This window comes from Gastrolobium bilobum, unplaced genomic scaffold (genome assembly GCF_033153095.1).
Source record: "Gastrolobium bilobum isolate Gb01-03AN ecotype WA unplaced genomic scaffold, APGP_CSIRO_Gbil_v1 utg16185, whole genome shotgun sequence".
NCBI classification, from domain to species: domain Eukaryota; kingdom Viridiplantae; phylum Streptophyta; class Magnoliopsida; order Fabales; family Fabaceae; genus Gastrolobium; species Gastrolobium bilobum.
Genome location: NW_026899733.1, coordinates 159,687 through 397,602, shown reverse-complemented (window position 1 = coordinate 397,602; position 237,916 = coordinate 159,687). Strand labels below are relative to the sequence as shown.

Here is a 237,916-nt window from a genome sequence, read left to right as displayed (position 1 = left end):
GAGGTTCTATTTCAGATTCAATATTTTTTTCGAAAATTATTTATCGAAAACGATTTTGAACCGTTTAAAATTCGATTTCAAATCAGTTCAAATAGGTTATAAAATATTCTAGATCAATTATGAGTTGGTTATAAAAATAAGAGTAAATAATTTTTTAAGTTCTCAACAAATATTACGGGGCCTAATTTAATTCCTTGAAAAAATAATTTCTATATGTGTTGACTGAGAGTGTGAGAGAGAGTAGACAGTGATAAAGTTATTTTTGTAAATCATCTCACATTTTCATTAATATTTCACTATTAACCAAATATTGGATTAGTAATCTTAAGTCAATATTTTTAGTAATATTCTAACCTATCAAATAGTTTTTTTGTCACATTTCTAGAAAACTCAATTTTTCAGCATATTCCTAAGGATTATGATTCCCGGACGCAATTTTTTTCCTCTATCAAACACCCCCCCCTAATAGGGAAAAAAATCCTTCGAGAAAAGTGAGGTTCTTCCTTATCATGCATTAGCAGCACAACCATAAACCAAAACATCAAAGACTCGACATATTTGGAGGTATGAGTGTTAACAGATTGAGTCGGGCAGGGCTTTGATATTAAAATGTTAAGTTTGTGTTTAAATGTGTCCGGCTAACCTAGCCTATTACCTGTTATGAATATAATTATTGGCTTGTGCCCTGACTTATTTACAAAAAATAAAAATCTGATTTAGTCAGTTAAAAAAATTAAGACAACAAAAATTTAACCAAATATAATATACGATCAACAACACTAATAATTCCACAAAGATTCATAAATTTAATGTATATCCAAACAGCATAATATAGAACGAAATCATTCAAAAGGTCTATTTAACCAATAAAATGAGGTGAAATGAGTCGAGGAGAAAGAGAGAGCTATTGTAAGTAATATAAAAAATAAAAATAAAAGTTAGAATACTAAGTCAACCTAAGAGGCTATAAGACCGGGCTTTTGAATTTGAGCCTAAAGCCTTTTTAGTAAATGAGCTTTTATACAAGTCTTTAGTTCCAATAATCAACTTTAAAGATGTAAGTTCAGACTTTTAGGAATCAGATCAAAGGCCACTAGTTTGTTTACCACCCTATTTTGAAGGGGTTGTAGCTGCGGATAATAAATCGATCACACATCTAGTTATGTTGTCAAAATTTGGTCGTCTTCCCATCACCAAACTCCCAAAATTTCGCATAGGTTAAAAACAATTAATCTTGTGATTTATAAATAAATAAATAAAAACCAAAATTTATCAAATCATTTTTAAAAACAATATAATGATGTTTACTTTTAATTTAATTTAATTTATTAAAAAAATAAAATAACTTAAAATATTTTTGCACTTATGAAAAAAAACAGATGTATTAATTAACCTGACGCGAATTACAGGATGGATTATTTTAATTTGTTTCTTAAATTGAATTTCTAAGATTTATACGTTGAAATATCTATCATTTGAATCAAAGTTTCGGGTGACAATTTAACAAAAAAGGGACATCCGTGCATTTCAAAAAAAAAAATTAAATTATTAATATATCGGAAAAATGTTTATTTTTTTAAAGGATATATTTTGTGTCATTTTAGATCTAAATTAACGTTTAAGATTTATTGGATCATATTAATTAATTAATTAATAATTTGAAATAAAACTTAATAAATCTTAACCATTAATTGATGAAAATCAACAGTTAATATATAAATAACACAAAATTACATTATTTAAAAGAATAAATATTTTTTCCTAATATGTATTGACGAAATCATAATAGAATAATTAAATTAAATAATTATGTAATTCATTAAAAAATTTTAAAATACAATTAATATATAGGATGTATTCTGTTGTTAATTTCATTCCCTAACTTTGAAGATTTTTATTGAACTTTAAAGTTAGAATCTGAACAAACCAGTAACCACTGCATATATGTCTACCGATATTTCACGGAATGTTTTTAAAACCGTCCGGTTATTGAATCATTGAATTACTGGTTTAACGAGTGAGTTATTGGTTCAATCGTATAACTTGATAATTATATGTAAATTTATAATTTTATATTAAAAAATTAAAACATATTCAAATAGCTAAAAATAATAATACCAATTCTAAATATTTTAATATAAAAATAAATTACACATTATGATCCAATAAATGATCAAACAAACACATAATGCTTGTGATACTAGTGTTTAAGGTTCAATAAACGATATCTCTAATTATAAATCAAATTAAAATTCTCTGCATATTGCATAACTGAGATAATATTAGTATTATAGGTACATAACTTATGTAGGTCAATAAGCAACAGATCACTCAAATATGTCAATTATGATTTTTTTTTCAATTTTTTTTAAATAAATTGGGTCGGGTCACTGATTTTTACCAAAATCGGTCGGGTCACATCAGGTCATAATGGATCCGATGCATGATCGATCCGTTGCTTTAGTCGAATCGGTTATAATAAATATGACCATTTCACCGATTCTTGAATTAACCCAGCCAAATCGGTCCGGATTTATTAACAATAATTCGACATGCTAGTCAATTGCTACTGTAATATCCCAGAAAAATAATAGTAATTTATAATACAATAAATTAATAATAGTAATAAATTATAAATTAGTAATAATAATAATGGGTGATAAATTGTTATTATTTGATTGATCATTATGCTTTAATGTTTGATTATTTGATTGGTAATGTTTGATTGGATTAGGATGAGTCAACAAACATAAATTGTTTAGATATGATGACTCAACAAACATAAATTGTTTAGATATGATGAGTCAGCATTGAGTCAGTAATGTATAAGCCCTAAACTTCAATTATAAATAGAGACCTAGCCTAACCAAACCAATTCACTCTCCTCTACTACTCTCTTTCTCTTCTCACTCCAAAAAGTTTATTTTAATTATTTTCAATCTTTATATTTTTTTATCAACCGGTTCTCTGCCCCAAATTACTCTTTTCTTCTAAAAGTTAGCGAAAACGGAGACCAGGTAATCCTAATCCCTAGGTATTTTTAGATTATATTTATTTTATGTGAAATTTGGTATGTGTAATCCTAATCCTTAGAAGTCTTAGGTTAATTTTATATGAATTTTGATAGGATAATTATGATCCTAAATATATATCATAGTTACACTTCGTTGCAAATTTCTTTTGATTTCTGTGTAATTCTTTAATTGAATTCGAATTATACTTATCGTTGCTTTTATACATAATATAGTTCACAAAACAAAAACAAACAAAAAAATCTCCTTTCTCGATTTTTGTGCGTCACTTTCAATTGAATTAGATGTATGTTCACCATCTACCATCTGAATCGTTTCTTTCAAGTTACATATATTGCAATTCTACTTTTCGATTTACGTGATGAACATATTTCAAATACATTAGTTATATAAATTTAGTTTCAATTGTTTTTTTTATATTCTGTGCTTTACTTTATAAATTGAGGCACTAATATATATATATATGTTTTGGTAAATTGGAAATTAATTGTTTGCTGCAGAAAATAGATATTACATATATTTGAAATAAATTGGGAAATTTTGTTATGTCTGTATTAAAATAATAATAATAATAATAATAGTGGGAGGATAGCTTTGGGATGGTACCTCCCAAAGTGATGAACACAATTTTTGGGCTTTATGCCTCCGATGTGAAACTGATGTGAAAAAGATTATATCCGTTCTTCCCAAAGTGGTGTCTGGCAGGGTTTCCCGGGATACTAGTAGCAACTTTGGGAAGAGGTGTGCACACTAGGAAGATGTGAATTGATTATGGCCAAAGTGATTTGTTTGTGACTGGCAGGGTTTCCCGGGTCACAGGGTAGACTGGCAGGGTTCCCCGGGTCTACCACGGTTCTCTTCCCACTAAATAGACTAAATGGATTAAATAAATATTAATATAATTAATAACAAGTTGACATTTGATTCGAATTTTTGAGTTATATTATTTTATTGGATTATCATGAGTTACATTCTTTTTGTTTATTTATTTATTTTTGTATATCGGATTTGGATTACCAGCTTTGCTGACTTTTGTGTTTGTTTAACTGCAATGATCCTTCACGGGGGAGCAGATTTTCAGTGAAGCATGTTGCAAAGGATGGGGCTAGCTGTGGGCAGCGAGGATCACGACTCAGATATTATATTTCTAGCTAGTTTCTAAGTTTAGAAATTTTATGAGATTTAAATAAATGCATAAGACATATTTCAAATTTGATTATTTTGAACTTCCGCTGTTATTTACAAAAATTATTGAAATTATTTATGCTATTATCAATTGTTAGAATTTGGAGTGTTACAGCTACAACAAATTTAGAGATTATTACAGTCATTTTAAGCAATTAATCCACTCAATACAAGACGAAATATAAAAAAGTTTGTTTCATCTAAGTCTCATGTAATTCTAAATCTCTTTAAGAATAGTTTAATTATAAAATTTATTTATATAATGTACAATTTTCTAAACTTGCAATCGTCCCTCTCAAATTCATCAAATATTTGTATTAGATTAGATTCAGACTTAAATGAAATACGTGTAACATGAGTTCTCTCCCTTGATTCTCATTATTTTTGGTGTACAAAAAAATGTTAGTTTTCCAAATCTAATTACTTATAGACCCATTTTTAAATTTTGAATTACTCTTACAATATTTTTTATTTACTCTTTCACTAGCCGTGGCCCAGAATTTATTTTTCGGGAGGAGAGGGAGTTGAAAATCAAATATACTGAAGGAGCTCATTTCTCATTAGAATTCTTATTTATCAAAGCTAGAAGCAATTAATAGAGATAAAATTATCTAATTAGCATAAAATAGCCTCCTTTACCCTCCCATTCTTTTGCTATACGAGTCCTTACAGGATCAAACCAACTGTGTGAGTCTATAATAAGCAGTCTTACCTTACGAGAGGCTGATTATGTAAATTGAACCAGTGACCTCTAAGTCGCATAGCGACAACACCAACAGTTGTATCAAGGTTTCCCTTCAACAAACTTCTGTAAATAAAATAAGAAAAAAAAAGGAAACATTCATACATGGACAACAACGACTATACCTTCTCAACTGTGCCAAAGCCAGATACAAACACTTTGACACCATCCATGGCAAGGCAACGAGTGAAGCCCTATTTAGGCAGAGATTTGTGCCCTTTAGCACGGGAAAGAACACATCCAGGACATGCCCAATAAGAATGAAACAAAACACAGGATGTCAAACCAATTTCAATTGCGATTACGGAAACCAACGCTGCCGCTCATGTATAAAGAACCAATTCAACCCAAAAGCTTAAGCGGTTGGGTGAGCTACATTAATAGTTCTAGGGTTATGTTTATATCATTTTACATGCGATAAACAACTTTTCTGCACATAAAAAAGGAGTTGAGTCCCACCACTATTTTTTTCTCTCCTCTTAGATGTGGGTCCCACTCATACTTTTATTTCTACAACATGAGATAATTTCTTTCCTACAACATAAGAAAAATATATCCCATAATTTTATATATATATCAACAAAGATGAACATGCCTTATCAAAACCTAGATGCTCAAATTGTCTGTCGTAAACATTAAAGACTGTTCCAACTATCAAATTGCCAACTCATATTAAAGATTTTTTTTATTTCAAATTTTAGGAGAGGCGACCGCCCACCTTAGGACCTCCCTCCCTCTACCCCTGATCACTAGTCTAATAAATCTTTATAACAAAAAGGATACACACTATATTATAAGATATTTGGAAAATATAATAGTCAACTCCAGGAAAAATAATTCAAAAAATATTAAAACAAAAGGAACTCTTAGCATAGTCAAAACACGAACATTATAATTGAAGGTTTAATATTGATGATCTTGTTGTAATTTGCTATTACCAATCGGGTGTGTATAATAGTAATACGTGATTCTCGTGGTAATTGGCTAAATGGATTCGCCTACAAGCTGAAAATTTGTAGTTCTTTCAAAGCAGAGATATCGAGCGTGCTTAGAGGCTTGGAGTTGGCTTGGAGAGCTCGATTCAAACAACTTATCTTAGAAAGTGATTCCACAAGTGTGGTCACTGTGCTCATCGCATATGATGTAGCAACTCGTGAGAGTCATTTGATCTCTTGTATACGAATATGGATTTGTAAAAATTGGACTGTTAAAAATAATCACTTATAGGGAAAGAAATGCTTGTGCAAATTGGATGACGAATTTTATTTTCAATAGTGATTATAACGTGAAATAGGTTTCTAGTGGAGAGCCTCCTTCAAGTATTCAGCTGATTTATCTGACGGATTTTGCTGTTGTGGGTAGTTTGCGTGCTGTTGGCATATATAGTAGAATTTTTATTTTTATGTTTTTCTTTTCTTGTCGGGCTCCAGTCTTTTTGTTAGATTAAAATGTATCAAGGGCATAAATCTTATTTTATACAATGTATCAAGTTAGATGTTAGATTATAGGATGATTTCGTTGAAGAAAAGGAAAAATAAATCAATATGAACCATGGGCTGAAACTGAAATCGAGCCCAATAAATTTTGATATTCTTGCTAGGTAGGGGTTGGTTATTTGGTAAAAGGAAAAAGATATTTCTTGTGTAAAACCCAAAACCCTACTTCTCAGTGACTTCATATTATCCTCTGCTTCTCTTGTCCAAACTAGCTCTTCACTGTGTCATTTCATTCCTTCACAAACAGTGGCGTCGCTGTAATTGAGGTAGATTTCTTGCATCTGTGCAAATCACTCTTCTCTTTTCCCTTTCGTATTTCCATTTTTCTTATCTCACGCTCTTCTTGTTTTCGTTTTTTCTACTTCATAAACCGTGACAACGCTCAACTATCATCCATCGAATTTGACGGAGTTTTAGTGTTTGATCGCCATAATATTGCATTTTAATCTGCTCAATTCTTTTCGTCATGCATTTCGGTGTTTGCTCTGAACGCTAATTTTTAGTGTGCCTTCCAATCCCTACCTACTATGTATTTTGTGGTGCAGATGAGAAGGAGCATAGAACAGTGAAGGTAGAGTAATGGAAGGCTATGGAAAGTACAAAACAATGACGGAGAAGGGAGAAAACGGAGTGATTGTCCCATCGTTTTCTTCTTCGCGCGAGGGATTCCGCGCTCATGGTGGAAAAAGCGTTTTGACAGTTGCTGCTGCTAGAAAGATGTACCAGAGAGAGAAGGTCAATGCTTCTTCATCTTCAAGTGACGACATGGATGCAACCGTTTATGGTAGGAAAAAGAAAAAACGTAAATGTCTTCAGGAGTTGTTTACAGCAGATTACGTTGTAAACAATGTTTTACGGAAGGATGGCCCTTCTCTTGGTCAGGAATTTGATTCATTTCCTTCTGGTGTGTTCTCTCTCCCTTGTAATGGTTTATATTACTGAATTTTTTATCCTCTTTTTCATTTTTATTATATTACACCTTGAACCATGGTAACAGATAGGGATAAGAAATAGTCCTGTTTGGTGTTGAAATTGAATGTTAATTGGCAGAGGAAGGGGGATTATCTTAATTTACTCATTCACGGTTCAAATAGAAGAGAATACTCATAACGAAGGAAACAATTTGGGTAAGAGCGATACTGTATAGATGGAATATGACTCTTGTGATACAGAGGCCTGTAGTATATGAATTAACTTCATCCCTTTTTTTGATTGGAGTGAAGATGGAAAGTAGTGAAATTATTTTAATTCTCATTATTCTCACGTCATGGGGGCGAACCGGAGCAGTGATAAAGGTCATCGGTTCGAATCCAGGAAACAGCCTATTTGCAATTATGCAAGGGTAAGGGAGCTCTCAAGGATTGCCTCCATCCCACCACACTTGCCAGTCGGGTTAAACGGGGAGTGACTTTTTGGTTTTGGTTTTTTTATTCTTACGTCATACTTATGCATGATATTTATAGAAAAATGGGGTTAAACTTGGTATCTATTATGTTTTGATTATTAATTTATAAAAATATTCTCTAACTTTTTCTTTCTTATGGAAGAAAATAAATCACATGAACTTAATTGGAAATCAAGTGGTAAATGGTCACTTCATTATAATTCCTTCCTATAGTAGTTAATTGCGTCGCAATAGCGCCGCTAGCCGCATCGCATTGGCATTGCGGTGCCTCGCCGCAAGAAACCGCGCCGCGCAGCACCAGAATACAATAGCAACCATTGCAATCGCATTTGCGGCCATACTGCCGACATAAGGCAAAATGTCAATTTTGTCCTAAATTTAGTCTATCCGCGTCTCTCTCTGTCACTTCTGCTGTCTCTTTCTTTAAAAAATGTTTTTTTTGTCATTATTTCTGTCATATATCTACTCCGCTATTTCCGCAACTGCAACCCGCTATAACACTAGCGTTTTTTGGGTTGGCCGCGATATGCCGCAATCCGTATTTGATAACTTTGTTCCTTCCATTTTGCTCTGGTACCTAGCAAATATACATTGATTTTTACTTCTCCCATTTTGCCACTTCTATTCATCTAAGTATACCTTTGATTATCTTTTGCAGCTGACCGCTTTAATTTATATAACTAGACTTATTTTATCAATTTTGTCTTTGATTGCTTAGGACCCAAAAAGCACACTCCTGCTTGTCAAGAGGAACTAGGGCCCACCAAAAGGAGGAAGGTAACTTAAGGCTTCTGGAGAAAGTTTTTTTATGCTTCTTTTTACTCTCTGTTACATTTGTCTCAGGTCCTCTTTCCTCAGGTTTCCAAGAGTGCAACTCGAAGTCACCCTGATTGTAATATGAAAGCACCTGTGAAGAAACATGGTATTGGCAAAGGTCTGATGACAGTTTGGAGGGCAACAAATCCTGAAGCTGGACGCCTTCCAGTGAGTTTTGGTTTTGCTGACCGAGAAGTTCGTCTAATCTCGAATTCCATAGCACAGAAACCGGTCTATGAGAACAACAGGTCTCGGGAAACTGTAATTATGAATGTAAGTTATCTAGACCCATAATATCATGCTCATTTTGTTGGTTTGTTTTCCTACTATAATACATGCATGAGCATGTGAATATTGGTTAATAAATAATAGATCTCAAAGGTTATATTTTTATGAACAGGGAATTGAAAAAAATAAAATGCAGAATAAGAGAAATAAAATCCAGGATAAGAGGAAACTTTTCATGCAAAGACGAGTGGTAATTAAATGGTTGAATATACATTTTTGTGGATAATGTTGGATGATTTGGCAAGTTTATGACTTGCTTTTATCTGGCAGGGAGAATTGAACCAATATGTGACTCAGAACCAGTCACTGGTGGAAAAATGTGAACTTGCTTTGGATAGTGCAACATATGACGAGGGAGTTGATCGTTTTTCAATGTTAATCGATGATGAAGAGCTAGAATTGAGAGAGCTACAAGAAGGAACTGATCTGCTTATGTGTTCTGATCATTTTGCTGCCTGTGGAATGCTTGGTTGCTCACTTTGTAAAGGTAATTTTGGAAGGAAAAGTATTATGTGTTATGCTCTAATGATTGTGTAAACCTGGAATGTTCTGATTATTTCCAGTCATCATTTGCTTGTGGATTTGACAGATGTGCTAGTTAAGTTCCCCCCAGATAGTGTCAAGATGAAGAAACCTATACGTTTGCAACCTTGGGACTCCTCTCCAGAAATTGTGAAGAAATTATTTAAGGTGCATATAATCAATCATTTATGACTTGTAAGATTTGATTGTGTGAATGCGTATACATAGTATATTTGTTTATGTCTTATGTGCAGGTGTGTTTCTATACTCATCTACTTGAGTTTCTCTTCGATAATATAAATTTTTACTTTACAAGTAGCTTGATTTTTTATGTGTTGTCCTTTGTTAACGGCATATGACGTCAGACCCACAATTCACCATTGTTTATGTGGATTGTGCACCAGCAAATGGCAGAAGAAAGGCCACCGTGTTAGAGAAAAATGTAAAACTTAATCAACACAATTTATAAGTAAATGAAAAGACCAAATGTTTATATCAAGACTTATAAGCATAATCAGTTTTTCTAACAAATTTACTCATCATAGGTGTGCTTTTCTTTCATATTTTTCTTGTTACACCTTCTTAGTATATTTTTTGGTTTACCATATTAATTAATTTCGTAGAAGGTCTGATTGTTATTTTTATATTGTATGGTCCGTTGTCTCATATCCAAGAAAAATTAGAAAAAGAAGTTTAAGAGCTTGAAACTGTGTTTTAGCAAGCAAGGGTTTCTGTCATCACTTCTACCATCCCATCATTATCCCACTTTCGAAAGTTCCAGTCCAGCCATGGATAAAAAAGTTAAATAACTAATAATCACATGAAACCAATGAGCTAGATTCTTTTAATAATCTGGATGTTATGAAGAATTAAGGGAATTTTGGAGAGGTCTGTGGCTGTTTTGAGTGAAGTCAAAACTCAATCGAGTTGGGAACCTTATGTCTCTGTAGCAGGCTCGCAGCCTGTCTGTGAAAGATGCAAAATGTTTTTGGTCGAATTAACATGGTCAAAACACACATAAACCCTGAAAAATATGAAGGCCATTAATTAAAAAAGGAGGGAAGATGAGGAATTCCACTTTTATGACCACCATGGCGCATTTTCCACCTGGTATGAAAAGTTAGCCATGTCTCGAAATTTTTATGGTGGGAACTGGGAAGCATCAAGCACACCATGCCACTTGAGGAGCTTTTGCTCTCTTCCTGTTTCTGTTCTTGCTTCTGCACTGTATGAGATCATGACTATTTCTCCTCCTCATATAAATCCCTCCTACCACAATTTTGATAAAATAACCTATGGTTAGAAGGTCAACTTTTTTTCCTCCTTTTTGTATTTTACTTATGCTTCTGGAATTTGAACATGGGATAAATACAGTAAGTTCTAATAATGTTTAAGTAAGGGAAATATTCCTGATTCTAGTTCATCATGCGACAAATCATCATGGGTTTTTGTTTTAACTTGGATGAACTATTACTCAAGGTTGGATCTTATTAGTTATCCTGCAGTATTTTTTGGTATGAGACTGAAAGAAGTCCTTTTAGCCGGCATTGTCACTGTTAAGCTTTACTTTACTACAGTTACTATCTTGCTTTATTTCTTATTCTTTTGAAAGTTTTTTTTTTTTTTTTAATAGCAAAAGACCTTAAATTGGCATGGTTCGAACACTATTTTGGCAGGTTTTCCATTTCCTTTATACATATGCTGTAGTTGTTGATATATGTCCCTTCACTCTTGATGAGTTTGTTCAATCATTTCATGATAAGGTAAGTCTTTGACCCAGGTTTATCTTTTGAAAGCATTTCCAGTTTTCTTCTTTAACTTTAATCTTACTAGAGTTGTATCAAATTGTAAATAACATTCAAAATGCCTCTCTTTACTGCATGTGCCTTCCAGGACTCGATGCTACTTGGAAAGATTCATGTGGCTCTTCTCACACTTCTTCTATCTGACATTGAAATGGAGCTTACTGATGGGTTTTTACCTCATTTAAATAAGTCATGCAATTTTCTTGCATTGCTTCACTCGGTGAGTCTCCTTACCTCATTTTGGGAGGTTGTGACATGCTTGTTGTCTATTATATTTATCCAGAATGGCTAGCATATGCCTACTTTTGCTGAACTATAAATTATTTACATGTTTATGTTAATAATGATCTGGCAGGTTGAAAGTCAGGAATATTCCCTGAACTTATGGAAAAGATCTCTAAATCCTCTTACTTGGATTGAAATACTCCGGCAAGTGCTGGTTGCTTCTGGATTTGGTTCAAAGCAAGGTGCCTTACGAAGAGAGGCCCTTAGCAAGGTATTTCAAGCAAGCCTGTTCAAGATCTGACTTGACTTGAATATGTTAACAATGTAGCACTTTTTTGTCAATTGATAGTATACCAGTTTGCATAGGAAATTAAAATGCTGGAATTTATCTTTATCCAAAAAAAAAAAAAATGCAGCAACACATTCTTTATTTTCTAATGTATAAAATTTAATCTTTAATGGCTAGAGATTCTTTGAAGAGGTTTTGTTTATTATTTTTGTTGTTTTGCTTCCACTTTCGGTAGGCTTTTTTTAAGTGTAACTTGAAGCCTTCATTAAGTGCATGTTTTGATAGTCTTATGCTGTGGTTTATAGGAATTGAATCTTTTTGTAAACTATGGAGTATGCCCTGGCACCTTGAAGGGTGAATTGTTTACAATCTTGTCAGAGCAAGGAAACAATGGATGCAAAGTATCTGAGCTGGCAAAGTCAAAGCAGGTAGCTAGCTGTTATTATTGTATGATGTTTGTCCTATTTTAATTTAGAACTTCATCATTTTAAAGAGAAAAGCATAAGTTGGATGGAGATTAACTATTGTTTGCAATTATACTCAGGATTGTTGTTATCAGATTCATTTTTTTTTGGATTATAATATTTCTCTATATTACTGATGAATTTCTATTGTATTTTCATATTATGAAGATTATTGAATTAAACCTTGTCAGCACAACAGAGGAACTGGAGTCTTTAATATTTTCCACACTTTCAAGTGATATTACTTTATTTGAAAAGATTTCATCATCTGCATATCGACTGCGTATGAGCACTGTTATGAAGGACAATGATGAATGCCAGTCAGATATGGAGGACTCTGGGAGTGTTGATGATGAACTTAACGACAGTGATACGTGTAGCAGTGGCGATGATTTTGAAACTGATTCAAGAAACTCCAATATAAGAAAATTGAAGCGTGCAAACAGTCAAAAAACAAAAAATAATATGTTGAAAGTATACACTGAAATCGACGAGAGCCATCCGGGAGAAGTGTGGTTGTTAGGACTGATGGAGAGTGAATATTCTGATTTGAACATTGAAGAAAAATTGAATGCATTGGCGGCTCTAACTGATCTTCTTTCATCTGGATCCAGCATCAGGTTGAAGGTAAAATACTGAACATCTTGGTAAAGGTTCTATTTAGGCCTTGGATTGTCTCCCCCTCAAATGGAAGTATAATTTGAACTGATAAATCTAAAGTTACAACCTTGGATTGTCTCCCTCTACATTCCTCTCCCTTCCCCTCCCAAAATATACCCTAAAATGAAATTATTTGAAACTGACCTTATTCTATAAAGTTCTAAATGATCTTTTTTACAGGATCCAATAAAAGATACCGCCAATTGCAATTCTGGCGTCCAGTTATGTGGTTCTGGAGCAAAAATAAAGAGATCAGTAGTAAAAAAGCCGGTTCCATTTTGGAACCAGATTGGACAAATGCAATCTGCTAAAGAAGTGCCCTCAACTTCTCATCCCTGTCCAGTAGATTCCTCATCATTATTCTCAAAATTTCATAGTCATGAGGCATCCTTTGAGAATGGAAAAGGTTCAACTGATTCACACCCCATTCAGTCAGTGTTATTGGGATCTGATCGTAGGTACAATAGATATTGGCTTTTCTTGGGCCCTTGTGATGCAGATGATCCTGGCCACCGGAGGGTTTACTTTGAATCTTCCGAAGATGGTCACTGGGAGGTGATTGATACCGAAGAGGTGATTTTCTAATGTTTATTATGTGTAGCTCTATTCAGAAATTGAAATTTATTTTCTGGTATGTTAGATACTTTAGTTACTTACGGAAACATGGAAAACTGAATGACTAAATGAACATGTTTATTAGTCTAGCTTGTCTGTTGTTTGCTTTACTATTCAAATTATTTCTAATAATCATTTGCATATGGTTAACCTACGTGCAGGCCTTGTGTACCTTGTTGTCAGTTTTGGATGATAGAGGGAAACGGGAGGCTCTTCTTCTTGAATCTTTGGAGAGGCGGCAAACATCTCTATGCAGATCTATGTCCAGGATTAAGGTTAATAGTAATGGTATGGGGAATATGTCACATTCTGATCAATCTGAGCTGGATATGGTCACAGAAGATAGTTATTCTCCAGTATCTGATGTAGACAACCTGAACCTGACTGAGACTGCCAAGGGCTCCTTGCCATCAGCTGGGGCTGTGGTAATTGAAGCCGGAAAGAAGGGGGAGGAACAAGTGCAAAAATGGTTCCGTGTTCAAGAATATGATTCTTGGATTTGGAATTCCTTTTATTTAGATCTCAATGTTGTAAAATATGGTAGAAGGTCTTATCTTGACTCTCTAGCAAGATGTAGGAGTTGTCACGATCTATACTGGAGAGATGAGAGACACTGTAAAATCTGCCATATGACATTTGAGCTTGACTTTGATCTAGAAGAAAGATATGCAATTCACCTAGCCACATGCAGGGAGAAAGAAGACAGCAATACATTTCCAAATCATAAAGTCTTATCATCACGGATTCAATCACTGAAAGCTGCAATTTATGCTATTGAGGTGAGTTGTCATTCATCTGCTTCCATTTTCATCGTTCAACGCATGCTGGCATGGATGTATTATTTTGTAATATTAGATCACTTTATTGAACAAATGCAAGGTTTGTATGTGTTTTGTCCAGAAATACAGAAAAGGATGTTTCATATTTGGTGGGGGTATGTGTTGGAAAATTGATACTGCGATCTTATTGCCACTTGGTTTTGTTTGGACTGGGTATCTCTGTTTTGAAAAATGTGTCAAACAGTTTTTTACTTCAGTTACTTCTAATCCAGGATAAGCATGATGCTACATTGATAATTAAATATGGTACCCCCGACTTTTTATTTGCTTCTCCAACTTTCTGAGATTTAATACTGAACACTTATAATGGTTTACATGTATGTTTTTATGCATATTGGTATTTTGAAGATTAATTTTCTGTTCCATTGCCCTCATCGTTGTTTGTGCAGTCTGTTATGCCTGAAGATGCCCTGGTTGGTGCTTGGAGGAAGTCTGCTCATAAGCTATGGATCAAACGACTCAGACGCACCTCAACTTTAGTGGAGCTTTTTCAGGTTTTTTGTTTTGACTTTCTGTTTGATAGAATTTCCTGGAGTGCCTGAAATTTTATTGCTCTTAAATTTTTATTTTTTCTGAATTTGGAAATTTTATAGGTTCTTGCTGATTTTGTTGGTGCCATCAACGAGGACTGGTTGTTTCAATGCAAATTTCTTGATGGTGTGGTTGAAGAAATCATTGCATCTTTTGCATCTATGCCCCATACATCATCTGCCCTTGCTTTGTGGTTAGTGAAGTTAGATGCCATAATTGCTCCCTACCTGGAAAGGGCCCATCCTCAGAAGAAGCAGGGAATCAGTAAGAGTTAAATACTTTCTATATTCTGAGAATTAATAGATACGTGGAATGAGATACTTATTCAAGCTGTTATGGTTGGGTTTTGGTTGCAGTTTTCACTTCTTTTAGATTTTTGGTTCATCTGCTTGAAAATTAAGGATATGTACCCAATGATCTTCTGATTGTTGTTTTATTATTCTCTGCCCCCCTCCCCACTTTTATGCAAAAATTTGCCCCTACCAGTAGCTCTTCAACTCTTGTTAAAATGATTTTGTGTGACTACTTGATGATTCAAACCATGTATATATCGCTCCTTTCATCATCATTCATTGCATCCCTCTTCGTCCCTTCTTGACATATTTGCCCCATTGTTCCTGTTGAAGGGAAAGAAACTTGCCTCTGTGTTTGTGATCTTTCTTCGAGGAGTTTCATGTCAATTTTCCTGATACAATGCCTGTTCATTTACCCTAATAATTGGTATCTGGTCTGTTGACGACAGATCAAACTAATAAGAGGATGAAACCTTCTCTAATAAGGTCAACCACCTAATGTGTTGTTCTCTTTTAGTACGATGTTTTTCTGGAAAAAATTGTGACATTAAAATATTCTTAGTTGCCAAATTTGTTCTTGGTTGTTGTTTGGAGCTCAAAAAACAAGGGGAGGTTTGGTGATTATGCCCAAAGTTTTACGTAGCCATTTGAATGAGGAGATAGAGTTTATAGAATTTTGATTTTTTTTATTATTATAGGATAAATTACACTCCATCTCTTTAAGGTATTCTCACACGACACTAGAAATATTTATTTAAAATCTATCTTGTTCATCTCTTTAAGGTATTCTCACACGACACTAGAAATATTTATTTAAAATCTATCTTGTTTCTTATTTGATCAAATTGACTAACTACATTCTAACACTGTTAACAATTTTTTTTTAAAATATTTAATACAAATACGGTTTGTTTTTTAATATAAACTTAATAGTGCACCTTAGTTGGCTATATCATTGCTTTGTTTTCGCACTTCTGAAACATAAACTTCATGCAATCACTTTATTCAACTCAGTAATGACATGATTTTGTTTTTTGAGACTTGTGGTTAAATTGTTTTGTCAATTCCCTGCTCTAGTTTAAAATATCACATTGAGCATTTTAGATCATTTATATGATATATTTCAAGCTATTCTTTGTGTCTCTGAATCTTACAATTCGATATGATTTACAATTCACGATTTGAGTTGCTATATAACCTTGCCATAATTACATTTCAAAAGTGATTCAATTATTCTAACTAACTTTTGAACATCAGTTATTTTAAGATTAATTTAACTAAAATCCAAACCAAAAGGATATGCATAGCATCAGTCCTCTCTCTAACAATTTTTTTTTTCACATTATCATATTTACTGGGTCTTCTATTTTTATTTTTATTTTAATTTCTCTTCTCCTGAGCAATAGGTTGTTTTAAAGGCTGGTTTCTTTGATATTGTGATGTTAGTTCTCAGTTGTCTGTAATTTCTTTATGTTATCTAATAGAATGGAGCTATGTTTGATCCCACAATTTAGAAGGAAAAGAAAAATCAATGCTTTAATAAATGGATGTTTGTAAAACTACAAAATTTTGAGTGTTGTATAGGTGTGTGATAGTACTCCTTCCCTTCTTCCCCTAGGTGTTTATAGGCATCTTGAGTGGCCTATTTTTGTTCAGCTGTGACTCTATTTTCAGTAGAGCTGCTCCCCTCATATTTTGACTAGGTTCTGTATGCCTCATAGCCTAAATAAAGTGGCAGTTCAAGAGCTGGGGTGCTGCTCTCCCCTCATATTTCATCACATTCCACCCATTATTACATATTCAAACTTAACTTGGGCGAGATTAGTTTGACACCAAAGAAGCATGCAGGAATATTCATGGGAGACAAAAAAAGAAGTGTGCCTTGTAATTGCAGTTTATTATTGTGGACAAAAGAAATGAGCATTCTGTTCATACAGAAGGGTGTGCTAATATCTTGGTGATGGATGGTGGAATTGAAATTCGAATGTTTTTTGTGCAAATTGGTCATGTATTGATAAATACTTGTTCTTCGTTTTTTTTTTTGAGTTACTGATTTATTAAAAAATTCTACAAATTACCAACTCAACATGTATATTGTATCAGGAATGGGATAATTGATGGGGTGAAAATTTAAAACTACAATGTTGAATAAATTATATTATTAACCATAGTTTATTATCAGGTTAGAAGGATAATTTGTCTAGGATAGAATTTAGTCAATTTAATTCAAATCGGAGGGAGTTTAAATTTTAAAAACAAAAAATTAGGTCTAGTGTCATGTGAGGTAACCTCAGTGGAGTGTAATTTATGTTTTGTTTTATATAGTTTTTTTTTTTTTTTGGTTGATGCGGAGATTTTTAATGTTTTGTAGCCATTAAGATACTTGTGATTTCTCTCTTTCAGGTAAGCATGGTCCTTGCTGATAGGCATACTTCGGTTTATAACAGAAACTACGTGGATATTATTGGACTTGAAATGAACTACCCGTTCCGCTCCTTAACGCTCCGATGGGTTTATATTACTTGAACAGAGATAAATGTGCTGGCTCCATTTGCTTCTGATTTTACAGTATGACTACAATTTGACAAAGGCAATATTGTGCATGTCAAAATCACAGTTCTTTTTTCACCTCTTTTCCTTTTAAATTTAATGTGTACAGGAAATCTTATTGGTCAGATGTATAGCTTTAGATTAGAAAAATACTGGGTAACTTGAGTTTTTTGGTGCCAAACCCCACTCTTGTTCTACTGTTTCTTGCTTCATGGTGTTTGTGGTCTTCTCATGCGAGAAATCAATTTTGTCTTTGTATCTTGCAGAATATTGTCGGCACTGATTAAATAATAATTTGTATTATGAATGAGGATTATGAGTTTCAGGTCATTCATAAAAGAAAAATGACAGCGGTGTGTATAATTTGCATTACTTAGACGCAACATAATTTACCCCTGCTACACTCTAGCCACCCCCTTTTCCTGTTCCTTTCTAGTATTAAAAAGGGCATGTTGTTCGTACTAAAAAAAAAAAAACGGCCGTCATTCATCAATGCTCTTAAACACCGCAGATAGATGAAGTGTCCCCAAATGCAATAATTTTAAGATCTTAAAGCCAATGTCAACTGCAAATAGCGGAACTAAAATGTTGTAGCTAATGTATATTGATGGATATTACAAATTCAACTGCACTAGCAGCAAACATAGCACGGGTGATCCAAAAGTTGGTAGTTAACACTGAAAAAGCCCTTCCAATTGAAAAATAAACATAAGCAAGACTTCCAAATCCGCATGCTAGAAACCTCGATTGATAAGTTGATAAATTTCAAAAGTTTTGTATTTCTCTATTAAAGCCTACGGTAATAATGCCCAGAAGAATATACGTCCAATGTCAATAAGCATCAACATTTGCCAACATGAGCTTCAGACAGTTTGCTTCCTCATTTTTCAAAATGCAACCATGAGAGAATGGGGAAAAAAATGAAAGGAGCCATCAGAATATTAGTGCATCTGCTTCACTATAACACTGCTTACATATCTGCAAGACAAACAGACTGGTATTCAGTAAAGTTTATCTAGTATGCGAAATTATTTGAAAAATATTACACGGAAACGGAAGCACTTTCCTTCCCATATTAGAAAAAGATAATCAGAAAAGGCAAACACTTTATTAATATATAGCTCTTACAGAGGAATATATGATTAAAAATACAATCCATAGATTATATGCCATTTGAACACGCCCAAAAAAAAGGGGAGGGGAAATGTCCCAAAGAAAATTGAGACTAATACTATGACCAACTTTTCCCCAAACAAATGACTCAGCCAAACTTGATACTAAGCTGCCTGATTAGGTCAATCAATGTTTGAAGGACCAAGCTACTACTAACTTTCTTCATTTAGCTTAGTAAAAATGTAAAATATATTTTACCCATGCCATAGTAAGTCATCAACTATTAAACAATTCTATGGTAAGAAACAATATAAAAAACTTTTAAGAAGTTTGGAAATTTTATGATGAACTAAATAAATGCAATGCTCAGAATTTGGAACAGACCTTTTAAAATTGAACGTGAAGGAATTTTACCCCGTAGTGCACCTGAACTCAAACATCTATGTTGAAAATGTTTTTCTGCTCATTATCTGCAGAGATGATATTGAAATTAATGTTGATTCACTGAGATTCAACGTTTAAAAGTTTTCATATCTTCCAGCATATTACTACAGAGAAAGGCATCTGTAAGCAACTCCAGCTTGAATATATAAAATATTAGGTGAATAAAAATAAAATAATATTTGGTGGCGAAATGCCTCCGTATTCTTAACATTGCAAGCTTTATGCTAAAACATTAGATGGAGACCAAGAAGGACTTCACTAATAGTAATCAACACCTCATTTACATGCCTACGGTCAGAAACTACTATTCTTGGCATAGAAAAGTACAAAATCTTGTATTCAAAGAAACATGCGTTGTTTTAATGTAGGTTGAATAATCAAAATACAATTGTAACTACATCATCTAGTAGTGAAACAATCAATTTCCCAATCCCATCAAGAAAGTAAGACACAACTATTAAATACCGGGCCAGTACAATACTATGTCATCTTTGTTTGGAGCAAGAATACCAGTATCGAACCAGAATGAATAAAGATTTTAAACTAAAAAGAAAATCAAAGATAGCTATATAGCTATGAGCACCCAAATGAGTACACCTTATCAGGCCTATCATTAGTACCTTTAAGAAAGTTTTGGTCATCATTCCACTTAATTATATATTGTCTATTCCTAATCATGATCTTGAAAGGAATACTCATACAAAACAACTCATGCAAATATTGACAACATGAGATAATAAGAAATTAATTTAAATTGAAAGCAGAACAGTAATTTCGCACCGAAGTCATGAAGCTGAGACTGTTTCATATCCCCCTGCCTCAATAGCTTCTACCATAGATAAGTCGCCCGTCCTTGTAATCTTTCCTTTGTCCTGAAATTTTTTAAGAATAAAAGGAAAGGTTCATTCATGTTATTTCACAGTATAGACAATATATATATATGCATTCAATTTCTCATACGCTGTCTATAACTGCTTTCTAAGCAGGATAAACAATTTTCTATCAGAAGGCTAATAAATGACCATATATATACATGAGTGGATTTCAGGGAATTAACAGCAATGATAAGAACATTAAAATAGATCAGCAAAATCACAAAGATATATACGTTTAAATCTAAACCTATCTTTTTATACTAACAAATATGAGAAATCAGCTACTTTCTTTAGAGAATCTACTTCAGATTAATCCTTCACTTGAATTTTCAGATTCAGTCTGCTCATATGTGTACATGTTCTTTGGACCTTTTTTCCCCAACTTGAAAACTCAAACAACGCAAATATTTAATGACATGCTCTTAACCAAATAATTTCTAATTTCAGTTTAATTAGAAATAATGTGACAGGACTAGCTTTCTAATTTCAGTAATTAAAACCCATATGTCGTACAAATTTGACATGCAATGTTCCTTTTAGGATTTGGTTACAACTATGATATAAATAGAATCTTAGACGAGTGCTTCCATATTAAAATTAGTAACAAAAGTAGAAAATATAAATAAGAACCTTCCCATAAGATGCAAGTATATACCTCTAGAAGTTATTCAACAAACTACAGAAGCTTCACTGTCCAATTTAATAGCAAATATCTGCTCAATTTTTTTCTAAAATTGAGTACATTCATACAAAGGTAAAGCACGGACAAGTCCTAAACTAAACACCTAAAACACATTTTCTTTAAAACCTAACGAGAGGGTTGGGGGAGGGAAACTACTTGCTGTCTCTTCACTAAAAGTCTGAGTCTGAGCCATTCACTTCAAGTCCAAAACTTATAATAGTATTGAATATCACTTCCAACTTACCATAACATGGACATGTGTAGGATTTAAAAGATCCAGAATTCGTCGATAATGAGTGATCATCAATAAAGAATTCTCTGGTGTCAAAATTCGATTGACTGCACTTGCCACATCTCTGAGTGCATCAACATCCAAACCAGAATCAATTTCGTCCAGTATTGCCAAGTCTGCCCCCAAAACCTGGGCCATACATGGAGGTTAAAGTCAAAAAGTTAGGACAGGACAAACATTTACCATTGAAATATAAGTTAATAGGATACCGCAAGCTGCAAAATTTCATTCCGTTTGCGTTCACCGCCACTAAATCCTTCATTGACATTCCTATTGAGAAAGTCGGGCTTCATGTTAACAAGTTGGAGTTTCTCCATGAGGTAAGAAAAGCACTGCAAGACAGAATAATGGCGTGAAAATTGAGAAAAAGAAGGGCAGCCCAGTGCTATTAAGCTCTCGTTACGATCAGCGTCCAGGGAAGGGTTTAGACTCATTGCGTGTGTCTATAATAGGCAGCCTTCCTTTGCATTTGCAGGAGGTCATGAATCAAACCTATGATTTCCAGGTTACATTGCGACAACACCAAACAGTTGTGCCAAGGTTCACACCAACCCATGCGAAAATTAAGAAATGAGCTGTTGAATACTATAATTTAGGAGATAAGATAAGATACCTCGAGTGGTCCAAGCTCAGGGAGGCCAAGTTTTTTTCTTCGAGCATTGTAAGCCATGACCAGAAACTCGTCATTAGAAACACCAGGGATCTCAACAGGGGACTGGAAACTCATAAAAAGACCCGCAAGAGACCTTTCCTCAGGTTCCATATCAAGCAAATTCTCCCCTTTGAACACAACGCTACCTCCGGTAACTTGATAATCCGGATGGCCAACAAGAACCTGCAAGCTTAAGCTACGCTTCAGAATCAACCATTTTCTTCTTCTATTCATGATTTTCATAACAAGACATTATTATGAAGTTCTGCTTCTAATAGCGTAACGCAATGTTAAAGATGAAATCGGAAACACGAATTAAGCTTTCAATTGAAGAAGACCTCGACAAGCTTTCAATTTCAGAATCGAACCATTTTATTTTCTATTTTCATAACAAGACATTAGCAAGTTCTGCTTAAAATAACGTAATGCGATGTTAAGATGAAATCGGAAACACGAATTAAGCTTTCAATTGAAGAGAAAGTGATGGACCTTGGCGAAAGTGCTCTTTCCAGAACCGTTCTTTCCCATGATGGCGTGAACCTCACCTTGATTCACAGTGAGGTTAACGCCGCGAAGAATTTCCACATCGGATTCAACGATCTTAGCCTTCAGATCATTAACTTGGAGGAGAGGACTGCCACCGCTGGCGACACAAGTGCGGTGGTTGACGCGGCGGAGGGTAAATGAAGTGGATTTTGATGATAATCGAAGACTGTTAGTGGCGGGAGAACAATGGAGTGGTAGTGACACAGATACAGCCATCACCGCGAAGCAGATAATAACTATTGTCTATTGCTAGGTTATTGCTGTTTTTTTCTTCTTCCTAATCACTACTATCATTTTTTTTCCTCATATAAATTTCTAAATTTTAATGTCTGAAAATTGTTATTATATGTTTATCTTTTTAAAATATATAAAATTATATTATTTTAGTCAAAATTATCTTATTTTATAATGAGATAAACAAAAATTATAATAAAAGAAGGTGAAAGATTTTTTCTTAATTTAAATATTAAATAAAAAATAATAATTTTAACTTTTAATTAATATTAAAACTAAACTTCGTATAAAAAGTGTAGGCCATAGGATACTCGATTTAAATCCGTTATTCTGATGCCTTGTGGATTTTTGTAATATCCTGACCTGGAATAAAACTTTAGTGCCCTGGGACTCTTGGGAGTATCTAAATAGGTACCTTTTTTTTCGAAATGTGAATTTTTTTTGAGACAAAAATAAGAATAAAATAAAATAAAGGAATAAAATGCAAAAAAAAGTTAAAAAAAATTCCACATTTTAAAAAAGGAACCGATGCACTAAGGAGACGTTTGGTTAAGGAAAATTTTGTATGAATCATAGAAAAATATTATTAGTAAGAAAATGATTGGGAAGTGAGTTTGGTAGAAAGATGTAAAAAATAGTTGTTTGGTTGGAAAAAAATTTACTAGAGGAATTAAGTAACTTTTGTAAAGTTTATGTTTGACTTTTGGTAAAATATAAATGGAAAAAAAATGTGCTATTACAAAAATAATCTTGTTTTTCAAAAATGAATCAGTTATAAAAACAGCCGTGAATTAAAATGAATAGCTAAGGTATTCAAACCGTGTTTGTTTTTTTCTTTATAAAAAAAGGAAAAAAGAAAAAAAAAGATGAATTACAGGTAGTAATGCATGGACAGAAACAAAAGATGGTGTTTGCTAAAATAATAATAAATTATTTGTCTTTTATAAGAATCAAAGTAGATGGCATCATTACAATATTAAAATATTGAAGCAGCTCGTAACGGAGGATAAGTTGGTCTTTTGGTTATTACACCCACTAAACCAAATACATAGCTAATGACAAATACCACATATAAAAAAGGTTTTTTTGGCGGCAATCTCTTCCCAAAATGATAGACAAAGTGATTTGCTAGCATACTTATTTAGGTAGATAAATTTAGAACCTCTCTTAACCAAACATGAGCATCCAATTTTCACACTTCACATTTACCTATCAATCTCCTCAAAAACCTCAAACCAAACACACCCTTAAGAAAACACTAGTTCCGAGCAGCTATATTATTTGCAATATTTATTTATGACGTTGTTGAACAAATGAATGAGTACACAACACAAGTTACACATAAATTCGTTTCATTCGTCTTCCTCGCGGATATTGCATTTTGAGTTACTTATAATTTTTATATTATTTTTTCATTTTATTTTGCAAAAAAAAAAAACTGTGTTTTAAAATGGATATTTTTTATTTATTGAAATTTTAATATCATTATTCTATGATGGAAAAATATTTCTCCTATAACAAAAAATAAAATTTCCTAATTTAAATATGGTTTTGAGATTCAAGGAAAAAAATAAAAGATATTTTAAATTTTTTACTTATTCTTAAAACATGAACTATTTTAAAACACTCTATATTATTTTTTTCTCCCAACTCAAAATAACATAATTTTATCTTATATGACAAAAGAAACACTAACATTTTATTATATTTTTTTGAAAAATGTAAATAATTAATTTAACGCACAAATTTAAACTTTTAAATGAAGATATTTTTTATTTTATATATTATATTATTACTTAACATATCTCAAGAGTTTTCTAGAATAGAAGATGAACAATTTAAAGGTCAATCACATTAAAAGCTCATTCTTTTTTACGATTGGGCCTACCATGCCTTAGAATTTAAAATAAGGGAGATGAAACGAGTTATATTATTCCTTAAAAAATAAAAATGAAAAGTATGTTAAAATATTTTCTTTTGCGGTCTAAATATAAAGTAACATAAAAGTAATTAAATTCGTTTTTCATGTGCAATTTTTTTAGTATATATTCTTATGCGCAAATTTGATTCCTGTCTGGTTAACATCATGTTATGAACTAATATTTTTTTATTCGTTTTCTTATTTTTACGATCTGATTAATTATTATTTTAAATTTAAATGAAATTAAATTCAATGTAATTTAAAGTAGTTTGGATTGGATGCATTTTTTAATTTTTATCAAGCAATAAATGGAATCTAAAATATGGACATTCACAAGATTCTTTCGCATAATTTAGCACTCTGGAGCTTGTGAACAGAGATAAGAAGCAAGATACTACCGAACAGAACAGTGAATACAAGAATCGAAATTGGAGTATGCTCAAATCAGAATTTCTCAATTTCAACGTCCACTTAGACCGTTGCAAGCAGAGCCGGCAAAACGATTCAGCTCGGTAGGTCAATTCGTCCAATCCGTCAAATGGGGCGGACTGAGTTTTTCAATTCATCTTAAAAGCGGAGTGGGGCGGGCTCATTTTTTGGCGAGTTGATGGTGGGCATAGGTGGGCCGAGGCGGGTCAATGTAAAATAGGCTTGGGCTGGCGGGTCAACTCGCCAAACGGGACAAGGCGGGCTGAGTTTTTCAGCTCACTTTCAAAAGCAGGGCGGAGCGGGTTGAATTTTTCAGCCCACTCTCAAAAGCGGGACGGACTGACTTATTTTTTGGCGGATTGATGGCGGAGTGGGGCGGGACGGACCGTCCACTTTGCCATCTCTAGTTGTAAGTACGGTAATAGTACTGCATGAAGAAATATACACCAAAATTATATGTATATGTATAGGTGGTATGGTAATTTCATAAATAAAATGATATATGTGTGTATAATTTTGATTTGTTTAGACAGAATCACTTTCAAAATCAGGGTTGAAAACAGATCCATTTCAATAATAATAATAATAATAATAAATTGTTTTATTGTTGGGTTTCAATATAGTTTTTGCGGTGAACACCTCTAATAAAGCTTATATGCCATGAGTATCTGAAGTAAAGATCACAGCTTGTAATTAAATAATCACTCCTTTGGCATTGAGTTCAATCGGCAATTTTTTTTATTGAAAAGTGTAAGTTCATGTTAGCATTTATTCACTTTTATATATTAAGTTAGAATGTGCTTTTTTGAGAGTGTTAGATTTCTTTATGAACTCTCCCTAACATATAATATCATTTTAGTATTTTTTTTTTCTTTTTAGAAATTGAAAATAAATTATATATTTTTATCATTATAAATATTTTATCTTTTAATTTATATTTTTTGACAATTACTTGAATTAATCATGTATATTTTCTTATGATTTTAATTTTTTTTCTTGAGCTGATTGTCTTTTAATTTATATTTTATTTTATAATTAAACTTATTGTAGTAATTGTATAATTTTGTCTATCCCATTGTATTATTTCAACTTACCACGATATATATCTTCAAGTGTCTTTTAAATTACAATGGCACAGTTTTGGATTGTTTGTAAATTATTCGTGCTAAACAAGGGTAAAATAGGCAGTTAAAATATTGACTATTAAATTTCTTGCAGAAGCTTCGTTCTCTAAAGTTTCTCGAAGACATTTCATTTTGTCATAGGCTTAGATAGTTTATTCCGTTGCTCTTTCAATCTTGACTTGAACGTTTCTTTCTTCGTCGTGGCCATTCTGATAGAATCCAAATGTCCCTAACTTATGGTTCCCGTCAAATGAGAAATACCATCTCCACGTGGTCTTATATGTTGACGCGGCCCTTTTTCAATTTTTAAATTATTTATAGTCTCCTCAATCATTCGACTGATTCAGTTTGAGCACTGTCCCATCCTATAAATAAAGTGGCTCTCTCAAAATTATTTTTTTCATTTCCAAGATTCGGAGACAGAATCTCTGATTAAGAGACACAAATTTCTTATCATTTGTGCCAATAGTATTTGGTTCAAATTTTAATTATAGAGTTATAAATTTATAAAATATGAAGTATATTTTTATGGATTAATATTATATATATATATATATATATTCATTTCTCATATTACATAACAAATGAATAATTTTTCAATGGGTTTTATAAGAGTGATGTTGTAGGAAAAATGATTCTGTAATGTTATAGAGATTCGTTTTGCATGCCGTAATTTTTTTTCTTTTTTCTTCAAAAAATGTGGGCCCCACAAAATGTTGTATGTGTAGAAAAGTTTGTTGTATCATGTTAAATAACAAATGTAAACCCCTTATGCTATTGGCACAATTTTTTATGGGTTCTATTATAATTTTTTTTCTCACCTTCTTTTCTTTTCTCTCACCTATCAAAAGTTGTGTATGTAGGACAACTATTCATTTGTCATGTTATGACAAATGAATTTCTCATATATATATATATATATATATATATATATATATATATATATAGGATTTTGGTTTTATCCTTTAACATAATATAACAAACTTTCCTACACTCACAACATTTTGTGGGGCTCACACTTTTTAAAACAAAAAAATAAATAAAAAATTAAGGCACGCAAAACGAATCTCTATAACATTACACAATCACTTTTCCTACAACATAACTCTTATAAAACCCATATATATATATATATATATATATATATATATATATATATATATATAGGGATAAATATGAATCATGTTGCATGTAAAAAATTAGTGTCATGCAACTACTAAAGACAAAGTAAAGTTATTGAATAGTGTGCCTTTTCAACTTTTTTTTATTATTATTTAACTTGTCTTTTCTTTGTAGGAAAAAAAATATAGTCAAGTTGCATGATGAATCTAAAGCCCATATATATATTATATACAGAAAATATTTCTGCAGTTAATACAGATAAGTTGTCTGCATTTACTTCTAAAACGACGTCGTTTTGAGATTAAAAGATTAGAAAATTATAATTATAAAGATTATAATAACCCTGAAATAAATTAAAATTACAAAAACATCATAATTTATGTCCCAAAACGATGTCGTACTGAGCTTACCGCAGATAATTTATCTGCAGTAAGTGCAGAAAAAACAAATCCATATATATATATATATATATATATATATATAAACACATTTTTCAAGGAAATTAATTTTTTAGTTTTACAACAGCGGATATAGCAAAGTTTTGAAAAAAAAATAAAGATTATTTAGAATTTAAAGTTAATTTATATCAGCGCAGCTTTAACCCCACATTATCTAATAATAATAATTAAATAATTGGATAATCAATAAATCGACAGAAAATTTTATTATTTATCAATAACTAGTGAAGTAAAGAGTATATTTTACAAAGTTAAGTGTATAATTGATAAATATCAAGGAAGTAATATATGTATAACATAAATTGTGCATCATTCTTAGGGATTTTTTTTAATATGCTCCTGGTGCATGATTTTTTTGAGTGCTTCTTTTTAAAAAAGGAATTTTTTTTTTCATTTATATTCCTATTTTCTTTTTAAATTTTATCTCGATAATTTTTCCTTTTATTTTTGGATAAAGCCTACTAAGTCCGAGACCACAAAAAATGAGCTTCATTTTTAGATGTTTCTAGTCTGGGAAAGAAAATATAAAGAAAGCTTATGTTAGCTTTTATTGTTTTATTATTTAAAAAATGTAGTGTGAAAATACCATGAGAAAAATGATATTTAAATATTATTATTATTATAAATAAATTAAAAAGATATAATTTGAAGATATGGAATAGTGTGAACACGAGACTGATTCCATATGCCGTTGTAGGGTTTGTGATTTTTTTTGAATTAATTATCGAGAGAATGACTTGCATGCTAAAATCGCAGTCAAATAAAGACTGAATTGAAAGGTGGCTTGACAAATGGAACGGTGAAGAGTTTGATTGATGCGAGAATTGGATGAATGCTGTCCAACCGATTCCTGATGTCACGGCCACGGATGTAACATTCTTATACAATCAAATTTATATACAAAAAGCAAGATTTGTTCTACAAATCCACTAAAATTAACTTACTGTATTAATTAAATATTGTATTAACACATTATTAATATAATTTTAGATTTTTTTTTTGGATTATATATGGGTATCTCCGCAGCCGATAGGTATGAGACTAATCTCTTGCCACGGGTCAGCGCACAAAGCGATAAAGAGCTAACCACATAATGTTTCCATTCACAAGAGTTGGGGTTCGAATCCCAACCACTTGCTTAAGAGATGAGATGCTGAACCATCACATTCACTCACGTGGTTGATTTTTTTTTTTTTTTTTTTAATTTACCAGTAAAATGTAATTTATACTATGTTAAAATAACATTGAACAAAATATTGAAACACATGATGATAATAAGAGGTTAAGGTTTCAGAAATAATATAGCTATAGTGAGTGACCCTTATGTATAGGTAATATTTACATAAGATTAATAATATTTAGGTAGGATATAACTTCTTTTATGAATAAGATCCTTTATGTAATGATTTGTTTTTGAACGAATGATGGTTTTGACCTGGAGTTCGTGGATCCATTATATTAATTTACAGTGATAGAATGAGAGAGGAGCTAATTGGAGCATATTCCCCCTTTAAATTTATAAAAACTTTGAGTGGATTTTTTTTTTGAATTTTTAGTTAAAAGTAGGATAAATTATTTCTTTAGTCACTAGAGATAAGTTATCTCTAATAACTTAAAACTACGTCGTTTTAACTTAACGAAAGATATTTTTGTAATTTTAGAAAAATTAAAGAAGAGTATTTTGATAAAATTTATATGATAAAAAAATAAATAAAATTTCAGAAATATCTTTCATTAATTCAAAATGTCCTAATTTTTAGGGTTACCAGAGATAGATATGAAAAAATGTAATGGAAAAAGTATTTATTCAGTAATTGGAGATAAATTTATCTCCAGTGAATTCAGAACGACGTCGTTTCGAGGTTACAAGATTAAAAAATTATACTGATAAAAACTAATATAACCCTGTAATATATTAGAATTACAAAAATATCTTGATTTTCTCTTCAAAATGATATCATTTTATATTCATCGAAAATAACTTATCTCCTGGAGAAATTCTTTACCCATGAATAATTATAACTTAAAAAAAAAATACAATTCCACCACCTTCAATCGCCATTACTAGTCGAGAACAAATACACTAATATACCACGTTAAGTATGTACAATTTTTTTTTAAAGAAAGCAAATCAAGATGCGATTCGGGTTTCTCATAAAGGTAGAACTTATTCATGGTCTCGAGCTCAAGTACTACGTAGGTAGTTGGTAGAGATTTAATAATACATGTACTAAAAATAATAAGAGCTTTATGAATATGTCCGCCCTGACTGGATTGATATCAATAAACTGGTTAAAAAATTAAAAAAATCAAATAAGATAGTGATGAGATTCATTTGAATTGTATAACAACAACATTAAGATAACAATAATAAATAAGAGAAGAGTGTTTGTAATTTTAAATGATACAGAGTTATATCATATGAAATCATGTCGTTTGAGTGTATTTTATTATTTTTTCTTATAAAATCAAGAAAAAAAATAAATAAAAAATATAAAATACACCAAAACGATTAATTTCATTAAAAATTGTATAATTTTGTGTCATCACTTCTTTCAATAAATAATAATAATTAATTTTGCCTTGATAATTGACTATTAAGATTAATATATATTTGTTTAATTTAGTTAATTAATTTTGGTTTGAAAAAAGTGAAGTATTTTGTGCAGGCAATGCTTTGTTGTTACGAAAACTAGGAGGAGCTTTCTTACATAAGAATCCAAGGGAGGGAGAGAGAGAGAGAGAGAAGGGAAAGAGGAGACACAGACAAAAAAGAAACGGAAAAGGAAGAAGCAAAAAAAGGTTGGATTCGATCTCTTGTTTCTCCATAAGAAAGAATTCATGTTGTTTCCTTCTGCACTTGCATTTCATCTTTAATAATTACTCTCCATTCTTACCATCTTCATTCTGCACTTGCTTACTCGTCAATTCTCCTTTTTTTTCTTAAGGATCTCAGGTGGGTTTTCGTTTTCTCTCTGGTTAGGTGCTTATTTTTTTTCCCTTTCGAATCTGCATACTTCGTTCATCTCATCAAAGATTCGTGTTGTGATTTTATTCAAATAAAGCTGCGTTTGTTGTTGTTATTATTATTATTATTATTATCTAGATCACGAATATGAGAATACCCCAATTCTCAATTTTTTGCTTTCCATCTGGATTTTACATGCGAGTTTATTTAATTTCATCTTGATGGCTAGTCATCCTTTTCCTCCAATATGTTAAGTATTATTTTCTTCATTGAGGTTCTCTAGTAATGTTTGTTTGAATTGTACTTGAAAATAATGGGGTATGATTTTGGTGAGAATAAAATGCATTTGATTCCCTTTTTCCATGGTGATTGGTTGCAGGTCTGTGCCTCCTCTTATATAATAGCTAGTTTCTGAGACCATAACAAAAAAGAAGAAGAAGAAGAAGAAGAAGAAGAAGAAGAAAGATCACATGGATTATGAAAGTAACAATTGGATTTGGGAGGGGGTATACAACAATCCACATGTGTTTGGTGGTCTAATGGTCACAGCAGCCTTGCTGGGCTTGTCAACCAGCTACTTTGGTGGGATTGGGGTTCCTTTTTTGCCACTGCCATGCTCCTGGTCTAATTTGGGGATTTTCCACAAGAAGAAATCTGGGAAGAGGCGCGTTCGAGTTTACATGGATGGCTGTTTTGATCTGATGCATTATGGCCATGCCAATGCACTCAGACAAGCAAAAGCTCTAGGAGATGAATTGATTGTGGGTCTTGTCAGTGATGAGGAGATTGTAGCCAATAAAGGGCCACCTGTTTTGTCCATGGAGGAGAGGTATAAATATTTGTTTTTTATTTTTTATTTTTCTCTAAAATATAAATCATAGCATACTTTAGATTCTTGTACCCTATCAGATGCTCCTTTTTGTTCTTTTGTCCTTTTGATTTTTCTCTTAGATGAAACCAACCACCATTCAGTTTACGGTAAGACTAGAAGTTACATGTCAGTGAAAGAAACTTGGATTTGCTTGAGCAACTTAAGTGATAGCAGAGCTTGTAAAAAATTTAATTTTTTACAAGAGGAATATGGTAGAAACTTATAGAAACATTTGATCAATTCCAGAAGGGTTTGGTGTTTGTCCTTTAAAAGAACATAGAATTGTGTCATTTTAAGTGAGAGAAAGAGATACACAATAGAAATCATGGGGCAGAAAGTGGGTGATTTTTTTTTATTTAAATTTCAAATAAAAAAACATTAGTTCTAACTAGAATGACCATCCTTTAAAAGGATAAACATTTTTCCCATTCCAGAAATGTGATATTGTATAGCCTTATTAATTCTAATGCCATGTATGCTTGCATCTTCACTTGCACTCGTGATTTGAAAAATGAATTATGGAAGCTAACTTTTTATTTGAAAATGTATTTATCTTCCAGGCTGGTTCTTGTCAGTGGATTGAAGTGGGTGGATGAGGTCATAACTGATGCTCCGTATGCAATTACTGAACAATTCTTGCATCGTCTCTTTCATGACTACAAAATTGACTATGTCATACATGGTGATGATCCTTGCCTGCTTCCAGATGGAACAGATGCTTATGCTGCAGCAAAGAAAGCTGGACGTTACAAGCAAATAAAACGTACTGAAGGAGTTTCCAGTACAGATATCGTAGGTACTAAGTTTCTATATTTATATCAGAAGAAAGCCAGGAGTTTTTGTCGATTGTAACTGCATCTCTCGGGTTGTTGATGGATTATTTTTTTATTTTTTATTTTTTTATTTATTTTGTGGGGGGTGGGGGTTTGCTGAGGGAGAAATTGCTTACAGAAAAAATCTTGTTTGTGTGTGATGTGTATGCAGTTAGGCTTCCTAAGATGAAGAATTTACCTGAAGTTCTCTAATGTGTGGGGCATGATAATTGATACCTACCTGATGCTCCCCAACTATTTTCAATAAATCATTGTTAAACTAATCATACATATTTCATCTAACTGTGCTTCAATACAGGAAGAATACTGTCTTCTTTAAGAGATCCAAAAAATTGTGAAGATAATAATGGTACTGATGTAAAATCTCAAGAAGAAAGCCAATCAAAGGGTTCCAGTGTATCCCAATTCCTACCAACTTCCCGACGTATTGTCCAGTTTTCAAATGGCAAGGTATTTTGGTTGTCTACTCTTTCAAAGAAATATTGTATTTTTGCTTCATAATTGTAGAAACCAATTTATGAGTTTTTCTAGGTGAATGCTTATTTTGATATATTTATGCTGTTTCTTTAAGAGCTATGCAAAACAATATCAATGTTTATATGGATTTACTTAATGCAATGGACGCTGATTTGAAATTTATGTGACGACCAGTGGTTTCAAGTTCAAAATGGGTAGAGGCAATTTGTTTTTTCGACTATAGTTTGTGGAACTTTTTCATTTGATTATGCGTTGTCACTTCCATTTTATTTTAGGGTCCTGCACCAAATGCTCGTATTGTATACATTGATGGGGCATTTGATCTCTTCCATGCAGGGCATGTTGAGGTACGCATAAGTTTCATATAGGGTGTAATTTATTATCCTTAGTTAAACGCTAAAGTTCATTATCCAACAGGAAGGGATCATTTGACCTAATTGTTATGGTATGATTGTGTTTTATTCATTATTCCCATGTTCTTTCAGATACTTAAGAGGGCTAGGGAGCTTGGAGATTTTCTTCTAGTTGGTATCCACTCAGACGAGACAGTGAGGTATACAGTTTTTTATCATGCTAATTTGCCTTTTCGGGGTATTATTCAGGTATTTATGTCAAAACCACAGATGAGAAAATAACAACTTTCCTGCAGTGAACATCGAGGAAATCACTATCCACTTATGCATCTACATGAGCGTAGCCTTAGCGTGCTAGCTTGCCGTTATGTTGATGAAGTCATTATTGGTGCACCTTGGGAAATTACAATGGACATGGTACGTCTCTGAGTTCTGGATTTTATTTAAGTAGCTATAGGTTTACCAATTTATTTGAAATTGTTCTTGTGTATTGACTCATATTGACTCATTCTTTCTCGAATACTCAAGTAAAGGATTCAACTCTTACTAATCATGGTAGTTTCATGAAACATCATCTCCATCTTTTTGCATGTTTTCTTCTTGAAATGATTAGAAATGTAACTTTTTGTATACATACATTGCATCTAGTTGAGAGGGAGAAAGAGAGAGAGAGAGAGAGATCATAAATTTGAATTCATTAGAAATTTTTATTATGACGAGGTTTATTTTTTGGAATCAAACAGATCACAACTTTCAATATTTCACTAGCTGTGCACGGGACTGTTGCTGAGAAGTCATTGCTGGTAAGTTCACCCATTGTTTTATATTTCGCCTGGGATACAATAACATTTTCCTTTTTTGGCGTATCAGTGAACAAGTTGTCTTGTGCAGAGTGAAACAGATCCTTACAAGGTCCCAAAGAGCATGGGAATATTTCGCTTGCTCGAAAGTCCAAAAGATATTACTACTACCTCAGTAGCACAAAGGATAATGGCGAATCATGGAGCTTACATGGTAATTACTATATTACATTTTTTCTTTTTCTTTTTTGCTTTCTGAATATTTTAACAACCTTCAAAGTTTGTATTTGTATATATATGGTTAATTGGTTATTCTAGTATGTATGGCTAACATCGAATTTGTCATAAGGTGCTGCTAATTTTATAATCCATCACAAGTTGCATAATTTACCTCTCAAAGAAAAGATTAATTAAACGTCTAATTCACATTCCTGAGATTGTACATCAATTAATTTTAGTCCGGGCCTACTGGCGGGCCTTGCGAATTTTTTAGCTCCTTAAACTTTGAAATGTGGTATGAACAAGCCCAAAGTCATGCTGAAACATTTCAAAGGGGGATTTTTTGTTGGCATCAAATTGTAGTGGGCTTTTCATTTGCAGGACGTTCTTCAAGAGTTTTTTTAATGCTTGTTGGTAAATTTTTTAACTAAATTTAGAAATGAAAGCTTAAATTAAATCATCACAGACTCCCTGAAGCTCAAAGTCTAATCAGTTCCCACTATTTAATAAACTAAAAAAGTTTACACTATTACGAAATGATGATAGCTCAGTTAGAGCATGAGAGTTGAACTCCGGATTAGTCAACAGGTAACCTATGGGATTACCTGAGGATATTCTGCAAAAAAAAGAAAAAGAAAAAGAAAAAGTTTACACTATCGGAGCTCTATTCTTTTTTGCTTTTCCTGTCTAAATTCTGATAGATGTTTCAGTTTTAGAGATGACGTAGTTATCTGCTTCATTTTCTTGTCTGATGCAGAAACGCAATGCTAAGAAGGCTCAGAGTGAGAAGAGATACTATGAAGAGAAAAAATACGTCTCTGGAGACTAGCATATATAGAATCATCATGCTGCTTAGTTTGGTATTGCTCTTCAAGCTTACCCCTGTCACCGAGATGCTGGATATAGCTGGAATCTATAGACACTTTGTGGAGGACGAGAAGTAGAGAGTATTGCATAGAAGAGTATTGTGGCCATATCTCAGGAATACCAATATACTATAATGTCCTGACATTTTACTATTCATCTGAAAGGCTCCCATGTGGTTAGCCCACCAGTTTTGTGGCATTTGGTTTTTGCTTTATTTAGTGTACTCCAATTAGAGATGCCTTACGCTGACAGTGTATTTTAAATATAGAAGTTATATGCATCATGAATGGCCCTGCCTTGATTTATTTCAAACTGGAAGAATCATTTGATTTGGAGTTTGGAAAAGCTATTCGATTGTTTCTTACCAAAGATGAGTAAATATGAAAAAATAAAATAGAAAATGAAAGGAGCTTATTTCTGTTTCAGGGTGCAAGTCTATTTTTAGACGAGTCTTTAAAGCCAGTTGATTTTACACATTAAGTGATTTTTATAATTTATACTCCATGTTTAGTTTCTTCAATGAGGAAAATCAAATAGAGCTTAATCTAAACACCAAAAATAAAAAATAAAAAATCAGAGCTTAATCTAAGTGCAATGCCTTATCTTTTCAAGCACTGCCTCCTTATCAAATATCATATCTTTGCACCAATGCGAAATTCGAATTGAATCAAAGTTGAAACTTGAAATCATTTCAAAAAGGGCTGGAAAAAAAAAACATACACATTAATCTCTTTGTCAAACTTGGATGGTCTTTTGAACAAGTACAACGATTCCCATCCCATCTTAAACGGTCCCCATTATAGACATGGACCAACTTTCCCATCCATAACTTGGTAACGCAGAACCAAAAATTTGGAGAAAGCCACTTCTCTCAGAAACCGCAATCTATGGTCTATTCTAGTATTCTAAATAGGAGAAAAGCTTGTCCAACAAAAACAACAACACAAGAAGAGAGTGTAAAACTACAAGATTTTCAACGGGTCCAAGTGATTGCAGTTGAGGTGTTTTGAGGAAGCTGAGATAACAAGCAGTGATGCTGGAAACCCTCTGGAACTGTAGCTGTTACTCCACCATAAGCAATGCCTTGATGATGTTGATGTTGTTGTTGTTGTAGACTTTGTGTTATTGGATGGTAGATGGATGAAGTTGAAGAACCACTAGCAGTATTTTCTTGTTCTATATCCATCATCATAGATGCCTCTGCTTCTCCTTCTCCTCCTCCTCTCATTTCATCAGCTTCCATCAACTCTGCATTGAAGTTTTCAGAATCATCATCATCAATAGAGGGGAATTGTGAAGAAGACGAGGGTACCCAAGGCACAAGAGCCAAACGATGATCGTTCTCGTTCTGGTCACAATCAGAATCACAATGTTTTGACCAAGGAAACTTATCTGCAATAAAATTAAAACAAAATAAAATTAAAAAAATTAAACAAAACAATCTATAATTAGGATTAATTAATAAAGTGATAGATACAATACAATAAAGAAAACAAGACACTTACTCTTAATTCCAGATATGAGATCAGAACTGAGAGTGAGAGAGAAAGAGGAAGGAGAGGTAAGAGGAGGCTTGAAAAGCACAAGAGCTCTCTCATTGTTAGGAGGTAACGGTAAAGGTTCCTCTTCTTCCACAATTGGCGGCAACGCAGCATCCTGATGGTAACAAACAAACACAAATTGCAAATTAATAATTAAGTAAATAAAAAAAAATAAACAAGATCGGTGAGGAATTGAAGAACGAAGGAATGGAGGTAGTGAAGTGAGTTAAGTACCAGACGGCGAATCTTAGTAGCAGGAGAAGAGAGAGAGAAATCGAAGAAATCGTCGCTGACGTTTCCTTTCCTCTTCAACAACTTGTGTCCCTCCATGAGAATGAAATTGCAGAGATCGATTAATAATTAGAATTAGAAATAGAAATAGAATTAGAGATGATGAAAAGTGCAAAGTTGCTTTTGCGTTGCGTTATGGTTTATAGAAGAAAGCTTAGGAGAATGGAATTGAATGGAAGCATGGTTCGGTATTTATGGAGTGGAGTCTAGAATTCTCTGGAACGCTTCCGAAATCTTCCATCTCTCACTCCACGTGTCACCGGTCACCACCGTCCCTAATGCCATCTTATCTTTAATCTTTCATTCCTCGCTTTTATTAATCTTTTTAAAGGTTTTATTAGCGCATGCCTTTAGCGCGCGCGCGCGTATATATATATATATATATATATATATATATATCAAAAAAAATATTTATTATTTTTATTAATTGTTTAAAAAATATTTATATTTCTGAATTTTCGAGATATTTGAAACTTGTGACTCCTTCTTTAGATTTTTATATTTTTTATTCCTTCACTTTGTATCTTAAAAGAGGTAGGATCCTTTGTTACCAGTGTCAAATTTGAAATTCGACATTCATTTAAAAGTCGTTAGATCAAAAAAGATCAACGGTGTCACATGCTTACAAACCAGAGTCGTTGATCTTTTTTGATCTAATAGCTCTCAAATGAAGTGTCAAACTTCAAATTTGACACTGGTGTCAAATGATCCTACATCATCCTAAAAATATGGTTAACAAATTTCTATTTTTGGGAAAAATTACCTTATTGCTATATGTGATAAATTTCTCTCCTACACACCATTCGATAACTGTGTCACTTTTTTCTTTTCTTTTCTTTTGATTTTTCAGGTGGTTGAACCCACAAGTTTATCTCTATGACATGAGATAACTTATCTCTTTTAACATGAGATTAATAAAACCTTCTATTTTTATACAATCATTTTTTAACGAAGTCGATTTTATATTTCAAGGCATGTACTTTCAATCTATGTGAATTTATTGAAATAGAAAAAAAATTATACTTTCAAGTATACATTATTATAATAAGAAGTTCATATTTGATTTTTTTTTTTTATCAAATTACTTTTTGAATACAATAAATTATAAAAAAAATCAAAAGAAGGATTATTTTTAGAAATTGATGGCATATACGTCAGAACATGTACCAAGAAGCAACTCGTAGTTTTTAGAGGTAAATATATGTTGAAATCTCTTAAGCATGACCTAACCCAGAAGATTAGACTCGTTAGGCTGCCTTTTGAATGGCCTATCTGCAAAAAAGGCTTTAGGATTTTATAAAAGTTTATTTGGCTTACTGAAATAACTCATTTATTATTTATTTTTTTTTTTTTTGGTAAACAAAAGGCAAAAGCCCGAACAAACAAAGAAAACTAAACAACAATTACAGCACGATCTCTCCCTACAGAAGAAAGATCAACTAAATACAAAAAATAAATACCAGTAGGAGGATTCTCACAAAAAACATTTGTGACCCCATCTTCAGCATCCAGTATATAATTTGCCATCCAATCAGTGCATGCATTACCCTCTCTATAAATATGGCTAATCTTAACACGCTAATCTTTTTGTAACCAAGTCCGTATTCGAGTAATTAGATGACCCTCACGGACTGCTCCTCCCTCCTTGGTGAGCACAGAGATAACACTCTTTGAATCACTTTCAATCTCTATTTGACGAAAACCTTCACTCCACGCTAGTTCCAAACCACGAAGGATCCCCCACATTTCAGCTTTGAAGGCTGTACAGGCACCAAGCTTGAAAGCAAACCCTTTTAACCACTTTCCAGCAGAATCCCTAATAATACCACCACAAGCAGCTGGGCCCGGATTACCTCTAGCAACCCCAGCAGTATTAATTTTTACAAATCCAGGTTCCGGGAACTGCCAGGTAATATTAACAACTGCAGACCTCCTACCCAACTGATGATTATTAGGTGACAAAAAAACTTGATCAACCTCTCGAACCAGATTGGTAATAATAGTTTCCCTTATATTAAAGTCTAAGATATTAGCCCCACGACGAACCTCATTCCTCCGGTTCCAAATTTTCCACACTGACAGAAAAAAATTGAATTCCAATTACCAGCTAAATAAGTCACATTACCTGCTATATTGATCTCAATCCAATGCTGCTATATTAAAACTCATTTATTATTTAGTTATAGATTTAAAAGAATCATATTAGTAAAGGTTATATTTATTATCAGATTAAAAAATGCTTAGGCCTTTTAATTTATTTAGAAGATTTCATGTAATGTAATTTTCTGAATATATTCTAAGCTTAAATTATTATAATTATTATTTTTGCTTATGATAAGTAAAAGGTGAAATATTTTGCAAAACAAACTTTTACCTATTTGAGAAAAATCTATTTAACTTTATCCTATCTCCACTTCTAACAAGAATCCTACTCTCAATTGTTTTTTTATTTTGTTTCATTGTTCGTGACATTTCCTCCAAGTGAATTTTGAAAATATATCAGTGAGAGTTAAAAATTTTAATAAATGGATCCACCGTCAATAAATTATGTCTCGATTCTTTTTTTCTTTTTTGAAGAGAATTTTGTCTCGATTCTTGACCAAAGGTAATTGCACACTCATTCTCACTAAATTAAGTCCACAGTCCACACCTACCACCTTCTGTCCAAAGACAGGCATGTAATTATCAAAGCGTTTAAAACTTCAATTTTAAAATAATTTTCTGATTAGGGAGCATTTAAACTTATTATTAAAAGGGTTTAATGAAATAACTTATCTGGCCAAAATAATATCATTTTGAGGTTGAGAATTTTTTTTTTTAAATTATAATTTATTCTAGGATTAGATTAATTTTTATTTATTATTTTCTTTCAACTTTAAAACGACATCGTTTCAGTCTCATTAGAAATAATTTTATATCCGGAGAAACATCAAACCCGCATTAAAAACTTCTAATTTCTTGTTTCCAAAAAAAAAACTTCTAATTATTTATAAGAAAATTAATGAATATTTTAAAGTTTTTGATGCATGAAATTATGTTCGAACTTAATTTACTTTACTTTTTTTAATAAATGCTCAGCAAATTCCCGATCACTTTCCATCTTTCCTTCTTTGCATTCATCAGGTTTTTTTTTTTTTAATATTATCCATAGATTTATGAATTATTTCACTAGTATGATATTTCGAGTCCACTAGTCCGATTTGAGCTAGATAAAATAATTAAGCTAGAACAATTTCTTACCAATTTGATCCACATACTTAATGGTGCATTGATCACCTTCAACCAACCCTAATTCTTTCACCTACCTTAACATTGAAGCCACCACGCCATTTTCAGCGAAAGGCGGAGAAAATATTTGAAATCTTTCAACATGTTGTTTACATGTCCGGCAGTTGGTAGCTTTACCAGAAGATGCACAGATTCAAACCTGGGCAGGGCCAAATCTTCCCTCAAGTGCTCCTTTCCTTGCCTCGCTCGCTCACACACACACACACTCACAAGAAAGGTATTACAAAACAGAGAGCAGAATCACATCTAAATTGATACAAATACTACAACTTGTCCACTTTTCCATCATCACATCATTCATCCATCACTATTACTGCTTCTTTTTCTTCTCCTTAATGTTTCCTTTCCTATGTAAAGGGAAGGGAAATTTTTCCAATGAGTTCTCTATGGTTTGTTTACTGATCCAACGATTCACCCATGTTGCCACCATACTAGGGGACAGGATTATACATATTGCTGACAACAAGGTATTGTGTCTACAAGTCAGCAGGATTCTCCAAGCTACGCACTTTCATCTGGAGCACGCAAGAGGATGATGGAAGAGTAACTAAGCATGGGATACATATTGGCGTCAAGAAACTGAGCATACTGCTGTATTGCAATATCTCTTCCAGGAAGATCAAGAGTGAGAAAATCATATGGCGCAGATTTGCTGGTGTCCACGAGGGGTTCCCATCTGTATCCAGGACGCTCTGGCAAGGTGATTGTGAAAGGTAAATGACTCGTATTGAAAGCAATGTAAATTTCTCCCTTCACTGAGTCAACCTGGGTTCATGTTCAAGCCAAATAAAGGGAAAAAAATTAGTCATTTATGGAGTATCCAAACACAGGATGTAAGAGGACAGGTGTAAGTTTGAAGCTTAGCAACTTCAGTACAGCATAAGGACTTAAGTATAGGATTGACATTCTTTTTAAGATAAAAGTCCTCAAAAGTTCTACTGATGCTAATCTGAACATGACAGTTTTGCATGGAAAGGGTAATAGTTTATGTCCAGGAGCAGCTCAACACAGTTAAACATTTGACCCTTCAAAAACCGGCTGAAAATGAAATGCATTTTTTTTTTTTTAACTGGAGATGTAGCAAACATAGGAGATCTAACTTTTCTCGAATTCTGCCAATCTTATAATAATGTCAAGGGGACTTCTAACTATATATTCCTTGTCCTAACTACTGCAGCACCAAAATGGCAATTCCTCAACCTAGCTAGGCATGCATTATCTCAAGAAAGGCATTCTGCTGTTGCCAGATGCAGAGCTGCTTTGTCCAACATATAAGCTCAATGTTTGGTTCCTGGAAACATGTCCTGATTCCACATTTTAGGTGCGATAATAAGAGATAGATCCTAAGACGTGTGATTGTCATATGGCATCGAATATGGGCAACAGAAGTATAGTACCATGGTAAAAGCTACAAAACGGCTAGTTTCAGACCAATCTGGCATTCCAGGAAAATGACCATGCCACTGCAGCCTCTCTGATGTAGGGAAGTCATCTAAGCCCAGTGATTCACATTCCCTGCAGGATTAAAATGTTAGAATACGAGAAAATGCAAGAGTCTGACAAGAAAGCAAAAGGTACTTACCGACGGAACTTAGTCATAAGGCAGCAAAATCTGAAGAATTCTGATGAGGATTCTTCCTTTTTGTCCCATTGAAAGTAATTAAGCTGCGACAAAAAGGTTGAAGATAAGTAAATAGAATGAACAATATCGTGGGATGTGCATTGAAAGATTCCAGTAGATAAGAGGGTCACATAGTTATCGTGACAATAGGTATTGTTGTTTCCCCCTTTTGTGTGTCCGTATTCATCACCCATATATATCATCGGAACTCCCTGATAATATAAACTAAAAGTCAGTAAACAGAACTCGTGCTGTCAACAACATTTACAAATAATTCATAATAATTTTATGCATTCAACAACAACACCAACACAGCAATGACAGCATAACATTAAACTAAAAGTAATTTCAGATTTTTGTTGCTCCTCTGTCTCCCTCATCAAAGTCACAAGAAACTGTTTCAAACTCCTGGGCATTACAGTTAAAAATCCAACTAACCACCACAGTACATAATTAATAAAAGTAGCCAACAATACTCCGCTGTACCCTTAATGAGCCTTTGCATAAAATTTCACACCACTTTTTTCTCCAAGCATTTTCAGCTTATTGGTGACATTCCTTGTTCAATTCTGTTTCCCCTCCCCAAGGTTTGGTTTGCCTTCATGTCAATTTATACTTCTACTTCATTACCTTCATATTGAATTAAAATAATATGTGAAGATCAGAAGAAAATACATACTCAGCCCTCGAAGTTTATCACTCATGCTGAGAGGTTTTGAGAACATTCATCTTTTCTGATTTCAGAAGTCAGAAAACGCATAACCACCATGATAAATATTATACTACTTCATTTTAACACTGTTCATTCCCGAAAAATTAATACATGGGGGAAAATAATTTCTGTTAGAGATTAGAACCCATTCATGTGCCTTCATTTAATAGCTTAAACTTTTAGGAAAGTTCATCCTTGACATGATATCCAAGTCTCCTTGACTAAGTAGTTAGGAGTTTGGTCCTTGTTGCCTACATTCTTCTAATGAAAAGGTTCAATTTCAACACAAATATAGTGAGCTTGTGTATCGTCCAAGCACAAAAGGCTCTTGCACAGTGTCAGAGGTACAAAACCATGTATGTGTTCACTTAAAAGCTTAAGTTTTAAGAAGAATTGACCTTTCACAATATCTATGAATTAACAATTTAACATATAAATGAAATTTTGAATATAAAGAAAATCAACTAAAGAAACTTGATGTGATAAATGAATTTGGTAAGGGAAGATTGCTATGGCATAATGTCATACTTTGTACATTAGATCATATGAATAGTCAATGAAAAAAACTCAGAAATTTTCAACAGGCCTATATTCTGGTTGTGTTATGCCAGAGATTTCAAGGACTTTAATCACTCATCATAACAACAATTAAAAGCATGCACTGAAAGTCTTACTTGTAAATCCATGGCATGTCCATGTTGAAAACTGTGGCAGTTTTCGACGAAAGTAATTCCCATAAAATAAAACTACAACTAGAAATGTACAAAACATTTTTGGTGCAAAACTTGTTATTAGCTAATATGTAACATAAAGAAGTCCTTATGATCCAAACACATTCGGAAAAGAACTATAACTGTGCAGTTAATCGGGCCTTACCTGGGAAACCGTGAGAGAGAGAATGAAATTTCGCATTTGTCGTAGCCTCAATTTCTTCACTGAGGCACTGGCAAACTCCCCCTCCTATATTAATTTGAGAAATGGAATTAACATTTAATACAAAGGTCATATTAACTCATTTAAATTTAATGTACATAGATTCAGATTCTAATGCTTCGAGAACACTATTTAAAGGATTCAGAAAGTGCTATGTGGCACCATGAAGAGTAATTAATTAAGCCCAGATGCTTTAGCACACACATACACACAAACTGACACACAAATAGGAGAAAATAGAACGAAAACTCAACCCCAGTGAGGGTTCACCAGAATATTATAAATTAGGACCATAGTAGTTAATTGCGCCGCAATAGCGCCACGAGTCACGCCAGATGGGCGTTGCGGTGCCTTGCCGCAAGAAACCGCGACGCGCCGCACCGGAAAACGATAGCGGCCATTGCAATCGCATTTGCGGCCATATTGCTATCATAAGGCAAAATGTCAATTTTCTTCTAATTTAAATGTGCAACAGAAAATTTTTAAGGATTTTTTAGTCTATTTGCATCTCTCTCTCTCACTTCTGCTATCTTTGCCTTCGAAAAATGTTTCTTTTTGTCATTATTTCTGTCATATATCTATTCCGTTATTTCCGCAACTGCAACCCGCTATAGCGTTTTTCGGGATTGGACGCAACATGCTGCAATCCGCATTTGATAACTTTGATTAGGACAAGACTAGCAGAATACGAGGTGCATATATATTAGCTAATGCCTGGAGTACAATCGAAAATTACACTTTTCTTGGAAGCAGACATCTCTTCATAATAGCAAATTCACTCACCCTGAATCATACAAAAAATATGATGATGGATCAAAAGTCAGAATTCTTTGTCTTAACACAGCTTAAAGGCCTAATTCACATGATAAATCCAAGTGAGGGAGAAAGAGGAAAGAAGAAATATGAAAAAATTTGGAGGAGGATTCTTACTAAGACATAATGAAGCGAACAAACTAAACAAGTTTGTATTACTGAGTATGAACTTGCTGGCTAACTTACAACAAAAATATTCTCTTGGCATCATAAAGTCTTTTTATTCATTTCTTGTGAACAATTTGGACTTACATATTATCATCTACACGAATCTATTATATCTGATTAATAACCACAGACATATTGGGGTTTAGATAATGCCATGAACATGGTAATATTTATGATATTGAAGTTGGAGAAATAATCTTGCGATGACCTACCACCTTGCAGCAGAAAGAAAAGTAGAAGGAATAATTACTTTAAATACAACTCTGAAGCAGGTTTCTAAACATTTACCTGTCCACAGTTCCAGCTATTATTATGATTTTCTCCATCATTATTGTCTTCTCCATTTGCCAAGTTATGCTTGTTGTTATAGGTCACCAAATCAGCTAGAGTGAAGCCATCATGAGCACATATAAAGTTAATACTATTCCATGGTTTTCTTCCTCCTCCCTGTACCAAAGATATAGAGTAATGTCCACCACATAAAAGCACAAAGTAGAAGAAAAGAAAATAGCAACAGAAGACCTTAAGCTTTAAAATTTGGGCAATGCTTTTCTCATGTAACATGAGATAGCATTGTCTTATGTAGAGACATAATTAGTTGGGTCTTACAACTAAAAAAAAAAAAGAAAAAAAAAATGTTGGCTCGGATTTCGAAGAGTGTGTAACATGAGATAAGTTTTCTCATGTAACATGAGAAAAATATTTCCCTTAAAATTTAGTTGAATAAATACTAATTCCCTGAGAATAAAATAAATTGAGGAAGTTTGAAGACAGCCAAATAGGATGTTTAATGTATAATTTTGAAATGAACAACAGGAAAAATGATTACGATTACGACAATGATAATGATAGCAATTAGCAACTATAAGAATATATGTGGGATTTTATATCCAAAAGGAACTACAATTGTATTTTCACAAGAGACTACAGATAAACCTGATATAAATTAGGACTCCCACAAAGGCATTCAGCAAATGCTCCAGCAAAGCCATCTGTACCCTTGATAAACTGGCGCACTTTGTCTCTGTACTGCAAAATGTAATAATTGCACATTAAATTGTTCATAAACATCGTCACAAATGCATGTTATAATATAGAATTTGTAGATCATGTATTAATAGAAAATTGGTGAGTAATGCAACAGCTAATCATTTGGTTAAATTTTTAACATTTTAGCTTGCAAAAAGAGAATCAAGAAGATCTGGTTAAGTTTGTATATATGATAGGACCACTCCTACAATTTTCCTAGTAATTAAGCATACTGTAAACTGGTCTAGGAAAGGAGAAAATTCAGTCTAGTTTAGTCATACAAATTAACTACTTTTATGCCGAGTCCATAGTCCAACAATTTTCTTCAAGATTGAACATTCGAAGAAAAATATGACATTGCCATGTAGTTTACAGTAATCCATTCATTAAATAGCAGATCCCATCATAAATTACAATTCTAGAAAGCAACAGTGAAGAAAAAATTAAGACAAATATAAATTATGTGCAAAGTATATCTGCATTCTGGTGTACACAAGTTCATCTAATTAAAAACAATGTTACTTTTGATAAAAATGAAACCTGCAGCAATTATTCTTACAATTTGACTTAATCAGGTACAAGATTAGTCAGGACATATATGATATGACCATTTAAAACTTATGCAATTATCATATTTCAATGTTGTGTTATTAAGTTCTCTTTTCTAAAACACACTTGTGAGTTCCATGTCAAGCTGTGATGCCACATCCTCTTATTTCCCAGTCACAGCATAATTAATGGGTATGAATGCAACAGTTATATATCTGCACTGACCTTCCCATTCCATTCTGACCAAATACCCCAGTGAGGGAAAGTGCCAACTTGGTAGAGGCCTCCAGCATCCCAGGCTTCAGCTATAAGCTATAAAGAAGAAATTAAGAAACTTTGCAAATGAGCTCATTGCATTAGGCACTCGATCTAGGTGAGATAAGAGAGTAAACCACAAAACCTAGAAAGAAATACTACCTTAAAAAGCCACCTTTACTTGTGACTATTCAAGTTCTAAAGGTGAGATAAGGTTATAGCTACTAACAGTAAGTGGCTATTGTAAAATAACAGCTCTATCACCTAAATAACTTATATGAACTAGTATAGCCCATTTTTTTAAATTATTTAATCAGCCACACACATCATTTTAGATCAACGGAATCTTTTACTCGTGGCTATCCAAGTTCCAAATGAGAGGTAAGGTAATAGCCAAGAACAGTAAGTGCCTATTGCAAATAACAGCTCTATCACCTAAATAATTTCCATGACCCAGTTTAGCCCATATTTTTAAATTATTTAAATAGCTATATAGATCTGTTTAGATCAATGGAATCTTTAAGCAACTATTGAAATTAAATTGTTTTTAAAAAAATTCTTACCAAGTGTTTGGGGGTACTTTATGAAATTCTTTCAGAAATGTAATGATTCTGCTTTTTCCCATATTTCTTTTCTCTCAAGTCATCCTTATTCCTTGTATTGTCCACTGCCCCTTAATAATGGCAACTCTTTTCATTGTTTCACTGAAAACATTTTATATTATTCGCACAAAATGACCAGTTAGCTCATACACACCAATCTTTCATTCCATTAATTTCTTTCAACAGAAATGTCAGTATTCATCACTCTTTCTTGATAAGGGAATACTCAAAACAATCTAGCCACTCTAACCTTGCAAGTTGCAAGCGAAGATCAAACCACAAAATCTAGCCTCAATTATATATCAGCAGAAAACTTAAGCCATATGCTTTACACTAAACTCCTTTATCTGCCAGACAAACCATTGTAGACAGATTTATATGTACAATCTAGCTAACCACAGAAGATTACACCGAAGTTTGCACTATCATATTGTTGATATCTGCTTATTTCATGAAAATTATAATAAACGAGATTCCTTCATTCCAAAAGTTATTTCAATATACTTTTAAAACGATTAGAAAGTGTGGAACTATCTGTTTAAGGATACTACCATCTATGTTCTCAAACTGGAAACAAATCAAGCTTCTAAGATTTAAAACAATAATGTAAGTTTAAAAACCTTCACTCCCCGAAGTACTGGATCGTTACTGATCAAGTCAATCAATGGGGGGCTGCCTAGAGAGGTCCCAGTAGTCAGCAATTCACCTTCTATTGGAGCACCAAAGACATTAACTCTATCCCAGAGACTGATGACAAATAAGGAAAGGATAATAAGAACAGTATGCATATGTCTCCAGCAAATTTTCAGTAACAGTACACTACATGGTATATAACCTGCTAGCCCTGGTCATAATTGAAGCAAGATCGAAGCGAAAACCATCCACATGCATTTCTATTACCCAATATCTGTTCCATGAGAAAAGAGAGTAAGACATTCTATTCAATATGGTAGCAACTTTTAATTGCCTAGTAAGTACTAACTGAAACAAATCAGGCCAGAGTGCAATAAACTGCAAGAATATACATTATAATTATAAAGGAATTGTAAGGCATAGCATTGTTAAGGTAAATTATGTTAGAAGTGATATGCTAGTTGCGTGACAGGAGGCTCGGAACTTATCTAAAAATCTGGGAGCTAGATGTTATATATTCTCTGATGGCTTAAAGTAACTGTCTCACATGCACCACTACATCTGAAATTTATGATATAAACATGCATGTATGTCTGCGGTTTGGCTATGTATACAAGCATGTCAATGCCCATATAGACACAAACATCAACAATCTTCTAATAAATGGGTAGAAAAAATTTTAATTAAGAATTGAGAGGGATAATATCGAAAAATAAGTTTGAAATAATGTTTTAAGAAATACATGAGAAATAAATTCATAAAACCATATCACTGATAAATGTTAAGCATACCTTAAGCAGTCCACTATAAATTGTCGTACAACTGGATGGTTGCAATTGAATGTGTTTCCACATCCTGAGTAGTTATAGAACTCCCCCTAAAGAACATGAAAGTTGGTCTCGTTGACATTATCCATGATTCAACTCAAGAGTAACAAAACGTACAAGTTTAAATAAATTTGAATAGTCATAGAGCCATAAAAACCCAATCTGCACAACTACTACAAACCTTAAGAATTTAAGATGCAGATTAAATAGATGTTTTATTTATGTCAGTGGGCAAACACTTCTGGTTCACTGGATGATGATACCTAATACTGATCCTGAGTTGTTGTCATGCTGGAAAGCTGAAATTACTAACTTGACAGAGAAAGAAAATATTGGATTTAGGCAGCATTCTCTGATAACTTTCTTTTTTAATTGAAGTTTGGAATTTGGTATCTTGTAGGGTCCTATTACTCCTGTATGCTTAATGTGTTGACCCCACTTTTCCGATCTGGAAGCAGAATGTCTAATCAATAAATGAGAAAAAAACTCCCACGTCAGGATATCACACTCCTAAAGCATAACTTCTGCTCTCACTCAAATAAATGAGAGTAAACAAACAAGAAACTATAATGAAGAAATACAAAACTTCATTCTTTAAATGATTTCTTATCTATTAAATATAAGTAATTTTTGATAAATGATACATATCGTAAAAAAATTTGGAAAATTACAAAACAGAAAGTTTTGGTGAATATTTCCAGTTTAGGAACAGTTAATCAAGTGAATAGGTGGTTACAGACTAATCACTATTAATTAGTTTAGTAGTTAATTATTCTTAAACTGGAAATACTTTTATCAAGAATTCCTTTATTATAATTTTACAAACCTTTTTCTTTAAGATTTGAGTTCCTTCAAGGCTTCAAAATTTCCAACCAACTACCTTAAACCGAGAGCAAAAATATTGAGGTATACCTTGGGTGCTACCATGTAATAGATACTGTTGTCAACACCTCTGAAAGAAATAATGGGACCATTCTCATTTCCTTCAGCTGTATGATTGAAAACAACATCCATGATAACCTGCTCCAGTAATATAGAATTAAAAAGATAAATTAATTTTCTTAAAAAAAATTAAGAGAAGAAACAAAAGACAATTGACAAAATGAAATCATATGTTATCCTGGTCACCTCTATTCCTCTTTTGTGCGCTTCCTTGATCAGGAACTTAATTTCATTAATCCCATCACGGCCACAATTTTGCAAACCGGCAGATGAGTATCTGATCATTGGCGAAAAGTAATTGACAGTTGAATACCCCCAAAAATTGACCCTAAAAGAAAAAGATACAGCAATATCATATGCTGGAAAATAAAATTAAAGAGAAGTCAAAATAAGAACTGTATAGAGCCACAGATGTAGAATACCATCGAATGAGATCATGAGTTGATTAAATTAAGCTATAAGATTGGAAGTAAGATTATGACATAGTACTTTGCAGGATGCAAGGCATGAAGGGTGAAAAAACTATCTCAAAGATTCTAATAAAGGGCATACTATGACTAGCAGCAGACTTGAAGATTCCAATGTAACCAGAAGTCCATAATAAAAATGATAATGATTTTATCAGCAAATGATCCTCTTACTTATAGTCCCCTTGTACAGCATTGTAACTGAAGTATTCCAGCTCGTTGAACTCATGACATGGCATTAATTCTAAACAATTTACTCCAAGTTCCTGCAAAATGGATAATGCCAAATGAAGTTTAATTATGGATTAACTAAATGTTTATGCATTCATATCTGCTTTATGCAGTAATATAATACAGTGGTAAAACAAATAATGCAATCCCATGTTATGAAAAATAAATATTCTAGATCCAACAGAATTGAAGAATTGTGTGGATGATAAAAAATTCTACGACCTTAAATTTATGGTATGGGATAATTTTTAATCTAACAATAACATAAGGCACAAAGGCTAGGAGACCAAATCATTCAAACATCTTGATGACAGTATGACTCAGCCCAAAGTCTCCTCCTGACTCCATAACCAAATTCATTTACTATCACACACTGTGATGTCTCTCTGGAAAAAATGATATGCCTTTTCCTCTGGCTTAAATGAAAACAGACGGATCTTTCCTTTTACTATTGAGGATCTCAATACAGTTAGATTCAGAAGTGTACAATCCATTTGATGTTTTAATGTTAATGCTGTGAAAGAGATGCTAGAATTTTTTAGATTCATATTTTACCCTATACCTTCTACAGCATCAAATTATCAATACGGTCGTTACGGCTTCACTTTGACATTTGGTTCAAGGTTTTTTGTCATGGGTATCCTTCATACAGATAAAATGACGGATTGGTGGGCACCATTATTTGATTTAATATTACTTCTTTTTAGAGGGCACATTATATTATATTCTTCTATGTAAAATAATTATCCCCTTTCAATGAATTTCTTTTTCAATCCACACAGTAAAATATATAGAAATCAACAATTTTTTTCACCAAAGAAGTTAACAAAGTATTGGACTGTTTTCACATAATAGCAATTGGTAGAAATGTCCCAATGAACTCTTTAAATTATTTTAGAAAATGATCATAAACTTCACCTTTAAGTGGTCAAGCTTCTCCACTACACCAAGATATGTACCAGGGAACTTGGTCTTGCTTGACTCATGCTTTGTGAACCCTCGCACATGTATTTCATATATAACAAGATCCTTCTGCGGATACTTCAGAGGCAAGTCTCCTTCCCAGTCAAACTAAACAAGTTTCATAGCAAGAATAAAAGTGAAATATAATTTTTTTCAAAAGTTTGAGTAAACAACCATAAAATAAATAAAGTACCTCATCATCATCGGAAGGTACCATTCCAGCCATCTGAGGCCAGCAGTTACCATCAGGTCCTAAAGCCCCAAACTCTCCTCTGCTAATAACTGCCTAGACAAATGAGTAGTATATTATTAGGGTCCACTGCAATTTAATAATTCACTAGTGTTCAGATTTATATATAAATAATAAAGGGAGAAGAAAGGTGCAGAGCCACTAACTTTTGCATAAGGGTCCAGCAGTATACGAGAAGAATCATAATAGTGTCCCTCTTCAGGAGAAAACTTGCCATCAAATTTGTATCCATACAGCATATCTCTAAAATCTCCTTTTAGGAATACATGCCATACACCTCCAGTCTTATTAATTAATGGATCAAGAGGAATATACTCTGTCACTTGATTCTGCAACAAATAAACTGAAATTATTAAGACCCACAAAATAAGTGGATAATCTGTAAAATTGAGTTAGCAGTGCAAAAAAATAAAAAAAAAATAAAAAAAATGAGAAGAGAATAATGAAGAAGTCACTCACATCGTGAAAATCAGAGAGAGTAATCAAACAGAGAGTGGCGGAGTGTGCATTGAGAGAATAAATGGCGAAATTAACCCCACCGTCTCGAGCGGTGGCACCAAAGGGAGTGGGATAGCCCCTGAAAACTTGGAAGCGACCACCCAATTGGGGCTTCTCAACCACCGCAGTCTCAGTCTCATTCCCAATAGCGAAAGTCTTGGTTTTTGAATGAACAATGGAGCTGCTCTTGTGCTGCTTTGAGACCCTTTTGCTCAGAGAAACTCCACATTGAGAATCAGAGTGAGAGTGAGAGTGAGTGAGGAGAATGAGACTCCGAGGAGAGAGAAAGTGAGAGCATGAAGCAGAAGCATATGGAGTGAGGGAGAAGCATCCCATTGGCATTGTCGGTGTTGATCATTCATCAAACAGTAGGAGGGCAAGGATTTGAAAGCTGTGTGGACTATACTCACTTGTAAGAGATATTCATCATCGTCATTGTCATTTCATGAATCAAACACATTCTCCCAATACTTCCCACTTTTTCAGCTCAGACAAACAACTTGTTCGTTCGTTTGCATCCGTTAATTTTTTTATTGTTATTATTGGACATGCAGTCTTACAGGCTTTGTTTGTTTGGATGTTATAGAAAATGGCATTTCGATGAAATCAAATTGACTAAGATGGATTTACTATGAATATTTTATGGGTCACTTTTTTCTCATAAAAATCTTTTGTAGTATAATCTATTATAACTATTTAATTTGACAAGTATATAATTATAATATTAAAATTAATTTTTTTTCTTTTTACATCAGTTAACAATTTATAAAGAGAGAAAAAAAGAATTTTAATATTATAATTATATATTTTTAAAATATATAATTATAATAGTTGACATAATTTTTATTTTATTTTTAGTACCATAAAAGTATGATGTCTCATTTTTTGTTAACAGTATATATAAGGTCATTTTGTTTGTGGTCTATTTTATTATCATTATGGTGGTTGCACTTGGATTGGACGTTCAAATTAGGATTTGACGGGTTATCCTCATCTATGATCTAATCCTTTTGGTCATTGCAAACTCTGGGCTAGCGAAGCCCACAAATAGCCATATATCCAAGTCGACCTAGTTTCTAAGGCAAGTAGGAAACCCAAGCCTTAAATAGCCCCTTTTTGTAATCCTCCTTGAGAGGAGAAAAGAAAAGGCCCAGTCAGAGATATCAAACGATGCTTGGTTCAGTAGATGGTTTTGCCTTCGTGGCCTTAGAAATATGGTTCTGTTGATCCGGGAGCAAAACTAAAAAATGAGAATATATCGTAAAACATGAGAAAGGTTATGCACAACAAGAGGAGGACCCGAAACCCCTATCACATAATCCTTCTCTTTTGTCCATTTTGTCTACAACGTCTAACCTACACTTATGTGCAGCTTCGTTATGCCTCTTAGCTAGAAACGAATTGAATAGCAACAACCTAGCGTAACGCATAATCTACCAGACGTGACCAAATTTGACAAAATTAAATATTGATAAAAAAAAAAAAAAAAACATACGAGGGACTAACACGGTGTGCATGGGTTGAACCGAACCGAATTTTTTGAAAACTCAAACCGAATATTTTGAAAAATCGAACCGAATTGGTTTAAAAGATTCAGTTCAAAAATAATTCGGTTCGGTTTGGTTTGGTTTAAAACTGATTCGATTCGGTTGAAAACGGTTTGGTTCGGTTCGATTCGATTCGAAATCGGTTCGAGTCGATCATATTTTGAAAAAAAAAAATTAACAAAAATTAAAAAATAAAGTAATGAAAATCAGTTTGGTTCGGTTGTTAAACGGGTTCTAAAAATCGGATTGGTTCATGAACGAATTCTAAAAACTGGTTCGGTTCATAAACTGATTATTTAAAAACTGATTCAATTCATGAACTAATTTTTAAAAATCAATTATTTTAAGTACAATTCAGTTCGATTCAGTTTTTTATTATTATTTTGCATATCATTATTTTGTGGGGACAAATTACAACCCTTATAAGACAGTGCTTCACGAGAACATGGAGAAATGTAGACGTGGACCCTTTTGGATTTTTTTATTTTTTTATCCAAATGAAACATTTTGAGATCTGTTGTAGCATACAAATAGACTAATTTGGTATTTATTGTGTTAAACAAAAATTAATCCAACCAATGAATATTTAATTTCGTAAAATATTTTCATTTCCATGTATAGATTTTTCTCCTTCATTCCTTTATGAGATTTTTGAATAATACTTGAAAAATGTTGCGGTTGGGAGTCAAACCTAGAACATAATGTTTGAAACTACCAATTATGTTTGTCGTTGTAATGCTTGCAAATTTTATATACATTTAATTTAACTGGTTCAACCACTGTTTTACTAATCAAACAGATGACTCACTAATTCATTATCCGACCAAGTTAATCACCGGTTCAAATTTAATAACATTGGATGAAACTTACCAAAATATAAATTATTAAAAAACACGACAAGTTGAGATTATTCTTCTCTGCAAGTGATTTTTCATAGGCTTAAAATTTTAAGCAATGCAAAGACATCTCGAAAGCATGCTTGCAATTATGCCAATCCTCATCACCGCAAGATTTTTTATTTATTTTTTTGTCGTAGTTTCTGTAACTTAAACGATTTGGCAGATCTGCATTGTCAGATAAAATCATATAACTCTTCAAACTCATTTACTAACGAATAGGCAACATGCATTAATTATTTAATGAAATGGTTAAATATGCCTAAGTTCTTTGTTCCGTATTGTCATATGATTTTTATTTTATTTTTTTGTTGAAGAGTTATATGATTTTAAAATGTCAAGTCCACGCTTTTTTTTTTTTTTTTGGAGGTTAAGTCCACGCTTTCTGTTGGGCGAGAAATGTGAAGTAATTAATTAGTCGTTATAAATTATTCAGATAAGATGCCAAGAAGAAAGAACACAAATAATTATGAATCCAAAACAGAGAGAAAAAAAACACAAATAATTAATACGATATACGCATGACTTGAATTGAGTGTTGAACGAGCTTCGATCTTATAAATTTTTATTTTATCTGACAATATCCTAAGAACATTGAAAATGAAATTAAAAAAAAAGTACGTCAAACGTTTGATACAAACACACTCGTCAAATAATTAACATTCAATGAACTCGTGTGTGTCTATATATATATATATATATATATATATTTAAGAGAGAGATAGACACGAAATATTTTTTTTATTTAAAATTTAAATTAAAAAAATAACACATTTTCTCACTCCCATGATTTTTATTTTCTATGTCTATCTCTCTTTTAAGATGATATAACTTATGTCATTTAAAATGATAAACACCAAACTCATATATGGGGCAAGATATTCTTACACCGGTGTAAGAGTTAGAAGTCTTACATTCAATCTTGACCATTGATCCACTTGTATCCAATGGCTCACGTTACTAAAAAATTTGAGCCCTTAGATATAAGTGGGATCAGTGGACAAGATTGAGAGTGTAACTTACACTGGTGTAAAATGATCCTGACCCCTCATATATATATATATATATATATATGGGAAAAACTACTCTTATGCAACATAAGAGTAGTTTATCTCCTATAGACCCATCGAAAATCGTGACATTCTTTTATCTTTTTTTAGATAATGGGCCCCACCACATATGTCTCTATAACATAAGATATCATCTCTCATGTAACATGAGATTAGATGAACCCTATATATATATATATATATATATATATATATATATATATATATAAAAGAACACACTCGTCAAATAAAATATAATTGAAAAAAAAAGCATGCTTAAGATAATACATTCAAAAATATATATTTAATTATCTGACTAATTGATGTGATGATATAAACATCACTTAAGAATAATTAATAAATACAAAAATTTTAAAAAATAAACGGAATGACAGAAGACATAAACAATTTAATAATAAGCAAAGATATTTATGTGTGGTAGGTTTCGATTTTGCAGGCTTTGATACGTCTTCTACTAATTGACATCATAACATCAATTAACTATGGGTTTGATGACACATTCGTGATCATGACCACGACTAAGTACAGAAGTACCATCGTGATCATGCATGCACATTCTGACATATTTATTGTAGCAACCTGTGTCACTTTTTTGCATTTTTCAGACTTGAAATTTGCACGTACCAAAGCGACATATATTTGTATAGCTATATCATTTGATAATTATAATGTGTTCGATGAAATATAATAGCGAGAATTCCTCGTAAAATAATAAAATGCAATAAAGAAGTATCGCATAGATTTCCACGTATATTTTATTTAATGTTGATATAGTTATAGCAGGCCTGAAGATACAATAGAGCCCCTGTTTCATGGAGTTAGATTTAAAGTATAGCAAAAATGCAAAGTGTTCTCTCTCTCCCCATTTGATCAAGATGGATGATTGATCGAATGAACTTGAGATTGAGATTGAGATTGAACTTTGAATTTTATCAGCATGACCGAGGGATACAAATTATCTCTTTTTTATTTTTGAAAACAACGAAGATTATGTTAGATTTTTCTACCTTGTTACAAATTATCTTTTTCAAAAGCTATAACTTGTTACAAACGTTATTAGGAGTTTACATCTACCGTGTGAAGAATCAAAAGTGATAATTTGTAACAAGCTCAAATAAAATTATACATCTAGAGATGGACCTATGTTTTTGCAATAAAAGATCATTAATAACAATAAGATTCAAATTTAATTTTCTTTTTAATTGATGTTGTTTGATTTTACCAATTCAGCTAACTGACGTTGATGATGAATGAAACGGAAATAATCTAGGAAAGTACAACAACCTCGAGCTTCTGCTAGCGTCCATAATGGTTCATGTGATCTTCTGGTACACCAAACGGTAAAAACCGCCAAGGTTACCTCTCGCCACTCTAGGCTACTGATCCTGGTTCAGCTGTCTGAGAATCACGCGCAGAGAAGCGTGTTATGGAAACGATCCACTCTTCATATGCGCGTACAACACACTTTCCCACAGCACAGTGGGTCGACGGTTTTATATTCTGACAGATTTGATCCACTGACCAGAACGAATCTGTACTTGGTACGCGTGGAACCATAAATTACCCGACACAAACCTCTGCTTTCTGCGTGGTCCGTGCTCATTCTGCTGAAAACGACATTGTCCCTTCTGCATGGTACGACACTACTTTCTTTAAAAAATTCTGACATTTATTAATTTATTTGTGTACAAAAAAAAATTAAATTCACTTGCGAATCGACAATCTATTATTATTATTATTATTATTTAATGTCTCTCGTATCATATTGTCGAAAATAAAATTATCTTGTATATATATATAAAAGTATGCATGATTTATGTTTTATTTTTTCTCTTCTCTTTATATGAGTCTCATACATTTTTATATATATAAGATAATTCTCATGTAACATAAGAAATATTAAACCCTTGTTATTATTAAAAATAAAATCATGTAGGATTATATGTTTTTTTTCTTTGACCGGAGCTCTAGGGTGACTAATATTTTAACTAAAGCTCTTCTTTATTCAAAAAAATTAAATTTTAATCCTCTAAGAATACGACCGGTTATCGTTATAGAAAATGATATGTAAATAAAATTTGGGATCTATTAATCTCATGTTATCTCATACAATAGAGATAAGATTATGGAGTCCATTATTTTTTCAAAAAAATAAAATAATAAACTCTACTATTTTGTCTCTATTACATGAGATAATTATCTCATACAACCTGAGATAATTATTTCCCATAAAATTTCCGCATCCTAATTTTTTTAAGGTTTTTCTTAAGGTGTTAAGAGAGAGTGCAGGGGGTAATCGAGTGATTTGCGGTCGTGGATCCGTAACTTGCCAAAAAATAGTAAGGTTAAAGCAGACGGAAAGTCACTTTTCATGTACCCAAAAAAAAAAAGTCACTTTTTTATGAAGAAATCAGGGGTTTACTGTCCCAATATCCCTCCTGTGAGTGTTTGGTGACTAGTATGCATCAAAGTCATGTGGAATGAATCAGAAGACTTTATTAGTAAATAGGGAAGGGATTTTCTTTTTCTTGATTTTAACTTGAATTGCTTTTAACTATGACTAGGATAACTGATTGCTGATGTTTTCCAACAAAAGAAAAAATAACTCATGCTTGCATAAAAATAAAATTTTTAAATATTTATGTCAAAACAATAATATTAAAATATTATAACTTTTGTCATTGTGATAAAAAAATAAATAGAAAGAAGAAGAAAAGATTATGTTATTCTGATTCTTATTTTAGATAATTAAAATCGAAATTTTACGTAAAATTAAAAAGAAGATAAAAAAAAATTAAAATCATAAAAAATAAAAAAAAATTGAAATATTGGTAAAATTATTTTGATAAAAAAATTATAAAAAACATAAAATCATAATCATAAATCAAAATTTTAACTATCATTCCATCAGTCCGTGCGAGGGAGGACGAGGTAATTGCCATTGCCACATTTTCAGTACCCGCAAAGCATACGGAAAAGTGCTACGGAGTTTGGGGACGTGCATTGACTTTTTTTCTTTTTGTTTAAAAAATATGAACTCTTCTTAGAGATTATAAACGGTGTTACTCTTGCGTGATGTTATACGGGATAAGGGAGAGAAAAGAAAAATGGAGGAGAAAATGATATTAAGAATGTTAATTTTTTTGCTAATTTTTTAAAATAAATCAAGCAGAATGGCAAGAGTTCCATAAATAATCTTTAAATAGGGTACAAGGTGCATCGTTTAGATTAACAAGTCTAACTGTCTAAGGGAGCGTTTGGGACGCAGGATTCTTCGGGATTTTCGGTAAACCGAATTTTTCTAAATTTTTAATTTTTGAATATTATCATAAATTGAATGCAAAAAACATATTTTTAAAAATCGATATTTTCAAACAAATAAAAATTTCTCCTCTACCAAACGTCCCCTAAAGGAGTTTTAATCAAACTAAAAAAAAGTCATAATTTTTTTTTCTACCATTTAAACCACTGAGTAATTTTATTTACAAATTATTCACTCCTTCAGTAAAAAAATTCATCGATCACTTCTCCAGCTATACAACCACACACACATATATATATATATGAAAAAATATTTTTTATTTTTTTTGGTGTTGAATATTTGTTATTCTAAATGACATGATCTGTGTTATTTTACTCTCACAAAGTGTGAGATCACACTTTTATTTATTTTTTGTCAATTCTCTTTTCTCTTTATCTATTTATTTCTCTCACTTAAAATTACATAACTTTATATCCTTTGAAATGATATTCACTTATTTATATATATATATATATATATATAGTAAAACTCATAATGTTTTTATCTATTTATTTTTATGATATTAAAACAAAATAATTTTTGAAAGTGACTTGATTTTTAATTTTTTTTAAATATAACACAGGTAGTTTTTAATTTATATTTGAATTAAAATTTAAAACATATTTACGAAACATATAAAATATTTACTACAGTGAACTAACAATTTGAATATTTGTAAATAACTCATTTAGAATAAATTTATTTTTTAAATACACAAATAAAAATATATTTATTTTAATAAAAGAAAATTACAATATACTTGAAATTAAATTAACAATAATCTATAAAATATCTTTATCTTTGACAGAAAAGATTTATTTATTTTATTGGTAAATAACAAAAAAGATTTTTGATTGATGCGTAAGATCAGGTTTCAACAGGCAAGCCAAAGTTTTACGAGTTGACGAAGACACTCGTCAACTACCACTAAAAAAGTTACCTCAACTAAAAAGTTTCCATTCTTTACAAGATGATAATGAAACTTGTAAAAAATAGGAAGACAGTTGTAATCTGATTTCAAACATTTTCAACTTTATCTAAATGAAAAGACAATGCGAAAATGAGCTAATAACAACATAATAGAACACTAACTAACAACTAGCTTGTTCCTTGCAATTTATGATGGGCGGAGCTAGGATTTAATTTTAGTCAAGAATAAAAAAATTGACATATTAAATTATCAAAAAATTTATCGTAATTATACAAATTTATTAGAAAAAAAAATTAATATAAATTGTAGCATACTTATCTAAATTATTTACTAAATAATATCTGGCTTACCTTAAGTCTGACCTGGCCTACTCTATTTTTTAAATAGAGCAGATTTAGACTTTTAAAAAAGTTCATTTAAAAATTATGAAATAAGACCTATTTTAAAAAGCTCCAGGCTAACCTTTTAAGTTTTTTTATTAATATAATATATTTATAATATATATTATTTATCTAAAGACATATTATGAGATTATGATTTGTAATATTAATTTTTAAAGTAATATGATTGATGATATTTTAACAAAAAATAAATATTTATTTAAAAATTAATTAAAATTAAATTAGTCAAAAAATGCAAATTATATTTATGTATATATGAAAATTTCATGTTATTTTTATGAACATTTTCACGTTATCTTTGTGAACATTATTTCATGTGATCTTTGTGAATAAATTTTTTTATTTTTTATATTTTAATTTGATTTGGGTTTATAAACTTTAGGTTGCATCTTGATAGGCCTTATGGGCCGTATTAGATTTTTTAGTTTTTTATAATAGGTCAAGCCAGACTTAAAAATCAATCCCTTAATATGCTAATAGGCTATAAGCTCTAAATATTTTACATAGGCTTCAGCTATCAGATTCAAAGTCTGACCTAACTTGATTCATTTATATCCCTAGTCGTGACCTGTGGAGAACATTAACATAGAGGGACAAAACAAACTTCACAATTAAAAAGAAACACGGAACAATCAATGACAAATGTCTAAAATCATTTAAATGACATTGGATCTACATAAATCATTTAATCAGTGTTTAGATATTTTAAAATTTTTGAAAATACAAAAAAAATAAAGAAGTTGTTAATGGATATGTACAAAAAATTTTGATACTCCATGTATATACATATATCTTCATTGATTTTTCTCTTTAAAATTTTTCATCGATTAATCGCCAAAATTCTCATTCTTGTTAGTGAAATCAAATACAAATAACACAAAGAAACAATTCAATTTCATTACTAATAGCAACTATATATAGCTCTACATTAAAATGATTCTTTTTTTTTAAAAAAGTAAATGTAAAACAATACTCCATTTTTTAAAAGAAATAAAATCAATAAATACAGCCAAAAAAAGTTGTAAATAAAAAAGAAAAGGGCATAAATTTCACTCATTTTTGAAACACCCAATAAACAATCATGGTCAGCAAAGAAATATATGCGTTTGGTTTTAATAATTTTTTGAGTTTTACACCTAAAAATTAATTTTATTCAACAAAAAAATCTTAAAAAAAATATTTCTCTTAAAATTATTTCTGTTAACACTCACAGTAACTCTAAAATCCCATTTTAATTAACGCAAACATTATGTTTGCCGTATCTGACTGAACACATTGTTGGTGGTTGGATTCTTTGAGCAAAAATGCTATCCGCAAAATTTCTAATACTAGGAAAAAACCTAAGTAATAAAAAAGATTAACATTATTTTCAAATAAGTGAGTAAATGTTAAATTATTTAAAATTTGATTTAAAATATATTATGATCTTAATTTATTAGAGTTAAGTATAATTATATATTTACTTATTTATTTTAAAATAACGAATTTTAGGGGAATTTTTTTAAAAAATAAAACCATCCGTTATAAACTACTTGTTCAACAATTTCATCCTGGCCATTCATTTTAATATTCAATTAATGGACGGTTAGATAACTTGGTGCATCGAGCACGGCATCTTAACCTAGTGCATAGCGATTGGTTGCACCTGAACACATTGTTTTCCTTCCAATTTTTCTCCCAACCTATATATGAAAAATATTTTTGCTCTCGCATAAAGGTCAATAACGTATATATTAACAGACACAATAACGTAAGTTATTTTCTTATAAATGTTTATTGAGTAATATGTTATGCTCTGATTAAAAAGAAAGAAAGAATGAACGCCGATCTTTCTAAATTTCTAACATAAATAAATGGAAGCATATACTTACAACATATTTTTGTTGATAACTTCTTACAATTGTATCTTAACCGTTTATTTTCGTTAATCAACTGTTATTATTTTAGGGATTTGGTGTTTGTCATTTTAAATGACATAAGTTATGTCATTTTAGAAGAGAGATAGACACAGAAAAACGAAAATCATGGGAGAGAGAAAGTAGGTGTTTTTTTTTAATTTAAAATTCAAATTTTCTGTGTCTGTATCTCTCTTAAAATGACATAACTTTCTGTCATTTAAAATGACAAACACTTTTCTCTTATTTTAGCAAATCAAATTTATTAATTAATTATTAATTGACAATAAATGATAATCATTGATTGGCTAAAATCAACGGTTAAGATATGATTGTAAATGAAAGTAGATTAATTGGGTTAAAAACTTTTTATGTCACATGAGAATAATTTCTTCTATAGATTTTCAATGGCACTCACATATTTATTGTATGCATAGTTATCTTTCAAGGAGATAAAATTATCTCATATACACACATAAAAATATGTGAGATCCATTTTTTTTTCTCTCTTTTCTCTTCACATAATCTTACATTGGCCCACATACTTTTATGTGTTTACGAGATTAAATTATCTCTTATAAGATGAGAGATATCAAACCCTATTTTAAAATTTTAAAAATACCAAGAATAAAATTTCCACCTATTCAGTTAATGCATTAATAACATGTCTAAATCTCAAAACAACATATTATTTGACGTTTTTCTCCCCCCATTATGACATGGAAATTTTTGTAACAAAACCAAAATAAGAAGTAAATTACTGAGTAGAGTAAACAATAGAAAAAAATTACTCTCATTTTACATAAGATATCTTCTCTTCTCTCATGTTCTCTCACTTTGATTTTGGTATCCCACCTTTTTCTTTTTTTCTTATAATGGTGGGACTCATCTATTTTCTCTCTACAACATAAGATAACTATCTTATGTTAAATGAGACTAATAAAATCCAAAACAATAATGTCAAAATATACTCCTCATATATATATATATATATATATATATATATATATATATATATATATATATATAGCTTTTGAGAGTTAATTTGATTTGTTAAAATAAGGTATAAGAAAAAAATGTATTTTGTTTATTTATTCAAATAATATAAATATTGAAAAACGAAAATGAATCGATCGGGTGACAATGTAAATATCTAAATTCTTGTTAAAATTACAATTTTTTATTCAAAGTGCCTAAAGATGAAAAGATCAATAATATTTTTATTATCCTAATTTTATTACGCATAAAATAATGCATAACACTTTCCACCCCTCCCAAAAGAAAAAAATAATGCACGATACAAGTTATATTATTTTAAGTGTCACCTTATCTTATTTATATAAAGTTGACAAAATGGATTGAACTCAAGAGGTCATCTGCCAATCCGTGAAAATGGGTCAAGCAAGTAAACAAAAGTATTAGTATTATTAATATTGTTGTTATTGGTTACACTCATCACATAAGGCCCTCATTAAGACCACTCTTTCCTATATACACAACATTCTTAGTAAGTACAAACTTATCAGAAACAAATACAAATTTAAAACCATTATTGCACAACAAAGATCAATAAACTAAGTTTTTGCGAATATCAGACACATGGAGCACATCATTGAGTGTCACTATCTTGCCAGATGTCGTCTTCAAAGTCATTTTCCCCTACACCTTCAACTTTTGAAGTAGATGAATTACCCATATAAAGTTTCTCATCATTATTTGTAGGAGTATAAGAGGAGAACATCTACTTGTTTGAACATACATGTCTAGTGGCACCAGTGTCCACCCACCATTCCTTAGTATCTCCCACCAAATTGTACTCCATCACCACCGCTGTCAAATTCAAATCTTCAACCTTATCAGCAATATCAACCATGTTGGCTTGGGTGATCTTCTTCTTCTTGAATTCTTGTGGCTTCCTCTGATGTTTCTTTTGTTCCTTCTTGGGTCCCTTACACGGTGGCCAGAATTTCCACAATTGTAACAATTGCCCTTGAACTTTTTGCCTTTTCCTTGCTTAGCATTTCCTTCTTCATAATATTTTCGCTTCTTTGACCTTGATCCCTCTTCAACAATATTGGCCTTAGAGACCATAGCATTCACTACAAGAAAAAATCTTATTAGTGTCGCAAATTTCGTTACTACATATAAAATTTCGTCACAAATTCCTGAGTCGCAAATTTATTTGTGACGAAATTTGATTATTTTTGTCGAAAATTGTCATTTGTTACAAAATTTGTGACGAAATTTTTGGTCACAAATATTCTTCTTTTCAGAAATCTTATTATCTTCCTATATCTTCAATCTCATGATCAGATCTTCAAGTGACAATTCCTTGCGCTTATGCTTGAGATAATTCTTGAAATCTTTCCAAGAATTTGATATTTTTTCTATGAAAGCAGCAACTTGGAAAGACTTACTAAGAGACATTCCTTCAGCATGAATTTCATTCAAAATCACTTGAAGTTCTTCAACTTGACTCAGAACAGATTTAGAGTATTGCATCTTGAAGTCTAAGAATCTGCACCCTATAATTTTCTTTAAGACAGCATCCTCGATTTTACACTAATTATCCAAACTATCCCATAGTTCTTTACTGGTCTTCAATGTACTATACACGTTGTACAGTGTGTTGTCTAGACTATTGAGAATATAATTTCGGCAAAGGAAATCAAAATGCTTCCAAGCATCAATGACAACAACATTTTTCCTTGTTAGGTTGTTCCCCCTCATCCAACTTAGGAGCATCTTCTTGGAGGAAACGTGTCAGACTCAAAGTAGTCAAATAGAACAATATCTTCTATTGCCAACCCTTGAAATTTGTCCCATTAAATTTTTTGGGTTTGTCAGCATGCATTGGAACATAAGCAGTAGGATTAACCAAGTTTATACTTACACTTGCCATTTATGATACACAAACAGAAACTAGAATTAATCAAACACATAGATTAATACAGTAATCGCACAGTAAATAATAAACAATATCTAAAACAGAAAAGCAAAATATACTAATCACAAGTTCAAAACACCAAATTGTCTTAAAATTGTTGTATAGAAGACAGTGGTGGTAATTAAAATCACTAATAGATTTGAACCCATGTATGAAGTAGATGAGATTACTAATCATGAACACGGTGCAATTGAAAAAATTTAGAACAGGTTCACGGTATATCGGTAACGAGGAAGTATGCAATATGCAGTTTGCATAACGATGGTAAAATCTGAGCCCACAGAAAGTGTCTCCTTAAGACAATTTGTTCCTTCACTGATGCCAAGGTTGATGAACATTTGTCTCCTAAGATATAATGGATTACGTCTGAAGAATGATGGCACTATCAGTTAATAGCTCGAACGAACACAACTGAATTCCAGAGGAATTACACACAAAAATTAAAGGAGAATGCATGCACGGATGAAGGAAAAATCAGGCAGAGTAACAGTGCAAAAAATTGGATGAATTTTCTGAAGGAGGAGCATCTATTTATAGACACTGAAAAGCCATGATGAAACGCCGCCGACGAACCGCGACGACGGACAGTGACCAAGCAGTGCGATTGGTGACTGGTTCGGTTCGAATATAACCGAATGCACCAGTTCGGTTCAGAATGAAACCGAAATGTAAGAACTAGCAGGAAACAACGGATAGAGACATGGGTATTTCACACACACACTGAACCGATCCGACAAAAATCATTATAAGTTATTACGAGCAAATCTTGTTCCATCTCTAATTTTGTGTTTAGTTTCGAAGAAAAAAATTCGTCTCTATTTTCGACGAAATATGATTTTAGTTGAAAATTTTGTCACTGCTTTCGATATAATATTTTTTGTAGATAAATTTTGTCGGTATTTGAGACTTTTCTAGTAGTGCCATATTTGAAAAATGATTCACACTTATGTAGTTTTCACATTTTAATGCTAAGGATGGATAAACAATTTATAATATTTTCTCCCTTAAACCCTCAAAAATTGAGAGAACTTTAATTTTAAGAAGAAGAAAGGTTTTGGAGGATTTTGTAAAAATCCTCAATTCCTTTCCCTCACTTTTTAAAACTCTCAAATGAGGAAGAGATTAATAAAATCCTCCATTTCCTCTCATTTCCCTCCTAAAACTAACTCCCAAACAAAGCTTAAGTGGTGGTACATAGTTTAATTTCACAGACAACGATACCAAAATCAGAATAGAAGTGAAGGTAGAACAACAGTTGCGCAGCTTGAAACTTATCGTTTGAGTTGCACAAAGCAGAATGAGATAGTATCAACAGAGAACATTTTGGTATAAGGATGGACAAGCATTTACCTTTTAATTTAATTTTTATACATATCATATTGTTAAGTTTCAAATATTTTATCTATTTAATTCTTTTTAATATTCTAATTGAATTTTTAAAAATTAAATATGTAGACTATTTCAGGAAGAAAGAAAAAAAATCGTATAATACATGACAATTGACATATTCCTTAGTAAATATTGGGATAACCCGAGGGAATTGACCTGGCTAATAAAAGTGTGCGTTTGGTTTAGGATAATTTTTTTTTACTAGAAAAAAAAAATTACTAGGAATATGATGGGAAAATGAGTTAGGCAGAAAAGTTAAAAAAAGGTCGTTTGGTTGGGCGAAATTTTACCGAAAAATTTGGGTTAAATTTTGTGAGTCTTTGTTTGGTTGAAGGTAAAATAATGATGGAAAAATGGATAGAAATGACGGAACCAATCATTATACTTAAATGTTTGAATGTCAAGAACTTTTTTAAAACACTTCCACTTGAGTGTGCGTCGACCTTCGAACGTCTTGACATCTGCACATACGAGTCTCTTTCTCTCTGCGTCTCTTTTCTCTCTGCACATACATATCTTGTGTTCTCAAGTTTTTTTATAGTGAGCTCAAAAGAACCATCAAATCAGATTTTCACAATTGGAGTGAAACTATGAATGAAAACCAAGTTTCAGTTTTGTGACCTCAGCACCAAACACAACCATCGAAGCAGATATTCAGTCATGCTTTTCGCTGATTTCATTTGCTATTTCAGAGATGTACTTTGGGTGCTTGTAGTTGAGGGTTAGATTGCATGGATGTAGTCAGAAAAGGGTAAATAAGTTATATTTTTTATTCAACTTTTTTCATTTCCCTAGTTTTCTTGGATTATCACTTCGCAAATGACTTTCTTCAATAGTGCAAAATTTTCTTTTTTACATGCAAATCAGAAAGGCTGGGGAAAACATTTTGGTGGGTAAGTTTTTGTGACTCTGCTACCAAACGTTGGCAACATAGAATGTCAACATCAGATGGATGGGGATCCAAAATTAAACCTGAACCAAACACTGCCCAAAGAAATTAATTAGTAATTATAGATGTGTCATGTCAATGCATGCAGTTCCTCGTTATGATAAGACAAAGTCCTCCATCCAAGATGGATTTTGCAAATTTTTTATAGTAGATGGGGTTTTTGTTTGAGGAGTCAGCATATCCTTTCTTGTCGTTGGATCCCAATAGAAAAATATTATTGAGAATTCATATAGTGAATGAGAGATTTTTTTATTTTACTTTGTGAACAAACTAGAAAAATATTATAAACTGCATGTTAAATTGTAGTAAACTTTAAACTTCTTCTTTATCGATTTTAGATAATTTTTACCTCGTGGAAAAGTGAACAGTCACTCACTAAACACATCTTATTCACGTGGCACCAATGTCCACTGATAAAAAATATTTATTTAAATTTTATGCCACATGTTATAGTATCACATGAAGTGGTATTTACCCACGTGGCATCTTTTAAAAGAAACAATATTTGGTTACATCAAAATCAAAAATAGAATGAAGATGATACGGTGTATATGGTATCAGCTAATTAAAGATGTTTGACTATGTGATGTTTTTAATTTATTAAGTGTCACATAATAGCACATACGGGTCTTTTAACATGATTAAATTTATTTTTTATATTTTTCCTAACCCGCAACAATTCACACGGAGCATATTTTACATTTTAATTTTCCATTATGCCCTCTCACACAAGATCGAGAAGAGTTTATTGGGTTTAAATAATGTAATTTCACCTAAACGTATTATAAGATTCCTAAATATTCAATCACTTATTGATAAAATATAGCTGGTAAAGATCAAACTCATGATCACTGAGTCACAAATCTTACTAAAATCATGTAAAGATCTAATTCAACCAAAAAATTTAAATATTAAGTGAAGATCAATATATAAAATTGGAATTACATGATATTAGCAAATGATGTACTCAATCTTAGTGTTGAAGATATTTTATACCCACACCATTGCCCCAATAATCCATCTTCATATTCACCACATCTTCCTCCTCACACAAGTTTTATGCATCCTCCAAGTGCCACCTTAAGTTAAGGTCCGTTTGGATGAATTTTTGAAACAATGACATCTTATGTCCTGCTTATTTTGGAATGATTTTTTTAAAAGTTAGATATATTTTATATTTTTTATGTAGTACATCAAAAACAGTTTTAACTAAATATATTGTTTGGACATTAAAATTAAAAAGTACTTTTTATGTATAAAATTATTAAAAAGGATATGTGAAAATAAATCTTGCGAGCAAGATTTGAAGGTAGCAAAGGTGGTAATGGTGGTAGTGGAGATGGGATGATGATGATGGCGGAGGTGGGGTGATGGCGGTGGCGGCAACAACGATGCTATAGGTGGCGACAAGGTGGTAATGATGGTGGTTATGGTTGCTTTGACAGCGACAATGATGAAGGTGAGATTGTGTTACGATTGTAGCATCAGTGCTACTATTGTAACATTAACAATTTAAATGCCTAAATAGTTACAAATCATAAAATTGTTAAGCGCTTATCCTATTGTGACACAATTCAAATACAAAAACTATTATTAATACTACAATGGTAACCATTATCAAGCTGCAATCGTAACATATTGATTGAGGTTGTGGTGGTGACAACGTTAGCAAGATGGTGGGGTGTGTTGGTGATGATGGCGAAGGTTAGATTGATGGGGTTGGTATTGAGGCCAATTTGGATTTAAAAAAAGTTGGCTTTTGACTTCTACTTTTTTAAAGTAAAAAATTTTAGCTTCTAAAAAAGTAGAAATTTTGCCTTTTATTTATTTTTTTAAAAACAAACATCCAAACTGTCATATATAGTGAGATAGTTTTTTTTTTCTTCAAAAAAATAGCTTTTAGAAGAAAAAATCTCATCCAAATGAGCTTTAGTGTTGGAGCGGATCATTAACAACCTAAAGTTATAAGAAAAAAAAAAAAAAAAGGATTATGTAGAAGTAGTTTGGTCTAGGAGGTGTTCCTAGTTTATTTTTTTTTTGTTTTTATGTTTCCTGTTTGCTTTTCAAAAAAAGTTATAAGAAATCCTCGTCATATCATAGATAATGAAATTCTAGAATAATGTATTTAAACTACCATTTAAGCACATGAATAAACTTAACCGGTGATTTCAAGTTTGAGTTCTGAGTATGCAATTGTGTCCAAAACTTGACAGAAAAAATATTTGTCTCACTTGTGGGGTTGTGATCCTACCCAATTTGATCAAACTAATCGAATAATTAATATATATATATATATATATATATATATATATATATATATATACGTAAAATAATTTCTACAGCCGCTTTACGTACAACAACGACATTTGTATGGTTATGATTTTTCACATTTAATGCTTTCATTCTTTGTATGATTATGATTCCCTGCATTTAATGCTTTCAAGTATATATATGGTAAGTATTTAATTGTTGCACGTACAGCAGCTGTAGAAATATAAACCCCATATATATATATATATATATATGAGCCAGGATCCTTTGACACCAGTGTCAAATTTGAAATTTGACACCTCATCTGAGAGCCGTTAGATCAAAAAAGATCAATGGTGTCACATGCTCACAAATCAGAGTCATTGATCTTTTTTGATCTAACGGCTCTCGGATGAGATGTCAAATTTCAAATTTAACACTGGTGTCAAAGGATCCTACCTTTTTTTTTTCTCTCTCTCTCTCTATATATATATATATATATATAGAGAGAGAGAGACAGGATCCTTTGACACCGGTGTCAAAAAAAAAGTTTGACATCTCATCTGAGAGCCGTTAGATTAAAAAAAATCAACGATTCTGATTTGTAAGCATGTGACACCATTATTTTTTTTAATCTAATGGCTCTCATATGAGGTGTCAAACTTTTTCTTTGACACCGGTGTCAAAGGATCCTGCCTCATATATATATATAATCATTTCTGCGGCCGTTTTACGTATAGCAACGACATGTGTATGGTTATGATTTTCCACATTTAATGCTTTTATCTTTTGCATGGTTATGATTCCCCGCATTTAATGTTTTTACATATATATGACAAGTATTTGATTGCTGCACGTATAGCAGGTGCAGAAATGTAAACTCTATATATATATATATATATATATATATATATATATATATATATATATATATATATATATTGCCTGGTTTATATAAGGGTGGGGGTTAGGAAAAATATAAAGTTAATAAGGTAACAAAACGCCTAAACAAGGGATAGACTTGGCATTAAATTTTTTCTTAATTACTAAATGAAGTAAATATTATTCGGACGATATTTAATGAGAATATACCATTATTTTAAATTAAAGTATGCAATTCGCATGATTTTAAGCTATATTCGGATTGTATATGGTCGGCCTAGCATGTTAATCACGATGCCCAATAGTATCTGTCCTGCCACTTGTACTTAATAGTCATAAATCATAGATGATAAAGAGGAATTCATTTCTATTTCAAAAAAAAAAAAGAGGAATTCATTTAAGTAATAATTACAGTTCCCTCTGATCAAAATAGAAAATTTCAGGGATGCAAAGACGAATTTCAAGAACCAAACAAAAGAACGAGAATCTTATCAAATCCAACACCTGTACTCATGTGCGAAAACTTCAATTCAAGTTAAGTTAGTGAGCAAAAGCACATAACTTTTATTAAAACTAGAAAGATCAACAGAATCCCTCAAGCCATGGATTGACACATGCCGAACATTTGATCCTATAACAAACAAAACGAAAAAAAAAAAAAAAGAGCGGTGATTTTGTTAACATCTGCGGAATCTATGGTTTGAGGGTAAAGTGCCTGAGATGGGGATAAAAGATATACAATTCAAAAATAAGAAAACATGAAAGAAAGATGAGATTCCTTTTGCTAAAATTCAACTCGAAAACATTTATAGAATCTTTCTGCGCCAGTATAGAGAATAAGAATGACAATGAGTGCGGTAGGGTAGTCCTAAAATACACGAAAGTGCCTCTAGTTCCCGAATGATGATATAGATTAAGCTTCCGCTACAGTTCATTTCGAATACCTACTAAAGTATGGCTCTTCATTTTCTAATTTCAAAATGCATGTTCGATTAAAGAAAGAAGCGTGTTTACTATTTGCTGACTACAGTGTCTATTTGGTAAATGAAAAGCAATTCTAAGAATTCTAATTGCAGGAAGATATGTACTTTTTTGAAATTGACACACAAATGGAGAAAATAGGTAGAGGAAAGGGAGAGTCCAAATTATTAAGAAAAAAATAAATGTAATGACTCAGCCATGAGTAGTTAATGAGTCAGGGGTCTACAACAATATCAGACATTTATTGGTCTTGACTTTCTGCTAACTTTGTTTACAAAATTCTCATCTAAACGTGAAATATGAATCATACATACCCAATAGTACTTTCTCTACAGTAAAGAAATTTTTTTAAAAAAAAAAAACCAGGGAAAGTGAAACACAGATCCAGAGCTATCATGAACCATGAAATCTCTCATTGATCATTAAAATTTGATCATTGTCATTAACAGAAAAATATTGGGCATCAATTATAAGAAATAGTGAAAATAACCCAATCTACCAAAGGCCAAGTTCAACCACATCTCATTGAAACCCACCCACTGAAATTTATAGGGAAATGGTTTCAAGGATGTTTAGAACCAAAAACCCAATATAAAAAGAAAAAGAAAAAAACAAATTCCTGTCTTCATTTACAAATCCAGATTCTTCTAAGTTTCCCCAAATATTTACAAATCCAGATTCTAAGTTTCCCCAAATGAAAACTGGCAAATCTTAAACCTTTGCTTTCTGCAACAGAGGAGCAAAAGCAATGACGTTTTCCTTGCAAGAATCAGAACCCAAATCAGAAATCATATTCACGAACTCTTGGAGAGAAAAATTTCCGTACTTATGCTCATCTTTCTGGAGATGCTTGACGATGTCTGTGAAGAAAGGAACTTGGCAAGGCAGAACCAAACCACAGTTACCTCGGAGGCCAAACTCCTCCTCGGTTTCCTCGAGGAGACCCGCGAATATAGGGAGGTTAAGGAACCGCGCAGGAATTGAAAAACGCTTGCGTTCTGGTCCAACATAGACAAAGACGAATCCAGAGGGTGGTCGTCGAGTTGTGGTGGCACATGGCTTGGGTTCGGAGGAGCGACGGCGGAGGCTCATATGCTTCCACCGTATCAGTATCTGCTTGAGACGCACGATTTGGCGAATCTTATCGACATTCTTCATCGCACCTGCCATTGGACACAACACAACAAAAGGCAGGAACCACAGAGAGGAACAGAAAAGATTGTGGTGTTTCCAGTGCAGAGAGCGCTTTGGTTTTAAAGTTTTGATTTGAATACAGAAAAAGGAATGATTTTTTTCTTATACTTAATTCATCGACTTAACTACCCTTCCCTTCTCTCTCCAAAGATGCCACCACAGCACCACTATTATTTGTTTAAAATAATTAAGTGAAGAATATTTCCTTTTAAAAATATAAATTTATGTCATTTTAGATCCTAAAATTTGATTTTCGTCAATTAATGGTTATAATTTATTATGAATTACCAATTTATTATATAATTAGATTTGGTAAATTATAACTGTTGATTGACGAAAATCAACGGTTAAGATCTAAAATCATACAAATTTACCTCCTTTAAAACGATAAATGCTTTTCCCAATAAATAAATACATAAATAAATAAAAACTACAAAATTATCAACTTGAAAATTGGGATCGATTTTTGCCACGTTATTGGCAAAATTTATCGGATTGCCTCGCTCTAGAAATAATTTTTCAAAATACTATGTCACCTAACTCGCTACAACACTGGTGACTTAGGTTTGGACACATGGCAGCCAGTTTGAGGCCACGTAAATTGCCCAACAGTCCAACATTCCCCCCGCCCCCCAGTCAACGTGTCTGTCCAGTCTGAGACTGCAGTCCACTTGGCATAAAATGATGAATAGCATGACGTGTTACGTGGCACATTCTAACACGTGGCTAAAGTCGCCACACACACTGCATAGCGTCTTACGTGGAAATGCCACGTGTACAACGCCCAACATTGCAGCGAGTATGTTTAATATATACACCTTCCCCCTCTAACCAAATGCAAAATTTAATCTGAATTATCTAAAGAGTTTACATTTATTTCCTTATGTATTTTTTATCTAAATTTTTCAAAATGAGTGACGACAATGATTCAATAATTGCTTTAATATATTACAATGTGAGGAAATATTTTGGTCATAATGGACAAGTTTTTGAAGGAGATACAAAAATAATTCAAATAAGCATGCGGTGTAGTTTTATTGAATTGAAGAAGACAATATATAAAAAATTAAAATTACAATGGAGTCAATCTTTGTCTCAATTGACTGCTCGATGCGCCTTGGGTAAAGAAAATTGGTTTCCGATGGAGAATGTTAAGGATGAATATATCGCGTTAGTAGTAGATGCAACTAGAGGTGGTAATATGAGTTGAACTCAATAGATCTTGCGGAACCACCTGGGGAACCAGGAGTTGCAGGCTCATGCTCCTCGTAAGGTGGGAAATCATAGGGGTACCCATGAATCTATTTCAAAAAATTATAGAAAAAATTAATCATACTATTCATAAATATTAATATAGTGAAAAACATAATTATGTAAACTGTCCTATGAGTTTCAAGTCTTCAAATAAATACAATCCAACAGCCGTAATAATTTTAAAAAAAATATGTCATCTGTCATTGGGTTTACAGTCCTAAAATAAATTCAATTGACATAAATTATTGAAAACAAAAATATTTAAATCAATGTTAACATCCTTTTTATAATTTAAATTCAAAATATAAAATTAATAATATAAAATATATCATCCTATAATTTTAATTTATCCCATAAAATTAATTCAAAATCCTAACAATATGAATTATCCTATAATTTACCTATCCTAACTCACTCATTCAACAAATATAAAATATATCATGTATCCTAGGTCTTAATCTCTGCACTAGTAAAAACTAACAAATTATTAAAATATCATCAAATCTATGATTTTAAGTCCTAAAACAAATTATATAAAACAAAAATATTTAAACAAATATCTAATATAAAATAATAATATTTAAAAAATGTAACGCGCCATGCTGCCTAGCGTTTTATGCCAAGTGGACTGCAGTTTCAAAAAGGGTTGTCTGACACGTTGACTAGGAAAAAATGTTGGACTGTCTAGTGATTTACGCAGCCTCAAATTGGCTGCCAAGTATCCAAACCTAACTTGCTAGGTGTGGTAGCGAGTTACGCGACGTGGCATTTTGAAAAATTATTTCTAGAGCGTGGCAGTTCGATAATTTTTTTGCCAATAACATGGCAAAAAGGTCGTTGTCCCTGGAAACTGGGGGTTATTTAGATAATTATCAATAAGTGACGTTAATGAATTCCTATAACGTCTGATTTTAGAGATCGTCATATCATGCAATAAATCTTAGTCATTTATTAATAGAGTAATAATTATATATCAATTTGAACTTTTTTTTATGAGTTGATCAAAACCATTTTTATCTGGTTGGACTGATCATGTGATCTTACTCTACACAAATAGTTTGATGCAACTTTAACCCATGAGTCTTCACTGGAACAAGGAGTGAGTTTTACCTACAAGACACTCTTACGCTCAAGTCAGATTTTGTATAAGTAGATTAATTCATGTAGAAGAATATGTGTATATTTTGTTAACACATTCATATTTATAGTAAAGAGATGTCCAACTTAGTGGAGAGATGAGGAGAGATAACCAGCTTGCAAGTGGTGAGGCGATAATCTTTCTAATTGGTTTTTGTGGGTGAGTGAGATAAGCTTTTGAAGTTTTGTAGAAGCAATCATGGCAAGCAACCTTTGTCGACTGAGCCTTCTCTTAATGACGAAGGCTTTCAGTATGGGCCTCATATTTCAATATATTTATTCCAGGTCAGAACCCCCCTCAGCTCGTTACTTATACTGAGAGCATGAGTAGCGAGATGGTAAGTTTCGAGGTGATTTGTCTTTTTATCAACTTGGAAGAGATTCATTTCACTTTGCTTTTATGATTTGTATTCTATTGGTGTGATGATAACCATTTTTATCTGGTTGAGCTGACCATATGATCTTCCTCTACACAAATAGTTTGATGCAACTTTAATATATGGGTTTTCATTGAAATAAGGTGAAGGTGTACCCACAAGATACTTTGATGCTCAAATCAAATTTTGTGTAAACAGATTTATTCATCTACAAGACATATACTTTTGATTAACACATTTATATTTATAGTCGCGAGATGTCTAGCTTGGTGGGGAGATAAGAAAAGATGATATAGCTAACTTAATTTCGGTTGATGATATAGCTAACTTGAAAAATACTGTTACCATATCAAAATTATTTATGTATCTGATTGCTTATTTTTTGGGTGAAATGCTGGACATTTGTACATATGTAAGGTAGAGAACTACAGATTTATACTTTGCAAAGGAATATTCTACCGCACGGGCTTAACTTTGTCTATTTTTTTCCTTCAAAATAAACACATATTTATTAATTTATTTCATGTTACTTAGAGTGTGAATGACAAGGTTCTAGAAATGTTTTTTATTTTTATTTTCCCCCAGAAAACAGAAATGATTATAAATAGTATTTGATTAAATTGATTTTTTTTTTCTAGAGAGTGAATTAATTGCCCGAGGGCACGAAATTGGTCAAAATAAGAAATACTTTTTTTACCTGAAATATTATTTATTAAATATAAATACCGTAAAATATGTTATCAACATTAACACATATTATTTATTGAAATTATTATTTTTTAAATACATCACCTCTCTATTTGGGTATAGAAATAAATTGAGTTATGAAATGTTTTTTTTTTCCCGAAAATTCTTCTATTAGGAACAAAAAATATTATTAAAGTGAGTTGGTTTATGGTTAATGGCAAATCATAAAATTCTGAAAATAGAAGATGCATACATACAATTTGGAAAATAAGTAAATGATGAATTTGGAACACAGAAATAATTAATATGATGAAAAAAAGCCTACCGAGGGATCTAAAGTAATATTCGTTTGACTTTATTTTCTTAACTTTTCTTGCCCTTAAAAAGAGAAGGTAAACCAAATAGATTTTCATAATTTACAAAAATAAAATAAAATAGATTTTCATATCTTTTTTAATTTTCTTAACGAAGAAAAAAAATAAAAATATATTTTTATTAAAAACTCCACAAAAGAGCTTCTAGCTTTTTTTAAAAAAATTCACATACTACTTCTTCAGCTTCTTACCCTCTATTTTTTTTTTTTTTTTTTTTTTAAATAGCTTCTTACCCTCTATGATCTTTTAATATGTTACATATTAATCGTGTACTTAGCCAAGAGATATGTTATTAAAATAATTTTGTTAATATATTAATATTTTGAAAAAAAATACAAAAAAATTATTTATATAATAAGTATTTGATAAATAAAATTAATTTTAAAATATTTATACCTTTTATTTAGGGGTATAAATATAATGATTGATATTTTTTATGTTGCAGGAGATACTTTTATTTTTTATATATATAAAAGTGTATAGGGTCTAAATTTTATTATTTTTGCTATTCTCTTTATATGGTCTCACATATTTTTATATGTGTGTAAGAAATAAAATTATCTCTTATAATACAAAAAATATTTATCGCATAAATATGGGAAAGGTTATACTTACAACCTATTTTTTTTACAACCTTTTACAACTACATATCTTAACCGTTGATTTCCGTCAATCAACGGTTAAGATTTTCGCAAATCAAATTTATTAATTAATTATTAAATCAAAATAAATGATAACCGTGATTGACAGAAATAAAAGATTAAGATATATGGTTGTAAAAGATTGTAAAGAAAATAGGTTCTAAGTATAAACTTTCCCCGTAAATATACCACACAGAATACGAGGGACAAACTTCACGCGAAACTTCACGCGAAACTTAGCCAGCGTAAGATAGGGTAGGTTGTTCAAAGGAAAAACCTCCTTAAGAACTAGGCCATTGGCCTATTTTTTAAAAAATTGGCCTTAAAGCCTATAGGTTTACCTACTATATTTTTTTAATGAATTTTTAATATTATATGATATTGTTTCTGCTATTTAAAGTATTATATAAAGTTTAATGTTGAAAATTTAAATTTGCACAGGGACATTGATTGGTAGTCACAAGAATTATTCTTGTTTATATTTGTGTTCTAATTTTTTAAACGATTCATATTTAATTTATTATATATAAATTATAATAGGCCCATAGATTTGATAAAGACTTTTATTTAACAAAAAATAGGTTATATCACACCTATACTATAACCTCCATTAGGCTAACAAACAAGATCAAAATTAAATTTTTTTATGGATTCCCAACTTCTCCTGTTTTCAAGAGGAGAAAAAAATATTTGTAGACACAAAAAATAACCATATCTTACTCATAAGACATAAATATAATATTAAATTTGTTTGTCTGACATGTCAAGTGACAGTTTTTTGAAGAGAGAGAAAAAACAATTTTTAAAATTATAACTATATTTTATCAGTAAGACATAATTATTTTTTGTTGCTGCAAAAAATCTCTTCTTCTTTAAAAGGAGGAATACATTTCCCATATTTTATATAGGTATAACTTATTATTAATTTTTTTTGGTAGACATAGACATGACTTATTTAGACTAAAGTTTACTCACACCATTTTTTTCAACTTTTTATAACACCAATTAATAATGTAAAAACATTTAATCAATAATTATGTTATTTAATTAATAAATTAATATTTAATTTCAATAATATACTAACTAATTGTTAATTCATTAATCAAATAACATAATTAATTACTCACAAACTTGTGTATTAGACTGGTGTAGAAATAGTGCAAAGAAGGTAGTGTCTGATCATCAGGCTTAGTAATAAAGAGTGCTAGTAATAATAATTGAAATTAATAGTCACTGTTATTACGGCTGCATCAGAACAATTCTTGAAATTTTGCATCAATTTTCGAAGATAATTTATAAACTCTTACAAACTATACTATGTACTCCCGGAAGAACACTAAGTTACACTATGTTCTCATACATAATGTAATTTGCAAAATTTTGTAAAAAAAATTTATAAACGGATCCATCCCTAAATTTTATATATATTTTTAACCGATATATTGGACTCCGCATATAAATTAGTTTCTTTGGCCCTATCTCAATTATTTTATGAATAATCATTTACTATTATCCCACCAAATCAGCATAATATTTTTTAGAGTAAATATCTAGCAAATTTTACGATATTCGTTTTAGTCTCTAGCAAATAAAAAGGCTATTCATGGTACTTAAGAAATTCAAAGTGGAGGCTATTCGTGGTCTCTAAGAAATTCAAAGTGGACCCATTTGAGTCATTTTGAGGTACTAATATGGATTTTTTTGAATTTGTGAGGGACCACGATTTTAACTAAATGAGTTCATTTTAAACTTTTTAGGGACCACAAATAGCCCTTTTATTTATTAGAAACTAAAGTGGATATCGTAAAATTTGTTCAGGACTAAAAAAGATATTTACTCTATTTTTTAATAAGAATTCGCAATCCCATGATTAGAACAACGGATAATTCTATCGTGATTTGATCTTTATACCAATTTAACTTAATTATATTTTCCATTTTAATTTTACACTATTGAGTGTCGGAGTTTTCACATATACGAATAAATCTTTGGTATTACTGTTGCACTAAAGATTCAGTATATTCCATCATTGGAAGCATTACATGTCAGCCAAAATTCTTTTTTTTTTTTACCAAATTATTTCTCTCTTCTGATATGTAATGCCCCAATTGATAAAATATACTGAATTTAAGTATAACAATAATAACAAAAATTTATTTCACGTATACAATCCAAACCTCTCTTGCTTAACGGAGCATTCCCACCAACCACCAATTAAGAAGATATTGAGCAACGAATTGTTATTGTTCAGGTAACCACTCGGAATTATAATTATCAGAATCGCACGATATACGTAATAATTTATAAACTCAGCAATACGTATCTAAAAAGCATGTCGAATAAAGGTTATATTAAATGATATGATACGCATCGTGTATTCTATGATACAAAAAATAAATTAAAATTTATAATTTTTAATATAAAAAAAAGAAATAAAAATTTAATTTGAGATTTAAATTTTTAAAAAATATAAAAAATTATTATTAAGAAGGAAAAGAAAATAAATATTTGATTTGTGATTTAAACTCAAAAATCAATCTTAAAAATATATATTAAAAAATTTAAATAAATATTCTAAACCTCTTTACCGACTTTGCTTTAGCCTTACGAAGTCACTAATAGATACTGATAATGATAATATTAGAGTTGATGATTGATCAATATGAGAATAATTGGTTTAAACTTTAGTTATTTATATATTTTGTATATTTGAATCTTTTTTGGAATTTGAATTTATATGATATTAAATATATTATATATTTTTAAATTATTTTTTATTATCTTTATATATCTTACTATTCAATAGGATACATGAAACGATACAAAAAACAAACGAAAAATGACACGTATTGCGATTCAACTACCTTGTCGAGAACACTATATTTATTATAATATTTATATTTTTTATAAAGCTTTAATGTTTCTACAATAAACTTAGATAAGTTATTTACATTAATTTCCAAAACAAGGTTAAAAGAATAAAAAAATATAATAAGAAAGACTATTATAACTTTGAAATAAATTATAATTATAAAAAGGAAAAAATATTTCTGCAGTTAATGCAGATAAATTATCTGCATTTATTTCCAAAACGACGTCGTTTTGGTATTGAAATCTTAAAAAATTATAAATATAAAGACTATTATAACTTTGAAATAAATTAAAATCACAACAACACCATTATTTCCGTCCCAAAATGACATCGTATTGGGCTTACTGCAGATAACTTATCTGCAGTAACTGCAGAAAAAGCGAACCCTAATAAAAATACCTTAATTTCTATTCTAAAATAATATAGTTTGGAGTTCAATATAAATAACTTATTTTCGTTGATAGCAAGAAAAAATCAAACCCTATTTTTATAATTATTTAATAATTGAGCCATTAACTCAATATCGACCTAGTCCATTTTGCCTTACTCGCGCATCACAGCAGGGGTAAAATAAAAACTAAGGAAATTGATGCAATCATATTGTATTTAACATGATTATGTATTCTTGTAATTCTTTATCCCAATATTTTTTTTCTTTTCACCATTGATTCATCATCCATCTTATAACATGTGAGAGAGGATGACAAAGAGTAAAAATGAAGTGAATGTAGCTTTCAACCGATTTTGCCGCTTCTCCAACCCCTGATCTGGTACATTTTATGTGAGCAAGTGCGTCTCTTTATCCTCATCTGGACACTGTGCCTGCGCTGTGGTGAATTTTCCGATCTGGTTTGTGTTTCTGAATCCACCCTCGCATTTTCGTCGCGGAACAAGTTTGCAGCTGCGGACATGGCTGGGCAATGTTGGCCTTCTGACACTGAGGTACATATATATCCCGATCTGCTCGCTAAATTCCCCTTCACTTTTATTTCGATTTCTTGCTTTGCCAATCATAATTTGCGCATCGCGTGCTGACATTGCTGTTTCGATTTGGTTCACGGTGGTGCATTCTGCTCTTTGAAGCTGTTTGTTGATAGGATTCTGTATCTTGTATATTAGATTTGATCTTGCATTGGTTAGTTCGCAATTGGCTTATTTATCTCGAAACTGATATTTGTACATCTTTTTTTTTCACATTTCTTTAGTTGCATTTGGATTGGTTACTGCACTATCATTGTCGTATTTAGCTTGCTCTTGAATGCAAGAATTTTTGCATTGGTGTAGTCTTGTGATGACGGGAAAGCTAAATATACAGGGTTTTGGATTGTATTATTATAAGATTGATTGATCTGTGTGCAAGGAATATATGGCAAATCCTCTCCAATACTATAATGTGGCTCAATCTTCGGATAATGTCCGGCATGACTGTAATTCGCTAGCAACTTTTTTAACTCATAAGGCTACTTCGCCAAAATTTATGGTTCTTGACATTTTTACACTATTGTATGGAAGTGGAAGTAATTGAAAAATATAACGAGAACCGGAATGAAAAGTTGAGGGCAAGCCTTGGAGCAGTGATAAATTTTGGTGAAACAGCCTTGTTGCAAAAATGCATGGGTAAGATTGCATACAATTGATTTTCAACCTTACCCTCGCAAGTCGGGGAATCTTGTGCACTGCGGGGCGGGTTTGCCCTTTAACCTGAATGAAAAGTTAGAGGGGAGGAAGCATTGCCTTTTGATAAAACTTTGCTGATTCAATAGTCTTTGACACTCAGTGATTAATCTATATGTAAACTGCAGCTGAATGAAATGAGAGAGATAGTTACCAAAATGGCAAATGTGAATAAAGAGGAAGTTCGAGTTGTAGTATCTCCATATCGAATTTGTCCTTTGGGGGCACACATTGATCATCAGGTACTTGAATATATCTTTTTCTTTATGTTAGTACAGAAGAAACTTAATGAAGGATCTAGAGAAAGTTTTATAGGAAACTTTTGATTAACCAATACGTACTAGAGCACTGGGGCTGGGCAGATAAATTTCACTTGTTCAATTATCAGGCTATATTCTCACAAACTTTACTTGAAATTTTAATGAGTTCTTTTGCTCTTTCATTTGGTATTTGTAGGGTGGGACTGTTTCAGCTATGACAATCAATAAGGGAATACTTCTGGGGTTTTCTCCTTCTAGCCGTGGTGAGGTAAAATTTGACCATGTTCTCAATTTAGATTGACAATTTTCTTTTGTTCAAATAGCAGCTAAGCATATCAATGCATTTAAATTGGCCTTTTATCCTTTGAAATTACTTGTTTATTTGGTCTCTTGCACTTACTAGTCATGATGCTTTCATTTGTTTAATGAGTGATTCCTGGGACCTTTCTTCTAGGTTGTGATTCGTTCAGGACAGTTTCAAGGAGAAGTTAATTTCAGGTAACAGGGTCAGTGATCATAAGGATTTGTGTTTCCCTAATATTGTTTGGAAGTTCTCTTCCATCGCTCATAATATTATCCTAGGCTACTGTATGCCAGATGCATTAATTTAGAGGTGTGCCACCTCTCTGACCAAATTATTAGAATTACAAGATGCTGAATAATGGTTAGTGAAGATGAAATAGAATTGATAACTTTACTAATTGACAAATGAAGCGAAGCTTCACCTACTTCTATCTTTATGTATATGGCGCGATGCATTTACATGTATAATTTCAAACCTCGAACATCATTTCACACCCAAACCTTTAAGACTTAGGGGCCATGCCAATTGATCTACTAGCTCATTGGCATTTCAACCGCCATTCTGATCTTGGGCTATTCTCATTCTCATTGCATAATTTTTTTATTTTGAACTTCCAAAATAACTCTATAATTTGCACAATATTAGTTATAAAGTGAGTGGTATTTGATAGAGTTGATGAGATTCAGCAGCCAAGACAAACCACTAAGACAAAAAATGAGAACTCAGCAAAGGATTCTTCTGAGCTACAGGAACAATGTGACTGGGGACGTTATGCTAGAGGAGCAGTACATGCACTACAAAGCAGGGGAAACAATATTTCTAAGGTCAGGTATCATGCCGTGAAGGTTCATATTTCTGTTTATCACTTGACCTAGCTAAAATTATGCTATACATACATCAGATGGATAGCAGTTTTCTATGATAATCTAGTTTAAGTTGTTCTATTCACTTCGATAATGAGAATGATGAAATAAGACAATACTAACAAAGTTGTGCAAACCCCGCACTGCTTGTGATGCATTTCTGGTTTTCTTGCATTGAAGATCACTGCATGCAATTTATTTCTTTTATGTTAAAATGTGCAAACCCCGCACTGCTTGTGATGCATTTCTGGTTTTCTTGCATTGAAGATCACTGCATGCAATTTATTTCTTTTATGTTAAAATGTGTACCCACCCATCCTTGTCACAATGCATACAGGGTATCATAGGATACATATGTGGTTCTGAAGGTCTGGACAGTTCGGGCTTAAGTTCTTCTGCTGCGGTAAGATAGCAATTTCTCCGTCTACTTTCTTTTTCTCTGGTCCTCAAAATAATGAAAAATCTGAATCAAGGGGCCTTGTAATGAAATTTGAAATGAAGTTCATCCGAAGAGGATTGAGAGAGTTTAGCTTCTTGATCAAGATTCATTTTTGAGTGTGGGTTGGGGATATTGGGACCGAAGATGAATATGGAGGGAGCAATTTTAGTCGTCGACGTTATCTGATTTCCTTTCTCTATCCATATGCACTACATTTCCTAGCAGTATCAGGATTGTGACTATTGATGAAATGATGATTATTTATTCATTTATTTGACTGTAACTTTATTAAAAATAAAAAATACCCTAATAACCCTGAATTGCTAATAATACCTTAGTCACAATCAGTTCCCAATATATTATTCCACTCTTGAATTAATGTTAATATCCATTATTCCAATCCTATTCTCAATTTTATTTATTTATTTATTTTTTGTTAATAAGCTGCTCATTTCGGTTTTCTTTTCGAAAACAAATCGATCCTTCATTGCTGACGTTTTGGCAACTACGCTTTTCTTTTTTTGGGGTGATTTCAACTTGACAGGTTGGAGTAGCTTACCTCTTGGCTTTGGAACATGCAAATAATTTAGCAATATCTCCTACAGAAAATATTGAATATGATAGGTAAGTCTATCCAAATCCTTGGAGACAGTCACAATGCACTCTTCTTCAACCATGGGCACATGTATGAATCAGTGTAGGTTAAGGCATCGAAAGGTCAGCCTAAGTAGATGAGGTGAGGCGCTGGAAAGGGTCAGCACCTCTTGGCACTTCAGTTGTTGGACTGTGGGACTCTTAGCAGCAGACAGCTTAGGGCTTTGTAAATTGATTATCATAATCTTTTATTTTTACTATGAATGTCATGCTTGGGAAGTTCATTTATATGGAAAATCAAGGCACAATGATCAAATATATTACTGTATTATTTTTCTATTGTTAAATGTCTTTCTTTTAGCAAGGCATGAGCTTTTTTCACATTTAACTACCTTGGTATGGATGGGTATTTCTTTGTTAGAAAAAGGCCAATACTATTTTCAAACCTTCACTTCTTACACTTCTCTTGCACCTTTTTAAGCTACCTAGTTACTCATACTATGCTGGATAGTAAAAAATGCTTCTGGAATGTTACTATCAAAGTTTGAAAGTTAAGTTGCCACCAAAATTTAAGTGGAATTACAGCCTCATCCTTTCAGTCACTATGGTCACAGATAAGCTACTGAATTATTTCTTGATTGTCTGGTGATATTAGATCAGCTATCATAAATGTTACTTTTCTCATTATAGGTTGATTGAGAATGAGTATTTGGGTCTGAAAAATGGCATAATGGACCAATCAGCTATATTACTTTCAAGCCATGGTCGTTTGATGTGCATGAATTGCAAGGTAATATCTGGATATGTGGTGTTGTTACAAGTTCTAAACGTATTTTTATTTTTTAGAGCATATCCATCAGTTGCAGAATCAGATTTTGATACTTGGGATGTTGATCATGTGTCCTTCTGTCACTCAAACTACCTATTGTGTCTGTATGTATGCATGTTTATGTGTCTTTTTTTCATCTACATGGAAGGCTGTAGTGAAGGAGCATATGTGTTTGAAAATCATTCAAACGGGGAAGGTCATTGTAAATTGCAGCCAATATCATTTATCTGAATCCTCAGCTGCAAAGTTTAAATATTCTCCTCTCTAAGTTCCTCAACTTTAAAACCGTATAATTTTCTAGGAGAGCAGAGAACTTGCTTAGTGCTGGGGAAAATGCATTTGTCAACCAAAACACTTTCAACTTCTGCCACTAAATTGTAGCATAAGTTGTTATCTCACAATTATAAAGAAATCTTTGTTCCACAAACTTGTGCTAACTGCTAGATCTTTTTAATTTTTTGCATTGGTTTTTAATACGTGCTTAATTCATATATGATGAAAATTGAAAAGTATTTTTCGTTTGCACTTAGATAAGAATTGGTTGGTTGGATATCCAATATGATATAAACAACTAGTTTCTTGTTGAATTTTCTTACATTAGTATAGCTTAAAGCTTCTTCTATGGTACTTCTTTGATCGTTGCTCTGCTATTTTTAGCAAAATAAATAAAATAAATGAAAATTTCACTTTTTGATTTCCTATTCATAGTTACCGGTCTACTTCCTTCAAATCTCTTATATTCATAACATACCTAGCATAAAAGCCTGCTGTATGGGCTTGATTCTTCTCATTCTTTCGTAGTTCTTATATATCTGGCTTCTTTGGTCGGATTACTTTCTTTGAATTTCGAATAATAAGCTGTATAAAATCATGTAAAAGAAAATAAATGCATTTTAGATCTACACAACTCTGTTCTCGCTATTATCGTCTTCATTCCTCTGTTTCATGTGTTAGTTTGGCTTATGCAGACCAAAGCTTATAAGCTTATTCACCTACCAAAGGAGCAAGAGTACCTAGAGAGTGAGCAACCAAAAGCAACCAAAATATTGTTGGCACTTTCAGGGTTGAAGCAAGCTTTGACTAACAACCCTGGATATAATAAGCGAGTAGCAGAGTGTCGAGAGGCTGCACGAATTCTTCTTGAGTAAGTATTTCTTTTTTTTTCTTCTCTGATAATATATTACTGTTGTCATTCATATTTTTTAATAGTAACTTGAGTTTACATGCATTGCAAAATATTTCTGAATTTCAGTGTCTTAGATATGTCAACTTTACACTTGTCCGAATGGTCGTCAATATAATTAACTAGAAGATGGAAGCTATTAATAATTAAAATGGATACAATACCGATTTTAGTCATCACCAATTTCAATTTGGCCTCTCACAGGTCATTTTTTGCGTTGTAGTCCCTTAGTAGCATCAACTTAGCTTCTTATAAAGATAAATGAGGTAAATTTTAATCTCAAAAAGAACAAAATTTATGCATATTTTGATTAGAAATGATATAGGTTATGCTGCAGCATGATCATTTATTTAAAGGCAAAATACAACGACTTCTCTTAAAGTTCGGTGAAACTACATACTATACACTCTTTGTTTGCACTAATACACAACTCACTTAAGGGTGTTTAGCTTCTGTTTGTTAAGTACTTTTAATTCTCCAATTACCCCCATTATTAAGGCAGGAAAACCGGTGATAGTGACTGAGTCTAGTAATGATTCTCTGATGATAGTGTTTGAGGATTTTGGAGAGGACAAAGGGGATTTCGATTAAGGTTTTGTTGTTTGGCAGTAGAGAAGGGTGGTGCTCAGATTCTTCAATGGAGGTTGTGATTTGTTGATGGCTGGATGGGGCAGAGTTTGTGTTTTGGTTATGTTGGTATGAAAGATGGATGGAAGCTTCATGGTTGGGTAGCAACTGTGGTAGTTCAGTGGTTTGGCTTGGGGCAGCAATGGAAACAGATTCAGGCTGAGTAAGACGGAAGAGGAAATGTCCCCATAAAAAAAGGAAGAGGAAAAAGAAAAGGGTACTGTAGTCATCTCATGTTTGTTGCTGTCATTAAAAGTCACGTGTCCTACACGTGGTACCCCATTCATTTGACTTTTTATCGGCGCTTGAGATGACTTTTTTCTAAAATTTGTTAAGGGACAAGTTATATTTACAAACTTTTTTATTTACAAACTACATTATGTAGGATCGATCCTACATTAATCATACAATGTACGACCGGTCCTACATTAGTGTAATTGCAAAAAATAGTTTGTAAACGGATCCTGTCCCATTTGTTAATTAATATATCTTAGTAAAACATAGGTTTTATGTTGATTATGTTTGTTATAATTTTTATTCATTGGAATTTTGATTCTTATAATTTTTTTCAAGTATAAATCTATATAATTCACAGTATTAATATCTTAAAAAGTGAGTATTAAAGTCTCATAAAAATATTTTAGGAACCAAATATCATATAAGTCAAAACTCTGTTCAAACTAAAATTTACTTTTGAATTTACACGTTTATCAAACAAAAAATTACCAAAAGCACATGCACCCTAGCGTTTCCATTTTCTTTTCCAGATAATTTGGCAAAATAATCAATGACACGGGAGGTTTATGTTATTTTTAATTCATTCTGCAGAGCATCAGGAGATTATAAAGCAGAGCCCATTCTATCTAATGGCCAGTATCTTAACTTATCACGTTTGAACCTAGTTATATCTTTTTTTATCAAATCGTTAACTGTAGTTTTTCTTTTTCTTTTCCACTGAGCAGTTGAACCAGAAGTTTACGAGGCTTACAAGGTATGAGCACTGACATGCTAGATCCAGAAGTATACAGAATTTTTTCTATACTAGTTAATTTGTATGAAATAATGGCAGTTGATGTCTTTATTAATGTTAAATTTTGTGCAGGCATAAGTGTTTAATAAAAATGAAACCTATAGCTAAATAAATAGATTCATTTGTTCTACGAATGCAGTTCTGAGTACTGTATGACCATAGAAAACTAAGAGACCTACTTAAACACTATGCACTAAGGTATCAAAATTCATCAGTCATGCAATTATATGCGAAGAAACAGAGTTCTGGAAAACCTTGGGTGATGTTGGAAACTGAGATGCATAAACTATATAGACAAATTGAATTGGCACATTTCACTTTCATAAAAAATGATGTCTTCTGGAATTCCAAACTCTTGACATGTAAATCATCTGCCATATGAAGAATAATCCCTTAACTTGTGAAGCCCCTCACAATTGAGGCTGGGTGAGACTAAGAATAACATATTTTAAGGGCTAATGAAGAGCAAATGTGGTTTTCTGAGGTGATATCAAGAGGAAAAGGGCCTAGGTTGATAAAATTTATTTCTTTTTTGCATAATTCTCATTGGATCTATAAAAAAAATGTGATGATTGGATATATGAAATACATATTGGAGTTCCTTCAGATTAGAAACAGCATAATAAAAAACTTACATGGGAAGTACTCTATATTTGAATAGTTTGCATCTAACTGGAGCAATCTCTCATGTATTCATTCCCAAAACAGGCTTTGAAATGTTCTACAAGGTAGAAATGTAGGATTTGATATGCCGAAATTTTGAATGTTCAAAATGCTGATAAGTGATAACATTATGCATGTCATATTGGCATTCACAAAAAAAGATTTTGTTTTCCATTGAATTAGTTTCCTTCTATGATAATTAATTTAATCTGTTCTATATCTTTCTAGGTTATTATTACTGTTTATGCTTCCTTCATATGAGTCATATGTATAATTTGAATTCCAGTTATGATTTTAGCATAATCATTTAGTCCTACATTTTGTTTGTGCAGTGCAAATTAGAACCCGATCTAGCCAAAAGAGCAGAGCATTATTTCTCAGAGAATACGCGGGTTATGAAAGGTACAATCTGTTGAATTGCTAGGATAAATCTCAACTTCAGAGGTAAATTTGTGTGCTGCTCATTTTTGCTTCTGTGTTTTGATGTAATATATTTTACTGTTTAACACAGGAATTGAGGCTTGGGCAATGGGCAAGTTAAAAGATTTTGGAATGCTCATTGCTGCTTCTGGTTGGAGTTCAATTCAAAATTATGAATGTGGTATAAACCTAAACCGCAAAATTCATTATTTGAATATTCTGAAATTCAAATTTTTTTGCTCCTCTAAGATGAAAGTGACTTGAAATACAGGAAACCAATTGGGAGGGGGACTTGTTTCTTCTACAGTTTTCAACTTTCCAATTATCTAGTTGCCTATCTTGCTATAAAAAATCTGAGACTAGTACAAATATTGACTGTTCTTGTCTGGATTTTTCTTTTTAAAAAGCTTGGGGTTCACGATGGTATTCTCTTTAAAAAAAGAAGTACCAATTACTTTATTAAAAAATTATAAGCTTTATGTCAAATATTACAAATCTAGTAATAAAAGTTACAGACTTATGAAAATTACAGATTAAGTAATAAGTTTGTAATTTTATAAAAGTAATGTGATACTCTCTTTTTTAGAGGGAGTAGTGAAGTGCACCTTAAAAGTTTGAAAAGCAGATTTAAACCATTCTTCCAGACATAAATACCTTATAACAGGCTTCATACACGCTAAAATTTAGAGACTATAAATTGGAGTAGTTAAATTCTTATCATCCCCTGAACAAGTCTCCATTTGACTGCCCTAGCAATTTCCTTCAGCACCCAAATCTTAAAGACTTGGGCTCGTGTCAATTGAGCTTCAATCTTATTGCATTAGTTTTTATTTGTAGTTTTCTTGTTTTTCAATTTGGATTTATTTCTTTTGATTAGTATGAATTTATATTCTCTTGTTAGATCTTGTCAGTACTTTCTTTTACTTATTGATATTGAAGCCTAAAGGAAATGGTTGTCTACATGCCATTTTTTGGTTCCATCATAACGGAAGCTTAGAAAAAATTCCTTTCCCAGCCAGAATTTCCTAGAAGCATATAAGTATTGAGTCCTGAAAAGTTATCTAAAAAATAAAATGGAGTCCGGAAACCACTATAACATTTTACGCAAAAAAGTGTTGGAACGTGTATTGTTCCCTTTACTACTTTGAAACACATTATTTCTGTCCTTTAATTCTCTACTATTCTATATTTTTCTCTACACTTTATGTTTCTTTATTGCTTTCCTAAAGCTTTCTTCCAAGCCCTTAGCACATGATGGAAAGTTCTCTACTTAAAGTCCAGATTCTCAGTTTCTCACCAATGCAATTTATTTTCTGTTATATCACAATTCCATTTTACCTGATCTCAACGTTAGGTTTTTTTTTTTTTGGGGGAAGGTGGGGGGGGGGGGGGGGGTTCCGTTGTCCTATCAGTTGCAGTTTTTTGACAGACAAAATACCGAATGCAGCTTCTTAGATGAATTCTGAAGAACATTCTAATTATTTAATCAAACGTATCATGAATAATTTTTCACAAGCTTTGATTTAAATAACATTACATTTTTAATGTGTAATGTTTGTGGGGGGTAACAGTGATTCATAAAGTGGCCAAAGTTTTAGGTTGGGAATTGCTTCATAAGTGGAGTCATCTGGTTAAAAAGTCTTCAACCACTGCAAGTCATTCAGGTTGGAAGATTTACTGATGGCTTTGTGACTAAAAGATCGTAGGTTTGAATCCAGGAAATAGCCTATTTGCAAATATGCAAGGGTAAGGCTGCATACAAGAATTGTCCTCACCCCACCCTTGCTAGTTGAGGTTTAATGGAGAGTGATTTTTGTGTGTGTAATAACATTGCTATATTGCAGCTTTGCATACTCGAGGTTTAGTTCTTAACCAGCTCATTTTGAGTCAGCATACATAACTTTTTTCTTGACTTTTTTCCCTCCATGAAAATGCAAAAATCTCCATCCAGTTTCAGTTCCTTCTAGTTTAAGCTCAACTAGTTCAAATATTTAAATTTGATAATTAATCTAGAACCTGCACATGGCGGGAGCTTTGTATAGCAAAAGACTGGCTTTTGATTAATTAAACCATAAACTTAAGATGTTTCTGATGACAGGTATTTAATATGGTTTCATTTTTGTTTTAGTTTATGTGTGGTTTAAAAGTAATATCTCCTTATGTTTACAAGAAATGAAATTTACATGCATCTTGTCTTTAGATAATTTGATGTCTACGAATAACTATTAATGATGTGTCTGCCAAGGTTCTGAACCTCTGATTCAACTGTATGAGATCCTTTTGAGGGCTCCTGGTGTATTGGGAGCACGCTTCAGTGGTGCTGGGTTTAGAGGGTGCTGTATTGCATTTGTGGAGGCTCACCTTGCAACTGAAGCTGCTTCATTTGTTAGGACAGAATATCTCAGGCTCCAGCCTGAGTTAGCTAGCCAATTAAGCGAAGACACAGCAGTTTTGATATGCGAATCTGGTGATTGCGCACGTGTAATTTGAACAGCATTTTGACTCTTACTCGCCGTCCACCATTCCTAAGATAGCAATCGTAGCTGTGAATCTCATTCCAGTTCATCAAATCTTCTGCATTCTTTTCATTTATTATGCACTTACCTTTTCATGTATTCGATTTACATTTCTCTCTCTCTATCTATTTACCTTTTTTCATTTATGAAGGCTTAAATAACCAACAATAAAAAATGGAAACTACTGAATTGAAAAAAGGAAAATTAAACAAAGATATAATGCCCTGTAAACGGAGGTATTTAAGATATCTTGAACGGATGTTAATTTGTTAAATTTGCACGTGTTTCTAATTTACACGACGGCTACCGTACTTTGTCTCGGGGCGGACCTACATGTGACTAGGGTGGAGCGCATTTACTGTGGACCGGGGCATGATGGTCCGTTTAAAAAATAAAAATAAAAGAGAATAGGGGAGGAAATATAAAAAAAGAGAGGGGTATAAGAGTAATTTTTTTACCCAAAAAGGAAAAGGACCACAAATTTTTTTTATACTCTCGGAGTATATTAAAAAAATCTGCTAGGGTGGGCCTCCGTCCCCTCTCTAAAATATGAAAATATGTTCTACTATATAATATGTAACATGGTCTTTAAAAACAAAATTTTGAAAGTGCTTTTAAAAAGTGAAAAACAAGCGATGCTATTCATAAAAAAAGTGTTTCACCCATTTATTGCACTCAAATAGAGATAACTATTATTTACCAAATTCAACCTGCCAGCATATATGGCAGGTTTTGTTCTTGGTTTGCTACTCTCCTCAATCAATGTGGAATGCTGGCTTTTCCGTTGTATATAAAGAAGAGTTCAGTTAGTAATGCATATTCACTCTACCTATTAAATTTGTCTATAATTTGATTTTATATTGATTGATTATGTAATTTTCTTTTATATAATCATTAAAAGAAATAAAAGTCATATTATTCCTAATAAAAGTCTACCCTATCTTTTATATTGATTGATTGTTGATATTATTTGTAGTGTTCTGCCTCCTATGGTTGAAGATGGCCCGGATAAAAGAATTTGGGCGATTCAAAATTCCCAGTCTATTTCTGTTGGGGCGTTATATGATTTCCTTGCTCATAATGATGTTATTGATGATGGTTCTAAGCAGATTTGGAGTTGTCTCTGGTCTTGGAAAGGACCTCAAAGAGTTAAAAAATTTGCTTGGAAGGTGTTGCATCAAAAATTGGTAACGAATAGTATGATTTCTTCTTGGTATGGTGGAGATGGTCTATGTAATTATGGTAGTGGTGAGCTGGATACCATTACTCATGCGTTAAGAGATTGTCATAGGGCTAGGAAGGTTTGGGATGGTCTTCTTCCCCATTCTTTGTCTGTTGAGTTTTACAATGTTTCCATTGAGCATTGGATTAAATTTAATTTTTAGTGTTGATTCCTCTAAGCTTGTTAGTGACAGATGGCTCTCTATTTTTTTTGGTTGCTTGTTGGAAGATTTGGAGATGGAGAAATTTGCTGAATCACGGTGGAGTTATGCCTTTACTTGGCATTAGAGTTCAAATGATTAGAAGCCTTGTTAAAGATATTGAGCTAGTTGCTGCTAAGCAAAATTCAATTCGGGTTCACCCTCATTCCAGCATTGTTTTAGTTTATTGGATTTTTCCCGAGGAAGGATTTGTTAAATTGAATTCTGATGGTGCTTCCCGTGGCAATCCTGGATTGGCAGCTTGCGGAGGTGTAATTAGAGATTCTCACGATGTTTGGCTGGATGGTTTTGCTTATAGATTGGGCTCTTATTCTTCTTTCAAAGCTGAATTGTGGGGTATTTTGAGAGGATTAGAGAGGGCTTGGATCAGTGGTTACAGGAACGTTATTTTAGAAAGTGATTCGCTTTTGGCAATCACTGTGCTCACCACTCGTGGTGTAGCTGTCCGTGAGGGGCATTTGGTCTCTCGTATACGGATGTGGCTTGGAAAGGATTAGCAGGTTCGTCTTCAGCATACATTTCGGGAAGGCAACACTTGCGCAGACTGGCTAGCTAATTTTTTGTTGGATGATTCTGAGCATGCTGATCATTGTTTCTTTAGTCATCCTCCTTGTGGTATTCACCCTTTATATCTGGGTGATCTTGCTTCTGTGGGTAGGGACCATTCTGTGGCTCTCCCCGGTTAGTTTCCTTTTTGGTTTCTGTTTTTGTTTTGGGCTTTTTAGGCCTTTTGTTTATCAAAAAAAAAAAAAAAAAGTCAGGCCACAGGCTGACAACTATATTTATAACAGGTAACACGCTTGGTCGGGCGGACACATTTAAATACAGACTTAGCCTTTTAAGACCAAAGTTCGGCTCATCTCGGTTCGTTAACACCCCTAGTCTTAAGGCTAGTTCCTCATTGAAATAGATGGTGTATTAGACCATTGTCACCGGAAGCAAAAAATTGATATTTCAACCAAAAAATTGGCACAAAATTATGTAATTTTATTAGGTTCTTCTTAACAGGTATTTTTGTATTCTTAGTGTGATCATCCAACCAAAACTGACATTGTCATTTTATAATAGTAATATAAATTTTTGACCCCCGTCATATAATTTTCTAGGCCTGCCACTGCTTTGTCTTCTGCAAAGCTCAGTTGAATCCGTACATATAAAATAAACATGTTAGATGCTAGCTCGCAGCTCGTTTTCATCCTTGGGAACATCGACCAAAATGCCACTTTTCACCAAGTTTTTTACCTAAATGCCACGCGAATAATGTTATTTCCCAATATGCCACGTGAGCAAGTTTGTTGGGCACTGTAGCGAACTCAGTTTGCTGACGTGTCATGTTTCTAGTGGATAACAAGTATCAAGTTAAAAAAAAATAGTACCAAGTTCGCTACATTGGGTAGCGAACTTGGTTGAAATATGTATTTCAACCAAGTTCGCTACCCCGTGTAGCGAACTTGGGGTCCACTTAAAACGCGACACGTCAGCACTTAGTTTGCTACAGTGCCCAGCGAATTTCCCTACGTGGCATATTGGGAAATAATATTGTTCGTGTGGCATTTAGGTAAAAAAACTTGGTGAACAGTGACATTTTGGTCACTGTTCCTTCATCCTTGTCTTGTGGCCTAAGTTTTCTTCCGTGAATGTATCTTGCCATATGGGAACACATATATAGATGTATGGATGGTTGACGTGTTGAATTGACCACTGCGGTATTTGTTAATTGTCTGCAACTGCATGTTCTCAATTAAATCCATGATTATTCAGTTGACATAATAAAGTGTCAACTATCTTTTGACATGGCAACCGTTGTCATTTCAAAATATGATACAACCCACAGTCTGTGACCGAGATTGCTTTTGATTCAAACCCCACGGACACTAATCTCTACTTTCAAATGGTAGATAATTGACCATGAATTCTTATTTACATCGTATTGATTATTAACGACCAATCGTTTTCTCTTCATCTTCGTCTTTCATTTGGAATGGGAGACTGGGATTCTGGGAATTGGAAGCAAAAGTCCACAGGGTTTCCAATTCGACTCTGTATCTGAGTAAGCTCAATGAAAACATTCACAAGCTCAATATTAATTAAAAAAACATCTTTGTCAATAAACGTTTGATGTTCGCTGGATTTAATGGCTTTGGAGTTTTACTTTCTGTCTCCAGTATCCATCATATATTTTTTGGGCAATTTTTTTCATGCATCTCTGAAAATTATCTAGGTCGACAGCCAGTGATGAGTGATAAGTCTCCAAAATGAGACTTAAACGGTGTAAATTGATGATCTTAAATTGAAAAGAAATGAGTGATTAAATCTTTAGTCGCAATAAAATTCATGATAAATTGGTTTTGATGTTTGCTTGTATATAAAACTCTTGTGCTGAGTTGGGTTGTTTAATGCAGGACTTTTAAAGGCCCAAATATGTCTATGTGAGATAAGGCCCAAGCAAGGAGTGATGAGAAAAAATCAAAGCCCGATGTTGCAAGACCCAATTCAGATGACAAAAGAAAGACAAAAATAAGGGAAGAGGGGAGTCTTATGAAGACCACTGAAAAGGCATTTGTCCTTAACAATCTCTCAGCAACTGAACCCTAGCCCTTTCTCTCATTGGAAGCACCTTTGAACCACACCTCACACCAGCCATCAGTCAACACTGGTCATCTCTCCATCTTGATTTTTCTTTACAAATCAAACCAAAAGTCTTCCCAAAAAGTATGCTCGAACCCATTAATCCAAAAAAACGTAACCCAAGTTAAATCCATTTTTCTACAAAATATCATCTTAACTAAGTGGTGAGTTTGAGGCAGTTACGATTCAGTGGTGAGGTGCAAGAGTGGAGCTGTGGAGCGTGGATAATCATTGCAGTAGTGAGGATCGCACGATTTGTGATTGACGCGCTTGAAGAAATGCGTGTGAAGGCAGAAAGTAGAGCCCAATGCCCATATATGTGTAGAAGACGCACTATAAATGGAGCAATTAGCACCATGTAGGGGACTTCTTGGTCTTCTTCTTTTCTTTTCTTTTCTTTTCTTTTCTTTTCTTTTCTTTCTGCAATTTTATTTTGCTGAGTAGTTTGTAATTTTGTTTCTGAGCATTGTAGTAGAGCTATTTTGTGGTTATAGCTTCTGCATCATAATTTCCATTTGAGTTGTAATTTCTTTTTAATTTTCGTTTGCTGTTTTTGTAGCTCCATTCTTATGGATCGGAGCTAAACCCTTAAAGGTTGGGTCTAGGTTACCTGAACCTCAGTGTTGAATGCTTGCTAATTACTGTTGTTAAATTTTAATTCTCAGTTGTTTAATGCCATACTTGTTGTCTAATACTTGTTGTCTAAACATTTTGCATTTAGGCATGATGTTAGATGTTTAATTAGGAAGAAGTTATCGAGAGGTAGCTGCTTATCGAAAATGCATTAAGCACATGAGCTTGAATGAGAGATCATTCAAGGGTTGTCATTTAGAGATGAGGGCATCCACCATGTAACTTTGGACTTAAAATACAAGAGTCCTCACTGCATTTAGCACAGAGATGTGTGAATGGAGGTTGTGGATAAAATGATTTTAAGAGATTAAAATCAACAAGAGTGATCCGTTAACTGAAAATTTGAATTGAGCAATTTGTAATTAGCATTTCTTTCAATGATGTGGGGAGGGTAAACCGAAAGCTCAACCTGATTTTTTTTATAAATATTTTTACCCAATCTTATCTCTTGTTTGTTCTGATTTTAATTCCCTGGGACTTTTCCTTGCTGCATTTTAAAATGAACAACATATAGAATAGTCCAGAAAGCCAAAATGAAATTTTAGATTGAAGTTATTTTTGTATCTTTATTTTCCTTACACATAAACCAACAGTTCACAAGTAACTTTGATTTAAATCCAAAAAGAAGTCTATACATTACATTTCTGTTATTTTTCTTTTTTTGTTCCTCTTATGGATAATTTTTATTTTTCTTCAGTTTAGTATTTGCAATTAATTCACATTGCCAAGATCTTTATGAGAATGATAATTGGGACTCAAAAGCCCTATATTATTTATGGTTGTGTATTCTTGTATGAACGTTTGCAACGTCAACAATGAGCATTCATGAAATACAGGTGACCCCTCCAAATCAAATTTGGTAAAAAGTATTGTTTATTCGTTTCTTGGGAAATTAGGTTAGGAAAAATTCTAGATAGAAATATTATGTTTGATCCTTACGTTACGTAGAAGGGAGTTGAAGGTACAACTTGGATATTTTATTACGCAATGCATTCATTTGGATAATAAACAATATCCAATTCAAATGATTGGAATTTAAAATGAAAATAATCGAGTTATAATACAGAATTTAATTTCAGGTTAAAAAAAGGTTTAGGTAGCATTTAATTATTAGATTGAGACAGAACATATCATGATGCCAAACGCATCTTAGTAACAAATTTTCGTTGCTTCAACTTCTGTTATTTAATATGATTTGGTAATCACTAATAGTAATTATAGCCACTTGGCCTTCCATTTCATGTACGGTAAGTTCCACCGCTTCAAGTTATTTAAGAGTTGAGCTAGAGAACGCGCGTAACCTCAACGAGAAAAGGGACCATTTCTTGTTATTAAAATGTAATGCAATGCAGCTAATTAAAGGAAGAAAGAGGGCACTAAGAAATACTACAAAACAATGTATAAAATAATGATGATGATATTAAAAGTAACCACTCACGAGCTACTACAAAACAAAACCTTCACTCTGTCTTTCTGAGTTCTGTCAAAGTCTACAGAATTTTGTTGTGGACCCTAACACTTTTCACTCACTCACTCATTCACTGTTGGAACACTGACCAAAGTGCCACGTTTGGATAAAAAAATTACTACACTGCTATGCCAACAGTAAATTTTGCCAAAATGTCACGCGGCATAATTCGTTACACAGTGTAGCGAAATATGCCACGTCAGAACGCACAGAACAAAAAATGCCACATGTCAAATTTTGCAAGTAGCGAATTTTGCAAAATTTGACATGTGGCATTTTTGGCTCTGACGTGGCATATTTCGCTACACTGTGTAGCGAATTACTTGCATACATAATTCGCTACACTGTGTAGCGAATTATGCCGCGTGGCATTTTGGCAAAATTTACTGTTGGCGTGGCAGTTTGGTAATTTTTTTGTCGAAACGTGGCAAAATGGTCACTCTCCCCTTAGTTTTCTGCCCTTCTCTCCTGGGAACAGTTACCAAAGTGTCACGTTTGGACAAAAAATTTATCAGACTGCCACGCCAACAGTAAATTTTGCCAAAATGCCACGCGGCATAATTCGCTACACAGTGTAGCGAATTATGTATGCAAGTAATTCGCTACACAGTGTAGCGAAATATGCCACGTCAGAACACACAGAACCAAAAATGCCACATGTCAAATTTTGCAAAATTTGCTACATAGGGTAGCGAATTTTACAAAATTTGACATGTGACATTTTTGGCTTTGACGTGGCATATTTCGCTACACTGTATAACGAATTACTTACATACATAATTCGCTACACTATATAACGAATTATGCCGTGTGTCATTTTGACAAAATTTACTGTTGACGTGACAGTACGCTAATTTTTTTGTCACTCTCCCTCTCTCCTATAAATCAGAGCCTTCAAGCAAAACCAGTCATAAAAAATCTCACTTTTTTTTCTTCCTTTTGGCTTGCCTTTCCACAAAAATGGTTCCAACTCAGTCACTCAATTATGCTCTCATATTCTTTTCTTGCATCTTTGTCATCAACTTCTTATCCATTCCCGTCTGTGCCCTCAACATAGGAGTTGAAACCACCGGAATCACTGTCTCTGTGGTTCGTTTCTTTTTTCATCTATCCCAATATTTGCAAACACATTTTTTTTTTTTAAGTTAAAACAGAAAGACATTAAGTTTATAATTCTTCTCTCTCTCCCCTTTGGTCTTTTTTTTTTTCAACTGCAGAGCAAAGAGTGCAGCAGAAAATGTGAGTCAAGCTTCTGTTCAGGTACTAGTCTAATTTCCTTTTTTTCTCTTTTTGCAGTTGAAAACTTTGCTGAAAGAATTAAGGTTTTGATTAATTTATGAAGCCCCTGGGACAAACAAAAAATTTACTAATTGTATGATTTTTGGAATGGCAGTGCCTCCATTATTGAGATATGGCAAGTACTGTGGGCTTCTGTATAGTGGATGCCCTGGGGAGAGACCTTGTGATGGTCTTGATGCTTGTTGCATGAATCATGATCGATGTGTGCAAGCCAAAAACAGTGAGTTGAGTTTTATACATTATTAATTCCTTGATTCAAACATCTCATATTATGGCTTGGATGATCCATATTTAATTGAATAGTTTCAATACCTCAGATTCTGTTGGGTGTGTGTGACAGGATGGATGGAACTAGTATTCTCATGTTCTTTTAAGGCTAGATCTTCAATTTGGTTCTTTTTTATACTGTCTCTTGTTGTACTTTTGAACCTAAGATAAACCATTTAGTTTGATATAGTAAGAGATTGAATCATTTAGTCTGTTCAGAAATGATATATAAACAGCTATGAGAAATGGAAGCCCTGTTGATCCCTTGGTCCTGTTGGAGAAGGTGAGATCCGAAAAGGGTAAGGTGAGATTCTTAGGCATCTCTGTTATTGAATGTATTCATCTATGCCTCGCAGCATCTCCATATAAACTTTTTGAACCTCCTCTATAACAGGACAAAACTAAAATTTAAAAAATAAAATTAACAAAAAGTAATAATTAAAATCTGATGTGAAGTATATGTTTTAAGTGCATATTCTTAGCATATTCTCAGTATATGTCTTTTCTCTTTAGGTGTTGACAAAGTGACAATATGAAGCATTTCGTGATATATTTTTAACCATAAAATATGCTAATTGATCTATTCTTATTTTTATATGGTTTTATTGCCTTTCGTAAATACAATATCATTTTATTCACTTTAATTATTTTTTTAAAGTTACAGGGGAAGTGGTACAGCCACTATAATTATCCAATAAGAAAATGGAGGATTTAGAAGCAAAAGCAAATTTGCCTTAGCAATGTCCGTGTTGTTATGTTACATTTATCTTCCAATGTTCCAAGTTTCTCATACGACCTGTTATGTGAGTTCCCATGATTATCAACACAAAAACCTTGGCATCTTCAACTATAGTTTCCCTAAACGGTGTTTGTAGTACAAAGAATTTGTGGATACTGTATACCACCAAGCATGTGGACCAATTGATAAGAGGGTGTGGTTAAATAGGAGAGAAATAAAAGAAGAAGTTAAACTCTCTGATTAAAGAAGAAGGTCATAGGAGAGCTAAATAGGGATATATATGTATGTGACAGTTTGTATGTGTGTACCTTTGAAAGCTATGATTATGAAGGTAATTATTAATTTAATGATGATGTTATGCAGATGACTACCTGAGCCAAGAGTGCAGCCAAACATTCATAGACTGTATGAACATATTTAAGAACTCAGGAGCTCCTACATTCAAGGGAAACAGATGTCAAGTGGATGATGTTATTCAAGTTATCAATGTTGTCATGGAAGCCGCTCTGCTGGCTGGAAGAGTCTTACACAAACCCTAGAATTAATAATGTTACCTTACCTGCCTCTCAAGTTAAAGGGCCAGAGGTAGACTTTCAGTTTTTTTTTTTTTTTTTTTACTACATTAGTCTCAGATTTTTATTTTATCGTGTTTTTTTTTTTAATTATTTTTTTTATTCACTGATAAAATTAATCAAACTCCAATGTTTTGATTCAAAGTTTGTTCCAAATTCCCATGATCCTCACCTACAAATATACTATTCAAAAACAGATCTGCTGTTTCTTTCGTTTGCAACAAGTAATAATGACATTTCGCATCCAGAAAACTGAGGAGAGATAAGGGCTTTAAACCTTATGGGGCTTGGATATTATTTTCCTCTTTATAAACCATACTAATATATGATGAGTACGAAAGGACTAGCTAGGACTCCTCGTCAAAAAAAGAAGAGAGAGGACAAGTTATTTTCGATCTTTGCATGAATATAAATTGAATACGATGTATGGCTACATGAGATTTTGATGGGAGATTTTAAAATTTATGACAACTGTCAATCTATCTTTACGCAACAAATTGTAATATCATTTCTCATTTTAAAATAATTCCAGGAAAGGTGATGATACCTTCATTTTCACGCACTTTACACCGGCAAAATGAGATTAAGTGTTGCTTTACTATTTTTCTCCAAATAAGTTTTGACTGACCTCTTTTTCTCTTTGTATGGAGTTCTTTATAACACACTTTTGATACTGTATATTATTTTTTTAATAAATCGAATAAACCCAATAATTCAATGTAAACAAAACAAAGCATAATCACTGTGATGTAGTTAAAAGATCTAAATTCAACAAATGGTAATATCATTTCTCATTTTAAAATAATTTCAGGGGGATACCTTCATTTTCGCGCACTTCACACCGGCAAAATGAGAAATAATTAAGTTGGCTCGGTGCCACCCAGCTCAATGAAATTCAATTAATAGTTCCAGAAAACAAAAAATAAAATAAAATAAAGTTTCCTTTTACAGAGACCAGTTACCAATCTTAAGTCCAAAGACCACAAAGGAAGGTAAACCTGTGTGTTTGACAACTGAACTAAGTATATATATCATTCCGTAAATAATGATCATTGATGAATAATTAAGTTGCATATGGAAGAAGCTATGCTTCGGTTGGCGTAATATTTGAAGTTTCAAGATTGTAGAATATAAAACAGTTGGTATGCTAGGAAAGGAATCCAAGATGCACCAAATACTCCCAACGCTCTTCCAATGTAACTTTTAGCAACTTAATTTATTAATTATTAAATTCAATGTTATAAGAAATAATTTTCTTTTTAATATTATGGCATATTATAACTTGATAAAATAAAAAAGTAGATAAATTTATTTAATTTTTATTGTACCATGTTAATTATCGACAAAGCCTGCTTCTTTCTTTCTTACTCCATTATCTTCTAAATGAGTCCAACCAACAAACCACTAATGACCTTAAACATTGTCTTTTGACTTTGACAGCGATCCTCCTCCAACAAAAAACAGTTCCTGCAACTCCAACTCTAACCCATTATCCCAAATCCTTGGATCTCACTCAAGCTTCTCTCTTTTCTACCTAAACCCATGATCCGTAACCTGGGAAGAACAACGACAAGAAGAAGCAGCAGCAGCAAGATTACATAGACACCAAAAGAAAACTAGTTAGTTTTCCCTTCCCTCCCAACATGGGTTCAGATCCTTTATCTGCATTGACTTCAACAAAACCAACACCAATTCCAACCCAAGATGAACAAGACTCACCATCATCAACAGCTCTTCTATCTTTCAACACTGATTCTTCTTCTTCTTCTTATCCCGCATCATCCTCTTCCCACAAACCCCTCTTCATCTCTCTTATCATCATCACCTGCATTGCTGTCTCAGCATCCTTTGCCTTTGCCTTCCTCTTATTCTCTTCCTCATCCACTCACACCCAAGCTTCCATCAACGCCGTGGCTCGTCCTCTCACAAAGCTCAAGCGCCCTGTGGTCCTTTTGGTTTCCTCAGATGGGTTTCGATTTGGGTACCAATTCAAGACCTCCACACCCAATATTGGCCGTTTGATTGCAAACGGAACCGAGGCTGAAACAGGGTTGATTCCGGTTTTTCCATCTCTAACTTTCCCAAATCATTACTCTATTGTTACTGGACTCTACCCTGCTTATCATGGCATAATCAATAACCATTTTTTTGATCCACTCTCTGGGGAAGCGTTTTATATGGGAAGCCATGACCCCAAGTGGTGGTTGGGGGAACCCTTGTGGGAGACTGTAGTCAACAATGGGTTGAAGGCTGCTACGTATTTTTGGCCAGGTTCTGAGGTAAATAAAGGTTCTTGGACTTGCCCTGTGAATTATTGTAGGCAGTATAATGGTTCTGTTCCATTTGAGGAAAGAGTTGATACGGTTTTGAAGTATTTTGATTTGCCTAGTGATGAAATTCCTGATTTTATGACACTTTATTTTGAGGACCCTGATCATCAGGGTCATCGGGTTGGAGCTGATGATCCTGAGATCACTCAAGCTGTTGCTAGAATTGATAGCTTGATCGGGAGGTTGATTAGAGGGTTGGAACAAAGAGGGTTTTTTGAGGATGTTAGTATTATTATGGTAGGTGATCATGGAATGGTTGGCACATGTGATAAGAAGTTGATTTTCCTTGATGATTTGGCTCCTTGGATTGATATACCGAAAAATTGGGTCCTGACCTATACTCCAGTACTTGCAATTCGCCCACCTCCTGGTAATGCTCCATCAGATGTTGTTACTAAGATGAATGAAGGATTGAGCTCGGGGAAAGTTGATAATGGGAATAATTTGAGGGTGTATCTGAAGGAAGATCTACCCAGTCGGCTTCATTATGCAGCAAGTGATCGGATTCCGCCGATAATTGGTTTGCTTGAAGAAGGTTTCAAGGTTGAGCAGAAGAAAACAAAGCGCCAAGAGTGTGGCGGTTCACATGGTTATGACAATGCCATTTTCTCCATGAGGACCATTTTCATTGGACACGGTCCTCAATTTGCAAGAGGGAGGAAGATACCATCATTTGAGAATGTTCAGATTTATAATTTGGTTACCTCTATTCTCAAGATAAAGGGTGCGCCTAATAATGGCTCTGCCTCGTTTTCAGAGTCTGTTCTTCTATCTGGTGCATAAACCTATGCGAGTGCTTTTTTATGGTTCACAGCATTGCAGCTAAGGAAAACTAGTAAGTTGCATATTTGATTGCTAAGCTGCTTGATAATTTGCTCTCCAGGAGAGATGCTCAGATCAGAAATATGAACTTGCAGAAAGGGATCCCTAGATTAGTTATGTGTAGTTGCACGTAAATAATAAAGGTACTTCCATATATTTGGTTCTGAATTTGTTTGTTATGAGCTCCACAAGTATAGGGGAAGTAATATAGGATCGCAGGATTTTGATGTTCTTGAGATAGAGTGAGATCCCCATTTGGATCTCTAACTTCTTCTCATGTTATACTTCATATCTGTGATGTTTCTTCTACATAGACTCTGGTTAATTTCGATTAGTATTCTGCTGGAACTAAACTGTTTCCTTCGATTTTTTTTTTTCCATTAATGTTTAGGGTGAGGGGAACCTCCCCACATTCCAAGTGAAGGGTTTTATAGGGTGGGGTTACATATCACCTACAAATGAGTATACATGGATTTGAAGTTCAAACCCAAAACTGCTTCCATCTTTAAATTGCTTTACTTTCTTATATCTGTTGGTTGATCTTCCCTTCTCATAAATTCACCAATTATGAAGTTTAAAATTTAATAACTCCTTGTCTGCATTAGTTTCATGTTTTATGCAATAGTCAGAGCTCTTATAGCTGATATAGAATGTGTAACTCCTTCACTAATATAAAACTTAAATTCAGCTATAGCTACACTGGCCTGCGAATCAATATTTCTTTATTCATATGAAGTAGTATCACAGTGTCCTGTGTTTGTTTCCACCCAGCCTCATCCCTGCTGTTTTTTCAACACCACCTGTGTTTCTGTGCTAGTTTCTGCATCACCAGTCCACCTAGTAGAAAATGAGAGAACAATTTAGGACTTAATTTCCTTATATTATTAGGCGGGAATGAAGGATTGTATATGGTTTTTGAATTTACTAACATATTCTCGTAATCGTTCTTATTGTGCATATAGAGGGTATAGAGCATCATTGCTTATCAAAATTGAATATATGGATCTTGGAGATTGACTTATTTCCTTCTTAAAAATAAACAAATCCTTAACTTCTGTCATTATCAGCATAGTTGAACTTTCATGCGTGGGACATATTAGAAAACAGAACCTTCCTTACGGCTAGTCCCAGTTGTCATTTCTTTTTTGTGCTTAAATACCTCTTTTTTTGTTTCTTTGAAAAATGTTTACATGATAAATAGAGAATTGTTTCCCTAAACTTAAAGCAGAGTCATGACTATACAATCAGTTTCTAAAGTCACACACAGTATGACCGTAACCAAAATTTAGTTTATAAAGAATAAGAACTGAATGTCCCTATTTGGGCCATAGGAGCCGTAAGATGAAAATTGTAAGACATGCAGTTATTTTCCTAACCCTAGACTATCAGACAAACAACGGACTTTTTTCATGCAAATTATGTTTATGTCATGTTGTCCATTCTCTTTCTCAGTTTGCTCGGTATAATAATCAGTCTATTGTTAGGGAAAGGCCATCAGGCTTGGAGCATGCATGCACAATGCATATGATTGAATTCTAACCCATTTCTCATACCATATTATGAACCAACTATCCCAAAAGTTTATGCTTTCTAAAATCAGAATTTGTTGGCTATTTTTTGTTGTTAAGCACAATAGTTTTGCTTTTATTAACATATAATGTGACAGTGAGTCTCTCTATGTTGGGCTAATGATTGTGTTGGTCTATGATATAATGAGACAGACGGAGGATCTGTTCTTTATGAATGAAGTCATATAGCAGTAGGGATTGTAACAAGAAATCTAAATCTCTTTTGAAATGCTACTGAGACAAAAGCTTATATTCCCTACAATGAGCATTTGTTGGATGTTGTTGTTGGGCATGTTCGATTTGCTTTTATTCTTACCAATGTAACACTGTAACATATAATGTGACAGTGAGTATGTATCTGTGTTGGGCTAATGATTGTGTTGCATATGCTATAATGAGATTGTACCAAGAAATCTAAATCTCGTCTTCTTTTACTTTATGTTTGTAGAGAAATTAGAATTGTCCCATCTGGAGATACTATTGTCATAATCTAGAATCACATGAAATTTTAGATTTCTTTTCACTTCCCTTGGCTTCTTGATTGATTGGTTCATAATTAACCAACCACTCTTCCCCTTTTTTTCTCTCTAAAGCTATCTTAATCCCAGAATCTAGTCTCTTATTGATACTCTTTTTTTCTTGGTTCAAACTTGTTTTGTACAACTGAGTGTAGATAATTGAGAGCAAGTTTGACATCATAATCTGCTAATAATAACTATCACTCGTGGTTTCTAACTAATAATTCAGTCCATTCCAGCTGTCCCACCATTCAATATGCATACAGAGCATCCAGTCCCGTTTGATAAGCTGACAATGTTCTTTACAACGTCAACTGCTTGGATGTGTAGGATAAAGGGAAATGCTGCTGTGATGATAGCAACCTCACAGTTTTCATTATAATGGGGTTTCTTTACTCTTTAATTCCTAACCTCCTTTTGTGGTTATGGGTGGGAACGATTCAGTGAAACTGCCCCTATTAAGAACTATATATTCACGCAGCATATAAACTCAACTTTTCCACTTTGCTTTTTACCTAAATTGTGTTATTTATCATAGTTGGCGCATATAAGAAACATTTTATATTAGCATGTACGCTATCTTGGAATGGTTATTAGGAAAAAAGATGTGTTTGATGTGAATGAACTATGGGAAGAACTTGTACGAAATTATTATAACCTATGCTGGTAGTTTTTTTGACACTCTTTCGAATAAACTTGAGGTGTGCTGAAAAGGTTCAAACGCTGGAGGGTGCTCTACCAAATCATACTCCACAAACCACCAAATTTTGAGGGCAAAAAGAAGTGGACCAAAAAGTACTAGTGCCACTTACTTGGATGCCGATATAGAGGCTAAAACACCAAGCTTTTATGACAGCAGGATGACACTGATATCAAATACTTCCCTAAAGTACCACCTAAAAGGGTTTTAAACAAATTGCTACCCTAGCCTTTTTCTTTCACCTAATACATTTATATTATTAGTATTATATATACCCAAAAAATAAGGGGGGATTATCACAATGCATTGGATTAATACTGTAATTAAAGGGCTCGCGTCGCTGGGTGGACTGTTTCCGTTCAAATTTTACTGAACAGTATCATATCAACACTTTTAGTACATCTATGGACAAAGCTCAAGGGATTGGTCCACAACCTGTCTTGATATTATAATATGGACAAAAGGCGGCACCCTAATAAAAGAACCTTGACTGAAGAATTGCCAGGTGGGCTTGAACACTTCCGTACACGTTTGATTGTGCTTCTTCGTTTTACCCAGTTGCCCACGGAAGATAAACTCGTTACATTACAAGTGTCATAGAGGAAATTCTAAACAACAAATAGTAATCTACTCGGTTATAAATATGACATAGTTACGAATATATTAGCACACGAAGACAGTAGATAAAGCATGATAATTTTGAGAGTAGATACTCTCCTCTCATGTATTAATGTGATAAAATTATAATTATATAAAAGTAAATCAATGCAATTAGAATTAAAAACGTTTTCATTATAATATTTCAACCACAAAAGACATATAATGAGGGATTATTATTATTATATACCGCCATCCATTGGTCATCCATGAGCGTCAGATTCAGTTTACCACTGAATATTCCACTGAGACAAAACAACAATCCTTTTTTTTTTCTGTGGTACGATTAGGGTGAAGGCTGAGAGCAGCAACAAAGGAATGTCTTGAACTGGCAATTTGGCGAAATCAAATGCAGCAACAACCTCGCAGTTTGTTCTTGTTTGACCGTAGCTTCATCCTTCTCCACCAACACTGCACCCACAATCCGGTCATAATCGCCGCCGCCGCCGGCGACATAGGCAACCAACGCCGCCTGCAAGGGCCCCAAGCTGGGGTTAAACGCTGCAGATTCGATGTAAGAGCCTTTATACACGTTTCCACCACAATCCACGAGAGCCACACCTGAGGGAGAATCGCTATAGGGTGCGTGAGATTTGTTGGCAGCTTCCAAAGCCACAAACTTCAACTTTTCATCAAGCGCGTGACCATTGCAAACGCCATTGGGTAGTGACGATGAATCAGCGTGTTCGTGTTCGTGTTCGTGTTCATGTTCATATTCATATTGTTGATGGGTTGTTGTGAGAAGCGTTAACCTGTTGTGATGTTGCTCCAACAGAAAAGGAGAATCTTGGGAGAGAAGGTTGTGGGGTCCGAATCTGTGTGGGAGAAAGTGGGATAAGGCTGTGAATTCTCGGTTCGGATCCGAGGTTATGAGGAGTTGGATGTCGGGTGCTCCGCGAAGTTCTTGGAGGAATTGGCGGCAGTGGCCGCAGGGGGCGGCGGAGACGGCGAATGAGTGGAGGTGGGTTTCGTCATTGAGGAAGAGGTTGGTGAGAAGGAACTGTTCGGCGTGGATGGAGTGGTGGAGAGGGAGACCCGGGAATTCAAGATTGACTCCGACAAAGATCCGACCCGAAGGTGCGAGGCCGACGGCGGCGACGTGGAAGTTGGAAATAGGTGGACGGGCAAGGGTTTGGGCGGAGTTGACCAGAGATGGGAGCAATTGGGTCAGACTGAGGCCCGAAGCTTCTGCCATGGATTGGGCTTCGGATGCTTCAATTACGAATCCCAGTCGATCCATTTGGAATTGGATTTTGGTGGACAACGAAGGAGAATGAGATTCAATATTAGAGAGCCTTGGTTTTTATAGATAGATATTGGATCTCAACATGCCATTATTGCCCCCCCCCCACACACACACACTCTCCCTCCTCTCTCTCTTTTAACTGGGTCAGTCGTCTAAAACTTATTGATAGCGATTGTTATTCATTTTTTGTTATGCTTGAGTTATTATCAAATTGCAGGTGTTAGAATCCTTCCCAGTCATAAATACAGGATGAGACAGAAATTGAAAACGGAAAAGGTATATTGGATTTTATTTTTATTAATTTTCCATTTGTATAATTATTGTTTTTTTTTAATATTGTCTTATTGTTGTTATAATCGGGTAATATTAGTTTGCGTGAAGTATCTTGTTTATTAATTTGGTAATTTTGCTTTTTATTCTATAATTTTATAAGATTTGCATAATCTCCTTTGGTTATATATGCATTGGATTTGGGCACATTATATAGACTTTTATATTGCATTGCCACTAGATCTCTTCTTTTATGTGCCACAAATGTCCCAAGGGCATTTACGTTTTAATTTTTGGTTTACTGAATGAAGCATTTTCTTATCTTATCTCTTTCCCTCATTCACTCCGTATGCCAGCTAAAGTAGGCCTTTCTTTGGGGCTTAGCCCCTCTTTATTTACAAAAAAAAAAAAAAATAGGCCTTTCTTGGTTTCGCCCAAATTAGTAAAGCTAAAAATGCTACTCTAATAACTAGTGTCTAGTGTCTAGTAGTATGGTTACAAATTAGCTATCCATTTACAACAGTACTCTAATAACTAGTAGTATGGTTACAAATTAGCTATCCATTTACAAATTAGCTATGTTAGGATATCACAATATAATTCATTGCGTCAAATATCTAAATGTAATTAATTACACATTAACATAAAAATATATTTTCATAGTAAAATATATTTTACTATGTAAAATATCTTTTAATTATACATGCCTATGTTAGGATATATCAAAAGAATTAATTTCAAATTAATACAACTATTACTAATTAAAACAAACCCTAAATATTAATAACAAATTAATTATTCTAAATTATATTATTAAAATACTAAACACAACTCATCAATGACTAATTATTATGTCAAATATCTAAATATAAAAACATTATACACATCAACATAAAAATATATTTTGTTATGTAAAATCTCTATATATTAAATATACATGCCTATGTTAGGATATCACAAAAGAATTAATTTAAAATTATAACAACTATTACTAATTAAAACAAACCCTAAATATTAATAACAATTAATCATTATAAATTACATTATTAAAATACTAAACTCTACTCATCAATGACTAATTATTATGTCAAATATGTAAATATAATTAATTACATATGAACATAAAAAATTAATTATTATTTAAAATATATATATATTTTTAATTATACATGTTTATGTTTATTAGGGTAACACAAAATAATTAATTGCAAAAATTATAACAACTATTTCTAGTTAAAAGAAACCCTAAATATTTACAAATTAATTATTTTAAATCAAATTATTAAAATATTAAACACTATTTTCCAATGACTAATTATTTTGACAACTATATAAATATAATTAATTGCACACATGCTTGTATTAGTAAAAAAAACTAGTGTATTAGATACAAAAAAAAAAAACTAGCGTATTCTAAATATTATTATGTCAAATACCTGCAACCACTAAAAAAATTAAATGATTTTAGTTAATTAATAAAATGACAATGATGTTAACTTACTTGCCTTAGAGTTTTTTTGCTTTGGAAGAGTGCTTCGTTTTGATGCAACCAAAAATTAGTATGTCTCTTCAAATAGAAAAAAAAAAAAAAAAAACAAAGGAGAAGAGAATGCTGGAAATAGAAAAAGAGAGAGATAGAAGAATGTTTACAGATCTGAAATTGTGAAAGCGATAGAAAGTAAAAATAGGATAATGTGGGGCTCGGATGGCTGAGGTCGTGCCACTTGACATGCCGTCCGAGTTCCCGTGAGAGGAGGGACGACACTCAAATAATTAAAAAAAGGTTAATTTTAAATGAGTGTTGTTGAGGGGATGAGCGGCACTTAAGTAATAATAAAAAAAAATTAGTGCCGATGGGGGTGGGGTGACATTGTGTCTGAAAAAAAAAAATCACATAAGTGACGCAGGGGACTGTGGGCGTGATTTAGAGTCATTGGGTTCCCCTGCAGCACTCAAAGACCCCAAACGATAATAACTTCCAACCAAATATCACATTGGTAAATTTAAACGGGAAAAGTCCCAGACTGATCAAACCATCACAGAGCAGTATAAGGTACTATGTTTGGCATGTTATCAAGTTTCAAGTTTATAAGAATAAAAAAAATGGGGAAGATTATATTTACAAATTTTTTTGTTTACAAACTCTTACAAACTATATTATGTCTGACTGATCATATGCTAATCAAGAGTGTATGACCAGTCATACTTAATGGAGTTTGTAAAAAAAAATTGTAAACGGATCCTTCCTATAAAAAAAATAAGCAAAGAAAAATAGAAACAAAAAGGAAGGGAAATTTTTATTTATTTATTCTTTAAAATTAAAATTAAAATAGAGACAAAAAGAGAGAGTACATTATATAAAATTAATAACATGCCAAAAGGAGGAGTGAAAGGAAGAATTGGAGAATGACAGAGCAGAGAATAACCCCCGACAATGATCTCAACTCTAGTACTTGCTCCATAGATATTCCATTGGTTTTCCTTCCAGAAGGATTACCTCCCTGCCACGAAGTTGATCACAGGATCCCTATGAAAACTGGAGTTGATCCGGTTAATGTTAGGCCTTGAAGATACCCTACTAGCTAGCATAAGAATGAAATTGGAAAGCTAGTGGCAGAGATGCTGTCTGCAGGTATTATTCTGGCCTTAGTATAAGTCTAATCATTTTGGAGGAGCCCATTTCTCTAAAATATAGACTCATATGGTTGGTCTGTTGGGAATGGAACGAGGGAGCCCAAAACTCTTTGCAAAGGGTACATCCTCCAATGAGCCAAATGACAAACCATAATAAGTGGGCCGACACCACATCTTAACCCAAAACCTTAAGGCTGCAGGTTTATGGGTCTTTCACACTTATATGGTCATCACTTGGTCTATGTCTAGTCTATGTGGTACTTCTTTACAACTCATACTTGATTATTTTCAACATGGTCATAACCAAATTCAAATGCATCATGAGTATATTTTTTTTAACAAATTTTTGCAAAGACAAGGGCTATTTTGAGTTCCTCGTCGTGCCCTTCTAATTTGTTAACGCCACCCTCAGCCACAATATTTCAGTGTGCTAGAGCTCCACACTGCATGCCTTTTATTTTAGCAGCATTAAATACTTTTATTTACAAGAAAAATACAATAACATTTAATATGGAACTAATCTCATCATACGCAGAGGAAAGGTAATTATTAGGAATATTCTATTCTCTGTTTTCACTGAGCAACGAGAGTCATTTATAACTTGTTTTACCTTTTGGCTCTCCATGCGCCAAAAAGAAAGAACTAAAAGGAAAAAAAATATATATATATATACATACATACTAAAGACAGAGACTCTTATTAGGGAGTTACAGGGACGATAAAGAAAGAGTAATGTTAAAAACATGCATGGTAGGTGTTGGGAGGAAAGAGGATCATCAAACCCAACCCTGTTTGTAACGGCGGAAGAGATCTTCTGTTTGGGCATTCTTGAAGGCACTACAAGCAATGAGATAGACCCATATAAGGACAACAACAGCCACAATGAGAATGATATTTGCTCTCCTCCATTCTTTTCTGAGGCTCCCCAATAGACCACCCTTGCAGGCATTGCAATTGTAGCATAGCTGGTTCTGGTCATTGTTCCACAAGTTGCAATCTGGATCAGCCATTGGATTCACTGGGTTTGTCCACACTATGGGGCTCACGTAATTGTACCCGCAAGCAGTCGGTGGTTTGCAACATCCTGACTGTAATTAAAACCAATCAAACCAATTGATTATTCGTACGAGGAATATAAAAGTTTTATTTTTAATTATTGTTATTTTCAGTACAAAAAAAGAGAGAGGATAGAAATAAGACAGAAAAGAAGGGCGAACAACTAACAAACCATGTCGCTATATGCAGGCCACGAGCTGGCAACCATTACATAACAAAGTATTTTTACGATATAACTACATTTTACAATTTTTATACTAAAATTACTTTTTTATGTTCTTAAAAAGTTATCTAATTATCGTAACATATTTTAAACATGTTCTTCTATTAAAAAATAGAAAAATAGAAAATTAGTTATAGTTAAAAAAATATTACAAGATCCGTTTTTGACTTGAAATAGATAAATCCATATATCCTGCACTTACTGTTATGAAATAAAAAAAAATATGGCAAAATTGAGACCAAAATTTGGTTCGTGTAAATAAAACCGAGTAATGACTAAATGAACGCACTTGGGGATCTTTAAGTACATTATTCTCTTTAATGAGTTTTTTTTGTGTTTTTTATTTTATTTTGCTCCTGAAAAAGCAGAAACAAACAAACTTTAAAGGGATATATTTTTCTTATGTTGTAAAAATAAAAGTATAAGTGAGATCCACAGATAAAAGTAGAGAGAAAAAAGAGTAGTGAGACCTAATCTTTTTTTTTGAGTGTAAAAAAATTGTTTATCTCATGTAAAATGAGATAAATCTAACCCAACTTTAAATTGATATAATTTCTCTACATGTGAATTGATAAGTAGCTATTTTAGCAGCATAGACCTTTCCAAGGACTCCATCATCACCCGTGAAGACTATGGGAATGGTCCCACACAGCACTAGAATATGGTTATACAAGCTGGTAACAAGGGATATGTCCATTGTCTACTACCAATAATGCATTCTCAAGTCATGCTGATTTAAGACATGGAAATTTTACAAAATGGACATGGCGGTTAGATTTGTATGGACACCGCGTTAATACCGGGGAAGATTTGACTCGAAGAGAGAAATGTATTTTTATTAATTAATATTCTCTAAATTACACCATTCAGAACTAAATTCTCTGCTATGGTAGGTCAGACTACGGCTTGGGGGTGCCTGTTAAGTAAGTATTAACCTCAATTTGCAAACTAAAAATTATTCCATGCTATATGTGGTGTGTCAAGTTAAGAATAAGATGGAAAACTAGGTTGAAAATTTTTCATGATATGATAAGTAGTTTGTTACAACAATAAATTGTAATAATTGTTTTCACATTTTAAATTTGGAACAAACAAGCACAATATATTTAACTAATGCATGTCATGAATAGCTCAGTGCAAAATTTCAATATAATCCATATTTATTTAGAATCTCTATTGGTCCCACTTAAAAAGTCACGGAGCCATTCTTTCCCAACTACCGTCGTAATTGAGTAATTTCTCAACCACTCCTTGGGACATAGTCCACCGGGAAGGACATCAAGCTCAATTGACTTTTATTACCAACCTGACCTAAGGAATCTTATACTTATGAGAGCTGTGTATATGGAAGATTCAAGCAATTTAAATAAAACCCATGAAATAAAACCTTGTAGATCCACTCTCCTATTCCTATGTATTATATCAGGTTTATTTAAGCTGATGATGAGGAGGTCCCTCGAGCTTGGGCTGCTATATCCATCAAGAACTTAGAAGTTGTTTTCTATATATATGTATATTAATTCTCAAATTGAGCCATTGGAAATGTTGTAAAACATGTAACATGGTGTCATGTGATGTGGGCCTGAGCCTACGACAAATGCGGAGTAAATGCCTTTTAAAAATCATAGAAACAATAATTTAAGTGACTTGTTTGTTTCCGGCCTATATTTAATATTATTATTTTTAATATTAAAAAAATTAAAATTTAAAAAGAGGAAACACTAATAACAAAGAAGCTAAATTTCGTTCTATATAATATGAGTTATGACCTATATATTTACCTGTAAGGGAGAGATATTAGAGTTGAAGAACTGATCGGAAGTGATGTAATTCTGGGCGAGCTCAGTGCAGATATCAGAATCAGCCAAACAGGCCCTAATCTTGTTCCAACTTCCAGAACTGGTGACGTGGTTCCTCAACCATGCGGAGAACCCGTCCAACCTGTACTCCTTGTACCCTCTTTCGGGAACACCGTAGGTTCCATCGGGTCTGGTGACGACGAATGCGAAGACGAGGAGAATAAGGAGGAGAACGATGAGAATTGCCATGAAGCAAAGGTAAAGGGCCAAGAGAACCTGTTTGTTCCGGTAAGCACCGAAGAAGCCAGCTAGAGAAACGAGGAGGATAAGGATGCCAAGGATCACAACGATCCAGCGGAAGTTGTTGATGCATTCGTTGGCTGGCTTCGATGCTAGCCAAATTCCAGAGGCGATGATGGGTATTGAGGCCAATATGGCTATGAAGTTCAGCACTGCTGTGATGTTGTTGCTTACCCCCATCCAAATGCTTTCACTCTACTTTTGGAATTGCAGAAATTAGAGTTCCGAGGAAGGAACAACTGACTCTGAATTTGAGAGAGAGAGAGAGATTTTTTGGGGTGTGGTTGAATTGAGGTGGACTAGTGAAGGAGGATATATTATATGAGGGAGGTGGGGACTGTGGACTGATGTGGACTTTTTTATAATTAGTTATTTTTATTTTTTTTCTACTCTGCTGGTTTTATAACATATTTTTAGATTCTATTTTTCATTTATCTGGCACATACATATACTTACCAGGATTTAACGTAAAAGCTAGAATTCGATATCAGATTTTATTTTTTTCGAATCCTGATTTTTTTTAAAAAATTCAAGAGTCAACGTGAAATTGTGATAAATATGTGTTTGTAATAGATAAAGTATTTCTGGACGAAAATACTTTTGCAAATAAATATTGTATTTTGCGTGTCAGAGTAGTACTATCCACATCGATAACGGTATACTATGCATTACTTACTGTGTTTGTTTTGGGTTGGAATTGGAAATAAAATAGTAAAATATTTTTCTGTAGTAAAAAAGTTATCTTATATTATAGAGATAAAATTATAAGTGGAACTCACAAATAAGAGGAGAGATAAAGAAAAGAGTGATGTGACCCAATATCTTTTTGTGAGTGTAAGAAAATTGTTTATCTCATGTAAAATGAAATAAACATAAAGCATTAAATTATGCAACGGGGTAAAATTTTTATGGGAAATACTACTCTCATTTTACATGAGGTAATTATCTTCTTTTCTCTCACTTCAAAAATCGTGCCCTTTCTTTTTTCTTTTTCTTTTTTGCTTTTAAATAGCGGGCCCTACTTGAATTCTCTCTATAACATGAGAGAACTACTCTCATGTTACATAAGAGTAATATTACCCAATTTTTTATTGGGTTACTTAATTTGGATAGTGAATAGTGATCAAATCATTATTAGTCAAACTAAATATCTTATAGCCATTTTTTCACTATCTGAATTTCTTTTGATGTCCCTTCTCGATTTAGCTTCATTTATGTCTGAAATCATGTATTTTGCATAGACATTTTAGGTCTTATATGAAGAATTTCAAGCTTGGAAACACTCGATTTTCTTGGCGATTAAGTGGAAGGTGTTTTGTTGTATGGGAAAATGTTCCTTATGTATATCAGCCTTACACCTAGTTTGTGGTATGCGTCATCAGAGTAGGAGACAAATTTTGCTTGTTTAGCGTACGTAATACATGTGCCTATTCATTCAAACAAAGCTAAAAAAATAAGAAAAAATAACTGAGCAAAGGTTGGATAAAGAAAAAAAAACTTTATATAAAAGCTTTTTCAACTTGTAAAATTAAAGAACACACATCGTTATTTATACCAAAACCACACAAAAAAAAGGAAACGTCATTCATAATGTAACATTAGTAAATTAACTATCCTAAAGACTGGTGTGACGTATGAGGCCTGATAGTATAAGCTTATACTATACGTTATAACATTTTCAGTTGTTTGGTGTGACCATCGTATAGTATAAGCTTATACAGCAGGATCCCTTTATACATCAAAATAATGTATAACTTAATCAAGCCTAAGAGCATGTTTGATGCATAGTATAGGATAAAGCCTGATAGTATAAGACCTGATAGTATAAGGCTTGATTGTATAAGATCTGATTGAATTTTAATACTATTTAGCGTTTGGCACGGTATTGTATAAAATAATATATTGTATAAGATAATATCATCCAGTATTTGGTAATGCACAATATAATACTATATAGGATACAAATAAATATTTTTAATAAAAATTTCTTTTAATAAAGAATTTATATAATTCTTCAAAAAATATCATATGATATTAATTTTTTTAAAAATTTATTGATTAGTGTGTTCAAAATATAAATTAATTTTTATAAAAATAATATATTAATTTTTAAAAATTACATTGGTCAACGATGTTAATACACCAATCTCTTATCAGGCCTTATCCCTCCCCCTTAGGCCGGATTAAGTTATACGTCGTTTTGATGTATTAAGGGATTCTGCTGTATAAGCTTATACTATACGATGGTCACATCAAACAACTGAAAATGTCATAACGTATAGTATAAGTTTATACTATCATGCCTTATATGTCACACCAAACAGACCTTAAGGGGGTAGGATTAGGCCTGATAAAGGATTGATGTATTAATGTTGCTTAAAAATACAATTTTCAAGAACTTATATATCATTTCAATATTAATATATTAAAATAATTTTTTTAATATATTAATTTTTAAAATATTGGAGGATATTATCTGATACAATAACATACCAAACGCAGGATAATATTAAAATTTAATCAGGTCTTATACTATAAGGCCTTATCCTATATTATGTAACAAACATGCCCTAAGGGAGAATATCTTTGGTAATACGGATGCATCGAAAACTCGGTGCATCTTTCACTCATATTTTGACACGTGTCTTATTTTATATCAAATCACTTTCTCTCCTAATTCTAAAATAAATTATTTATTATTGATTTGACAAAAGTAAGACACGTGTCATAATAAGTGGAAGATGCACCAAATTTACGATACATTCGTATCACCAAAGAAATTTCCGCCCTAAGGGTAATAGATGGTCTTTTTAGGTTTTAAGCTAGAAGATTTTTGTGTCCATTGGTCATTTTCTTCATGGATTCAAATCGAGGATCCTTTTCACCTAACTTGGTGCTGCCATAAAGCTTCAAATAGTCCCCAAAATGGAAATTGCTTGGGTATAAGAGTTTAGGAGCCGGGGAAATAATGGCATCTCCAATTGGGTTATAAAAGGTGGCAATGGAGATTCTGCTTCCATTCTTGTCAGGCATGACCCTGTCATGTGCACAACACTTTTATATAAGCCATTGCTCAACGGTCAACACTTCCACTTGATCACTTGTGTTAACAAAAATGGCATTGTTCTTGGAGGGTGGAATCTCCGCCCAATTGCCGTCTTTGAAGAATTTAAGACCGGGATTCAAAGCCATTGTTTTTTGAGTCCTTTCAGGACGTGGACATTGAGTGATACACAATATCGAGAGAAACAGAGAAGAACTAAGGAAAAATTAAGAATAAGCTTGTTTTATTTCCATGATGTCCTGCAATACAATCAAGAGTTCCATTTATAGTTCTCTATCAGTTACAATCATACCACGTGGCCTTATTCTATTGGAACCACTGGTTAACTAACTAACCCACTATAGCTACTGTAACTAACTATCCACATAGTCATCCTTCCATACTGGTCCACGTATGTTCCTTGTGGACTTGCGCACGTTCGTAACAACAACCCCCCTCTCTAGCGAAACCTTGTCCGCAAGGTTTGAATTTGGATAAGCTAGCTTAAATGCTTCAGCAGCCTCCCATGTTGCATCTTCCGGAACAATGTCAGACCACTGAATGAAGAATTGTTCTTGAGGTTGACCATTAACATCAATCAAACGACTGGCCAAAATTGACATTGGGGACTGAACTGGTTTATTATCAACACTCAAAGTGGGTAAAGGAGCAACTGGTGCAACAATGTTTCCCTTAAAAGGTTTCAAACAAGATATGTGGAATGTAGGATGAATTATAGATGAAGCTGGAAGATCCAATTGATAAGCGACAACACTGATCACTTTCTTTATTGCAAAAGGGCCATAAAAACGCTTTGCAAGCTTCTGACTAGTACGATTGATGACGGACAACTGACGATAAAGTTGTAACCTTACCAATACAAGATCACCTTCTGTCAACACCAAGTCACGACGATGACGATCAGTTTGATTTTTCATCCGATTCTGTGCTCTCAGCAAATTGGTTTTCAATTCTTATAAGATCTCATTTCTGTGACACAAAATCGTATCCAAAGCCTCTATGGTTACTGATCCCCTAGGATAATGAGGGATTGTGGCAGGAAGTCTACCATAAAGTGCTTTAAATGGAGACATCCCAATAGCTGAATGAACTGAAGAATTATAATGTAATTCTGCCCAACATAGAAAAGTGGACCACTTTTGATGTTGGTCTGAGCAAAATGCACGGAGATACTGTTCTACATATCGGTTGGTGACCTCGGATTGGCCATCCGTTTGTGGATGGTAACTGGAACTTGCTTTAAGTTTAGTACCACTCAATGAGAAAAGTTTTTGCCAAAACTTACTCATAAAGATAGGATCTCTATCCGATACCAAAGAACAAGGGAATCCATGCAATTTAACTACATGATCACAGAAATGTCTGGCCACTACAGCTGCTGTATATGATGAAGGCAGTCCAATGAAATGAGCATACTTGGATAATCTATCCACTACCACCAGAATTGTGGCTAACCCATTTGAAACTGGCAAGCAGGTTATAAAATCCAAGGTAAGATCTTCAAACATAGCTTCTGGGATTGGAAGGGGTTGCAAAAGACCCAAGGGAGCTGCAGTACTCGTTTTTACTTGTTGACATGTGATACATTCCTGAACAAATCGAGTGATGTCCCTCCTCATATGTGGCCAATGAAAGGAAGCAGATAATCGAAGAAAAGTGCGAAGGGAACCTGCATGTCCACCTAGAGGGGTTGAGTGTGCCTCTGCCATAAGTTCAGAAGTCAAGAAGAGATCGAACTTAAATGAAATATGCCTTTATGATAAACTATTCCATCTCTGCAAGTAAAGGAATTATCAGCCAAAGTGCCAGCAACAATCTTCTGATGTAATGAAAGCAAGTCAGGATCATGTAAATTTTCTGCCTTTATTCGATCAATGAGCTCAAATCGAGGTTCTGAAAGAAGAGCATAAAGAGAGTTCTTAGGTGCTTCCTCAAACTGTCTTGATAGGGCATCTGCTACTACATTAGAAGAGCCAGGTTTGTACTCAATGGAAAGTGAATAACCAAGGAGTTTGTGGACATATCTGTGATGTTTTGGGGTTTGGATAGTTTTAGAAAGTAATTCTCTTATACTTTGATGATCTGTCCTGATGATGAAATGTCCACCAAGTAGGTAGTGCCTCCACTTTTTAACTGTCTCAGTAATTGCAAACAGTTCTCTTACATAAGTAGCAGAAACTGCCATCCGAGGGCCTAATTTCTTACTGAAAAATGAAAGTGGTTGTCCATTCTGAATGAGCACTGCTCCTATGCCACAATTGGAAGCATCCGTTTCTACTATAAACACAACAGAAAAATCAGGTAGGCCCAGGATTGGAGTGGAACTCATTGCTGTCTTCAAAGCACAAAAAGCCTCAGTTGCTGCAGTGGACCAAATCAACTTGTCTGATTTCAGCAACTCTGTTAGGGGCCAAGCTATATTGGCATACTGATGAACAAATTTTTTATAGTAACTAGCCAATCCCAAGAAAGCTCGAAGCTGCTTGATATTTGTAGGTTGTGGCCAATCAATCATGGCAGCAACTTCGGAAGGGTCAGCCTTAACTCCTGCAGCACATACAATGTGTCCCAAGTATGCAATTTCAGCTTGCCCAAAATCACACTTGCTGAACTTCACAAAAAAATGATGCTGCTTCAAGCAAGATAAAACTGATTCTAAATGAACAGCATGCTCTTCAACAGTAGCACTATATATAAGTATGTCATCAAAGAAAACTATGACAGACTTCTTTAGAAAAGAACGAAAAATCTGATTCATAGCAGATTGGAATGTGGATGGAACATTTGTTAACCAAATGGCATGACAAGGAAATCATAATGGCCTTCATGAGTTCTAAATGCAGTTTTATGAATGTCTTGAGGAAGCATACGTATCTGATGATAGCCTGCTCTCAAGTCCAACTTACTAAAGATGGTGACTCCAAGCAATTCATCCAAAAGTTCATCTATAGTTGGTATAGGAAATCGATCAGGGATAGTAATTGCATTCAAAGCCCTGTAATCTATGCACATTCTCCAACTTCCATCTTGTTTTTGAACTAATAATACTGGTGATGAGAAAGAGCTTCGACTTGGTTGAATCATGCCTGTAGATAAAAGCTCAGTAATTTGTTTCTCCAACTCAGATTTTTGGTGATGTGGAAACCTATAGGGTCTCACATTAACAGGTTTTGCACCTTCCACTAGATGAATAGAGGGGTCCATACCTCGAAATGGTGGCAAGGTGTGAGGAGTTTGAAAGACACTGAGATAATGCACAAGTACCTGCCATACAGTCAAATCAAGTGTTGATTGAAGAGCTTGTAATTCTGGAAGTACCTGTATTCCAGTATCAGAACCTGTAAGTGACATCAATGTACAACAAGAAGCCAAGGGAGTACTCTTCAAAACACTGGAATGGGAATAGTCAACCACTCCTTGTAGCTTCACCATTTGATTCTGCCAGACAAATTCCATTGATTGCTCCAAATAATCATGGGTCACTCGACCAAGACTGCTTAACCAAGTCATTCCCAACACTATATTCAAACCATGTAAATCCAAAATCCACAAATCAACTAGAAATGAAGTATTGTGTAGAACCACTGGAACACCAGGACACTTCCATTCACACAATAGAAAATCACCATTCCCCATAAACACCTTCATACCACGGGTTTGAATAGATGGAATGCTTAAAGTAGTAGCCAACTCTCTACTAATAAAATTGTGTGACCTGCCTGAATCAACCAATACTGTGACTAGGTGAGCAGCTAATTTTGCTTCCAAAATTAAAGCTCTAGGATTCAGGGAACCTGACAAGGCATGTAAGGAAGCCTCTATGGACTCTCCTGGGATATTCGGCGTCCACACTATTTCTTCTTCAAGTTCTGGTGTCTCCTCCTCAATTTCTCCAAACAGCAAAAGTATCTGAGATTTACATCTATGCCTAGCAGTCCATTTTTCATCACAAGTGTAACACAAACCAAGCTCTCTTTTCTTGGCAATTTCTTCAGGGGGAAACCTCTTAATGGGAAGGTTGGATGAAGATGATGGTATGGCTCGTGGAATAGTAGAAGTGACTGGTTGAGTGAATGTGCTGGTGGTTGATGTTTTATGATATGGAAGGTTATGGGTCGTACTGTTTGGATTATTAGGAAATGTTGATTTCTTGGGAGTAATAGAAATAGAAGAACGTAATTGCTCGTGATGTGTGTTTAAGGCATAGGCTAACTGCATAGCATGATGTAAGGATTTGGGCCATTGTAGTTGGATAGCACCCCTTAGATCAGTTTGTAATCCAGAGATAAAAAAACTCATTAATACATCATCAGTGAAACCAGGTACTTGATTCAACAGTATCTCAAATTCCTTAACATAATCACATAATGATCCAGATTGAGAAAGTTTAGAAAGAGAACCTCGAAGATCCACAAAAGCTGAGACATCAAATCTCTGACGCACTGTTTTTGAAAATTCATCCAATTGATGAATGGTTCCTGTGTTAAACATCCATTGAAACCATGGAGCAGCTTGTCCGTCCATTTTCAAACCAGCCAATTGAACCTTCAAATGAGGAGGAATTTGTTGCATACTGAAATACAATTCCGCCCTAAAAATCCAATTATTAGGATCAGAGCCATTGAAAGATGGAATTTCCATCTTAACAGATTTCAACAAACGTTGATCAGGAGCCTTGTTATATAAAGTTTTGTTCGCCATGGTTGAGTGGTGACTGGAATGCGCAAGTGAGGAGTGTTGTTAAGATTGAGTAATGAAATCTCGCAAACGTACATCCAAAGCCACCATCGATTCCGTCAACAATTCCAACTTCTGATTCAAATCCAAACGCGTAGCCTGAACTTCACGTTGAAATTCAGAACGAAGATCATCAGCTACCTCATGAATCTTCATGATGGAAAATGGGTTCAAGGATGAAAGCACCAAATGATACACAGTATCGAGAGAAACAGAGAAGAACTAAAGAAAGACTAAGAATAAGCTTGTTTTATTTCCATGATGTCCTGCAATACAATCAAGAGTTCCATTTATAATTCTCTATCAGTTACAATCATACCATGTGGCCTTATTCTATTGGAACCACTGGTTAACTAACTAACCCACTATAGCTACTGTAACTAACTATCCACATAGTCATCCTTCCATGCTGGTCCACGTCTGTTCCTTATGGACTTGCGCACGTTCGTAACATTGAGGGTACTTTGGCACTTTTGTTCCCACATGCAGTAGGACCGTTACTTCCAGAAAATGCTTCCTTGATGTAATCCTTCTCCAAACCAAGATTTTCACTCATGCAGTAGCAACATTGTGTCACCCCTGCATGTCTCCGTTGAGCTTACTGAAATCTATCACATGGATCTCCATCTCTAGATATTGATATTTGTTTGCTGAATATATGTTACAGGATTAGGATGGGGTATATATGGGGCTAGATAAGATTTAAATCTAAGTCAATAGTGCAATTAGAAGCTAATTAAACATTTTGAAGTCCATATTAACAAAGACTGATAATGACTAGGCATTTTGTTTGAACGCCTCGAGAATGGCTAGATTAATGCATAAGCCATTTCTCTGATAGTTATGTCATGTTAGGAGAGAGATAGACACAAGAAATGAAAATTATGGGAAGAAAGTGGGTGTTTTTTTTTTAATTTAAATTTTAAATAAAAAAATATTATTTTGTGTCTATCTCTCTCTTAAGATGACATAACTCTGCGTCATTGACATAACTTTATGTCATTTAAAATGACAAACAATTTTTTCTTTTACATTTGATGGGGTGATCTTGTCTTTTAGTCTACATACAGTGCTTATAGTATGCCAACAACCATGGACAGTAAGCAAGAGGAAGTGATTATTATGCAAGAGCAAAAAAAAAAAGCACGAAAAAAGAAGGCAGTGTCAAAAAAACTGAAATTAATCGATTAAAAAATTTATAATTGATTACACCATTTTTTCAATACTTAATGTGTCATGTAATGGATTAAATGGGGTGAGATTAGTATATAGTTTTAGAACAGTAACAAAATAGTTATTTTTTAATTAATAAAGGATAAAAGTGTCAAAAAGTCGAAATAAAATCCTTTATAATTTGTAAAAGGTTACGAGTAATATACATTGTACTTTTTTTAGCAATTAAATCTAGAGAAAAACTATTCTCATGCTATATAAGATAAGTTTTTTCTCCTATACACCATTCGATAACTGTGTTATATTTTTCTTTTTATTTTTACAGGTGATGGAGCTCACAAATTTGTTTCTATAACATAAGATAACTTATCTCCTTTAACATGTTAGTAGAACTCTGCATAATACATGAATCCAAACCTTCAAGTTATTAAGTCATAAGAGAAAAATAATGACAAATTACACAAATAAGAGAGAAAAAATAGAAAGAGAAAAATAAATTTTTTTGGTAGTTAGAGAAAATATATTTGATTAATACCAAAAGTGGCTATTACATAAGCAACTAATAGAGTATATATAATCTAAGGGTGAGTTAATTAAAACTAAATTAAAAATCAAACATAAATTTTTTATAATTAAATTTCAATTGAATAGAAATTATGGATTAGATTTTTCTGCGGTTACTGCAGATAAGTTATCTGCAGTAAGCTCAATATGACATTATTTTGGCGAAAATCATAGTGTTTTTGTAATTTTAATTTATTTTAAGAGTATTATAGTCTTTATAATTATAATTTTTTAATATCTTAATATCAAAACGACTTCATTTTGAAAGTAAACGCAGATAACTTATCTGTATTAACTGCAGAAAATAATTTTCTGAAAAATTATTTGTAATTAAATTTTAATAAAATCAAAATCAAGTAATAGCTTATGTAAAGCTCCCTTATAGTAATTCGTAACAGTGGGTCCTTTAATTGAGAATTTTCAATATCCAGTAAATCCACAAATAAAATGATGGTCGGTGAGAAAAAGTTAATGTACACTCATCCTTAGGCAATAATTATTGGATGTGTTTGGCAAGACCTTCATAGCTGTGATGCTTTGCATTCGTTACGACGCGAGTAAGTACACTTTTATATATTTTGCAGCGACTCACACGTGCCGAATTGTGCATTGCACTTGGCCATAATCGCGTTCCGCTCCAAACCATTTTTTTTCAATTTTCACTACACCGAATATCGAGGACCATTTCGTACTTTCACAGTTCCACTCCACCACCCCATTTTCTCCCTCTATCAAGTAACCTATCTGTGCGTAACAGAGAGAGACAGAGAATTCGCGCGCCAAACACGACGGTTTAGCTAACTTCCGGTGGTGACACTCCTCCGTTGCTCTATCTCTCTCTGAGCCTAGGAGATGAGGTTAACATCACCTGCCATTCTCAGCTTTCTCATTTTCTGCGATCTACTTCTCTGTCATCCCTCATTCTCTTTCTCTCTCCTCGCCGATAACTCGGAGACGGGGTCGGAGCTTCCCCTCCCGGAAACCAACGCAACCACCGTTGGTAATGCCTCGCTCCCGAGATCCAACGAGGATAGCTTCGCTAACATGATTGATCGGGCTCTAGAAAGAGAGTTCCCCGAGAATGAGCAGAATGAAGGTTCGCAGATCTAGCTCCTCTTTGTCTTTCTAATGCTCACGCATTTCTAAATTTCTCTTGTTTAATTTGGTTGCCAAAACTCGTCGGATCGTGTTTTGGTTATGCAAAATGAATTTTCGAAAATGCCTTTCGATTGAATTTTAATTTTACTTCTCCTCTGGAGGCGTTGTTCTGCAATTTCCTGATTTGACTCGTGAGATTGATACTCGTGAGATTGATGCGCTGCTGGATTTAACTTCTTCTCTTTCCTGCATTCTTCTTATAGCAATGTGTGCAGTGTGATTCGAAATTTGATACACTTGATAGGGAAAAAAAAAGTGATTACTAAATTTGGCAACTTTTTTTTTTTTTTTTTTTTTTTGGCTTTTATGATGGCAAACCAATCAAATGCTATCACCTTCCAAACATTTTATGTGGATTCTTTGTCATGAACTTGTTGAATCTTTCTCGAACCACATGTAGCATTGTGGAATGTTTTATTCAATGAATTCACTTGGTGAATTACCCTGACTCTTTTGCAGGTACTGATGCTGGTAGTTTCAACAACAGTGTTGCTGACCAGCAGGTGTGTAGTGAAATCCTTTTTTTGATATACTTAATTGCCTCTTGAAGTTAAGGATGTTGCTCAATGTGAAGCAGCGCTGGAGGCAATAGGGTGGAGCACTTTAGCGTCCTAATTTTGGTTATATTCGTATTTAGCTTTAGGGCAGAATTCAATCTGGTACGGATTTAAGTCTATTGATGATAATTCGTTAGAAAAGCATTAAGCTGATCTAGGATAGAAGTCACTATAGACGATAACTTATACTGCGGATTGCACTCATGATGCGTCAAAAATATGTTTTAGGGATAATGAATTTTATAGTGGGAACCCGTGGCTTGGTAACTTTATCCTTTATTTTTGTAAATACCGTTTCTTTTGATTTTTGAGGGTTTTTATATGTGTGACTTGTTATTAGCCCTTCAATAGGCTCATTATCTAATGTCCTTCCTTCTCATGATATGTTTAATGTATCAGGCTGTTTTGGAAACAGTTGCTAGAGTTAAGCCCAAGAAAAATGAGAGCAAAGAGGAAAAGTATGCTCCTCTTTCTTGTAGAGTAAATTGAATTATTAGTTTTTCTTCAGGAGGGAACTGAGTTTTAAAAAATTTATGCAATGCTAATGACTATTTTTAGCATTTATGACATTTGGTAAGCTTTTTATCAGATCATTTCAGTTCCACGATGTTTTCAATTTGGATAATGAGAATAGGGCAGAGGATATGCCAACTTTAATTGATCGAAAGGTATGTCTCATTCAAGCTTTTGAAGTTTAGATCTCGCAAACTTACAGAATGTAATAATATTTTGTTACCACCAGATCGTCACGATATGCATGAAAAAACTTAATTGTACTACTCTTCTTAAAAGCGGATTTAATTTTTCATATTTTGCTGATTGTTTCTTCTTCAGGACAATGTCTTTATCATATCCAATCCCAAGTCAAAGTATCCTGTTCTTCAATTAGACCTGAGGTTTACTTACTGTTCCTGTCCCTTTTTTTACTTTCTTTTTCAAGTGGCATTGCATGTATGAGTGGTTGCAATTACTAACTAGTCAGGCTGCTTACCCTTGTTGATATGCCATATTTGCAGATTGATATCAGATCTTGTGGTTGTTTTTGTATCTGCAACCTGTGGTGGCATTGCCTTTGCTTGTGCTGGACAACCGGTTTGCTCACAAACATTGCTTTATTGTTTTCGGTTGATATCTCTACCATATACCTCTTAAAATTGGTGTCATCCACACATTCTAATTTGCAGGTTATGACTGGATATCTGCTAGCAGGATCTATCATTGGACCTGGAGGTTTGAGTTTTGTTAGTGAAATGGTCCAAGTATGTTGCCCTTATAGTTCTTTTGTTATGTGCTCTAACGAATTTTTCCCCTTTGTTTTAGCCAGCCACATCTAGAAATAAAATTACGGGGTGTGAATGGGATAATGATGTCATATATAATGTCTCCATATATGACATTGAAATAGTTACAATTAACATGTAATCTAATTTATCTCCTAAAAATCTCACATACTGCTTCCATTCCATGCAGGTTGAGACTGTTGCTCAATTTGGTGTCATATTTCTGCTCTTTGCATTGGGCTTAGAGTTTTCCACAACAAAGGTTGGCTTGTTTACTCATTTATTCCTTTTAGCTTAAACCGTGTATTTTTAGCTCATCGATATATGCTAGAAATCTGTCTTTTCATGATTACAGCTCCGAGTTGTTCGAGCAGTGGCTATTCTTGGAGGTCTGCTCCAAATTTTCTTATTTATGTGCTTGTGTGGAATAACAGCTTTGGTATGCCTGTTCTTCTATAAATATTTTGCAAATAAGATTTGATTCCTTAGCAATAAGCATTGCCAGTTTCCAACACGTATTGCTCCAAATATCTTGTTATCAAGTGTTCCATGAATCCATGATATCCATTATGTTTAGATTTTTGTTGTGGTCTGAAAAAATTTACTGATTTATGTGTGAAGCAGGATGAGCTATATAGGAAACATTGTGAGAATAGGAGAGAAAAATCAGTCTTCTTGTTATGCTAAAAAAATGAGTATCCTGCCCTCATACTTTTACCTATATGTAAAGAACCAATTCAACCCAAAACCTTAAGGTGTTGGGTGAGGTTACATTAATGGTTTTTTATATCTCTACCATGCCCCTTCACACGAGAGCCCACTGGGCTTGAAAGGTGGACAATGTATAGGCCTATCTACCTGTGTTAAGAAATTCCACAAGAGAAAGTGGGGGAAATGAGAATCGAACTCGTGACCTAATGGTCACTGAAGCTCTGATACAATATAAAGAACCAATTCACCCAAAAGCTTAAGCTATTAAGTGAAGGGTCATAAATGATTTATGTATTTCTCTAACACTATATGAGATCAAACTAGATTTGAGATTTGATGGGAAAGTTTGTAAAAGTTTCCTAGGTTGATACACTAATCTTACTGTTATACAATCAAGTTTGTTTTGCCCACTATATATATTTTAAATTGTTTTATTGGTATTGTTTTTTGTTTTATTCTGAGTCTCTGACCAAGTTGGATAAGACTTGGTTTTTGTTGTATTGCCGCGTTGCCTGCATGATTATTGTATGGCCCTCATATGTTTTTCACAGTTTATTATTTGTATTCACTAGCAACAAGTTTATAATTTCTTTAACAATAAGCCATATGGTAAGGAGACGAGAAAGACTTGTAGATGGGCTTATACTTTTCTATGCTTGTTAAATGTTAAGGCTCTTAAAATAGTTATCTAGGAACATGTCTTGATTTTGAGGCTTCCAATTGAGTGAATAAATTGATGGTGTTTTGTACTCTTATTTATTACAAAATTTCTCTACTTTAGTGACTGAATTTCTGATGAATGCATCTAAATCCTACCTGCAGTTATGTGGTGGCAAATCATCTGAAGGAATATTTGTGGGTACATTTCTATCCATGTCTTCAACGGCAGTGGTAATTTTCTAATCACATTATTACATGTTTTCTGATATCCCATTTCTACAATATACATTTGAAGTACATGATTATGTTTATAAAAATAAAATAAAAAAATGTACATGATTACAACTTTCTTGGACAATGACCTTTTTATTTTAAGTGCAGGCTTATAAGTATTTTAAGTAACCTATGGCCTGCACTTTGATAATTGTGATATACTATAGCAATCATTGCCTGTGATTCATATTTCAATATTCAATACTGCCATCACAATGTTTCAGCCAACAACAATTAATTAAATTACTGGATAATGGAAAGTATGAGAAATAAAGGTATTTTTGTTCCAAGGTGATGGTCCTTTTTAATTTTTAGGGTCAAAGTGTTAGTTGTAATGTGCTTAGTAACTAGATCAAACAAGTAAGGTTGAAGAACAAAATAGAAAAACTTTAGTGGAGGAGAATAGGAGATTATTTGCTCACATGATAGTAATATATCTCACTGACAGGGGAAGAAGACTGAAAGAAAAATCAACTCTTAAGAACTGATATAAGCTTTTTCTATGGAAAAAATTTTGTGTGACTGCACGGCGTATATGTTTTTTCGGAGAATTTGGTTGGACAGGAAGGAGTGCTTTCATTTTCAAGGGTCCTATTAGGGAACGACCCCCTATCACAAGGGTGTTCTCTAGGAAGGGGTGCAGAGATGTTATCATTTTTATTCTAGATGTTATCATTCTTCCTTGCTGTCACACCTAGACAAAGCTTTCTCTTCAAATATTTTATTTCCTCATTAAAGCTATGTTGCTTAAATTTTTTTTTTATTTTTCTTTGACCCAAAGGTCTTGAAATTCTTAATGGAAAGGAATAGCGTCAATGCCCTTTATGGTCAGGTTACAATTGGAACTCTGATTCTGCAGGTATGTACTATTATTTTTATATTTATGAATGCATACGTATGACTGAAACTTTACTGCTACCAGTTGTGTTGTGCAAAAAGAGTGCTGACTAATGCTATCAATGATGCTGATATTCCTTGTTAGTATATTCTCTTACATATACCTTTTAGTGCAGTATTAAATATTACTGGTTCCTTTCAGGACTGTGCTATTGGTTTGCTCTTTGCACTGCTTCCGATCCTGGGTGGTACATCAGGTGTTATTCAGGGAGTAATATCGATGACTAAATCGTAAGTTAATTATAGGTTGGATTGTCCATCATCTATTCTATCTCAGCATAGTTCACGAAAATCTATAACATGTAACATTAAACCCCAAGGTTCCCAAGTGCTGCTATTTAGTATTGTGATCCTGTCTTTCCATTCTGTCCAATTCAACTTATATTTTGTGGATGTCGAAAGATATACTTTTCATTGTTTTGATTCTTGGGTTGTTAAGAGATTTTAATAATATGTGGATGCAAGTAAGTTGGGAAATATTGGTGTGCTCGTTCTGCTTTGGGCCATTACTGAGCATGCTATGTAAACAATGTTTTACTGCACTTCTTGATTTCCTTTATTTGTAAATTTTATCAAAGGAAATATTGTAGTGCTGGGATTAGCTAGGCCTTTTGTTATTATAATATTGCTATTATGATGAAATTATTATTAGAAGTCTTCTATAAAAAGTTTATAATTGTAAAAAAAGAATTATTATAAAGGAGTACATATAAAGAGGACGAGAAATCCCTCCACAGCAAAGGTACAATAACAAAAGCAGTCTAAGGACAAATAAGAACACTAGTAAATATAAGTGTTCTGCTCAAGCCATATGTTCCAGAGAACAGCATGAATGACATTCTTTGATAAAGCCTTCCCTCATTCCTGCCAATTGCCACAGGGCATGAAACCAGATAAGAAAAACTGTTCCATGCTCAAAGGACACACCTGAAATTCACAAAAAATTCTATATAACCTACAGCAGCAGGAGTTGATTGCAGGGCAGTGCCCAAAAAGATAGTCACCTGTCCAAACTATAACCACACAACACATATCTGGGTAAAGATTTTTGAGAGGTCTACATATCTGCAACAGATTATCCAATTTTGTTACCCCTTGTGCAAAGTCTGAATGAACCCTTTTCAATTCTTTTATATCTTTCGGATATTACATGTAAGTTTTAATATAAATCTGAGTTTAGACTGCATCTTTTCAATCACGGTATAGGAGTGTATTCAATATCTTTTTTTCTTTGAATGTTACATCTTTGAAATGCATCTTTACAACTGAATGTGTCCTTAATTGGTTGCAAACTTGCAATCACTAATTAAGCGCACTTGGATAAATGGAATAATAAATTAGGCAGTAAAAAATGGGGAAATTGTCTCTGTTAGTTTAATGGTTGTTTTATTTGGAAGTAATAAATGCATGGTAAGGGAATCCAGTCATTTATTTGAGTCCATTATCTAATATTTGGTTCTCTTTGGTGGAGTGGGTGAAAATGTTGAAGCTCTCTGATAGGACACAGAAGAATAGATTAGAACAGTGTCAGAGTTAGTTAGACAGTTTGATATATGTTTAGTTAGTTAAGTTAGAATCTACCAAGGAGATAGGTAGTTAGGCAAAGGGGTGCAGCCTTAAATAGCAGTATCAAGATAAGAGATAGGCATTTGGGAATTTAAATGTAAGAACTGAGCAAATGCTCTTTTGGTAAAGAGGTAACTCTTTGTAAAGGGGAAACCCTTGGAATGAGAATTCTCTCCTTGGGTTCTTATTTTTTAATTCAATAAACACTACCAGAAGTATTCTTCTTCCATTTCTCTCTTTTTTACTCATCTCTATCTCTGAAAACTCAGAACCCATTTCTGGGTCTGTAACACTCTGATGAAGATAAAATAAACTGTCAATACCAGTATCTTCCACTATATTATTTTATGCTTTAGTATACCAAGTACAGTGGCACCACTAACTGTTTCATGTTGTTGTTCTATTACTGGGACTACTTTAAACATATAATTGCACATATACTCCATAGCCTGGTTGAATTTCGTAAGGCAGTCAGCTTGACTTGATGTGCTGATGATATTAACTCTCTTGTTCTTGCTTGATGGTATGCTTGTTTCAGTCATTTATTCCTTCTGATTTCCTAATTCTATTGTTTCAGGTTGGTAATCTTAATTACTTTTTTGGCCATTTTATCCATATTATCTCGTACATGTGTACCATGGTTCCTTAAGCTTATGATAAGCTTATCATCTCAGGTGAAAATAAACCTTTTGCTCTGTTGTTAATGTTTGTTCATGCGTTAGTTTTTAACTGACTTTTTCTTGTGCAGACCAATGAACTTTATCAATTGGCATCGGTGGCATTCTGCCTACTTGTTGCTTGGGTGTGTGAATCAATTCTTAATCTTCATTACTTGACAACAGTGTTATGTTGTTAATATATAGTAGTCTGTTTTATTATCTACACTGTAAAGTGCCCTTAGTCATGGTGAAGTCTGCTGTTGCTTCCTCTTGGCGTGTAATGACTTATGTCTCAACACCCAACTTTACTTCCCTACATCTGAGTGGTTGCTTAAATGCATGCATGCCTGACACTTTAATACTTACACATTTGTGAAGTCCAAACAACTTGTGTGCCTTTAACAAATTGTTTTAATATAATTTGTTATTTCATTTCAGTGTAGTGATAAGCTGGGTTTAAGCCTTGAACTGGGTTCCTTCGCTGCAGGAGTGATGATATCAACAACAGATCTTGGTCAACATACACTTGAACAAGTAACACATTTTCTTCGGATATATGTTCTTTGTATTTGCTAGTTTTACTATATATTATGTTTTCAGAAGTTGGAAGTTTTCCAATGGTGTAGTTTGCACCAACTCTCCAACCCAAAAGTTAATATAACTTTTTCCCTTTTTTCTTGGTAAAAACTTGTGGTTTGTGAAGTATCATTTTTCTCAAATATTTACCATGCTCTTTATTTTCTTGTCGGTATTCAACTGCTTTTTGTCATGTTGAGCACTTTTTAGGGGTGGGAGGGGGGATGTTTGAGTATTCTGTTTGATACTTCTTTGTTTGTATTTTCATCATGGATGCCTCATGCCTGTAAATGGGGGTGTCCCACCCAAATGAATTTCAGGGAATCTTCTTGAAGGACATAAATTTTGAGATGATCCGTGGTTTGCCATACTTATTTGAGCCTAGTCTTGTTTGTTGATTTTTAGGTTGAGCCAATTCGCAACTTTTTTGCCGCTCTGTTCTTGGCCAGCATTGGGATGCTTATACATGTCCATTTCCTTTGGAATCATGTTGACATTTTACTGGCAGCAGTTATATTGGTGATCATTATAAAAACAATCGTAGCTGCATCTGTTGTCAAGGGTTTTGGATACAACAACAAGACTTCGCTTCTTGTAAGATTTGACAATGGTTAATACAATTACCTCTGCTTGTTGATCACATCACATATTTCATTGACATAGGAGCCTTAGGTTATTCCACATGCGTAGGTTGGGATGTCCCTGGCACAAATTGGGGAATTTGCCTTTGTTCTTCTCAGTCGTGCTTCAAATCTTCATTTAGTTGAGGTGTGCTTCATTTTGAGATGTTCATTTTAGCTAATTTATGCTTATGCTAAGGAAGACCATGAAATTTATCTTCCTATATTTTTGTAAACAGTTTTAACTCAAGAAGATTGAAAATATATTTTATAAAATATTATGCAGTTTTCCTGGAAGCACTTATTATCATCTTAAGTATGAATGTAATTGCATAGTTTCTGCACTTACTTTTGAATACTTAACAGTTAAACTGAAAGTCTGATCATTACTGCAGGGAAAGTTGTATTTGTTGCTCCTTGGGACAACAGCGCTCAGTCTGGTATGCATGCACTGTTTTACAGAATAATAGTTTTACATAGTAATTATCAATAGTAATTACTTCTTACTTTGTTGCCATTGTGTGATTTGTATCACTTGAGCCATTTCATCCCCATAAAATATTCAAGACGTGTAATTCCACTCCTCCCCCTCCACGGAGATCAGAGAAATTTTTTTCGCGGAAACAATTATGTATGTGTGTGTGATCCTGTATGGATTAGGGTTGTTATCATATTCAAACTTTATGCTCTTGCTATATGGGTTAGGGTTATTAGTCTATCTATATCCACTATGGAATGCTTGCAAGTTGCATGTACTCAAGGGCAAACTATTGTTTCAAGCCCCACAGATCATGGTCATTTTACTCACCTGATTTTTTGACTTTTGTTTTTCTCAGGCTTTTGTAATGTGAAATATTACTTCCGGAAAAAATTGGGACAAAATGAAATGAAAAGCATGATAAACATTCCACTTCATATGAAAAGCATATTGAAGGGTGAAATACCAGTCGGTATTCAGCCAGCCAGCATGAGTGAATTATATATATATATATATATATATATATATATATATGGGTAATAGTTTTCTCATTTTACATGAGAAAATTGTCTCATGCTACACTCACAATACATGAGTGGGTCCCATCTTGACTTTTTTGTCTTATCACCTTTTTGTGGACTCCACTCATGTATTGTGTGTAACATGAGAAAATTTTCTCATGTAAAATGAGAAAATCAATTCCCTATATATATATATATATATATATATATGAAGAAGGAATAACTTACACCAGTATAAGAATAATAAGTTATATACCCAATCTTAACCATTGATATTTTTCCATTTAACGGCTCTAATGTATTAGTCAGTCACGTGAGCCGTTAGATACACGTGTGATCAACAATTAGGATTGAGAGTGTAACTTACACTTATATAAAAAGGGGGCGAACCTGAGCAGTGGTAAAACTGTTCCTTCATGACTGAAAGGTCATGGGTTCGAATCCAAGAAACAGCCTCTTTGCAATTATGCAAGGGTAAGGCTGCGTACAAGGATTTCTTCCATCCTACACTCGCTAGTCGGGTTTAACGGGGAGTGGTTTTTGGTTGACCATCTTTATATTACCGGTTACAACTCTAGAATAGTTTAGGAAAAAGGACAAAACATTACTACTGTCCTGGGTGTTTATTGTAGTAAAGGGGAAGATTTACTATGGAAATATTCCCCAGCCAAGGAGCAGTATCCTTCTACCGAGAATAACTTCTCAGCCCTTAGATAACTTGATCCAAATTCTACCTAATGTTGGAGTACTTGGCGCCCTTTTCTAAATACTAGAACAACTCCTAAGATTGAGCAAATAAACAACAGTATAACAACAAAAATAACCAACTGATATTTAAACTAATTTAAATGATAGAAGCAGCTTCAAACTTATCCGGAATGTGTGATCTGTTCTAAAACTTATAGCCAGTTTCGTGGGTGATCTTGATGTATTTTAAGTATTGAATGTATTTAGCTAGTTGATTTTTAGAGACTTTGAAGCTTAAGCAGACAGAAATAGTGCAGGTGACTACACCTTTGCTTTTCAAGCTAATTCCTGCTGTTGTGCATCTTGGTGCGTTGTTGCGGTGGTTCCCTCCTGATAGTCAATCTGAGGTAACTTACAGCTTATTAATTGACGAGGGACTTTAAAGATTTTTGTAGCTTTTTGTCGTTTCAATTGTCTTGAGGATCTTGAATATGATTGTACTCTCAGATTGCATTTAAAGGGGACAGCTTTCGTGCAGACAGTGCTAAGCGTATTACTTTGATGGTTCAAGGCTCTCATGATTCATAATATTAAAATATATAATTAAGCAGAAATGCAAGTTGCGGGCTTTACCTGATAACTCTCGTACTCTGGAGGACAGGCGCCAAAGAGTGCAACTAAGGTTGAGTAAATGAATTCATTTTCCATTGCAAAAGAACTTTATATGCTGCCTGCTTCCGGAACACGCACCGCAAAATGGCAAACGCAGTCCAAGGGGGCTAGGAGTTTAAATCGGATCCATCCACTAACCCAGTAACTTGGGCCATGTTATTAACTTGAATGGCCTATTTTTGTGTATAAAGTAATGTCTAGTTGCAGTTGGTAGTGTAATTCATTTTAGAAGAGATCCATTTAAATTCCTCCCCCGAGTTGTCCCCTTCTATTTTATCCAAAATTTTGGGTTGATTGGTTTTCGAATATGTATAAGTTGTCTCTGTACAAGTCTAGACATCAAGGCAGTCATCAAAGTCAAATGTATCTTGTTCATAAACTATTGTAATGATTAATGATAGCGGAAAGTACATTGATTTGCTGTTCATTTCTTCTAATTAATTATCAATGATGTGAGATCATGTTTGTGGGGTAGTAAACTTCATCAGCTACTGAGGATCAATGAGCAGCAATCCCAGGTATTTTTTTTATTTTTTTCTTCTTCATCACCGCTAAAAATTTCCCTTTGCCAATATATGTTCAGAGTGGAGTTAGTGTTCCACACGTGAATTTTCGTACTATTATTTTTAGATATTTAAATTGAATTTGGCATTTATTACACTTTTTTGTTTGAAATTTTTTACATATCTCCCTTTCTTTATTATTTACAAGTAATTTTATTACCTTGTAGTTTGAAAAATGTTAACCTGGTAAAATTCAAAGGAGCAAAATATCGCTTTTAAAATTTAAAAGAAAACTAATTCACCATTTTTTTTTTGGTATTGTAAGTCATGCAGCAGGAGAAAAAGAAATTTTTCTTAGACAATAAAAGCGTGAGTCCTATCTGCAATACCCCGACAATACTTGGACACTTTTTTTTTATTTTTAATTTGCGTGTCTGACATGTGTTCGACAGAGACACGTTTCGACACGCGTCTGACACGAGGTCAACATTTTGGGACATATGGTCAACTTTCCGACACTCTTCGACACATTTTTTCGACACGCAGTCAATTTTTTCGACACGTAGTTAACGCTCCGACACATTTTTTTTTAAAGTCTTAATTTATTTTATGGGAAATATTACTCTCCTTTCACATAAGGTAACTTATCTCATTTTCTCTCACTTCGATTTTCGGACCTTATTTTTTTTCTTACAATGGTGGGACCCACTCATTTTCTCTCTACCACATAAGATAGTACCACATAAGATAACTATCTTATGTGGAAGGAGATTAATAAAACCCTTATTTTATTAATTAAAAATAAAAAAATATTTATAAATCAATTTTTTTCTGTTATGAAATTTGACATGAAAAATTAACAAGGTACGAAATGTTTTTTTTTTTTTTTTATATTTATGTTATGAAATTTGAATATTTAATTGGTTATATGACTTGTTATGAACTGTTATATGTATTAAATATAAATAATATTATATATATTAAAAATATTATTTAATATTAAAACGTGTCTCAACGTGTTAAAATATGTCATTTTTTAAAATTAACGTGTTGGCGTGTCATGTCATGTCCCGTATCAGTGTCTGTGCATCATAGAATCCTACAATATAAGGAAAGAGAAAAAAAAAAAAAAGTCAATGGGTTTCAGAGCTTTATTGCGTATGCTAGAAAAAAATTTCATCTTCTGTCGCACATGAGACTTATATTACCCTTCTTTTTTATATGATTAGGATTTTGGATTAATCCAAACAGGTAAACATAATAAACGAAGTTCATGTACCATGTATGTGGGACTAGATCTTTTGGTTTTTTGTCAGTGCTTTCTCCTTTTCTTTCCGTTTCCTGCCCCTTTAATTTTAGCCGGCTATATGCATAAACTTATAGGTGGTGTTTGTTTCCCTTCTTTTCAACAAATTTATTGGAAAATCAAGTATGATTTTTAGAAACTCAATGTTTGAATAGATTTTTACCAATTTCTCATCTATGCAATTTGTATGGCTTTATCAACTTTTGTTGAGAAAGATAGATATCCTCACTGTTTAGAAACCAAATTTGAGGATGGTTTTTTTGGAAAACCGGGTAATGCATTTCAAAAAGTTACCTACCCCAGTAAAATTTTTCCCCACCAAATAACTTTTTTTTTACATTTTCCTACCTATCTCACTTTATCTCACTTTCCAATCATTTCTCTATCTATTACATTTCCCTAGTATTCAAAAAATTTCTCCTCAACCAAACGCCTCCATAGAAGGTGTTTGTTACTCAGATTATATTGAAATTCCTTGGAAAGCTTCATATGGAAAATTAAAATGTTATGTTTGGTTGCAACAAATGCAAATCTTTCCCTGGTAAAAACTTGCCTATTTTTGTTGCTATGTGTAAAGGGGAAGGATATTGTGACAACCAAGTTGTGTTACGTGACTACCAATCAATCTCACCGTAAGATTGATTATGTTGATCCAACGGTTATATCTATTTTCATCTTTGTATGGTCATGATTTCCCATATTTAAAGTGAAAGCATTAAATATGGGAAATCATAACCATACAAAGGTGAATATAAATATAAAGTATTAAATTTGGGGAATCATGACCCTACAAAGATGGAAATAAATATAATCGTTGGATCAATATAATCGATCTAACGGTAAGATTGATTGGTAGTCACTTGGTAGTAACACAACTTGGTTGTCACAATATCCTTCCCCATGCGTAAATTGTTGTACAGTTATGTTGTTAGAAAACCCAAAGTTTATGTGGGATAATTTTTTGCATGGAAAAGTAAAAGGCAACTAAAATAATATTGACCACATTAACTCTACTTTTTGTGTACTAATTTTGAATAAAAAAGTAAAAGTAGGGCTATGTTTGTAAAATAACCCACATTTCTACTACTATTTCACAGTCAACCAAACAGCAATTCATTAAACTTAATCAAATATTTTTGGGATAAATTTTGGTCAACCAAACACATTTTTGTAACTTATCCAGAATAAAATATTTCCAATCACATTCTGGCAAAACTATTTTCTCAGTAAATTTTTTTTTCTCCTATACCAAACGCTCCCATATAGCACGCACGTGCAGGTAAACACACGCAAGGACAGAGATTGTGTGGTGATGGGCTAATGTGCATAGCAGATTCAAATTTAGAGATCGTTTGTTTCAGCTTTAAAAAAAAATAACTTTTATCACTTCCTTATTTTAAAAGTACTTTTTACAAAAGTTAAATCTATTTATATTTTTATAAAAATATTTAGTTTTTGAAAAAAATATTTGACTTTTGACTTCTGCTTTTCTTAAAAGTTAAAATTTTAGCTTCTGAAAAAAAGTAGGTTTTTGATTTTTTTTGTGACTTTTTTTTTAAAAAAAGCAGACATCCAAACGAACTAAAAACTAGAAGTACTTTTTATCTTGAAAAAAAGCAGCTTTTGAAAAAAAAAAAACTCATCCAAACGAGTCCTTAATGGACATAAAAAAAGCATACGTGAGAAATTTGCCATAGCCTTAAGGGGTTTGGTTTAAATTTTTTTCGGCATATGTTGATTTCGATCCCCATTATTTTGTCATATATCAGAAGCTTGTGCTGTCATATCAGTACAAGAACGAATGGTAGTGAGTCCAGTGATGTTTTTCTGGGTCAAATCCAATTATTATTCAGGTTTTCATGAGAAGAAAATTTTTTATACACACTCTTCAATTTTCGTATTAACATGAATTTCTTATATAATTTTTTTTAATATATGAGTCTCACATGACTTTTGTTTCTATGAGATAAGGAAGCTTATGTCAAGTAACATAAGAAGTATAAAACTTTTATTATTCACCAAGTTATTTGTTATGTGTTTTTGTTGATTCAGAAATCAACATCAACCAAAAAGGGAATCGTGACTATCCCCACTTGAATGGTCCCGTTTTATTTCGGAATTGTAAACGAAGCAGGAGCCAAGAGGATATAGCTAGCTAGAGGCGGCCTGAAGGGCCTTTAACCCTTGGCTGCTTCCCATATCGTACGTGGATTCTAACACGTAACACTCCCCAGACCCAAATCCTCAAAATTATCTTCCTTTTAATTAATGTCTTCATATTTCAAGTAGTAACATATACTTATTTATTCTTACACAAGATTTACATGTAGAATGATCAATTTTAATTATACAAGAAACTGATATAAAAAAGTGTACATTTTTTTTTCTTAAAAAATATATATGCAGATATGATTATAGTTTTAAGAATCAAAGCCAAGAGCTGAACTCAACCCAGATTTATGTTTCACTTTTTAGCGCGCAGGTCCGATCGATAGCGATAGCTGAACTAATTTAGTACTCGGCGTGGACGCGTAGTATCGACTTTGTGTGTTTGTGTGGGCGACATGAGTGACATAATAATGTGGGAGGAAAGTAAAGGAGAAAGGTGTTAGATACCACATTCAAAATGACATTGACAAAAAGGACGAACCACGTAGGCGTCTGTGGACAATGTGGCAGCGTTTATTTTTCCCAAAGGAAAATGGTGGTCCCTGTTGCTGTTAGTATGATATGCTTTTAACCAAGTTATGCATAGAGGGATATTTTTGATAACCCAATCATACCTTTATTTAACATTCTTACGTGACCTTACAAACTTACTCCCAAGAATGTCTAATTACAAGACATAAGTGTCTATTAAAACAAACAAATTTTCCTTCTTCACTACCATTACCCACTACTTATTATATTCACCCATAAACTCGATTAAGAATGTTGAATGAAAGGGAGGGTAAGAGAGTTATTTTGTAAGAAATAAATCATTCCTTTATCGTGGGAATGAACTATAGCCACCTCTTTCCGTGGGTATGATCCTAAAAAAATATGTTCTGTATAGTTTTTTTTTTGTTTTGGAAAGGAGTTTTGAGTGAGAATTCTTTTCAAATCCTGAAACAAACATAAGAATGTTTTGTACCCATCTCAACATTAACAGAAATAACAACCTCGCTCCACTTTAATGTTTTGGAAAAATATTCGAAAATCTTTCTTTGTAAAGTAGTTAGTCTTAAGAATATTTTAATAACTTAGAATTAAAAAATTTAATAAATAATGATAATACTGACACAGATTTTAATTATAATGGGAATGTTTAATATACGATCAATCCTAACATGTATTACTAACTAGCACGGTAATTTAAACGTATACATATGAGGTATTACGACCTTACCTAAGTTGGCAGAGCTTCGCTACGATCCGTGGTTAAAGAGAGTTGAATGAGTGAGGAGTGAAATGGAAAAAATGGGATATTTATAGCATTGCACATGAGACGCCCCATTGGGGCATCTTCTACTTCATGAGATACGCCTCACTGTGACGCCCAAAAGGGACGTCACAGTGTGCAATAGATCTGTAAATACTCTCCAAACTATATATCATATTTACGTAATTATTTAATTAAATTGCAATAAATAAATTTTTTTGCCATATTCTCTATATACCAAGCTGTGGATAAGATTTTCTGCTATAAAAGGAAACAATTGTTTTTTCAATTTCTTTTTTACAAAAATAAAAAATAAAAATCTCTAGACAATTTTACATGTAAGGTGTGGGAAGTGGTTAATTACATCATGTAAACGAAAATTGCTAGTGTAACATACTTAGGTATAATTTCCATCCATAACTATCAAGTCCATTTATAGTACCCGGCACTCTAAATAATAGTACATTTTAGAAAGAGACACAAGTTAAGAAAAGAACTGAATTTGATATTAAATCCTTGAAACACGAGGAATCTTTGAAAAACAATAAGCTGATGGAAACGTACGCATTCTATAGTTTTGTGTTAATTTCACTAGTCAATTCTGTAGAGTCGTTTCCATCTTTCTTTTTTGCACTATATCAATCAATATCTAATTGACATGTGGTTGATCAGCAATTCATAATGAGCTGTAATTAGCAGAAGGTTGGATATATGATAAGGAATGCGGGGACTTGTGAATTATCTGCAGTGTTTTTCAATCTGTCATTTGCAGTTGTCTATTTCATCTCATGACTTCTGATTAAGTTGTTTAATTATTTTTAATTGTTACTGTCCAAGCTAAAATAGGAAAACTTATATTCTATAATATATTTTTGAAAAAAATGTTTCTGCAGTTAATGCAGATAAGTTACCTGCATTTATTTTCAAAACGACGTCGTTTTGGGATTGAAATTTTAAAAAATTATAAATATAAAAACTATTAAACCCTGAAAAAATTATAATTACAAAAATATCATAATTTCCGCCCCAAAACAATATTGTATTGAGTTTTGTTGCTACTCACGGCAAGTGCACCGATCGTATAAGTAATATATGATTAAGTAAGAGATCGTTCCCACGAGGATTACGGTTCAAGCACTAATTCACTATCGCAAACTTAGTTGGACAATCGAAAGTGTATTTGGAAACAGGATTTGAATTGCAAAATTAAAATATTAAATATTAAGCTAATTACTTGCAAGAATTAAAGACAAGAAATTAAAGATGTGATTTAACTAATAAAATAAAAACGTAGCTAGGGGTTCGATTTCATTTAATCTCCTTATTACGTTTGAATTCCTTCTTAATGTTAATTGTCCTTAGTATCAATCTAATCAATTCTTTCGCATGTTATTAGAGCTCAATCCCTTGTTACTCTAAAACCTTTACAATATTGGAAGAACCCTAGTTCCCCGGTTATTCCCCAAGCATGCAAGCATTAAATTCAAGAATCTTAAAGATTACGCAAACCCTATGTCTATCCCTAGAATCATAACGTTTACGATGAAGTTATCAGATATGGATCACACACCAACATTCCTATTGTCATGCATTCACCGATGATCATTATATAAGATTCAAGCCTATATAAAGCATTAAAAACAGATAACTTCATTCATGATAAAAAGGAAAATTAACGTACGAATTATTCAAAGCATAATAAATCGACTAAAATCCATCTAACCCTAACTACTTAAAGAACTAGCCGGACATGGCAAAATCAAGAACAAAAGAAAATAGAAAAGCTCCCCCAAACTCCATAAGTGATTGGTGGATCTTCAATATCTCCAGTGAACACTTGACGTTGATCCGTCTCCGCCCCTCACGAACATGAATCTGATGTTCCTCCGCGTTCCTTCAGCCTCCGAGCACCCAAGAGTTGTTTAGCAATGTAAAAGTTATTCTTCTGGTTCCCAATGGTGTTTTTTTATAGGTCAAGAGTTCGTATCTTGATGAAACACCTTGAATGGGCCTAAGTTGGGTTTCTGGGGCGCTTAAGCTTGCTTCATCGCGCTTAAGCCCCCTAGAACGGTGATTGCAGAATTCGCGTTGCGCGCTTAAGCGCGCTGTAGGGCGCTTAAGTGCGATCTTCCAGTCAGAATTTTCTTCTTCCAGCGCGCTTAAGCCCTGAGTTAGGGGCTTAAGCGCCCATAGGCCGAGACTTTTTGCGTATTTTGGAGGCTTAAGCTTCCTTATTGGGGCTTAAGCTTCCATTGGCAGAGGCTATTTGCTTGTTTTGGAGGCTTAAGCTTCATGATGGAGGCTTAAGCTTCCTCTCTAACAACTTGATAAGATCTTAAATCTATCTTGTTTTTGATCTTCCTCTATCATCTCTTGATCTCATATCTTCTAGTTGTGATCTCTATCTATCAAATCTTCATCTTTTGACTCCTTTTGTCAACAAATCCCTAAAAAATAGCAAGGATGATTCAATTAAACAAAAATTCAGATAATGTTCATGATTATCCTATTAAAACCCTAGTTTTTGACTTGTTTAATTAGATAATTCATATTATTTTAGTCCATAAAACAAGATAAACTAAAGGTTTATCAAACAATTCCCAGATTTGAACATTGTTGTCCTCAGCAATTAATTAGAATAAAACTATGTGAAAGGTTTGGAGACGACTAATCATACTTAGTGAATAGCAGACAAGAAACTGATCAATAATGAGATATCCAAGTATTCAGACTTTATAAAAGTCAATGACACATCAATTTCAAGCAAACAATCATGATTCATCAGTCATAAAATCATAACATGCGTTCTCAAAAGAAAGAGTAGTTTAATTCAGATCCACAACACCCTCTCACTAGTTTTTTATTTATTCATTCACACTCAGTGTTTACGGGCATGTGTTTCACTCTTACTTTACTGAATTAACACTACCATAAGCTTGTTTATATTCTCACTCTCCACAGTCTTACTAGTATACAAAGTCAATCCAGAGGTCTTTGTTAAGGTTGTAACGTGGCTTTAGGGAAAAGGAAAGGAATCATCTGGGTAAGTGGCTTAAGAACTGATCAAAATTCAACTTCAAAGAGGAACTAGTTTAACTGTTCAACATATAGTAAACAGATTTCTCTTATTTTTCTTCTCTTTTCTTCTTCCACTTATTCATATAATATGAGTCTTTTATTTCTTTTCCTTTTTCCTTTTGTTTTTCTTTTTCTGTTTTTGTACAGATACACATTTCAACCTTTTTCTTTGCTTTTCTTTTCCACCACTTTTTGGCTTTTTCCTCTTTTCACCCTTTTCTCCCATACACTTAGAGTTTGATTTTCTCTTTTTGTTTTAATCATATCTAGTCCCTCATTTAAATTTGAAATTTAATCAGTTCAGGTGATGATGTGTATAAAATGGCTATTCACAATAAGCTGTCAATGAATAAATAGGCCTAGGCTCAAAGGGGCTTCAACTAAGGATGAACATCAGGGTGGCTATTTGGCTATCTAGCTTTAGAAAGAACTGCCTCTATCATTTCAACAATTGTATACTACAGACCATTTCAAAGAGAAACAAAACAAGTTCTAGAGTGATTCATACAGAGAAGTTCACACCACAAAAAAAAAATATTTTCTGTTTAGGCTCAATAGCTCACGGCTAAGGGTGTGAGACTTATTTTTCCAACTCTCTATTTGATCACTTTAGTTATTTTTCTCTTATTCCAGTGAATTATGAAGCATGCTTGACTGACGCTCATTTATGTGTGAAAATAAATTTACACCATCATACTCTTAATCTCAACTATCAACCAATTTCATGTAATTATTCACTATGCATACATATCAAGCACAATGGAAAATTCTAAAAATTCACCAATTTTAAAATTTCACTAAATATTTAGTGATTAAGGATGGATGGGGTATTAAAAACTAATATATATGAAAACTCAATATAAACTAATACTTAATCAAAATAATTTTTAAAATAAACTAATACGAAATATTTAAAATCATATAATATGAAAATATTATTGAGAAACTCCCATGAAAAACTGCATTTGTAACTTGGATATTTCTGTGTAATTTGTGTAATCATGAGTTTCTCCTGCCGACCATGTGAAGTTTATGGTCTGATGAATTGCGTGGTACCCATTCCCAGATTTAAATCTTGTTGTCCTCAGCAATAAATTTAAATCTAAAAGAATCCTAAGCAAGAAATCATAAAAATTTGATACTGTACTCTGCACACATGTCACAGATAAAGAAACTACGTCAGCATGTCATATCCAAAAAAAAAATCATAGTCACGTCAAGATCAGTCTCAATATACATCTCATATCAACATGAACTAAAATCAACAAAAGAAAAAAAATCTAAACATTGAGACAATGGTCAATCCTCATCAATTTCAGTAGTGGGTGCAATATCATTTCTATCAGCATCCTGTGTAGTGTCTGCAACCATATCAGCATTAGTATTCGAGTATCCAACATGTTTGCAAAGTTAGTGCAATTTCCACATAACAATTCCCAGATTTATATTCAGATGCATCTGAAAATAATAATGAGTATATGGAACTGAAATACTTTAACAGTATGCATAATGTCAAATATGATCGCGCTTAAGCGCAGTGATTCGCGCTTAAGCGCGCTGAGGCAGTGAGAAATGGGATAAAATTTTATTTAGCGCGCTTAAGCGCGATTCAGATAGCTTAAGCGCGCTAGGGCCGAGAGAAATTTCACTTTTTTGGGGGCTTAAGCCTCCTTTAAGGGCTTAAGCTCTCAATACTTAGAAAATTTTCTCCATATTTTCCTATTCCTTGCATTCATCTCTACTGTGTATTCTTCCACCTCAATAATTCTGCTCAATATCATACACAAAACATATAAATGAATAAGAGTTGCGTACCTGTGTATGCTTTAATCCCACTTACACCTGAAAGTCCATCTCAACAGAATTTGATCATTAACCTCAATGTTTTTATTTTTTTGATTTTTATGATATGACTAAAATAAACTATGCTAAGAATAATTAAAATAAGCTAAACTAAATTTAAAATACTATACTAAAATGTTGGAAAATAAAAAATATAGTTGGGTTGCCTCCCAGAGGCGCTTGTTTTACGTACCGAGCCTGACGTACCTCTTTTATGTTCATGGTGGTTCAAAGCATGGGCTTGGTGATGACCAAGCTCTATCATTCAGAAATGGTGTCCTCCCATAGTACTCTTGTGCATATGAGTGAGATGAAGTAGGCTCAATAGCTTTGAATTTTGTGTTTACGTGTTTTCCCTTGCTCCTGAGCTTCTCCATTTTAACCTTTGGCTTACTTTCTTGAGAAGAATTCTCTTTGTGCTCTTCTTCTCCTTTCTTTTCATTAATATAGTAGACTTGATCTTCCGGTTGAATTATAGGTGAGGGAACTTCTTTATCAAAGAACTTGAAAATTGCTTGCTCCACGTCTACCCGTAAGATCAACTCGCATTTCGGTACATCAATCAGCGCTCCTGAGGTTGCCAAGAAAGGTCTTCCGAAGATCATAGGAATAGTAGAATTTTCCTCTATATCAAGGATGACAAAATCAACAGGAATGATGAATTTGTCAACCTTTACCAGTATGTCCTCAATAATGCCATAAGCTTGCTTTGTAGAACGGTCAGCCAGTTGAACTATTGTCTTGGTTGGCCTTACTTCAGTGATCCCCAGTTTCTTCATCATAAATAGTGGCATCACGTTGATGCTGGCACCGAGATCACATAGAACACTTTTCACTTCCATATTGCCTATGTTGCATGGAATGCTGAATCTTCCTGGATCTTTAAGCCTTGGAGGCAACTTTTTCTGGGTAATGGCACTGCATTCCTCTGTCAGAGTCACCGTCTCACATTCTTGTAGCTTACGCTTTCGTGATAGAAGATCTTTCATGAACTTTGCGTAATTGGGCATGTTCTCCAAGGCTTCAGTAAACGGGATATTGATTTGCAGCTTCTTGAAAATGTCAAGGAACTTGGAATACTGCTGCTTTTTGATTTCCTCTCTGAACCTCTGCGGATATGGAATCTTTGCATAAGGTGAGAGCTCCAATGGCTTTTCTTGCCTTTCTTGAGCTTTCTTTTTCTCCCATTTGAACTCTTTCTTTTCAGGAACAGTTTTCTCTGCAGCAAATTCTTTGGCAACTTCCTTTTCTTTTTCCTTTTCAGTTGCAAGTTCATCATCTTTCTTTTTCTCAACTGAAGGCTTTACCACAGGTTCAATGGCTTTCTCACTCATAGTAGTAATCGCATTGCAGTGTTCCCTACTTGGATTTGGAATAGTGTTACCTGGAAAAGTTCCTTGAACTCTTTCAGTGAACTGCTTTGATAGCTGGCCAATCTGAGTTTCAAGATTCCGGATAGAAGCTTCTTGATTCCGGAATGAGGCCCTTGTCTCTTGCATAAAGGCTGAGGTGTCCTCTATGAAATTATTGGAACTTTGAATGTAGTCCGATGTGGTCTTGGATAGTTGTGCAAAGGCCTTTTCCCATTCTGATTGTTGTGGAGGTTGCTGTTGCACTGGCATAGGAGGATTCAGCTGATGGTTCGAACTGTAACTAAATCTCGGGTGTTGATTTTGATTTTTATTTCTCCACCCTTGATTTTGATTATTGCCGTATTGGTTCCTCCCTGGATTATATGGAGCTTTTTTATCATGCCAAATTCCATTAACATCTGCAGTTTCGGGTGCCCCGCAGTCTTCAGTAGCATGAGCACCTGCACAAATACCACAAGTTATTTGAATATTATTAACAGAAGAGACTTGAGAACTGGTAAATTGCTTTGTGAGAGCATCTAGTTGTTCTTGTTGTTTCTTGTTAATTTGTAAAATCTGTTCATTCTGAGCTAAGATGGCATCATAGCCATCAAGCTTCATAATCCCCGCTCTTCTCTGTGGTACTGGAGCATTATCATACTCCTGAGAGGCTAGAGACTCTAGTAATTCCAAGGCTTCCTCTGGAGTTTTTGTTTTTAAGGACCCTCCCGATGCAGCATTCACCAATGTTCTTGTGTTGGGTGTCATCCCTTGGAAGAAAGTTCTCGCTTGCTCCCAGGCTTCAATGCCATGTTGGGGACACTTCCTGAGTAGTCCTTTGAATCTTTCCCATGCTTCATATAGAGATTCACTTTCTTTTTGTTCAAAAGAAGTGATATCCGCCTTGAGCTTTGCCATTTTCGAAGATGAGAAAAATTTCTCTAAAAATTTTGTTGCCAAGTCGTCCCAGTTGGTGATGCTTCCTTGAGGTAATGACTGCAACCATCCTCTCGCATCATCTTTAAGTGAACAAGGGAACAATTTGAGCAAAATAGCATCCCGAGACACCCCATTCATCTTCAAGGTATCACAGTATAGCAAGAAGTTTTCTAGATGGATGTAAGGGTCTTCCGTGCTTCCTCCGGCAAATTGATCTTTCTGAATCAGTTGCAATAACGCAGGCTTGAGTTCAAAATTGTTAGCATCCACGTTTGGTCTAACAATGCTCGCCGTCTGTGGAACTCGAGCAGGAGTCATGTAATCTCCTAATGTTCTCGGAGGTGGTGGAGGTACATTGTTGTCTCTCATTGCTTCTTCTTTTGGTTCTGTTGAGCTTGAAGCTTCTTTCTCTTGCTGTCTTCTTTCTTTAGCAAGTTTTCTGTTTCTTTTTGCTGTTTTCTCTATCTCCGGGTTGAATTGCAAGGAATCGGTGTTAACGGTACCTCGCATAAACCAGAAAAATAGATTATATAAAATAAGAAAATAAAACTGAATTTAAATAACAGAAAATTAAATAACAGAAAATAAGGTCCAATCTAAAGAATTAATAGCTACTATTAATGTGGAAATAGTAATCCCCGGCAACGGCGCCAAAAACTTGTTGCTACTCACGGCAAGTGCACCGATCGTATAAGTAATATATGATTAAGTAAGAGATCGTTCCCACGAGGATTACGGTTCAAGCACTAATTCACTATCGCAAACTTAGTTGGACAATCGAAAGTGTATTTGGAAACAGGATTTGAATTGCAAAATTAAAATATTAAATATTAAGCTAATTACTTGCAAGAATTAAAGACAAGAAATTAAAGATGTGATTTAACTAATAAAATAAAAACGTAGCTAGGGGTTCGATTTCATTTAATCTCCTTATTACGTTTGAATTCCTTCTTAATGTTAATTGTCCTTAGTATCAATCTAATCAATTCTTTCGCATGTTATTAGAGCTCAATCCCTTGTTACTCTAAAACCTTTACAATATTGGAAGAACCCTAGTTCCCCGGTTATTCCCCAAGCATGCAAGCATTAAATTCAAGAATCTTAAAGATTACGCAAACCCTATGTCTATCCCTAGAATCATAACGTTTACGATGAAGTTATCAGATATGGATCACACACCAACATTCCTATTGTCATGCATTCACCGATGATCATTATATAAGATTCAAGCCTATATAAAGCATTAAAAACAGATAACTTCATTCATGATAAAAAGGAAAATTAACGTACGAATTATTCAAAGCATAATAAATCGACTAAAATCCATCTAACCCTAACTACTTAAAGAACTAGCCGGACATGGCAAAATCAAGAACAAAAGAAAATAGAAAAGCTCCCCCAAACTCCATAAGTGATTGGTGGATCTTCAATATCTCCAGTGAACACTTGACGTTGATCCGTCTCCGCCCCTCACGAACATGAATCTGATGTTCCTCCGCGTTCCTTCAGCCTCCGAGCACCCAAGAGTTGTTTAGCAATGTAAAAGTTATTCTTCTGGTTCCCAATGGTGTTTTTTTATAGGTCAAGAGTTCGTATCTTGATGAAACACCTTGAATGGGCCTAAGTTGGGTTTCTGGGGCGCTTAAGCTTGCTTCATCGCGCTTAAGCCCCCTAGAACGGTGATTGCAGAATTCGCGTTGCGCGCTTAAGCGCGCTGTAGGGCGCTTAAGTGCGATCTTCCAGTCAGAATTTTCTTCTTCCAGCGCGCTTAAGCCCTGAGTTAGGGGCTTAAGCGCCCATAGGCCGAGACTTTTTGCGTATTTTGGAGGCTTAAGCTTCCTTATTGGGGCTTAAGCTTCCATTGGCAGAGGCTATTTGCTTGTTTTGGAGGCTTAAGCTTCATGATGGAGGCTTAAGCTTCCTCTCTAACAACTTGATAAGATCTTAAATCTATCTTGTTTTTGATCTTCCTCTATCATCTCTTGATCTCATATCTTCTAGTTGTGATCTCTATCTATCAAATCTTCATCTTTTGACTCCTTTTGTCAACAAATCCCTAAAAAATAGCAAGGATGATTCAATTAAACAAAAATTCAGATAATGTTCATGATTATCCTATTAAAACCCTAGTTTTTGACTTGTTTAATTAGATAATTCATATTATTTTAGTCCATAAAACAAGATAAACTAAAGGTTTATCAAGTTTACTACAGAAAAAGCGAATCCATATACTTTTATGTTATGACATTATTTAATAATGTGTGAGTTGTGTTATAAAATTCACCATTATTTCTGGTTAACAGTGTCGTAAATCAAATATCCCGTGTGTTTAGATTATTTAGGTTAAAATATAGAATGGTCTTATGTGTTACATCCTCTCTTATATGGGAGTCTTTCAAACTTGAAGTGTGAATAATAAATATATTTATATTGAATTTTAGTTATTATTTAGAAGAACAGGGATATAAAGATCAAACTCTTAAGCAAATAATGGTGATCATAATGGTTCTAATACCACATCATGAATCAACTGTCCCAAATATTAGGTGAAAACATATAAATAAATATATATCTAACAAATTGTAATCATACTTCAATTACCAAATTTAATATACGCTAGAATAAAAATAAGAGAGATACGAATCTCGCTCTACATTTATAAGTATTCATTGGTATCTTAGTGATAATTACACACTTAAAATAAACTATGATTCGATGAGATTCGAAAGTGATTAAATTGAATAATTATTGCTCACTGATAATAGGTAATATCAAGTCACTATAAACTATTGAAATGATTGCAACGAGTTAAGAAATTTTCATATTCTATGACAAGCACAGGAATGGTCTGTCGAATACAATACCCAGTTTCCTCATCTGCATATTAATTATTGCTTAATTTCCCATGTTGCTTTTGACTTAAAGAAAGCGATTACTCGGTAGAGAATACCTCTTTGCAAAATTAGAAAGCCACTTCCTTGAGGATTAATTACTAGAAAATTGTGTGATTGTCAATATAATAAACATAAAGAATACTTAGCATGATCCTTTGCCTCCACCAAGTGGTGCCTTCGTTTTGAGAAAAGGGGTAGGGCTACCACCTACATAGTATCTTATGCAGCTGTTGCAAATTCAATGGTGTTAATTATTTTTGGAGAACAAAGTGCTTGTACATTGGACTTCATTCTACTACTACTGGATTTTAGTGATGCAATCTATCTTTTCAGCTTGAGTGGCAGTGTAGCTATAGTTTTCTCCGTTATAATATGATTGATCATGATAAAAAAAAAAGTATATATGGAAGATTAATTACTAATGATTTATCATAGTTTATATGATTGATTGAGACCTGTGAACTAACCTACCCCGTTCTTTACCTTTTTCTCATCCAATATATGTTTGAGAGTAGTGCTTCTTTCTCATGATACCCAAAGACTAATAATTATGAGTGTCTGATGTGATTTATGGCCAAGTATATCTAGCCCAATTTGGTAAGATGAGGAGGAGTGGATGTATCCAAAAAGAGAACTATAATCGAATTGGATAGTGGTTTTGTAATAATATTTTAACACATGCTAGCTATATATATAAATAATAAATGCAGAAATATTATAGTATTGTACTTTCACTAAAATTATATACTATTTTGTACTCGGCAAGTGGATTGTAAAAAGTGTTCTAACTTGTTCTTCAAAAAATCGAGGACTAAATTTTAACATTTTGTTACTGGATGCAACGTATTCTAGTGGTGCACTTGTGGCCATATATTGCTTTCAAATTTGGTATATGCCTTTTTGGCGTTGAGTGTGAGTGGAAATAATTAATGGTTATTAATTAAATCTTATAAAACTAATATCTATAATTAATTAGTCACTCAATTAATGAGGCTTCAATTTTTAATAGACTCAACAAATTAGATCTTCTAGATCTATATATATTAGTATAGTAGTATTTAGTACACATGAAAGGGTATGATTGCAAAGTTCTATATATAGGTAGGGGGAAAAGAGTTTCTTTATAGTAAATAAATACACCATTTAAAGAATATTAATTAATACTTGGGAAATGCTAACAACTATTTTGGACTATCAAATATTCTCTTAAAATATGATAATTGTCAAGATTTTTAGAGTCTATTATTAAAGGCTTTAATGTTTCTACAGTGCATGTAGATAAGTTTTATCTACATTCGCTCTCAAAACGATGTCGTTTTGGGTTAAAAAATTATTATAACTCTGAAATAAATTATAAATTACAAAAATATATTGATTTTCGCCTCAAAATGACGTCGTTTTGGGCTCAATATAAATAAGTTATCTACATTAACCGTAAAAAAAGAATTCATTATTAAAACTATAAAACATTTTAAAAATGATTTTTATCAGTTTAAAAGTACTTGAAAGTATATGTACAAAAAAAGTATTTCAAGTATATTTTGTAATATTCACCAAAATAATTAGGCATCGTAATAGTATTCAAGAAGATTCCTTCGTATGATAATGCCAAATGAGTCTCAGTTAGACGACCGAATGAATGTGTCCTCTCCCAGAGAAATTAAAAGACTAGACAATCCTCAACTTGCCTTCCGTGCAAATTGTATTATTATAGTTCATGATCTGGACTGAAATCCTTAACTGGTTGGCCTAGGTATGATAATAATATTAAAATCACTAGCTAAGTAAGTAGGACAAGAGCTAGGTGGGTGAGATAACTATACAAAACTTGTTTGATATGCAACTTAATTATGTTACCCTATTGAACAAGAATATCCTCATCCCTTTTTCTTTTTTCTTTTTGTTGAATATCAGATAGTAATTATGGCTAAGGGTATCCATTTCAAAAGCCATCTGCATGGTGCTTTTCAAACATGATGTGATATGTCTAATGGTTTGTAACCCGTGTTCTTTCTTGTTCCTAGCTACCCTTCTGCTTATGGATTAAATTTTAAATGATAATTAAATTATGAAGAGTAGTTACATTGTTACAACTAGATAAATGGCTAATTGGTCTGACAATTCTGTCTATTGCAAATCTAATTAGTAAAACAAAGGGTAATTATAACCCTTCTATCTTGTAAAGAAAGTTGGTCCACTACTCTATCAAATGTTTGAATAAAGAGAACCCACACAATGGTTTGTTGCCATCGAGAAAGCAAGATTATCTATGTGTTGACTTTGAACAGCATATTGAGGAATAAATATTGACTATTACTGTTAAAATTTAGTGTGTTTCATTGCTATAAATAATCTAATAGATTATATTAGAACAAGTAAATAAAATTAAAGTAAAAAAGATTTTAATTTTAATTTGACTCAGTTTGACAAGAGTTGGCTCGCAAATTTAAAATATTATAATCATTATAATTTTTTAATTTATCTAAATTTTGTTTTAAAATAAATATTTGTATATCCTAAGTAATAATTGTTTATAAATTCTGTAATATAATTATGATATAAATTAATTAAGTAAATAATTTAAAATCAATATTTTTAAACTCTAATTATATAAATAAATAAAAATACGAACAAAAGTTTGCTAATATGAAGTTGTAGATGTGCTGGAATGTCTATTGTTCACAAAAGAAAATACAGTTTTCTTAGATTTGGCTGGAACTATTATGAATTTGACACATTCAAATCTGAGTAGGGTGAAAGCCTGAAATTTTATTAGTAGACTTAGACGTATATTCCATCTAAAGAAGTTTTCGATGAACACAACTTTCAAAGTCTTTCTTTCCTATGATATTTCTTTTTCCTCTTTTTAAGTCATAGATAGACACCTACCTAGATTGAATATATGGAGGGAAAGTTCTGACCATCTGTCTTTAGTCTTTACACATCAATTCAATCATGTGTTGAACAAGAATATACAAGTCATATATATGGAACTAATTTAAAAATACTACTAATTAATTATATATATATATATATATATATATATATAATGGTAAAATTATTTCTGCAGTCGCTTTATGTACAGCAACGACAGGTATATGGTTATAATTTTCTATATTTAATGCTTTCATCCTTTGTATAGTTATCATTCTCTGCATTTAATATTTTCAAGTATATATATGGCGAGTATTTGATTGCTGCACGTACAATAGCAGTAGAAATGTAAATATATATATATATATATATATATATATATATATATATATATAAATAAAAGCATCGTATTTATGTAAAAATTAACCCATTAACTATATGAAGCACAAAAACAAAATATAGCTTCAGGGTTCCATGAATGCCACATGCCAGTATATTATATCCATCAGATACCCTGAATAGTCCCGGAGGACATAAATGCTCAAAATAATATAAGGTACCTGTATCTTCATGATTTCTTTTCTTCTTTTTTTCTCATACAAAAGATAAAAAAGAAAAAAGAAAAAAAAGAAAAGAAATATTTGCAAAAATATCCAACAAAATAAATTATGTCCATCCAATCAACTTGTGTTGGTGTGCGTCCATTTTCACTAACCCCACATCTTACTCCATCATCATATATACCACCAAACAAATCCATTTTTTCTGCTCTAGCTTTTTGTCTCTCTCTCTCTCTCTTTCTCTCTCCCTCAGACACACACATACACAGTTTAGTTTTGTGGTGTTGAGGGTGTCGGCTGAGAAAATCTTTGTTGAATTAGTGAAAATGGGAAGGAAGTGCTCACATTGTGGAACCATAGGACATAACTCTAGGACCTGCACATCTTTCAGAGGAACTAGTTTCGTTGGACTTCGCCTCTTCGGAGTGCAACTAGACATATCCTCATCTAATTGTGTTACCATCAAGAAAAGCTTTAGCATGGACTCCATACCCTCATCTTCCTCTCCATCTTCCTCATTTTCTTCATCAAGATTAACCATTGATGACAGAACCTCTATTGGGTATCTCTCAGATGGTCTCATCGCTCGAGCCCAAGAGAGAAAGAAAGGTATATTCACAACGAGAGTTTTATCCACATACTTTTTCTCTCTTGTATCATCCCTCTATTATTATATACATATGTTTAATTATCTTTGTAAGAATCTATACAAGTACATATTATTAAATCCACCATATTTAAAATCAATATTGTTTTTAGCTATTATATATGAATTTGTTATTTGAAATTATTAGTAAATCTTTCCTGTCTGTTAGGAAAAGATTTGATTATAATTATTAAAGTACTTTCTTCATTCTTATCTTCAATTTCATTTTATATACCTTTAACTAATAATCTAACATTGTTATGTGATATATTTTTTTTGCAAACTCAGGAGTTCCATGGACAGAAGAGGAGCACCGAATATTCCTTATTGGACTTGAGAAGCTGGGAAAAGGTGATTGGAGGGGTATCTCTAGAAACTTTGTGACAACAAGAACCCCAACACAAGTAGCCAGCCATGCTCAGAAATACTTTCTGAGACTGGCAACAATGAATAAGAAGAAGCGACGTTCAAGTCTCTTTGATTTGGTATATATATAGAATATGAACTATAAAAGTTGCATAATTAGCACTGATTGATGATGCTTCAATTTTCTTTATACTGAAAAGTAAAATTTTCTTTCTCCCTTGTCAGGTTGGTAGCAGCAACATCAACACAAAAGGTCATCATCCTATTACAAATTCTAATTGCAAGCCAGGAGATTCAGTTGAGAAAGATGCCACTTTGTCATTGTTAGGGCGCATAGCCTGCTTTCAACAAGAAACCAAATCAAATAAGAAAGAAGATTCTGATAGTTACTATGAAGTTGAACCAGCTGCAGAACATGAAGGTGTGGCTATGTGGATACATCCCCAGATGAAATCTTCAAATGTGGTAGCAGCGCCTGATCTGGAGCTAAGTCTTGCAGCCCCTAAGGCTAAAACCATGGAACAAAATAATTCATCCACTGGTTCATTCCTGCTTGGACCAATTAGCGTTACTTAAACTTTTAACATTTTATTATATAATGTCTTATTTGGAATGTACCCTTTTATCTGTTGTCTAGTGTCAACTCATGCAAAAGATCATCCCATCAAAGAAACACATTTTTCTTGGGCATTAATTAGTCCCTAATCTATGCAATAATCAGATCCCTTGATCATTGCTTCATCGTGTTTGGTCAGAGTGATCGGATCCTAAAAATAAGTAATTAAATTGGTTCGTATTAGTTTGAATAATTAGTTTTCTTTACATTAAACCTGATCCAAATCAATTACTGTTGGTTCGGTTTCCGAGGTAATTAATGATTTTCTTAATCTGAAATTGAATCACTCCCCACCTGATCAACTTTTTTTTTATTAAAAAAATTATCTAGTGTCTTTGGTAAAGTTTATTGTCTAATTTTGTCATCATATTTTAGATAAAGACACTAATGTAAGATGTAATTAAAAGTATAAGATAGAAAGAATTGAATGTTAATGAAATCGAATATCAAGCAGTATTGTTTGTTCAATGTAATTATTTATCAATTATGAACAACTTTTATGTTTTTAACTAGCAAGTCATCTATATGGGTACCTGCCTGCGGAATATTACGTTTTTACCACAGTGCAAGCTTTTTTTTTAGTAGATTACTGCATGCTCTTTGCTCCTTATACTATAATGCTTTGCTATGTCAAGTGTCAACACTTCGTGATTAATAAAGTTTTAAATATTCCACCATTCTTCTAGAGAGAAAAAAAATAAACAAAGTTTTATATGTGAGTTTCATTTTGATGAATTGTTTATGTAAAAAAAATTACATTATATCTATCTAATTATTGTTATATCATTTAATGAATTTATCATTAAATGTGGTTGTTAAAATCATTAATAAAGTGGTAATTATGAATAAGTTGTTAACTTGTTTATATCGTTTAATTTAATTAATGACAATCTAACATGCCGAATTGTTCCGAGTGTCTTGACAGTCTTTAATTTAAGGTTTTTTTTTCTCATTTCACATGAGATAACATCTCTCATGCTATAGACACAATAAGTGATAGGTCCTATCACTTGTTAAAAAAATAAAAAATAAAAAGTAGGTCCTACCACTTGTTAAAAAGATAAAAAGAAGATAGCACGAATTTAGATGCCTCATAACATGAGAAAACAATCTCCAACAACATGAGAAAATGATTTCAAAAGCTAGCTCATCTCAAAAGCTAGCCCATGAGATAGAAGAGCCCAAAGTTCATATATATTTTACACCAGAACCTTATGTTTCTAATGTGGGACTTCAAGTACTACATCTTTGAGTAGGATCGTATCAATATTCTAACACCTATCTTGGAGTAGGGTCGTAACATTCCACCACGCTCTGCAGCCCCGCCCATGCAAGATGAATTTGCGCTAGTCGTTTACTAGACCTGGGCAAACATTGCATTGTCAGCGTCACCACCTGCACCGCTCAATTGCAATTGATAAGATATGAGATGGGCTAGCCCATGAGATATGAGAACTCAAAGTCCATATAAATCCCACACCAGAATCTTATATTTCTTATGTAAAACTACAAGTCTCATACCTTAGAGTAGGATCATAGCATATACCAAAAAAAATATTCTAACTATTTTGGAATTTTGAACTCGTACGTACCCATAGACTAAAAAGTTTGGTGAAGCATTTTTTAATTGTTTTCTTCTACTACTTTATTTGTATGACTTATCTATATGACTATATATTTGCATTGGGTCCATTTCTTGCCTCCTCTCACTATTCATTCAAGATGGTGGGGAAGATGTGCAGAAATAGACTGGAGCTTTAAGAAGAAATCATATGAACATAGACATATTTTTGTCGTGACATTAAAATCGATGGCTTTTGAATAGTAATTATGCTGTCAAAAGAAAAGAAAAACACAGAGAGAAAATGAAATTCTAAATAGGACAAATTTTGAATCTGCTTATTTTTGGAAGAAATAATTACCTTGGCTGGAATCCTGGCTTCCATTGCAATCGCTTCAAAGTTTGAGTAAGTCCTCAAGTCTAATAATTACAGTACTTGCTTTCTCCATTAATTAATGAACATGAACATTCAAAAAGTGTAAAAATAATTATATATATCAGCTTGTTCAAGGTGTATATATATATATATATATATTGATACATTGGTCGGATTTGGTTAATTGGTAATTACTTAAATTATTTAGATAATTAGACAATTCTCTTATTAGTATGCCAGTCACTTGAATAAATTTCACTCATATAGGGAAAGAAACATAATTAAAGCTAAGGAGGAGAGATTTTTCCTAATATTTCAACTAAACAAAAATCAAAAGCACTATCCTAATTATCAAAATAAATAGTATTTCCACGTGAAGCAAAATTGTAAAGGGCAAGGCTTTAAGTCGATTTAGTCAAATTTACTTTTTTGTTTATTGATTCTTAATTTTTTAAAATAGGGTTTTCTCTGAATTGACTTCACAGAAGTCGTGTATTATATAAAGATTGTGGGATCGCGATCGTCTAAATCTTTTGGTTAATTTTACTTACAAACAATTAATATACATACCGCTGACTTTTCATATTGAATATTTTCAACAAGATGTTTTCTTGTTTTTTGAAGCTTAGGAAAGAGCAAAGAACTTGGTGAAATATTTGAAGACAAACAATCCGATTTTTTGTTTTACTTTTAGTATTTCGTTTCTACTTCAATCACACGGCAGGCAAGAAGAGATCTTGGACTTGTTAACAACCAAGCCCCCACTTTAATTAATTTTAGGGAAAGTATTTCTTCAGATAAAGTTATCTCCAATGAGCTCAAAATGACGTTGTTTATTTGTTTTGGGTTAAAAAATTAAAAAATTATATTGATAAATGTTAATATAATCCTGCAATATATTATAATTACAAAAATACCTTGATTTCCATCCAAAATGACGTCGTTTTGGACTCATTGAAGATAACTTATCTTTCCATTGACTGAAGAAATCCTTTGACTAATTAACTAAACTGAAACCTTAAACTAAAGGCCATTATAATAACTAACTATGAAGTATTCTTCATGACATATTATACGTTTGTGTGACTAGAAACTGAAGCATATCTTGGCATTTTGATTATAAATAATAAGATAAGATAGGAGGAAAATGAAGCTTGACCACAAGATTCTGTACATAATATGCCAATCAGACCCGGCTGGGACTTTCTGTCTGGAAAGTTTTTTTTTTTTTTTGTGGGACTCTCTATATTCAAAAATATTTTAATCTGCTGTTTTTTTTTTAATACCCAAAATTTGAATTCAAAATCTTCCTTAAAAAGAGAAGCAAATTCCTTACAACTCCAACCATTATTGAACTCAGTTTCCAGGAAAGTTCCAATCACTTGCCTCGTGTATTTAATTTGTTTTGAACCCGGCCATTATATATGAGGACTGATGAGAGTTGAGAAAATAGTAGACTTCAATATTGTGTGTGTTTCTCAATGTGTGTGCGAATGTTTTTCTCAATGTGTGTGTTTTTCCTGGAATTTGTCAGATTGATACATTTGCCCGTACTACAGGAAATATTATTGGAGTTATCCTCTCTCATATTAAAATTTCATATAATTTGATAATATATAATTTTTGTATCTATTTCTCTCTTTCAATACATTAAATAGGTGTGACTCTTTCACCAAAAAAAAATAGATGGAATCCAATTATCATTAATAAAAAAAGAGATACATGATCAGATCATGTGAAATTTTAACAGGAGATAATTGATTCTCATTTTTTTTTGACATAGTTTGGTACACTTATTTATTTAAAAAAGAAAAATTAAAGGTTGTATACAAAAGTATTTTCATTTTATTTTATTCCTTGAAAACTATTATAAAATAATATACAAATATCAGTATTTCTGAAGTTATATATATAAACATATATATATATATATATATATGTTTATATATATATATAAAATTAATACTTCCTTTGAAGATTTATGAGAATTCAACCGAAGTTTCCGCATGGTATTATTACATATATTATATGTGATTAACGTTTTTCATGTTGAAGAAAATAAATTTATTTTCTACACACGCATAAAATTGTGGAGCTCATGAGGGTCCACGTGAGAAGAAGAAAAAGAAAAAGAAAATATAGGTTCCACATACTTTTATGTGAATGTAGGAGATAAAATTTGTCTCCTACAACATGAGAAACATTATATATAGGGTTCATTTTTTCTGCAGTAAATGCAGATAAATTATCTGCATTGAGCCCAAAATATAAATATAATTTATCTCCTACCTACTTTTTGTAATTATAATTTATTTCAAAGTTATAACAGTCATTATTATTATAATTTTTTAATCTTTCAACTCGAAATAACATCATTTTGGAAGTAAATGGAGATAATTTATCTGCATTTACTATAAAAACATTAAAGCCTTGTATATATATATATATATATATATATATATATATATATATATATATATATATATATGGGTTTAGTGAGTGTACAGTGACTGGATGTAAAATTCGGTCCAGTGCACTAAGTTCTCTCGCGAGAACACAGTTATATTAAATATTATAACTATGTTCTCCCAGGAGAACACCTGGAGAACACCTTTATAATATTTAGTGCACTAAGTTCTCGCGGGAGAACTTAGTGCACTAGATGGTCCAGTGACTGAATTTTCATTTTTTCCTATATATATATATATATATATATATATATATATATATATATGAGAAAATACTTTCTCGTGTTGTTGGAGAAAGTATTTCTTTTGTCACTCATACATCAACATGTGTGCTTTGTTTTTTTATTTTATTTTATTTTTTTAATAGTGGGACCCACCTTAAATATGGGTGAGTAGGAAAAAAATTTCTCTCATGTGGAAGGAGAAAAACAAAACTCTATATATATATGGATAAATGGTTTGTCATGTGATGGATATAAAGTTTTGTCTTATCACATATTTTTTAACTATGTACTACGGGTAATACATAGCTTTAATATTATTTTTTGTTTTGCAGTTTATTCTTTAATATTATAATTATGTACTACTCGTAGTACATAGTTAAGAAATATATAACTGGACAAATCCTTGTATCCAGTCACTATTAGGGGTGTAAATGGGTTAGGCAGCCAACAGGGGCTTATGGCCTAGCTTATATTAGGTCAAACTTGGCGTATTATAAATAATCAAATAGAATGGGCCTAGGTTTTTAAAAAAACCTATTTAGAAAGCAGACCATAATTTTTTTTTTACATGTCGGACCTATATGCCTACAGGCCGACCTATATCATATAATTTATTTTAAATAGAATAAATAAAATTATTATTTTAATAATTTCGAATAATAAAATAATATTATTTTAGTTATTTTTTTAATTATGCAATGTTTAATAGGCTTAAATAGGCTAACAAACCTATACCAAAGCTTTTATTTTTTAAATATACATCATGTCAGACTTGTAATTTGGGTCTACATAGGCTAACAGGACATACCAGACTTAAGAAATTTTACACAGATCTAATCTATTTAAACCAAAGCCAAAGCCTAGCCTATCCTATTTATATCCCTAGTCACTATTTTTTTGGCTTAACCCTATATATAACACATAGAGGCAGAGACTACACTTTTTATCCCTACCATTATTAATAACAAATATAATACACCATTTTTTTATTTTAAAAAATGTTATATATATTAGAAGGTTAAGAAACCATATTAATCTACCCAAAAAAAAAAGAAACCATATTAATATTATGGATTTGATGTTTCTCATGTTACAGAATGTGGGGTCATGTAAAGAAAAAAGAGAAAATAAAAATATGGATCTTACATATTTTTCTGTGAGTGTTAAAATAATTTTATCTCCTATAACATGAAAACATTAAACCCTAATATTACATGGTGTCACTCAAAATAACACATTCACTTTAAAATAAATAAATTTACAAGAGTATCATGTTCATGAATCTAACTATTTCATTTGACACGAACTGAACCAACTCTTAAATGATACCTTATTTCTCCTGTTGTAGGAATTTGAAATTCTTCTGCAAATTATGTATCTTGTGTAGTATATAGTTATAATATAAGAAAAAAAAATTTAATATTATAATTATATACTTCACAGAATACATAATTGTAAGGAGTATAAAAAAAAAAACTTTAATATTAAAAAAACTTTAATATTATAAATATATACTCCGAGAACATATAATTTGTAGGAAAACTTCAAATTTTTCTGCAACATGATAGCATATTATTCCTTCTTAAATTAGGTAATTAAATCAACGGGTGTTTTTAGTCTACCAATTCCATTTTAAAAAAAAAAAAGTCAATATCCCTTGATTCATATTAACCCGCATATTTGTTGGTGCTGAGATTTTTATTCAGCCGTGTGCACTAAATAAATTTATAAATAATTATTACTTTAACATGTAAAATATTTAAATGACATAAATATTATTAAATTATTTAATATTAATCAACATAGAATATGTACAATTTATGCGATCTAAATGTACACAAAATTTTTGTTTGTTAATAAATAATGTTAGTCTCACAAGAAAAGTGTTTCAGAGACTCACCAATGGCATTGGCAGGGCAGCCATTAGGTGCAGGCTTCAGATAGGGTGCCACAAATTAATACGATGAAGTTTGTAAGATAAAGCTAAGTAACATTTAAATTAATTCATTTCATATAGAAATAGAATATTATAACACATGCTAATTTTAATAAATAAAGAAAATACTCAAATTTGGTTTTAATTATTTTTTTTAGTTTCACTATTTACTCTATTTCTTAATTTTTAACTTTAGCGATTATAAATTTTACCAATTTGAGTTTTGATCTATATAGTTTTTTATTGATTTATATATTTTCTAATGAATCCAGGATACACTTGAGAATGAAAAAATTCCGGGGAGGGGTTTTTATATTTTTGGTTACCACTATTGAGAAATTGGTCACTTTTTTTTTTTTTTACTCATTTGAAATTCAGTCCTATATATAGTTTAACTCGTTAAAGTATTAGTTTCTATTTTACTTGAGAAATTTTTTTGGAACAAATTTTACCTTAGAATTTATCGCTGTTTTTTCTACAATGCCCTTGAGAGATAAAAATATATGGACAGATAATAAAAAAATAAAATTATAAGGATTAAAATCAAATAATTAAAATTATACAGATGATAGTCACTTAAAAATTTTGTGCCATGCTATGAATGTTGTAATGATACTCCCTTTTTTGTTACGTAGTTATTATTATTAATATTTAATTATGCATTAGGGTTTAGCGTATTAATTAGTGATTTAGAAAATAGTGATAGCGAGATCGTAAATTTTGTATGTATGATGTTATTAATGCGGGAGTTTATTCATAATTTTGTACATATTTATGAAGTTATTAGTGACCTAGGGTTAAGTATTCTGTAAGTATTACATTATTTTTGTCCAATGTTTTTTTATTATTTAATTACAAATAAATGATTGTACTACGTATTAACATTATTTCATTAATTTCAATTCTAGTAAAATAAATGACGCATATGCTTAAATTTTTTGATAATAAATTATGGCATTGCTTAATTAATTTGTAAATAAAATGGGGCACTACATGTGATTAATTTAAATGCTGTTTTATATGATATAGTTGAGGGTAATGGCTGATTTATCATCTTCATCGGGTTCTGCATCAGATGTAGAGTCTACCGATCCCAGCATGTACATCATACCTGGGTCGTACAGATGGGACGTCCTTCGTAAGAGGACGCAACGTGCTCATATTTCACAACGAGTGTGGAATACGGAGCATGTCAGGAAAATAAAGACCAGGCGTGGGAAGCCAACGGGGGGGGCCACCTACCGACGCTATCCCAGAGGTTGTCGCAGACTACCTGACACAGGCAGGATTTATACATGTTGCCCGGATGCGACATATCCAGGTATGCAATTTAACTTGTTTTGTATTTATGTAATTATTCAATATCATTCATTAACACCTTTGGCTTGCCGTCAGTCCCCTTATTTACTTTCACACCGTAGAGGCATGTCAACCGGATAGGTGCATGCGGCAGTTTGGACTGGATCAACCCATCCCGGAAGTGAGCAGAAAGTTGAGAGGGATACATGATCATACTCTACGGGGGAAGGTTGAAGAGAACTGGAGGCGTAAGCTTAGTCCTTGGATAGCAAGATGGCAGGCCAGGGAGCATCATATTGTTGTGCCCCCTCCATTACCAAGGTTGATGTCACCTAATCATGCTTACATGGAGTGGTACAGAGAGAGGGGAAAAAGATGCATCTCTCGGAGGGCAACAAAGTTGGGACGAATGGTGAGTTTGTAACATTTGTGCAAACATACATATTTTACATTTTATAATGACATTGCTAACACATTTTGTTATACAGATTGAAGGGCTAGAAATGTTGTATCATGCAACAACTACAGAGGAGTTTTCACGAGTCGGTTTAGAGTATATCCACGAGGAGATTGGCAGGCTTATTGGTATATTTCGGGAGAATTCACGAGTTGATGAGCCTGGACCTGAGGCACCACCAGCCCAGGCACATCAGGATCCGCAGTTATCCCTAGATACGTGTCGGCCTTTTTTCATCTTCAAACATGACACATCGTCGACCTTCTACCTTCCTACCATTGTAATATAACACAACACGAACAGAATTAGGACGGGAACTTATTCTAAAATAGAATAAGAAATAAAATTCAAATACTAAATTAAAGAGAAGAGATATGAAGAGTGAGAGAAGAGGTGTGAAGAGAGAATAGAAGGGTGGGGGATTATATAGGGTGCACAATGTGACGCCCCAATGGGGCGTCTCTCCCTAGGGTGAGACGCCCAAAAGTGGCGTCATATTGTGCAGTACATTTGTATTTGTTCCCAAAACTGTCATAAATGAGTAATTATTTAATTAAATTGCAAGAATATATATAAAAAAGAACCTAGAGAACTCAAGATGCTCATTTGACGTTGTTGTTTTCACATAAAAATAAAGTCTCTATTAGATTCCACTTGTAGAATGAATCGATCGACCTTGTGATATACTGTACGGACATTTTCAAAAAAATATCCTTTTTCGGCACCAACTTTGCTGTTTGAGTGTGGAAGAGAGCTAGGGAATTTTTATTTTTATTTTTATTTTTTTTCGTATGCTCGTTTTTCATTATTGAAATACCTGTTACAAGTTGTGTTTGTATTGCGATCATCAACTATAAACTATAATATGCTATCTGTTCTCATCAAGAGTGTCAGTAATTGGGTTTAAAAAATAAGAAAACCCTTCCCTCCTTTCCGTAGAACTGTTGGAAAGACAATGACATTATATTCTCTTTTTATTATGAAGACGGAAATTTGGCAATCATGTATTGAATATTAATTGATTTTGGGGCCAATCTATGTGAAATAATTTGACTTCGTGGAGGTAACATTATCATGATCTCCGTTAGAAAACATTCATGCATTCGAAAGTTAATCTTGTTGGAGATTACATAATAGGCTAAGTTATTAGGAGAAAATAACTGAAAATCCTATATATTTGATCATTTATGTTTTGATTGAAGTGCTTAATTCCGTGAGATGGTCCCTTTTGGTTGCCTGATGAAACTTGTTTACAACCTATGTAGCACCCATATTGACACGTGACACGATACGACATGACACTCCGACACGTTAATTCTAAAAAATATTAGATTTTGACACGTTTTGATATTAAATAATATTTTTAATTTATGTAGTGTATGTTATATTTAACATTCAATAATTTAACAAAAAAATGAAACTAAACTTATAATATTTATCAATTTTTTGCAAAGAAACATAAGATATCCAAAATATTTATATTAAACTCAATAAAATGATAATCGTAATCCAACGAATATAGTAGTTGGAACTAAAATCTCAACACAACGAAATATTTTAACCTTTTTTTGAATTTCTATAATACGTGTTGAGGTGTCGGGAGTGTCGGAGTGTCGGACACGACACGTTAAAATTTTTGAAGTGTCGGTGCTTCATAGTTTACAACGTTATAGCTATAGCCAATCATTAATTGATTCAGGATACTGCAATTATGTAATTTGGTACAAACAATAAAAATAGACACTCATGGTGATCTTGATCAAAATATTACTGTATCAAAACTATAATCATGTGAGTTATAGTTTGCAAAATGATGACATAGTTACATGGAAGAAAAAAAAGGTAGTAATAAAATCGGGTTTATGATAAACCTTATGTCTAGTAACAGGGTAAAATATTTTTTCATTCACCGGAAATAAGTTATTTCCAATAACTCCAAAACTATATCGTTTAGAATTAATAAAGAGTGTTTTTATAATTTTAGGAGAATTAATGAAAGATATTTTCATAAAATTAATATGATAAATTTTTTTACGAAAACATCATTCGTTAATTCAAAACGATGTAATTTTGAGGGTCACTGGAGATAACTTATCTCCAGTGACTAGAGAAATACTTTACACCTAATAATATATCATAAACTTATATATGATTAAAAATCATGAGTAATAAATATTAATATAATTTTTTTAATTTTATTATAACTAAGTTGAATAATGAAATTTAAAAATTATATACAATACCACATATAATAATTCAGAGTTTTTATTCTTTGGGTTGAGCAACGCAACATCACGCGCAAATGTCAACTAGAAGGAGCAAAATTGGGCCACCTGTTTGCCACTAACCGAAACTAAAAGGATTAAAAAAAGGGTTTAACTTTTCTTATGTTGTAGGATTGTAGGAGAGAAAAAAAGTAGAGAGAAGTTAATTGTGGGTCCCATATTTTATATTAAAAAAGAAAAGAAGAATTATTTGGCACGGAAAACGAATTTGTGTAAAAAAATGAGAGTATCTCATGTGGCATGAGAGTATTATTTCCCTTAAAAAAATACTAAATAACTAACTTTTACAGGTACAAAGATTTATATATTTTTTTAACGAGGATGGTTATATTTACAATTTTTTTTTTTTACAACCTCTTACAATCATATCTTATCACCGTTAATTTTCATCAATCAACGATTATCATTTATTGTGAATTAATAATTAATTAATGAGTTTAATTTACTTAAATGATAACCGTTGATTGGCGAAAATCAACGGTGATAAGATATGGTTGTAAGAGGTTATAAGAAAAAAAAAAGGTTGTAAGTATAACCTTGCTCTTCTTTAACATTAGGTTTAATTGTAGTTTTTTTTGTCACATCAAAACTTTTTTTTTTCAAATATAAATATAATTAAGGACTTTATCCTTTTGTTAAGTCTTTTAAATATCACTGATTAACGCTATATAAAAATATTACGGACAAGACTCTTTTAAATGAAGTTGTTATCTAAAATGAATAAATAAAGATAAATTCAACATTTATTTAATTTAAAATTGATCATAATCTTGTATCCAAAAAAGAATTTGATCATAATCTTAAACCACTAAAACTTAAAAATAAATATTTATGTGTCCACTTTACAAATAAATTCATTTTAAAACAAATTTAAAAATAAAATAAAAATATCCCTGAATTGGTACATAAATCACAACTTGTCAAGGAGCATGATTGTGTTAAGAATGACATGAGAGCCCAAACTCTTTTGTAAGGAAATTTTTTATCATTGGGTCAAATGATATATCACAATAAATGAACAGACACCAAATTTCAAATCAAAATTTTAAGATTATAAATTTATTGATTTTTTGCACTTATATTATCCTCATTTGATTCATTTTTATACAATGTGAGATTTCATCATTACTCACCATTAAATATTTCCAACAGTTTGAATTTAATTATCTCTAGAGGAATAATAATATTATTTTTGAAATGCTTCTCACAAAACTTTTATTTTCGAGCAATTTTAAATTTTTTTTTTTTTTTGAGAAATAAAGGAGCTAAAGCCCGAAAATTACAATATAGGGACTTTATTAATCAGAGAGTGTGAGAAGAATGAGAAAGAAGTGAATGGAAACAAAGGAGTGAACAATAAGAAATATGTTTAATGCGAGGCTCTAAACGTAGCTAGTCCATCTGACACAGTTTCTTTGTATGAAGACATGATTCCACCCAATAACCGTCCAATTCAGTTGGAGTAAAACTTTAATAGCTCGAGCAAGTAAAAACAATTATCTGAGGAATCGGATAACATTAAGTCATTGAATGCCATGTGAAATGACTAATAGCTTAGCTTGCACGACGTGACAATCAGTAATCACGTACAGAGCTGCTAGCATTCAACATAATCTGTTCTCCTTAGTCAACACAGTTTCAATTAGAAAGGTGTGTGTTCTCAAATCTCAAGTGTCGTCCTTAGGCTTGGGCCTTTTGGGTCTTGAATTCCTAATTTCCTTTGTCCATGGGTGCTGACTCACGCACCAAAATTATTTATGTGTGTTAAAAAATATATATTTAAATTTTGAACACATTTAAGCCCAAATGTATAAGCCCGGGACGTTGAACCCAAACCCACACTCGCGACTACTCTCCGAATTCTGAACTAAAAACCTTACTTCCTCCTCCTCTCGTCACTGTTAGCGCCTCCACCACTTCCCTTGTTTTCTTCATTATTTTTCTGCACTTGTATTAGACGCTACGCATTGTTCCCTTCTCTCATTTTTTGGTTTCCATCTTTTATGATGCTTCTTTTTCTTCTCACTTATTCTATTAGTAATAAGCAACCCAGCCATATACATAGACAATTATATCTTCTGTGCCATATACTTAATATTTCTCCTACAAAAAGATAACTTTTATGTCCTATACAGTACACACACATGCAACTAAGTAGAATTTTATGAGAGAAAAGAGAAAGAAAAGAAGTACGATCCAACCATTTGTATGTGAATGGAGATACGGAGGTTACTATCATTTTTTCTTACTATCTCTTACTAACAATTTTATTATTGTTGGATCAAAATTAAAAACTGTTAACATCAAGTGAGATCAATTGATGATATAACTTGTTTTATATATATATATATATATAGAGGTAGGATCCTTTGACACCGGTGTCAAATTTGAAGTTTGACACCTCATCTGAGAGCCGTTACATCAAAAAAGATCAATGGCATCACATGCTTACAAACCAGAGTCGTTGATCTTTTTTGATCTAACGACCCTCAGATGAGGTGTCAAACTTCAAATTTGACACCGGTGTCAAAGGATCCTACCTCTATATATATATATATATATATGGAAATGATTAACTTTCAATTTAAAATAATAAGTCTTTCCATTGATCCACTTTTAGAATCGGTGACACGGTGATGTTCGAACACACTACCTTGAAATTCAAGTTTTTTCAAATCAGTACTTCAGCTATTCTACGTAGATGAGTAATAATCGAGTACAATTACGGAGTATTTCATTAAAATTAGGTCGCAATCGATTTTTTTCAACTCTAGTAGGTAGATAACCATTTTGAATTGAAAATCCTGAAATTTGAATATAAATCAATTTTAATATTCAAATTCTTTGAACTTTGAACACAAGCAAACGACTTTTAAACTCTTAGCTTGCTGACTTCAATCGATTAATGCATTAGGTTTAGGTGGGCTTATGCCTATCTCGCTACTATGTTTTTACATTCAGAGTTTAGTTTGAATTATTGGGGAAAAAGTAAAAGTTTAGTGTGGTAAATATCAGCATAACTTTAATTGCTAAGGTATACCAAAACTGGAATCATGTTCTGTACAATGAACTAATTAATTAATAGGAGTTCGAATTTACAGCACTCATAACCAACATGTACGAGTAAACTTCAAGCTGTTTACAAAAGAAAATTCAGAAGAATGTGCAAGAGGCTTTGAACTTGTGCCTCTCTCCACGGATAAAAAAGTAAAGAACCTGGAGAAGAACCTCCAACTTGTCCTCTGCCATTACTCACAAGTCATTATTAAGCAATCACATGAGAATGTCACCTTCCAGCATCCTGAGCACCTATATGAGAAAGTATAAAAAATAAAAAATAAAAATGAGGGATAGATGAACCACAAAAAACCAATGTTCATCCATACCATGATTTAATGTGACATAGTACAAAGGCAATACATACAATTATAAACATACGAATTAATTTTCAAACCTGAGACATTCGAGGCCTTAAATGAGGATCCCTTCGGATGCACAAAGAGGAACATTGCAGCATGCCATAAACCTCTTGATCAACATAAGAGTTCCTTATGCTCGGATCTACTAGTTTATGAAAGGCATGTTCTTCGAGCAAAGGGCGTGCCTGTCCAACAATTTGAACCACAAGCAATTATGAAGAATAATTTTAAACTGGTTTTGAAACAAAGGCAGGTATAATTACTCTGTTCTTGTTCAATGGGATGAAAACTACATCATTAAATTCAATTTAGATTAAACATTTGAATATGTAATCATTAATTGGGCCTGTACAATTCCACGCTTCTAGCCCAAAGGGCTCTTGCGTGAGGGGACGTGTTGAGATATATAGTCCCACATTGATTGGATGGACAACTAATATGGCCTTTATAAGGCCTTGGGCACTCCCACCTTTGAGCTAGCTTTTGGGTGGTGTATCACAAGGTTCTTTACATGGTATCAGAGTCTCACTGTCACCCGCTTTAAAGTGGAATTAAAATAAAAAAAAACACAAAAAAGGTAAACCAAAAATTGGGCCTGTACAATTCCACGCTTCTAGCCCAAAGGGCTCTTGCGTGAGGGGGCGTGTTGAGATATATAGTCCCACATTGATTGGATGGGCAACTAATATGGCCTTTATAAGGCCTTGGGCACTCCCACCTTTGAGCTAGCTTTTGGGTGGTGTATCCCAAGGTTCTTTACATAATATTTTCAGATAGATGATAAATTGGCTACAATTGAAGTCCTGAGTGAAAAAAAATATTACCCATTCACTGAGACATTGCTGGCCCTTGGGCCTGTTTATATCCACAGCTTTCCTTCCAGTAACAAGCTCCAGTAATACTATCCCAAATGAGTACACATCAGCCTTTTCAGTAATTTGACCACTTTGAGCATATTCTGGCGCCAAATACCTATGGAAGGGCAATGTTTCCATCATCACATTTTACAACTAATTCAAAAAAATTAAGCGGCGAAAAAGAGATGAAAAAAGAAATTGGCTTTCATCTGTCACTACCCAAATGTTCCTATCACCCTGGTTTCTACACCCATATCACCATCTGGCTGCCACCTAGCAAGTCCAAAATCTCCCACCTAAAATCCATTAGTGCCAGTTAGTTGAGACATTTCATATTATTAAATCATACCTAAAAGCATAAATATGCACATCTTCCTAAACAGTCTTTATATAAAATCCAGTCATTGTTGTAAGAAGAATATGAAGCCAATAATATAAACCTAAGTAGATTTTTAAAATTGAAGCATAATAGGACGTACTAATGCTTCAAAATCATGAGTGAGGAGGATATTGTTAGGTCGCATATCACGGTGCACGATGCAACCCACTCTACATTCTTCATGAAGGTATCTCAAACCACGAGCTGCTCCAACAGCAATTTTTTGGCGTGCATGCCATTCCAGTACACTTTGCTTTCGTCCTGCAAATCCAAATGATCACTTAATATCCTTTTTTTCTCTTTTTTCTCTTTTTCTTTTAGTGGTGGAAGATGATTACATAAATCATTTGTGAAAGAAATAAATATGGTATAAAAGCACTGATAACAACAGTACTTGAAGAGTTATCTGATTGCTTTTCATTCATATATAGGACAGCCAATTGAAAAACATTTTATTAAGATTATGATGACACTGGAGAAACAAATTTTCGTTAGGGAATATAATGGTCATTAACAGATTATTTCACCTGCTAAGACATTTAGTATGATTATGCCAAAAGCTTATGATCAGGTGAAGTGTGAAGATAAAAAAAGTCAGAAGTGAATAGGACAAACAGCATATAGCAATCTCTTTATCAATACTGGTTATGAATGTAGAATAAAATATTTAGGATTCAAAGGAACTTACCGTAGAGATGAGAATCCAGAGAACCATTGCAGATGTATTCATAAACAAGCAATCTTCTTCCATCCTCCACACAAAACCCAATTAGCATCACAACATTACGATGTTGTGCGCAGCTTAAGACCTCTACTTCTGAGCAAAATTCTTTATCTCCTTGAGTACTGGCTAATTTATGCTGCTTGACAGCGATGACCTGCCCATCAGGTAGGACGCCACGGTGTACAGAACCAAAACCACCTTCAGCTAAGAAGTTTGCTTGTGAAAAACCAGCAGTGGCAAGTTGCAATTCAGCAAATGTAAACCATCTCGGAGGATTCCCAAACACTGGTGCCTTGTGCTGACAAATAGAGCACAATGGGGGAGGTCCAGGAGGTGCACTTTCAGCTAGTGAAATTGCTTCTCTAACACTTCTGCTTAAGTTCACATCAATTTTACAATTAAGCACTCCTAAGACAGGATCTTGATCCAGCTTTGAGAATTTCTGAAGCAAAGCTTCATAAGTAGAAACCAAAGCCTGATCATTTGATCTTAGCATATGATCCTCATGTTTTGAGAACTCACCATCTATACAAATTAAATTTTCAATCCATGGCTGAAAATATGAACTTTTGGATGATAAACTTAGCTTTTCGCTCTCTGAGTCAGATTCAATATCCTCCAGGTTTGTCAGTCCCTCATGAACAAAGGGAAAACCTTTCCTTCGTCTTTCATAATTATCAGAGTGGAAATATGGTGAAGTTCCGCGATCTGAGCTTGATATCGATGATGTTCCAATATCAGTTGCAGTCAATGGTGGTGACCCTTGCTCTGGACTACTAGCAGGAGTAACAGTTGGACCTCTAATAATATCTAGATGTTCAGATTTGTCTTTTAAGTTTGATGTATATGAATTTGGCTCCAGTGGCAATGGACAACCCCCGTTGAGTTCTATCTTTGGTGAACTATTCAAATTCAAGCGTAGAATCTTTGGCCGAGATCGCTTCATGATTACAATATTGCAATGCAGCTGCTCCATGCAGTATTTCTTTTCATGTTTCAATTTTCTGTAATTGTGGAAGAATGAATAGTTGTTTTTCAGTACATAAGAAATTTGTCAATGCCATTGCATATCAACAAACACACCAAACAGATATCTGCCTTAAACAAGAAAAGAGGCACTAACATAGAATGTGAAAATACAAAAGCACTAATTATATTGATTACTTGTCCAATATAACCCAGCTTGACTCGACTCTCATGGCTTCAGCAGCCACCGCTCCATACAAAGAACCAGAAAGAATCTTTACTCTGATTTTAATCTGTGTAAATATTTGACATGTTAGAAAAGCTGAATACTAGATATATATAAAGCATAAAAAAGGGGAACATATATCTGAAAGTTATTACAAATTTATGTTCTAACCTTCTCTGGATCATAAAAATCATGGAGTTGAAGCACTAATTGAGAACAGGAATTTGTAATAACTTCTCTCTGATCTGAAGCAGTTCCTAAACGAGATCTCCATTGACTAGTGGCACAATCAGTAGTAAATCTTGAAAGGCCCCATACCCTCTTGCCTGAAAATGCATAGATTATAATCAATCACGAATTATGTTACCAGAATGAGTAGAACAGGTTTTAGAATAATTTCTGGATTTGTTCAAATCTCAAGGACACATATTTAAAGGTTTAAAACTCAATTGTGTAAAATGTTCTGTTCAACCTTCATCTTTGCATACCTAGTGCCTCCTTTTCTACATGCAACTTTTTAATTCCATTTTTTTTTTCTCAGCTTTATAAAGTCATAAATGAATATCAAGTATGATACAGATGGAGTGCAGAAAAGATATAAAGGCAGCATAAACATACGCAATTGGAGATAAATTGAAAGAAAATAATGAGTGAGGGTAACCAATACTTGAGAACAGAACCGGATTAACAACCAACAGCTTAATGCAATCCCCTGGTTGAACAACATGAGTCAAAGCCCACACCAAAGCAGTCCTTGAAATATCTTTGGAAGCTTTAACTGCAACCACCACCACTTTACCGGCGGTGACATCTGAGGAACCCATATCTTCATCATAACGATCCTTTTGGTTACTCATCTCAAGTTATCTGTCAACTTGCCAAGAAAAATCAGTTACAAGAACCCCATCTGAGTTGTTCCCATCCGAAACACTAAATCAGCTAAAAGATTACAACTTTGCAGCTGGGAACAGTGAACAGAGACAACACCATCGGAAACCAATGTTTTTTTATGCTACCCAGAAGAAAAAGTTGCAAAAAAGAGAGAGAAGAAGACACACACTTCAAGGCACTTTAGTTAACAACCTTGCTATTTAAAGCAGAGACATGTGAAAATTCACGCTGTTCCTAGCACTAACAGCAACTGTACAGGTACAGAAGAAAAGAAAGTGTTGGTTACGTTACATACAATAACAATTACAAACCGAGCATGCTCATTTCTTGTTGAATGTGAGTCTGCGGAAACAGAATCTGTTTCAGGTAAGCCAAGGTGGGCAACCCCATTTTTATTGGCATTTTCTTCTAACATTTAGTACACAATGATTGCGACACAGAGAGAGAGAGAGAGAAGAAAGAAAGAGAACCGGTTTTCAAAAAAATTTAAAAAAGAAAAAAAGGTATAATCTCAAACAAATGATGACACGAAGAAATGGACAGTTTTTAGGTGACAGTGTAGAAATAAATCCTGTCCTCTAATCCCAAAATTGAGTGAAAAGGGATTCCCATTAATTAAACACTGAATTCAATGTCGTTGTGAATAAAATATTTTAAGTGTTACCGTCTTTTATCAAATATATGAAATAAAAATAAAGTAACATATTTATATTACTTTTGTTTTTAGGATTATTTTCTCTTATATTTTCTTTTTCTTTTTGATAAGGGAGTACCTTCTACTCCACTAATAAAGAAAATATGCTCAGTTCTTAGGAACCCAAAAAAGTTTAAGCCTTTTTTAGTTACAAAAAATTAAGAGAATAAAATGGTAATGAGCTGTCTAAAATATGTCGCTTGAACCGAGGGAAATGCATATTGAAAGTACCAATGTAAGTATTATCAACAAGTGCTAACATGTTTTTTACTTAGAAATCACTCTCCCCCAAGTCTCAAATATGTGAATTTTATACTATCGGGTTGGTACCTTTCTATTGGAAGTTACAATGCACCGAAGTCTATTTGAAAGTTCCAACTATTAAGATTATTTATATAGGGATTTATTTTTCTTATATCATATATAAGATAAATCTTCCTTACTCTCACAATAAATGGTAGGATCCACTTTATTTTTAAAAAAGAGAGAGAATACAGAGCACATAATTCAAAGTGAGAGTAAGAGATAAAAAAAATTTTATGTGACATAAGAGAAATAAAATCAATATATATATATATAAAAGATTGATATTTATCATGTTAAGAAAATTTTATTTCCTACACACATAAAAGTATATGGGATCAATATTTTTCTTTTCTTTTCTCTTCATATTTGCCCCACATAGGCCCCACACATTTTTATATGTGTATAGCAAATAAAATTCTTCTTACAACATAAGAAACACTAACTTATATATATATATATATATATATATATATATATATATATATATATAGGGCTTAACATTTCTGCAGCAGCCGTAGATAGTGTTATCTACGGCTGACACAGAAAAGTGGGCCCCACGGCTTTTAAAAAAAAAAAACTCAGGATCAGTTGTTGTATCCTAGGATTCGGACGCGGATCCTTGCTTGCTGTAGGTACAGCAGCTGCAGAAATCATTTTGCCATATATATATATATATATATATATATATATATATATATATATGAGATATGATCTTTTGACATCGATGTCAAACTTTGAAATTTGACACTAGATCTTAACCGTTGATTTTCGCCAATCAACTGTTATCATTTATTAGGAATCAAACTTATTAATTAACTAGTAATTCTCAATAAATGATAATCGTTGACTGGCGAAAATCAACAGTTGAGATTCGGTGTCAAACTAAAAAGTTTGATAATTTGACACTAAATTCTAACTGTTGATTTCCTTCAATTGACGATTATAATTTATTGGGAATTACTAATTAATTAATAAGTGTGTGTGTGACTTTTTATTTACAAACTACATTAAGTATGACCGATCATACTTCAATCAAGATTGTATAACCGGTCATATTTAGTGTAATTTATAAAAAAAATTTTTTTGTAAATGATCATTTCTCATATATATATATATATATATATATATATATATATATAGGGAAAAATATTTCTCAAACAGCTTGAGATAAGTTTATCTCCCGCTACCCCAAAACTACGTCGTTTTATTTATTTATTTTCTTATATCAATTGATTCACCTTTGAATAGTTATGATTTCCTTTTTCTCTCTTTTCTTTTATCACCATTGATCCATCTTTGTACAGTTATGATTTAGTAGCCGGAGATAAGATTATCTCAAACAACTTGAGAAACGATAATGCCATATATATATATATATATATATATATATATATATATATATATATATGGAGAATGATCTTTTGACACCGATGTCAAACTTTGAAATTTGACGTCAAATACTAACTGTTGATTTTCGCCAATCAATTATTATTATTTATTGACAATTAATAATTAATTAATAAGTTTGATTCTCAATAAATTATAACCATTGATTGAATAAAATTAACAGTTAAGATTTAGTGTCAAATTTTAAAGTTTCACAATAATATTAAAAGATCATGTCCCTATATATATATATATATATATGGGACGAAATTGCACATCCCATCCCATGAATCCCCCATTCAACATTTGGCAGAACAAGGGGTAATAAATACAAATATAACGAAATGGGCCAATTGGATAATATTATTAATTAAACGCTAACCTTTTTTTTGTTTACTTTGGTTGATGTAATGAGCCAACAAAAGATATGTACATGGCGGCGGATGCAGAATTGATTGTTGAAAGCGAAAGCTTGAGTTAATAATTGCCTGACTAGTGAATACGCACCTTCGATGGCCGATAACTGCACAGCGGCTTTTAATGCCTATGAAGCTATCTAAACGCACAACTTAGACTAGGCACAAATTTTCCTTCAAATGAGTTATTGTAAGTTCTAACGTGTATAATTTTATGGCGAGTTCATTATTGACAATGAACTCTATTGACTCCAAATCAGTGTTTCGGTCGGATCGGTCCAAAAATCAATAAATTGATCATATAATTGATTCACTTTGAAGCCGCGAAACAGCCAAGCATTGAAATTAATGTGAATTGATGCAACTCGGCTGGTTTAAGTGAAAATTGTAATTCGATCAGTTCTACCGTTGAGCAGGGGTGTTTGCAGTCGGGATTGGTTGAGTTTTAGAAGCAAAAATCATCTGATTCAATGTTTTCGGTTTGGATTTTTTTTTTAAATCCGATCTGATCTAATTCAATTTATTTTTATTTTTATTGGATCATTTTTCGATTTTTTAAATATCCTAAAATTTGTTTCATGATTATTGTGCAAATAACATGTTTTGTATATATTGACTTGTAATTTTTTATTTTTATTTTTGAAAAAACAAAAGCATCAGTAAACGATAATATAGTTTTTATTGGACAATGAGATATGAAGCTCTACACAGATGAAATTTTGTTAATGAGATATGACTAGGCTTTTTCTTGAGGTTTAATTGATGGGTTAATGGGTGTTGGATTTAGAAATTTTTGGACTATGATTGGAGAAATGCCCAAGTAGGTAAAGGGAAATTAATATATTGGATCGGTTTGGATTGAATCAGTTTTCATCAATCAATTCGAAAACTGATCCAATCCAATTAAAATTTGTCGTTTTTTTTTCGATTTTTAGTTTTTCGGTTTTCAGTTTATTCTGTTATCGGTTTTTCGATTCGGTCACCGCGGTTTGAATCGGTTTGGATCAGTTGATAAACACCCCTACCGTTGACCCGACCTGATTCATGAAAAAAAATGTTTCCAAAAAATAAAATTCATAAAGAATATCTTTTTTTTAAATTCATAAATTATTTTTTCTTTTAAAGTATTTGAGTGATTTATTACTTATTGACTTACATATGTTATGTACCTAAAATACTAATATTATGTTGGTTATGCACTATACAAGAAACTTTGATTTAATTTATAGCTAGAGATGTCGTCTATTGAACTTGAAGCATCATTATCACAATCATTATATGTTTGTTTAATCTTTTTTTAAATAATGATGTGTGATTTATTATTTTTTATATTAAAATATTTGGAATTAATATTTGTTTTAACAAATATTTGAGTATATTTATAATTTTTTTAATATAAATTATAAATTTACCAAAAGTTAAATCAGTGACCCGTATGTTGAACCAATAAGTGAGTTTATTGCATAACATTGCATTTCTTCCAACTCTACTACCCGCTACATCTCTTGCTATCTGTTCATATTTTTGTGCCAGCTAATCATTTAAGGGGGGGGGGGGAGGGGGGATTATTAATCTGAGTGAAAATGTAACAAATAAGTGATATCGTAGTTAAAATTTGTAAAAACCATTAATCATGAGTGCGATTGTTTTAATATAACTTAATGATTCAAGTTTGAGTTTTATGTATGCCGTTCTGCTAAAAAAATTAGTAAAAAAAACTTTATCACTCTTGTTGGGCTTTAATTGAATTGTTTGAACAATTAATGAATCGATAAAGAAATTTAAAAAAAAAAAATTATAAAATATAATCTGTGATATTAAAAATAATAAATTAAAAGAAAAATTTGAGAATGACAATATAATTTTATAAATGATAATTTTCATAAGAAATTAATATTTCTCATGTTATAGGATATAATTTTATTTCTTACACTTATTAAAAGTTTGTGGTATCAATGTGAAGAGAATAGAGAAAAAAAAAAGAAAATACGGGTTATACTATTATGACTATTATGTATGTATAGAAAATAAAATTATCTCATTAAAAAATATTAATATCTTTCCATAATTGACTATTCCGTTTTATAAGTAATAGATAGATCGTAGCAAGATTATATCAATATACAAAAGCATGGCAGCTTGCCGTTTTCGAAACCAAAGGTGAATCACTTTATGCAACAAAGAATTGTACAAGTAGAGTCATCCTGAAAAGCATTAATGCCTTGTTGGATAGGTTGGAAAAAGAAAAACATCATATTTAACCTCGCAGCTCAGTCATTAATTCCATTGAGGACTAGGTGTTTCTACTTTGCTATGTGTAGGTGTAAATAATTAGATGCAACCTTTTGTATGATATGGCCAAAAATACCGTTTGTTTTTTCATATGCTTGCAAAACGTTGACAACGTTGAATATATATGCCTACATATAAGTCGCACATGGGACAGCATGGCATCGCTATTAGGTTGTCGCTCCTTAATGAAAAGTTAAAAGAATTATATCTGTCTAGGCCAAAGTTCTTCATTATCTAAACTCGCTGACACCTTGATCAGAATTCAGAATCGGTGGGATTCTCAGGCTGAGAGTTTTTCTTTTTGCACACAAGCAACCATATTTTAATATTTAACTTGTCTGCAAAATGAAAAGATCTACCATCGTAGAATTGATGAACGTTTTTCAACTATAGTTAGTAATAGTATCAAAGTATTGTTATTGAATTAGTAGGAATTTATGATGACTGACAAATTAGTTGATACAGTATGTTACTTAAAAATATTAAAAGAATATCATCTCTTTCATATATCGGCAGTTACACAGATAAACATGATCTACAAAAGAATTTTACAAGTTACGCTTGACTCTTTTGCCAAAATCACTAGCGTTCATTCGTTAATTCATTCATGTCTCGATTATAGTTTCCATCAGTAACCTTTAAATACAAGCAGCACGAATTGATTATGTATAATGTATGAAGGGGGGGGGGGGGGGGGGGGGGGGGGGAGGAAGACATGAAAGTAGCTTGCTAATACACAAAATTCGAAAAAATTGAAGTCACTGTTTTCAATTGTCAGCCATCAGGTAATATCAATGTAATCTATCCGAATAAAACCCCCCATTAAATTACAAATAAATCAAAATTTATGAAAAATAAGTAAATAAATCAAACTCTGCTACACTAACATGTGAATGGTGACTCAACAATTTGCAGCTACATTTCCCAGAAGCAATATAACCATATAAATAGAAGAAGAAGAAAACAGAGCTAGTTTGGTTGCCCGTTTCACGAAAAGAAAAAAAAATTCTTATTCTATGTTACTCATTTTATTATCATTAATGGAAATGGATCCTTGTGAAAAAAATTATGACACGACCATATAAGAAGATCACAATCATACAAAGATAAATTCAATGTTATTAAAACCGTCCCGGTAAATAACCTGGTCGAAGTACTGGGTCACTGGTTCAACCAATGGGTCACTGATTGAACCGCATGACCCGATGATTATATATTAATCTATAATTTATATTAAAAAAATTATAAATATACTCTAATATTTGAAAATATATATAAATTCTAAATATTTTAATATAAAAACAAGAAAATTATACATTATTGTCCAATAAATGATCAAACAAAATTATAAATGCTTGTTATATTGATGTTTCAGGTTCGGTAAACGACATCTCTAACTATCAAATCAAAATTCTCTGCATAGTGCATAACTGAGATAATATTAAGATTGTAAGTACATAACTTATGTAAGTCAATAAGTAATAGATCACTCAAATATGTCAATTATGATTAATTTTTTTGAAAATAATTTTTTTTTTAAAACCTGGGCCGGGTCACCGGTTTTTCACCAAAACCGGTCGGGTCGCACTGGGTCATACCGGGTCTGATACTTGACCAATCCAATGTGATAACCAGATCGGTCAGATGACCAGTTCACTGGGTTCCGGGTTGACCCGGACGGTCCGGTCCGATTTCCACAACATTGGGTAAATCAATAGTTATAATTTTGTAACTACCTATTTTAATATTTTTTTTCTCTCCTCCTTTATTACCATTGATCCATCTTTGTATGATTATGATTCCACGCATCACATGGTCATGCGATTCCACGTGCATCATTATTATTGAACAAGGGATTTTTCTCTAGATTTGTTCCAACCATCAATTAAATTATCAACAAGGAGGTTCGTACAAATGCATTTATGCTCAAATATGAACTAGAAGGGTAATCAGAATAAAGGAAACCATAGATTTCTCCAAAATAATGTTCCAACCATCAAACCATAGAATTCTCCAAAATCCTGTTCCAACCATCAATTATATTATAAACTAGGAGATTCGAAGAACTTCAATTATACTCAAGTATGAACTAGACGGGTAAACAGAATATAGGTAACCATAGAATTCTCCAAAATCATGTTTAAAGGGTTTTCTATATTAACTGTTCCTAAAAGAGCGCTACTATTTGGTAAAAAATAATTCATACGCGAAAATTTTTAGGAATCATTTTTAACCAATCAAGAAAGGGATAGGTATATTAATGGAGAGAGAGAAAGTTGTTTTGTAACTACAACAGAATCAACAAAGAGAAATTTGATGCTTTTGTGTATGTTGTACAAAAACTATTTGGGACTTTTCCGCATTTTTTCCTGAAAATTAAAAAGGAGGCCTGTTTTAAAACCAAAATAGAGCTTCTGTTTTTTAACTAATGGACATGGACCATTGTTTTAACCTTCTGCCTTCTATTGTTTAATAATCAGATCAACCAGTTACATGTGAGAAACAAAGAAACAAAGCATGTCTGAAAAAAATAATATCTTCAATATTCCCGTAATATTGAAGACTCAGTATATCATTGTTACAATTAAAATAATAATAATAATAATATATCTCAACTTGTAAAAGGGTATTCTAATATATTATAGAATTGTAAATAATCTGTACAAAGAGTTCTCTATTTATAGAGAATATTTGACCTACTTTTAACCTAATGGGCTTGGCCCAATATAACAAAGGGCTTGGCCCAATACAACAATAAATGACTAAATAAAAACTAAATAATACCTAAATCAATATTATTTACAACACTCCCCCTCAAGCTGAGGAATAGATATTTATCATTCTCAGCTTGCTAGTAAGTTCTTGAAATCTGTCTGAAGGAAGCCCATTTGTTAATAGATCAGCTAATTGACGCCCAGTGGGAATGTATGGAGTGGTAATCAACCCGCTATCAAGTTTCTCTTTGATGAAATGGCGGTCAACCTCAATATGTTTAGTCTGATCATGTTGAACTGGATTATGAGCTATACAAATAGCAGACTTATTATCACATAGCAGCTTCATAAGTCCCTCACATTTTATTTTGAGATCATCAAGAACAATTTTCAGCCACAGTAACTCACAAATGCCTTGAGCCATAGCTCGAAATTCAGCTTCTGCACTTGATCTGGCAACCACATCTTGTTTCTTACTTCTCCATGTCACCAAGTTACCGCAAAGAAACATGCAATAACCAGTGGTAGAACGATGGTCAGTCACGGATCCAGCATAATCAGCATCTGTGTAGACTTCTAAAGATAGATTGCCATCACGTCGAAATAACAATCCTTTACCAGGAGTACCTTTAAGATACTGAAGAATTCTCTCTACTGCCTGCATGTGTTTTTCTTTTGGATCGTGCATAAACTGACTGACAACACTAACAACATAAGCTAGGTCTGGTCTAGTATGGGCCAGATATATCAATTTCCCAACTAGTCGTTGATATTGTCCTTTATCAACTGGAGGACTCTCTTCTTCATAGCCCATCTTGTGATTCTGCTCAATAGGAGTATTAGAGGGTTTACACCCGAGCTTTCCTGCTTCTTTGAGAAGATCAAGAACATATTTCCTCTGGCTGATAAAAATTCCTTTGCTTGAATGAGCTACTTCTATCCCTAGGAAATATCTCAGTTTCCCAAGGTCTTTGATTTCAAACTCAGAGGCAAGCCGTGTTTGCAGAATCTGTCTCTCCACAAAATCATCACCTGTGATAATAATATCATCAACATATACAAGGAGCACAGTAAGCTTCCCATTTTGGGAGTGCTTGAAGAAAAGAGTGTGATCTCCTTGGCTCTGTCTGTATCCTAAGGTCATCATAACCTTAGTAAATCTTCCAAACCAAGCACGAGGTGACTGCTTCAATCCATACAAGGCCTTTTTTAATCTACAAACTTTATTTTTCCCCTTCACAGAATCAAAACTAGGCGGGATTTCCATGTAGACTTCTTCTTCTAACTCACCATTGAGGAAAGCATTTTTCACATCAAATTGATTTATATCCCAATTGTAATGGGCAGCAAGGGATAACAAGATTCTCACTGTATTCATCTTTGCAACTGGAGCAAAGGTTTCTTCATAATCAATGCCATAGGTTTGAGTGTAACCTTTGGCCACTAATCAAGCCTTATATCTCTCAAGAGTGCCATCAGAATTATATTTCAGGGCATAAACTCATCTGCACCCTACTGCTTTCTTTCCGTTGGGTCTATCAATAACCTCCCATGTTTTATTTTTCTCCAAAGCATTCATCTCCTCTTGCATGGCTTGAGCCCAATTCCTATCTTTCAAGGCTTCATGTACTGATTTTGGGATTGCAATAGAATCTAGTGCTGAAACAAAGCTTTTGTGCTGCACAAAAAGATTAGCAGAGGAAACAAAGTGGGAGATAGGGTATTGAGTACAAGAGGGACAGGAGGAACAAGTTTTCTTGTGACAAGATCTTTTTCCTTTTCTAAGAGCAATAGGTAAGTCATCAGAAGTAGAAGCAATGGGTAAGTCATTAAATATATCAGAAGAAATAGACAAATCATGAGAGGAAATAATATTAGAATCAGAAACGGGAGATTCAGGAGAATCAGAAGAAATAGGAGATTCAGGACTTACCAGTGGTTCAGACGATTGAGGTTGCTGGTGAGACAGTATGGGTTGTATCTCAGGTGTATTTGAAGGTTCTGACACACCAGGAGCAGACACACTAGGAAGAGAGAAGATTGATCCAGACTCAAAGAAGGAAGAGGACGAGTCTTCTGAAGAACTATTCTCCCCCTGACGATGAGGACCCAGGAAATAAGATTCAGATTCTTGAAAGGTGACATCCATAGAAACAAATAATTTCCGACTTGGTGGATGATAACACTTGTACCCTTTTTTATAAGGGTTATAACCAAGGAAGACACACTTAAGAGCCCTAGGATCCAACTTACTCCGATGTTGTTTATGAACATGGACAAAGGCAACACATCCAAACACTCTTGGTGGAAGGCTCTGCAATATGGGAACAGAAGGAAAGAAGGAAGTCATGGAATGAATAGGACTGATATTGTTAAGGACCCGTGAAGGTAAACGGTTGATCAAAAAAGTTGCAGCTAATACTGCTTCTCCCCAATAAGAACTAGGAACAGATGTCTGAAAAAGTAGTGCTCTAGCAACTTCAAGAAGGTGACGATTTTTCCTTTCAGCAACCCCGTTTTGTTGAGGGGTATCAACACATGTGAGCTCATGAATCATACCTCTGTCTGAAATGAATTGTGACAGGCGTTGATTGACGTACTCAGTACCATTATCAGATCTGAGTCTTTTAATACCCTTACCAAACTGAGTCTCAACCATGTGATGAAACCGAATAAATATCTCTGGTACTTCAGACTTGTCTTTCATCAAGTATATCCATGTTATCCGAGTACAATCGTCAATAAAAGAAACAAACCACCTAGCACCTGAAACACTGTGCACTTTAGAAGGGCCCCAAACATCAGAATGGATAAGAGAAAAAGGTTCCTTGCTTTTAATAGTGCTAGAAGGAAATGACACTCGATGGTGTTTTGCAAATTCACAAACATCACAATGAAAGGTCTCAACCGACTTATTGAGAAACAGAGAGGGGAACATAGACTTCAAAAGACTAAATGGTGGATGCCCGAGACGCTTGTGATGGAGCCAAATCATAGACTCTGCAGTAGAAGGATGGCGTGTCATTAATAACTGATTTTTGCTAGCATGGTCTGGAAGGAGATGATACAACCCATCTTGTTCATTAGCAACTCCAATTGTCTTCTTCGTGGTAAGATCCCGAATAAGACAATGAGAAGGAAAAAATGTGATAGAACAATTCAAATCAGTTGTAAGTTTTTGAGTGGAGATAAGATTAGTAGAAAGCTGAGGAACATAAAGAACATTTTTAAGAAACAAGGAAGGTTGAATTTGAATGTTACCAGAACCAATAACTGATTTATGGGATCCATCAGCTACAGATATAGTATGACTACCAACAGTAGGATGATAAGAACAAAACAACTCAGTACGACAAGCCATATGATCAGTTGCACCAGAATCCAAAATCCATGAGGTTTTAAAATCAGTGCAAGAAGCAAGAAGAGATATAGAATGTGTGCTCTTACCAGATAAGATCGAAGAACTATCATGCTCGGCCATTCTTTAACAAAAAAAGTTAACAACCAGCGATAAAATCAACCAAACAGAATATCAAATGACCTCTGATCAGAAAAATAATTACAGATCCAGACAGAAGACAAGAAGACGAGAATAATGGTGGTGGTCCGGTCCAAAAACACGGCCGCACGCGCCTCCACGCGCCGGAGAAAGGAGCTGCGCGTGGGATTCACTCGCCGGGAAAGGGGCGGCGCGTGAGAGCGCGTGGATGGGCTTCGCCGGCTGAGATTTTTCTGGTGTGGTCGTCTGGTGAGCGCGCACCTGTCTGTGGGTGGTCGCGGTTGAAAAGTCGCCGGAAAGTGGTCCAAACGGTGAAGACAGATCTGATTGGAGGCGATCGGAGGTGTTTCGGTCGTTTGTGGTGGAGGAACACTGCGTAGAATGATAGATCGGAGGGAAAATAAGGTCAACAATGGTCCCCTTGGTCCAAAAGGTCCCCGGAAAAATTTTCCGGTGGCGGCTAATGGCGGAAAGAGACAAATAAATTAGGGTTTTGTTAAAAAAGAAGATAATATGTGCGGAAGCAAAGCCCTCAGATCGAGAGCTCTGATACCAACTTGTAAAAGGGTATTCTAATATATTATAGAATTGTAAATAATCTGTACAAAGGGTTCTCTATTTATAGAGAATATTTGACCTACTTTTAACCTAAAGGGCTTGGCCCAATACAACAATAAATGACTAAATAATAACTAAATCAATATTATTTACAACATCTCACTTTACATATTTCACCCACCCTTTTATGGTTAATGACACCTAAATCCTATTTTTTTCTATTTTTAAAAAAGGAGTACTCTCCCATGTCTAATCGACTTCCAATAACAATGATCAATACTATAATTGCTATTTGCAGGAGAGGAAGTAGGAACAGGAATTGTCTGAGAGAATGCACCTTGGGCCGAAGAGCCAAATCCTCTGAAAGCAACCATTCGAGTTTAATGAACTAGAATTTCCTTTATTTGGCCTGTAAGGAACTAGCATTCCTACCTATTGGGAAGGGGCGTGTAACCCGTATCGCTCACCTTTAGCTACCTCTGGAGACTGGAGCTATAGCTAATTTGTTGATAAGGTTCAGTAGTATGCTCTCCAACTCCTCCCCACTGCTCCAATCATGAACTTTTGCATCAACTAGTTTTGGGTCACTGCAAATCCGATTCCAGAGGGGATATTTCTTCCTTGGCATCACAAAATCACCTCCCTCCAGCTTCAAAGTTGGGCAATAATCACCTGTTCCATCTCCAATGTAGATGAATCTTGTGTTTTCAGGTAAAGAACCTCGGATTTGGTCAATCACTAAACCCTAAGAAGGAAAGAACAAAAGAACCAACGCCATGGGGAACAAATTACTACAATAGAAGACAAAACCAAAGAAAGAGAACGTGGAAAACTGACAATATATTTTGCAAGGGAGCTAAGCAGAAAATCACAGTTAGGCTTTCACAAGTTCGTAGGCATACAACAACTAACAAATTCTCCACCAATGTAATGCTAGGTTTTCATGAAGCATTAGTCACAAAGCAGGTCAACACACTAGTTCAAGTGTCAGCTAGATGGTTGATGTTCAACTCACTGGGTGGGAAGATGAAGTTTTGATACTCTACTATAAATTCAGTCCTGAACCAACTTATCAACTATTTTAGTACAACTGCTTAATCTAATGCATTCAAATTAGAGTTTAAAAAGGAAGAATGGTGATAAGGAACTATTTTGTGGGTCTATAAAAGGTATTCTTATAATGCAGTTGCAAAAGACTGGTTACATAAATCAAACTCATAACCTCGTTATCACGAGAAAAGTTTTGATGGACGAGGATCACCAAAATTCAATGGTCCCGTTTTGAAAATTGTGGGACATAAATGAAAATATAAAATGAAAGAAAAGAGTAAAATGAAAAAAAAAAATTGTGAAAATATAAAGGGAGACCACTGAATTTTGATGGTCCAAAACTTTTCTTTGTGATCACATAGCGACAAGACCAACCACATACATAATCTTTTCCCATAGATATGACATGGAAATAACCACATATTCTGCTATTAAAAAGGGATAATCATGCTGTGACTACAATACAATCACAATAAGTTAACACAAGCAGTCAAGCACCCATTGAAGTAGTGAATTGCAGGTACACTGGGACAGAGAATCATGTCTACATGTAAGTAGAAAAGAAAAGTTGAAGAACAGAGAGAGTGATGTGGAAGTAATACCTTACACATGTTGGAAGGGCAAAGGCGACAAGCATGAGGAGACAAAGTGGAATCATGAAATGGAGTGATACGAAGGCGTCCCTCACTGTCTACAAAAGCTGGATTTGTATAGACCTGGGAAAAGCACCCTAATACACCATGGTGTTCCAAAATAGTATGAATAGAAAACAGATTTGCGTCACTAATTACCCTCAAGTCACACCTGCAAATGCAATGTTATAGTAAAAAAAAGAAAAAAGGTTGAAATGAACGTTAGCATTGATTCATAGTGATGAAAAGGAGAAAATTAATTACCCAAGAGTGTGAGCAGATTTGATAGCGGAAATGATGTTTGGATGCAATAAAGCCCTTTTGAGGCATTCTGCAATGTCGTTGGTGCTAATCCCTTGAGAATGGAGCTCCCCCATCATTCTGTCCTATCAATCAGATTCAAAGAAATTGAAGTTTCAAACACTCCAATCCAAACATGCAATTGAATTTTGGTTTAATGGAAAACCAAACCAAACCTAACGTACCATGAGAGAGGTCCAAGGCATGGTGGAGCGAAGTTGGTTGAAAAGGGGTGTGAGACCCATTTCAGTGACCACCCATCTGTCACTGTCATCGTTGATTATTGTCCGATCGAAGTCGAAAACCACTACCACCGTCATACCGCCCATGTTCGCCACTCCACACGCCCAAACTCAGCCAGGATTTATTGGTTTTAGAGTAAAGTCATTTACGGGTCCTAACAGGATAAAAAAATAAACACGCTCTCACTTTCATCTCTTACAAAAAAAAAAAAAAATACTCGTATTAATCATTTCTTTAGGATTAAATTGGGTTTTCATTGAATTTATCTGAAGGATCACATTTTCAAAAAACTAAAATTATAGATGGATCAAAAGTTGACATTTTTTTTGTAAGAGACGAAAGTAGAGATCGTATTTTTTGTTAGGTACCAAAAGTGACTTTATTCTTGGTTTTATAAAAGGGAAAACTATCGGTTTACATATTCATATAAACTATGGGATTTGATTTTATCATGTTACATGAGAATTGAATTCTTATATTGTGACTCAACTAGTGGTGGGCGCCGGTGGGCGCCACATTTATTAAAAAGAGAAAAAAAAAATTGCACGCAAATCGAAAGATCACAACATAAGAATTGAATTCTCATGCAATATGAGAAAATGTTTTTCCATAAACTATACTATCTATTGAATAAAATCTTGGAACAGTGACCAATATATCACATATTGGTCACTTTTTAATTAATATGGCATGCAAATAGTAATATTTATTCAAATGTCACATGTCTGAGTTCGCTATAGCAGGCAGCGAACTCAGTTTGCTGATGTGGTGTGTTTCTGGTGACCAACTAGTTTGTTACTGGGTGTAGCAAACTAAGTAACATTAATACCCTTATACTGTGACAAAAGCAAAACACGTGGCAGTGTCACAGAAATTTGCTAAGGGTAATAGCAAACTACGAACTAAGTAAAATTAATCATTGAAATATGTGTCTTGACACACACAAATTCACCGCACTAAGTAGCGAACTATGTACAGCCTTGAACATTTGATAAATCCAGTCCATTGGTATAATAATTATCGTATGGTAATTATTGTTGTTTAGAAAGTTGTGTCATGAGTGTATGAAATATAGATCTCACGTTTTCAACTTCTATTTATATATTTTTTAAGTAACATTTTCCCAATATTCAAGGTTGTTTACAAGTTGAATCCAGTCCATTAGTATAATAATTACTGTATGGTAATTATTGTTATTTAGAAAGTTGTGTCCTGAGTGTCAGAAATATAGGTCTCACGTTTTCACCTTCTATTTATATATTTTTTAAGTAACATTTTCACAATATTCAAGATTGTATACAGGTTGTATATAGTTCGCTACTTAGTGTATTAAACTTGTGTGTGTCAGACACATATTTCAATGACTATTTTTACTTAGTTCGCTATTACCCTTAGTGAACTTTTATGACACTGCCACATGTTCTGCTTTTGTCAGAGCAAAGTGGTATTAATTGTCACCTAGTTCGCTACACCCAGTAGCGAACTAGTTGGCCACCATAAACACTACACATCAGTAAATCGAGTTTGCTGCCTGTTGTAGCGAACTCGGACACATGACATTTAGGCAAATATTACTGTTCGCATGACATACTGATAAAAAAGTGACCAATGTGTGGTACATTGGTCACTGTTCCTAAAATCTTATAGTTTATAGCTTGTAAGTTTGAAAAAAAAATTATCAATATAATCATTTTCTTTAAATAGAGGTTTATTGTGCCAACAAAAGAGTTTGATTCATATCCAACAAGAACATGGATTCAAATTTTGCTAGTCGATGTGAAGATTTTGTTAATAAGTGTTATGTAATTTTTTCCAAAAATTCTTTAAAAAATTGGAGAGTCCTCCCCTAGTGAGATATCAATATCTAACTCTAATTACACTTTAACCTTTAAAAAAAAACACAGATTTACTGTTTGTTATTTTGTAGGTGATAGATTTGATCGTGGGTTCATTTTTTTTTTTTTATCTTCTTTTTCTTCTTGCATGAAACATGCATTTGACGAATTTTTTTTGCAAAAGAGATAATTTTATCTCTTAAACATTAAACACTTTAAAAAGTCTAAAAGAACTTCATTTTGTTTTGAAATTCTCTCACACGTCCAATAAAAAGTAAAAGCAGGGTACAATAAATTAAAAACACTCACATTAATTTATGGGACAGTTATATTTATCATCATCTTAAATTTATCACTTGAGGAAGGTTATACTTATAACTTTTTTTTTACAACCATATCTTAACACCGTTGATTTCCGTCAATTAACGGTCATGATTTTCGCAAATTAAACTCATTAATTAATTATTAATTTACAATTAATGATAATCACTGATTGGCAGAAATCAACGGTGTTTAAGATATGATTGTAAGAGGTTATAAGTATAACCTTTCTCTTACCACTCTTACAATCACTTTAATTATTGTTTGATCAATTTAAAATTACTTGTTAAAAAAAGAAAAAAATAATAACGATTATTGACTTCAAATTAATCTAACGATTATCAAATAGGTCGTAAGAGTATAAGCCTAAAATAATGTTAAGTATAACTTTCTTCTTAACTCATTTCAAGATTTAAAAAAATAATTAAATAGTTTTGAGAAATTACTTTTTAAAAAATAATTACGATTATTTTGTTAGAATATTTTGATTCTCAAACATGCATTTAAAAAAAATCTTAAATCAGGCTATAAAAAAAAATCTTAAATCATTTCTTTAAATATTAACAATCATTTCATAAGATTTTAAAAATTATCTTTAACTAATCTCACATATATAAGATAATTATTGATTTTTTTACCAAAAAGTTAAAATATAAGAAATAAAAAAAATGCGTTATAGTTTATTAGGTCTTGTTTCTACCAAAAAAAAAAAAAGTCTTCTGATTATGTGATCACGAATTTTATCACATACAAAAAATTTATTTGAATTGAAATAATTCTTTATATGATATTATAGTTTTTAGTGTGATAAAAACTTTAAAATAATATAATATAAAACTAATAAAAATATTTTCACTCAACAACTTAATTTTTTTGATTGAATTGGTTCTTTATATAAAATTTTTTATTGCTAGAAAAAAAAATCATGGGCTTAAGAAATTAGATTAAAAAGAATTAATATCATAATGAATGGGGAAAACGTTCGTCAAGAATATAATTTTGTGTTATTTTATATCCTAACTGTTGATTTCTGTCAAATCAACGGTTAAGATTTATTGGGTCAAATTTATAAATTAATTAGTAATCACAATAAAATCCAATAAATCCTAACTGTTGATTAACGCAAATCAACGGTTAGAATCTAAAATGACATAAAATTAAGTCATTTAAAAGGACAAATGTTTTTTCCTAAATGAATATATTAAAACATAACTCACTTAAGAGCCCGTTTGTTTATGCTTCTAGAAAAGGTAATTTTTATCTCTTCCTTATTTTAGAAGTATTTTGTATAAAAGTTAAAATTATTTATATTTTTATAAAAATATTTGACTTCTGCTTTTTTTAGAAGTTAAAATTTTTAGTTTCTAAAAAAAGTAAATTTTTGACTTTTTTGTAACTTCTATTTTTTTAAAAGCAGACATTCAGATGAGATTAAAGTGATAAGTGTCTTTTTTTTTTTTTTTTTTTTTTAAAGTAACTTTTAGTGAAAAAAAGTCCGGATAATACCGGGCCTTTATCAAAAATATCAGTTATATACAAATGATATAGATGTTTAAAGGGTTTTGCTTCCTTTTTTTTCACACCCTTTCACTGGAAAATTAATGTCTGCTTAACAACTTATCTATTACATAAAATTCAATCTCATAGAATACAGGTCGTCAAGTATATAAATTACATATATATATTGAATTTTTTTATTTATTAAATGCACATTTCAAGAACATTATTTCATACAAATATATTTTTACCATTGAAATTAGTCAAGTTACATGATATTATCCAATTTCAAAGACAGTCCAATAATAAGTTTCATCATCCCCACACCCCCCCACAAAAGAAAAAAAGAGAAAAAAAAATATCGCTCTGGTAAATCTTACAAATTTAATCACTTTTAAATGAAAATTCCGAGTTTGACAATAAGTCGAGAGCATCACGTATGTCTTGTGTAATGCTATTGTGGGTTCCGTGTCGCTCTCAATAACTTTAAGTACAAAAGGGGCATAAGGTAAGCAGCTTAAATCATGATTAATAATTTCATAAAAATAAAAAAAAAGAGATTGTTAATAATAAATTGTGTCATGAGTCATGACTAGAAACCAATGGGTAGAATAGAAAACATCTCGGTAAGAAATTAAGAATGTCATTGTCAAATCTCCTCCTATAAAAGCAATTGACTTTTGTAGTGATTAGTCACATTAATTGACAAAAACCATTCAACTGAAAATTAAATAAAAAACACATTTTCCTCAAATGTTTTTAGGATATCCGATTCATATTTTATTTTTTTTGGAATTCTCTCTAGTTAAAATATTGTTTATGGTATTGATATGCAAAATCATGATATAATTAGAAAATTGTATAATTTTGAAATTTAATAAGGTTAAAAAGGGAAAAAATGTTAGAATATCTATAATATATAATCTAATATTAAGATTGTATCTTAAAATAATTTAAATCATTTTAGATGATTTCGTAGAAATATTTTTTTTTTCAATTTTCTTTCCTTTTCTTATTCTAAGGTATTTTATTTAGTATAAATAAAATTTGATATTTTGTATTTGTATTTGATATTTTGTATTTGTATTTGATATCACATCATATTATTTTAATATACAATATTATTCGATGTATTATTCTTTCTTTTTTTGGTAAGCTATTTATTATTCTCTTTATCACTCATTCATCTATATCTAATCCCATAATTTTAAGTAAATAATCAATACAATTTATATATGTATATTTAATCAATTAGAATTTGTTAATAGAATAGAAATTAAAATGGATCAGAAAAAGTTTGTTTGTAAACAATTATATATATGTAAGTAAATCTTTAACAACTTGCTCCGGTTATATAAATTTGAATTTATATTCAATCAGCTTGATGTCATAATTTATGCTTGATTTTTATAAAAATTTATTAAATATAAACAATATATTTTACCACTTATAAAATCCCAATCTGCATTTATATTTCACCACGCGAAACAATTTGTTTGATGTTGTTTATCATCATGACCCATGTGTTTTACAGAAAAATTAACAGATAAGTTATCTGCATTTATTTCTAAAATGATATCGTTTTTGGATTGAAAGATTAGAAAATTATAATTATAAAGACTATAATAACTCTGAAATAAATTAAAATTACAAAAACACCATGATTTTCGCCCCAAAACGATATCGTATTGAACTTACTGCAGATAACTTCTCTACAGTAACTGCAGAAAAAATGAACTCTATATTTTAATAAGCAACACATTCTCGATGATTTTGTATTATATATAAACAAAGTTGTTAATTTGAGTAAAGTAAACATTGTTATGAAAAGAGATCTATACATCGAATAAACACTTGGAACATATTCTGTAAAGCAAATGCAAATATTTCATCATGATTTCTTTCAATTTATTTAGTATTAAGGTTTGGTAAAGATGCGAAAAGAATATTGGTAAATAAATAATAATACAGAGAAATGGAAGAGCGGAAAGCAATATGATTAGGAAGGCATGAATCATGATTAATGATTGGAGTCAAATGAAAGGCAAGCAACCTACCATTTTTTTAACTTCTAAGGTCCCTCTTCATACTCACACGTGTCCATGTCTCAAACGTGAGTAATTACAGAAACTACAAAACAAGGTAATGGAAATGAATTTAAAAACAAAAAAGAGAAAAGAAAAGAAAAGTGGGGCCTTTTGAATGGAGCATCCAATGACAGGTGTGCACGCACGCACAATAGAGTTTTGAGTCAAAGGAGAAAGAAATCATTGGGGGGGGCAGCCTGCCCAGCCAATCATTAAATTTGACGCACCCCGCAAAATTAAGTTTTTTTTTTTTTCCTTATTCTATACTATTTACTATTTATGAGCGGAACGGCGTCGCATTTGGAGATATGTAGTGAGAGAGCAACGACGTCGTTGAAGATGGTGGGCGCGGTTAAAAAATAAAAAATGACAGAGGTCTTAGGTTGGTTTAATTCAGTTGGTACGGAAAGGAAGCGTCGGTGATGGTTAACCGTAGGTTAAAAATTCGAAAAGAAAGAGAGAGTGTGTAGAGAGAAAGAATCATACGAATTAACATCACTGGCTTCGTATATAAGGCATACGAGAACGAGGTCTATATTTCTTGAACCAGCTCAGAAAACACACACACAGACAGAGAGAAAGATAGAGAGAGAGAGAGAGAGAGAAACAAAGCGAATTGTTGGTGGGTGGAGCCTTCTTTGGAGTTCAGACAGGGGCTTCCATATACACCAGAGCTGCAGTCATGGCAGAATCCAATGATTCCGTTTCAGTCGACATGGAGAAGATCTACCTCGGTGGAAAGGTTCCACTTTCACCATTTCATTGATCTTTCTTTTTTATTTTTTTGTGTGTTTGGGTTTAAAGGTTGAAACTTTTTTTTTTTTTGGTTGTTTGTTTTGTTGGAAATAGATCAATTTCATGTGTTTCTCAATTGGGTTTTTTATTTTTGGGATTAATGGGTAGCAAATTTATCTTTTCTTTTTCTTTTTTGAGTTCTTGCTGCCCTCATTTTTTTTCAACCTCTTTTGAGAAGATGGTGTTCTACTGCATTTTCAATTTTTGGATTATGCTATTGCTGAATGAAGGAAATATGTGGTGAAGTCAACACATTATATCAATGGGATTTAACCGTAGCTTCTTGTTCTTTCTGCATAACGGAGTATTTGGTTTGGAAAGTGTTTTGCTGTTGGGATCTAATTGGGCAATAGAAAATGACAAGAAGCGTTTATTACTTGCTTGTATTGACTCTGAAAATTTCATGGGCTTGGCTTCCTTTTTTTTTTTTAATCCCTTTTGTTTTGTTTCTTTATGTTCTTTCTTGGAATGTATTTATCTTATTTTCTGAAGATTTGAACCTGGCAATTAGCGGATCTGCGCATTCCTTATTTGCCACATATTCTTTTGCACTTTCCATCCTCCATTTGTGAAGCTATTAGTTTTTCCAATATTTTGGTCCTCGTTAGTCTCCTGGATTTTCATTTGGCTGTTGTTTTGAAATTTCAGTGATCTCTTCTTTCGTTTAAAGCTGTTTTGCAGGCATCCTATACGGTTTCTCTTAGACTTTGTTAGTATAACGAAATGGTCATTTATGGATTTAGTGATTTTGATTGATTTATTTTTGGGTGAGGGGTTGTGGGATTTTTTTTTTACCTTTGCGGTATTCGATGCGATTTGGGCGATGTAGGAAGCTCTAGTTGTTTTCCTTTTCCTTTATAAGTTATACGCATAATAGTTATTGGATGAGTTAAAGTCATTCTTATCCTTTTAAAAGCCTAAGATACTATCCTCTTTTTCGCTGTCTTCACCCTATTTTCTTGCTGGAGCATGCAATGATTGGAATCTGGAATGACTTATTTCACTTATCTTTTTCGATAGTGATGTTAATGTGCTGTTGCTTGTTAGTTTGGGTTGTGCAATAAAAGAGAAAGGGCACATGGGGGTAGTGGGAAACCCTGTTAGGGAACAAATAGCTTGGAAAAGTTTGACTTATGAGTTTTAACATTACTAAAATGGAGTACATACAAAACAAAGGATATCCTTTGCTTTGGGGGAAGCCGGGAAGGTTGTTTTCATTCCTAAAAGTTCCAACTTCAATTTTGGGGCTTTTTTTTTCTCCTGTGTGGTTTTTGTCTGTGTTTAGGCTACATTCATTTTGGATTTACCATTTCAGGAGCATCATATTCGAACTGGTTGTGGTTCTGTGTCTGTCATAGTCTATGGAGATCATGACAAACCAGCTCTGATCACTTATCCAGATTTAGCGCTAAATTGTAAGTGCAGTCTATTTATTTATTTTTATCTCATTCAGTCTTCCACTTGTTTAAAATGTCAAGATTCTGAATTCTTTTTACCTTTTGTTCTGGAATTTGTGTCTCAGTTCCTTCTTAGATTACATTAGTCATTGTATGTTTGAACCCTGTTCTTTTAATTTAATCTGGAAATATGAGTTAATAATTTACCTGTGTATTGGGGCAGATATGTCATGTTTCCAAGGATTATTTTTCTGTCCAGAGGCAGCTTCTTTGCTGCTTCACAACTTTTGTATATATCATATCAGTCCTCCCGGACATGAGGTCAGTAAGTCGATCGATTTGAGTGCAGTTTTTTTTTTTTTTTTGCGCATTTAAAACTGTATTATTACTCACATAGTTTCTCCTCTGGAACTTCCATAAGAGTTCTTGCAGTTGGGAGCTGCTGCAATTTGTCCTGATGATCCTGTCCCTTCCGTTGAAGACTTAGCAGATCAAATAGTTGAGATCTTAAACTATTTTGGGTAATTACTAGATAATTATACTGTTGGTTTTTCTGGGGGATGGTTAGCTTTCATTGTTTAGAACTCTTATTTATTTGAACACAGCCCATATTTCTTGCTTTGCTTCTCTTATCAATGACCCAAAATTCGGGAATTGGGATTAGGACAATGACATTGTTTTGAGGGAAAATCCAATACTTTTGCTATATTGGCTAATGGCATGAACTATTTCCTTGTTCAGGCTTGGTGCAGTGATGTGTATGGGAGTAACGGCCGGTGCTTATATTCTTACTCTTTTTGCAGTATGTACCCTATTAACTTTGAAGGAAAAAGAAAGAAAGATAAAACTGCGCTATTTAGTTAATGCTTTGTAGTTTAAATATGAAGTCAATTTTTTATTAATTTTTTCTTCCTTGGTGTGTTCTTACAGATGAAATATAGGGAGCGTGTTCTTGGTTTAATACTTGTATCTCCCTTATGTAAAGCACCTTCTTGGACTGAATGGTTTTATAACAAGGTTCCTTTCAAGTCCTTGCAGATTGGTCCATTTATGAATTATCTGATCCGATAACATTGCCTAAAACTACTTGTTAATTTTTAGGTGATGTCAAATTTGTTATATTTCTACGGCATGTGTGGCTTGCTGAAGGAGTGTTTGCTTCAACGGTACTTCAGCAAGGTACTGTAACGCAATGATCTTAGCCCTGCTGCATTCCCTCGTTTATTTCATATGTTGAGTTTTCTTGGTCAACTTTAACAGGAAGTTCGTGGTAATGTTGAAGTCCAAGAATCGGAGATAGTTCAAGCTTGCAGAAAAGTCAGTGCTAAGCTTATTTAGTTTCTTCTCCCTGTACTGCTCTATTGCCGGAACATGATTATTATTCCTTTTCCCACTCTTTCTTTGTTTGGTATATTCACCTTGCTTTGCATTTGTTCTTTGTCATGTTTCTTTTCCAGTTGCTGGATGAGAGAAAGAGAACAAATGTCTTCCGGTTTCTTCACGCAATTAATGAGTAAAATCTGCTACATATTTGCTTAACCATTTTTAATTTTATGTGTGCGTAATCATCTATTAGTTTGTGAATTGTCAAATTCATGTGCTACAACTTTGTTTTGCAACTTGCAGGAGGCCTGATATTACAGAAGGATTGAAAAGATTAAAATGTCGTACACTTATTTTTGTCGGGGACAGTTCTCCTTTCCATTCTGAGGCTCTCCACATGACTTCAAAACTTGATAGGAGATTTAGTGCGTTGGTTGAGGTATGTTGCACCAGAGTATGTCTAAGTGTTATATGTATGTAGGGTTTTATAATTCTCAGAGTTACATGTGAATTAAAATCTTATGTTGTAAAGACAAAAAGCATATGAGATTCATATGTTAGAAAAAATTATGTGTAGAACTCACATCAGCATGGAAATCGAAAGGTGTATAGGAAGAATTCAATTCACATGTTGAACAAGAATTATAAAACCCATGTATATAACAAGAAAGCATAGCTAAATGGCTTCTGAGATTGTATTCAAGGGTTGCCCTGCCATAATATATTTTGCACTCCTCATGATTAACTTGCATACTTTTTGAAATGTGATAGTAAATTATAGATGTATGTAGACAGATTAGATTATACTAAGGGTAAGGGGCATGCACTGATTCTGGTAACATGTCCAGAAGCTTCGTTGTGAAATCAATAGAGTTGATTGGGCATTGACAAACGTACAAAAATTAGTGTTGAGAGTGGGTTATGATTTTGCAGGTCCAGGCTTGTGGATCAATGGTTACAGAGGAACAGCCACATGCAATGCTGATACCTTTGGAGTACTTTTTCATGGGTTATGGGCTGTACAGGCCATGTCTATTCAGTGACAGCCCAAGGAGCCCGCTTAGCCCATCTTGCATCTCTCCGGAGCTCCTTTCTCCAGAAAACATGGGTTTGAAGCTAAAGCCCATAAAGACCCGTGTTTCACTGCAAGTTTGATGTCAGAAAGTACTTGACTTTTGTAATTGAAAGCAATTTTTTTTTCTTTATATTTCTTTTCTTCAAATTTTTTTATTGTTTAAGAGAGAGGGATGGATAGACAAGAGGTTGGATAGACTTGGAGGGGTTGTAAATAGAAGAAAGGAGAATGAAGAGAATACGTGAAATATATAAAAATATAGGGAGGAGAGTTGCCTTTATTCATTTATAGTGTGACTGCAATAAAGGAATCATTGAGCTGTATTTGTAAATTCCAGGTGGACTCTAAATTTATTTATGACGACAACCAATCAATAACCCCTTGATTTTTTTTATGACACGTTTCCCATAACTGTGGAATCTTTCTTTCCTCTATTTCTCAGATGTTGCTCTGGCGTCTATCTAACATGATCATGTACGGAAATCCAAACATGATCCTCTCACTTCATTTTCAGCCTTTGTACCTTAACTGACTGGATCAGATTTTTCATTTGATGGAGGTCATGCTTGACAAATTTAATCTTTTTACCTGTTTCTGTTATCAGTTGACCTCAAGGTTTGGGCATAATTTAATGGTCGTTGATATTAAGATATTACTTTAGTTATGAAAAGTAATACCAAAATTAAATTAATGTTAAGAATTATTAATTTGATATCAATCTTCAAATTAATGTTACTTAAATATTTGGAGAGTAAAATAAAAGTACTATTTTCGTTCTAGTTATTAAAAACCATAGTTGATTATTGTAGTCTTACCTTACCTATAAAACTATTGATAAGGCTCTTCTAAAACAAATAAAAATCTCTAAACCATACTTTGGTATTTTCTCTAAAAAAGATTGCACAAAAGAGACTTGAAGAAGATAATGAAGGCATTGTTCTACTTTACAGTATTCATCACTCCTCGTTTTAGCTTTGTTGCCACTCTCACATTGCTCCAAGAAAAACTCATGGGAAGCATTGGAAAGGAAGACATTCCTTACATCAGGTGCAAGTGTCAGAGAAACTAACTTACCAAACACTTGTATCACCAAGTTCTCACTTTCAAAAAGGTATTTTATCCATCCGGGTTTCTCTCAATTGCTTCGTTATTCCTGTTTGAGAGATGAGTTGCCTCCGATTTTATAGTTTACACTAGAATGTTGTGCGTGTTAGATCTCAGAATACGAGATCATTGAGATAGCTGAAACATTCTTAATATGAAAAAGGCGGAATTAGACTCGAAGATAGGTTGGAAGTGACACAACCCAACTTCTTGTTTGATATATTGTTCATAAAATTTTTGTTATGAGTTGACATTGCTATGTTTATTTTTCCCTTATTTGCAACTTGTGGTTTCTTGGCATTTGCTTTTGATTTTGAATGGTTTAACGGTTAAAAGAGAGTGTTGGTTAAATTGAATAGGTAGACATTAGTTTTCCAACTTCCTTTTTTCCTTATCGGTTGGTGGAACAAGGCTCTGAAGGCCAATGTAATTCTGAATGTAAGACAATAGAGCGGGCTTGTCAATAGATATGACAATTTTTCTGCCTTCCACTAGATGCTTTGGTTTGTCACCAATGAATTACACCTTTTTGTTAGGTTCTGAGATTGAAAAGTTATAACTGAGTGATAGCAGAAAAATAGGAGTTGTTCTTTATGGTGACAAAAATAGTTAACATGTCATATGCTTGTACAAACATGTTTCATTGTAATGTATTGATTGGTTTTCTGCTCTCTGTATTTTTTGAAGGGCCTTTTTTATGGATAGTACTCAAAGTCTTCCCTTGGACAACGTTGTTTGGAAACTACAAGCGTGTTTCATGCGATGACATTATCTTAACTTTATAGGAGAATGATACATTTACAAACTTTTTTTACAAATTACACTAAGTATGACTGGTCATACACTCTTGATTGAAGTATGACCAGTCATACTTAGTGTAGTTTGTAAACAAAAAGTTTGTAAATATAACATTCCTCAACTTTATATGATCTTAGAATTATTGTTCCAATAGCTACATACTTTATTTCTCCTCAGAAGATCTTGCAAGTGTAGCAGGACAAGACTCCTGGAGAACCTATTGTTGCAAAATCATCTTGTATGTCGTCGGTTACTGGTAGTGGCAGAACATCGGGTTCATAATGTATGAATTTCTTCTTCGGGGCATCACAGGAGCACCCAACATGAAAATGTACTCAAGGGATGGATTAACAAACATTCAGTTGTTCATGTATAAGGTTGGATGTATATTAGGCAAACGATAATGAAATTTATGATCCTCCACTGGGGGAATGTATTTTATAGACTCAATTATTTGTAGTGTAAGTACAGATATTTTCCAATTATTTTTGCAATTAACAATTTTCTCTTTATCGGCACAGACCAGTATTTTTTAAAATGTTCAAGAGACAATGAAGGATCAATATTTGATTGATAGGCTGATTGGGACCAATCACATCATTTAAGCACTTGTAACTTGAGCACTTGCACCTCGACAACTAGGATAGAAACAATAGTCAAATAAAACATTAACTATAGTCCAGCTTTGTTGTAAAGCGTTTATTCCTTAAATTTTTGCAAGTAACCACATAGTCTTGTGACTATATTAATTATTAAGGATCTGTCTCTTTTGTTTTTTGTTTTCTTTTGGACATTTAGAGTATATGACTCCAATGAAGATTTTGAAAAGGAGTGGGCTAGAGGGGTAGGTAGAGAAAATATATATTGAAAACGAGTATATCAAACTTACTTGTATCTATATGCCCCCAAATGTTTCCTTCTAACTTATGATGGAAATCGACTTGGAATAATCATCAAATATTCTCTTCCTGAAACTTTAATATATTATGTGATCTGTCATCATATACTACTAGTTATTATATTCACAATCAGTATATAGAGACATCAACCCTTGATTTCCTGGATTTATATGTGCCTCTTGTGTCCTGTATATGTATATAAAGATTCTTCACAGATTGATACCCTCTTGAGCTAACGTTAATATGTCAAAATATTGTCATTACTGTCACAGAGTGTCATGGAAACAATTCTGTCTAAAGCTTGAACTATTGATTGCACATAAATAATTTTATTTATATTTCTTGAAATGTTCTTTGGCGCAGGAATTTTTTAGGCATAGATGTGTATATATTACTTAGACTAAATTTTTTTTACTTTGTGCTGAAATTTAACTTTTTTTTTTATTAGAAGAATGAGTGTGGCAAGGATGAAATTCTAGACCATTTGATCATGAATTCAACCAACTCTTCCAAAAATTCAAATTATCAGGTAAAGATGCATAAATGATTTTATTATGTTTCAGGTATGGCACTGGGATATAATATTTAGTAATCAGTGTTAATTCATCATACAAAAGAGTTTCATAATGATCCAGCGTTGAATACTTACTCACAGAGTCACAGTGAACTTCCTTTCATCAAAACATGTACCACTTAGATCAGGACTATCTGCTTTTCTAGTTATATTCCTTCAGACTAGATTGACCATCTTAAAAGTTGCAAATACCAATTAATCCTTCTCCTCATGACATTATCAACAGCTTAAGGGCATGAATAAGAATTTTATTTTCTATAATCTTTATGGGACTCATGATATAACAATCAAGCGGAGAACCATTCACTCATTATGCATGAGAAACGTTTCTCATGCATAATTAATAATATGCACTTGCGGTATCAAAAGCATGATACAATGCAATTTTAGCATCAATGTGTATTTTAAATTCAAAAGCATATTTTATGATGTATAATATCATAAAACATTGTTGATTAAAAATAGAACATATTGATCATTGAAGCAAGTAACCAACTTTAGCTGTTTTTTAATGGATCCAGACGGATATATATCGCATGAGACATGCAGCACTCATTACCTTTAATTAGTTTCCGAAGTTTACAATGCAAACATCAATTACAGCTACGTTTTATCTATTATATATTTAGTCAGCATAGCTCTGTTTTTGTGGGGTTTTTTTTTTATGGTTTGATTATCCTTCTAAACATGTAGAATTTTTAATTGATGTGAATAGTTAAGGCTCAAGGCTAACAATATTATTTAAGCAAGCAAGACATGAAGCAGGCTTCAACCAACCAAATGTGATGATCTCTTTCCTTTGTCTTTTATGGATTTGGATTCCTATGACATCGTTCCAAATGTGATGATCTATTTCCTTTGTCTTTTATGGATTTGGATTCCTAAGACATGGTTCCAAATGTGATGATCTCTTTCCTTTGTCTTTTATGATGTATAATATCATAAAACATTGTTGATTAAAAATAGAACATATTGATCATTGAAGCAAGTAACCAACTTTAGTTGTATAACTTTGTCTTTTATGGATTTGGATTCCTAAGACATCGTTGTCCATGAAACATGTTCAGTTGTCTACAAAGAGGAACACAGGTAGCCCTATCCGAGGGAATACCACCAATGGGTCAAGCTAGTCCAACGTTAGTAAATGAATTCGATATCATGTCTCAATCTAAAATTTTAAGATATTGGATTCACGGGTGCTTTCACTTATATATATTTCACTCAGCCTATTACCAACCAATATGAGATTTCATCACACTTGAATATTCCAACAAAAACATTTGTCATTTTACATAATTATCTGTTATTTTAAAAAACTTAAAAAAAGGAAAGTGACTCGGATTGATTCCCACATGTCACGAGGAGTTTAAATATTTTCATCTCTAACTCGCCTCGCACTCCAAATTAATCTCATAGATGACTCAAAGAGTCAAAGTTTGTGGGAATACAGGGGTCAACTCGTCTCAAAGAGATAAATAAGATTTGTTAACAAAAAAAAACTGAAAAATATTAATTATATATTTTTTTTATTTTTAAAATATCTTTATCAAATAAAGTGACAGAAAATATTGATGAAGTAATAATATTTTGACAAAAAAAATTAAAATAAAACTATTTAATAAATTTCTTGAGTTTTGTGCAATTCAAAGTGGTGTATATTGCAACATTTACTGAAACCATGAACTTGTGTAGTTGATTCTGATTCGGATTTAAGGATAGAAGCTGGGTGCAATAGTTCAGTTGCTACAAAACGAAACTCAATAAGTAATTTAAGTAGTGTATGTCGGGAAAAGTACCATTTTGAAGTTTTTGGACAAAAGAATTGCCTGGTTAAAGTTGATTGGATAAGTTTTTCCAAAGTAATGCAGTCAAACATGTCACCTATGCTGACGGGACTAGTCCCGTCACTGATACTGACGGGACTCGTGCCACGTCAGCGCCACGTAAGCAATCCAATTACCGTAAATCTTCGGAAGACCATAACTTGTGACTCGGGTATTCAAATCAGATGATTTTTTTTTTGATTTCACATAATTTTTCGAGATCTACGCAATGATACCTCGTTTTACATATTTTATCTCCTACAAACATAGTTTGAATTTGTAACAATTGTATCACAATCACAAGAGTGTTTATCTATAAGACTATGTTTGTGGGAGATAAAATATATCAAATGAGGTGTCATTGCGTAGATCTTGAAAAGTTATGTGAAATCAAAAAAAAAATCATCTGATTTGGATACCCGAATCACAAGTTATGGTCTTCCGAAAATTTACGGTAATTGAACTGCTTACGTGGCGCTGACGTGGCACGAGTCCCGTCAGTATCAGTGACGGGACTAGTCCCGTCAGCATATGTGACATGTTTGACTGCATTACTTCAGAAAAACTTATGCAATCAACTTTAACCGAATAATTCTTTTATCCAAAAACTTTAAAATGGTGCTTTAGCTAGTGTCTGTCTTTGAATCTGAATCAAAATTAACTGCATTCCATTTTGCATTCTGTGGGGCATAGAGGTTAAAAGTACTACTAGTGCTGGAATGCTGTTTTGGCGGTGTCCTTAACATTTTGCGTATGGTCTTACTCTACGCACGTGAGGTGAGACGAATGACAATTTAGGAAAGGACGAGGCTTGCGTAATAATAATAAAATTTATATTCATTCTTCATCATGATTCGTTTGTTTTTAATGACTCATATAATTAAAGAATTAACGTCACATGGGATCAACCACCAATAATGTGAATATTATAACTTATATCTATTTAAAATAATCCTGATCCATTTTGAAAGGAGACAGATTATTTTTATACCAATATTAAAATAAAAAATCTTACACTTATTTTTTGTTATTAATTTACTGGTATCCAATAATATTCATAATTCAAATTGGATTCGGACAACCGAATTGGACCAAAAATAAAATATTTTCTGTAGACAACCTGATGAGATATGAAAAAGAAGCTAGACGGAGTTGCTTAATTTGAAATACCTAAACTATTGATATATTGTTTATCAGTTTTTCTGTGATGATTGAATATTGTTGAAAGTTAACTCTGGAATAATAAGATGTGCTCAAGATTTTCATTTAAAATTTATTTTTTTTATCGTTTTGTAAGTTATATTTTTAATTCTTTTGATTTTTTAATTAATAAATAAGTTCTTATATTAAATACTTAAAACATTTTTTTTTTGATAACATACTTAAAACATTTTAGTATATTTAAATATTAATTATTTATAATAAATAATAAAGTTAGATTATCTTTATTATTTAAAACTAAATTCGAGTATATTTTTTCTTTATCATAGTTGAATTTCAATAATTTCTATTTTAATTGAAATTATAATCATAAGTTGCTAAATAGCTAATCTTGAAGAATTAGGCTGTGATTTAATGTGCGTGTATGTGTTTGACGATTTAGGCTATGATTTAATGTGCGTGTATGTGTTTGACGATTTAGGCTTTGATTTATGTGCTGGTTTGCGTTTGGAGAAATAATATATATTTTCATATCGCGTTTAACGTGATCAAGTTATATAAAATAATTTCAGTTGTTTATAAACAAAATTACAGTAATAAAAAGAAGAAGAAGAAAATATGAAAATAATAATAACTATTTGATTTATCTATAAACAGCTGAGATTATCTTACAGAATGTGATCGCGTGGAATGAGACGTGAGAGAATATAGGGTTTATATTTCCTTGATTGTCTTTATTGCAACTTGTGACTTTCCTCTTCACTTGTTTCTTGGAAAGAATAGTACAAGCAAGTTGATACAAAAACAAGTGATGCAAATTGCGAAATCATATAGACATGGAAGCCTCTACTTCATCTAAATTTAAAGACAAAGCCACATTATCAACAACTACATCGACTACTCCACTTGATCCTTTGGTCAATGCTGCCGTCCCTATGAAAACAAAAAATAAAAAAAAGAGTAAATATCATTTTTGGTCCCTGACAATATCTACGAAATCCTTTTTAGTCCCTGACAAAAAAAAAAGACTAAATTGATCCCTAAAATTATGAAAAAAGGGCCACATTAGTCCTTATGTCAACTCCTCCATCACTAACGAGACCCTTTTTTCATATTGTTAGGGATCAATTTAGTCCTTTTTTATTGTCAAGGATTTCGTAGATATTGCCAGGACCTAAAAGGATATTTACTCGTAAAAAAACATAAACATTGTGTTTTACTGTTTACGACAGATATACTCAGTAAAGTAAAACACATAAAATTCACATGTTCACATTGTATGTATTATATATGTTAATTTTCAATTTTAAAAGTGAAAATATTTAATACACATATAGTAAAATAATCGAAATAATTGATAATTTGAATTCAAGGAAATAATATTCAAACAAAGATTTTATCAAATATATTAATAAATACAATTATGACTGAAATTTTGATTAAAATTTTATTTCTTATTCAATTATTATTCATAATTATATACATATATAGTAGATCATTAATTAGTATGTATATGAAAATAAGGCAAATAAAAATATACTAAATATACTAAGCATACCTGAGATTTGAATTAACTTATTTGAAATTTCAAAAGTAAAAACATTTAATATACTTATAGAGTGAATTGAATCTGAGCTCTTTTAAATGAAAGTTAGAATACATACTTCCAGCCGAAAAAAAAATTAAAAATAAAAATACACACAAAGTAAATCTATATCAAATTGGAGTAAAATTAGAGAAAAATATGATTACCAAAAAAAAAATTAGAGAAAAATATTATATATAAGTAGGGATAGGATCTGTTTACAAACTTTTTTTGCAAATTACACTAAGTACGACCGGTCGCACACTGCAAGATTAAAGTATGACCGGTCGTACTTAGTGTAGTTTGTAAACAAAAAAGTTTGTAAATATAACCTGCTCCATATAAGTATCATATAATATAAATTTTAGTAGCAATATATATATATATATATATATATATATATATGTTATATGAGTTTATTGTTTGTCTTGTTACTGGATATAATATCCTTTATAATTATGTATTCTCCGGAGTACATAGTTATAATATTAAAGTTTTGCTTTTTTCTCTCTTCAGAAATATTTCGGCTAGCGTAATGATTGAAAAAAAAAAATTTAATATTATAATTATATATTTTTTGAAATACATAATTATAAAAGGTGATAGGACAAAACCTTATACCAATCACAACATCTAATCTAGGGGTGTAAATTGGTGAGACTTGCTTACAGGAGGCCTATGACCTGACTTTTTATGAAATTAAAATAGGTTTAGACTTGTAGAGAAGCCTGTATAAAAATAAGATCGCAGGCCAAATATGCAAAGTCTGGCCTTTTAACCTATGGGTCGAAATATTTAATTTAAAAATAAAAAATATTAATCATATATAATATTTATTTATTCTAAAAGTTACTGCCCCTAATATTTATCATATTTTTGTTATCGTGAACATTATTTAAAAATCTTTGTGTTCTTGTTAAAAAATATGTTTGAGAATTTTTATAATTTTGTCGTTGCTGAAAATATTGTTTGATGAATGAAACATTTTTTTTTAGTTTAATTTGTAACTTAGTAGTTCTAAAAGATCTCATAAGCCATGTTATATTTTTTTTTTAATAATAGGTCAGGCCTGACCTTTAAATAGAGCTTTTAAAAAGTTAATAAATCATATAAGTTCAATATATATTTATGTAGAGTTAGGTCATGATTCATGAAGTTCAAATCCTGACCTAATTACATCCCCAATCTAATCCATATTACATATGTATGTGCTAGATGAAATTAGTTAGACACAATCTTTATTTTTCAAAGACTGTACACAAAAAGTATTAAATGCATTAAAAGCCCAAGGCTGATGCCTGATTTCTTTAAATACAAATTTCACGTGTGAACCTTCCTTTTTGGTATTCAAACCGTGAATTCATTGTTATATAAGTCTTGTGTGAACGGAACACAAGCCATTTGTCTAACTTTTTTTTTTTCTTGAAATTTTGACGTTTGATAGTAGAAGTATTATAACATAATAGAACGTAATATATGAGTTTTGTTTTATATTTGGTATATTTTATTTTTTTTTTGATAACATATTTGGTATATTTTTGAAAAAACACAATAGATATGAAATTTAAAAGTGCTACATTTTAAAAAAAATTAAATGCAATTAAAGAAAATAGAATAGAATACAATAAAAATATTTATTCTGTTATATCTGCGTGCAAACACTTATTCACTAACATAGGGTACGGTAATTGGGTAAAGTAATTGAACTATTTAATTATAAAAATTAAGAGCTTGGTGTTTGTCATTTTAAATGACATAAGTTATGTCATTTTAGGAGAAAGATAGATACAGAAAATATGAAAATCATGAGAGAGAGAGAAAGTGATTAGTTTTTTTTTAATTTAAAATTTAAATAAAATTTTTTATTATGAGTCTATCTCTCTCTTAAATGACATAACTTCAAAGTCATTTAAAATGACAAACACTTTTTTCAAAAAATAATCAATTATTTATTCACATATTATTAATAGTAGATTCATTTATTAATATATTTATTTATCTAGGGAGGTTAAGAGTGCGTATGACAAGCTTCTCGGAATCAGTTCTTTTTTAATTTCTGTTTTCGGGAACAAAAATGGATAGAAAACTCGTTTGGTAAAATTGATTTATTTTTTTGTTCCCGGGATGAACCGATTTAATTTTTGTGCTAGGGAACAGAAAAAGAATCAAAAAATTTCTGTCTTTTTGTTCCCGGGCACAAAAAGAGAAACACTTGTCTCTTTCAATCACTCTCCACCTCTACCATCATTACCACCACCACCATCATTCCGACTCGACCACCATCACCACCGCCTCCATCCATATCTATCACCATGCCACCATTACCACCACCACCACACTACCACCGTCACCAACCACCACCACCATCATTGTAGCCACTGCCACCATCACCACCACCATCGCTATCACTACCATCACCACCACCGTCACCAACCACCACAATCATCGCCATAGCCACTGTTGTCACCACCACCACCACCATGCCATCACTGCCACCACCAACCACCACCATCAATGTCGCATCCACTGCCGTCACCACCATCGCCACCACCGCTACCATCACCACCACCGCCGTAGCCACTGCCATCACCACCACTAACACGCCACCACCAGCATCGTCGCAGCCACTGCCGTTACCACCGCCGCCGCCGCCACCACCACCACCACTATGCCACCATTACCACCACTGATGCCGCAGCCACTGCCGTCACTACCATTACCATGCCGCCACCACTATGCCACCACCACCATCGCCATCGCCACCACTACCACTACCTTCACCATCACCACCAACGCCGCCACCATCACCATCGTCGTAGCCATTATTGTCACCACCACCACCATCGCCACCACTACTACCGTCGCGGCCACCACGACTATGCAACCACAATCAACACCTTTATCACCACTGCAGCCACTGCCGTCACCACCATTACCACCACCACGCCACCTCCGCCGCCATCACCATATAAAAAGGAACTTGATGATCCAAAAAATTATATGTTTAATAGGAATTATTTTTTATTATATTATTTGTTGTGTTATCAAACGTAATTCTCAATCTTGGAATAAAAATAGAACATGTTATCAAACACATTTTTTTTCTCAGAAATTGTTCCAAGCCACAGAAATAGAAAAGAATTATTTCTTTTCAGAAACATTGCCAAGAAACAGAATGATTATCATGCACATCCTAAGAATCTCAAACAAATGAAAAATAAACAATAAAACAGAGCCAAGTAGAAATTAACAAAATAATTTTATTAAATAACATCATATAATCATAAATTTTGAATTAGTATTCTCCTATTAAAAATATAATTTGATATCTCATGTAATTATTATTATAATTAAATTTAGGGAAAACTTCATTTTCACGCATTGTGGTTTTGTGATTTATCATTTGACCCCCCTGTGATTTTAAACTTATCACTTAGACCCATTGTGCTTAAATATTTTATCATTCAACTTCCCGTGGTTTCAAATTTTCACTTAGACTCCCTGTGGTTAAAAATATCTTCATTTAGACCCCTTGTTACAAAAATAAATTTTTAAAATAAATTTCCTTCTTTTTTATTTTATAGCCTCACCTAATGCGTTTAAGGTTTAAAAATAAAATAAAATCTAAAAAAATTCCATTATATTTATCAAGAAAATAAATTCAAATCAAATATTTATATTTTATCTATTTTTTATCCGGTATCATTATAAAATTATCTAATGAAAGTAAATATTTTATTTTGATAATGCATATTTAATTCATCTTAAATAATTTGTTTAATTTCAAATATATTTTTAAAATAAAAAAATTAAGATAATTTATAAATTAATTCCAGAATAAATAACTTAAAATATTTTTCAAATCCTAAATGCATTACATAAGGATATAAAATAAAAAAGAGAGATAATTTATTTTAAATATTTTTTTTTAAACCACAAGGGGTCCAATTGGAAATTTTTGTAATCACGAGGGGTCTAAGTGAAAATTTAAAATTACAGAGAGTTAAATAATAAATTATTTCAGCATAGTGGGTCTAAGTAATAAATTTAAAATCACAAGAAGTCAAATGATAAATTACAAAATCATAATGTGTGAAAATGAATTTTTTTCTTAAATTTAATGATTATATAAGCAATTAAATATTATGATGGATTAGTCTCAGTAAAAAAAAATTAAATCTGTGAATACCGGTTTAAGAAAAAAATTATTGATTTCTAATTTTTCTATAAAAAAATATTTAATATAAATCTTTGATTAAAGATTGTATGATTTTATTTTTGACATAGCTTTTTCATTGGTCGGTTGGTACGGAGACAAATGTTTTGTTATCAGAAAATAAACGTGAAACAAATAGCATGGTTCTCAGCCATTCAAAATGTAGTATTATCAATCATTCCGATTTGATATTTTCTATTTATTTTCTCTAAAAAGTAAAAACACGTGTTTTCTTTTGTGTCCCCTCATCTTTGACCTCTTTCTCATTCTTATCCTTCCCTTACACGGTTTCAACTTTCAAGTATAACTTCAAATAAAGGGTTAAAACTTTGCAATAGTGACTAAAATATCATTGTTCATCAAGTTTTTTACCTAAATGTCACACGAACAGTATTATTTTTCAATCTGTCATAAGGAAAAGTTCACTACCCGGTGTAGCGAACTCGGTTTGCTGATATGTCACGTTTCTAGTGGACACCAAGTTCGCTACCCAACGTAGCGATCTTCAAATTTTTTTAATTTTTTTTAACTTGTACTTGTTATCCACTAGAAATGTGACACATCGGCAAATCGAGTTCGCTACACCGGATAGCGAACTTGCCCCCGTGACAGATTGGAAAATAAAACTATTCACGTGACATTTAGATAAAAAACTTGATAAACAATGACATTTTGATCGGTATTCCTAAAACTTTCTTACGAATGTAAAAACTTTTTCCAGCGGTAAAAAAAAACATCTCATCACTCCTCTCTTTTTTTTAAAAAGCATCCCAACTTTAAAAGGCATGACCCAAAAAATCAATGAACGAATAAAACTAAATCTTCAAATTCATTCGGATTTTAACTGACCAATCACATCCTAATGAATCTAAAATGCGAAACTCTTCGATCAGTTTGTGCCTGAAAGTCCACACAAAATAGAGGGAAGACATTAAATTGATAGTGCCCTTCAAAATCAACTAAAAAGAAGGAAATAAATAAATAAAAAGTCCAACAACCTAAAGACAAGTAGCAGATAAGGGTGAGCTCATGCCAAGATTCAATTCCACAAAAGAAGCGCTTCTGTTATATTAAATTTGCATAATAATCTAAAACCTATGCCACACCTTCTTTACCCTTTCTTTTCTATTGATCAATTCAACCACTCTTTCTTTTTCTTTTCTTTTTATGTGTGCGCATATTTTCTATGAAAAAGCGTCTGTTTATAATTTTTGTTTACAAATTATATTAAGTATGATCGATTATACACTCTTGATTGAAGTATGACTTGTCATACTTAATATAATTTGTAAGAATTTGTAAACAAAAAATTTATAAATATAACTTTCCCCATCTTTTGTTAATTATGAATTGAAAATTTAAACCAAATCTTAATATCTGCCAAGTGACAACAACGTCATTCCGTTCCAACTTGATAAGGATTGAGATATTTAAGGAAAATGTATTATATATAGCATCCAAATATTTGATCGACAAATTATTGTTATATAATTAACTATTAATTAATAATATATCTACAATTTAATTAGAAGCATTTTTACATTGGCAAAGAATTAGTGGGATAAACATTATTTCATTGGATACACACAGCAAATGGATACACACACGCACACTCTCCGTCTCTCTTGTATATAAAAGGAGATTAGGAGAAGCTAATGGCATTCTTATCCCACACTTAATGTGATTCCCTAATTTCCATGCAATAATATCTGTTTCCTATTTCACTCATCAAAAGACTCTCTTTTTTTTAATCCAAAACCCACTTTTCCTCTGTTATCTTCTCTCCCATTCATACCCTTCTCTACAAAATTAAAAAAAAAAAAGATCACGCCAAAACTTCAGAGCTCAACGTCAACAATTCTTCATGGTCTCTCTCTCTCTCTGGGTTTGTGTACAATTATCCCATCCTAATCTGTAATTAATTTTCTTCTGGTTTTCTTTTGCTTTCTGGTTTGCAGGCGCGTGAAACTGAGGTCAAATATGAAGAGGTATTATTAACACCTATCTCTTAGTGTTTATGGGAACTTTTCTTATTCAAATTCAAAGGAAAAAAAAAAAAAAGAATCTGAACGTAGTTATTCATTTTTATTTTGCAGGAATTCGTTTTGAATTCACGAGGCATGAAGCTTTTGGCAAGCCGATGGCTACCGGTGAATGAAACTCCAAAAGCGTTAGTCTTTCTGTGCCATGGCTATGCCATGGAATGCAGCATCACCATGAACAGTAATTAGCCTCTGCACCTTCATTTTCATTATTATTTTTCCCATTAAATAATATATATATAAAGTACTAATTGTGATGATATTAATAATCTGTACACAGGCACAGCGACAAGGATTGCAAAGGCGGGTTTTGCAGTATATGGGTTGGATTATGAAGGCCATGGAAAATCAGATGGGCTTCTTGGTCTTGTTATGAATTTTGATTCTGTCATCGATGATTGTTCCCACTATTTTACTATCATTTCTGGTCAGCATCTTTTTTTTCTCTCTCTCTCTCTCTCTTTTATTTCAATTTATTGCCTGCCGTTTTTCTTTTGTATTTTTTGTTTTAATTGGTTTTTTGAACACATTTTCAAACCCATGATGTGTACAATGTTTGATGTCATAAATAATTTTGAGTTTTAAATAATTTCTGTTTTTTTTTATAATAAACAAAAATACAGAAAAGCCAGAGAACAAGAAGAAGATGAGGTACTTGTTAGGTGAATCCATGGGAGGAGCTGTGGCTCTACTTTTGCACAGGAAAAAGCCAGAATACTGGGATGGAGCAATTTTGGTTGCACCCATGTGCAAGGTTTGGCTTTTGCTTTCTCCTTTTCTTCTTCTTTTGTTGTTATATGCTCTATACAAAAAATATCTTCTGCAACGTTTAATAATAGTGTGTATCGTACGTTACATGTTGTTCTCTTTCTACCATATTTTATTCTATCATTAGAAAAACAAAAATCTTGCATCGTTCTCCATATTTATTCTTTTACTATTTGGCCATTCCAAGGATCCAGACACGTTTGATTTCCTCCGATACACACACTCCCCCATCAAATTCGGGGCCAATAAGATTAACTAGATATTGATGGAGATTTTTCTTTTTACTTTTATCTCTTGTTATGGTTGCAGTCTTGCAGAAAATTTATTCTTGCTTCTTAGAGCATGATTGGATCCCTTTTTATTTAAGTTAAAAGTTATTTTTAAGTTTAAATTAAAAAGAATTAAAAATTATTTTATGATTATATAAAATTTGTAGCTAAAAAATATAAAAAATAAACTCTTCTTAAGTGCTTTTTGCTTCTTCTTTTTCATTATAAAAAAAATTCATTTTATTGTAAGAGCTTTTAAAAACCTGTTTGACCTAACTTCTTTTTATAAGCAGAATAGATTAAAAAAAAAAAGATTCAATCAGGCACTTAGGCTAATCTTTAATATTCATGCTTATAAATATGTTATCCAAAATTATTTAATTTTTCTTTTTTTGTGATCATCTTTAACTTATTAAAATAAATAATTAAGAGGACAATTATATTGTCTATCTATTTAATCTTACTATTCTTATTTTTTTATTGCCGTTGATTATATTTAAATCAACGGTAATAAACAATTGGTGTGATTAGTTGAAAAAAATAAGTGAAGGATAAATAAAATAAAAAATATTATTATATTTGAGATCATTGATTTAAAAATAATCAACGGTGATAAATAGGTAGTAAGGATAGAAAGATTATAAAATAAGTAGGCAATATAACCCTCTCTAATAATTAAACATTCTAAAATATTTATTTCAAACTGCATATCTTTTTTCTTTTTTTATCAAAATAAGGATCATAATCGATATACAAATTACTGACTTGATGAACTGTTGATAATCTTTTCATTACTAACGGCATGTGAAGTGGAATTGGCAACACATTGTGTCACCTGTATGTACATAAAATACACATATTGGCAACTGCATGGAAGATATAGAATGATTCAATAATATAGACATCGTAATGCGTGTGGATCACGTATTAGGTAGTGCTTATTTTTATATACTATATTTTAGTTGATTCGTTAAAGCAAACTAATTCAATGGACCCGTTTGAATATCATTGTTTGACCGATACTAATCTTTGACATCTAGAAGGCAGATAGATATCTGACCTTGAGGTTGAATACTTATTCAAAAAGGGATCAATCAAGAAATTTCGATGTTAAACCGTTGCAATAGTTATTCTCTCATATTATGTCACATCTTGAAGACCCTGCCTTCAGAAAACGACTTATTAATTTTAAATATAAACTATATAATTGATAATCAATCATTTCAATCAATAATTTGCAAGAAAAGTTATGGGAATAATTTTAATTTGATGAAATATAAATAATAAATTAGATTTATAAAAGTCATTCTTTTTTATCAATGATTGCTACTTAACGATTAACGCATTATTACTTTTAAAGTACCCCTTACATTTTGAATAATTTAAACCTAATCAAGAACATTTACTTCTGATAAATTGCTTGCTAATCGGATTTGTTTATGCACTTACAGCTGGTTTATTTTTTATTTTATTTTTATTTTGAGCTGAGTTTAGTGAATAATTTATTTGTTGTTGCTTATTAATTTAATTATTTCTTTTAGGGAAGGATCCGTTTATAATTTTTTTTTACAAATTACACTATATACCCCTGGAAGTACATAGTGTAATCTAGTGTATTTCCGAAAGTACATAGTGTAGTTTGTAAGAGTTTATAAATAAAAAGTTTGTAAATACAACTATCATGGTTTCTTTTATATAAACAGTTTTGTATTAATGAAATATTGTGCAGATTGCAGACGAAATAAAACCCAACCCAATGGTGGTTAGTGTCTTAAGTGCACTCAGCAAAGTCATTCCTACATGGAAATTAGTCCCAACTGAAGATATCATTGACGTAGCCTTTAAAGTGCCTGAAGTCAGAGAACAGGTATCTACACAAACATTATTCCAGAATCTGATATTGTTAATTCAAATGAAGTTCTGGATCACTATAGATTCATACACACGGGGAGATATAGTTGCACTTTAAATATTGGTAGGTTTATCATAAAATTATAAATCCCAAAATGTCACCTTTTATGTAATAAATGATTAATTAAAGGTGAAATTCCTTATATGTAGAGGATAATATTTTGATAAGAATTCAGCTAACACAATAAAAGAATACAAGTAATTTTCTATACCATTAATAATACTTACTAGCTATTACAGTAACTAATCAACTAAAAGCTTATCATATTCACAGATGGGGAGGAAAATGGTAATAGAAGATAATGTTATTATTCATGTATTGCAGATTAGAGAAAACCAATATTGCTACAAAGGGAAACCTCGCTTAAGAACAGGCTACGAACTTCTCAGGATCAGTACAGAAATTGAGCAAAGAGTACATGAGGTTTGTCAAATTTCTAATATTCTCCTCAATGCCAAACTCGTTACAGTTGATGATGCTTCATGTACTTAAAATGCAAAAATATTGTTGAACAACTTTACTTTGGTTAGGTTTCGCTACCTTTTATGGTCATGCATGGTGAGGAAGACAAAGTGACTGATATCTCAGTTAGCAAACAACTATATGAAGAGGCCTCAAGCTCAGATAAGGTACTAAAGCTGTACCCAGGAATGTGGCATGGTCTATTGTACGGAGAGCCATCAGAAAATTTGAAGATTGTATTCTCGGACATTATTGGATGGCTAGAGGAGAGATCTCGCTATGGAAATACAAGAATAGAGAGGGAACTGAAAGAACACAACGAAGTCTTGGTAAAAAGCTAAAAAGGATTGTTAACCATTTGTTTTCTCTTGGTGATTTGTACCAAAGTATTTGTCTTGCTTGGAGCTAAACAAGTTGGTGTTTGGTCGGATGTTGAAAAAAAGGCCCTGGAAAACAAGCGGAGGCAATAGGGCTTAATGTGCATTAGATGTGAGCTGAGAGTAGAGCTGTTAAGAGTAAGGTGGTGGTTATCTAATATCTTTTATGTCTCTATTTTGGCTTAAGACTCCAAGTTCCGAAAAAATAAATTTAAAGTTGAAATTAATTTATACAGGAACTCCTGCTTTGGTTCTATTTTGACTCCATATCTTATTTGATTAGCCTCAAAGCGTAAATAATGGTTGTATATGAGGAACAACATTCACTGCTTGAGTTTAGCAAATACAGAACCTTAAATTACTCGGGCAGATTGATCTGCACTTCGAGCATTAAGCCCTTCAGCTTCATGTAACGCCAAACGGGGCATAGGTCGAACCCTCAGTCATTCACTTCAGGTCAAGCAAAAGTATACAAGAGAATCGAACTTCTCTACGGTATGAATTGTTCCAAACCCTAATTAACAGACAAATCATTTCAAGATTTGTATAATGGGAGTAAAAGCATGAAATTATTGTGAACCGTAAGCACTAGCCAATCTTAAAAGCAAGGTTCATATTCTGCATCGAAATTCATTTGGCAATCATCCCAATCAATAACAAACCGTGGAAAAGGCAAGAACCACAAATTCAACACCAAAACCCCAATCATCAATCATTTACCACTACCGTAGCACAATCAATAAAATGCGGTATTTCTCCACAAACTTCTCTTCCATGCATTGATAAGTGACCCAAAAGCAACCGGTTCAGTTTTCAGCTTTTAGCTTTGTATTTTGATCGGGACACTAAATATTGCGTTCGATTTTGAAAAATTGTTCTATTATAATCTCAATTGAATCCGGTTTTATTAAAGGGGAAATGACATGATATTAGGTCTATTTAAATTCCATGTTAAGTTATCAGACATCTCATTGAGTACGACACAGTGTGCAGGAATGTGGAAAGAGAGATATGGGGCACGTTATCATATCCACAAAGTATGATAACAGCTAATTAAGATTAATTACAACATAAATTACCAACTGAGGCTTATGGGTTTCATTTCAACAATACGGAGTACAAAAAAGTCACCGTTCAGTTCCCCCATCTTAAATTAGATAGGACAAGAAATCGCTGCTTCCCGTATACTTGAGAAACGCAAGCTTTCTTCACTTTGTTAGTGACCTATCTACGGGCAAACGACCAACTAGAAAAACACAGTTCCGCTATGACCTGCAGGAAATACCAAACCACAGTATAGAGCATTCGTCAAATCAAAATTCTAACTAATACTAAAGCAACTAGAAATGTGGTAAAGATAATAATAATAATCTCAGGACCTACATTGCAAAAGATGGAAGTAGTTTTAAGTGCAACAGTGATCCATTTAAACCACAACACTTGCTACATAGGTCTTAATCAGAAGTACAAATATGTGCGGTCCTCCATGTTCCCTCTTATTAATAAATTTACAAGATAACTATTACTGCATCTCCCTAGTTTTATTGAAAAGAATAAAAAGCATAAACAAAGCAAAGCCTGAATCAAAGTTTAAACCACATCTTTTAACTAGAGTTTTGCAACTCCTTTATAACTATCAGACCAGCGCAAATCTTTTTCCTTATTTATAGATGATCCGTTGCTACGTTAGATTAATTAATGAAGTTCTATTGGATAGATATAAAGTTGCTTCTCTAGGTATTGCTTACATTCGTACTAACGACAACAGTACTAAAGACAGTCAACCCAAATAAACAGAAATAGAGAATCACACCTTTCAGAAGATCATTTCTCAAATAATCTTATTTCGAACTTCCTCGAGTTTCTTCAGTATCTCTCCAGGAGTTCTGTCCAATTCATCAGCAATTTTTCTCTGCAAATCCATTGGCAATGTTGGGAATTGCTCACAGAGATCCCCATCAATCACATCCTACACAATAATGCAGGCCTCTCAGACATTTTCAAAACTCAATGCTATGGCTAAAAAACACTCAATGAAGAAATAGAAGAGTGAAACATCCTGTCAGTAACAGCCAGGAAAATATAATAGCAAGGATACTCTTATCCAGCATGGATGGCAAATAGTGCTTCGTAACAACTTAACAGAAAGAACAAACAGGATAATATTGATTAGGTATACCTTAACAGGAAAATAGGCAGATCTATAAGCCATGTGGTCTCTTCCACACAGAGGTGGATGATCCTGCCTCAAATGCATCTCCAAATGAGAAAAGAAATCAACATCATCTCGTGAAGTAAAAGCATGTAATGCTCCAACACTTCCCATAACTGTTCCATATACAATGCACTCTCCACCACCGGGTATCAGAGATGCCTTTTGCAAGCATGTGATCACATCACCAACATGGTATTGTACAATTTCTTCTACTTTATTGGGAGCTCCATTCAGCTTTCCTTGCTCCCACTTGATCCTCCCACCAGTAGGATCTTCTTCTATCTCATCTGAAACATCCTGTGGCAACCGCACAAAATATATATTTCCGAACTTGTCTGCACCTGCCATAGTGTCAAAATCTATGTGGTATGATGCAGTAAGCCATCTTGGAACGCAATCATCGGCAAATATGTAAAGCTGGTTTTCATCCCGCCTGTACTTGCAGTAATGGAAAGACTGGAGAGAATGCACAGAACACAATTAGCTGAAGAATTTATTTAGTGAAATGGAACATATAGAGCAGCGGCATCTATGAATAAGCATGCTGCCTATTGGCAAAATTAAGAGAATATTAATTCGCCACAGAATAGAATAATTCCTCTCAAAGGTTTCCAATAGAAACCACCACAGTAAAAATTAAAACATTAAAACTTGCTGGACACAGACAAATTAATGTCAGAAGCCAATGTGATATCAAATGCTACCAGAAAAAAGACAGAAGTCATGACGAAAAATCCTTGTTAGAATGCCTAACACAAATGCCTAGATGTTCAACAGATGCAGATATAAAATAGAAACATACCTCTTGGATGTCACCTACATAAATTCGATCCCGATACGCATGAATAGAGACAATTGTGTTAGGGAATAGCTTATTCTCACATTTTCTTAACAATCGTCTTTTTCCCAAATCATATAGCCTTAGCACAGGTCCTATTCCCGCAAGTAATCTTCCTTGAAACTGACATAGAGCAAGAGGAACACCTTCAACCTGAGTTTTATGCAGTAGTTCAAGAGATCTTCCATCCTCCACAAACCTATAGATATGAATAAATCCAGCAGTTAAACTCCTTTTGGGAAAAAATTGCAGTCCCTTTGCTGTGCCAACAGCTAAAAGAGTCCCGTATTCCTTATCATGGAAATTTACTGTGCATATGCTGAATGCAGCCTCATTCTCCTGAAGCTCCAATAGACAAGTTGTATTTGCTGTTCTTGGATCAAGAACTCTGATGCAGGAAACCCACTTATCTGATTCAGATTTTGGATAACCATAATGTTCATCAGAGAGTGGGTCGTCTTGATCCTCATCCTCACCACCATTCTCCATTTGTTCTGCACTTCCAGACCCATTTTCCCCGGCTTGAGCAGCCTCAAAACACTCTTTCCTTGCAGCTTCACGCTCTTCAGCAGTTAATGCTCCTTGGTCACTCTCGATCATCACCAGAAGTTTCCGTTTGGGTTGCACCACAAATTTCCTTGGCGTGTATCTTAATGGAATAACAGTCTCATTAAATGTTTCTCCTAATCTTTCAATGGTAAAAATCCTCAGTGCCTCACCAGCAACAGCTACTACACCTTCCACACATTGGTCAGATGAAAATGGGGCAGCGTATTCAAGGGTTTCATATGAAAGTGGTGTTAAAAGGAAATGTCCTTGGTGAATATAACCAAGCCAAGGTCGACTTGACAAGCAAAGCATAGCGCGTTTACCTCTTACAATAATGGGAAACAGCTTTGGGGCTCTCAATCCTAAGAATCGGGAACGAGAATCAGAAAGCTGACCTGTAACCATATCAACTACAGTTCTAAACAAGACACCATTCTGTAAACCAGCGTTCAAGAAAAGACTAGCAGGATGATCTGCACCATCCTCACCACCAACAGATGCTTGAACTTCAAGAAAAATAAGAGATTCTGGCGCTGAAGAAACACTTTGTACACTTAGAGGCTGCATACAATCATCAGGATCCAGGGATAAGATACGAATGGTCTTATCATATGAGCCAACTGCAAGAAAACGAGATCTTTGTCTGCCTTCGGGTACTGGAGCAATGTCCAAACAAGCAACATCTCCAGACATTTCATGCTTCTCAATCTCCATCAACTGACCAGTTACATCCACTTCAAACAATATAAGCTCCCCCCCACTCAGTGCAATAACAACTTGAAATCGATTTGATCCAACTTTTGAAATTGTCCTCTTTCCAGGAGTTCTCCACTCATTAACACGGCCGTCCTCCCTAATATGTCTAATACCATTTGGGTGAACCTGCATGAGAGAATCCTCACCTATCAAAGAAACAGCGAGGGAGGGAGTTGTGTCAAGAAACCCACTGTCACTAACTTCTTCAACTGTCTCACCGATGGAAAGCACAAGCGTAGCATTTGTGAATGACACAACGATATACGCATCAAACTCATCAATAATATTCTTCTTCACAGTCCAAACAGCACTAGGTATACCAGGAAGCTTGGACACTGCCATCTCACTAACTGCTAAACCAGTTCTCAGTATCCTCAAGGACGATCGAGGACCACGTCCACAAAGAGTAAAAATTTGAGGAGTTTCCTCTTCAAAGAGATTACTCACCTTCATATCCATTATAGGCATTAAACTCTCAACCTGGTCAATCCTAACAAGGTTTTTCAGTCTTCTGGGCCGGAAAAAGACTGGCTGAAAACCTTCTTCAGTTTCCATTAGCGTAGCCGATGACGCCTCCACATCATCTTCATCCCCTATTGCCTTAAACTGATACAGAGCATGGTTTCCAAACTCTGAGGCCGCAAACAAGAATCCTGACTTGAGCACGCACATCGAAGCCGTAACAGGGATAGTATCAAAATACTTAATCTTCAATTCCGAGACACGGTCACCGTCATGTTCTAAGGTGACCTTAAAAATATCTCCATACTCTGTCTGCAAAAGGAAGAAGAACATCGACTTGAGTTTATGCATTGCAGCAGAGACAATAAGAACACCGCGCTCCGCAGGCAAGTCAGCACGTCTAGGAATGACAGCCCTAACATCTTGATGTCCCTGATTCTTATAAATAACAAAATTTTCAGCACAAACAAGCACACCACTGGGGCCATCACCACCTCCAGGAACAGTGACAAGCAAATTGGCACCATTATCAACCTGCTCCGACCACTTCCTAGAAACATGGTTGAGCCCCAGATCAAGCTCATAAAATGTCAAATGCTTCTGTGCTTCAGAAGCAGCCTGCCCAGTTGAATCCAGATCTGCCTCCGAGTAATCCAACTCTATAGCAGCAAAGATAGGGTTCTCAAACCCACAATCAACTCCACAGATCGAATACACCAAAGTGTGAGATTTATGAGCCTCTAAAGGCGAAGAAATGGTTAACCTAGCAGCAGTATCCCTATTCAACACATAAACAAGTTTCTGCTTTTCACAAGCCCCAATCATAACAGCCCTACCCTTGGGATCTACGGCAAGGTACTGACCTGGCACAATTCGCCGGCAACCAGATTTTCCGAAAGTTTCCTGATGAATTTTATCGAAGACGTTCTTCTCCTTGTTGTATTCAAGGATTACGATCCTCCCGGAATCCGAACCCACAACGATGTAATCCTTCTGAGCTCCCGTAAACCTAAACAGACCTAAACACCTAACTGCACCGAATATTTCAACCGAAAGAATGGTTTGGATCCTACCATTGTCGTCCGGCCGAAGCAGATCGAGCACCTTCCCTCTCGCCACCACGATTTCTTGGCTCTTCCCGCCGGAGAAGCTGCCGTTGATGGCACACACGATCCCCGTCGGTCGCTGCAGAGTGAGACTGTAAAGATACATGGCGATGGCTGGCGAAGGAACGGAATGGTTTAGGGTTTTAGACAAGTTTCGTTTTCTTTTCAATTTGAAATTCACATGCTTTGGGTTTTAGACAAGATTCATTCGGTTAACACTTGAATTTTATCTATCGGTCATTTTATTGTTTTTAATTAAATATATTATTTGTACTATCTTAAAATTTTGTTAGATTTAAATATTCAATTACTCATATAAATAACTTTTTAGTAAAAGTTTCACTTATTTTCAAAAAACAGTTTGTTTATTTGAAGTAGATAAATAATAATTTTATCTGAAAAATCTGTTTACTATAATAATATGATATTTTCTTACATATTCATAATATAATAACAAGTTTTTATGTTTTAAAAATTATACATTTTTAATATTTAGTCAGATATATATAATTTATTTACAAGATCAAATGAATTAATTATACAAGATGACCCAATCGTCAAAAAAATTAAAATATTACAATTTAAATAAATAATTATAAATATATATAGTCATTTTTATATTATTTACGAATGTATTATAAGATCTTACGTTCTGATTAAGTGTAATCAGTCACGCCTCACTCATAAGTGAGTGCTACACAGGCCACACCTTTTTTGGCTTGACCAAATACTCCTTATTCAAACGAGACATAAGAAAGAGACATGCCTTGTTTAGATGTGATTAAGAGAGAGAGAGTGTTCCAAAAAGTTTGAGTGTCCAACACGGACTTCTAAATTAAGCACCGCAAATATTTTGTTGATGAAAGATTTTGATTAGCTCTTATGAATTATCTCAGTATCATTAAGCATCTTATGGATTTGGGAACAATTGATAGCTACAGGAGCATACACTGGCCCATTGGAATTTGCTAATGATGTGAGGCTTACAATTTCAAATGCAAAGACCTATAATCCGAGTTGGAATGATGTCCATTTAATGGCTGATACCCTTATATTATCCATGCACACAAAAAGAAGACCAAAACATATAATCTTGAGCTTTTCGACTATTATAGTCTTTTTTTAATAATTAATTATCAAATTGACTTTAATTATAAATTATTTTAAAAATTTAACTTCTTCAGAAAACATAACACTAATCTGTTCCTGTTTGACCGTTGACTATGAAGCTTACCTGGATACCCTCTATCTACCTACCCAGGTATATTTTGAAATTTTTTACCTACCCAGGTACACCCCTCCCTACCCGGATATATTTCTTGAATCTGAAAAAATATTTAAATTATTTACCCGGGTAAGAAAGAGTGTACCCGAGTAAATAACAAAAGCTAGTCATGAATGCTTTGTTAGCGCAAATTTGCAGCACGCGCACATGGGGAAAATTTGCTTTGAAGTTTTAACCAAAAGAACAAAAGCTACTTAAAATCAAATCCAACCTTGCAAAAACAAGTACCATATACGAACTTATATGGATTGAAGAAAAATGAAATGTTAGCGTTTTCAGCAAACAACAAATATCTGTTAATTTCATTAGAATTAGAAACAAAGTGCAAGCCAGTAAGTAGCACATGGTAAAAGTAATGAGAAAAGTATATTCACATGATAAACGCTCAGACCTGCAAACCATCAAGGAAGGAACCTTTGACTGTTTATGGGGATGGAAAACAGACAAGGAGTTTCCAGTATGTTTCTGATTTGGTAAGTGAATATACTTTTCTCATTACTTTTACCATGTGCTACTGGCTTGCACTTTGTTTCTAATTCTAATGAAATTAACAGATATTTGTTGTTTGCTGAAAACGCTAACATTTCATTTTTCTTCAATCCATATAAGTTCGTATATGGTACTTGTTTTTGCAAGGTTGGATTTGATTTTAAGTAGCTTTTGTTCTTTTGGTTGAAACTTCAAAACAATTTTTTCCCATGTGCGTGCTGCAAATTTGCGCTAACAAAGCATTCATGACTAGCTTTTGTTATTTACCCGGGTACACTCCTCCCTACCCGGGTAAATAATTCAAATATTTTTTCAGATTCAAGAAATATACCCGAATATGGAGGGGTGTATCTGAGTAGGTAAAAAATTTCAAAATATACCCGATAGGTAGGAGTGTACCGGGGTAGGCTTCATGGTCGACGGTCAAACGAAGACAAATTGATGTTATATTTTCTGGAGAGATTAAATTTTTGAAATAATTTATAAATAGGGTCAATTTGGTAATTAATTATTAAAAAAAAGGTTATAGTGGTAAAAAAAACCTATAATCTTGAGTAATATGAGTCCAGTTAAAACCCCAATGCTTCTTATCCCTCTCTGACCTCGGCAACCCAAACAACGTGGGAAGTGAAAGTACCCAACAAATAAGAAGCTGGAAGTGGAAGATGCACTTCTCTTCTCCTTTTTGATGGCTGGTACATAGCCATTGTTGCATACCCTTTTTATGTAAGTGGAAGTTGAAGCTCAAATGAAAAATAGAATTGAAGAAAGGCCAAAGTGGCAAGGATAAGAAGAATATGGGAAGGGTGGAAAGAAATAAGAAAGCAATAAAGGTTAAGAGAGAGAAGAGGGTGTCGCAGACTTAAATTTGGCTTATTTGATCACATCTAAAAGGGGCATGATTTACGTGGCACTCATGTCTTAGTATATATATTTGTAAATAATATAAAAAAACTATATATTTATAATTATTTATTTAAATTGCAATACTTGAATTTTTTTGCCTTACCTAATCACGGATCTGGATCCTCTCATGTGAAAATTCACATGACCATGTCATGTGGGGAATCATAACCATACAAAGGTGGATCAATGGTAAAAAAAGAGGAGAGAGAAAAAATGATAAAATAGATAGTTACGAAATCAAAACTGTTGATTTATCTTTGTATGATTATGATCTTTTCACATGACCATATCATGTTTTTTGGCATATGAGAGGATCTATTTCCCCCATTCACTATCATGTCATATGATTTATTTTATTTTTTTTACACTTATGAGGTTAGTTTTTTCTTTAAAAAAAATTGATTTTCGAAAAATCCAAAACCTGATTAACTTGTAAAGAGAAGAATACTAGCTAACTAACCAAGGAATTTGATAATATATATCTATGGGAGGAGAAAAACTTCAATGCACCAAGATCATCGAACTGGGTGTTCTCTTTTACTAATTTTTTTTTTTTTTAAGAATTAAAGTAAAAAAAATTACCAACTTCGGTGGTCCAGGATGTATTGAAATTTTTCTCTAGCCGGAGCATCTCCAGGGTAGCAAGATGGCAGATATCTACAGCGGGTACATAATTGAATTTCAATCATAATGATTCTTTTAAGCACCAAACCGGAGGAACTCTATGGCAATTTCCTACATCAGAAAGAACGGATGTCATATCTTTCAAAAGATCTTGACATAACATTTTTGGGCTACAAGCAATTAATTTGATTATCCTCGACAAGCTTGAGCTCCATTGAAGTTCTATAATTAGACACGTAAAAAACTTGAATTAATGGGTGCCAGAGTCATAACGTTTGTTGCACCACTATTGGGAGACTGTTTGGTACGGTTATAAATTGACTTTAATTTTGTTGAAGTATGTTCAACAAATTACCCGTTTTTCTGTTGTCTTCATGAGCCATCAAATTAGCTTATTGGGACAGTTCTTCTGGGTTTCAGTTTATCTGACGCTGCGAAAAGAGAGAGCCAGAGGATAAATCCAACAAAACACATCAAAATTCAGTTAATCTGCAAGCCTTGGTTAACAGTTTAGGATCCTCAATAGGAGTATGTATTTTACTGACTGAATTATTTGTGGGTCGAGAGTTTGACTATTCTTCCAGATATAATTGTAAGTACATGCATTTTCAAATTGTTTCTGGCTATTAACAATTTCCTCTTTATCGGCACAGACCAGTATTTTTTAAAATAAGAGACAATGAAGGATCAATATTTGATTCATAGGCTGATTGGGACCAATCTCATCATTTAAGCACTTCAAATTTGAGGAGCACTTGCACCTCGACAATTAATAAGAAGCAATTGTCAAATAAAACATAACTACAGTCGACCTTTGCAATGAAGCGCTTATTCCTTAAATTTTTGCAAGTAACCACATAGTCTTATGATTATTTAAGGATCTGCCTTTTTTATTTTTATTTTCCTTTTGAAATGTAGTGTATAAGACTCCAAAGAAAAATTTAGTTGGAAAAAGTATATATTAAAGAACTAGAAACCGACACAGCTGTTAGGATGGTTGAAATCAAACTCTTTCTAATCCATTTCCAACATGAGTAGAGGTCTTCTAAGCTGGCCATGGTGCTCCTGCCATCACAGCCTCAATCTCCCGTATTTCCCTCGGACACTTGGTCATATTGTAGCAACCAGCAGCAGTAACAAGCTGAGTACATCACAAAGGAATAAATGAACAAATAAGGTCATATACCAGAATAACAGTGCATTTTTATAATGATATTGTGGATATTCGCTAGAAAGAGAGAGGAGTTTAAAATTCTTCACCCTGGATATGTATAGTATTGAAATATGTATGCTAGGCAAATAATACTAGGTTAAGAAAAAATCATTAATTTTAACTTTAACAACATCAATTAGAAGATAGAAATGATAAACAACAAACTAGGTTGTCCATAATAAGGTTCAGCGAATGGAATACCACATCACTCTCAATTCGGACTCCACCAAAACCATTAAATCTGTTAACCACTTCCTGGTTTAAAAACTTGGAAGTTTCTGGACTATTCATGGCCGGAAGTAACAGAGCATCAATAAAGTAGCATCCAGGCTCCACAGTGATAACCTAGAAGTGTAAAAACAAGGAGGTTACCTCATCATCAAACTCATATTTCTACTTCCATATCACAAAAGAGAGCAATAACTAGTAGAGATCCAAGAAAAAGACCCAAACCCAACTAAAGCAACCAGGGTTCACAAATTATAACAATCATTATTTTGATTTTAACTTTAAGCATTACCAGGTGTAAAAGATTGACAAAAGACCTCAGAGAACAATTTTTTTTTGCAATTACATGTAAAAGACAACTAATTGATTCAACACTAGAAAATATTAACACTCAAAGTAAATCAGGGTGTTTTAGGTGCATCACAATTGTGCCATTTTTTATGTGGTATAACCCAAAGCAAAATAGACACCACCCAGCTGTTATGATTCATATTAGCTACTATTTGTAGAAACTAGAAAGTTCTGATTACTGAAAAAAGCCATAACTAACCATTCCTTCCTGGAGCTCTCTGATTGTACGCAAGGATTTTAATCCAGGTTCCTTTCTTCTTTCCAGCCCCTGCAAATCAGAACAAAATTCCCAAAGACATTATATGAAAAAGAATTTTCCAATGCAAGATTAATTATATAAGCCACTCCAATAATTAAAGAAGGGGGGAGGGTGCAGTTTAAAACGTAACTGCAGGCAAATTCACAAATACCTTTAAGTAGCCTCCAGGGTCATGTGTGTCAATACCAAGGAAATGCCCCAGACCATGTGGCATAAAAACAGCACCCAAGCGTGCAGCCATCATGTCATCAACATCGCTACACCAAAAGTAAAAAATATGCATTCACAAGATTCTAGAGATTGAATCAAGATGCAAATTTGCCAGTGGAAATGAGAAAATAGATAATATATGTTACCCCACAGCAATATGTCCCCTCTTTAGTGACTCCAGAATTACTTTTTCTGCTAATCTGCAATTTTAGAGAAGAAATGAGCAGAAGCAATGCAAAATACCTTTACAGAAGAGTATAGTAGTAGACACTAGACAGAGTTATAAAAATACATTAGCAGTCTTCAACATCATCATACAATTACAGTAATACACAAGCACTCATTCCCATGAAAAATAACTCATCTACAATACTCGACACTATTGTCGTTAACTTCAAAAGTAGTTTAATGATCCCTATTGATGACTAGATTTACTCTTAGGATCCCCCATTCAAGACAATGACTATAAATTCTCAATCAAGCTGGTGACAGCTAAATAAAAACTTGTGACTACACATGAACAAATTACCTAGGCTACAATCCTATATTCCAATCCACCAATTAAGTTAAATAGTCAAGAAACTTCTGTCAATTAAAGCACTAATATAATTTATCTTGTTCACAACTATTAACACTTGAAACCAAGCATGGCGGACAACATTTTAGTGATTTAAAAGAAGCAAAGTTGTTACTCAATCATACATGTGCATATCAACCCAGCTTACTCCAGGTTTCATTGCAGATATAACAGCATTATGAGCATCAAGGACAGCCTGCAGAACATTGAAAGTAGAAATAAAGAACCGTTGAATGAAATACTACTAAACATCAATACATTGAGCTATATGAAAGGTACATTAGCTGGGTCATCCTAGCACGCACATGAATGTCTAGAATTAGTTGAGCCCTTACAGGAAATTATGATATGTGTTTGGGAGGGATTTTGCAAGCTAGAGGTTTGTACCAGTGCAGTTTGCACATTAAGTAAAGAACTTACAATTTGTTTTCCCTTTGAAATAAAAGAGGTTATATAAGAAAGAACTTACGCTATATATAAGAGATTGGTCACGTGTAAACTTTCCATTTATCTGCACCAAAAAATTAAATTTGAGCATAAAATAATTATTCCCGTCAGTAAATAAAATGATAATTCACATACTAATAATGCCTGGCCCACAAGAAAAAAATAAGTCTGGGTTAGTGTAAAGATAATAAGGATCTGGATCCTCTAATGTGAAAATTACATGACCATGTAATGTGGGGAATCATAACCATACAAAGGTGGATTAATGGTAAAAAAGGAGGAGAGAGAAAAAATGATAAAATAGGTAGTTACGAAATCATAATCGTTGATTTACCTTTGTATGTTTGTGATCTTCCCACATGACCATATCATGTTTTTTTGACACATTAGAGGATCTATTTCCAGATAATAATGACTAGAACAATATGATAAATACATGAACAGACTGAGTTTGATGCAAGTTTAGCAGAGGCATTTCTGATGATTCAGCAACATTGCTCAAAATGGCAATGCAAGTAACAAGGAAACTAAGTAGGAAAACCAAATTTATTTGTTAATGGAAATACTCACAGGGAAAGAACATGTTATGTCAGACCCATAAAAGTGGTATTCAGCTCCCATATCAAGCAGTGCCATGCCTCCATCTTCCAAAGTCTATTAAAGAGCCATGTTTTAAAAACTTAAACACCTCTAAAAGTAAATAAACATTGATCATCCAATTCAGACAATAACTTCATCTTATTTTGTCTCTTTCTAAAGGAAATAAAGTATGCTTTCAATAATTAATATGTTGATTAACCGTATTCAAAGTCACCAAATAGCACAGACAGTTTTTTATTTTTTATTTTTTATTTTTTTTCTGTAACCCTGAAGGCCTGAATGATTTTTTTTTCCTACTAATGAAAAAATAAACGTACTGATGACTAAGCACGGTATTCATTAATTCCAATATAGGAAATAATAAATAGGTACACTGCTAGCACAAAGCAGTTATGCCTAATTCAATTTCAATTTCAATTTCCTAGGTGCAGAATGGACCAAAAAACTTAGAAAGGTAATATCACCAAACTAAAAGATGCAGGAACTGAATTCAGCAACATTATGATTGCGAATCAATCATATGACGTTGGCTGCAATGATAATGACCTTCAAAGGGATAAAAAATTAAAAAGTACTTATGTGCCATACCCTATCATTAGGAGCTGCTGCATGCCCATAATGAAGAACAGCGCTGCATGAATACACACGTGTTAGCCAGGCAACTTTGTGATGAAGGTCGCTACTATTTAAAACAAATTTTATAAAAACTTAATACACATACAGTGGCAGTACATAATTACAAACAGCATTTTGAGTTACAAAATTACAAACAGCAATATATCAAACACTATTCTTTTTCGCTAATCAGTTTTTAATTTTCTTTGAACAAATGGGCAGCGATCAAAGTTTTATTAAACCAAAAGTATCTGAGAAATACATTTATTTTGACAAATATGACATTATCAGAAATGCATACCTATTTTCACCAGTAGCACAAATGCATGTGTAGGAACAATGCCTACATCCACCATACATGTATGTGTGGTGAAGAAACATGCTTTCAAGCTGATACTCCTTCATGCCCACTTTAGTTTTTCTCATAACCTATGTCATTGTATTGTATATTGCAACTATCATGTAAGCATTTTCAGAAAACATACGTACAAAGTCATTCACATTTCATCATTGAGATTATAGATCATTTTAGCATGAACCAACTATCCCAAAATATTATACTGTTGGGTGAAGAAGCACAAATGATTTTATATCTAACATTCTGACTCGCTCCTTCATACAAGAGCCCTTTGGATTTGAAGTATGAATTAATGTATGGGCCTACTCCCTACTCTACCTTACACTAAAATGCATGTTTTTTATTGGAAGAATAGGGTGGCAAGGATCAAACTCTTGACCACTTGATCATAAAGCCTCTCTCATACCATAACAAAATCCAACTAGCCCGAAAGTTTAAGCTGGTAGGCATGAAATTATGAATGATTTTATATCAAACATTTTCTACCAATAGATAGCATACTTGTGTAAACCCCAACCTTAGTTGTTCCTAACTCAACTAATTAAATGCCACAAGTTCCCTAGAAAATGGGAAGGTGGCAAAGTAAAGGAAAATAGAACATTTGAGGAATATTTGTTAAAAAAAGAAAGTAAGAAGGAAATCTGAATATTTTTTTCTTACGAAAAAGTTATTACAGGAAAGCTAAAAGATACTACCAAGTTCCCAAAATCACTTTCATTTTACAGCTACAAAAAAATGCCTCAGATTAGGAAGATACTAAAAAATAAACTCTCAAATTAAAAATTGCAAGATCAAGATATATAAATCTAATTTCCTCTAATGCATTTCCTATATGCCTGCAAAGAACATTTGACATAAATATTAAAAAGGTATTCAAGAAAAAAACAAAACTTTAGCGAGTTAAGGCTAGTTACCTCAACATGAGCTTCGGAGCTTATATCATTAGCATACTGAATAAGAGCAATCTCTAGCTCTGACTTGATGACACGACATTCAGTCAATATAGGATGCAAAGTTGTCAGATCCTTATCAAACTCATTGATGCCCTAAAAAAATTCAAATTATAAATATACTATATAAATTCCGTGAATTCAGTTTCATTAGTAAGATATTGGTAAGCACTATTACAGTACTATGCCATCACAAATAACACAATAGTATTGGTAATGCTGAGATGTAATGCAGTAACAGTCTTGGGGTCATAATTAATAAATATCCAACAAATCACTGTCCTCCTCAGAACAATAAAGAAATTCTTATAGGGAGAGGGAGAAAAAGAATGATCATAATTAAGAACCTGAAACTCTGCTGGTCTAGAGAAATTATTGCTATCTGTATTAAGACCATGCAAGAGAAACAGTAAAGGTTTCCCCGAACCCTGGTAATATTGTTGCAATACACTTGCAATTTCATCAGTAAAGCATGCTGTGCTAACCATATAGTGTTCCTGCAAAAGGGGTATTGAAGATGTGAACCACTAAACATACTTGACAAGCGAAAACACTAAAGTGTTAATATTGAGTGAATCACCTTATAATAGGAAAGTTGCTTTATCTCTCCCAACCAAACAGCATACTCATCAGGTAACCTAGGAGCAAATAGGATAGAATTCCCAGTTCCAACGTCCTTCAAAAAACAATGACATGAATTAATCAAATTTGCAAATTTATACAACTTAACATGATTGTGTTTGTGTGCAAAATGAGATTGTGTTGGACTGTTGGAGATGAAACAAAGAAAAGAACGAACAATAGCTCCATAAAAGCCAGGTTCTTTCACACCAAACAAGTAAGCGAAGTAACTCTCCTGCCTGTGAAGTGCGAAGTGCAAACCAATTAGGCATCCATTTGCAATTATTGTAACGTTATAATCATTCCACTAAATTGAAATCACGATGAGATTCGAGGTTTGAGGTACCTGAAGAGTTCGATGTGGTCTGTGTCGTGACGAGTTTGCTCTTCGCCACCCTGCCACAAAATTGGATAAGAATTTTTTTTTTAAGAAAATTGAAAGATGGAGAGCAATGGTGCAGAAGATGCATACCTGAAGGAGCACAAAGCCATGAAGAGGACGCGAAGATTCAGAGAGGTGTTGGCGAAGGGATTTGAGAAGCTTCCCTCGATTTTTGACATGAACCTCCATCGACACTTTTGGAGGCCATAGGGACGACGAACCCATGGTTTTGACTTGAAATTGATCACACACAACTCAGAACCATTGCTAACTCTGCGTTTAATATTCAATTATATAATTATAAATATTGATATATAAACGGATTCTGATCATTTAAATATCGGTTTAATGTTCGTTACTTATGTCTATGATCACATTTGTATCTACACATATATGTTTTCATTCTTTCCTTTTTCTTTACATCACCACATACGAGTCCCACATATTTTTATACGAGTATCTGTGTATTTTTTTCTTTGTTCTTTTTTTAATCTGAATCAGTATTTGTAATTTCATCAAACTACGGCATGTGGGAATTGTTAAATCAAAATGAAGGACGTTGTTTTTTATGTCATTGTGGGAATTCTATTTATACAATTGTTAAATCAAAACTTGAAACTTGTCTGAGTTGGTAGCATGGGAACTGAGTGGTGGGAGAGGACCTCGATTTGAATTTCACTAACAACATCTGGATTTGAATTCTATAAATATCGTAATCCCACCCAAATTCTGGATTAGTCTCGTAGGCGGCTCGAAGAGTCGAACCCGTAAGAATACCACGGGTTCTGATTCGCATCAAATAAATAATTAGGATCAATTACCAAAAAAAAAAAAATCAAAACTTGAACCTCTGAAATCATAAGTAAAGTTCACTTACCAATTAAGCCACACTCCATGATTTCGTCTTTCTCTCGCTGTTGGTGTGATATGCTTGCAGCAACAGCATATTTGTCTGTGTCAGTGGAAAAGCCCAAGGACAGTGTGGCCCAGTATGGGGAGTCATCCGGGCTGTTGATTTTGGGCCTTGCAAGTGAAATGTAAATTTACTCAAAAGCATTTTTGGGCTCAGAATATCATAGATCAAAACACTATAAGGCCCACAATCTCATGTATGGATGGATGAGTTCGATAGTGTTGTGTCCGTTTCTCCACATTATTGCTATGCGTTGTGGAACAAAAACAAAAGTATAATGGGAAAGGGTGAATTATACGTTTTGTTCTTAAACTATAAAATAAAAATAAATAAATAATTATTAGAAGAATAAATAATCACATACATTTTATTCCTCTTACTTTTATAAATTCTTAATTAAATGAAATATATACTTAAAATATAAAATTACTTCTCTCCCTTGCCGTTCAAACTCCTCCGTCCAAATTTAATAAAATACCAATACGTAGAGAGTTTTCATCTTAAATTAATATAGTTCTGTTACGAATGAGCAAGTGGTAAAGAGTTTGAATATTTTATACAAAGTTATAAGCTCAAAATTTATTATCATTGTTGTATAAAAAAATTAAAGTATTTATCTTCTGATTTAATAAATAACAAATTATATGGTTGGGATGTGTGCACTTTTTAAAAAAATACGAGCAAATAAAAAGAAAAAAAATACTACCTATAGTTCACCCTAAGGGTGGTGATCGGAAATGGATTCTCTCATGTGTTGATCAACATGATCATGTCATGTGTAAGAATCCTAGCCATACAAAAGAGAATCAACAGTTATGATTATGTAACTACATATTCCCAGTTTTTTCTCTCCTTTCCTTTATCATCATTGATCTACCTTTGTATGGTTATGATTTCCTAACATGATATGGTCATGTTAATTAACACATGAGAGAATCCACTCCTGTGGTGATTAGACCAAATACAATATGGATTGACCTATATGTACTTGGCCTAATCACACATGGTTGAGATGAAGATGATGCTCTACGTCTTGGGCTTGGAGTTGTTGATGAAGATTAGTATGTTCTTGACCTTTGTTGGCGCGAAGAGACTGGATGGGGGGTACCTGCAATGACACTCTGATGCTTAAGTTAGTATCAGAGGCAGGTGTATATATGTTCTTAATGAATTAGATAGACGTACCTGGGAGTGTACCCTCTGCTTATATAGTGGTTCTGATGCCGCCTTCATAAGGCGGTATGGCCTCTGATTGGCCATTTCTGGGCTGCAGGTTTGGCTAGAGCCTTAACAGCCTTATCTCTTACTGTCAAGCTACCTTGTTAAAGTAGCGGCGAGCTGGTGCTGTCCTCTACTTATTAGTACAAAGGCGTGGTGGGTTTGAATTAGTTCTGGAGGTAGCTTCCTTACTTATAAAGTTATGCTATTGGGCGGTTTCATGCGTGATGGGTGCACCGCATCTTGTTATGCGCGATGGTAATCATCGCGTTTATTTCTGGATCCTCATGAGATTGGGCTTCGTTGTAAATCTTTGGGCCTCCAATAGGCCTACTATATTTTATCCAGATCAGGTGGAAACACCGATCAGAACCTTCAAGACTAAGCTCTTACGCTCTTGTGAAGGTTCTTCATAAACATACATTTCCCAATCATGGTCCAAAGCTTAGGTTACCAATAAGTCAACAACATCATTTCCTTCCCCGTCGATATGTGAAACTTCAACGGGGTCTAGTATAATGAATCAATAATTGTATGAGTGTCGTCTAAAGTGCCCATTAAGTAGTCCTTGTAATTAAGATAGAAGTACACTTATTATCCAAGATCAAGTTCCAAATATCCTTTGTCTAGCGACATTATCTAAGATATGGTCATTGTCCTTTATGGAAAGCTTCATCTCGAACCATGCTGCAAAATCAATCATGTGACTGTTATATATCACTATTGACATCTAAGGAGCCAAAGGAATATCTTGACTCTTTGGAGACCATTCCAATTTCAAGACAGTGACCAATCCACTTGGTTGTTAGGCCTAGGCTGAGCTTTCTGTAACTTATAAGTTATTTTAACAAAGAAAGTATTATCATTAGATAAATTTTAAGTCACAAGGTCGTTTACCTTCAATGTGAGATGAAGGCATCAACACTGAAACCATATTATTGACTTTTTGCATAAACCATTGTTGAAACATGGGCCAATTTCACCCAACATGCTAAGTTACGCAATCTACCACCTTCTAATTGAGAATGTTATCAGTAACATAATAGATGGCTTGCAAAAAAAGGTTTTCCACATCGGGAACCCACTTGTCTAACTAGAACCGAGTGATCAAACCATTCTCGAGTAATATTCTTGATCTTTTTGAATAGAACTCTAAGAATTGGTAACCCTTTTTTGAGATTAGATGTGTTATTACATCTATATTGACTGCAAAGATTAAATCAACCTAATCTCATACTTATTCCTAGTAACTCTTGCGCAAAGCACGTCTCCGATTGTTAACAAACCATGACCTACTTTCATAATGAAAGCTTTATTCAATGTAAGTATATGTTTCATTCCAATACCTCCATCCTTCATAGGAGAGCTCACTATATTCCATTTAACAAGTGGAACCTTCTTACAATTTGAGTTGGCACCCTAAAGGAAGACCCTGATGATTTTGTCCATCTCAGCAGACACAGTTATTAGAAGGTTAGAAGTTTGCATGCTACAAGTTGGAAGCACTGACATGACAAATTTTTCTAGAGTTATGTGACTAGCTAAGAATAATTAGTAAGCTTGATTCCAGAAATAGAAGCGCCCTTAAATACGGTCCAAAATGTGTCTGAACATGCTTTTCTTGACTCGTTAGTGATGGAGAGGGATTTCTAGATACTTACCTAAGTCACTAATGATGTTTTAACACAAGCAATCGACAATCTGTGTAACTCATAATGCTACGAAATTCAAGTGTTTTGTTGGGTTGTATTTGTAAATAGTGGTGGTCTTTGACCTACATAAGATATATTTGTGGCATTCATAAAAAGTGACTATCATATGTGCAAAAACACATTTTCTAGCATTTTTTTTATCAAACCACCATAAGTTGGAGTATTTTCTGAAGGTTCCAGACCGCCACAATATATTATACTTTTCCTAGAGGGTACAAACCACCACAATTTATTTCACTTTCTAGCGGGTATGGACCTCCACTATTGGTTATTTTTTCTGGTGGCTTTGGACCAGCAATACGTAAGAGTTGAAAGGTTAAATGGTCTTTAGAGGGCGTTTGGTAGAGGAGATAATTTTTTTTACTAGGAAAATATAATTAATGGGGAAATTGTGAGAAAGTAAATTTACTGGGCAAGTTTTAAAAAAAGTGTTTGGTAGGGCGAAATATTACTAGGAAAATTGATTTAATTTTACTATGTCTATGTTTGGTTTAATATAATGAAAATCCGAAAATACCCCTTATAAATTTTGAATCTGAACTGAAATATACCCGTGAGTGTATGTTGGACACCTGTGTGGGCAACGTTCGTCTTGTTCTCCAATTGTCTGTGTGTCTACTTTGGAAGTCAGGCACATCACTCCGGCACACAAAGAACAGTGGTCTGAACTTGTATTTTGAGAACATGGTCAACTCAAATAGAAGCGTTCGGTTTTCTACATGCATTTTGAAAAATGAAAAAAAGGATTCAAAAGATTATGTTCATTCGCTCACCTCCCACCGTAACCAATGGGTCTGATTGAGGAAAGATATGTAGCACGAGATATTTCTCACTTTCTTGGATATACTGAGCAAAATACGAACGAGAATTGACAAAGGACAGAGTCTCTCAGATTACATTTCGACGAGGGCATTTCCGTAACAAATATCGGGCCAATAACTTCACTTCCCTAGTTTTCTTCCAAATACCACCTCCGAGGTGATATTTCAGAACAGTGCTTTTTGCATGATTTTACACTCATCGGTGATTTGCATAGGTAACACTGTTGCCTGGTTTTATTTTCTCCAAACTTGGCATAAATCAATTTACATCCTAACTTACCCAGCAATTCCACAAGAAGCCATCTACCAAACACACCCTTAAAATAATCCCCAATTCCCCCATTACTTGTTCTATTTGCCAATTAATTTGTTAGTTGTTTAATCTTCTATTTTTTCCTTGTAAACATTTACTGTATACTGTGAAGTGCAAAATGTCATAAAATCCATGAATTTTTTTTTTTGTAACAATTCATGACTTTTTTTATTTCCACGGGAGTGATAACATTTAAAAGAATAGTCTCATACTCTCATCCGAAACTCCAAAAATGACAATGATTTTTTAATTTTTGTATGTTTGTGACTCTCCCAAGACATCTCACTTTCTAATTAATATTTTTCCTACACATTCCCATTAATACTCAATTAAGGGTGGTCCTTTAGTTTATAAAAAAAAAAAAAGGTGGTCCTTTAAAATTAAGCATCGAGTGTTCATCATACAGTGCATTGGTTTAATTATATTTTTGTCCAGCTTGTATTTAAAAATCCATTTTAATCTTTTTAAAACTTTGACAACCCTCATCAATCACCGTCAGAGACCAGCTCCAAACCGTCAGAAAAGTTCACTAACTCTGTTAAAATCTTGTAACGTATGACTGTATGAGTCCTAATGTTCTTCACATAAGCTTGATTATTGGAGGATTTTTTTTGTTTTTATTAAAAAAACAAAAAATTATAGTATGACAAAGATAATCATAACATCTTGCCCAAACTTAAATAACTCAATACAAACAAACAACTATCAAAATAAAAATTTTACTCAAATGTCACACAAATAGTATTTTTTATCAGACTGTCACATGATATAATTCGTTGTAACTGATAGCGAACTTTGTCGTCTATAATTTCGTGACACATAGTCATTTATCATCTGATCTTTTTCAGAAAAGAGATTTAGCATCTTTTTCAGGAAAATAAATATTTTGAAATAGGTTGAAGAGAGAGAGTATGGTCTGACAACCTTGCCGCCAAGCAATAATGGTAAAAAAAATTAAAATTAAAATTAGAG

General features: G+C 33.1%; 22 protein-coding genes and 1 non-coding gene across 30 annotated transcripts; 10 read left to right on the top strand and 13 right to left on the bottom strand.

Annotated features, from left to right (window-relative positions):
- Positions 1-6,590: 6,590 nt before the first annotated feature.
- LOC133293097 (homeobox-DDT domain protein RLT3) lies at positions 6,591-18,028 on the top strand. Of its 2 annotated transcripts, XM_061491629.1 has the most exons (17): positions 6,591-6,721; positions 7,001-7,359; positions 8,579-8,637; positions 8,719-8,949; positions 9,077-9,154; positions 9,235-9,451; positions 9,554-9,654; positions 11,163-11,249; positions 11,380-11,511; positions 11,647-11,787; positions 12,111-12,233; positions 12,438-12,896; positions 13,110-13,502; positions 13,706-14,323; positions 14,773-14,877; positions 14,977-15,178; positions 17,611-18,028. In XM_061491629.1, exons 2-17 carry the CDS (start codon positions 7,035-7,037, stop codon positions 17,628-17,630), a joined length of 3,291 nt encoding a protein of 1,096 aa, XP_061347613.1. In that variant the 5' UTR covers positions 6,591-6,721; positions 7,001-7,034; the 3' UTR covers positions 17,631-18,028. The 2 variants fall into 2 exon arrangements, with proteins under 2 accessions (XP_061347613.1, XP_061347614.1); XM_061491630.1 differs by lacking the exon at positions 9,077-9,154.
- Positions 18,029-18,410: 382 nt separating this feature from the next.
- Positions 18,411-22,627, bottom strand: LOC133293099 (ABC transporter I family member 6, chloroplastic). 2 transcript variants are annotated; one of them, XR_009749018.1, is made up of 7 exons: positions 22,305-22,627; positions 21,777-21,998; positions 21,373-21,495; positions 21,116-21,292; positions 20,095-20,186; positions 19,255-19,340; positions 18,411-18,735 (listed from the first exon to the last, which is right to left on the bottom strand). XR_009749018.1 is itself a non-coding variant. In XM_061491631.1 (6 exons), exons 1-5 carry the CDS (start codon positions 22,575-22,577, stop codon positions 20,100-20,102), a joined length of 882 nt encoding a protein of 293 aa, XP_061347615.1. In that variant the 5' UTR covers positions 22,578-22,627; the 3' UTR covers positions 18,411-18,735; positions 20,095-20,099. The 2 variants fall into 2 exon arrangements, 1 of the variants encoding a protein (XP_061347615.1); XM_061491631.1 differs by lacking the exon at positions 19,255-19,340.
- Positions 22,628-30,347: 7,720 nt separating this feature from the next.
- LOC133293074 (ethanolamine-phosphate cytidylyltransferase-like) lies at positions 30,348-35,364 on the top strand. Of its 2 annotated transcripts, none has more exons than XM_061491593.1 (10): positions 30,348-30,451; positions 30,997-31,446; positions 32,049-32,284; positions 32,620-32,771; positions 33,074-33,145; positions 33,284-33,351; positions 33,448-33,568; positions 33,895-33,954; positions 34,043-34,165; positions 34,928-35,364. In XM_061491593.1, the coding sequence occupies exons 2-10, from the start codon at positions 31,088-31,090 to the stop codon at positions 34,997-34,999; spliced, it is 1,263 nt and encodes a 420-aa protein (XP_061347577.1). In that variant the 5' UTR covers positions 30,348-30,451; positions 30,997-31,087; the 3' UTR covers positions 35,000-35,364. The 2 variants fall into 2 exon arrangements, with proteins under 2 accessions (XP_061347577.1, XP_061347578.1); XM_061491594.1 differs by lacking the exon at positions 30,348-30,451 and having other exon boundaries at positions 31,396-31,446; positions 32,049-32,102; positions 32,195-32,284.
- Positions 35,365-35,596: 232 nt separating this feature from the next.
- Positions 35,597-37,030, bottom strand: LOC133293075 (uncharacterized). The gene is made up of 3 exons (XM_061491596.1): positions 36,813-37,030; positions 36,543-36,693; positions 35,597-36,429 (listed from the first exon to the last, which is right to left on the bottom strand). The coding sequence occupies exons 1-3, from the start codon at positions 36,906-36,908 to the stop codon at positions 36,011-36,013; spliced, it is 666 nt and encodes a 221-aa protein (XP_061347580.1). The 5' UTR covers positions 36,909-37,030; the 3' UTR covers positions 35,597-36,010.
- A 3,331-nt stretch (positions 37,031-40,361) lies between these two features.
- Positions 40,362-52,048, bottom strand: LOC133293085 (isoamylase 1, chloroplastic). The gene is made up of 18 exons (XM_061491613.1): positions 51,612-52,048; positions 51,299-51,481; positions 51,096-51,188; positions 50,858-51,010; positions 49,883-49,974; positions 49,428-49,569; positions 49,212-49,319; positions 48,264-48,349; positions 47,675-47,746; positions 47,460-47,586; positions 46,208-46,294; positions 45,341-45,433; positions 44,693-44,851; positions 43,367-43,450; positions 41,910-41,990; positions 41,740-41,822; positions 41,555-41,672; positions 40,362-40,922 (listed from the first exon to the last, which is right to left on the bottom strand). The coding sequence occupies exons 1-18, from the start codon at positions 51,990-51,992 to the stop codon at positions 40,659-40,661; spliced, it is 2,406 nt and encodes an 801-aa protein (XP_061347597.1). The 5' UTR covers positions 51,993-52,048; the 3' UTR covers positions 40,362-40,658.
- Positions 52,049-71,496: 19,448 nt separating this feature from the next.
- Positions 71,497-72,333, bottom strand: LOC133293155 (auxin-induced protein X10A-like). The gene has a single exon (XM_061491694.1). The coding sequence runs from the start codon at positions 72,257-72,259 to the stop codon at positions 71,801-71,803; it is 459 nt and encodes a 152-aa protein (XP_061347678.1). The 5' UTR covers positions 72,260-72,333; the 3' UTR covers positions 71,497-71,800.
- Positions 72,334-80,325: 7,992 nt separating this feature from the next.
- On the top strand, positions 80,326-91,033 carry LOC133293118 (galacturonokinase). Its single transcript, XM_061491654.1, has 14 exons — positions 80,326-80,567; positions 81,428-81,541; positions 81,756-81,827; positions 82,014-82,057; positions 82,534-82,687; positions 83,064-83,129; positions 83,710-83,789; positions 84,450-84,549; positions 85,557-85,732; positions 87,227-87,267; positions 87,361-87,389; positions 88,424-88,493; positions 88,603-88,692; positions 90,757-91,033. Exons 1-14 carry the CDS (start codon positions 80,535-80,537, stop codon positions 90,999-91,001), a joined length of 1,314 nt encoding a protein of 437 aa, XP_061347638.1. The 5' UTR covers positions 80,326-80,534; the 3' UTR covers positions 91,002-91,033.
- Positions 91,034-98,158: 7,125 nt separating this feature from the next.
- Positions 98,159-100,118, top strand: LOC133293145 (phospholipase A2-alpha-like). Its single transcript, XM_061491683.1, has 4 exons — positions 98,159-98,287; positions 98,416-98,458; positions 98,592-98,717; positions 99,867-100,118. Exons 1-4 carry the CDS (start codon positions 98,159-98,161, stop codon positions 100,040-100,042), a joined length of 474 nt encoding a protein of 157 aa, XP_061347667.1. The 3' UTR covers positions 100,043-100,118.
- Positions 100,119-101,535: 1,417 nt separating this feature from the next.
- LOC133293108 (uncharacterized) lies at positions 101,536-103,663 on the top strand. The gene has a single exon (XM_061491642.1). It carries the CDS (start codon positions 101,719-101,721, stop codon positions 103,186-103,188), a length of 1,470 nt encoding a protein of 489 aa, XP_061347626.1. The 5' UTR covers positions 101,536-101,718; the 3' UTR covers positions 103,189-103,663.
- A 3,073-nt stretch (positions 103,664-106,736) lies between these two features.
- Positions 106,737-108,145, bottom strand: LOC133293117 (cytidine deaminase 1-like). Its single transcript, XM_061491653.1, has one exon. The coding sequence runs from the start codon at positions 107,908-107,910 to the stop codon at positions 106,957-106,959; it is 954 nt and encodes a 317-aa protein (XP_061347637.1). The 5' UTR covers positions 107,911-108,145; the 3' UTR covers positions 106,737-106,956.
- A 3,214-nt stretch (positions 108,146-111,359) lies between these two features.
- Positions 111,360-114,474, bottom strand: LOC133293106 (tetraspanin-2-like). The gene is made up of 2 exons (XM_061491641.1): positions 113,881-114,474; positions 111,360-111,908 (listed from the first exon to the last, which is right to left on the bottom strand). Exons 1-2 carry the CDS (start codon positions 114,376-114,378, stop codon positions 111,597-111,599), a joined length of 810 nt encoding a protein of 269 aa, XP_061347625.1. The 5' UTR covers positions 114,379-114,474; the 3' UTR covers positions 111,360-111,596.
- A 2,541-nt stretch (positions 114,475-117,015) lies between these two features.
- On the bottom strand, positions 117,016-117,390 carry LOC133293141 (1-aminocyclopropane-1-carboxylate oxidase 1-like). Its single transcript, XM_061491679.1, has 2 exons — positions 117,284-117,390; positions 117,016-117,235 (listed from the first exon to the last, which is right to left on the bottom strand). Exons 1-2 carry the CDS (start codon positions 117,388-117,390, stop codon positions 117,016-117,018), a joined length of 327 nt encoding a protein of 108 aa, XP_061347663.1.
- A 2,659-nt stretch (positions 117,391-120,049) lies between these two features.
- On the bottom strand, positions 120,050-121,963 carry LOC133293140 (uncharacterized). The gene has a single exon (XM_061491678.1). It carries the CDS (start codon positions 121,961-121,963, stop codon positions 120,050-120,052), a length of 1,914 nt encoding a protein of 637 aa, XP_061347662.1.
- A 2,568-nt stretch (positions 121,964-124,531) lies between these two features.
- LOC133293091 (K(+) efflux antiporter 4-like) lies at positions 124,532-135,313 on the top strand. Its single transcript, XM_061491619.1, has 20 exons — positions 124,532-124,832; positions 125,354-125,397; positions 125,851-125,909; positions 126,041-126,119; positions 126,286-126,347; positions 126,468-126,543; positions 126,636-126,710; positions 126,922-126,993; positions 127,087-127,170; positions 128,265-128,333; positions 129,157-129,234; positions 129,415-129,503; positions 131,416-131,512; positions 131,587-131,640; positions 131,936-132,031; positions 132,479-132,667; positions 132,764-132,841; positions 133,089-133,133; positions 134,697-134,786; positions 134,887-135,313. The coding sequence occupies exons 1-20, from the start codon at positions 124,589-124,591 to the stop codon at positions 134,965-134,967; spliced, it is 1,761 nt and encodes a 586-aa protein (XP_061347603.1). The 5' UTR covers positions 124,532-124,588; the 3' UTR covers positions 134,968-135,313.
- A 9,345-nt stretch (positions 135,314-144,658) lies between these two features.
- Positions 144,659-147,321, bottom strand: LOC133293139 (uncharacterized). The gene is made up of 3 exons (XM_061491677.1): positions 146,509-147,321; positions 145,657-146,457; positions 144,659-144,709 (listed from the first exon to the last, which is right to left on the bottom strand). Exons 1-3 carry the CDS (start codon positions 147,319-147,321, stop codon positions 144,659-144,661), a joined length of 1,665 nt encoding a protein of 554 aa, XP_061347661.1.
- A 37-nt stretch (positions 147,322-147,358) lies between these two features.
- Positions 147,359-147,465, top strand: LOC133293156 (small nucleolar RNA R71). The gene has a single exon (XR_009749019.1). It is a non-coding gene; the product is annotated as a small nucleolar RNA R71 (small nucleolar RNA).
- A 6,627-nt stretch (positions 147,466-154,092) lies between these two features.
- On the top strand, positions 154,093-155,514 carry LOC133293127 (transcription factor MYBS3-like). Its single transcript, XM_061491664.1, has 3 exons — positions 154,093-154,429; positions 154,755-154,951; positions 155,058-155,514. Exons 1-3 carry the CDS (start codon positions 154,147-154,149, stop codon positions 155,406-155,408), a joined length of 831 nt encoding a protein of 276 aa, XP_061347648.1. The 5' UTR covers positions 154,093-154,146; the 3' UTR covers positions 155,409-155,514.
- Positions 155,515-169,143: 13,629 nt separating this feature from the next.
- Positions 169,144-173,826, bottom strand: LOC133293093 (inactive protein kinase SELMODRAFT_444075-like). 2 transcript variants are annotated; one of them, XM_061491624.1, is made up of 9 exons: positions 173,287-173,826; positions 172,797-172,951; positions 172,598-172,692; positions 171,398-172,437; positions 170,810-170,970; positions 170,550-170,626; positions 170,298-170,445; positions 169,509-169,658; positions 169,144-169,363 (listed from the first exon to the last, which is right to left on the bottom strand). In XM_061491624.1, exons 1-9 carry the CDS (start codon positions 173,480-173,482, stop codon positions 169,328-169,330), a joined length of 2,058 nt encoding a protein of 685 aa, XP_061347608.1. In that variant the 5' UTR covers positions 173,483-173,826; the 3' UTR covers positions 169,144-169,327. The 2 variants fall into 2 exon arrangements, with proteins under 2 accessions (XP_061347608.1, XP_061347607.1); XM_061491623.1 differs by having other exon boundaries at positions 173,293-173,826.
- Positions 173,827-185,427: 11,601 nt separating this feature from the next.
- LOC133293119 (thiamine phosphate phosphatase-like protein) lies at positions 185,428-187,716 on the bottom strand. 2 transcript variants are annotated; one of them, XM_061491656.1, is made up of 5 exons: positions 187,549-187,716; positions 187,328-187,449; positions 187,034-187,235; positions 185,849-186,126; positions 185,428-185,741 (listed from the first exon to the last, which is right to left on the bottom strand). In XM_061491656.1, exons 1-4 carry the CDS (start codon positions 187,690-187,692, stop codon positions 185,851-185,853), a joined length of 744 nt encoding a protein of 247 aa, XP_061347640.1. In that variant the 5' UTR covers positions 187,693-187,716; the 3' UTR covers positions 185,428-185,741; positions 185,849-185,850. The 2 variants fall into 2 exon arrangements, with proteins under 2 accessions (XP_061347640.1, XP_061347639.1); XM_061491655.1 differs by having other exon boundaries at positions 185,428-186,126.
- Positions 187,717-193,901: 6,185 nt separating this feature from the next.
- Positions 193,902-198,311, top strand: LOC133293070 (protein NDL1-like). Of its 3 annotated transcripts, none has more exons than XM_061491585.1 (11): positions 193,902-194,088; positions 195,457-195,556; positions 195,762-195,859; positions 195,971-196,059; positions 196,280-196,340; positions 196,469-196,555; positions 196,640-196,717; positions 196,799-196,855; positions 196,996-197,051; positions 197,165-197,300; positions 197,795-198,311. In XM_061491585.1, exons 1-11 carry the CDS (start codon positions 194,029-194,031, stop codon positions 198,014-198,016), a joined length of 1,044 nt encoding a protein of 347 aa, XP_061347569.1. In that variant the 5' UTR covers positions 193,902-194,028; the 3' UTR covers positions 198,017-198,311. The 3 variants fall into 3 exon arrangements, with proteins under 3 accessions (XP_061347569.1, XP_061347571.1, XP_061347570.1); XM_061491587.1 differs by lacking the exon at positions 193,902-194,088 and adding an exon at positions 194,615-194,850; XM_061491586.1 differs by lacking the exon at positions 193,902-194,088 and adding an exon at positions 194,615-195,348.
- A 13,509-nt stretch (positions 198,312-211,820) lies between these two features.
- LOC133293109 (caffeoylshikimate esterase-like) lies at positions 211,821-216,121 on the top strand. The gene is made up of 8 exons (XM_061491643.1): positions 211,821-211,963; positions 212,055-212,084; positions 212,193-212,319; positions 212,419-212,565; positions 212,762-212,892; positions 214,905-215,042; positions 215,412-215,510; positions 215,618-216,121. Exons 1-8 carry the CDS (start codon positions 211,961-211,963, stop codon positions 215,888-215,890), a joined length of 948 nt encoding a protein of 315 aa, XP_061347627.1. The 5' UTR covers positions 211,821-211,960; the 3' UTR covers positions 215,891-216,121.
- Positions 216,122-216,854: 733 nt separating this feature from the next.
- On the bottom strand, positions 216,855-222,004 carry LOC133293094 (spliceosome-associated protein 130 A). The gene is made up of 4 exons (XM_061491625.1): positions 218,944-222,004; positions 218,106-218,597; positions 217,740-217,895; positions 216,855-217,198 (listed from the first exon to the last, which is right to left on the bottom strand). Exons 1-3 carry the CDS (start codon positions 221,956-221,958, stop codon positions 217,758-217,760), a joined length of 3,645 nt encoding a protein of 1,214 aa, XP_061347609.1. The 5' UTR covers positions 221,959-222,004; the 3' UTR covers positions 216,855-217,198; positions 217,740-217,757.
- Positions 222,005-225,888: 3,884 nt separating this feature from the next.
- Positions 225,889-232,272, bottom strand: LOC133293096 (uncharacterized). The gene is made up of 16 exons (XM_061491627.1): positions 232,058-232,272; positions 231,932-231,981; positions 231,764-231,824; positions 231,545-231,640; positions 231,312-231,461; positions 230,929-231,060; positions 229,958-230,085; positions 229,630-229,672; positions 229,012-229,095; positions 228,464-228,505; positions 228,120-228,190; positions 227,564-227,617; positions 227,359-227,464; positions 227,148-227,216; positions 226,571-226,714; positions 225,889-226,297 (listed from the first exon to the last, which is right to left on the bottom strand). Exons 1-16 carry the CDS (start codon positions 232,190-232,192, stop codon positions 226,202-226,204), a joined length of 1,461 nt encoding a protein of 486 aa, XP_061347611.1. The 5' UTR covers positions 232,193-232,272; the 3' UTR covers positions 225,889-226,201.
- Between the last annotated feature and the right edge of the window lie 5,644 nt (positions 232,273-237,916).

Coding starts and splice junctions, on each gene's coding strand:
- LOC133293140 (XM_061491678.1), bottom strand. CDS start 121,963: ATGGCGAACAAAACTTTATATAACAAGGCTCCTGATCAACGTTTGTTG.
- LOC133293145 (XM_061491683.1), top strand. CDS start 98,159: ATGGTTCCAACTCAGTCACTCAATTATGCTCTCATATTCTTTTCTTGC. Junction 98,288..98,415: donor CCGGAATCACTGTCTCTGTG/GTTCGTTTCTTT, acceptor TTTCAACTGCAG/AGCAAAGAGTGCAGCAGAAA. Junction 98,718..99,866: donor ATGTGTGCAAGCCAAAAACA/GTGAGTTGAGTT, acceptor GATGTTATGCAG/ATGACTACCTGAGCCAAGAG.
- LOC133293155 (XM_061491694.1), bottom strand. CDS start 72,259: ATGGCAGGTGCGATGAAGAATGTCGATAAGATTCGCCAAATCGTGCGT.
- LOC133293074 (XM_061491593.1), top strand. CDS start 31,088: ATGGATTATGAAAGTAACAATTGGATTTGGGAGGGGGTATACAACAAT. Junction 31,447..32,048: donor GTTTTGTCCATGGAGGAGAG/GTATAAATATTT, acceptor TTTATCTTCCAG/GCTGGTTCTTGTCAGTGGAT. Junction 33,569..33,894: donor GGGAAATTACAATGGACATG/GTACGTCTCTGA, acceptor GGAATCAAACAG/ATCACAACTTTCAATATTTC.
- LOC133293117 (XM_061491653.1), bottom strand. CDS start 107,910: ATGGATCGACTGGGATTCGTAATTGAAGCATCCGAAGCCCAATCCATG.
- LOC133293119 (XM_061491655.1), bottom strand. CDS start 187,692: ATGGGCGGTATGACGGTGGTAGTGGTTTTCGACTTCGATCGGACAATA. Junction 187,450..187,548: donor TGCCTTGGACCTCTCTCATG/GTACGTTAGGTT, acceptor TCTGATTGATAG/GACAGAATGATGGGGGAGCT. Junction 186,127..187,033: donor GCCCTTCCAACATGTGTAAG/GTATTACTTCCA, acceptor TTTCCTTCTTAG/GGTTTAGTGATTGACCAAAT.
- LOC133293097 (XM_061491629.1), top strand. CDS start 7,035: ATGGAAGGCTATGGAAAGTACAAAACAATGACGGAGAAGGGAGAAAAC. Junction 11,250..11,379: donor TTCAATCATTTCATGATAAG/GTAAGTCTTTGA, acceptor TGTGCCTTCCAG/GACTCGATGCTACTTGGAAA. Junction 14,324..14,772: donor CTGCAATTTATGCTATTGAG/GTGAGTTGTCAT, acceptor TTGTTTGTGCAG/TCTGTTATGCCTGAAGATGC.
- LOC133293099 (XM_061491631.1), bottom strand. CDS start 22,577: ATGGCTGTATCTGTGTCACTACCACTCCATTGTTCTCCCGCCACTAAC. Junction 21,496..21,776: donor CTGAGCTTGGACCACTCGAG/GTATCTTATCTT, acceptor TCTGTCTTGCAG/TGCTTTTCTTACCTCATGGA. Junction 20,187..21,115: donor CTACACATGTCCATGTTATG/GTAAGTTGGAAG, acceptor AAAAAATTTCAG/GACAAAGGAAAGATTACAAG.
- LOC133293108 (XM_061491642.1), top strand. CDS start 101,719: ATGGGTTCAGATCCTTTATCTGCATTGACTTCAACAAAACCAACACCA.
- LOC133293106 (XM_061491641.1), bottom strand. CDS start 114,378: ATGGGGGTAAGCAACAACATCACAGCAGTGCTGAACTTCATAGCCATA. Junction 111,909..113,880: donor CTAATATCTCTCCCTTACAG/GTAAATATATAG, acceptor TTTTAATTACAG/TCAGGATGTTGCAAACCACC.
- LOC133293139 (XM_061491677.1), bottom strand. CDS start 147,321: ATGACACCCAACACAAGAACATTGGTGAATGCTGCATCGGGAGGGTCC. Junction 146,458..146,508: donor AGAAAGCCATTGAACCTGTG/GTAAAGCCTTCA, acceptor GCAACTGAAAAG/GAAAAAGAAAAGGAAGTTGC. Junction 144,710..145,656: donor TAATTCAACCGGAAGATCAA/GTCTACTATATT, acceptor GACACTACACAG/GATGCTGATAGAAATGATAT.
- LOC133293075 (XM_061491596.1), bottom strand. CDS start 36,908: ATGGAGGGACACAAGTTGTTGAAGAGGAAAGGAAACGTCAGCGACGAT. Junction 36,694..36,812: donor CTACTAAGATTCGCCGTCTG/GTACTTAACTCA, acceptor TGTTACCATCAG/GATGCTGCGTTGCCGCCAAT. Junction 36,430..36,542: donor TCTCATATCTGGAATTAAGA/GTAAGTGTCTTG, acceptor ATTTTATTGCAG/ATAAGTTTCCTTGGTCAAAA.
- LOC133293093 (XM_061491624.1), bottom strand. CDS start 173,482: ATGAGTAACCAAAAGGATCGTTATGATGAAGATATGGGTTCCTCAGAT. Junction 172,438..172,597: donor AGCTGGGTTATATTGGACAA/GTAATCAATATA, acceptor CCACAATTACAG/AAAATTGAAACATGAAAAGA. Junction 170,971..171,397: donor TCTGGATTCTCATCTCTACG/GTAAGTTCCTTT, acceptor TTGGATTTGCAG/GACGAAAGCAAAGTGTACTG.
- LOC133293118 (XM_061491654.1), top strand. CDS start 80,535: ATGGCTGGGCAATGTTGGCCTTCTGACACTGAG. Junction 81,542..81,755: donor GGGCACACATTGATCATCAG/GTACTTGAATAT, acceptor TGGTATTTGTAG/GGTGGGACTGTTTCAGCTAT. Junction 82,688..83,063: donor GGGGAAACAATATTTCTAAG/GTCAGGTATCAT, acceptor CAATGCATACAG/GGTATCATAGGATACATATG.
- LOC133293085 (XM_061491613.1), bottom strand. CDS start 51,992: ATGCCAATGGGATGCTTCTCCCTCACTCCATATGCTTCTGCTTCATGC. Junction 51,189..51,298: donor TGCTGGACCCTTATGCAAAA/GTTAGTGGCTCT, acceptor TCATTTGTCTAG/GCAGTTATTAGCAGAGGAGA. Junction 45,434..46,207: donor GGTCAGAATGGAATGGGAAG/GTCAGTGCAGAT, acceptor TACATTTTGCAG/TACAGAGACAAAGTGCGCCA.
- LOC133293096 (XM_061491627.1), bottom strand. CDS start 232,192: ATGGGTTCGTCGTCCCTATGGCCTCCAAAAGTGTCGATGGAGGTTCAT. Junction 231,641..231,763: donor CTGGCTTTTATGGAGCTATT/GTTCGTTCTTTT, acceptor TGTTTTTTGAAG/GACGTTGGAACTGGGAATTC. Junction 229,673..229,957: donor TGTGCTACTGGTGAAAATAG/GTATGCATTTCT, acceptor GTATTCATGCAG/CGCTGTTCTTCATTATGGGC.
- LOC133293127 (XM_061491664.1), top strand. CDS start 154,147: ATGGGAAGGAAGTGCTCACATTGTGGAACCATAGGACATAACTCTAGG. Junction 154,430..154,754: donor AGCCCAAGAGAGAAAGAAAG/GTATATTCACAA, acceptor TTGCAAACTCAG/GAGTTCCATGGACAGAAGAG. Junction 154,952..155,057: donor GTTCAAGTCTCTTTGATTTG/GTATATATATAG, acceptor CTCCCTTGTCAG/GTTGGTAGCAGCAACATCAA.
- LOC133293091 (XM_061491619.1), top strand. CDS start 124,589: ATGAGGTTAACATCACCTGCCATTCTCAGCTTTCTCATTTTCTGCGAT. Junction 125,398..125,850: donor ACAGTGTTGCTGACCAGCAG/GTGTGTAGTGAA, acceptor TTAATGTATCAG/GCTGTTTTGGAAACAGTTGC. Junction 129,235..129,414: donor TTGGAACTCTGATTCTGCAG/GTATGTACTATT, acceptor GGTTCCTTTCAG/GACTGTGCTATTGGTTTGCT.
- LOC133293070 (XM_061491585.1), top strand. CDS start 194,029: ATGGCAGAATCCAATGATTCCGTTTCAGTCGACATGGAGAAGATCTAC. Junction 196,341..196,468: donor ATATTCTTACTCTTTTTGCA/GTATGTACCCTA, acceptor GTGTTCTTACAG/ATGAAATATAGGGAGCGTGT. Junction 197,052..197,164: donor TTTCTTCACGCAATTAATGA/GTAAAATCTGCT, acceptor TGCAACTTGCAG/GAGGCCTGATATTACAGAAG.
- LOC133293141 (XM_061491679.1), bottom strand. CDS start 117,390: ATGGCTTTGAATCCCGGTCTTAAATTCTTCAAAGACGGCAATTGGGCG. Junction 117,236..117,283: donor ACAAGTGATCAAGTGGAAGT/GTTGACCGTTGA, acceptor TGCACATGACAG/GGTCATGCCTGACAAGAATG.
- LOC133293109 (XM_061491643.1), top strand. Junction 212,566..212,761: donor CTATTTTACTATCATTTCTG/GTCAGCATCTTT, acceptor ACAAAAATACAG/AAAAGCCAGAGAACAAGAAG. Junction 215,511..215,617: donor TTGAGCAAAGAGTACATGAG/GTTTGTCAAATT, acceptor TACTTTGGTTAG/GTTTCGCTACCTTTTATGGT.
- LOC133293094 (XM_061491625.1), bottom strand. CDS start 221,958: ATGTATCTTTACAGTCTCACTCTGCAGCGACCGACGGGGATCGTGTGT. Junction 218,598..218,943: donor ATGTAGGTGACATCCAAGAG/GTATGTTTCTAT, acceptor CATTCTCTCCAG/TCTTTCCATTACTGCAAGTA. Junction 217,896..218,105: donor CTGCCTATTTTCCTGTTAAG/GTATACCTAATC, acceptor ATTATTGTGTAG/GATGTGATTGATGGGGATCT.